Consider the following 266229-nt stretch of genomic DNA (forward strand, 5'->3'; position numbering starts at 1 on the left):
CTAGGCACTCCCCTGGAGTCAGTCTGGGCAGCCAGACCCAGCGCCTCCACTTCAAATTGGCGTGGGGAAAGGGAGGCTTGCACAGCTTTTGAAGTATTCAAGTTCAATACCCCTGTCTCCCCGTTATCTGAGCTCCCCAGTTCCGTCCCAGGCTGGCTACGGTTCTCCCTCATCCTCGTCCTTTTCAAGTAACTGCCCTTCGCATCCATATCGGGAAGGGGGGGAGTAAAACTCTCATTATCCGCAGAGGACATGATATTGTACGTGGAAAACCCTAATGACTCCACCTCAAAACTGCTAGGTTTCATCGATGAATTTGGCAACGTAGCAGGAGACAAAACACCCCAAAATTGATGGCTATTTTTACACGCCAGTAATGAGTTCTCAGAAACTAAGCAAACAATTCCATATACCGTTACAACAGAAAAATTAAGATACTTAGGAATAAACTTAACCAGAAAAAGAGGTAGAAAACTACAGGATGTTGAATAAAGAGACAGAGGAAGATATAAACAAGTGGGAGAATATACCCTGTTCGTGGATTGGTAGAATTAACATCATTAAAATGCCCACCCTACTCAAGGCAGTCTACAGATTCAAAGAAATCCCTATTAAAATACCAACAGCATATTTCACAGATCTAGAACAAATCCTCCAAATATTTACATGGAACCAAAAAAAAGACCCTGAATAGCCGCAGCCATCTTGAGAAAGAAAAAGGAAGTTGGAGGAATCACAGTACCAGATACCAAGTTATACTACAAAGCCACCATAATCAAAACAGCCTGGGACTGGCACAACAGCGGGCATATAGGTCAATGGCACACAATAGAGACCGCAGAAATCGACCCAAGCCATTACGCTCAATTCACATTTGACAAAGGAGGCAAGAGCGTACGATGGAGTCCATATTTGACAGTCTCTTCAGTAAACGGTGCTGGGAAAATTAGATACAGGCAAAAAAATGAAATAGACCACCCACTTACACCACACACAAGAATAAACTCAAAATGGATAAAAGACATAAATGTAAGAAGTGAAACCATAAAAATCCCAGCAGAAACCATAGGCAGCAAAAGCTCAGACATCTCTCGTAGCAATATGTTTACGGATACATCTCCTAGAACAGTGGTCGGCAAACTGCGGCTCGCGAGCCACATGCGGCTCTTTGGCCCCTTGAGTGTGGCTCTTCCACAAAATACCACGGCCTGGGCAAGTCTATTTTGAAGAAGTGGCGTTAGAAAAGTTTAAGTTTAAAAAATGTGGCTCTCTAAAGAAATGTCAATCGTTGTCCTGTTGATATGTGGCTCTGTTGACTAATGAGTTTGCTGACCACTATCCTAGGACAAAGGAAACTCAGAAGATAAACAAATGGGACTACATCAAAATAAAAGGCTTCTGCACAGCAAAAAAAATCATCAACAAAACAACAAGAAAGCCCACTGCATGGGAGAACATATTTGCCAATGATCCATCTGATAAAGGGTTAATACCCAAAATATACAACTTCACAAAAGGAAGAAAAATAATCTAATTAAAAATGGGCAAAGGACCTAAATAGACACTTCTCCAAAGAGGACATACAGATGGCCAAGAGACATAGGAGAAAATGCTCAAGGTCACTGGTCATCCGAGAGATGCAAATTAGAACGACAATGAGGTACCACCTCACACTTAGCAGAATGGCTATCATCATCAAATCAGCAAACGACAAGTGCTGGTGAGGATGCGGAGAAAAGGGAACCCTCGTGCACTGCTGGTGGGAACGCAGCCTGGTGCAGCCACCGTGGAGAACAGTGTGGGGTTTCCTCAAAACATTAAAAATGGAACTGCCATTGGACCCAGTGACCCCACGTCTAGGAATATATCCTAAGCAACCCGAAACACCCATCAGAAAGGATATATGCACCCCTGTGTTCACAGCAGCACAATTTACTGTAGCTAAGATCTGCAAACAGCCCGGGTGCCCATCCGGAGACGAGTGGATAGAAAAGCTGTGGGACGGTGACCCCATGGAGTACTGTGCAGCTGTGAAAAAGAAGGCTCTCTTACCCTCTGAGACAGCATGGAGGGACCTGGAGAGCATCATGCTAGTGACATGAGCCAGTCAGAGAAAGACACGTATCCCATGATCGCACTCCTATGTGGAATCTAAGGAACCAAATAAATGGATGGACGAGTGGATCCAGAGACATGGAGGCATGGGACAGAGGGCGGAATCTGGGAGGGAAGGCGGGGAGGGTGGGTGGGTGGGAATAGGTCAATCAAAGACCTCCTGTACACATGCATGGCCCACGGGCACAGACAGTGGGGTGCTGAAGGCGTGGAACGGGGCAGGAGCGGGCTAGAAGGAGTCGGGGAGAAATGAGACATATGTACCACAACAATCAAGATTTTAACAATAAAGTAAAATGTGTGCCTTTCTACAACCCCGCCTACGTGTTGAGGACACTGACCAGGTAGGTAGTTCCCTTTGGTGGTTTGGGCGGAGATGGAGGGAGGTGGGCACGGGAAGACTGCCCAGGCGAGTGTTGTCATCCAACATTCGGGGCCACATTGAGCATCGCCTTCCCCGTCAGACACCCACACAGGCCCTCCTGCCAGCCGAGAGGCAAGACCAGCCCCAGCTCCAGCTCAGCAGCGCCGTGTCCATCAGAGCCCTGGGAACCGTGTGTGTGTGTGTGTGTGTGTGTGTGTGTGTGCGCGTGTGTGTGCATGTGCGTGTGCAAACCCATGTGCATGTGTGTGCATGTATAAACCCGTGTGTGCATGTGCAAACCCGTGCATGTGTGTGTGCGTGTGTTGCTTTGGCAACAGGGAAAAGGTTATTCTTTCCACACGTATTTGCTGAGCGGCTCTGTGCTGCCCTGAGGGCCCTGAAGACCCGGAGGGAGGAGGCGTGTCGCACGCCAACAGGAGGGCCCCCTCCGAGAGAGGAGGGGACAGAGGAGCCGCAGGACAAGCACCTTGTCCGCCGAGCCTCTTCGTGATGGTTTTGGGGAAAGAGGCACTCGGGCCGCAGCTCCAGTCTCACAGGCCCGGCCTGCATCTCACTAGCCAGGCTCGCCCTCTCCCCGGCCCTGTCTCTGTCTCTGTCTCTCTCTGTCTCTGTCTCTCTGTCTCTGTCTCTGTCCATCTCTCACTCTGTCTCTATCTCTGCCTGTCTCTGTCTATCTCTATCTCTCTGCCTGTCTGTCTCTCATTCTGTCTCTGTCTCTCACTCTGTCTCTCTGTCCTTGTCTCTCTCTGTCTCTTACTCTGTCTCTGTCTCTATCTCACTCTGTCTCTGTCTGTCTGTCTCTGTCTCTGTCTCTGTCTCACTCTGTCTCTGTCTCTCTGTCTCTGTCTGTCTCTGTCTCTGTCTCTCTCTGTCTCTCTCTGTCTCTGTCTTTGTCTGTCTTTCTCTGTCTCTGTTTCACTCTGTCTCTGTCTCTCACTGTCTCTCACTCTGTCTCTCACTCTGTCTCTGTCTTTCTCTGTCTCTCTTTCTGTCTCTGTCTCTGTCTCTCTCTGTCTCTGTCTCTGTCTCTCTCTGTCTCTGTCTCTCTTTCTGTCTCTGTCTCTGTCTCTGTCTGTCTCTCTCTGTCTCTGTCTCTGTCTCTCTCTGTCTCTCTCTGTCTCTGTCTCTGTCTCTCTCTGTCTCTGTCTGTCTCTGTCTCTGTCTCTGTCTCTCTCTGTCTCTCTCTGTCTCTCTCTGTCTCTGTCTCTGTCTCTCTCTGTCTCTCTCTGTCTCTGTCTCTGTCTCTGTCTCTCTCTCTCTCTGTCTCTGTCTCTGTCTGTCTCTCTCTGTCTCTCTCTGACTCTGTCTCTGTCTCTCTCTGTCTCTCTCTGTCTCTCTCTCTCTCTGTCTCTCTCTGTCTCTGTCTGTCTCTCTCTATGAAAAAGCAGAGGTTTCCCCCCAAACGCTTTCACTGCTGCGTCCTTTCACTGGAGCGGGTTAGCCCAAGAGGCAGAAAATCCAAACCGTGCGGACGTCCCCCGTGCACAGGCGCCCAGGCAGGGAGGGTCTCTCCACGTGTCCGTGGGTCACTCTATGGGAACAAGGACCAGAGGGACACAGCCCGCCTCTCAGGGCCCAGGCCCAGACCCGGCCTTACAGACGGGCTGCCTAGGTGATGGAATCCATCAATTCCTGACCACCCCCCCCCCACCTCCCAACTAGTGCCGCCTGTCCACCCGCACCCCTGCGGCGCCGGCATGGAGAGCAGGGGCGCCAGAGGACAGACCTGTGGCCGCACAGCGCTGGGCCGTCTCGGCTGCCCCTCCCTCTGCTGGGACTGAATCGGTCAAGGGCTCCGGGACAGGCGGGCCAGCCCTGGCCTGCGCCTGGGCACTCGGAGGCCTGACCCTGCTCGAGAGGCCGCAGGTGCTGAGGGCCTGGCAGGGAGGGAAGGAGACGAGCAGCCGAGGACAGCGGCCGGGAGACCTCGGCCAGATCCAGCCCTGCCCGTCTCCGTCCTCAGCCCCCTCCCGCCAGCACCACCAGGCTGACCTACTGGCCAGAAGACACGGGGCCGGAAAGCTTAGTTCAACAAGAGCCACCTGGCCCGAGATTCAATCACTCAGATGCAATGACGCTAAAAAGGACTGAACGCACTCTTAATAAAAAACACTGCCCGGCTGGTGTGGCTCAGTGGTTGAGCATCGACCTTTGAACCAGGAGGTCAACGTTCGATTCCCGGTCAGGGCACACGCCCGGGTTGCGGGCTCGATCCCCAGTGTGGGGGGTGCAGGAGGCAGCCCATCAGTGATTCTCGTCATTGATGTCCCTCTCTCCCTCTCCCTTCCTCTGTGAAATCAATAAAAATATTTTTAAAAAAACACACTTTGATACCATAATGTCCACGGACAGAGGCACAGCCCTTGGGATAGACTCAGTAACAGCCACCAAGACCATCATAGACCTGAATCGCATGGGTCCTGACCCCTGGCACCTGCACTTGGGCCCAGGGTGGAGCCGGCCGCCCCGACCTCGAAACCCTGCATCTGCCTGCTGGGCCCCAGGTGCCTGAGGACAGCGCCCCCTTTTCTCTCCTCCTCCCCTGGGGAGTGAGAACGTCTGTAACCGCTATGCCATGCCTGCCTGCCCCGCCGTTCGTATTTTGGGAATGAAGTTCCTTCCTAGTCTCTCAGCTCCACAGACGGAGCGGACCTCCCCGGATGAGTCAGCCCGGGGCTCGCCGGTGCCCGGGTGAGATGGTGCCAGTGGGGACTCTGAGCTGACTGGCGAGCCAGAGATGAGACCTGAGGCTGTGACGGGCGGGCCGAGTCTTTCGGACATTGGGTGGAGGGGAGTGTATGCTGTCCGTGGATGGACATGCACCCTTGGGCCCAGAGGAGGGGCCGGGGGTGGTAGGCGGGACATTGGCCACTCTAAGGTCTTAGTCCTACGTCCTGAGCCTCTGAGTGTTACCTAATTAACATGGGCCTTTGCAGCTGTGGTTAACATCCAGGTCTTGATATGGAAAGATGGCCCTAGACCAGTGGTCGGCAAACTCAGTCAACAGAGCGGCAAACCGCGACTCGCGAGCCACAGGCGGCTCTTTGGCCCCTTGAGTGTGGCTCTTCCACAAAATACCACGGCCTGGGCGAGTCTATTTTGAAGAATTGGTATTAGAAGAAGTTTAAGTTTAAAAAATTTGGCTCTCCAAAGAAATGTCAATCGTTGTACTGTTGATATTTGGCTCTGTTGACGAATGAGTTTGCCAACCACTGCCCTAGACTGTCAAGGGCCCTCAATCCAACCACAAGTGTCCCGGAGAGGCACAGGGGGCTTTTAAATATATATATATTTTTTATTTCAGACAGGAAGGAAGAAAGGGGGAGAGAGAGGGAGGGAGAGAGAGAGAGAAACATCAATGATGAGAGAGAATCATTGATCGGCTGCCTCCCGCACACCCCACACTGGGAATCCAGCCCACAACCCGGGCATGTGCCCTGACCGGGACTCGAACCCTGACCTCCTGGTTCAAAGCTCGACGCTCAACCACTGAGCCACACCGGCCGGGCCAGAGGGAGCTCTGACTCACGGATGAGACCATGTAAAGACAGAGGCAGAAACTGGAGTGACATGGCCACAAGCCGTCACCAGAGGTGAGGACAGGCAAGGGGTGGACTGTCTCAGAGCCCTGGCGGGAGCATGACCCTATCAGCCCCTGGACCTCAGACTTGTGGCCCGGGGAACTGAGTCCGTCCGTTTCTGCGGCTTTGAGCCACCCACATGTGGGCAACGTGCTACAGCCGCCCTAGGAGACGACTGTAGTCCTTTGCTTAGCATCTTGGCGGACTCGACCCCACAGGATAAGGCAAGTGAGTGCTTGGCAGAGTCCGGCCCGTGGACAGCACCCAGTTGTCGGCTGTTAGGGCTACACCCTCTGAAGTCAGGTATAAGCGACGCGGTGCGATCACCGAGGGTGTGGGCCAGGGGTCCTCAAACTTTTTAAACAGGGGGCCAGTTCCCTGTCCCTCAGACCGTGGGAGGGCCGGACTATAGTTTAAAAAAAACTATGAACAAATTCCTATTCTCACTGCGGGCCCGGGACGCGTCGGCTGCTAAGCAGGACAGGCAGCGGCCCCCGGCGGGCCGGATACATGTCCTCGGCGGGCCGCATGTGGCCGGCGGGCCGAAGTTTGAGGACCCCTGGGGGCCATGGGGTCGGGCCGCCTCGATTCACACCCGGGCTTTGTCACTGCCTGGCCGTGTGATTCCGGACCCCGTTACTTAACGGCTCTGTGCTTCAGTCTCTACATCTGGAGGGAGGGATCATCATCGTCACAGGGCTGCTGTCAGGACGAAAAGGAGGGGCTGTGTGCGAGGCACTTGGGGTAGCCGTGGTAGTGAATGGGCGGCCTTAGGACAACGCCAGCTGCTGTCATCGGCATCATTAAACTTGCCGCGGCGGCGTCATCGGTAAAGGGCCTGAGAGCCACCTGTGTGGCCCCTGCACGCCTCTCCTCCTTACCTGGCTTCACTCTCATTCGGCACGTGGAGTCCAGGAGGAGTGACGAGCCTGGGGTCCTAGTGGACCCCACCCTCCATCCAGTCCACCCGCCTCATGTCCCTGGAGGGCAGGCCTGGGACACACACCGGCCACCCGCCGTTCAGCGGCTGCAGACACAGCCGGGCAGGCGGTGCAACCCACCGCGAATTGTTCGAATTATTAGGAGTAAAACCGCTCTCGCACGGAGCCCAGCCCTGCCTCCGATTCCACGAGAACGGTGCTGAACCAGACCCCGTGTGCCCTGTAACCGATAAGACTTTCAATGTCGGACACGTGGAGACTATTCCCAGGGCCCACGGGCCTCTCCGAGTTGCAAGCCCAGGAGGAGGGATTTGACTCAGTGCTGAGCGACTCCCAGAGACAGCTTCCCACCCCCGTGTGCACGCTCCCCCTCCCCACCCCCCCACCCCCCACCCCCGCATCTGGGAGTCGCCCCTCCCCGCTCTCTCCCCGCAGCTCCCTCCTGGCCCTCACCTGCCGCCTCCGGTGCTGCTCCAGGCCACCTGCTGGCCATCTCCTGCCCGAACCTCCAAGTTCGCCTCTTTGTGTCCACGCATGGGCTCCAGGGGTGTTTCAATCCTGAGAGCTGAGGAGGTGGGAGGAGGAGCTCCAGGACCTGCCGATACCCGTCCTGCCCCCCAGGCCCTCAGATCTAGAGAGAGGGGGCTCCCCAGGGGCCAGTGGCCCCTTTCTGGCCCCCCCACCCCCACCCCCGGAGCTGCAACCCCTTTGCTCTCCCTGCACCCACCCCACTCTGGCTGGACCGTCCGTCCTTGGGCTTCGTCTGGTCCTGTGCTGCTTGGGGGCGTGGGAAGGAAAGGGACCGTGGGAGAGCCCGCTGCCCTGCCCTCTCACCTTTTAGGGGTCCACCTTCTCCCACTCCACGGTCGGCCTCTTCCCACGTCATGTCCTCATTTCCTCCGGAAGGCACTCCCTCTTCCCCGGGCCCCGGGCTGATGTGCCCGGCCAGCCGGGAGGGGCACAGGGCGAGGGGGCCCGTCTCCCCCACCGACAGCTCTTCAAATGGACGTTGTTTTCGCCCTTTTCCGAAGGAGACCCGTGCGGCCTCGGGGGCCCACACTGGCCGAGTCCTCGGGGGTCAGGCACCCACGGGCGCTGTGCCTCCCCCAGCTCCGCCCGCCGGCAGCCCCGGCCCAGGACACGTGACTCGGAATAGCCCGTCACAGGGCGCCGCGTGCCGCTCCACAAGCCACACCTGGGCTGTTCTCTTCGTTAAAGAGCCATGGTGCGCGGGGCCCGGTGGTTGAGCATCAACCGATGAACCAGGAGGTCAGGGTTCGATTCCCGGTCAGGGCACACGCCCGGGTTGTGGGCTCGATCCCCAGTGGGGGGCGTGCAGGAGGCAGCCGATCCAGGATTCTCTCTCATCGTTGATGTTTCTATCTCTCTCTCCCTCTCCCTTCCTCTCTGAAATCAATAAAATATATATGTATTTTTTTAAAGAGCCCTGATTACTTTCTGGGACCCGGGGAGAGGGTGGGGAGGCTGCTGATGGAGGTGTGGCCAGGCCTCCTAGCGGCTGGGCCAGCTCAGCCCTCCCAAGGGGCACAGGGACCAGGAGCCAATGGGACTGAGACCAGGAACCAGTGAGACGGGGACTCACGCAGGCCCCTGAGGTTTCCCTGCCCAGGCGGCTCTCCCGGCGGGACCTCTGATGCTGCCCACACACGGATGCGCAGAGCTGAGGGAGAGGCCTCAGGAAGACTGAGGTCCAAACGGGGTGTCCAGGCCTCCTAGGCAAAAAGACTGACTCTCTCTCTCGCCTGTTTATTATCGGTCTGTTATCTGTCATCTGTCTCTCATCATCTCTATCCTTCACCTGCTATGCATGCAGGTACAGCAAGCTTAACGCGGGAGTTCATGCCTCATTTTCTAGCCTGTCCTGAGCTAACGAGGCCACCTGTGTCCCACCCAGGAAGCACCTGCAAACACCTTCGAGTGGACCACACCCACCTCCCGCCCCATCGAGAAGAGAGACCGTGTAAGGTGGCCTGGAGCCACGCTGACCCACGTGCACGGGGCTGTCACTCAGCGGGCTGAGCCCCCACCCCACCCCACCCCGTGCTGGGCGTCCCATCCCCGCTGTCACACTGTCATTCCTGCGACCATGACCGTGACCATGGGAAGGAGGGCAGCAGACACAGAGAGGCAAGCACCGGAGGCCAGGCCCCAGCTGGGGTCTCAGCCCATCCCCCGCGGGAGCCGCCCTCTCTCTGCAGCCAACACGCCTGCCACATGTGTGTCCTGGGGTCACTGCAGGACCCGGGAGGGGTTCACGCCTTCCCTCCCGCTACCCCCGCCCCCTCAGGCCTGCTCTGTGGTCCGGCCTCTCCGCCCTGGACGCTGAGGCCCCGCAGAGCCGGGTCTCCCCGAGCCGCTGCCATCTGCTCCCGCTCAGCCCGTCGCTGTGGTTTGAGGGTCTCCTGACTTCCTCCTGTCCCCTCTCTTCCCTCCCCGTATTTCCTGCTGCATCCACCAGGCCGGGGTGCATCTGGAGAAGGGACGCGCTGTCCGCACACCTGAGGCTCAGAAGGTGTGGTCTGCTGCCCTCTGCTGGGCAGACACGGGAGAGCACCATCTCAAAGGCGTGGACGGATTTGAGGCGGACAGACCAGACGAAGACCCCACATTTCAGTTTGAAGGTGATTTAACTGAGGCTGTTAAATATTTCTCTCCCCACCCCAACACTGTTGGAACCAGACACGGCTGTCTTGCCGTCCTCACCTCCCCCTCTTCCCAGCCCTCCCGCCGTCTATGCAACAATCCTGTTCTCCAGGCTGTGGGTCTCCCTTTGGGGGTTCAATCATTCCCTCTGACAGCTCTCTATAGACTTCTCACCGTGTTGGATGGTGAATGCGAATAAAAACCCACCAGGCTGCCCAAGCCGGCGTGGCTCAGTGGTTGAGCATCGACCTAGGAACCAGGAGGTCAGGGTTCGATTCCTGGTCAGGGCACATGCCCGGGTGCGGGCTCCATCCCCAGTGTGGGGCGTGCAGGAGGCAGCCGATCCATGATTCCCTCTCATCATGGATGTTTCTATCTCCCTCCCTCCCTCCCTGAAATCAATAAAAATATATGTATGTTTTAAAAGCCCCCAGGCTTCTGGCAGGCTGCCCTGAGGGCTGGGACGACCGGGAGAGGGGCCACTGCCACGGTCAGCGCCTGCAGAGCGCACTGGCAGGCTTGGTGCGGGAAGACCCGAAATCCCCGAAACTTTAGGAGGGCGTCCGAGGACTGCTGGGCTTCTGGCCCAAACACCTTGCAGCGCGCGCTCGAAGATATCCTCAGCCGGAAACAGGCTTCTCCGCCCTCTGTTCCCCTGCCATGACGTGTAGGAAGAACCCTGGACCGTGGCACCCGACGTCTCATCGTACGTAAGGCTTTTCCTCGTTAACGGAAACCATCCCCATCTCCCGGCCGCGTAGGTCTCAGAGCAAAGCCAGTCGCGCCTAATGACCTTTTCACAAACGCACACACGAAGACTCAACATCTAAATAGACTTTTATTTTTCCCTTTTACTTATTTGGACAGAAAAGAAAATTCAGCTCCCCAGCTTGCATTCGTGTCTCTCCACGTTGGGGGGACGCACTCAGCTCAGAAACAGTGGACCTTGTAGAAAAAGCATCACAAATTAAAAATAGATTCTCCACGTGGAAAAAGTGCTCTCGATCCCATGTGACGGGCGCGGCAAAGGCGTCTGGACTCACAATTTAGAATCCGGCCGCGATCCGTGGCCCTGAGTGGACACCAGGGGCGAGGTGGTCGTCGCGAGCCGAGGACACGGGGGCACGGAGGTGGGCATGCTGTCAGCACACGTAACTGACGGGTGAGCACGGGACACGTCCGGGCCGAGGAGGACGGACTCTGCATTTGTGAACTGAGGGGCTCGTCTGTCGGTAGGAGGGGAGCACGTGGCTCCGGAAGGACTCGTTGCTTGTCTGTGGGGACGGCAGCCTGTCGGCCGCTCTGGCTGATGTTCTGGGGACCAGTGGGCCCTGGCCGCCCGCTGCTTGTCCTGCCATCGTGTCCGGCCCGCGGTGAGCAGGCCCCGGCCCCTCGGGAGATCGCACAGCCGAGCCAGCAGCCCACCCCCCGTGGGTGTGCAATGCCAACCCCCCATCCCATGTGCGACCTGAGACAGGCACACACTGGCCCACGAGGGACCCAGACGCAGCCGTGGCCGTCCTGGCGACGGTCTGTTTTAGCCACGCTGCGTGTGTCAAGACCAGTCATCCTGCCAATGACACGCGACAGGCCCGTGGGCCCCCCTGGGTCCCTGGGGGAGGCAACCCCATCTGTTCCGGAAGCGAGCTGCCCTCTCCGGCCCGAGCACGGGCACGGGGCGCAGGACCCAGACCCGGGATCGTACCAGGAGCCGCGACTGGGTGAGGCAGGGGGGGTGGGAGAGAAGGGAGACATTTTCCTTTTACAGACGGCCTTAAGCAACGGTAAGAAAATAACCTGAAGATATATTTAAAAATAAAACATAGCGTCACACTTCACTCACGGCGCCGTGAGCGTGCCCCCTCCCTGCCCTGGGCCCGGCCACGCGGACGGCAGGAGCGGGGAGGCCTCGCTCAGTCCCAGCGCGGAACCCCCTTCACGCCCGCGCCTTAAAGACACCCCGTTCGTTTCCTCCTCCAAGAGGCCCGCTCTGAACGGCTCCCACGAGGCGAATCCGGAAAACCCGTCCTCTCCACGCACCGACCATCTCAGCCGCACAGCCCACCCGCTGGCTGAGGTCAGTCCACACGGCAGTGAGCCAGGCCACACACGTCCGTACGTCCGTACAGAGCAGGCGCCTCCTGGCCCTGGCACCTTTGGGGCACCAGCCCTCCCGGGCCGTGGTGCTGAGCTGAGGCCCCTGCCGGCTCCGCGGGCATCGGGGATGGCACGCCCGCTGAGAACTGGAGCGGCGGCGGCCTGGTGGCACGTGGCGTGTGGAGTCGGGGTGTGGTGCCCCTCCGTGCACCGCGTCCCCAGGCTCCGGGCGGGCAGGTCGACGGCAGGCTCTCCCCCCCACCTGGTCCTTCCCCGAGCCCGGCCCGGTCAGGGGGTCGGAGAGGCGTCCTCCAGGCCCAGCAGCTCCCGCACGAGTCTCTCGCCGAACTGCGCCCGGCTGTACCTCTGCGCGTGGTAGGCGTCCGAGAGCTTGTACAGGACGTAGGCGTTGTTGACGGCGATGCTGAGGGCGAACCAGAACACCTGCTGCCAGGTCTTGCTGGGTTTGTGAGAAATGAAATACCTGCGTGGACACGGGGGGTCAGGGAGCCGCCCAGCCCGGCCGGCGGGGCTCAGAGGGTGAGCGTCCACCTAGGAACCAGGCGGTCACGGTTCCATTCCCAGTCAGGGCACAGGCCCGGGTTGTGGGCTTGATCCCGTGTGGGGGGCATGCGGGAGGCAGCCGATCCACGGTTCTCTCTCATCACGGATGTTTCTCTCTCCCTCTCCCGTCCTCTCTGAGATCAGTAAAAACGTATTATAAAAAAGACCAAGATGAGAACAGCGCCCATGTCGGAGTGGGGAGAAGGTGCTGAACCCAGGGGCCGGGTGTCTGTGGCTCAGAGAACAGGGCTCAGGGTCCTCCTGGGCCAAGCCCTTCCTGCCCCGTCTACACATCGGTCTCCGCTCTGAGGGCGAAGGGTTTCAGGGTCGTATCCTCCCCATGCCCACACAGCAGGCTCCAAACAGATGACTACACTACGCGGGGCTCCCCGGGATAACTGGGTGGGCTCCCGGGATAACTAGGGTGGGTTCCCCGGGATAACTAGGGTGGGTTCCCGGGATAACTAGGGTGGGTTCCCGGGATAACTAGGGTGGGCTCCCTGGGATAACTAGGATGGGTTCCCGGGATAACTAGGGTGGGCTCCCTGGGATAACTAGGGTGGGTTCCCGGGATAACTGGGTGGGCTCCCGGGATAACTAGGGTGGGTTCCCTGGGATAACTGGGTGGGCTCCCCGGGATAACTAGGGTGGGCTCCCGGGATAACTAAGGTGGGTTCCCTGGGATAACTGGGTGGGCTCCCGGGATAACTAGGGTGGGTTCCCTGGGATAACTGGGTGGGCTCCCGGGATAACTAGGGTGGGCTCCCTGGGATAACTAGGGTGGGTTCCCTGGGATAACTGGGTGGGCTCCCGGGATAACTAGGGTGGGCTCCCGGGATAACTAGGGTGGGTTCCCTGGGATAACTGGGTGGGCTCCCGGGATAACTAGGGTGGGCTCCCGGGATAACTAAGGTGGGTTCCCTGGGATAACTGGGTGGGCTCCCGGGATAACTAGGGTGGGTTCCCTGGGATAACTGGGTGGGCTCCCGGGATAACTAGGGTGGGCTCCCCGGGATAACTAGGGTGGGTTCCCTGGGATAACTGGGTGGGCTCCCGGGATAACTAGGGTGGGCTCCCGGGATAACTAGGGTGGGTTCCCTGGGATAACTGGGTGGGTTCCCGGGATAACTAGGGTGGGCTCCCGGGATAACTAGGGTGGGCTCCCGGGATAACTAGGGTGGGTTCCCCGGGATAACTGGGTGGGTTCCCCGGGATAACTAGGATGGGTTCCCGGGATAACTAGGGTGGGCTCCCTGGGATAACTAGGGTGGGCTCCCGGGATAACTAGGGTGGGTTCCCGGGATAACTAGGATGGGCTCCCGGGATAACTAGGGTGGGTTCCCGGGATAACTGGGTGGGTTCCCGGGATAACTAGGGTGGGTTCCCTGGGATAACTGGGTGGGTTCCCGGGATAACTAGGGTGGGTTCCCGGGATAACTAGGATGGGTTCCCGGGATAACTAGGGTGGGCTCCCGGGATAACTAGGGTGGGCTCCCGGGATAACTAGGGTGGGCTCCCGGGATAACTAGGGTGGGCTCCCGGGATAACTAGGGTGGGCTCCCGGGATAACTAGGGTGGGCTCCCTGGGATAACTGGGTGGGCTCCCGGGATAACTGGGTGGGTTCCCTGGGATAACTGGGTGGGCTCCCGGGATAACTGGGTGGGTTCCCCGGGATAACTGGGTGGGTTCCCGGGATAACTAGGGTGGGCTCCCTGGGATAACTAGGGTGGGTTCCCGGGATAACTAGGGTGGGTTCCCGGGATAACTAGGGTGGGTTCCCGGGATAACTAGGGTGGGTCCCCGGGATAACTGGGTGGGGCTCCCTGGGATAACTGGGTGGGCTCCCCGGGATAACTAGGGTGGGTCCCCGGGATAACTGGGTGGGGTTCCCTGGGATAACTGGGTGGGCTCCCCGGGATAACTAGGGTGGGTCCCCGGGATAACTGGGTGGGGTTCCCTGGGATAACTGGGTGGGCTCCCCGGGATAACTAGGGTGGGTCCCCGGGATAACTGGGTGGGGCTCCCTGGGATAACCCCTGGACCTCGGCAGGTGGGGCGCGTAGAGCGGACGCAGTGAGACAGCTCGGGCTCCCTCCGGAGCGGCTCCCGGCCGCGCCCAGGCTGTTTCCAGGCCCCGGGGGCCGGCCTTGCCTCTACACCGGGACAGCCCAGATGTGGCCTCTCGGAGAGGCCAAGTCCACGGCCCAGGGCCGTCGAGGTGGGTCCGACCCTGTTTGGGTGTGAGGCCAGGACGAGTGGCCTTGGCAAACGCGGGTCCCACGGCAATCGTTTCTCAGTTCCTGCTCGGAACGTAAGGACGCTCGGCCAGCAGACCGCACTGCAGGGACACGCAGACACTGCGTCCCGTCCATCCTGTGTGGACACTTGAGATGAGCCCACGCCTGTGAGGGCATCGTGGCTGGAATCATTGGGAACCCGCTGGCAGACACACGCCACGGGCAGACACACGCCACGGGCAGACACACGCCACGGGCAGACACACGCCACGGGCAGACACATGCCACAGGCAGACACACGCCACGGGCAGACACACGGCCACGGGCAGACACACCACAGGCAGACACACGGCCACGGGCAGACACACGCCACGGGCAGACACACACCATGGGCAGACACACGCCATGGGCAGACACACGGCCACGGGCAGACACACACCATGGGCAGACACACGCCACGGGCGGACACACGCCACGGGCGGACACACGCCACGGGCAGACACACCACGGGCAGACACACGGCCACGGGCAGACACACCACAGGCAGACACACGCCACGGGCAGACACACGGCCACGGGCAGACACACCACAGGCAGACACACGGCCACGGGCAGACACACGCCACGGGCAGACACACCACGGGCAGACACACGCCATGGGCAGACACACAGCCACGGGAGGGTCAGGAGCGGGTGGGACAGAGGGTGCGGGGTCCGGGCCAGTGACGGGGAAGATGTGAGCAGGCGGAAGGAGGCCGCTCTGGGCTGGAAGGAAGGGGCCAGAGAAGGGGCAGGTCCACAGGAAGGCTGGGCTGCTGGGCCGGCCCGGGAGCCAGGGGAGGGCTCCGTCCGGGTTGTCTCAGCGGGCCTCCGTCTGTCCATCTTTCTATCTGAAATCGGGGCACCCACGGACCGCCCGTCCCTGTGTTCCGTGCCGGTGACGCTGCGGGACCCCGCCCGCCCCGGCCCGCATGGGAGCGGCGCGCACCCACCTGCTGTACTTGTCGTCGTATCTGCAGATGTAGCTGAGGTGAGCCGCAAACGCCTCCACGGCCAACGGGCAGGGCACCTCCCCGCTCCTCCGCTTGATGATCACCCCTGGGGAGAGCGCGTCAGCCAGGCCCCTCCGGAGGCTCACACCCGGCCTGTCCCACCCGCCTGGTGTCCCATGCGAACCAGAGAGCAGAGGGGGGAGGGAGGGGGGAAGGGGGGGGGGAGGGAGGGGGGAGAGAGGAGGGAGGAGGGAGAGGGAGGAGAGGGAGGTGGAGGGCAGGAAAAGAGGGAGGAGAGGAGGAGGAAGGAAGAGGAACAGGGAGGAGGAGAGGGGAGGAGGAGGGGAGGGAGGAGGAGAGGGGAGGGAGTAGGGGAGGGGGAGGGAGGAGGGAGGATGAGGGGAGAAGGGGAGGGACGAGGAGAGGGGAGGAGGAGGAGGAGAGGAGGGGAGGGAGGTGGGAGGAGGAGGAGAAGGAGGAGGAGGAGGAGGAACAGGGAGGAGCAGAGGGGAGAAGAGGAGGAGGAGGGCAGGGAGGAGAGGGGAGGAGGGAGGAGAGGAGGAGGAGGGAGGAGGGGAGTGAGGAGAGGGGAGGAGGGAGCAGGGGAGGGAGAAGGGGAGAGATGAAGGACAGGGAGGAGAAGGGAGGAGGGAAGCAGGAGGGGAAGAAGAGGGGAGGAGGGGAGGGAGGAGGAGAGGGGAGGAGGGGAGGGAGGTGGAGGAGGGACAGGGAGGTGGGGAGGGAGGTGGAGGAGAGGAGGGAAGAGAGGTGGGGAGGGGCGAGGAGAGGGGAGGAGTAGGAGAGGAGGGAGGTGGGAGGAGGAGAAGGAGGAAGAGGAGGAGGAACAGGGAGGAGCAGAGGGGAGAAGGGGAGGAGGAGGGGAGGGAGGAGAGGGGAGCAGGGAAGAGGGGAGGAGGAGGAGGAAAGAAGAGGAGGGACGAGGAGAGGGGAGGAGAAGAGGAGGGGAGGGAGGTTGGAGGAGGAGAGGGGAAGAGGGGAGAGAGGAGGGGAGGGAGGTGGGAGGAGGAGGAGGGAGGATAAGGGAGGAGGGAGGAGGGGAGTAGGTGGGAGGAGGGAAGAGAGGAGGAGGAGGGGAGGGAGGAGGAGGGGAGGAGGGGAAGGAGGAGGGGAGGGAGGAGAGGAGGAGGGGAGAAAGAGAGGGAGGAGGGGAGGGACGAGGAGAGGGGAGGAGGAGGAGAGGAGGGGAGGGAGGTGGGAGGAGGAGGAGGAACAGGGAGGAGCAGAGGGGAGAAGGGGAGGAGGAGGGGGAGGAGGAGGGGAAGAAGAGGGGTGGAGGTGAGGGGAGGAGGAAAGGGAGGAGGAGGAGGGACAGTAGGAAGAGAGGGAAGGAGGGGAGGAAGGAGGGGAGGGAGGAGGGGAGGGAATAGAGGAGGGAAGAGGAGAGGAAGGAGGAGGAGGAAGGACAGGGAGGAGGGAAGGGGAGGAGAGGAGGGAGAAGGACGAGGAGGGACAGGGAGGAGAAGGGAGGAGGAGAGGAGAAGGGGAGGGACAGGAGAGGGGAGGAGGAGGAGAGGAGGGGAGGGAGGTCGGAGGAGAAGAAGGAGGGACAGGGAGGAGGAGAGGGGAGGAGCGGAGGAGGGGAGGGAGGAGGAGACAGGAGGAAGAAGAGACAGGAGAAGGAAGAGAAGAGAAGAGGAAGGAGGAGAGGGAAGGAGGAGGGACAGGGAGGAAGAGAAGGGAGGAAGGGAGGAGGAGGGGAGAAGGGGAGGGAGGAGGAGAGGGGAGGGAGCAGTGGAGGGAGGAGGAGGGGAGAGAGGAGGGGAGAAGGGGAGGGAGTAGGGGAGGGACGAGCAGAGGTGAGGAGGAGAGGAGGGGAGGGAGGTGGGAGGAGAAGGAGGAGGAGGAGGGACTGGGAGGAGCCGAGGGGAGAAGGGGAGGAGGAGGGGAGGGAGGAGGGGAGGGGAGGAGAGGAGGGAGGAGGAGGAGGAGGAGGAGGAACAGGGAGGAGAGGGGAGGAGAGAAAGGAAGGAGGAGGGGAGGGGAGGGAAGAGGAGGGACAGGGAGGAGGACAGGAAAGGAAGAGGGTAAGAAGGGGGAGGAGGGGAGGAAGGAGGCGAGGGGAGAAGGAGGGGAGGGGAGGAGGGGAGGGAGGAGGAGGAGGAGGAGGAGGAACAGTGAGGAGAGGGGAGGAGGGGAGGGAGGAGGAGGGCGGAGGAGAGGAGGCAGCACAGGCAGATGTCTGGACGCAGGGTAAGTCGCTTCCGCCTGCTCTGCGTGCCTCTGTCTCCAAGCACAGAGGCTGCTGTCTTTCTTGCCTTCCTCCCACTGTTCTCATTCCTTTTAACTTATCACCGAGACGCCAGCCTGAAATCTCAGGGGAGTGAGTAGCTTCAAAAAACCCAGGCCTGCCTCGGTTTCCCCGAGTGTCCCCGGTGCATGAACCAGGTCGCCCTCCCTGTGGACACTGCCTGTGAGGAACTGTTCCACCTGGACAGGGCAGGCTACTGGCCGCAGTCACCCCTTCCGAGGCCCGAAGAGCTCTAGACACGGGCCATGCCCTTCCCCCCAGAGGAGGTCTGCACTGAACCCTGGACGGTGCAGGGCGCACGCGAAGGCCCTTCACACACAGCCAGCTGTCAGCTGTCAGCCCCGCGTACAATGAGGGACCCCGGAGGCGCCTCAGCCCCTCCACCCCCATCGCTGTTCCTTCGCCGCTGACGCCCTGTGGGAGCACCGCCCGCAGCCCAGCTGCTGAGCAGCACAGGGGGGCGGGACACATCAGACTCCCCCCGACGCATCTCCCCCCAGCACCCCCCATCCCCAGGCACAGCCCGCGCCCGGCGGCGCCCACCTTGCTGCACGGGCGAGTAGGCGTTGGTCAGGAAGCGGAAGTGGCCCTTGTTGTACCAGCAGATCAGCGACATGTTCCCCTTGGTCCGGATGCGGTGCTGGCCCCGGGCAGGCGGCGTGGCGGGACTGGCCAGCATGGACCGCGGCAGGCCCGTGCAGTCGCTCTTCCGGGAGCTGAGCAGCCCGCAGCAGTAGATCCCTGGGGGGGACACAGGCCACGGGCATCAGTCCCCTGGCTCCCCAGCCCCAGCGGCTCCCCAGCCCCAGCGGGCTTGGGACCGGACAGGCTGCTCATCAGACTGCCCGTCTGAGGCAGGTGCGCGGGACACGTGTGTATAGGCGGTGTGAGTGCATGTAGGTGGGGTGTGTGTATAGGCGGGTGTGAGTGCATGTAGATGGTGTGTGTGTGTACATAGGCGGGTGTGAGTGCATATAGGTGGAGTGTGTGTGTATAGGTAGTGTGAGTCCATGTAGGTGGTGCATGTGTATATAGTCGGTGTGAGTGCATGTAGATGGTGTGTGTATATAGGCGGGTGTGAGTACATGTAGGTGATGCTTGTATATAGGCAGGTGTGAGTGCATGTAGGTGGTGTGTGTGTATGTAGTCGGTGTGAGTGCATGTAGGTGGTGTGTGTATATAGTCAGGTGTGAGTGCATGTAGGTGGTGTGTGTGTATGTAGTCGGTGTGAGTGCATGTAGGTGGTGTGTGTATAGGTGGGTGTGAGTGCATGTAGGTGGGGAGTGTGTGTATAGGCGATGTGAGTGCATGTAGGTGGTGCATGTGTATGTAGTCGGTGTGAGTGCATGTAAGTGGGGGGGTGTTTGTAGGTGGGTGTGAGTACATGTAGGTGGTGTGTGTGTGTATAGGCGGGTGTGAGTGCATGTACTAGTAGGAGGTGCGTGTGTGTACAGGCAGGTGTGAGTGAACGTAGGTGGTGTGTGTGTACAGGAGCCCCTGGGAGTCCCCCTAAAGTGATGGCTGGCGTCTGGGACTTGTCTCGGGAACGTCCACAGAGTATCTCGGGTTGCACGTGAGGCCACAGCATAAGCAGGGAAGCAGTAGCACCAACAGTTCTCATTGTCAGAGCCCGAACTCAACAGGTGCCCCAGTCACCCCTGCAGCTTCTAGAACCTTCTGTGCTCCCATTATCTTTCCCGCAGGATGGAAGACGAGGCAGAGCTCCAGGAGGCCCCAGGTGCAGGGCTGGGAAGGCAGGCCGGGTTCAAACCCCGACCACGGCTGCGTCGCCCTGACACGGCCACAGGACTCGCCGGCGAGGGCCAGCCCTGTTCTGTCTGCACACACCCGAGGCGGCCGGGCACCGTCTGATGGGATCGGTGCCCGCGTACGAGACCCCGCAGCGCTCCCTGCCCTTCCCCGGGAGGACCGAGCAGGCGCCCTCCATCCCCCAGGAAGAGGCCCTCCGACCACACGGGCATCCGACGCCCGACGCCCAGACCTGGGAGCAATACACCCCTGTGGTGTGAGCCACCGCTCTGTGGCCTCCTGTTACGGCAGCGAATGGACCACACCCTCAGGCTCCTTCAGCGGCCATGGCCACACGGGCGGGGCTATGTGCTGACCTGTCCCCGACCGGAGCCGGGACCCGGGCCCTTCAGCTCCGGTGCCCAGCGGGTCCCGCCGGGGCTGCGGTGATCTGCTCCCCGGGGAAGGCCTCCTCGCACGGACTGTGCTGGACGCCGCTCCACCCCCCACTCTCCCAGCACCACCTTCCGGGCAGGGCCGGGCTCACGCCGCTCCCCACGACATACCTTGCTTTTCAAACTCTTCGAACAGCGCCAGGCTGGTGATGCTGGGTCCCGTGAAGATGATGTAGTTCTTGCCGGCTGCGTTGCGGCACAGGCTCCGGGCCACCGCGCCGTGCAGCTGCGGCTTGTTCTTCAGCGCGTCCAGCCCGTCGGGGCCTGCGCCCTCCTTCAGGTGGACGTAGATCTGCAAGGGAAACACCTGGGCCAGTGAGCCCACAGCACGGCGGCCAGGCCCACGCTGGGCGTGCGGCTTCCGTCCCTAATGACTTCATTTTAAGCTAATTAGCGCCCTTTTTCTTAAATATATTTTTACTGATTTCAGAGAGGAAGGGAGAGGGAGAGAGAGAGAGAAGCACCAATGATGAGAATCATGGATCAGCTGCCTCCTGCACGCCCCCCACTGGGGATCGAGCCCACAATCCAGGCATGTGCCCTGACCGGGAATCCAATCGTGGGAATTCTGGTTCATAGGTGGACGCTCAACCACTGAGCCACGTCGGCTGGGTGGGGCCCGAGTCTTGGTCAGTTTAACCAGAGGGGCTGAGCTGGGTGGGAAGACCATCCAGGGGACAGTGCCGGCCACCCCAGTGCTCAGCGTGGAGGCAGCACCGGGCCCCAGCCCCAGCCCCAGCCCCAGCCCCAGCGGGAACATCTGCCTGATGCTCAGTGGAAAGGCAGGGAGGGGCTCATCGGGTACCACGCCTCTCCCTCGGCCCCCGGCCCCCACGCAGGGCTCGCCTGGATGATGAAGCCGGTGGACGAACACTGCCTGACCCACAGGCTGAACTTCCGCTTTTTCCTCTTGCGCAGCTCCCGCTCCGTGCACGTGGCGATGAACACGGGGTCCTCGTCAATCAGGGGTTCGTGTAGCACCTGCCGGGAGAGGGAAAGCGGAGATGCTCACGGCGGCAGCGCGAGCTCAGGTCTGGTCAAGTCTCATCTCTGACCCTGACCAGCTGTGTGGCCTTGGCTAGGTCACTCTACCTCTCTGATCCTGTGATGTGCATCTAGGAAAGGGTCACAGCAGGATCTGCACCGGTGTTTTGGGGAGGACTAAGTAAGAAGCGGGGTGCAGAGCTCGCAGCACAGGCCCTGACAGAGCAGGAATTGAGAAAATTGGCTGCAGGTCCCCAGTCCAAACCCTTCCTCGGAAGCGGCTCTCCAGCCGGGGCCTGACCTCTCGCTGGGCGTGCTGGTGGGGGCACCCACTTCTTTTCCCGGGAGACCTGTCCACCCGCGGATGATGGCTTCAACTGCTCGGCTGTCCTTTCCCTCACTGGCTCAAAACTGACTGACAATGAACTTAAACCTTTTTTTTTTTTAATCCCCACCCGAGAATATTTTCCCATTGATTTTTAGGGAGAGTGGAAGAGAGAGGGAGAGACAGAGAGAAACATCGATGTGAGAGAAACACATCGACTGGTTGCCTCCTGCACGGGCCCTGACCAGGGCCCGGGTAAGTGGCTTTGACCAGAATCGAACTCAGGACCCTTCAGTCCGCTGGCCGACGCCCTATCCACTGAGCCACACCAGGTAGGGCTGAACTTAAACGTAGGATCTGACCTCTGCCCTGTGAGAAACGCAGAAAAACACACGACTTGTTCAGGTAGCAGGACAGGTCTCGGGCTGGCCTACGCCGCTCTTTCCCGGCTCCTGAAACGGACCCGTTCCCTTCCGACCCAGCCTCGGGCTCCGCTCTCCCTGACGGTCTGACAGGGGGTGCCAAGGCAACTTTAAATATCACGTCACCTGTTTGAGCTGCCTGATAACACGGTGGTAGGACATTCTCGGTGACAAGACAATAGAGTAAAAAGAAATGGAATTATAAAAACAGGCTCCAAGGGGTGGCCCAAGTTTTGCTTCTTTGAGTCCAAGCTTTTAAAATGGGGAGCCTTTTGGGTCAATTCTAGTACTCTGCGATCCTTCCCTCCTTAGTCCTGATTCAAGCTGAATTTTGAATTGTCTCATTGAGATGAAGCGTGTAGGAAATAACAGCGTCCCAAGAACTCCGCAAGGTGCTCTGGACCAGGGGCCAGATTGCGTCTGGCCCCCTCCCTGCCTGTTGCAAATAAAGTTTTATTGGAACCTGCCACGCTCACTGGCTCGCTCACTCACTCCCGCATTGTGGATGGCGGCCTTCGGGCTACAATGGCAGAACTGACGCCTCTGGCCACTCACAGAGAGAATGTACCGATCGACCCTGCTCTCGGTCGGTGCCTTTCAAGCTTGAATGGACAAGCTGGTCACGGGGGCTGGGGGGGGGGGGTACTTGCTAACGGGCAGGTTCTGATTCAGCAAGTAGGGGGCAGGGCCCGAGTTCTGCCCCTCCAACAGGCTCCGGGTGGAGTCAGGACGCGCTGGGCCAAGGGCAGAGCGGAGGGTAATACTCACCACACCCTCCGTTCTCTCCTTCATGCTGCCTGGATGCCATTAAAAACCACAGGGGGGTCGGGTTCCGGCCCCGCCCTCGGCTTTCCTGTGGTTAGAGGCGGGGACAAGCCCAGCGACTCCTGCTCCTGAAGGGAGGCCTGGCGAGCTGCCTGGAGGTGGTGCCTCCCACCTGCTTCCTGAACTCACCGGCTCTGTGCGGCTCATCAAATACCAAGCCCCATTTGGAACCAGGCTAGCAAAACGGCGAGTGCCTGAGTGCCTGCCTCGGGGGGAAATGGAGCAGAGGGGGGAGGGACGCCGCAGAGACGGCTTCTGCTGCCCTCTCCACACATCCCCCAGAGCCAACGCCTCCACTCCACCTGCATCAACGCCTCATCAGCGCAAACCACACCCCTCACCAGCGCAGAAGGGCCAGCGAGAATTTCTGTCCTGTTTTCGCCCTCTTTTCTGTCTGCATTAAAATGAACTCCACCCGGCCGGCGGGGCTCAGTGGTTGAGTGTCGACCTGTGAACCAGGAGGTCACGGTTGGATTCCCGGTCAGGGCACATGCCCAGGTTGTGGGCTCCATCCCCAGTGTGGGGCGTGCAGGAGGCAGCCGATCCATGATTCTCTCTCATCATCGATGTTTTGATGTTTCTCTCTCTCTCTCCCTCTCCCTCACTCTCTGAAATCAATAAAAAAAACTATTTTTTTAATATATATTTTATTGATTTCAGAGAGGAAGGGAGAGGGAGAGAGAGATAGAAACATCCATGATGAGAGAGAATCATGGATCGGCTGCCTCCTGTACGCCCCACACTGGGGATCAAGCCCACAACCCAGGCATGTGCCCTTGGCCGGAATCAAACCTGGGACCTTTCAGTCCGCAGACTGACGCTCTATCCACTGAGCCACACCGGTGAGGGCAAAAAAAACTATTTTTGAAAAATAAAATAAAGAGGAGGATAAAAGAGAAGGAAAAGTGCATCTCAGAGCAAAACCCCGAGTTCTGATCGTCTGTGGTCGGGAGCTGCTGATCTGCACGTCCCCTGGGTCTTACGTGGATGACCCTGAAGTGACCTCAGAGTCCAGGCGGGAAGGGAGGAGGCCCAAAGGTCCCCTCTGCCTCCCGCTTCCGGGGACCCCAGGGATGATCCCACAATACAGCTGCCGAGTGGTGGGGGCCCGCGTTTCCCGGCCCAGGGCCGAGGGTCCGCTGAGCCCGCCTCACCTGGGTCTGGGAGGGCCTGAAGGCCGCGTCGAAGCTGCTCTGCAGGGCGTCGAGGAAGGGCTGGACCTTGTAGAGGCCGTGGGCCGCCTGGCTGGAGCGGAAGGCCACCACGTGGAAGTACTTGAGGATCTTCTCGAAGCGGGCCTGGCTCATGACGCCCGCCAGGCCCCGGTTGCTGTAGAAGCCGCCGCTCCAGATGCTGAGGACCGACTCGCAGTGGGAGACGCTGGTGGAGATCATGTAGCCCAGGAAGGCCTTCATCTCGGCCAGCGTCACCTCCGCCCAGGCGCCGTCGCTGCCGAAGCGCTCCTGGAACTTCCTGGCGTACATGTTCGTCTGCACCACCATGTTCTTGAGCATGTTGTCGGGGACGAAGAGCTGGAAGAAGTCCATGGCGCTGGCACTGGGGGGCATCTTCCGGGTGGGACCTGAAACAGGCAGGCCGAGCACTTACTGCTGCCGCCGGCACGCCGGGGCCAGGAGGGGGGCGCACTCCCCTCGCTGCCCCTCTGCCCACGGGCCACCCTTCGTGACACCCTTCGCGGGGACCGGGGCTCACGCACCAGCCCTCCATTCCCCTCGTCCCCTGCGACTCACACACCACCAGGGGCCCCTCTTCACTCTGCACACACCCTTCTTACAAATCCAGCAAATTCAGAAACACTGATCCAAAGAGTAAGGGAGCCCGGCCGGCGTGGCTCAGAGGTTGAGCGTCGACCTATGAACCAGGAGGTTGCGGTTCGGTTCCCGGTCAGGGCATGTGCCCGGGTTGTGGGCTCACTCCCCAGTGCGGGGTGTGCAAGAAGCAGCCGATCCATGATTCTCTCTCATCATTAATGTTTCTCTCTCTCTCTCCCTCTCCCTTACTCTCTGACATCAATAAAAATATATCTTAAGAACGAAGAGTAAGGGACAGGGAGGGGTGGGGAGGAGAGGCAGGGCCTAAGCAGGGGTCCTCAAACTACGGCCCGCGGGCCACATGCGGCCCACCGAGGACTTTTATCCGGCCCGCCGGGGGCTGCTGCCTGTCCTGCTTAGCAGCTGACACGTCCCGGGCCCGCAGTGCGCATAGGAATTTGTTCATAGTTTTTTTTTTAAAGCTATAGTCCGGCCCTCCCACGGTCTGAGGGACAGTGAACTGGCCCCCTGGTTAAAAAGTTTGAGGACCCCTGGCCTAAGGAATTCTTATCACAGGAGCCCGGCTCTGGGAGGACGAGTGGAGAGGGCAGCAGAAGCCGTCTCTGGCGCTTGCTTTCCTGTAGGTCCAGGTCCGTCTGTAAACGAGAATGCTTTCACCACGGGGCCTGGGAAATTCCGTCTGGGTGAGAAAGCAACTTTCATGAAGTATTCTGTACGTGGTAACTGAATCTGTCGGTGAAGAAGGCCGAAGGGACTCGTTTAGACGATCTCATCAATGCAATAAAAGCCGCACAACAGCTCGACCAGTGCGGCTCAGCGGCTGAGCAGCGACCCAGGAACTAGGAGGGCGCCGGCTCCATTGCCATCAGGGCACGTGCCCAGGTTGCTGGTTCGATCCCCAGTGGGGGGCGTGCGGGGGGCTGTCTTGACTCCACGTGCCTCCTTTGACAAACGTTGGGTATACGGCTCGGGTCGATGTCTGGGGTCTCTGCTCTGTCCCATTGATCTATACGCCTGCCCTCGTCCCAGTACCAGGCTGACTTGATTACAGCGGCCTTGTGGCAGAACCTGAAATCTGGTCCTGTGATTCCTCCAGCTTTGTTCTTCTTTCTCAGAGGGCTGCAGCTATTCGGGGTCCTTTTTGGTTCCATATACGTTTTTGGAGGATGTGTTCTAGATCTGTGAAATATGCTGTTGGTATTTTAATAGGGATTGCATTGAACCTGTAGACTGCCTTGAGTAGTATGGACGTTTTAATGATGTTGATTCTGCCAATCCATGAACATGGTATATTTTTCCACTTGTTTACATCTTCTTCTATCTCTTTTTCCAACATCCTATAGACTCCTGAGTACAGGTCTTTTGCCTCCTTAGTTACGTTTATTCCTAAGTATCTTAATTTTTTTGTTGCAATGGTAAATGGGTTTTAGCTTCTTTTTGAGAATTCATTATTGGCGTAAAAAAAGCCATCGATTTTGAGTTTGGTTTTGTATTTTGCTACAATGCCAAATTCATTTATTAAATCTAGTAGTTTTTTAGTGGAGTCTTTAGGTTTTTTATGTACATATCATGTCATCTGCAAATAATGAGTTTTACTTCCTCCTTTCCAATATGGATACCTTTTATTTCTTCTTGTCTGACTGCTGTGGCGAGGACTTCCAGTGCTATCCTATATAATAAAAGCCTAATATGCAAATTGACCAAACGGCAAAACGACCGGTTGCTATGACGGGCACTGACCACCAGGGGCTGACGCTCAACACAGGAGCTGCCCCCCTGGTGGTCAGTGAGCTCCCTCAGAGGGTGGGTCCACAGCTGATCCGGATGAGCGGCGCTCCCACAGCAGACCGATCTCTGCAGGCCACGCCCCCCCACCAGTGCACGAACCCCGTGCACCGGGCCTCTGGTGTTGAATAAGAGTGGTGAAAGCAGACATCCCTGTCTTGTTCCTATTCTTACAGGAAATGGTTTCAGTTTTTGCCCATTGAGTATGATGTTTGCTGTAGATTTGTCATATATGGCCTTTATCATGTTGAGATATACTCCCTCTATTCCCTCTTTGCTGAGAGTTTTTATCAAAAATGGGTGTTGGATTTTGTCGAATGCTTTTTCTATTGATACGATCATGTCATGATCATGTGATTTTTGACTTTCAATTTGTTTATGTGATGCATCACGTTTACTGAGTTGCAAATATTGTACCAGCCTTGCACCCCTGGAATAAACCCCACCTGGTCATGATGTATGATTTTTTTTTTTATATATTGCTGGATCCGATTGGCTAATATTTTGTTGAGGATTTTAAGCATCTATGTTCATCAGAGATACTGGCCTGTAATTCTCTTTCTTTGTAGTGTCTTTATCTGGTTTTGGAATCAGGATAATGCTGGCCTTAAAGAAAGAGCTTGGAGGTATTCCTTCCTCTTGGATGTTCTGGAATAGTTTGAGGAGGACCGGTGTTAGCTCTTCTTTGACTGTTGGGTAAAACTCCCCGGTGAAGCCGTCCGGACCCGGGCTTTTGTGTGCTGGGAGCTTTTTTGACCTGATACTCTTCTCCCCTTCCTTTCAGGAAAAGGGCCACTTTCACGTGCCATACAGAGTGGGACTAGCGACCGGCTAGTCTAGTCAAGAGAAGAGATTGCCCAAGGCTGCAAGCCGTCCTGTCTTCTTTGGAACTCTCCCCCCCGCACCCCCCCAACCCCCCCGCCGCCTCCGCACCCAATCGTCTAAGAAGGAAGAAGAGCAACAAGCCCAGACCAGACACCCAAACTTAGGAGCCGGAGAGCAGCCCGGCCTCGGGGGATGAATTTTTCATGAGACTGGGAAAAAGAAAAGAATCCCTCAAATGCTCATGTGGGCATCAAACATTCTTTGTGCTGTCCCCGGTTAAAAATATCCCTCTGAGAAACCCGGGCTATTGTTTGTCAGGACTCGGGAAGGAACGCAGCCCTGAGCAGATGCTGCTAACGTGCAGAAAAGAGCCCAAGGGGGGGGGGGGCACTCATGGGGGGGGGGGGCTGAATGTCAAAGATGGGGGAACCTCCCCACCTCTGATTGGCTGGGTGTCAGCCCTAAACCCAGGAAGCAGGTTGGCAGCTTGAAACTGCCACACGGGACGCCTTAGACGCCCCAGGAGAGAACCCTCCAGACCCTTCCGTGTAAGAGAGGCTGCTCGGGCCACACGTGGAGTTTTCATCGGAGCTTGCCCTTCGGTCTCTTTTCTAAAAGATGGAAGCAGCTCACAATGAAACAGCAAAATAGCCAGGACGTGGGCAGACAGCTCCTCTCTTCCCTCCCCAGGCGCTGACGTGGGCACGAACGCATGAGATTTAAAAAAAACCTCCTCCGACAGCTCGTGGGTGAGCTGCTGACTCCGGCCCCACCAGCCTGGCCACTCGGCAGCTGCGAGACCTGGAGCCAGGGGTTTCCCGCGGGGCCTCGGCCACCTGCTCTCGGGGCTGCTGTGACGGTCGTGTGAGTCGGGGCGCACCAGGCTGCAACCAGGAACCGTGCGTTTCCGACTGTGGTGGCTGCTACCATCACTTTCATTCCCGTCCCGCAGCCTCTTCGTGGGACATGGAATCCACACGCAGCAGAGCGTGGGCAGGGCGCCACGGACGTCCACGCGGGGATGCACAGATTCCCTCCTTCCTACGTAGGCACAGGGCCAAGGGGGCACGTGGAGAGGCTGTGGGTTCCGTCCGCACACTCCCCGGAGGAGGGAACGGCTCCCCGCCTCCCTCCAAGCCTGGAGCTCGATGCAACCCTAGGAGCTCGGGCTGAGGCCCAGGATGAGCAGAGAAAATGCAATGACCACCCAACCCGCAGCCCCTCCCAGGCTAAACAGGCAGTTGCCTAGCGCAGTGGTCGGCAAACTCATTCGTCAGCAGAGCCAAATATCAACAGCACAACGATTGACATTTCTTTGGAGAGCCACATTTTTTAAACTTAAACTTCTTCTAACGCCACTTCTTCAAAACAGACTCGCCCAGGCCGTGGTATTTTGTGGAAGAGCCACACTCAAGGGGCCAAAGAACCGCATGTGGCTCGCGAGCCGCAGTTTGCCGACCACGGGCCTCGCATGTCCTAAGCAGTGCCAGGAGCTAAGCTCAGCTCCTCTCCATCCCACCCTGGGCGGTCTCGTTGCTGTCCCCACCGTATTGACGAAAGAAACAGAAGCCAGAGACCACGTGACCGGTCCACGGGCTGGATCTGAGCCCTAGAAGCCTGGCACCCTCACCTCAGTCCTCAGTTACCGCCCATCACACTGGGTGGGGATGACTGATTTCCGGGTCATCGGCTGCGCGGGCCGGGCCGCCCCGGGCCCTGGACGCAGGGCGGGCCACACATTATGGATGCTGCAGACCCAGGGCCCGGCAGTGCCACTCCAGGAGCGCCCGTCCCGGGGCGGACAGGCAGCCAGCACCCGCCGCCTCTGGTCAGTGAAACCACACGGCCCTGCCTTGTAACCGCGAGGGAAAACCAAGCCGAGTGGGAACGTGCGTGTGGAGGAGACACGCGGTACTGTCATGCCATCCTCCTCCACTTAATTACAGGCGGACACGAGCGCCGCTGCCAGTTCCGAATTCAGATGCCAAATCCATCCGGGGCGCTGGAGAGGCCAGGAGCTCTGCCTCCCTGTGCTGGGCCCCCTCGGCCCGAGGCGGAGCACGCCTGGGCCAGGACTGCGCCTGGCAGGAGCCCACCCTGAAGGCTGGTCATTCATGGGGGACACGCACCCGCACCCTGTTGGTGATGGACAGATTTCCACCCAGCTCCCCTCCTGTCCCCGCCCCCCAGCGGCCCACGAGGAGCCTCCTTCTCTCGCTGCCCAGAATCCGCATCAGCAAGAGGAGGAGGGAGAGGCGATGTGTTGTCCAGGCGGGAGGGGCAAGGGCTCGAGGGCCGCTAAAGGCAATCCGTGAGGATGCAGCTCAGGCCTGGCTGGCTCAGCGGGTGAGCGTCGACCTACGAACCAGGAGGTCACGGTTCCATTTCCGGTCGGAGCACAGGCCCGGGTTGCGGGCTCCATCCCCAGTGTGGGGCGTGCAGGAGGCAGCCGATCCATGATTCTCTCTCATCATTGCTGTTTCTACCTCTCTCTCCCTCTCTCTCTGAAATCAATAAAAAGATACGTTAAAAATGAAAATAAATAAAAGGGGAGGAGGCAGAAACCAGCTCTGAGGGGCACAACTGCGACCCGTGGTGCCCACCGAGGAGGCCCGGACTCCGCTCAGCGGGATCTCGGTCCAGCTTCCTCTTCCAAGTCCCTTCTGCGCAGGAAGGGAGGTGTCTGAAGGCTTCACCTCATTTCTCCTGCGTGTAAAAGCTGAAGGTCTAGCTCTTTAAAACGCTGCTTAAATGTCCCCTTAAAACACAAGGCGATTCCTGCCGGCTCCCTGCTGTGGGAGGAAGCCTGTGATTACCCGGCGTCTGTCCCTCAACTCAGTCCAGGCCACTCAGCCAGAGGCAGTGATTCCGCAAACGCGGGAGGAGAGTGAGCTCAGGGGCACCTCCATCCAGGCCCGGACACGCACGTCCAGGGACAGAGACCTCAAGCCAGGGCCGGGCGTGAATGTATCGCAGGAGGAAAAGGAAGGAAGGAAGAAATCCACTTTCATCTGGAACGCTAGGCTGACGGGCGAAACAAAAGGCAGCAATTGTACTGTCACCTTTGCCAAGGGCAGAGCGGAGTTCAGTGACTAAAAACGTATTTAGCAGGACGGTCCCTTCCCCGAGTTCTCGCTACGGCTCAGGGGAGAGTGGGTCAGCCAGGACGCCAGCAAGTCCGCAGGCGCTCCCGGGACCACCCGGGTACTTCCCTTGGGGAAGCAGCTCACAGCAGCGGAGAAGCTCTGAGGGGGAGGGGAGAGGGGGGAGGGAATGAATAATTGGCCAAGTCCCCGTGGGCACAGAGGATTGTGTTACGGACTTGAAAACACAATTCCCTGGAATCACAAATGCCCACTGTACAGATGAGGAGACTGAGGTGGCGAGGCAGCGTGGCCTAAGGCGCGAGTCCAGCAGCCCTGGGGTCCTCGCTCTGCCCTTTCCAGCCGAGCGACCTTGGACGAGCAGCTTCTAGCCTCAGTCTGCGTTTCTTCACGTGCGAAAGGAGGACAACGAACCGCCCCCACCCCACCCCCCGACTCGGGAAGCGGGGCCGAGGGCACAGATGGCAGGTTCCTGGCAGAGGGCCCAGCACACGGTGGGCGTGCGGCAGACGGAAGGCACCAGGAGGAGGGTGTGGACTTGGCCCAAGGACCCAGCCCCGCACGCCAGAGGCAGCATTTGAACCCGGGTCCGTCCCTCCCAGGGTCCCCGCACACCTTGACCAAGTTCCCCAAACATTCATCGCCCAGAAGCCCTCGCCCTCGCTACCGCCTCCCACCTGGGAAACGCGCATCCACCAAGCCACCCAAGGTCAAAGCGGCAGAGCCACCAACACCCAGTCCCTCCCGCTGTGGCTTCCTGTGGCCAGACCATGGTACTCAGTAGCACCCTCAAACTGAATCTCAATGGCTGAGACACAGGGAGGGCCCAGTACTTCTCCAGGTGTCATGGCCACTCCCCACCCTTTTTCCAAAAGGTTTACCAGCCCGGCCGGCGTGGATGGGTGGTTGAGTGTCAACCTAGGAACCAGGAGGTCACAGTTCGATTCCCGGTCAGGGCACAGGCCCGGGTTGGGGGCTCGATCCCCAGTGTGGGGTGTGCAGGAGGCAGCCGATCCATGATTCTCTCTCATCATGGATGTTTCTCTCTCTCTCTCCCTTTCCCTTCCTCTCTGAAATCAATAAAAATATATATATATCTTAAAAATGACTGAGACGCTCTAGCACCCAAACACCCCCAGGACAGAGGTGGCCTCAGCTCCCTCAACCCCACTTTAAGAGTCTACCTGCAGAGCCCCAAGCCCCACCCTGAGCCCCCCCAGCCCCTCTGACCGAGTCGTCCAGAGTCCAGCGTGTTCTCTCTCTCTCTCTCTGCAGCTAAAGGACCCACGTTCCTTTGAAAAGGTGTGTCCCTGTCTTTCTGGTGGCTTCGACGAGGCCAAGGGCAGACCAAGTCCAGGGGTGGGGGTCGGAGCGGGGAAGGGGTCTCAGAATCACCAGGGCATTGCTGAACGCCGGCCACCCCTCCCTGCCCACCCAGGGGCCCAGGGGTCCTGAGCGCAGCGTCATGGCGGGGCTGACTCCCCCGCTCAGTGCCAACCTCCCAGCTCCCCTGCACGTGGCCTGGGCTCTGCCCACCAGGGAAGCACCGGGCACATCGCCAGGGACCGCTGGCCTGCGTGTGGGCGTGGGGAGGCGCGCCAGCCTGCCTCAGTCGCTGACAGGGGATGTCTGGATGGAACAAAGCCCCCGGGGCTGTGACAGCAGCTCTGAGGGCGGGTCCCACACAGGCTCCTGGCTCTCTCTCTAATTTAGCTATCGGAACCGGGGAAGAGTTCAGACACTGCTGATGGCGCTCCAGGTTAGCAATTCTCCAACTCTGTCCCCTGGTCTCCTCCCCGAGGGAAGTGTCTGTTCTCTCCTTCCCCACCTCCGGGAGGTAACAGTGGGTGTGTGTGTGTAAATATATACACTGAGTGGCCAGATTTTTATGATCTCTGAACGCATAATAATCTGGCCATTCAGTATGTGTGTGTGTGTGTGTGTGTGTGTGTGTATATATATATATATATATTAGAGGCCCGGTGCATGAATTTGTGCATGGGTGGGGTCCGGCCAGCCTGGCCAGGGGGAGGGGACATGGGCGGTTGGCTGGCCTGCCTGCTGGTCAAACTCCTGGTCAAGGGGACAATTTGCATATTAGCCCTTTATTATATAGGATATACACTGAGTGGCCAGATGATTATGCGTTCAGAGATCATCATCATCTGGCCACTCAGTGTGTATTTACTTATTTTGTTAATCCTCACTCAAGGATATTTTTCCATCGATTTTGACAGAGAGTGGAAGGGAGAGGGAGAAAGAGAGAAACATTGATGTGAGAGAGACACATCGATTGGTTGCCTCCCCCATGCCCCTGACCAGGACCGGAAGCCTGCAACAGAGGTACATGCCCTTGACCGGAATCGAACCCTGGACCCTTCAGTCTGCAGGCCAATGCTCTATCCACTGAGCCAAACTGGCTAGGGCTAAATATATTTTTATTGATTTCAGAGAGAAAGGGAGAGGGAGAGAGAGAAAGAAACATCAATGATGAGAGAGAATCATGGATTGGCTGCCTCCTGCACGCCGCCTACTGGGGATCGAGCCCGCAACCCGGACATGTGCCCTGACCGGGAATCGAACTGTGACCTCCTGGTTCCTAGGTTGATGCTCAACCACCAAGCCATGCCGGCCGGGCATAACAGAGGTTTTACAGACAGAACCTCTCACGGAGCATCATTATAAAATGAAACATACTAAGGTGCAGCTCATGGGGACAGTGTCAGCGAAAGAGCAAAGTAACATCAGACTCCTGACCTCCGACCCGCCAGCACCCAGGGGCCACGCCAAGGACGCTTCTGCTCCCTGTCCCAGGGCCGTGTCCAGCACCAAATTGAGACGCCGTGGGGACGGAGAGCGGCGCTGGGTCATCCATAAAACCCAGCTCCTGCAGGATTTTAGTGCAATTAAGAGGACGTGCTATTTCCAAGAGAAATAAACCTCATCCTCACCATTTCTAACGGCCAATAAACAGAACGGGCTTTACAATCGTTAAATAGCCCCAAAGGCATCGTCGTCACACCATTAGACAAAGAGGAAGCCGTGAGCCGCACGCCTTTCTTCCTGCCCCGTGGAGGCCCGAGCCTGCCCCGGAGAAGGGGCCACGGGGACCGGGACACGGCGCCCTGCCAGGCACTTGCTCATTAATGACGCGACTGCAAAGGAGAAGATGAAATGAACTCTTTACGGGAAAAGGCCGGATTGATGCTTCCCGGGACTGTGAGGATTCCCCACCAAGATCGCAAACCCAATGAAAACCTTCCTTCCTTTGAACTGTTCAAAGAGCCTTGGTGAGCTTCACAGGGCTGATCCCAGGACAGCGGGCCCTGCCCAAGGCCCTGGGGAACTGGAACTGGGGGCCAGGGGGCGGGGCCAGCCTTTTTCTTCTGTTACCATGGCTGGAGGTCCCCCCAACACTCAGGACACAGGGTCTCATCATTCAGTCCATCAGGGCACATGGCTGGTTCTAGTTTCAAAACATCCGGAACCAGAACGCCTCCGGCCTCTCTCCCCCACCCCTCTTCCCCTCCCCTCTCCTCTCCCCCTCTCCTCTACCCCACCCCCTCCCCCTCTCCTCTCCCCCACCCCTCTCCCCCTCCCCTCTCCCCCACCCCTCTCCTCTTCCCCTCCCCTCTCCCCCACCCCTCTCCCCCTCCCCCGCCCCCCCGTCTCCTCTCCCCCTCCCCTCTCCCCCACCTCGTTAGATGAAGGCGGTGCCGGGTCCTCCCGTGGCCTGTGCTAGGCCCAGCGCCCAAGCATCTCTCTATAGTCACACTGGGCCAGGGTACCCTCAGCGAGAACCACTGAGCCTCCCGCTGCCCTCCAGGTGAGAGCCACATCCTTACGATGGCCCCGACGACCCTCCACGCTCCCTGCCACCTGGGAGCCCCTGCCCCTCCCCTCCGTGCCCTGCTGGCACCAGCCCCCAGCACACTCCCACCGGGCCTCCCACTGGCCGCTCCCCACCTGCTGGGAAGGGCTTCTGCTTCCCACCTGTCCACGTGGCCTTCCTCCCCCCCATCAAGGCCGGGGCCTCAGTGTTTTATCGCAGATGGGAAAGCTGAGCTCAGGTGAAGTTACTCTGCCAAGGGAGTCCTAGAGGCTGGGAAGTGTGAGAGTTTCAGGACGTGGCTGGACTCAGAGCAGACTCAGGAAGTTGACTCAGAAGCCATGTTCTCACCCAGCTGGCGCGGCTCAGGGGTTGAGTGTCGACCTATGAACCAGGAGGTCACAGTTCCATTCCCGGTCAGGGCACATGTCTGGGTTGCAGGCTCGATCCCCAGAGTGGGGCGTGCAGGAGGCGGCGATCGATGATTCTCTCATCATTGATGTTTCTATCCCTCTCTCTCTCCCCCTCTCCCTTCTTCTCTGAAGTCAATTTAAAAAGACATAGCGACATATAGACATGTAGATATCTATATGTATAAAAGCCCAGTGACCAGAATGGCGGAACCACCAGAACGACCAGTGGCTATGACGTACACTGCGGCAGCCTGATCCGGGCTCCGATTGGCCCCCCCACCCCGGCCAGCCTGGCCCCCGATCACCCCCCACACCCTGGTCAGGGGCAGGGCCAGCTGGCCAGCCAACTGCTCGTGGCCCCCCTCCTGCCGGCCCGGCCCAATGGGCCCCCATCAGGGCAGGCTGGCCAGACCCCACCTATGCACGAATTCGTGCACCGGGCCTCTACTATAGATCTATAGATATATGGATAGAGAGAGCACCCGTGTTCTTTACAATCTCACACGTAACCCAACATCACACCAGACACTGCCCAGACTCCCTTGCAACCGGTGCCTAATGCACTGACCCAGGGGCTGGGGGAGGTCACAGAACCCCGCTGAGCCACGACCCGAAAACCATGGCTCCGAGGACCTGGCCTTTCAATCTCCAGGTAGAAAGAGTGGAAAATAGGTCAAAACAATTTTAAGCTCTCCTGAAAGACCAAGGCTAAGAGCCTCTGATGACAGCGACAGCAGCGTCTGAATGCGCCCCAGTTATGGAACAGCCCAGCAGAGCGCAGGTGACTGCCGGCCACGATGGCTCCGTGCAGCTGGTCACGTGGTCCCTGACCCTGGTTCAGAAGGAGGCTCTTCATGGAGACGGCTGCCCCTCGTGGCTTCCGTCTTCCTCCAAGCAACCACCAGACCAAGCCCTCATTAGAAGGTCTGAAGGGCCGTGGCCAGGCAGCGCAGGTGTTTAGAGCGTGGTCCAGCTATGACAAGGTGGTGGGTTCAATGCCATCAGGGCACATACAAGAATCAGTGAATACATAAACAAGTGGAAAAACAAATCAAAGTGTCTCTCTCTCCCTTCCGCTCTCTCTAAAATCAAATAAAAATAAATTTTGAGCCCTAACCGGTTTGGCTTAGTGGATAGAGCATTGGCCTGCAGACTGAAGGGTCCCAGGTTCAATTCCGGTCAAGGGCATGTACCTTGGTTGCGGGCACATCCCCAGTAGGAGGTGTGCAGGAGGCAGCTTATCGGTGGTTCTCTCATCCATGTTTCTAACTCTCTATCCCTCTCCCTTCCTCTCTGTAAAAAAATCAATAAAATATATTTTAAAAATTTTTTTGAAAAAAGCAAGTTTGGCCCAGCCAGTGTGGCTCAGTAGTTGAGCGTCGACCTATGAACCAGGAGGTGACGGTTTGATTCCTGGTCGGGACACATGCCCGGGTTGCAGGCTCCATCCCTCGTGTGGGTCGTGCGGGAGGCAGCCAGTCAATGATTTTCTCTCTCTCATCATTGATGTTTTCATCTCTCTCTCTCTCTCCCCCTCCTTCCCTCTCTGAAATCAATAAAATATATATTTTTTAAAAAATAAAAAATGTTTACTAGGCAATGGGCAGTGAAAACTCTTAAAAAAAGAAGAAGAAGAATAAAGGAAGTTTGAGGAGCGCAATCTCGGACCCTCCATCCCACAGGGACAGGTTCTCCGAAGGGACAGGTTTGTGACTGAGCATGTGGCACTCCAATGCCAGCCCACACTGAAGCGCTCACTGCACGCCAGGCACGGCTCCAGGCCGCTTCTCTCAGAACAAGACACGGAACCGAGAAGACACACCGGGCAGAAAGCTGGTCCCCCCCCCCGGCCCCACCACGGCTTCTGACGGTCTAAATCCCTTCATCTCCCACAGTCTGTTTCCTCTGAAAAATGGGGATGTGCCACCCACCCACTGAGTCTTTATTTTTTTGAAATATATATCTTATTGATTTCAGAGATGAAGAGAGAGAAATAGAAACGTCCATGATGAGAGAGAATCATGGATCGGCTGCCCCCTGCACACCTCCTACTGGGGATGGAGCCCGAAACCCAGGCTTGTGCCCTGACCGGGAATCGAACCGTGACCTCCTGGTTCACAGGTCGACGCTCAACCACCAAGTCAGGATGGCTGGGCTGAGTCTTTATTCTTTTTCCTGAGATCAAGTCTTGGACGTTTTTCTTTGGAAGAAGATGGTGACCCCAACATTGCCCTTCCCTCCACTTCTGTCCCCCACTCGGCCTCTCCAGCTGGAGGGACCAGCCCAGAGCCCCAGGACCAGGAGGCCTGAGACACCTGGGGCCCCGGGGGCCCCCTCAGCACTGGCCTGTGAGCTCAGACTAGACGCCCAGGCTCCAGAGGTAGAGAAACCGCCTGGAGCCTGAGACGAGGAGTCAGCTGCGCACACAGGAGTGCTGCTTTCTCCCTCCAACCCCTCGGTGCTCCGCCAGGCCCGGCCGGCCGTGAGCCCTCGGAGAAAACGGACCCCTCCCACGGTCTCACAGCAGCGAGAACGAGATGGCTCAGAAGCAGCAGAACCCGCGTCCAGAATGACAGCGCTCCTGGGAGATGCAGACACAACTTGAATCTCAATGAAAACAATAGCTTTCCAAGAGATGCCATGGAAAACACACAGGGAGAGGGAACGATGCTCCTTTCACTAAAAAAACATGATTTCTCGATGAAATAGCTCTTCAGACAGAGAGAGGGTGAGGTGGTCACACAATGCTTTTTTTTTTTAATTGATTCTAGACAGTTATCCCAGTAACTTCAGAAAGAATATCCTTTCAGAATTGACTGTTATAAAATGTAAGTCACGATACCAAGCAGTATTAATAGAGTTTAGGCTATATCATAATTATAACCTTGGTAGAATTATTCCATGTATTAGCTTTTCATAACGTTAAACAAAATAGCCCTTAAGAATTTAATGTAATTGTGCAGTCACTTGATTTCATTCAGGCTACAAGTATTTGGAGAAAGAGTCCTATTTGGCAATTGTTCATCTGGTGAAGACGAATTAAACTCAGAAAGTCAACGCTGCCACCTTAAATGTTCAGGAACAGAAAAAAATTCCTCAATTTTTACACAGTGCAATTGCCACCCACTGAGTCTTTATTTTTTTTTTTAATATATTTTTTATTGATTTCAGAGATGAGAAAGAGAGAGAAAGAAGCATCAATAATGAGAGAGAATCACTGATCGGCTGCCCCCTGCACACCCCACACTGGGGATGGAGCACGCAACGCGGGCATGTGCCCCGACCGGGAATCGAACCGTGACTTCTAAGTTCATAGGTCGACGCTCAACCACTGAGCCACGCTGGCTGGGCAAAAATAAAGCTTTTTTACTGAAAAAAGTTCTAGGTGTTATAAAAAAGAGGGGGCGCACCACCCTTCCTGAATGAGCAAGTCTGACTAGTGATGGTGATCATTAACACGGTCTTCTCATCAGCCCCCGACTCTGCCCCAAAGACCCCCTGTGCTCTCGGTCAAGGGCTGAGAAGCAGTGCGAGCCTTGCACTGAGGTCATGGTCCTCATCATGGGCGCGGTTTCCCCTGGCCCGCGAGCGGACCCCTCCTCCAGGAAGCTCCCCGTGGTTTCTGGGGCCCGGCACATGCCTGATGATTGCATGGCACTTCGTAAGGGTTATCTTGCAGCAACCAAGATGTGGGACTCCAATTCCTGGAGCCACGGAGCTCAAGGTAGGAAGCACCTTTCCCCCCAGACAGGGGTCCAGGTAGCTTTGCTCATGAACCCTATTACACCCTGGCTGGTGTGGCTCAGTGGTTGAGCACTGACCTAGGAACCAGGAGGTCACGGTTCCATTCCTGGTCAGGGCACATGCCCGGGTTGCAGGCTCCATCCCAAGGAGGGGGCGTGCAGGAGGCAGCCGATCCAGGATTCTCCTGCATCACTGATGTTCCTCTCTCTCTCCCCCTCTCCCTTCCTCTCTGAAATCAATTAAAATATATTTTTAAATCCTATGACTGTAGAGGCTACCGGTGCACGCTGGTTTTAAGAGAAAGACTTTCCTCCTCTTACTTGTTAGTCTTTAATCCCAATGCACCAGCCAGCTCTCGTAGATAAAGCAGTGAGCAGTGTTAATTTTCAGCGCCATCTGCTCCTCTGCAGCTTCCCAAGGTCGTGCCTCCTCCCGGAACGATGACAGAGGCTGCTGCCATGGAGCACGGGGGAGGGGGGGAAACTCCCGTGAAGTCCGACCTCTGATGGAAAGAGCGAACAGCTCGGACCCCAGGCAGCGCAACCAACACAGACGACGCAGAGCAGACAGCAGCCCGGAGCATCTGCGGCTCTGTCTGCTCCTTCCCTCCTCGGAGAGAACGAATCACAAGACTGCTCAGACGGAGAAGCCACAGGGCAGAAGCCCAGAACGCAGCCAGGCCTGCATCCCAGGCCCTTCCCCAAGAGCTCGCTCGCTCACTCGCACGCTGCGGTCCTTCGCAGGGTGGGCCAGCGAGGCTGACGACTTTCAGGGTTATTTTAGGGGGTTCACTGCAAAACTGGTGGGGAGAGGGCCTGGGCCCCGAGCTCCCAGGACGCAGCAGCGGCCACTTCAGGCTGACCCTCCATCTCTACAGGGACCAAGAGCCTGCCAGGCAGCCCCACAAGCAGTGTTTGCATTCACATCCTCCTCAAGGCAGAGCCAGGACCTGGGGAGGGGGAGGGCGAAGGGTGAGAGACGGGACCCTCTCCACCCATCACTGTGGGCTGCACTTCCGGAGAGCCTGGCCCAGGGAGCTAAATCCACGAAAAACACAGAAGGCTGGGAGGACTGGGACAGTCTGGAGAGCGGTTAGGAGTCTCAACCCTGACCACGGCGATGCTCACCGCTTCCTTCCCTCCTCCTATCAGCTGGACACGGGGACTCTGCACAGGGTAGGTCATCGCAGGGTCCCAGACAGCAGTCCTCATCTCCTTCTCACAGAAGACCCCTGACTCAGCCAAAGCCAGCACAAGCAACGCAGTTACACATGAGACACAGTCACACACACACACACACACACGTGCACGTTTATGTAACAGCAAGTGGGCAGGACGCCTGTTCCTCATCTGTTTCTATCAGCAACATACATTTCTGTTACAAATTTTCTATTATGAAGATTGATTACAGATCAAAATGTCACTCTCTTCTCTTTCTATGTGTGTGTATATATATATATATATATATATATATATATATATACATATATGTATTTTTTTAATTGATCTCAGAGAGGAAGGAAGGAGAGAGAGAAACATCCACGATAAAAGAGAATCATCGATGGGCTGCCTCCTGCACGCCCCACACTGGGCATGGAGCCCGCAACCCGGGCATGTGCCCTGACTGGGAATCGAACTGGGACCTCCTGGTTCATAGGTCGACGCTCAACCACTGAGCCACGCCGGCCGGGCTGTCACCCGCTTCTCGCCTCCCCATGCCACGCTACCGGCCTAGTGAGACCTGTTACTAAACTTGGGAACAAAACACAAAGGAGAGATCGGCTGCATGCCTTGAAAGGGGCGCGCACTCTCTCGAAGGTCGCAGACACTGTACTTTGATGAACCTTCTTGCTCTCACAGCAGCTGGGGTGCAGCTCGCAGCCACTGAATAAAAATATCCCCCTCTCCCCACGCCTCTGGCCACGAGGATCTTTCTCTGAGCGGCCACGTGTATCGGCACCTATGTTCAGCCCCTCCAGTGGTCGGCAAACTGCGGCTCGCGAGCCACATGCGGCTCTTTGGCCCCTTGAGTTTTTAGCAAAGGCCAGCTTAGGAGTACCCTAACTAAGTTAATAACAATGTACCTGCCTATATAGTTTAAGTTTAAAAAATGTGGCTCTCAAAAGGAATGTCAATCGTTGTACTGTTGGTATTTGGCTCTGTGGACGAATGCGTTTGCCGACCGCTGCCCTAAACCATCTTGTATTGTTTCAGGGGGTCTGGATTCATGCTTAAGAAGCCATCGACCTCACCCCTGCACCTTCACCCGCAGTTCCCGCAGGGGGAGGGTGCTGCATGGAGGACAGGAAATCCTTCAGTAGAGCTGGATCTTAAAAGGAAGCTCCCCCACACAGCAGGAGAGCACCCCTGGGTAAAAGTGCCATCAGATAACCACTCATATCTTTGGTCCAAGTGCCTGGCTGGGATTCCCAGGCCCAAGTGAGAACTCCGTGGACACCGGAAGGAGGTAGAATTTGAACCTAACACCGAACGACACATGATGTGCTCTCTGTGACCGTGTAAGAGCTGCAGTGGCTACGTTCGATGGCTCTGCTGCAGAATTTCTCCCCTTTTTGGTTACTAAGAAATACAGGAGCGCTTACATGCATTCCAGCGCGTTCATCCTCACACCAGGGAACTCGTGAATCTTGCTTCTAACTAGGCTTCCCCTAAGCCAATTCCACTCTTTTTTTAAAAAATATTTTTATTTATTTGAGAGAGGAAGGGAGAGGGAGAGAGAGAGAAACATCACTAGAGAGAATCATTGATGGGCTGCCTCCTGCACGCCCCACACTGGGGATCGAACCCACAACCCGGGCATGTGCTCTGACTGGGAATCGAACCGTGACCTCCTGGTTCATAGGTCGACGCTCAACCACTGAGCCACACCGGCCGGGCCCCAATTCCACTCTTTCCCTGAGATGCAGGGAGAGTCGCTGTGTTCTCTCTCCCAGGTGGACATGGATTTCAAGTGTTCCAAGATCACAAGCTGGATCACAGACACTCCTCGCATAGAGCCTGCCAAACCGGGGCTGGAAGACCTAACAACATGCTAGAAAATGCAGGGGGATAAAAGAAGTAGGCAGCCCGGCCGGTGTGGCTCAGTGGTTGAGCGTCAACCTGTGAACCAGGAGGTCACGGTTGGATTCCCAGTCAGGGCACATGCCCCGGTTGCAGGCTGGATCCCCAGTGTGGGGCGTGCAGGAGGCAGCCCATCCATGCTTCTCTCTCCTCAGTGATGCTTCTCTCTCTCTCCTTCTCCCTTCTTCTCTGAAATCAATAAAAACATTTTTTAAAATAAAAATAAAAGTATACAGAGCGATGTGACTTTGAAAATTCCAAAACTCAGCTAAAGCCCGAACAAGAACACGCTTTTAAACCTCGCCACCCCAAGCACTGCCGGCTAAGGTGGAGTTTGTAAGCCAGGCTGCAGCTCAGCACATCCCCACTGCAGCCAGCCAGCCTGCCTGCCTGCCTGCCTGCGGGAGGTTTGCAGACCACTCCCTGCTGGGAGCCCCGCCAGCCCTGCCAGCCTAGCGGCAGGCTGCAGCACAGGGTGCAGATCCAAGGCCAGAGGCCCCAGCCGGGGCCCCTCGCAGCTGCCTCCCGGGTGCTGATTCCCGTCTGGGTGAACCATCGCCAGGGAGAGCCACAGGAGGAGCCGTCACCACCACCATCACCACCACTACCACCCGCTCAGTGCGGCCACTCCCTGGCCTTCACCAGCACAGGCTGCACACACTCCCACCCATGAACACCCGGTGCAGAATCCAGGGCCTGCCACAGCCGGTCACCGAGCGAGGAACCTGCCACAGCCGGTCACCGAGCGAGGAACAGAGCCTCCGAGGCCCGCGGGAAAGGGCTGGTGTCCACTCTGTCCACCCGTCAGAGAGGCAGGTTCCTGGGAGCCCCTGCTGGGCAAGTGGTGATATTTAAAAACTCACCTCCCACGAAGGCAGGCAGTAGGAAGGCCCTCAAGAAGCCACATCTGGCCGGGCCAGTGTGGCTCAGTGGTTGAGTGCTGACCTATGAACCAGGAGGCCGGGGTTGGGTTCCTGGTCAAAGCCCATGCCGGGGTTGCAGGCTCCATCCCGCGTGGGGCAGGCAGTGATTCTCTCTCATCACTGATGTTTCTCTCTCCCTCTCTGAAATAAATATATACTTTTCTTTTTTTTAAGCAGCAGCAGCAGCAGCAGCAGCCACCTCTGCCAGCACTCCAGCGAGCTTCTCCAGGGAACAGGCACCGTCTGTGGCCAGGTGCTGAGCAGAACCAGGCCGGAAAGTGCCTTCTGCTGGGAGACATACACCTTAACGCAGCGAAAACAGGTCCTTTCACTCCGGCCTGTTGTTCACAAGCGATCCTAAACAGCGTGGACGGCCCAAGTTTCTCACGCAGAACACCAAGCCCAGTGAAGAAGACACCGTGGACTGATGCCCCCTCGCCTGGCCCAGGGCCTCGCTCCAATGGCCACCTGCCCCGCCCCTGGCACCTGGGCTGAGCTGGCCCAGAGCCCACCATACACAATGAGTGCCCCCTCCCCAAGCCACGTCGGGGTTTCAGAGTCCCCTCGGCCAGGCAAGCCCACCTCTCACCCAGCCTTGAGGTGCAAGCCCGCGAATGGGACTGGCTTCCCCTGCAGGTCGCCGGGACACCCCTAGAGCAAGTGCGGGGAGGGAGCCCGACCCCCACGTCCTTGCCATTGCCAAGTGCTGGCCTCGCCTCGAGGAAATCGCACCCCCTCCCACGCAGTCCGGTGGGTTCTCGCACTTTACCGGCTCCCGCCGCCTCACGCACAGCTGCCATGGACCCGCCGCCCAAGGAACATCTGGAATTCCCGCCCCGCACTCACGCGTCCCCGGGCCGGGGTTCCCTGGCACCGCCCCCCCCCCCCCCCGGCACTCCCAATGGGCCGCGTCTTACCGCCGGTGTCCTCGAAGCGCGGGGGCGGGCGGTCCCGCAGCGCCGCGCTCCAGCCCGAGCCGGCCTCGTCCTCCTCCGGCTCCTGCGCGGCGGCGGGGACGCAGGGCGGGGGCCCGGGGCGCTCGTGCTCGTCGTCCGAGGAGGCGGCCGAGGAGGAGCGCGAGGCGGCCGAGGTGCTGTAGAAGGGGTTCCCGCCGCTGTCGGGGCCCGACTCGCCGAACACGTCGTCCGAGATGTGCAGGCTCTCATAGCGCGCGCGGGCCGCCTCGAGCAGCGCCGGCGCCCTCCGCCGCGCGCCCCCGCCGCCCTCGGCCATCGCCCCGGCCGCCGCCCGCGCGCCCGCCCCGCGCAGCGCCTCCCGGCCGCACGCGCCGGGGCCCGGGCCCGCCGCCCCCCACCAGCGCAGCCGGCAGCACAGCGCCCGCCGCTCCGCGCCCGGCCGGCCCGCCGTCTTGGCCGCCTGGGACCCCGCGCCCGGGGAAGCGCACTCGGAGCTGGGGCGCCGCCGGCTGCGGGCCGCGGCGGAAGACGAGGGTGACGGCTGCACCCGGTGCCGCCGCTCCTGCCGCCGCTGCGTCTTCCAGCACCAACCGCGTCTCCACGCCCGCTCCGCGCACCTAGCGCTCGCCGGCCGACCTTCCCGGGCGCGAGCGGCCAGCGACGGTCCCGCCCCCTCGCCATTCCAGCCCTCCGGCCAATGGGCAGCCAGGCTGGGCGCGGTGGGCGGGGCCTGCTCCGGGGACGCTCCATCCTCCTCTCCTGGGCGCGAGCTGCCAGCGGAGGCCCCGCCCTCCCGCACGCCCCGCCCCCTCGCCCTTCCAGCCCTCTGGCCAATAGGGAGCCAGGCTTGGCAGGGTGGGCGGGCCCTACGCCGGAGATACCCCACCCTCCTCTCCCGGGCGGGGCGGTGCCAGCGGGAGGGGGAGGTCCGCCGCGGCTTGGCGGGTCCGCTGCCCTGCAGGGACCTGTCCCCCGGGACCGCAACCCGCCAGCCCCGAACTGCCCGCAGGGTGGGTGTGTGGGGGACCCAGCGGACTCTTCCTGCTGCCCGAACCCGCTGGCCTTGTCCAACCCGCCGCGCTCAGGGGCCCCTCCGCAGTGCGCGCCACGCCGAGGAGCCGTCCTCCCCGGTGGTTCTCCAGCAGGCGCTGCGGGAACGCTCCTGGCGGGCGGGGGCCGGCGGCGGCGGCGGCGGCGGCTGCTGCTGCTGCTGCTGCCTCCCGGGGATCGCGGCTGACTGCGCCGCCTGCTCCTCCAAACACAGGGCTGTCTGGCTTCCTGGATTCTTGCTCTAATTAGGACCCCGCCTCGCCGGTCCATTTCTGGGGTCAGGTGTTTAACTCAGTCGCGCTTCATTACCCCTGTCGTTGGAGGGTGGCAGCATCTGGAGTTAGGTAGATGGTCATTCCTCATCGTGTTTGACATTTTGACATCTTTTAAACTCAAAATATTTATCACTTCCAAAATATAGGTTACTCTAACACCGCTGACAACATCTCCTTCACTCGTATATGTATTTGCCCAACTCCTCTGTTAAAATCACCCAGGCTCCGGTGCTCTGATAAACAATAAAACCAAGAGGTTCCCTCCCCTCCGCCCGGTCCTCGGTCGGAGTGTGTGTGTGTGGCTGTCAGTCATCCCGTTGGCGGCAATACATCTGATCGGTCTCCCTTGTCTTCTTGCTCCCCTCTCCCTCCCACAAATAATGCAATATGTCACATGGACGGAATAGGACCGTAAAGTCACTCTCACCCTGACATAAAATAAATCCACAGAGATGTGGAGGGCTTACAAATTCTGGGCATGAACTAAATAATTACACAAAAAATGCATGTTGTTATTTCTAGGCGTTCGTAAAGGATGGAGGTGTTGAGACGGTTCCGCCAGCCAGATCAATTCTCTGGTGGGCCGCTTCTGTTCTTTGCCTGTCCTCCCCAACCCCTGTGTTTGCTGCTCTCCAAACCAGGGTCACTGTATGGGCATCGCTTCCTGGCAAATCACAAAAAGACAGTCTATGAAAAAGGAAGGCTTTCACGTGCCATTGCTCACTGCACGGACTGGCTGATCAATGAGCAATGGTTTGCACACCATTTCAACTCTTGGAAGAATGATGCCACTGGAGAAGAAAAAAATAGTTTCCACCCTATCTATCTACTGTGCTAACCAGCCAAGGATTCTGAAGAGGGTCCATACAGGTCATCCGATGTACCGCAAAGCACAGATTGAAAGTGCAAGAAGCAAAACAAGACTCCATCGTTCAAGAACCAATTCTGCAATTAGGAAGTCTGCAAGACTCGGGTGAGATTTCATGCAATCGATTAAAAATAACTGAGTGCAATCCAGAACCTCAGGGAAAGGGTTTATTCTTCTCTTCTGCGGGCAGCCCATTGAAAAGTCAGCGGTTCAGGTGAAGGGGTGTTTTGAAAACAAGAAATAGCTTTGCTTTCCCGTAGGAAGCGCAAAACAGAGCAATGGCAGTTACAAGAATGGACACAATCTTCCTTTGTCCCTAATTTGCATTTGTATTGTGTTAATCCTAAGAAAATGTGGGCCTTTGTGGTTCTTGGGTTCTCAAGTGCTTGTAGCCACACGGGGCAGGCAACATTGGGAAGAGAGATTATATGGTCAGAAAAGAAACAGACTGGGACATCAAAGGGTTACCCCAAAGCTTGTCCCATATAAATGAGATGGTTAGTTCAGCTCAGAATCCAGTGTTTCGCGTGTTACTTTGTTTAAGCAAATGTTTTCAACCAAGAAGAGTAAAAATATTCCAGCCAAAAATATTCCCGGAGGCAGGTGGCGGCTTCTCGTGGTGGAGGGAGAAAGGGAAAAGGGAGAAAACAGAGCCCCAAACTTTCCATTTGCCTAGCAACCTCCCACCAGTGTGACTGCATCGTTAACTTCTAAAGTACCACTCTCTGGGCGGCCAATTATAGCACCAATATTACACTGACGTCTGTTAACTTGGAGTCATTTGAAAACATCTTCCAAGTCATATAACTTTGTGCTACAATTAAGTAATTCTAGATTAACCTTGAGATTTTTGTTTGCAGTCTGCCCAAAGAGTTCCAGGTAGAAAAGGGAATCCATTTGTATAGTAGGTGCCTTAAGTTTTGTAAAACCACGGATTTGTGCTCTTTTTTAAAAAATATTGTTTTATTGATATCACAGAGGAAAAGAGAGAAATAGAAACATCAATGATGAGCCCTAACTGGTTTGGCTCAGCGGGTAGAGCCTGTGGACTGAAGGGTCCCAGGTTCGATTCCGGTCAAGGGCATGTACCTTGGTTGCGGGCACATCCCCAGTAGGGGGTGTGCAGGAGGCGGCTGATGGATGTTTGTAACTCTCTATTCCTCTCCCTTCCTCTCTGTAAAAAATCAGTAAAATAAAATTTAAAAAAAAGAGACATCAGTGATGAGAGAGAACCCCTGATCGGCTGCCTCCTGCACCAGAATCGAACCGTGACCTCCTAGTTCATAGGTCGATAACCAGTGAGCACGTCGGCCGGTCTTATGTACTTTCTGAGAGTTTGGATGCTGTGGATTTTCCCACAGTATGTTCCTCTGAGCCACTCAGCGTCTCTGTTGGGCCACACGTCTGATAAAAGTGCTCAGAGGTCAACGAAGTTGCTGCCCCTCCATTCTGCATGGCTTGATGTCGGTGGGTTTTGTTTCTTTTTACCTTACCCAAGATTTCTTTTTAAATATAACTTGATTGATTTTAGAGAGGAAGGGAGAGGACGAGAGAGAGAGAGAGGGAAACATCCATGATGAGAGAGAATCATGGATCGGCTGCCTCCTCCAAGCTCCCCTAGTCGAGATGGAGCCCGCAACCTGGGTACGTGCCCTTGACCGGAATCAAAGCCAGGCCGACGCTCTATCCACTGAGCCACACCAGCCAGGGCTTTAAATTCTTTATTGTTGAAAGTATTATATATGTCCCCTTTTCCCCCCATTGTCCTCTCCCAGCCCGCCCCCGCCCCCCAGCTCAGGCCTTTACCCCCTTATTGTCTGTGTCCGTTGGTTATGCTTATATGCATACAAGGTCTTTGGTTGATCTCTTACCCACCCACCCCTCCGCCCCCCTCACCCCTCCTGCACTGGGGATGGAGCCTGCAACCTGGGCAGGTGCCCTTGACCCTGCCTTCCCCTGCCTTCCCTCTGAGGTTTGACGGTCTGTTCGATGCCTCTATGTCTCTGGATCTATTTTGTTCATCAGTTTATGTTGTTCATTATGTTCCACACGTGAGTGGTTTATAGCTTATGGTGCTAAAATGCTGCCCAGCCTTCACCTTTGAGAACCAAGGTGACAGTTGTGAAAGGCCCTTGTCAATGAGCAGCTCCTGTCACTCACGGCTCAAGTTCAGGGAGCAGACTTCAGGAGCGACCTTGAACCCTGCCAATCCTCTTAAATCCACTTGGTTTGACCCAGTTTTGCTTTGTGTCAAGGTCAAAAGCACTTGTGGTCTCTGGGACTGAATTTTTCCATTTCCAATGAACAGAGGCGTGCTCAGGACACTGCGGTGGTGGTGGGGGAGGAGGGCGGGTGGCATCGGGGCAGAAAAGATAGCCCAAACCTTGAATTCGTTGGAGCAAAGCCATCAAGATGGAGAATCGTCCTTTCTTTTTAATCACACGACCGAGAATGAACATTTTCAGCTCATTGGGGTTTTCAAAGGGGAGATGGGTTGGTGATTTCAACAAAAAGAGTTTCCGTGAATCATAAGACCTCGCAGTTAGCTGTGAGTCATGCTTGCCTGTGGATGCAAAAAAAAAAAAACAAAAACAAAACAAAAAAAAAAAAACGGGGCTGTAAACAATTTTGAGTGAGCTTTGGCCTCTGGAGTCGGGCAGTCTGGCCTCAGACCCTGGCTCCATCACTTACCGAGCGCCCTTGGGCAAGGATAACCTGCTCTAAGTCTCAATTTTCTTGTTTGCAAATGAAGGTAATGGTAAGAGTCCTTACCTGATAGGGTGAGAGGGTCAAAGGAGATAATGCTTGCAAATTGCTTGACATGAAGAATGAAACATTTTTAAAAATATGTTTTTATTGATTTCAGAGAGGAAGGGAGAGAGAGATAGAAACATCAATGATTGATTGGCTGCCTCCTGCACGCCCCACACTGGGGATCCAGCCCGCAACCCAGGCGTGTGCCCTGACCTGGAATGGAACCATGACCGCCTGGTTCACAGGTCAATGTGCAACCACTGAGCCACATTGGCTGGGCAGTTTCCTTGTTATTCCTTTTTAAAATATATTTTATTGGTTTTTTTACAGAGAGGAAGGGAGAGGGATAGAGAGTTAGAAACATCGATCAGCTGCCTCCTGTACACCCCCTACTGGGGATGTGCCCGCAACCAAGGTACATGCCCTTGACCGGAATCAAACCCGGGACCCTTCAGTCTGCAGGCCGACGCTCTATCCACTGAGCCACACCGGCCAGGGCTCCTTGTTTTCTTGAACTCCCTGATCTCTACCAGCCATCGGCTTCTCAGCAGAGACTCTTTCCTCTCCAGAGAAATGTGTTTGCAGTAGTACTTGACAAACAGCATCTGGCAAATGATAGCTTCTTTTTTTAAAATATATTTTTATTGATTTCAGAGAGGAAGGGAGAGGGAGAGATAGAATCATCAATGATGAGAGAGAATCATGGATCGGCTGCCTTCTGCACGCCCCCCTACTGGGGATCGAGCCTGCAACCCAGGCATGTGCCCTTGACTGGAATCGAACCCAGGACCCTTCTGTCCGCAGGCCAACGTTCTACCCACTGAGCCACACCGGCCAGGGCCGCAGATGATCTCTCTTGTCCTAGGCGGCCTCTGTGTGAGATGAGAAGTCTACGTGCAGACAGGGTTGGCATTTCCCCAGAGCCTGTGCTTTCCGGGAAGAGGTGCTGTCACAGATCCTCCACCTGCCTTTCCGATCAGAGGAAGAGAGATTGGGGTGTTCTGGGGCCCCGCTGCTGCCTTTCTCTGCTCCCCTCTTCTCCTTGCCTGGCCTGGGCATCCTTGGCTGCCTTGCAGGGATGGCGGGGGCGGAGGGGGAGGAGAAGAAGGGGGGAGGAGAAGAAGGGGGAGGCCTGCGGGCCAGGTGCACTCCGCTCTGCGGGCTCCCCCGAGCTGTGTGCTGTGCTCCCCTTGCGAATCTCAGCTGGTTTTCTCAGGTTTCCTTCGCCAGGGAAGCCGTTGGGGTTTTCTGGATGCTCCTTAGCAAAATGCATCCTGTTCTTTGGGTATTTTGCATTTGGAATTGTGCCTTGAATTGCAGCTTAATTTTCTTCTTTTACTTTACTTCTATGTAATTGCCCAGCTTTCTAATTTTATTGTCTTTGAAAAATACCTTGAAAATATCTTCTTCCCTTAGCACCAGAAAAACAAACAAACAAACAAACAAACAAACAAAAAACACCCAATAACCCTAGGCATAAATCTAACAAAATACATACATGATACATAGGAGGAAAACTACAAAGTTATTTTTATAATATATTTTATTGATTTTTTTTACAGAGAGGAAGGGAGAGGGATAGAGAGTTAGAAACATAGATGAGAGAGAAACATCGATCAGCTGCCTCCTGCACACCTCCTACTGGGATGTGCGCACAGCCAAGGTACATGCCCTTGACCAGAATCGAACCTGGGACCCTTCAGCCCACAGGCTGACGCTCTATCCACTAAGCCACACCAGTTAGGGCCAAAGTTATTTTTTTTAAATATTTTTTTATTGATTTCAGAGAGGAAGAGAGAGAGAGAGATAGAAACATCAGTGATGAGAGCGAATCATGGATCAGCTGCCTCCTGCACGGCCCCTACTGGGGATGGAGCCCACAACCCGGGCATGTGCCCTGACCGGGAATCAAACCGTGACCTCCTGGTTCATAGGCTGACGCTCCACCCCTGAGCCACGCCGGCCGGGCAAGGATATAATTTTCCAAGTGCTTTTCTGAAGGAAAGAGAGGGTTCTTGGGTGAAGGTGAAGGTCACCTGACACGGCTCCTGCAGCTCCGAGATGAACGTCTGGGGATATTTCAATGCGTTCCCAAGAGAATAACTCCAGGGTTATAATGAGTCCTTAAGGCAACACCTCGCCACCCAGAATAGCTCAGAGCCTTTGAGTCCTGCCCTAGCCCTCTCTTCCGAGACTCAGCACGACCAGCCGCCACTCACAACCTGAAGAGCCTGATTTCCCCAACACCCTCCCACCCCGCCCCCCCTCCCCCCCCCCTGCCCCATATCAGGAGCACCCCAGTGGATGGGGCTTGTTTGCAATGCAGATGAAGCTTCACTCTTTCACTCTCACTGCGATTGCCCTGCGATTTTTCTCTGCGAAGGAAGCACAAACCATGGACTGGGCATTAGGGAGACCCGTGCTACCACAACCATGAAATACGTTGGCCCGAGGTTTTCAGACGCACCCACAGAGGAGGGGTGACCACGTCCAAGGTTTCCTCCGCTTGGGTGAGTGTCTTGCTTCAGGCCCCGGGAAGCTACAGGGCATCAACCCCACAGGCAGAGAAGGGGGCATGTCCACTGTCCTGTGGACAGTCTCCTTCAGGAGCTGGAGGGGGCCCTGGCCGGTGTGGCTCAGTGGATAGAGTGTCAGCCTTCAGACTGAAGGGTCTCGGTGTTCGATTCCCGATCAGGGCACATGCCCGGGTTGCGGGCTCGATCTCCAGTAAGGGGGCGTGCAGGAGGCAGCCGATCCATGATTCTCTCTCATCATGGATGTTTCCATCTCTCTCTCCCTCTCCCTTCCTCTCTGAAATCGATATAAATAAATAAGTAGTAAAAGAGAGAGAGAGCTGGGGAGAACGTGTGAGTATTTCTGAAGGATTCTTAGAGGCACAAAACCAGCTTCCATTTTCGGAAATATCCTTTGCTTTCAAGACCAGGCCCCATCATTTTTTGGGAAACTTGATCATTTCTCTACTTCTTACATTGTATTTTTCTTTCTTTTTTTGTAGTCTATGTTTACTGATTTCAGACAGGAAGGGAGCGGGAGAGAGAGAGAGAGAAACATCAATGATGAGAGAGAACAATTGATCGGCTGCCTCCTGCACGCCCCCTACTAGGGACCAAGCCTGTAACCCAGGCATGTGTGCCCTTGACTGGAATCGAACCCTACACCCTTCCGTCCGCAGGCCAACAATCTATTCTATCCACTGAGCCAAACCGGCTAGGGCTACATTTTATTTATTTTTATTTTTATTTTTTTAAATAATTTGAAATAAGGTTTATTTTTTAACTTCACTTGTAAACTTCTACAATTAGCCTTTAAATAACTTTAACATAAACTTTATCAGGGAGGCAAGAACACAAATTATTTACTTCAGCTTATGAGGCCAAATACTTTCAATTACAATCCTTACAACATTTAAAGGAAATCTCTTTATTTCCTTCCAGAATAATTTTCAGGCTACACAGAGTTTTATTTAAAAATCTTTGTCTTTCTTTACACCAGTTACATTTTATTTTTCAATCACAGTTTACATTCAACATCGTTTTGGGTTAGTTTCGGGTGTACAGCACAGTAGCTAGACAATCCTATACCTTACAAAGAACATGATCTATTTATTTTTATTTGTTTAAACATGTTTTTATTGATTTCAGAGAGGAAAGGAGAAGGAGAGAGAGATAGAAACATCAATAATGAGAGAAAATCTTGGATTGGCTGCCTCCTGCACGTGCCCCAGTGGGGATCCAGCCCGCAACCTCGGGCATGTGCCCTGACTGGGAATCGAACCGTGACCTCCTGGTTCATAGCTTGACGCTCAACCACTGGGCCATGCAGGCCGGGAAGAACATGATCTATCTGAATGAGATACCGAAGTGGCGATTGCATCCCAGCTCATCCTCAACGCGCACACCCACACCCAGGCTGCCTCTCCTAGCGCACACTTGTCAGAGACCGTTTCCGAGCCTTGCACACTCACCAAAAAAGAGAAAAAGCCTTTAAAAGAACACAAACGGAAAACACCGACTGGTGGAAATGTCTTCAGGGGGGCCAGAGGGCACCCCTGCCTCCTGGTGCCTTGCCTGGCACGGTGGGTGGTATTTTGGTTTCCCTGAGCAGCTGTGACATGTTGGGCCGATGACTTGGAACTGCCCGCCTCGTCGGGTCACTGGCCTACGTCATGGGCCTGCGAATCCATCTACAGCGTGTGACAGCCCACGAGTGAAGCCAGGTGAACAGAAAGCCAATGCAAACGTTGACTGAAAGCATCAGTGGGCGTTTGTGGGTGGCATCTCGGCGAAGGGGATGTTTGAAGGGGCCTGCAGAACGCAGAGCAGCAGACATCCACAAATAGAAACAGGACAATCGGTACAAAAACGAAGGCGGTCTGGACCAACTGTGGACTTTAGTTAATAGTCAATATGGGTTCGCTAAGTATAACCAACTCCCACACTCATGTGAGATGTTAGTAACAGGGAGAGCGTTGACAGGGAGTGATGGGGGGCTATTTTACAACTGTAAACAATTTATTTTTTTATTTTTATTTTTTTAAATATATTTTATTGATTTTTTTACAGAGAGGAAGGGAGAGGGATAGAGAGTTAGAAACATCGATGAGAGAGAAACATCGATCAGCTGCCTCCTGCACACCTCCCACTGGGGATGTGCCCACAACCAAGGTACATGCCCTTGACCGGAATCGAACCCGGGACCCTTCAGTCCGCAGGCCGACGCTCTATCCACTGAGCCAAACCAGTTAGGGCACAACTGTAAACAATTTAGCTGATTTCTTTTTTTTTTTTTTTTTTTTTTGTAATATATTTTATTGGTTTCAGAGAGGAAGGGAGAGGGAGAGAGAGATAGAAGCATCCATGAGGAGCGAGAATCATGGATCGGCTGCCTCCTGCACGCCCCCTACTGGGAATTAAGCCTTCAACCCAGGCATGTGCCCTTGACCAGGAATCGAACCCGGGACCTTTCAGTCCACAGGCCAACGCTCTATCCACTGAGCCAAACTGGCCAGGGCAATTTGGCTGATTTCAATGCCAGTGGCTGTTGGCCGCAGGCATGAACATAAGATTTTTCCCATAGAAGCACCATTGATTTCCTTCCCACCACCAAAGACGTTCCCACCCCTGTTAGAACACCCGTATTGTGCAGGAAGGGGGTAGGAAGCTGGCTATGAATTTTCCCCCCTGCGGTCAGAGGAAGCCTGAACGAGTCTATGCAGGCAAGTCTCACGGGTGCCTTAAAGAGGTTACCTTGATCACAGGTGAGACTTAGGGAGTTAGGCATCTGCGGTAACCAAAAAGATGTTCCAGAAGGTTCTAGCTGGTTGCAGTAGTATGTGCAATGTTATTTTTAACCTCCTCCACCAGAGGGAATCGTATTGCCGTGGTTGCTAGGGAAATTATGTGGTTGCATTTTGGCTCCTAATTTAAAAAGTCCTGGGGCGGGGGGGAGTGGGGGAGAGGGGGAAATGTCTTGGGGAAAACTAGAAAACTTTGTAAGCCAGTACTGGTAGGCCAGGCTAGGACTGTACACCTGCTCAATGTGGCTATTTGTCACTTGATGTGTTCATGGGTGACTGTCGCCATAGCAACAACAATGCTGGCCAACGCTGGGTCCCTGCTGGAGGACTCGTGCCTGGTCTGTGATGGAGGCCAGCCCAGGAAGCCGTGGTCAGGACTGCAGGCAGGTGCTGGAGCGGAGGGAGGCACTGGTAGACACTGGTGGTGCCAGGGCATGGGGTGGAGAGGTGGTGGGCAGAGGGTAATCTGAAGGGAACGTCAGATTTCTGCACCCCCATCCGCATCATGTTACTACTATTTGGCAAAATCCCGGCCCCCTTGGCATTAGGCTAAGGATCAGGGTGGCTTCTTGGGCATAAAAAACCTAAACTCCTAAAGACATTTCACCCAACCGGCGTGGCTCAGTGGTTGAGCATCAACCTATGAACCAGGAGGTCGTGGTTCGATTCTCGGTCAGGGCACATGCCCAGGTTGCGGGCTCCATCCCCAGTAGGGGGTGTGCAGGAGGCAGCCGATCCAGGATTCTCTCTCATCATTGATGCTCCTATCTCTCTCTGTCCCTCTCCCTTCCTCTTGTAAATCAATAATAATAATAATAATAATAATAATAATAATAATAATAAAAGAACTGGTCTTTGACACCCTCTGTTTTGGGATGACCTACAGAACAGCAACAGCAGCTGGGCGTCAAGGCAAGCCTGCCGCTCTGTGTCGGTACAGCCTGGCTCAGGCTTTTGGGAGGTGGAGGGAGTTCTGACAGCACTTTGAGGAATCACAGGTCAATTATACAGAGAAAGATGTTAGCGGGTAAGAGACTTTCAGCCCTAAGTGCTTTCGTTGCTCTGCAAATGTTATCGCATTTGGTCATCCCATTGGCCGCATAACAGGCCATCCCATTGGCCACATAACAGGTCATCCCATTGGCCGCATAGCAGGCCATCCCATTGGCCACATAACAGGCCATCCCATTGGCCACATAACAGGTCATCCCATTGGCCGCATAGCAGGCCATCCCATTGGCCGCATAGCAGGCCATCCCATTGGCCGCATAGCAGGTCATCCCATTGGCCGCATAGCAGGTCATCCCATTGGCCGCATAACAGGCCATCCCATTGGCCCCATAACAGGCCATCCCATTGGCCCCATAACAGGCCATCCCATTGGCCGCATAACAGGCCATCCCATTGGCCGCATAACAGGCCATCCCATTGGCCCCATAGCAGGCCATCCCATTGGCCGCATAGCAGGCCATCCCATTGGCCGCATAGCAGGCCATCCCATTGGCCCCGTAGCAGGCCATCCCATTGGCCGCATAGCAGGCCATCCCATTGGCCGCATAACAGGTCATCCCATTGGCCGCATAACAGGCCATCCCATTGGCCGCATAGCAGGCCATCCCATTGGCCCCGTAGCAGGCCATCCCATTGGCCCCGTAGCAGGCCATCCCATTGGCCGCATAGCAGGCCACCCCATTGGCCGCCTGACATAGAAAGACTTTACAGAAGGGAAACTGACTCTTAGGAAGACTGAGGTGGCATGATGATCCCTGGCACCCCAAAGCCCAAGAGTGCATTATGGGCTACCACTTCTATTTTAAAAAATGCAGCTAGCCCCACTGACGTGGCTCAGTGGTTGAGTGTATTAACCTATGAACCAGGAGGGCACAGTTCGATTCCCGGTCAGGGCACATGCCTAGATTGCAGGCTTGATCCCCAGTAGGGGACATGCAGGAGGCAGCTGGTCAATGATTCTCTCTCATCATGGATGTTTCTATCTCTCTCCCTTCCTCTCTGAAATAAAATTTAAAAAATATTTTTAAAAAAGGCAGCTATGTTGTGAAAGATATATTCAAAGGCTTTGCAGTTGGGAAAAAAATACAAAAGAGCAGTGATGAAAAAATGAAACAGAGTTCTATGTTGGCCCATGTGTGTACGGTAGGTGATATGGACTGAATTGTGTTCCACCAAAAAAATATATATGTTGAAGTCCTAACCCTCAGTACCTCAGAGTGTGACTGTATCAGGAGACAAGGTCTTTAAAGAGGCGATTAAGTTAAAATGGCGTCGTTAGGGTGGGTTCTAATCCAACAGGACCGGTAGGTGTAGTTTTTTGTTCATTTGTTTTTGAATTGATTTCAGAGAGGAAGGGAGAGACAGAGAGAACATCCATGATGAGAGAGAATCCTGGATCAGCTGCCTCCTGCACGCCCCCTACTGGGGATTAAGCCCACAACTCGGGGAGGTGCCCTTGACCAGAATCGAACCCAGGACCCTTCAGTCCGCAGGCCAACGCTCTATCCACGGAGGCACACCAGCTGGTGCCTGATCAGTGTCCTTAGAAGGAGACTAGACACAGACACACACAGTGGGAGGCCATGTGGGGACACAGGGAGGATGGCCATCTGCCCCCCCAAGGACAAAGGCCTCTGAAGGGACCAACTTGGCCTTGGACGTTCAGCCTCCAGAATTGCGAGACACTGCAATTCCGTCGCTGCAGCCACCCGTCTGTGGCTGCCCTCTCTACTAACACAGCCGGCCTTGCAGAATGGCTGACATTGTCCCCATTGAAATTGCACGAGGAATTGTGAGCTGGAGGGATGTGTATTTCTGCAAAGGATGGTGCTTGGCCTCTTCGGGGCAGGAAAATAAAGGTATTGTTAACGCATTCCCTTGCTCAGCTGGAAGCCAAGGGGGTTAGATCGAGCAGGCACTGAAGAATCAGCCAAGGATTGCGACTTGTGCTCACAAGCCCTTGATTCCTGCTCCTTTTGAAAATCTGCAGAGCATACGTGTGAAATTCCATCTCTATTTAGGGCTCAGCTGCCCTCCTTCAGCTGGTGGGGAGGGTGGGGTGAGGGGGGAGCCTCACTCAGCCCTCCTGCTGTGTTCTCCCTCCTCTAACCCCCCCCCATCCCTGCTCATGTGCCTCAGGCTGTGTGTGATGGAGGGAAGGGGGGAGGAAGCAGCCCTGTCCAATAATCCCCATCACAGGCCCCCTTCCCCAGGGGAAATGTGAATTTTTACTCTCCCCTTCAGTCTTAATTTTTATTTTATTTATTTTAAAATATATATATATATTTTATTGATTTTTTACAGAGAGGAAGGGAGAGAGAGAGAGCGTTAGAAACATTGATGAGAGAGAAACATCAATCAGCTGCCTCCTGCACACCCCCCACTGGGGATGTGCCCACAACCAAGGAACATGCCCTTGACCAGAATCAAACCTGGGACCCTTCAATCCGCAGGCCGACGCTCTATCCACTGAGCCACACCGGTTAGGGCTCCCCTTCAGTCTTTTTGTTTGTTTGTTAATCCTCACCTGAGGATATTTTCCCATTGGTTTTTAGAGAGAATGGAAGGGAGAGGGAAAGACAGAGAGAAACATCGATGGGAGAGAGATACATAGAAGCCGGATGAACTTGACCAGGGCCAGGGCCGGGAGGAGCCTGCAACCAAGGTATGTGCCCTTGACCGTGATCGAACCTGGAACCCTGCAGTCCGCAGGCCAACGCTCTATCCACTGAGCCACACCTGCTAGGGCCTCCCCTTCGGTCTTAAGCCCTGGCAGCACCCAGGTTCCTGTGTGGCCACAGGTGCCGAGAGAAACAGACCTGCCCTGTGGTCGTGACAGAACGAATGTAAGTGCCCACCTGTAACCGGACGACCCAGAGGTCCGGGCTGCCTGTCACGATCGAGCCCATGAAGCAGAGACAGGGTTGAGTCCCAGACGAGCGTTTATTCCAATCCTGCCGGCAGCGTGGGAGAGCAGTGGACCCCCCCTTGCCAGCTGGCTGGTTATAGACACACGAAGGAGCAGGTAGCCACGGGCAGCCGAGAGCCACACATCTAACATGGACAGGGGAGGGGAGAGTCTGCCGTCCGGCCTTCGGAAGCTCCAAGTCTGATAACAAGGTGGTTAATCTCCTGAGGTTACGCACGGCTCAGCCGTTCCTGGGATCTCAGAGTGGTCAGCTTCCCGAGGCAAACTCCCGGAAGGGGTCAGGGTCAGGGTCAGGGTTCAGGTGCAGCAACCACATCAAAAACCTGTCACGGGTCTCTTCTCCAAATGGTTTTCTTTTCTTTGAGTCCTGGGCCCATCTGGGCTCGGAGGTGTCTGGTCTTTACAGGCTGGTTTCCAGGGTCTGTAAGAAAACTTCTCATCTGTCTCATTAGGCAAGTGACTAATCATCAGACAACGGTGGCTCTATTCTTATTACAGGCCCTCCCCCCCCAGCACACCCCACCACCGAAATGATCTCATCACGCAATGAAAGTGTCCACTAAAATAAGCCAAATCACGAAACCTTTCCAAAAACGGAAGTTGAAGCCCGGCTGGTGTGGCTCAGGGGTTGAGCGTCGACCTATGAAGCAGGAGGTCAGGGTTCGATTCCCCATCAGGGCACAGGCCCGGGTTGCTTTCGGGCTCGATCCCCAGTGTGGAGCGTGCAGGAGGCAAGCTGATCCATGATTCTCTCTCATCATGGATGTTTCTATCTCTTTCACTCTCTCCCTCTCCCTTCCTCTCTGAAATTAATAATACAGATATATATTTATAAACCACAAATATGCATGCACACATATTCATCTGCTGTATTTGGACTAAGCAGGTAGGGAGGGCACTCCTTTGAGAATCTGCCCACCCTGGAACTGAGCGCAAAGTGGAGCAGGGGGCTGCCCAGCTGACCACCTGTTCTTCCCTACAGCTCCCTGGAACTGAGGGTGCCAACGCTAAGGGCGGAGGCCCAAGTCCCACGGAGGCCTCATTGCACAGGGACCGACAGGAGGAAGGAGCCGGTGATGTGCCCAACCCTGGAAGACCAGCCTGAGAACCAAAGGGCCGGCACTAGGCCAAGGAGGAGCAATCTCCCCAGGAGATCTTGGGGTGGAAAGGTCCCCTCTAGGGCCCAGCCAAGGAGCGCGCGGGGCTGCAGTGCCACCCTCCGCGGCAAGGGGGCAGCACCGCCCGCCGGCGCGACCCCAGCGGTGCGCGCCGTCCCTCTTGGCGGCGCAGGCGGAGGCGGGCCCGCGGGGTCCTCGCTGATTGGCTGCGGCGCGGGCGCTGCCATGTTGGCGGAAGCGGTGCCTCCCGAGCCGTGGAAATTGATCGTGGCTGCGGCCGCCGTGTCCGTGGGCGCCGCCTCCTGCTCCAGGGCCTCGTTCGGATCTCGGCGCTGAGAGGCGGCGGCCGGCGGGATGGAGAGAAGCCGGATGAACCTGCCCACGGGGCCGGACACTCTCTGCTTCGACAAGGACGAGTTCATGAAGGTACCCGGGCGCTTCTCCCCGGAGCCGGGCCGCGGGGGGCCGCCCTCCTCTGCCCTCCGCCCGGGGCCTCCCCCTCGGGCTCCGGCCCGCGTCCCCTCGCCGGACAGAAGCGTGGGGACCAGTGTCCTGCCCCCGAAGCTCAGGAATTCCGTCCTGAACAAATCGCTGAGCGCACGTGCCTCCCAGGGTCGGATCAGAAATAAAAGGACCCTAATCTGAAAGCTTCTGGAATGAGACTTTTAAAAAATATATCTTGGTGGACTTCAGAGAAGAAGAGAGAGGGAGAGAGAGCTAGAAACATGAATGATGAGAGAGAATCACGGATGTGATTTATTCCTCCTGGTTCATAGGTCACGCTCAACCACCGAGCCAGGCCGGCCGGGCTGGAATGAGACATTTTAAAAAAAGAGTGGGATATTCTTTTTAAAATATATATATATATATATATTTTTAATTGATTTTTATAGAGGGTAAGGGAGAGGAATAGAGAGTTAGAAACATGGATGAGAAACATCCATCAGCTGCCTCCTGCACGCCCCCTACTGGGGATCGAGCCTGCGACGGAGGTCCATGCCCTTGACCTGAATGGAACTGGGACCCTTCAGTCCTTGGCGTGGCCGATGCTCTCTATTCACTGAGCCCAACCGGCCAGGGCAGAGTGGGATGTTCGTACTGGTGTTACTGCAGTGCAGCAACACACACCAGTCTCTCTTCCTCACCTTGCCCCGCCCTCTGGATGAGGGGAACTGGATGTGGGGGTGCAGGGTGATTGCATATGTGGCTTGATCCTATGACCTCTCCCTTTTCCTGGCCCTTCTGTTCCTTCTTGCTTCCTGATATTCCCAAAACAACTTTACATCATGGTATATGAGCACTTGAACATTCTTTAGTTCTCCAAAATGTATGGAATGTAGTTTGCTAGCGCCCCAAGTATGTGGTACTCGGTTGTATCTTTCTACCTTTTGTCTTCTAATCTCTCCCATATAATAAGAGCCTAGTCTGCAAATTGTCCCCTCCACCGGGAGTTCGGCCAGGGGGTGGGCCGGCCAGGGGAAGGGAGGGAGGCCCTGGCCTGCTGCAGCCGCCACAGCAGGTGGCCTGGGGAAGGGAGGGAGTACCGGCCGGCCACCGGCTACCGCTAGGGACCCTACCAGTGCACAGATTTCGTGCATTGGGCCTCTAGTGGGACGCGGACGTACAGAACGGAAGGGGCCACTGAGACCGTTTTGCGGGTAGTAAAGGGTCTGCAGGCACAGCCTTGGACGGGTTTGGGGTGTGACTCGGAGCTGCCCCGGTTGTGTTTTCAGGAAGACTTCGACGTCGATCACTTTGTTTCCGACTGCCGGAAGCGAGTGCAGCTGGAGGAGCTGAGGGACGACCTGGAACTCTACTACAAGCTGCTGAAGACCGCCATGGTGGAGCTCATCAACAAGGACTACGCAGACTTCGTCAACCTCTCCACCAACTTGGTAACCGAGACCCACTTCCTCCCAGCTGGCGTGCTTACACCCACACCCACACCCACACCCACACTGTCAGCTCGGGTTTCTTCTTAAAAGTGCTAAGCATTTTAGAAATCTTTCAATTGCTTTTTCCCCCCTGAGAAACTTAAAGAGATTACTAATCTCATTCATGACTAAAAAAACTAAACTTCCTTTTTCTTTTCTTTTTTTTTTTTAATATATTTTATTGATTTTTTACAGAGAGGAAGAGAGAGGGATAGAGTTAGAAACATCGATGAGAGAGAAACATCGATCAGCTGCCTCCTGCACACCTCCTACTGGGGATGTGCCCGCAACCAAGGTACGTGCCCTTGACCGGAATCGAACCTGGGACCTTTCAGTCCGCAGGCCGACGCTCCATCCACCGAGCCAAACCAGTCAGGGCTAAACTTTCTTTTTCTATACAGTTTTGTTTTCATTTTTTTCTCATTCAAGACTGTTTTAGTTTGATTATTTTTGAATTCGTTATTAAGGATAACTATGTATATAGTTATATTCTTAAGTTACATGTGTACATAACACGTATATAGCAAAAGATAAAGGATAATAATGGCAAAGTAGTTGCTTTTGTTAGTTTCCAAGTGGTTACATGAAATCTCACTGGTTGAGACTAATTTGCAAGAGTAAATATCAGCCGAAACCGGTTTGGCTCGGTGGATAGAGCGTCGGCCTGTGGACTGAGGGGTCCCGGGTTCGATTCCGGTCAAGGGCATGTACCTTGGTGGCGGGCACATCCCCAGTAGGGAGTGTGCAGGAGGCAGCTGATCGATGTTTCTCTCTCATCGATGTTTCTAACTCTCTATCCCTCTCCCTTCCTCTCTGTAAAAATCAATAAAATATATTTTTTTTAAAAAAAGAGTAAATATCAGCTCTTCTTAAGGAAATGCTTGCTTTACTTGGAGGCCCGCGCTGGCTGGAGCCAGGTGGAGCGAGCAGCCGTCAGTGTTGCTCCGTAGGAGGCTCGCTTCATACAAATGTGCGAGTGGTTTGTAAAAGTCATTGAGGAATCAATGCTTGGGTTTTAGTACTTGCAAACAAGTTGTCCATATTTTATTTTGTTTTTCAATCTATTTGTTTAAGGAAGTACAGAAAGTCATTATCTCCATGGGGGTTTCAAGACGCATTAAGGTTAATGAGCCGTATTTGCTTGTGGGAAATCTACCACTAAGATAAATGTTTCCGTAGGATTAGAAATCCAACAAACTTTATCTCCCTTCTTTTTAATCTGGATTTTTCTCCAAGGTGACAATCATGTTTAGAAGAGCTAGGCCCTCCATCAGACTTTACACCAACTACACTCACCTCCCATGAGAATGCTTTTCAGATTCATTTAAAATTTCACCCAAAGGCAAATTGTGCATAAAGAAGCGTTCATTTATTATGACTTCCCTTATTTATTGGCTCATGTATATCAACAGATTGTTTTTTAAGTCTATGAGCAATATTTATGGCAAAATAACATTGGTTATTTAGCTAGTTGCTTAGCAGTATATGGTTACACAGAGAGAGTAACTCTGTTTAGTACTGCTTTGATCATTAAACAGATACTTCATGCTTACTCCTGCCTCTGATGTGTGTGTGCCAACATGATTTTGCTTTCAGGTTGGCATGGACAAAGTCCTCAACCAGCTGTCGGTGCCTTTGGGACAATTACGAGAAGAAGTGCTGGTAAGTCCCCAATTCTATTGCACAGTCCGCCATCACGTATGTGAGGCTTGTGTCCTCCTGCAGAAATTGGTTGATCAGGGTCCCTGACTAGCAACCACTGGGCCACACCGGCCGGGCCGTCCAGTTTATTCTCATTGTTTGCCTTACCTCCGTTTTGGACCTAATTTCTAATGATTGCATATGTGGCTTGATCCTATGACCTCTCCCTTTTCCTGGCCCTTCTCTTCCTTCTTGCTTCCTGATATTCCCAAAACAACTTTACATCGTGGTATATGAGCACTTGAACATTCTTTAGTTCTCCAATACGTATAGAATGTAGTCAGCTAGTAAGACCTTATCTGAATGAAGTCCTTCAAAGTCAACCCCTTCCTTTTTATTTCTGCTTCTCTTTACAACGAAGCCTGCAGCGCCCAGCTGTCTGCCTCCCCGCCCCAAGTATGTGGTACTCGGTTGTATCTTTCTACCTTTTGTCTCCTAATCTCCCCTCCACGCAGGTCAGCCTGCACAGGTGTGGAACTCGAGTCCCATCCCCCCGCTAAACTCTCCTGTACTCGGATTCAGATTATCCTTTCTCTACCCTGACCATCTGTGACAGCCATTGTAGATTATTCTTTTGGCCATTAATCCTGTGTGACCCTAGCTTTGTATGTCATTTTGCCCCCAAATCAATAGCAGTTGTGTCTGAAACTTTGTATTTTGTCAGTATCTGTATAATACGGGCCTGTAGATACTGGAATTGAATTAATGATGTAAATTTAGTTCAGTTCTGTGTCATTGAATTAACTGTGTGAAAGTAATGTTATGAAACAATTTCAACAGTACATTTCCTTTTTGTTTTAAAGAGTCTCAGGTCATCTGTCAGTGAAGGAATTCGGGCAGTAGATGAACGAATGTCTAAACAAGAGGACATTAGGGGGAAAAAGGTACAGTAAAGTGTCATACAACACGCTGCAGCCTGGACCTGTGGCAGACAGCACCTTGAGGGAAGCACTGCCATGCGTGTGTCTGGTGTGCCCCTCGGGGCCCAGTCTCCTCGCTCCTGGTCTGATTAAAGAGGGGTGTGGTGAAGTCCTGAAATGTTTTAAAAGACAGGAAATCTGCAGTCTTCTTCTGCTTGAACTTAGTTGTGGCAGCGTTAACATTTTCAAAGAAAACTAGATTTCATGGGCTGCATGCCAGCTAAAAGCCCTCTCATCCTCTCTTCTCATGTTTCTCATTACGAGGAAATTGCTTTTCTCCCCAGAGTTTTCACATATATGTGTACGTGCACTATAATGTCATGGTGTCTATTTGAAATATGACAGAATTTTGGAAGTACCCGATTGGACATGAAATTAAAATTTTGTCCAGAATGAGAAACACTCATAAGTGACGTCAGTGAGGCACTGTACAGTTCAGTGGGCATAGGAATGCTCAGCACTCCCACACAGAAGGCACCGCTGTCTCATAGATGAGGGAGTGCGGCTTTCTAAGCACATTTCAATCTTGTACTGCAGGCTAATTGTTCTAGAAAAAGTGGTGTGTTGTGCTCTTACTCTGCTACATTTATCACTTCTGTTCCCCCCTTCCCCCCCCTGCCTTTAAATATGCCTTTACTTTTTACTGGACCTAGGTTTTAATTTTATTTTCTGATTTACTTGTAATCATAATGATACAGCAGCAGAGTTGGAATTAGGATTCAACACTTCTGACTCTAGCCTGGTGCTCCTGTATTTTCTAAATGTATTTATTAGCATTAGATTTCAGAGAGAGAGAGAGAGAGAAACATCAGTGATGAGAGAATCATGGATCGGCCGCCTCCTACATGCCCCACACTGGGGATGGAGCCCGCAATCCGGGCATGTGCCCTGACCAGGAATAAACTAAGCCACTCTGGGGGCTATTAGCATATTTTTTAAAATGTCAAGGGGAGAAGCCTATTTTGAGACCTGCTATTTAATTCTTTAGATGTCCTCTGAACTTTTGCCTAAAGATTTCCAGAATGCAGTGCATTTCTAGAAAAGATTATAAGCTTCATGAGAGCAGGGAATTTTTCTTGTTTATTCACTCCTGTCCCTACCTTCTAGAAGAACGTGTGGCTCATAATAGGTGGTCAGTAACTATTTGTTGAATGAATGATCTTGTATCTTTTTATTCTTTTAAGGATGTGAGTTTTTATAATGTTCCTCAACCTCTTTGACAATATTTGTTGTGTAATGTATTTAATGAATTGACACATTAAAGCATGAACAAAAGGGTTATCAGAAAATACAGGCAGTACCAGCAGAGAGGTTCACTTAAGATGGGACAAAGAAGGAAGGAATAAGAGTACAGAGCATGAGAAAGCAAAGAAGTCCAGTTTCTTCCTTACAATAACCTTGCAACAGAATGTTGAAATATGCTTGTAGAAAGAAAGCCAGAATTAAGATTCGCATTCTTGCAAGTTCAGTGTTATATAGACATTCAAAGGGTAGGAGGCTGAGGGTGCTCTCAAGCGTCTAAGTTGACTCTTGGCTTTGTATTTTCCTGCATTTAGCATGAGGACGTAAGATAATTAAGATTAAACATCATAACGTGTTTTTGCTTAATTTTAATAGATGTGTGTGTTGAGGCTCATACAAGTTATTCGATCGGTTGAGAAAATTGAAAAGATCTTAAATTCTCCGAGTTCTAAAGAAACCTCTGCACTGGAAGGACACAGGTAACTGTTTCCTGCTCTCACTGCCGGTGTGCCCCACCCATTGGCCGGCATCACGCGCCTCGGAAAAGCTGGCAGGTGCTTCCCTGCCATTTGCTTTTCTCCTCTTGCTGTTTAACTTCCTCCTGAGAGGGGTGGGGCTTTATAATGTGTGTCAGGAAAAAAAAGGACTTATTAGACTCCGGGGAAGATACACGATGAATGTCCTCTCGCTAGGACCAGAGCATCTAAACCAGCCCTGGGCAAACTATGGCCTGCGGGCCGGATCCGGCTGTTCTATCCGGTTCTCTTGCTCTCCCCTCCGCTCCTTTACTTTGAATTTATATTAGTTCACACAAACACGCCATCCATGCTTTTGTTCCGGCCCTCCGGTCCAATTTAAGAACCCATTGTGGCCCTCGAGTCAAAAAGTTTGCCCACCCCTGAAACCCTTGCTCTCTCAGCCATTCGGTAAATGGAAACGTAAAGGAAGCTGTTTTGAAGTATTTTATTTGTTGCTCCTAGTAGGTCAGTTTGATTTGCGGAAGGAGACAACAGTATTTGGTGTTTGAGAGGTATTAGAGGTGCTTTATTTAGAAAAGGTGTGAAGGATAGGAAAGGGCAAGAGGGGAGAAGGGAGGTGAAAGGTGAAGAAGGAGGTTAAAGGTGATGGGAGAGCCTGGTGAAGGTGGTGGGAACAGACAGGATTGCACCCCACTGATCTGCTCCGGCTCCGGCTCCGGCTCCTGTCTGGCCCTGAGGCCCGTGGCCAGGCAGCATCCGGCTCACGTAACTTCCCCACTGCACCTGCTACGTGCTGCACCTGTGGCTCGTGGTGAAAATGTGGCATAGAGGATGCGTTAGCTTCCACCCTGGACCAGGAGGGTGTGGAACACTCGGGGGAAAGCTCTAGGCCAGCGGTGCTCAGGGATCCCCACTGCTAACCGCGTGGTGTGTGCCCGGAAATGAACGAGCTTCAGCAATCACGTTTCTGTCCTTGTCTCTGCTAGCCCACTCCTGACTGGACAGATTTTGGAGAGAATCGCTACGGAATTTAACCAGTTACAGTTCCATGCTGTTCAAAGCAAAGGCATGCCTCTTTTGGACAAAGTCAGACCAGTAAGTGCTGTTCTCAGTGCTCACACGTGGTGTCTGGGACTTGGCCAAGTAATCTGGGTTTAACCTAGCAATGCCCTTGGTAGTTGTTGATCCACAGGGTTGTGAAGCTAGCTGGGAATTTTTTCTTTCATTTTTTTTTTTTTTAAATATATTTTTATTGATTTTTTACAGAGAGGAAGGAAGAGGGATAGATAGTCAGAAACATCGATGAGAGAGAAACATCGATCAGCTGCCTCTTGCACACCTCCCACTGGGGATGTGCCCGCAACCAAGGTACATGTTCTTGACCGGAATCGAACCTGGGACCTTTCAGTCCGCAGGCCGACGCTCCATCCACTGAGCCAAACCGGTTTTGGCCTTTTTTTTTGTTTTGTTTTGTTTTTTAGACCCCTGCTTCCTATGCGTCATGCATTATAGGTTTTGTGTAAAGGCACAGGCATATTCTCTGAATTGCAGGAGGGAAGTGAATTGTGAATTTCATGTAACTTGACACATTATATGATTCAGTCCGAGTTCATGTATCCAGAGCCCTTGACTAGACTTTAAATTCATGTGTTTGTCAGATTTACTCTAGCTTAAGGGGAAAATAACTTTTTTCTCGTTCTGTCATTGTCTCTAACCTCGCCTTTGGTGATGCAGAGGTTTACTGCTAACGAGATTGTGGGGAGGAGGAGAGAGTCACTGTTAATCCTCAGGAAAGGTTAACGTGTTCATCTTACATACATGACCTTCTAGTAGCATCAAGAGGCCACGTGTGTGTTTGAACTGCTAGGACTTGTTCCAGCCGGAGCTTTGCTCACTTCCCTGTCTCCTTGCAGCGGATCGCGGGCATCACGGCCATGCTGCAGCAGTCGCTGGAGGGCCTCCTGCTAGAAGGGCTTCAGACGTCCGATGTGGACATAGTCCGCCACTGCTTACGGACGTACGCCACGATCGACAAGACCCGCGACGCAGAAGCACTGGTTGGTCAAGTTCTGGTGAAGCCATACGTGGACCAGGTCTGTATTCCACCCCCATTCACAGAGCATTTACTCCGTCTCCAGTACTTCACTGGGTGCGGGGCTAGGTCACAGAGCTCTCTGTAGAGGCGCGTATCTACTGCCGTATCAGGTGTAAAGAAAGGCTGGTCCCTGTTGGTGAAATCAGCGTGCCGGGAATCGGCTTGCTCTCTTGCATTTTCTAGCGATGCCCCAGCCCAGGGGTCATCTTAATTTAGTGGGGGTGGGGGACTGGCTTAGGAAGAAAGTGTGCGTCAGCATTTTTAGGTCAATTTTGTGGTATGTAAAATAGGCGTCCTAAAGTTACTAGACAGCAGTTTTGAACTGGTCTCGGGTTGCGTAGAGCAGTCCAGCAGTGTGTGTGCCTGGAGGAGGGTGTGGGGAACTCTGAGAGTGGAAAATGAGATTTGGCTCAAAGTCTTCAAAGATACGGAGGGTTGGCCAGGCCAGAGAGGTGGAAGGGAGGGAACATTCAAAGATGGAGGACTTTTATAGGCAAATTGCCAAGGGAACTGCACACCCTCATCTCAGGGAACCCGTTTTGAGTGCGACGACCATTTACCTACCATTTAGAAAACATGTCAGTTGGGGAGGAGGGTGGGTTTTCTCAGTTCTTTTCTTTGTAGTATATAGTTCATACGTCTCTTATTTTTTTATACATTTAATTGATTTTTTACAGAGAGGAAGGGAGAGAGAGAGACAGTTGGAAACATCAGTGAGAGAGAAACATCGATCAGCTGCCTCCTGCACACCCCCTACTGGGGATGTGCCCACAACCAAGGTCCATGCCCTTGACCGGAATCGAACCTGGGACCCTTCAGTCCGCAGGCCGATGCTTTATCCACGGAGCCAAACCGGTTAGAGCCATACATCCCTTTTAGATGCTTTTTAAAAAATGCTCTTTCTTTTAATAGGTGATTATAGAGCAGGTGGTTGAGTCTCATCCCAATGGCCTTCAGATCATGTACAACAAACTGCTGGAGTTTGTCCCTCACCATTGCCGCCTTCTTCGGGAAGTCACAGGCGGAGCCATCTCCAGGTACCTGTCCGCCGTGCTAGAGCGCACCTGGGTGTGACGGCTGCGCCTGCTGCCTGGTGCACGCTGACCGGGGCTGACTCGTACCATCTGGGCCCCGGACCCCTCAGAGGTGGTGGTGGGTTCTGCCCTAGAACTCAGCAGTGAAGTGAATATCGCAACAAAGCGAGTCACCTGGATTTTTTGGTTTCGTGGTGCATCCAGAAGTTACGTTACACCATCCTGTAGTCTGTTCAGTGTGCAACAGCCTTATTTCTAAAATAAACAGTGTACCTGCCTTAACTGTAAAATACTTACTGCTGAAAAATGCTAACCACCATCTGAGCCTTCAGCGACTCTTAATCTTTTTGCTGGTGGAGGGTCTTGCCTTCAGTTTGTAAAAAACACGAAGCGCAGTAGAATGACGTACAATGAACCGAGGCTTATCTAGTCTCCATGTCACTGTCCCACAGCGTTAGCCTCGTTCTACAGGTAAGAACCTGGTAGATGGAGCTAAGGTGACGGACACCTCTCGGAATCCAAAGCCCAAACCCTTTCCTTCTCCCCCTGGCTTTTTCTTAACTTAGTTTGACAACAGTATTGGTTGCTTCTATTATTCTAATATCATAATCTATCTAGAACAGCCGTGGGCAAACTATGGCCCGCGGGCCGGATCCGGCTGTTCTATCCGGTTCTCTTGCTCTCCCCTCCGCTCCTTTACTTTGAATTTATATTAGTTCACACAAACACTCCATCCATGCTTTTGTTCCGGCCCTCCGGTCCAGTTTAAGAACCCATGGTGGCCCTCGAGTCCAAAAGTTTGCCCACCCCTGATCTAGAACCACCAACTCAGTTAAACTCAACAGGTTTTATACTGATTATGATTGAAGTCATTTTCAGTTTTCCCTCCTTTAATTCCCATGACTTTCCAGTTCCGTTTCATAAATATCCCATTACCTGTCACCACTGCCGTTGGCCCAGTCCAGGCCTCTGTCCTCTTGTCCCCAGAGCAACAGGCTCTCCCCAGTTGGTCTCGCTGCCTCCACCCTCGTCCACTCGTCCAGCCTCGTCTTTCACCTTCTCCCAGAATGCTGAGCCTCAGATCCTCGCCTTCTTCATGTCGTTAGCGGCGTCTTGTTGCTTCTAGAGCAGTGGTTCTCACCCTTCCTAATGCCGCGACCCTTTAATACAGTTCCTCATGTGGTCGTGACCCCCCAGCCATAAAATTACTTTCGTGGCTACTTCATAACTATAATTTTGCTACTGTTATGAATCGTTATGTAAATATCTGTGTTTTCCGATGGTCTTAGGCAACCCTGCTAGCGGTTCTCAACCCACAGGTCACGACCCACAGGTTGAGAACCGCCGCTGTAGAGCCTAAGACGATCGGAAAACACAGATACTTATATTACGATTCATTAACAGTAGGAACTGGATATAAAGGAACTGTATTAAAGGGTCGCGGCGTTAGAAAGGTTGAGAACCACTGTTCTAGAGCAAATCGGGGTTTCGTAATGCAGTCAGAGAATTGTAGAACTGGGGCGATCTTAGAGACAGTTCGGTAATCACAGCGCTGCCGGTAATTGGGAAATGAGCATAATCGGTGTTCAGGTTGAGTGCACAGATGGTTTTTTTGTGGTGTTAGACTGCCCCTTTCTAAGATGCAGTGTAGATGTGGGATCCTACTTTAAGGGAGGAAATTGTGCCCAGGCAACTTGGTGTGGTAGTTTTGCCTTACCCCTGACACCAGCTCCCTGTACAAGGCGTCAGGTTCAAGGTGAGTCTGAGTTTAAGGCGTGAAATAGAAATGTGGGGGGAGAAACAAACCAATGGACAGTTTTTTAAAAAGGAGTTGAAGTAAGTTTTAGGCTGAGGAACTTTTCGTAAAAGCACCACAATGGAATTTTGCTCTTTGTAAGTAGAAGATGATGGTGTATTTGACTGAAATTTTGCTCTTATTTTACAGTGAGAAGGGCAATACTGTTCCTGGATATGACTTTTTGGTGAATTCGGTCTGGCCAGAAATAGTACGAGGCTTAGAGGAGAACTTGCCCTCACTCTTTAACCCTGGGGACCCCGACGCATTTCACGAGGTACCTTCCCCTCATTCGTTCTGACTCCTGAAGACGTTTCTGAGGTTTTAGAACCATCATGTTGTCTCCTGCACAGGCGTGGCTCTGTGGTTGGGTCAAAACCACGATTTGAGCTGCTACGTGAGCACTTACCGTAAAGCATACACATGGCTTTATTCGTGTAATGGTCCCGATACTTTTGGGAGTGAGAATGTTTTAATTTTAGAACGTAAAGTAAAATTCAGTCTAGACGCAATTGTGACCTAGATATGTACATTATTTTCTAAGTAAAAAAAAAAAAGATCCTAGTACCATTAAAAGCCCTTTTCTTTGCAATTGTCCATGAAAAAATTAAGTTTTTATGCTTCTACTGTATAATTGTAAAGGAAAACAAAAACTGCTATTGATTAGACTTTAAAGTGTATATAATTGTCCTATATAGTTTAAAAGATGAGACCCTAAAATGTACTGTGTTCTTACAATCCTGTTATCATTTAAAATATTCCATGGTTTAGATTTCAAAAGTAAATTTATTTTTACTTTTGAAATTTAAAAAAAAAAGTATGTTTATTTTTTGTTGTACCGTGTTTTAAGGCACTTCTTCTGGAGAGACGATGAAAGCTGTACCGCTTAATCTGCCGTCTCGTCCAGCTCCAGAGGACGGGGCCGGGGGTGGGGGGGGGGTGCCCTAGAGTATGAGAGCTGTCATGTCAAGAACATGCCTCTACAGCGCCTGGGTGTCCAGATGGACCGGCCACGGAAGACCTTGAGCACGCCACGGGGCCACGTGGGCCTTGCCTGGCCTTTACGTGGGGACGGGAAGGGAGGTCCCTCAGGGCCCCTGTCAGCTCTGGAAGCTGTCGTTCTGTGCTGCCCTCCTTTGTCCCGGTCCCCGCTTTTAGTAGATGCCCCCAATTCCGGTTGTTTGCTGGCAGTGCAAATGCCACCTGCTCGTTCTGTTTTAGAAATACACCGTCAGCATGGGGTTTGTGAGAGCCTTTGAACGGCAGTGCGGGTCCCAGGCCAGCGTGAGGCGGCTGAGAGCGCATCCTGCCTATCACAGCTTCAACAATAAGTGGAACCTGCCTGTTTACTTCCAAATACGGTCAGTCGTTTGTTCGCCTCCCGCCGCCCCCTTTCTAAGAGAGGACCCCAGTACCAGATAAGGATGTTGTGGCCCCGTTAACAGCCCTTTCTTGGTGTTCCTCATACAATCCTTTGGGAAACAAAATTCTCTGTCTCGTCACCTGCCTCCACGAGTGGGCCTGTCCCACAGCTGTCCTTTTTGCTCAGCTGTGACATGCTCCCCTCCGAGGGCGTGGGGAGGAGCATGGTGCGAAGCGTTCTTTCCAGCGGGTTCTGTGTTCCCGGTCACGAGAGTCCTGGTGGTTATGTTGGCTCCTTTGCAAACACTCGTCTCTCCCTTCTGGAAAGCGGTGCCACCCTTCCGGACGCCATGATGCTGTCGCCTGTGTCCGTGCGCGGCTCCATCAGCTGCCCGAGGAGCTGGATGATAAGCACAGCAACATGGGTTCCACTGGGAAAGCAGATGGGAGCGGCCATCTTTTTTTTTTTATTGATTTCTTACAGAGAGGAAGGGAGAGGGAGAGAGAGTTAGAAACATCGATGAGAGAGAAACATCCATCAGCCGCCTCCTGCACGCCCCCTACTGGGGATGTGCCCGCAACCAAGTTACATGCCCTTGACCGGAATCGAACCTGGGACCCTTCAGTCTGCAGGCCGACGCTCTATCCACTGAGCCAAACCGGTTTCGGCGGGAGCGGCCATCTTTGCAGGCCCCCCGGAATGAGACCTTGGTCATGCCTCCGTGGAATGGCAGTAACTAGAGCATTTTGGTTGAAAGGCTCTTTGAAGAATCATAAGCTTTTTGTTTAGATTTTTTTATGCTTTCATTAATTGTGAGCTCTGAGGAACAGTTACAGAGAGGGGAATGGATTACGAATTAGGTACCTTGATTATAATTGCTCACCGTGGTTGGGAATGTGTGGAATCGCCTTTGATAATGAAACCACAGCTTTCAGCCCTAGCCAGTTTGGCTCAGTGGATAGAGCGCCGGCCTGCGGACTCAAGGGTCCCGGGTTCGATTCCGGTCAAGGGCATGTACCTTGGTTGCGGGCACATCCCCAGTAGGGGGTGTGCAGGAGGCAGCTGATCGATGTTCCTCTCTCATCGATGTTTCTAGCTCTCTATCCCTCTCCCTTCCTCTCTGTAAAAAACCAATAAAATATATTAAAAAAAAACAAAAAACACAGCTTTCAGAATGTGAGTCAAGTCGCTTTCACATACGTGCAGTCCTGTGTTTTATGCTTCACTTGTCTGGGATACATCATCATGCAGCTTATCTGGTGGCAGGAAAGTAAGGACTTGCCCCTCGAAGGTGGTCACGAACGGCATTGGAGAGGTTTGATGGTGGGCATCAGGCCGGGAAGGAAGCCCTATGCTTCCTGACAGAGGAAACGGTGAACATTGGACAGGCTAAGGCTGCACCGGGCAGTACTGTGACATTGGCCGCTGCTTCTGTCGTCCATGCCTGGAGCTAGATGCCGCCAGAGCACATCCTCCTCTCTGCTGCCTGCACATTCCTCTTTTCTTCTTCTTTACTTTTCTTTCTTTCTTTAAATATATATACATTTTTTATTTCAGAGAGCATGCTGTATACGGAGAATGAGAGAGAATCATTGATCGGCTGCCTCCTGCACGCCCCACCCTGGGGATGGAGCCGCAACCCGGGCATGTGCCCTGACCGGGAATCGAACCGTGACCTCCTGGTTCACAGGTCGATGCTCAACCACTGGGACACTCAGGCCAGGCAAACTCCCCTTTTCTGTCGTTCCCCCAGCCACCGCGACCCATGCTTGGGAATCTGGGACTGTCACCCGTGTCCTGGCACTGCCCTGGGCTGTTGTGTAAAAAACATTTTTCAGATATGGAACTTGTTCTCAATGCATTTGTTTTTCCGTTAAAAAGTAAACTCCAGTAATGCTTTGTAGGACTCTCCTATTGATTTTTATCAGGTGTTGGATTGTTTATCCCGAATTATGACATAGAATCCTGCAAACATGGCTGGGGTCAGAGTTGCGCTGTTATCTGGCTCACCTTGGGGTCATTTGAAGGAAGTTTCAAAACCAGTGGGATGGGACTGTTTGACATGTCGCTAAGGAGAAGTATTCCCATTGCAGTCTTAGTAACAGGTGTGTGCGCCTGCATCCGACGATGCGTATACCCCCACCGCCATTCTTGTACTTGAGCGTGTGTGTGTAAAACTTTGCGTTTGTGTCTCTATCTGCTAAGTCTTCCAGTTCTCCCCCAGCCTCCTCCTTTTAAGGAGCACGTGATTGCACCCAGATAATCCAGGATCTTGTCCTCACCTCAGGGTCTCATTAATCCCGTGCCGTATGAGGTCACAGCCACAGGCTCCAGGGATTAGGACCTGGGCATCTTCGGGCCGTTAAAGCCGCCCTCCATGGCCCCAGGTGGAGGAAGTCCCTGGTACTAGGAGGAAGGGAGAATGGACAGGGAACTGTCAGCAGCAGCAGAAACGCTAATTTGCGCTCTTGTTTTATCCCAGATTTAGAGAAATCGCGGGATCCTTAGAAGCAGCTCTGACAGATGCCCTGGAAGACGCTCCAGGTAATGCCTTAGGTGGTAGATGACAGATGTCCCTGCGGGAGCACGGAGCTCACCATCTAGACCAGCCGTGGGCAAACTACGGCCCGCGGGCCGGATCCGGCTGTTCTATCTGGTTCTCTTGCTCTCCCCTCCGCTCCTTTCCTTTGAATTTATATTAGTTCACACAAACACTCCATCCATGCTTTTGTTCTGGCCCTCCGGTCCAGTTTAAGAACCCATTGTGGCCCTCGAGTCAAAAAGTTTGCCCACCCCTGCTCTAGCCACAGAGGTCTGGCTGCTGCACTGTTTCTGCCCTGCACGCCGTGGCCTGAAAGTTAGTTCTCACTCATCTTTGCCAAAAACGTTCAAGTGCAGTGACCGTCCTACATACAAATGGTGTGTTCGGGTAGGGAAGAGAAGGTGACGAATGAAACAGGACAAATTCAAAACCAAAGCTTAAACCCTTGCAAGTGACGGCCACTTTGACTCAGGTCTGCTGACTTGGTATAAAGTACTTCTTAAAAACTTCTGATTGCTGTATACGGGCGATAGTTACCGACCACCTGGGAGGTGGAATCGTGTGAAATCAGAACGTGCATCGCTGCGCGGGGTCGCTGACCATACAGGCTTCTTCAGAATGCCACTCTGCACTCCCGGACCTCACACCGCAGATACCAGATTGCAGCCCCGATTGACGGAGGCGCCCGCCTTGGCGTGTGCTTTCTCCGCAGCCGGAAGCTCGTACTGCCTGCTGGCTTCGCACAGGACGTGGAGCTGCCTGCAGAAGTGCTGGTCGGAGCAGATGTTCCTGCCGTCGCTGGCGCATCGGCTGTGGAGACTGACGCTGCAGGTTTTGGCGCGGTACTCCGTGTTCATCAGCGAGGTGAGCCCGGCCGCGTGGCTTTAAAGACACATTGAGCTGCTAAGTGCACTCAGATTGAAAAGGCCTCGTTGCCGTGAGAGGTGACTTCGATGGTAGACGCTAGCGTTTCCCGTGACTTGATGGCCCACGTATGTAAGTCTCATGGCGCTTCCTGGTGGAGAAGCGTGTAACCACTGAAATCCTGTTTCAGCTTCTGCTCAGGCCCATCTCGAATGAGAGCGCCAGGGACATTAGGAAACCTCTGGGAACTGGTAGCAAAGACGCGCCCGCTGCCCAGGGGAACAGCGAGGACCCGGGCAGCGGTCCTTCCGAGGCGAAGCCCGCGGCTTCCGTCTCCAGCACGCAGCTCGTGCACGCGGCCGCCGACCTGGCCCGGCTCCAGGAGCAGGTAAGCCCGTGTCCCTGGGCCATGTGCTCGGTCAGCGGCTCCCCAGAGAGCATGCCGACACTGACAGCAGCCACGGGGTCGCAGACCCGCGGGCCCAGGCCCCTCAAGAGACACCGCCTGCATCTCCCCTCATCCCCTTCCCTGGCAGCCGCTCTTCCTCCTCCCTCCCGGCCTGGTCTCCCTCCGGCTTTTCCGGGGAGGGCGTCCTAGCTCAGTGCAGGTGGCTCCAGCCCTGTTCCATCCGCTCAACTTCCTGTGCGGCCGATCGGTGGTGGGCTGGATTTTAATGATCTCCACGCAAGCACCCAGATATTTCTCAGTCACATTGACTCTCCAGCTCTACTTTGGAAGTCCTGAACTGTTATTTTTTTTTCTCTGTTTCTGCATCTGCCCCGTGTTTTTGCTTTTATTAAGAGAACTTGGTGGATGAATTTGAGTTTACGTCCTCTGATACATAATTGTGCTTTCCTCCAGTTTAAATACTTGGTGGCACTCCAACAGAAATTGTATGTTTTGAGCACGAACGTGCTCTTTTTGTGAGCTTTTTTGGTGCGGGCAGCCACGGGGTAGAAAACGATGTTAGATCTCGGGGCGTGGGAACAGCCACGCCGCTGCTGCTTCCCCTGGTGGGTGCTTTTCCGGGAAGGTTTTCACGGAGGATTCCGCTTTCTTCTGATGAGAGGTGCCGAGTGTCCCGAGCTGGGTTTTATCATCCATAACAGTGTCCTAGAGAGCTCCGATGCAAAGGGAATTGCCTCTTGCCTGGACTTAAAAAGTAGCTGCATCCTAAACTGCACGTTTATTTCAGCTCCCGGAACTCTTGGAAACCGTCAGGCCCAAACTGGAGATGATTGGCTTTAAGAATTTTTCTTCCATCGCAGGTAGGAACAAACCTTCACACTTAGCAAATCTGTGAATAAGAAATAAGCTAAAATAACATCTGAGAGGCTGGGCTGCATTTCAGCTACCATTCTCTGTGGCTGTAAACCCCTAGTTGTTTCTCTGTTGTGTGATTATAACGTCCCTCAGTGGGCAATGGGGTTTCATGCTCGCCATTCGATTTGATGTGTTGTACACTCTCTAAATACCATGGCAGCATTTAAAGTAACAGTCACACCGGCCTGGGTAGGGTGACTGAGCTCAGTCTGTGTGTCACAGCCGCCCTGGAGGACTCGCGGCTGTCCCTGTCGGCCTGCGTGCCCGCCCTCAGTGCCAGGATCGTCCAGGACTTAAGTGAGTCCTGCTTCGCTTACCTGAAAAGCGCCCTGGAGGTGCCCCGGCTTTACCGAAGGACCAACAAGGTGGGCGCCATTCACTGTGGAGAGTTGTGAGGCGGGGAGGTGGCAGGAGAGCCAGGCGGGGGCACAGGGAGCAGGAGACGGAGGTTGGGTGACGCGGAGGTGCACTCCCTCTCCTCCAAGGAGCTCGGGTTTGGGGACGTGCCCTCACCAGGAAGCGTGTGGTTGTGCGTGTCTCAGAAAGGGTGCGTGACCACGATCCTTTGACCTTGAGGTTTGAACGACGTCCTCTCTCTCGTTTTCTCTGTGCATCTCTCACCCCACCGCCACCACCCCAGGAGGTGCCCACGACCGCCTCCTCCTATGTGGACAGTGCTCTGAGGCCGTGTCACCAGCTGCGCAGCGGGCACCAGGACAAGCTCCAGCCGGAGCTAATTCAGCAGTGGCTGGAGGGCGCGCTCTCGGAGAGCACGCACAGGTGAGGACCCTCGTGGAGGCTGCACTGGGCTTCCCCAGAGAGCCCGCAGCCGAGGTCGCTGAGCCGTCAGAGAGCGGCAAGGCGGGGAGACTGTCATGTGGCTGCGTTGCTGGACCAAGCAGGGAGGCCTGGTCTCTGCCCCGCTGTGTGGGCGACCGCGCTGTGCTCGCTGCACCCCCTGCCAAGGCTCTGAGTGTCCTGGCCTCTCCCAGGTCACACACCTTCAGGGCCCCTGCCCCCACCCTCCTGCTCTCTGTGGCCTAGCCTTCTTGGTTGGGTTTATTTGCATATTCGCTCCTGATTGGCTGGTGGGCGTGGCTTGTTGGTATAGCGGAGGTGTGGTCAATTTGCATATTATTCTTTTATTAGATAGGATTAGTCTATTACATTTGATGGCTAGCTTGCAAGGTCGGAGAATTAAGTTTATCATTTTCTATTATTTGAACTAAAAACAAAGTCATTTTATAGAACAAGAGACTGGGCACCATCTCCTGCAGGCGTCATTCTGTAAGTCCAGTCACATGTTTTCCTGGGAGGTCTTTTCTCTCCTCGGCTCTGTCGATCCAAAATGGCGTGAGTCATGCCACATGGTCAGAGAGCTCCAGTGGGGAGGCTGTCGGATTGAGGAGAGAAACAGTGGCAGCTGAGGAAAGGTGGTGTCCACAGCCCACAGCCCTCGGCAGTGCGAGGAGGCCTCAGCCACCGGGTGGACGGCCCATTTCTCATCCAGTCTGCTCTTCCCAGGTGCCCTCGCCGACTGCGCTAGAGCCTGTGGCTCCGTTTTGTTGTTGAGTTTTGTTCGGATATTAACTTTGCCATAGCATTATGTTTATTTCCATTACTTAGGAGTGAAGTGGATTTGTGGGTTCATTTCAAACATCACAATGGATTCTAATATGATTTCTGTGCAAATGCCAAGTAGTCAGCTTGTAAACAGAGTCTTTCAATGGAACTCGTTCATCATTTGGACGGTGCGTGGAGACTGTTTGAAGGAGGTTTATTAAAATCTTGACATGCTTTCACGCTTTAAAAGATGAACTTCCCAGAGCGGATGGTGAGTGAGCTCGCTGCTGCTTCGGGAGAAGGCGCTGCAGATGCTCACTCAGCGGAGACAGACAGCTTGGCCCATGCCTTCCTCGGGGTGGCCAGGACCGAAATTCTGAATAAAATCCACGGACATATTTCTTAAGTTCGGAGGGAGTGCAGTGCTAAGCAGGCCATTTTCTTTCAGTCTTAAAAACATTAGATATTTACCCAGGCTGACTGTTGTATTGGAAGTGAATTTTTATCTAGAAATCCTTTCTTTTCCTGTTCGGTCCACATTGCCAGAGCGTGCGTTTGTGTTCCATGCCAGCGTCTGCTACGCCCGTAACATGTCTGTGCTCCAGGTTCTATGAAACCGTGTCCGACGTCCTGCACTCCGTCAGGAAGATGGAGGAGAGCCTGAAAAGGCTCAAACAAGCCCGCAAGTCCTCCCCCGCCAACCCCGGCGGGTCCAGCGGCGGCGGCATGAGCGACGACGACAAAATCCGGCTGCAGCTGGCCTTGGACGTGGAGTACTTGGGGGACCAGGTAACGGCGAGTGCGTCAGTTCCAGGGACTCTGGAACTGAGTCCTGAGGGTCACCTGGCGGCTCACGTGAGCCCAGCGGTGCCGTCGAGGGGCCCGGGAGGCTGTTCCCTCACGCTGGGACAAGGGGTCGGGCCCCACATACGTGAAGTGGGAATATTTGCGCCTAGGAATTACGAGAGAGAAGAGAGAGAACAATGCTGAAATTGAGGCAGTGAAGTCCAGTGGGTTGATCCTTTGTGCGTTTGGCATCTGCGTGGCCAGCAGTGTTTGTGTCCGAGAAGCCCCCGGGGCGGTGCGCACGGGGCATGTCCCCCTGATCACCGCGTGGAAAGTGCCCGATGGGACGTCGGGGCCAGGCCCCGGTCTGAAATATCAGTGAGTTTGGCTCAGAGTAACCAGAGAGCACTGACCCCCGGCCCCTGCCGCGATGCTTGAGAACCCGTCTGACGCAGCTTCCCGTAGTTGGGAGCGCAGGTGTTAGAGGGCGGCGTGTGGGTGACTGACTGCACGTCTCCCTTAGGGGCAGCGGGCTCCGTGCTGGCCTTTCTTGGGAGTCAGAGGTGACCCCTCGAGGGTCATCAAACTTGGATGCTCAGAAAGGGCCCTTACCCTGCTCAGAGCATCAGAGGGTGGCGGGCGACTTTACAGAGCGAGGTCCTCGGGCCAGTCTCAGGAGCCCTCGCTGGGGAAAAAGACGCGACGCTGGCATTTCCGTCCGCAGGGCCTGGGGTCCCCGCTCACAGGGAGCCTCTCGCATCAGGGCGCCACTGGGGCTAGCGGTCTCCGCCCTGGGGCGGATGAGAGGCAGCCTGGCCCAGAGCGTGCGTGCTGCTTTATCGCCCCCAAGAAGCTTAGTCATCTACAAGCAGGGACGTGGTCCTGAAGCCATGAGGACCGACTCAGCAACAGGAAGAAAGGAGATGGGGAGCGGGAGGGGGAAGGAACAGGGATCCCCGTCCCAGTCCCAGAGCGACCTCAGCTCTAACAAGTCCTGAGTAGACGGCGCGGACCTCCCAGATCTCACCATGCGAGGGTGCGCGCGGGTCCTGTTGCTGAGCCCCATGGGAACGCGCTGTGCCTTCTCTGTTACCAAGTGATTCACAGGAGACGCTGTGCCAGAGTGTCAGTTCATCAGGTTCCGAGAAAGGGCTGAGGACAGGCTACGAAATGCAGGCCTGTCCTTTGTGGAGACTTTCCACTGGAAAAGCAGCTCTTATTCTTCCTGTCGGTGGGCTTGTCTGCCAGCCCTCCAGAGGCTGTCCTCCCGCTGGGCTCGGATGGGGTGGGTGGACGTGAACTCACATGCTGGCTCTTCGAATGCCCAGCGTCTGACCCCGAAGTGGGGTTTTGCAATAAGCGCGTCCTTGGCTCGGAAAGGAACAAGCACGCTGCCGTTCTCGGGGAGCTGCCTGTCCGCGCAGGGCGAGGGGTGCTCCATTTGCCACAGGCTCCCCACGTCCCTTACGTCGCGGTGTCTCACCCTGTTCTCGTGGCCGTTGCAGATACAAAAGCTGGGCCTGCGCACGGAGGACATCAGAAGCTTCCCGGCCCTCGCAGAGCTGGTGGCTGCCGCCAAGGACCAGGCGACCGTGGAGCAGCCCTAGGCCCCGGGGCCCCGGGAGCGGAGAGCTGGGCCTGGAGCCGAAGGAGCTGGACGCACCAGGACGGGGCTCTGCCCTCGCCTCAGCCTCAGCCCCAGCCAAGCGCTTCCCAGGCCCGGCTCCCGCCCAGCACCTCTGGGTCCTCCTTCACCCAGAAAACACTAACGCCTTTTCCGTTGTATGGAAGATCCTTTTTAAGACATTTGACACTTTCTACTCTAGTTTACAGAGCAGATGATTTTATTTTTATTGTAAATCTTGGTGAGGAAGAGCTGATTTCTAAACTACAATGGAAGTGAATGTATATGTACGACTCTAGGGGGGTGGTCAGGGCAGCCTGCTGGTAGCCTCGGAGTGAGCGCACGGCCGCGCCTGCTCCCAGCCCGCCCGGCCCGGCTCTGCAAGCGCGGAAGATGCTGGTCCTTCTCCCACCAGGTGCTGGGAACGTGCTGCTCGTCACGCTCTCCCCGACCTCTGCCAGGAGCCAGAGCCCTCGGAGGGCTTGTTTCTAAATAAAAGGTGTCTGCCAAGAACGCACGGCTCCCCTCTGTGAGTCAGCACAGGTGGCTGTCCTCATGCCCGTGGCTCCTTCCCCCGGGGCCAGGGCCTCTCGCGCCTGTGAGGAGAGTCCTGTCCATCACAGATGCGTCCTCGGACGCCTGGGAGTTGGTCCATGACGAGCTGATCCCGGTGGGGGTCAGGGTGGGGTGCTGAGGGGCAGAGAGCTGGGAATCTTGGGAAAGGACGCAGAGCGTGTGGGTGGTTTGCTAACCCGCACCCTCGCACGCACTTGCACACTTGTGCCGAGCAGTGGCATCTGTCCTTCAGCACAACAGTGACAGGAAGCAGGTGTGCGGGGTCCTCTGGCCCCGGGGGAGGAGGGGGCAGACCTCCCGCAGGAGCCACACCTGCGGGTTTTGCTGCCAAATGAGAAACAAAAATCGGTTTCCTAAACTCAGTAAAGGGTGTGGGGCCTCGTGACTTCTCGGGGCCACGGGACGCCCCGCCACCTGGGCTCCTGCCCACTAGGGTCTCCGATGAGGTGCCTAGTTGCTGAGTAAGGGCCTCGTCTTCCGGCACACACTGCAACCCAGGAGGACTTGGAATGCAATGGAGGAATGTCGTAAGAACAATAAACCCTCAGGCCCGGCCGGCGGGGCTCGGTTGCGTGTCAGCCTAGGAACCAGGAGGTCACAGTTCCATTCCCGGTCAGGGCACATGCCCGGTTGCAGGCTCCATCCCCAGTGTGGGGTGTGCAGGAGGCAGCCGATCCATGATTCTCATCATGGATGTTTCTATCTCTCTATCCCTTCTCCCTTTCTCTCTGAAATCAATTTTTGAAAAAATTAAAGAGGGAAAAAGAAAACCCTTAGAATGAAGACTTCTGTGCTAAATAATCCGCAAGATGTTGGGATTTTGTATCCTTGTAACGTCCTGACCCAAATTCCCGTTCATAGAAATTCTGGGAACAGAGACCAGCGGTCAGTTGGCAGTGTCTTCCTCCTGGCGACAGCCGGAGCGCAGCCGCCCGCTGAGCAGAGAACCATTGGTACCAGTGTCCTCTCCCGCTAGCTGCGCCGTGGCGGGGCCAGCTCACGTGCTCAGTCCCCCGGGGCGACTTCAGGACGGCATCCCAGGTGGTGACGCGGGCTTCCTGCTGCGTCCCCATGGCCAGCACAAAGCCGGTCACTCAGCGGGCACCTCCGAACGTACAGCACCAAGAGTGAACCTAATGTGCCCGGCCGGCGTTGCTCAGAGGTTGAGTGTCAGTCTATGAACCAGGAGGTCACGGTTCGATTCCCGGTCAGGGCACATGCCCGGGTTGCGGGCTCCATCCCCAGGGTGGGGCCTGCAGGAGGCAGCCGATCCATGATTCTCTCTCATCATGGATGTTTCTCTCTCTTCCTCTCTGAAATCAATAAAAGTATATATATATATTTTTTTAATATATTTTATTGATTTTTTACAGAGAGGAAGGGAGAGGGATAGAGAGTTAGAAACATCGATGAGAGAAACATCGATCAGCTGCCTCCTGCACACCCCCTACTGGGGATGTGCCCGCAACCAAGGTACATGCCCTTGACCGGAATCGAACCTGGGACCCTTGAGTCCACAGGCTGATGCTCTATCCACTGAGCCAAACCAGTTAAGGCAAAAGTATATTTTTAAAAAATACAGAAAAGCAACTTTCCCAATTTATAAGTAAGGGGGTGGGCTGAGAGGTGGGGTCACAGCTCTGGGTCACACAGCAGCAGGGGTTCGAGCGGGGCTTCCTGCCAGCCAGTCTGGCAGGGCACAGCCTGGTCAGATCGCTCACCCCACGGGCGGGCGGGATGTGCGGGGACACGCTGAGGTGGGGGATGTCGCTGCTGCTCTGTGCGGGCCTGGGCCTCCGTCAGAGGAGCAGACGGCCACCTGCCCTCGCGCGCCTCCGGGCGACTCCACCCCTTGAGTGCGGCTTCCATGGCCCAGCAGAGGCGCGGGCGAGGCCTGGGCACAGGGGGGCAGGGCAGTCACCTACAAGCAGCACTCGGACCCTTCGCCCAAGCCGATGCCAGCACATACGGGAAGGCACCTGGTCAGCTCTAAAGCCGGCCACCCAGTCCCACCCCGTACTCCCAGCCCCACCCCGTGCTCCCAGCCCCGTCCGTCCCTGTTGTCACGTCTCCTTTGCCCTCCTGGTGGCTGTGGGTCATTGCCTGTGAGCTAGTCAGTATTTTTTTTTTAATGTGTTTTTGTTGAGTTTTAGAAAGAGAGAAAGGAAGAGGGAGAAAGACACAGAAACATCAATGAGAGAGAGAATCATTGACCGGCTGCCTCCCGCACGCCCCACACTGGGGATCCAGCTTGCAACCCGGGCATGTGTCCTGACCGGGAATCAAACCGTGACCTTTTGGTTCATAGGTCGCTGCTCAACCACTGGGCCGGACGGGCCGGGCCGAGCTGGTGGGTATGGATGGAAGGAGGAAGTACTCTCTGTATCTTAGCAGCGTCCCGTTATCCGGGAGCAGGAAGGGCCTGCCCAGCGCCCACCCCCTGCTCAGGCTCTGCCCAGGATTTAGCAGGTTGGGGGGCGGGCTGACCCCCGAGGAGGGCCGGCAGGGACACTCAACAGACATAAGGAAATGGGACAGTGAGTGACAGCCTGACCTGAGTCCCGGAAGGAGGCTTCCACTGCCCTGTCCCTTCCCAGCCTCCCAGGCCGCCTGTCCAGCACTCGGACGGTCACTGCCCGTAGGAAGGAAGGTCCAGAAAACACCACCTTCAGCTTCTTCAAAGGATGGCTACGTGCAGGCCCCGCCTCCCGTGGGAATGCCGTCCAAAGTATGCTCAGAGCCCTGCTGGGTTGCTCAGTGGTTAGAGCAGCGTCCCGCTACACCAAGGTTATGGGTTCGATCCCCGGTCAGGGCACATACCAGAATCAACCAATGAATGCAGAAATAAGTAGAACAGTAAATCAGTCTCTCTCTCTCCAACCAATTTAAAACATTTAAAAAAGAGAGAGAAAAGAAAAAAACGAAAATATGACTCTGAGTCCCTGTGTGTCTGCTCAATGACATACATTTGTTCTGCGCAGTGAAAGGGAGAATCTTTCCTTCTTGCTTTTCATTGTAAGATTTATTAGTAGCAGGACGACCAGCCACGGGGTTACATTCTAGCACATCCAGGCGCTGGCGTTTTCCAAAACTCCCACGCGCCGCGGGAAAGAAGAACGGGGAAACCAAGAAGAACGTGGGCGTGTGGCGCGCGCGCAGGTCGAGGGCTCCCCTTCCACACGCTGCACACCCCCCCCCCCCCCAGGGCCGCACAGGGCGGGGTCTCACTCCTGAACCCAGTTTCCGTTCCCAATGAAAGAGGAAGCCACGATGGCTTCCACACACAGGCTGGTCTGGGCAAACTCTTTCTGGAACAGTCGCCCTGAGCTGAAGCTGGTTCTACCACCCCTGCTGCCCCCCGCCCCCCCCTAGGTCCCCCTAAACCTGAGGCCCAGACAAAGGGCTGCTCTCGGCTCCTGGCTGGCTCATGGGAAGACAAAGTGGAAGGCGGTGCTGACAAGCTCATCCGGCTGTGGCCTGTGGCGTGGCGGGCCTCACGCCGCGCTCTGCGGGTTGGCCACGCGGCCCAGGAAGTGCAGGGCGGTGGAGTCCTGATCGTAGACGGCGAACAGGAAGGGCCGGTCCAGGGTCACGTCCAGGACCTCGGCGGACTCCGTGGGAGGCTGGGCGGACTCCGTGGGAGGCTGGGCCGACTCCCCCTTGTCCGCTTTGAGTTCAAACAGAACGCTGTTCAGCACCTGCAAAGCAGCCAGCGTTGGGGTCGCTCCTGGAAGCCCCACGGGGCCCGAGGACGGGGTGCAGAGGTTTGCTCAGACCCGCCTGTCTCCACCTTCCACCTGGCTGTCCCGGCGGAACCCCCGGCCACCCGTGTGTGGGTGACCCCACTCATTCATTTTTATTTCTTTTCTTTATTTTTATTTGTTTGTTTGTTTTTTTAATCCTCACCCGAGGATATTATTCCATTGATTTTTAGGGAGAGTGGGAGAAAGAGGGAAAGATAGAGAGAGATATTGATGTGAGAAACACATGGATGGGTTGCCTCCTGCAGGCGCCCCCCACCAGGGCCCGGGCCGGGGAGGAGCCTGCAACCGAGGTACGTGCCCTTGACTAGAATCGAACCCGGGACCCTTCAGGCTGCAGGCAGACGCTCTATCCACTGGGCCAAACTGACTGGGGCTATTTTTCTTTATTTTTAAATCCTCACCCGAGGATATCTTCCCATTGATTTTTAGAGAGAGTAGAAGGGAGCGGGAGAGACAGAGAGAGAAACATCGATGTGAGAGACACACATCAATTGATTGCCTCCTGCAAGCGCCCCGACCAGGGCTGGGATCCAGCAACCAAGGTACGTGCCCTTGACTAGAATCGAACCCGGGACCCTCCAGTCCGAGGGCCGGCCCTCTATCCACTGAGCCGAACCGGCCAGGTCTGACCCAGGTCATTTAGCACAGACGGCTCCTGCCCCCAACAGTGGGCTCTGAGGCCAGGCCTGGGCGTGACCCCGTTTGTCCACAGCACCGAGCACTGAGCCTGAGAAGGCAGGCCCCTTGTCATAGCTGAGGAGCATCGTCCCCTGTGGCCTGGGACCGTCTGTCCCCTGTGGGGCGCTTCCCGGAAGCCAGGAGCTGTCCCACGGGCCGGCCCTGGGCTGGGGGGCACGTTCCTGGCCTGGACCCTGCTGTCGGGTCTGGGAGGAGCCCGGGCAGGCGGGGCAGAGCCGCCAGCACGGGGTGAGAGGGGTTGCGCTCTCCACCTGCCTCTGCACAGGCCCAGAAAGCGCTGGTCACGCCTCTCCCACCTGGGCACACCCACCTGGCCACGCCTCCTCCCCGTCCGGCCCCGCCCCACCTTCCGGAAGCTTCCTCTGTGTCACTTCCTTGGACACCCCCCACCCCGGGAGCCAACAGACCCATCGGGCAGGGCCGCCGGTACCTGCCCGACTCGGAGGTGCTCATCGCTGATTCTGCCCAGGTTCGCCTCGGCGCCCAGCAGGGTGGCCAGCTTGGCCTGGGCCAGCAGGTCCTGCAGGTCGTAGGAGCTTCGCAGCGCCAGCTGGGGCATCGTCAGGCGGATGGCCCTGCGGAGGGGACCCAGGTTAGGTGGCCCAGGGGCTCCCCCTGTGCGGCTGGGCCCCACGGAGCAGGCTGGCCCCCCCACCCTGAGCTGGTCCCCCGGGGGCCTTACCGGGGAGCCAGGTTCTTGGTCCAGGTCAGGAGGTCGTGCTGGAAGGTGAGGGCCTCCACGCCGGGCAGGGCCGCGGCGTCGTGCGGCTGGACGAGCAGCAGGCCCACGTTGGCGCTGAGCGGCACGCGGATCAGCGAGAGGTTGTTCCGGGCGTCGCTCCAGTGCTGGAAGGTGCCCGTGCCCGACAGCATGGGGACGGCCACGGAGGTGGCGTTGTCCACCCAGAACTCCCGCAGCCCCGGCAGCAGCGAGAAGCCCTTCATCTGTCCTGGAGGCGCAGGCGGAGAATGGGGGAGAGTCAGCCGGGCGGCGGGCACGGGGAGGTGGGGGGGCCACCGGGGGCCGGGCTGGGCAGGCCGAGGCGGGCAGACCCCATAGGCCTCTGCTTTCCCCCGGGGCCAGCCAAGTCCTGCTCCTGCGAAACCCAGCCCCGGGAGCCGCTCAGGGAACAGCAGCTGCCAACGTGAGGGCACACCCGAGCTTGTGCCGCTGTCCCCTTACTTGCGGCCCACAAGGGGCACCCGAGGGCTCAGGCGCCACCTCCACTAGGAACTGATGGGGCAAGCCGCCCCAGATCCAGCCGGGCCCGGAGCCTGAGGTCCCCCAGGCCTGGCTCTGTGGTTGTTTTTTCATCAAGTTACTTTTTGTTTTTAATATATTTTTATTGATGTCAGAGAGGAAGGAAGAGGGAGAGAGAGAGAGAAACATCCATGATGAGAGAGAAGCATGGATCGGCTGCCCCCCGCAAGTCCCCCACTGGGGATCAAGCCCACAACCCGGGCACGTGCCCTTGATCAGAATCGAACCTGGGACCCTTCAGTCCACAGGCTGACGCTCTATCCACTGAGCCACACCGGCTGGGGCTCAAGTTACTTTTTCAGAGCAGTTTTAGGTCCACAGGAAAATTAAGAGGTGGCGCAGAGGTTCCCGTGTGCTGTGACCCGCCCCCCCACCCCCTGCAACTCTGATGAGCCAGGCAGAGAAAGACAAGCACCCCAGGGTCTCACTCACGTGGGGGATCTAATGCGCACAATGACTAACAAACGAAACAGAGACCGAGAACAGACGGACAGCTGTCGGGCGGGAGGGGTTGGGTGAAAAGGGTGAAGAGATTAAGGAAGAAAAACACACCTTGTAGACAGACAACAGGATGGAGTGGGGGAGGTAGAGGAGGGTGAAGGATGAGGGAAGGAGACGCGACTAATGGTGATGAGCACGCATTACAACGGACGGATGCTGTGCCGTGCACCTGTACGCCTGACACCTGTCTCATGTTATTGACCAGTCACGCCGATACATCCCCCTTTCAAAAAAAGACGCTTCCGCCCAGCCAGTGTGCCTCCGTGGTTGAGCGTCGACCTCTGAACCAGGAGGTCAGGGTTTGATTCCCGGTCAGGGCACATGCCCGGGTTGCGGGCTCGATTCCCAGTGTGGGGCGTGCAGGACGCAGCCGATCCGTGATTCTCTCTCATCATGGATGTTTCTCTCTCTCTCTCCCTCTCTGAAATCAATAATTTTTTTTTTTTTTAAAGAAGCTTTGGTGACCTTCTGCACACGCTCCCTGGGGGAGCTCAGCCCTGCCCCCAGGCCCAGCAGGAGGCTTTTTAGTTTAGAGAGGGGAAAAAAGGACTTTTCCCCACCAACAAACTGAAACAAACAGACGCTGGAATCTGCATGGAGGGGCTGCCTCTCCCCACCCCCCTATCCCCCCCGCACCGACCCCCGCCTCCCGCCCCGGCTCCCCTGCAAGGTCCATCCTTGTCCGGAGGTTAAGTCAATCTCTCCAGGTTAAGTCAACGGATGTGGCGGAACCTGCCAGGGCCAGCACCAGGGCCAGGGGGGTCAGCGGTGCTGGGCAAAGGGCGGCCGGAGCCCACGGGCTCCCAAACGCTGTCCCCCTAGCTAGAGACATACCCCTGTGCCCTGAGGCCCTCGTAACGGGATGTCGCTATTAGCGTTTTTCAGACAGAGTGGAAGGGAGGAGGGGAGAGGAGAGAAACATCGATGAGAGAGACACAGCCCTGGGTTGCCTCCCACACCCGTTCCGACTCGGGGGTGGGGATCGGACCTGCAGCCCAGGTACATGCCCTTGACCAGGAATCACACCCAGGACCCTCTGGTGCACAAGCGGATGCTCTAACCACTGGGCTACGCCAGCCAGGGCGAGGTTGCTTATCCTGATGGAACCTCATCCATGTCCCTCAGAGGCAGGGCTCTCAGCCCACCCGTCAATCACAGAGCCACCACCTGAGGGCGTGTTCCCCTGGGAGTTAGCCTGGACAGGCCCTTCCCGTCCGCAGTGCACACAGCACGGCCGTCGGGACGGCCTCTGGGCAGGACGCTTGCCCACCCAGACTCCTGCCAGCAAGGGCTCCAACCCTCCCAGCAGCACATGAAGTCTCACCGTCCCGCCCCCAGCCTGGCCGGCGTGGCTCAGTGGTTGGGTGTCGACCTAGGAACCAGGAGGTCCCAGGTTCGATTCCCGGTCAGGGCACGTACCCGGGTTGCGAGCTTGATCCCCAGTGGGGGGCGTGCAGGAGGCAGCCGATAGTGATTCCCTCTCATCATGGATGTTTCTCTCTCTCTCTCTCTCCCTCTCCCTTCTCTGAAATCAATTTTAAAAAAATAAAAATGAGCCCTAACCGGTTTGGCTCAGTGGATAGAGCATCGGCCTGTGGACTCAAGGGTCCCAGGTTCGATTCCGATCAAGGGCATGTACCTTGGTTGCGGGCACATCCCCAGTAGGGAGTGTGCAAGAGGCAGCTGAATCGATGTTTCTCTTTCATCGATGTTTCTCTCTCATCGATGTTTCTAACTCTCTATCTCTCTCCTTTCCTCTCTGTAAAAAATCAATAAAATATATTAAAAAAAAAGAGAGAGACAGAAACCCAGCCCTTCTGAGCGAGAAGCTGGGCTGTGGGGGTCAGGAGGTGTGGGTTTGGACCCCAGGTCCCCGCTCGTGGCTGGGCCGTCGGGAGCAAGTCACTTTCTTTCTCTGTGTCTACGTCTTCAGCAGTGACACCTCTTCACCGCACACAGGGAATTAGAGGATGGGGGTGACAGGAGGCAGGGTAGCAGCTGCAGAGCCAGGGCTGCAGGGGGGCGGGCCTCTGCCCAACCGACCGTCATCCAAGGAGCCGGAGGGGACAGCCACTCCCGTCCTCCTGGCCGTGTCCGCCGCCTGCCCACCTCCAGGGCCGGGCAATGCTCAGCTGAAACGTGGGGCGTTAGGGCCACGGAGACAGAGCACCGCCACCCCCTGGCGCCGGCCTGGCGTGGAGCCCACGGAGGCTGGGCCTTACCTTGGAAGTGGACGTAGGCGTTGAAGAGCAGGTTGCTGTCTGGGCTGACCGCCCGCAAGGGGCTGCCCATTTTCCACCCGGTCACGGCCTGCATGAACCTGTTGATCTTCTGAGCGGCCAGCTGCGGGTCGGTGGACAGGTCGAGAGAGCGCGGGAGGGTGACGGGGGCGAAGGGAACCAGGCCCCCCACGAAAGGCTGCTTCAGGCGCAGGCCGGGGGCTGTGAACAGGCCCAGCACCGTGGACAGGAGCAGGCGGGCCTGGCCGCCGGCCCCTCCCTGCAGGACCAGGAGGCCCTGGATGGTCTGCAGGGTGGACAGGACCTTGTGGCCGTCCAGCCGGGAGGTGCAGCTCTGGTCCTCCCCGGGGACCCCCAGGAACGCCTGCAGCCGGCCGGCCGTGGGGTCCAGGGCCCCCAGGTAGAAGGAGGTCAGGGTGCCGAAGAGCGCCGTCGGGGAGAGGACGGCCCCGCCGGCCGCGGCCTGCGTCTCGGTCAGCGTCTTGTACATGCGGAAGCCCATGAAATTGAGCAGCATGCCCACGGTGGCCACCCGCATCTTGTCCTTGCCCTGGAGCTCCTGGGCGGCCAGCACCAGCTGCTCCCGCAGCGCCTCCTCGTCCACCGGGAACATCTTGGCCTGGATGGGGACGGCCGTGAAGGTGGGGTCCGGGGGCGTCTCCCCGCTGGGCTTCTCCAGCTGCTCGCAGCTGCTCTTGCTGTAGACGAGCATGTGGAAGGGGTGTATGTAGAGCCGGTCGGCGGCGGGCAGGCCAGCCAAGGTCAAGAGGCAGAGCAAGGCGGCCCTGAAGCCCACGCCTGCGGGACACATGGAGCGTTTGCGGGCCCTGAAAGGTGAAAGGTGAAAGGTGGAGGGTGAAAGGTTACTGAGTGCCCTGGAGCCCGATTGGTTCCCATGGTCCTGCAGCCATTCGCCTGGAGCAGGGGTCGGCAAACTGCGGCTCGCGAGCCACATGCAGCTCGTGAGCCGCGGTTTGCCGCTCTGTTGACTAATGAGTTTGCCGACCACTGACCTAGACTCTCGATTTCAATAATTACAGGCTTTGTTGTTGTTCCTTGTGATTAAGCCCCTATCCCAGTGGTCGGCAAACTGCGGCTCGCGAGCCGCCGTTAGCCGACCACTGGCCTAGAGAAACCCCTCATGTCTGTGAACTTCCAGGAGAAGAAATGGATTCAAGGTCCCCAGAAAACACCTATAGCCCGGCCGGCGTGGCTCAGTGGCTGAGTGTCCACCTATGAACCAGGAGGTCACAGTTCGATTCCCAGTCAGGGCACATGCCCGGGTTGTGGGCTCGATCCCCAGTGTGGGGCGTGCAGGAGGCAGCCAATCGATGCTTCTCTCTCATTGATGTTTCTCTCTCACTCTCCCTTTCCCTTATTTTTCCCCTTAAATTTATATATTTATAAATTTTTATTGATCTCAGAGAGGACGGGAGAGGGAGAGAGAGACAGAAACATCCATGATGAGAGAGAATCATGGATCGGCTGCCTCCTGCACGCCCCCTGCTGGGGATCGAGCCCACAACCCTGGCATGTGTCCCCAACCGGAATCGAACCCGGGACCCTCCAGTCTGCAGGCTGACGCTCCATCCACTGAGCCACACCAGCCAGGGCCACAAAGGTATTTTTAAAGAAGAAAACAGCTATGGGATGCTGGTGCAGCACACCCGGTCCGGAGGAGGCGTGCTTTCGTTGGTTTTGTTTCACGTGTTGGGCCTCAGCTGAAAGGTCGCGGCGTCAGGGGAAACCTATGGGTGGCGCAGGGGCACCAGCCCCCTCCCGCTCTGCACCGGTGAACAGTGAACGGCACAGGCCCCGCTCCGGTGACGCAATCTCACGGGTCATTTTCAAGGCAGAGGCTGTGATGGCTCTCCTGCCCCGAGGGCTCTGGGTCAGCAGGCAGCAGGGGGGGGTCCAGGCTCCGTGGGTGGTCCTGGCCCCGTGGTCTCTCTTCCCTCACCCCTGCCCGGTCTCCCTCGTCACCAGCCCCTCCTTCTCGGTGTCCCTACACCTGGTGGCTCCGTGCAAACGGCGAGGGTGGCAGCTGACACTAATGCCACGCTTAGCACTGCCAGGCACCACGCCAGGCTTTTCCTACCTCAGCCTCCCTCCTCTTCTCACCAAGTGCCCCACTCCTGCAGGGGTGAGGGGGAGGGTGGGCTCCCGGACGCCCTACTCCACGCTGCCACTGCGCCTGCCACTCTTGCCCCTCTGCCCTGCCTCCCGATACCCTGGCCCTGGTCACCTTGTCACACCCCGCATTGCTTATCTGCCTGTTTATTTATCACCAGTGGCCCGGTGCACAGATTCGTGCACATTGGAAGGACATCAGTTAGAAGAAAGATCCATGCGGTAATTGCGTTACTGCAGAAAACGACACGTCACAGTAGTATATAACACATAGCGTTATAAAATCAAAACACGCGTGCGATTGGTGCCATCAAGAGCTTTCTATGTATCTCGCACGCGCGAGTAGGCATTAATTTTTAAATTGCCGGTGCGCGTCCTATGTACTGGCCGGTCGGTAGGACATACATAGAGTCAGTCACGTAGCCTTTGATATAGATAGATGTTGAGTGGTTATTGCCTATCTCCTCCCAGGTGAACGCACACCCCCTCGAGGGCAGGGTTCTCCCACATTGCCCCCAAAAGTGCCTGGGCCATTGTAGTTACTTGATAAGTAGCTGTCAAATAAGGTAAAGAATGCTGTTTTGCAGAGGAACAGAGAGGTTTAGGGACTGGCTTGAGGCCACACAGCCAATAAGAGACACAGCTAGGATTCAAACCCCTTGAAGCCCCCGTCCACACACACAAGCACCGATCTAGACCGCCTCCCGAACGAACTAGTAAGAATTTGCCTTTTCAGTTTATCTGAACGTTTGGAAAGCACCCTCACCTTCTGGTGCTCTTCACTGACACCCTAATCCAGCCGTGGGCAAACTACGGCCCGCGGGCCGGATCCGGCTGTTCTATCCGGTTCTCTTGCTCTCCCCTCCGCTCCTTTACTTTGAATTTATATTAGTTCACACAAACACTCCATCCATGCTTTTGTTCTGGCCCTCCGGTCCAGTTTAAGAACCCATGGTGGCCCTCGAGTCAAAAAGTTTGCCCACCCCTGCCCTAGTCCATGAGCAAGGGAGGCCAGGAATTGCTATTGGCCCCATTTACAGAGGAGCAAACCGAGGCTCAGGGAGACGGCGATGAGCCTGACTGCGCGGACCCAGGCCGTGAGCCCAGGACCGGAGACAGGTCTGCTCCAAAGGGGTTCAAGGACACAGCCCTGGGCCCCCTGAGCCTGGCCCCTCCGCTCCCCCAGCCGCCCCCCCCCCCCCCCCCCCCCCGCCTGTACCGCAAGCTGCGCAGTCCCTCTGGCTGGAAGAGGACCCTGTGGACTCCTGGCCACTATGAACCTGGTGTGGGGCAGGGGCGGGGGCCGGCCACCGTGACGCCTGGGAGAGGGACCCAGGGTGGGGCTGAGGGAGGATAGCCCAGGTCACCCCCGGCCCCTGGCCCCCGGCCCCCGGCCCCTGGCCCCCAGCCCCCGGCCCCTGGCTGCAGTTAGCTACCACCCTCCAGCTGCTCTGCCCCCCACCCCAGCCCCTACCCCACCTTTTGGGTCCAGCAGATGACTCAGCTGTCCTGGGAGCGACTGGGGGCTGGGGCTTCGGGTGGTGTGTGGAGAGGCACTCCCGGCTTACTGTCTGCGTCAGCCCCCAACACCAAGGCCTTCTGCTTCTGTCCCCAAGACCAGGACAGCCTCTTTCCCTGGCCGGGCCACGGAGGCCCTATTTATATGTGAGGGGCGGGGATGGAGCCGCTCCCAGACTGTCCTGTGCCTGGGCTGGGGAGAGGGGTTACATCACGGTGGGGGAGGGGGCCTAGCAGCCAGGCCTGATGAGGGGGCTGGACGCCAGCGGGACTCCTGCGGGGACAGCTTCCAGGAAGTGGCTGATCGATGCGCTCCCTGCTGAACAGAATGCGCTGGGACAAGGCCCAGTTACACATTCACTGAAGTTCCCGGGAGCGGGGGCCGTGGAGCATCCTGTGTGGGTGTGTGAGGGGCCTCTGCCCCCTCAGCCCGAGAATGTGCCTCCTCAGAGGCCTGGGGTGACTCTTTCTTTCCTTTTTTAAAATGTGTTTTGTTTTTTTTTGCCCCCACCGGTTTGGCTCAGTGGATAGAGCATCGGCCTGCAGACTGAAGGGTCCCAGGTTCGATTCCAGTCAAGGGCATGTACCTTGGTTGCGGGCACATCCCCAGTAGGAGGTGTGCAGGAGGCAGCTGATCGATGTTTCTAACTCTCTATCCCTCTCCCTTCCTCTCTGTAGTAAAAAAAAAAAAAAAAAAAAATCAATAAAATATATTTTAAAAAATAAAATGTTTTTTGTGTTTGTTTTTTTTTTTTAAATTGATTTCAGAGAGGAAGGCAGAGGGGGACAGAGATAGAAACATCCACCATGAGAGAGAATCACGGATCAGCTGCCTCCTGCACGCCCCACCCTGGGGATGGAGCTCGCAACCCGGGCATGTGCCCTGACCGGGAATCGAACCCTGACCTCCTGGTTCCTAGGTGGATGCTCAGCCCCTGAGCCGCGCCAGCGGGCATGTTCTTATTGACCAGGGCAGCTGGTCCTCGGTGAGCTTTAGGGCCCTCCCTCTCCTTGTCCGGTAAATCAGACACGGGACGCACAAGGTCCAAACCCACTTCTCCGCGGGGGCATCCTTGTGTTGGCGCCCCTGCCCGCCGGCCGCTGAGCTCCGTGTTTGCTTTGGCGCTGGTCCCGGGGAAGCGTCTACGGAGGGCAGTTCCGCTCACCGGGCAGTGAGCTGAGATAAGGATCGGCGGCCCCGATGGAAACATGCGACCCGCCTTTTCCACGGAAAAGCTCTGTCGCTGGGTGACTGACGTGCTGTCCCAGTGGCCCGAGGTGCTAGCTCTTGCAAGAACCGAGCTCCGGAAAAAAAATATTTATTTAGCGATCAGCTCTTCCTCTACGGAAAACATTGCAAAGACATTTAGGGGAAGAAGGCCGGCCGGCGTGGCTCAGTGGTGGAGTGACGGCCTGTGAACCAGGAGGTCACAGTTCGATTGCCAGTCGGGGCACATGCCCATGGTTTGGGCTGGATAGACGGCCTGCAGGAGGCAGCCGATCCATGATTCTCTCTTCTCTCTCTCTCTCTCTCTCTCCCTTCCTCTCTGAAATCAACACAAATATCTGGCTCTTTACAGAAAGAGTTTGCCAGCCCCTCCTCTGAATAAAAACGAGACGGCCATGAGCGAGCTCTGTTCCTGTAATGCAGACCATCGCTATCAGTAACGGCAGTGACATATGCTATTCCTTAGTGACATGTACTATTCCTGAGCCCCCTTCCGGCGGCAACACCGCCATTCTCCACCTCAGGACCTGCCCGCGTCCTGAGCAAAACCGGTCCTGGCTGCCGCCTCCGGGCCCAGTGTGGGTTCCTGCGCTCTCCCCATAAAGCCATCTCCTCCCCCCGTCCCGCCCCCCCGCCCCCCGCCGGCCCCACTGGGTCTCCCCAGCGTGTTAGGCAGAGGGTCCTGCCCCAGCTTGGCCCTGGCCGGCCTCACCACGCCCTGTGGGTCTGTCGGAGCCCGAGAGGGCAGAGGCCTCTCCCTGGCGTTTGCCATCCGGGTGTGTCCCACCTCCGTCGGCAGGGAGGTTTCCAGGCAAAGAGGCAGAGCCCAGGGCCTGGGCTGGCAGACACTCGCGTCTCGCTCCTTCCTACCCCTCACCAGCCCGCGCCCGCTGCCCGGGGAGCAGCCATGCCTTATCTCCACCTGGCCCCGGGGCCCCAGGAGCACCCCACTCCCAGGGATGCCCGCAGCACCCACTCCTCCGGCCAGAGCTTCGAGCAGCTGCGGCGGGAGTGCCTGCAGAAGGGGGTCCTATTTGAGGACCCCGACTTCCCCGCCACCAACTCCTCTCTTTTCTACAGTGAGAGGCCCCCAATCCCCTTCGTGTGGAAGCGGCCAGGGGTGAGTGCAGCGGGGGGCGGGAGGGGGGACTCCTGGGAGGGGGCAGCAAGGAGAGGAGGGGCTGGAGGGGTGCCCACCCCTGGCTGGCTCACCTGCTGTGGCTCCTGCGCAGAGGCTGTGAGGGCAGGAGCTGTAACTGGACGACCCAGGCGTCCGGGCTGCCGGCCACGACTCGAGCCACTTCAGCAGAGACAGGGCTGAGTCCTAGATCAGCGTGTGTTCCGATCTGCCACAGCGTGGAGCGGAACAGGTCACCCACGAACATCTCGCCCCCTCCCCCGCATAAGCCAGCTGCTTATATTGGGTGGAAGGACGAGGATTACGTGGGGAAGCAGGAATGACAGGCGTGGGACAGGAGGCACGGGAGAATGGTTACAGGTTACAGGTCATGCGGGCTGCGAGGGGGGTCGCCGCCAGGCACCCTGGGACCAGGTTACAGGCCATAGGGGCTGGGGGTTGCACGTAAAGAGCGGGTGCCTCCGGGGCTCGGTCGTGTGGGCCTCGAGGCTGTCAGTCTTTCCATGAGGGCAGGCAGCTGTCAGGACAGGAGGGTGGACCGCATTCCGACGTGAGCGCCCATGTCCCGGGCGTACGGCTCCCAGCCAGGGTGCAGCGCGCTTTCCCTACAGAACAGAGCCGTCACGGCGACCGGAGCGCCATGACCTTGTCTTACCACGGCCGCCGGCCCCCACGGTTCTGTTTCTGCCCTTGACAGAGTGACGTGCGGGGACACACATCAGCAGGTGGGGACGCAGGGGGCTGGTACCCCTGCCCCTGGCTGCGCCCCACCCCCAGCTCTCTGCCTCCCACCCAAGCTCAGGAGGTGGTGAGCAAGTGGGGCCACAGCTTTCTCCAGGACAAGACTCAGGGGACGCATGGAGGGTGAATCTGAAGATGGTGGGGGGCCATTCAGACCCCCCCCCCGGGCACCAATGCGGAGTGGGCACATGTGGCGTGCCCAGTGGCTTCTGGCCACTCTTCCTGAGTGCCCAGTGGGGTGGCACACCCCGCAGGTGCCAGTACAGGTGTGATGGAGGGAGGCCATGAAGCAGGTTCTCTGCCAACCGGGAGCCTTCGTGCCCGAAGGGAGCCAGCATCCGTGCCGCCCCGCCCAGCAGCCGCGAGGTCCCGAGGGCCGCCAGCTGGTCCCCGGGAGTCAATATTTGCCAGGCTGATTAGTCAGGGCCGACCTCTGTCCGGGCAGTGCTGGCTCGTTCCCTCGGGGTGGGTACTGGCCTGGGAGCGGCTCCCGGGGGGGACAGGTCGCCGTGGGCAAGGAGGGGGGGCAAAGAGTGCTGGCCCTGAAGGTGAGACCTGGGTGCCGGCCCCACGCACCGGCCCTGTGACTGCGGTGACGGCCCTTAACCACCCGAGCCCATCTTCTCACCTGTCAGCCGGGTCGGTAAGGACCGGTGCGGACCCAAGGCCGGCACACGGCCGTTTTCGATCGGTGACGCCGTTCTCACTGTGACTCTTGCGGGCAACAGCATCTCCATCGTCGGCTGAGTCTGGTCTTACAGGGGAGCCTCCGAGCTCCCTCCGTTCAAGGGATGTCCACGTTTCACACTAAAACCTCGGGGCCCTCAGCGCTGGCCCAGCGTGAACACGCACTTGGAGGTAGTGTAAGCTCTGTATTGCCGTTTCCTGTTGGAGGCAGAGTGTGTGCGTGCATGCGTGTGTGCGCATGCGCACGCGCGTGCGCATGGGTGTAGATGCATGCGCACGCGCATGTGTGTGTGCATGGGTGTGCGTGTGTACTTTGTACTTGTATGCACGTGCATGTGTATATGTTTGCATGTGCATACGTATATGGGTGCGCATACATGCGTACTTTGTACTTGTGTGCAAGTGCACGTGTGCGTGTGCCTGTGTGTTCGTGTGTGCATGTGCTCGCCGACACGCCGTCCTGCCGGGTACCATGCAAGCTGGTTCTGGTTCACTGGCGTCTCCCTGAGCCTGGCAAGGCTGCCCCGGGACGGCTGAGCATTCCTTCTGAGGAATCCCAGTAGCGTTCTCCCGTCCTAACTGGTCTCCCTGCCTCCAGCCTGACCTACGCCCCCTACCTCCAGCCTGACCTACGCCCCCTACCTCCAGCCTGACCTACACCCCCTACCTCCAGCCTGACCTACACCCCCCTACCTCCAGCCTGACCTACACCCCCTACCTCCAGCCTGACCTACACCCCCTACCTCCAGCCTGACCTACACCCCCTACCTCCAGCCTGACCTACACCCCCTACCTCCAGCCTGACCTACACCCCCTACCTCCAGCCTGACCTACACCCCCTACCTCCAGGGCTCCTGCCACCCCTGCCCAGCGCCCTCAGGGGGCTCAGCATAGCCTGGGAATGAGGCAGGGGTCCTCCCCTCGCCCCCGCTGCCCTGGCGCCCCTGCCCCTCCTCACACAGCATCCCGTCCCGCCAGCACGCATGCTCTGGCGGCCTGGGAAGTCCTTCTCTCTGGGAAACTCCCCACGGAGCCTCTTTACCCCGGGCACCTGGCGGCTCTATTTCAGCCCCGTACGCTGCCTCAGAACGTGCCCTGTAAGCAGGAACCCCTTTGTCCCGAACCCCACTGTGCCCTCAACAGCTCACACCATCTGGCATGGTTCAAAGATGGCAACAGCCAATGGTCACCGTGGCAACAGCCAACTCTTACTATGGAAACCGCCCACAGCTACCATGGCAATAGCCAATGGTCACTATGGCAACAGCCAATGGTTAGGAACAGGGCAACATTCCCTGTAAGCCAGGATTACGACATCGCTTAATCTCAAACAGAGCCCGGAGACTGATGCCACCCACGGCGGCCAGGGCCGGGCAGTGCCAGGGCTGGTCCCAGCCGCTGCCCGGGAGCTCGGGCCGCTGTGCGCACTGCCAGGCTGCCCCCTGCTGGAGTGGGGACAGCTCACCACTGCGAGAGCACAGTGTGGCTGCGGGCAGAGCTGGCGCGGGGTGAGCCTGCCTCGGGCAGCCCTCCGCTGCCGCTGCCTCTGTCTCTGTCCTCCAGGCGGAAAATGCCCCCCCCAACTGACAGCCCTCCCTCTGACAGCCCCCCTCTGACAGCCCCCCCTGACAGCCCCCCCTCTGACAGCCCCCCCTCTGACAGCCACCCCTCTGACAGCACCCCCTCTGACAGCCCCCCCTCTGACAGCCCCCCCTCTGACAGCCGGGCCACCTTCTCTTTTTGATCTCAGAGAGGAAGGGAGAGGGAGAGAGAGAGAGAAACATCCATGATGAGAGAGAATCATGGGTCGGCTGCCTCCTGCACGCCCCACACTGGGGATGGAGCCCGCAACCCGGGCATGTGCCCTTGACCCGGAATCGAACCGTGACCCCCTGGTTCCTAGGTCGAGGCTCCACCGCTGATCCACACCAGCGGGGCCAGACCACCCTCTCTCTGATCCCCAGACAAAGTCAGCCTGTGGGGCGTTGATAATTTTCTCAGGGGTGCCCTTAGGGTCAGCACCTGCGGGAGGGAAGGGGCAGAACCTGGCAGGGGGAGCCGTGGGTTGTGGTGTGGCCCCCTGCCGGGGTCAGCCAAGTGCACGGGGTGCTCCGGAGCTGGGAGGGTCCCTGTGGTGGGGGGACAGGCCAACCTGCATCTGCAAACCAACACCTGCCTCTTCCCGCCCGGGAGGGGGAAGGGGAGGGCCCCACCTTTGTATTCCACCCCGCCAGCCCTGGAATTTCTCTGAGAGCAAAGGTCAACACACACAGCTCATTCCCAGACAGTTTCCTATTCAGGAGTGGGGCTGGGGGAGGCTGGGGCTTTGCATCGTCCCTTACAGACTGGGGAACGGGGGACAGGTGTGGGGTGGGACCCGGTTCCGCTTGCAGGACGGAGCTCAGGTCCCTGGTGTGGGGGCAGCAGGGCAGCCGGGAAATGGTCAGGTTCCAGCTCCCTCCCCGCCCTCCCCCCCCCCCCCCCGCCCGCAGGCCTCTGTGGCTCAAGTGTGTCTGCATTTCTGCTCAGCACGTCTGTGGTGCATGTCCTGCCCGGTGAGACCGTGGGGCGGGGTGTGCTCCCAGCACCACCCGCTTGTCAAACACCGCTGAGCTCGGGGGCGGGGAGTGGCAGCTGGAATCAGACAAGTCAGGGGTCATTGCAGGGTGGGGGACAGCCAGCCTGGCCCTCCAGGGAGCCCAGGGCGAGGAGTCACTGAGGCGGATGTCCCGGGGGGCCTGGCGTGGCGGGGGAGGGGGACAGGCTCTCCCAGTGGGTGTGGGCTGCACCAGGCCTCGTGGGAGGGGCTGTGGGCCTGAGTGAGTTGGAGCTGGTCTGGGATGGGATCTCCCAGCCTGAGGGGGCCCACCAGCCCGACCTCCTTGGCCGTGGCCTCGGTTTTCTCCCAGACTCCCTGTCTGGCTGAAACCATCTGCTTTCTTCCTTGCAATTCCCCCGCCCCCCTTCTCAGCCTGCTCCCCGGACAGCTGGTCCACAAAGGCTCAGCCCTCACCCTCTATCCCCCTGCTGACCCCTGGCAGCCTGCTTACACCATGCACATGGCCATGACCTCCTGGCAGCCTGCTTACACCATGCACATGGCCATGACCTCGTTGGCAGCCTGCTTACACCATGCACATGGCCATGACCTCCTGGCAGCCTGCTTACACCATGCACATGGCCATGACCTCCTGGCAGCCTGCACACACCATGCACATGGCCATGACCTCCTGGCAGCCTGCTTACACCATTGCATGTGGCCATGACCTCCTCGTGGCAGCCTGCACACACCATGCACGTGGCCATGACCTCGTGGCAGCCTGCACACACCATGCACGTGGCCATGACCTCCTGGCAGCCTGCTTACACCATGCACGTGGCCATGACCTCCTGGCAGCCTGCTTACACCATGCACGTGGCCATGACCTCCTGGCAGCCTGCACACACCATGCACGTCGCCATGACCTCCTCGTGGCAGCCTGCACACACCATGCACGTGGCCATGACCTCGTGGCAGCCTGCACACACCATGCACATGGCCATGACCTCCTGGCAGCCTGCACACACCATGCACGTGGCCATGACCTCGTGGCACCCAGCACACACCATGAATGTGGCCATGACCTCCTGGCAGTCTGAATACACCATGCACGTGGCCATGACCTCCTGGCAGCCTGCACACACCATGCATGTGGCCATGACCTCGTGGCAGTCTGAATACACCATGCACGTGGCCATGACCTCGTGGCAGCCTGCTTACACCATGCACGTGGCCATGACCTCCTGGCAGCCTGCTTACACCATGCACGTCGCCATGACCTCCTCGTGGCAGCCTGCACACACCATGCACGTCGCCATGACCTCCTCGTGGCAGCCTGCACACACCATGCACGTGGCCATGACCTCCTGGCAGTCTGAATACACCATGCATGTGGCCATGACCTCGTGGCACCCTGCATACACCATGCACGTGGCCATGACCTCCTGGCAGTGAATACACCATGCACGTGGCCATGACCTCCTGGCAGTCTGAATACACCATGCATGTGGCCATGACCTCGTGGCACCCTGCATACACCATGCACGTGGCCGTGACCTGCTGGCAGCCTGCACACACCATGCACGTGGCCATGACCTCGTGGCAGCCTGCTTACACCATGCACGTGGCCATGACCTCCTGGCAGCCTGCTTACACCATGGATGTGGCCATGACCTCCTGGCAGTCTGCATACACCATGCATGTGGCCATGACCTCCTGGCAGCCTGCACACACCATACACGTGGCCATGACCTCGTGGCAGTCTGAATACACCATGCACGTGGCCATGACCTCGTGGCACCCTGCACACACCATGCACGTGGCCATGACCTCCTGGCAGCCTGCACACACCATACACGTGGCCATGACCTCGTGGCAGTCTGAATACACCATGCACGTGGCCATGACCTCGTGGCACCCTGCACACACCATGCACGTGGCCATGACCTCCTGGCAGCCTGCACACACCATACACGTGGCCATGACCTCGTGGCAGTCTGAATACACCATACACGTGGCCATGACCTCCTGGCAGCCTGCTTACACCATGCACATGGCCATGACCTCCTGGCAGCCTGCACACACCATGCACGTGGCCATGACCTCCTGGCAGCCTGCACACACCATGCACGTGGCCATGACCTCCTGGCAGCCTGTGTGCACCATGCACAGTGGGCCCCCTGGAGGCTGGAAGCTTCACTAAGACACCCCGTGTCCCCGTGGACACCCCAGGATCAGCACCCAGCTATCAGGAGCAAGGCCCGGCCCCTGCAAACATGTTAGGAATGTGGCTTTTCCCTCTTTAAATTAGTTACTGAGAGAAAAGTCTGTGTGTTGGGCTGAGCCCTGGATGGTGTACGGCGTGAACAGAACAGGCCCTGAAAGCTAACATTTCAGGACCAGGACGCTGGGTCCTCAGTCCTCCAGGCCCCCCTGCCCCGCCCACCTCGCCCATCCCCAGACTGCAGGCTGGTGCATGGCAGGTTTGTCAAGACGCCTCTGAGCTTCCTGTCCCGGGGCTGTGACTGCAGGTAACCCTTGTCCTCAGCCCCTCCAAACAGCATTTCATACCATCAGACATTTTTCTGGGCCCCACACACGTAGGAACGTCCCCCAGGCACGAATGCAGGCGCCCTCTCGGGGTTACAGGGTCAGGGCCCCGTCGAGTAATGGAGCGGGTCTGCCGTGGGCTGGCCTGTGGTGTGTGGGTTCCTCACTTCGTGCAGGAAAGATTTCACCACACGAGTCCCGGTGATTTTGCGAGTACGTTGATGAAAGCTGGAGACAGTGAAACGAAGGGGGCGCTTAAGGCAGAAGAAGAGAGAAAGGCAATGGGAGAGTGAAAGTCGGAGAAAAGGGGGCGTTGGAGACAGATTCAGGGAGCAAGCCCCGGACGCGCTGCTGCTGCCTGCTGCTCCCTGGTTGTCAGTCTCGTGGGGTCCCGGCGAGTTTAGGAGAAAGAGAGCAGAGACACGGAGCGTGGGGCTCACTGTGGAGAGGGTACACGTGTGACCTTTATCTTGAGGCTTTTCACCTGTGTTTGATGGGAATCCGAGGAAAGGTCTCAGGGGAGGGTCTTGACAGAACATCCCTTAGCTTTCCAGCTGTGTCCTTCAAGATGCCGATTCCCTAAAATGTGGGTGGAGAGGAGTCAGGGGTTCGTTCTGTTTCCAGAGAACATCTCACTCTTCCAGGAGATAGTGGAGAACCCAGAATTCATCCTCGGAGGGGCCACCAGGACGGACATCTGCCAGGGGGAGCTCGGTGCGTGTGAGCAGAGGGAGCAGGGGTGGCAGGTCGGACAGACCGCCCGGGCGGCCAGCCAGCGGGGCGGGACCTCTGGGGTTGGGGGCCGTCCCTGCACCACCTCTTCTCCTCCGTCCCTCCTCCCCGCAGCCCACCCGGCTGCTCCGTTGGTGGGATCCCAGGGCTCTTGTTCCCTGGGTTGGAAGTGTCTGGGGTCGGGGGCCCCTGGCTGCAAAGTGGGGGTCTGGAATGACAGAAAATACTGTCTGAGATTTGACTTCGTTTTTGTTTGTTTATTTATTTTTTAATATATTTTTATTGATTTCAGAGAGGAAGGGAGAGGGAGGGAGAGAGAGAAACATCCATGATGAGAGGGAATCATGGATCGGCTGCCTCCTGCACGCTCCTTACTGGGGATCAAGCCACAACCCTGGCATGTGCCCTGACCGGGAATCGAACCGTGACCTCCTGGTTCACAGGTCGATGCTCAATCCCTGAGCCACGCCGGCCGGGCTGTCCATTCCCAACGCGGAGAGGACGTGCCCACATCTGGAACGCTCACCTCTCGCGGCCTAGCGTGTCCCCATGTGCCGTGCATGGTAACGAAAACCAGGATCTCCGGCTTCCGTTCTGCAGGCGACTGCTGGCTGCTGGCGGCCATCGCCTCCCTCACGCTCAACGAAAAAGCGCTGGCGAGGGTGGTGCCCCAGGACCAGAGCTTTGGGCCCGGGTACGCCGGGATATTCCACTTCCAGGTAAGCGGGCGGGCCTGGCCCTGACCTTGCCTCTCCTGCAGCCGGGAGAGCCACCTCCCCAACTGCGCTCTGTCACCCGTGTGACAGCCGAGTCCCAAACTGTGCCCTGGACGGGCAGCGCCGGCATGCGAGGCGAATCCCCGCAGACATAGGCAGCAGGACTTGCAGCGATGCCCAGCCCGAGTGGCTCAGGTCGTTGAGCATCGTCCTGTTCACCGAAACGTTCCCGGTTCAATTCCCAGTCAGGGCACCGGCCCAGGTTTCAGGCTCCATCCCCGGTCGGGGCACGTAAAGGCGACAGATGGATGTTTCTCTCTCACATCGACGTTTCGATCTCTGTCCCTTCCTCTCTCTAACCACGTCCTCAGGTGAGGGTTAAAAGAAAAAAAAACACGTGCAGTGATGTTTTGGCAAATCTACAGTAAAGGTCCGTGTTAAGAGCTTTGACTTTTGGAAAGTTTTTTTTATTTTTATTTTATTTATTGTTTTAAATAATATTTTATTGATTTTTTACAGAGAGGAAGGGAGAGGGATAGAGAGTTAGAAACATCGATGAGAGAGAAACATCGATCAGCTGCCTCCTGCACACTCCCTACTGGGGATGTGCCCGCAACCCAGGTACATGCCCTGGACTGGAATCGAACCTGGGACCCTTGAGTCTGCAGGCCGACGCTCCATCCACTGAGCCAAACCGGTTAGGGCTCTTGTTTTAAAAAATATATTTTTATTGATTTCAGACAGGAAGGGAGAGGGGGAGAGAGAGAGAAACATCCATGATGAGAGAGACTCATGGACCGGCTGCCTCCTGCGCACCCCACACTGGGGATCGAGCCCACCACCCGGGCATGAGCCCCGAGCAAGCAGGTGGGCCCGGGGCAGTTTGCTGGGACTGAGGAAAAGCAAAGTGATGAGCATCGGCTGTGGGCTGGACCGGCCGTGGGGCTCACCCTGACCTCCGTCGGTCCGTCCCCACCGCCCGCAGTTCTGGCAGCACAGCGAGTGGCTGGATGTGGTGGTGGATGACCGGCTGCCCACCTTCAGGGACCGGCTGATCTTCCTGCACTCGGCCGACCACAATGAGTTCTGGAGCGCCCTGCTGGAGAAGGCCTACGCCAAGTGAGTCCCTGCCGGGCCGCCCCCTCCCGGCCGCCCCCTCCCGGCCTTCCCCTGCCCTTTCTATGGAGCCGGGAGACTCAGCTCGGGTTCCAGGTGTGGGTCCCGGGCCCACCTGCTGGGGGCGCACTCAGGGCTGGAGGTGGGGACGGAGGGGCCGGAGCAGTTCTCCAGCCCCGGGCACAGTGTGGCCCCTCCCCTCGATCTCCCTGCGTCAGAAATCTGGCCTCGGGAGGGGCGGGGAGGGCGGACAGAGGGAGATGCTGATGTGCTGGGGCCGCTCACACATCTGGCTGGGAGCCACGTGGGTGTTGACATTGACGTTTCCCCCCCTTCACGACGCTCCTTTATTTCAATTTTTAAAAGTTTATTTTTTAAATATATTTTATTAATTTATTACAGAGAGGAAGGGAGAGGGATAGAGAGTTAGAAACATCGATGAGAGAGAAACATCGATCAGCTGCCTCCTGCACACACCCCATTGGGGATGTGCCCGCAACCAAGGTACATGCCCTTGACCGGAGTCGAACCTAGGACCCCTCAGTCTGCAGTCCGACGCTCTATCCACTGAGCCAAACCGGTTAGGGCTATTTCAATTTTAAAAATATATATATTTTTATTGATTTCAGAGAGGAAGGGAGAGGGAGAGAGAGAGAGACATCCATGAGGAGAGAGAATCACGGATCAGCTGTCTCCTGCACGCCCCCCACTGGGGACCGAGCCTGCAACCCGGGCACGTGCCCTGACCGGGAATCGAGCGGTGACCTCCTGGTTCCTAGGTTGACGCTCAACCACGGAGCCACACGGCCGGGCTCCACACTTTCCCTGCCCTTCCAGGCTGAACGGGAGCTACGAGGCGCTGAAGGGGGGCAGCGCCATCGAAGCCATGGAAGACTTCACGGGGGGCGTGGCTGAGACCTTTGCCACCAAGGAGGCGCCCGAGAACTTCTACGAGATCCTGGAGAAGGCGCTGCAGAGGGGCTCCCTGGTGGGCTGCTCCATCGACGTAAGTCGCTCTCGTCCCATCCCGGGTCCCGGGCACTGTGCCGGGGCCAGAGGTTGGGGCCAGGTGCCCGGGAACCTCCATGAGGAACAGGACTAGGCGGGGTAGGGGGTACTCATTCTAATTAAATGTTCATTCACTTTAATTAAAGCAAAAGCTTTCGTTGAAAGGTTTTTGAGTATTGTTTTTGTTGTTGTTCATCCTCACCCAAGGATATTTTCCCACTGATTTTTAGAGAGCGTGGAAGGGAGAGGGAGAGACAGAGAAACATCGATGTGAGACAGACACATCGATGGGTTGCCTCCTGCTCGCACCCCAACCCGGGTCGGCAAACCTGTAACCAAGGTACGTGCCCTTGATTGGAATCAAACTCGGGACCCTTCAGTCCGCGGGCCGATGCTCTATCCACGGAGCCACACCGGCCAGGGCTGTTTCATGTTCTTCATGTTACAAAGGGAAGACATCCTTGCTGTGTCTGGTAGATCGATCCTGAGATACCTGAAGGCCCATGTCTGTCTGCCTCCCTCAGGCCAGCCCCGTGCTGTGCCTTTCACAGCCCTGCCTCCCTCATACAAACGGGCACGCACATACATGCACACACAGGGTGGGCTGGCTGGATTTCCCTAAATCGCATCTTACCGTGGATACGTTCTCAAATCTTGCTGACTTTGCATCATATCAGTCGACAGAAGAAATAGAAGAGCATTTAAAATAATTTCTTTTTTAATATATTCTGATTGATTTCAGAGAGAGGAAGGAAGAGAGAGAGAGAGAGAGAGAGAGAGAGAGAGAGAGAGAGAGAGAGAGAAAGAAACATCCATGATGAGAGAGAATCCTGGATCAGCTGCCTCCTGCACGCCCCCCACTGGGGATCCAGCCCGCAACCTGGGCATGTGCCCTGACCGGGAATCGAACCTCGACCTCCTGGTTCATAGGTCGATGCTCAACCACTGAACCACGCCGGTTGGGCAAATAATTTCTTTTTTTTAAAATATATTTTATTGATTTTTTACAGAGAGGAAGGGAGAGGGAGAGAGAGTTAGAAACATCGATGAGAGAGAAACATCGATCAGCTGCCTCCTGCACACCTCCTCCTGGGGACGTGCCCGCCACCAAGGTACATGCCCTTGACCAGAATCGAACCTGGGACCCTTGAGTCCGCAGGCCGACGCTCTATCCACGGAGCCACACCGGTCAGGGCCAATCATTTCTTTATTTCGATGCAAGCGCACACCTATCGTTTCGCCCCGTGCACTTTTGAAACCTGCGCCCGTTTCCTGCCTCCTCGGGAATTTATTCTTTGCTTCCTGTTGCCTGTTTGGAGCATGCGGTTCGGTTCAAGTTTGCGCTCCTACGTGATGGAGACGGTCAAGCTGTTTCGTTTGGAGGCAAGAAAGTAAACTGACCACTGGAGTCCTAGCTGGGGGGCGGGGGGTCTCCTGACCTGGAAGAGACGGGGACTTGGTGAATGTCACTGCTCGCCACCCTCGGGTGTCCTGTGTGCCCTGGACACAGAGTCCGCACCTCCGGGACAGGAGCGGCCGGGCCGGGCACGGAGCTGGGTCTGGCCGGGTGGCCCAGGCTCCGACTTCCTCACCCCGTGGGTCCAACGCCACGGCCCTTTCGTGTTTTAGATACAAAATTCCGCGGAATCAGAAGCCCGGACGCCCTTTGGTCTTATTAAAGGTCACGCCTACACCGTGACGGGAATTGACCAGGTAGGTGACGTGAGCCCCTGCGGGCGGGCGGGCGCGTGGGGTACAGGGACAGACTCCACAATGCCGGTCCCCTGTGCTAACTTAGTGCCTTACAGCGGGGTCCTGGGTTCGATTCCGGTCCAGGGCACACGCCCGGGTTGCGGGCTCGATCGCCAGTAGGGGGCGTGCAGGAGGCAGCCCCGATCCATGATTCTCTCTCATCATGGATGTTTCTCTCTCTCCCTCTCCCTTCCTCTCTGAAATCAATAAGTATCTATTAAAAAAAAAAATAAGAGTAAAGCCATTTTCAGGCATTTCAGAGACGGTCTCATCGAAAGAGGCGGCTGGAATGCAGAGCAGGAAAGAGAGAAATAAGGGACCCCCCCCTCCCACAGCACCAGGCCCGGCCAGCAGGTGTGGGAACCACGTCTTATTTTTCCTTTCCTTCCCTCTTTCCGGTCCTGTGAGGCTTCCCCAGAGAAACAGAACCCATAGGAGGCAGAGATGGAGGGAGGGAGAGCGACGGAGAAAGGGAGGTTGAGATTGCGTCTGAGGACTTGGCTCGTGTGAGGACGGCGGCCTGCCTCCCGGAAGCTGGGTGTCCTTCAAGTTCAAGGGCGGTCCCCAGTCTGGAGAGAAACCCATTCCTTTGCAGACTCCTGTGGACTAACTGCCAGTTCATCACGATTCTACCTTATCTCCCAGACTCAGCGTCACTGCTCTGGGGGGGTCACGTGACGTCAGGGGGCACAATGGCCGCTGGGTGCAGCAGGAATCAGTTCCAAGGGCCAGCGCAGCATGGATGAGTTTTGAGTTTTTTAAAATACATTTTATTGATTTTTTACAGAGAGGAAGGGAGAGGGATGAAGAGTTAGAAGCATCGATGAGAGAGAAACATCCATCAGCTGCCTCCTGCACACCTCCCACTGGGGATGTGCCCGCAACCAAGGTCCACACCCTTGACTGGAATCGAACCCGGGACCCTTCCGTCCTCAGGCCAACGCTCCATCCACCGAGCCACACCGGTCAGGGCGCATGGATGCGTTTTGACGTGTCGTTAGTGTGTCGTAGCCCAGAGGCTTGTGGCCCGGCAGGCCGGGCGGAGCTCACGGCGAATCTGTCATTTCACCTTTCACCTTTCACCTTTCACCTCCGGGATAGGAGTGGCTGGGCCAGGCACGGAGCTGGGTCTGGCCGGGTAGCCCCGGCTCCGACTTCCTCACCCCGTGGGTCCAACGCCGCTGCCCTTTTGTGTTTTAGATAAAAAATTCTTTTACGATCTTCCAGGTCCTCTTCCGAGGCCGGAAAACGGAGCTCGTCAGGGTCCGCAACCCGTGGGGGCAGGTGGAGTGGAACGGCGCCTGGAGCGACAGGTCTGTACGCTCCGTCTCTCTGCGGTCCGCCTCCTCAGCGGTCACGGTCACGGTCACGGCACACGGGCCAGGCTGGCGGGGCAGGTGTGCGAAGGCGGGGCAGCGTGTCCGAGGTCCTGAGGGCCTTTCCCACCAGCTGCTGAAACAGGACGTGTACCTGCCCGCCGGCCCCCCGGGCCCTGGCACACGCCGCTCCCCAGGGAGGGGCCGCCCCCGACCGCAGCTGCTGCTCACGGCCCGCCGCCTAACGCACGCGTGTTTGCTCCTAGTTCCTCGGAGTGGCGTGCCGTGGGCCCCGCCGAGCAGCAGCGCCTGAGCCACGCGGCCCTGGACGACGGGGAGTTCTGGTACAGGCGGCGTCTCCTCCTCCGCATCTCTGTGCCAGCCGCGCGGCAGGCCTCGGGGGCAAGGGGCACACCTTCGCCTCCTTAGGCATCTACTTCCCCCGTCTTCGATGTATTCATTTACCCTTTTACTTACTCGTTTATTTATTTCCCCTTCTTTCATTTGCGTGTGTGTTTATTGTGGATAAATCCAGTCCCTCTGTCTCAATGCCCCCCGCGCCCGTGTGCACCCAGGTTGGCAGACGGCTCCGTCTGTTCTGTTTTGGGGGAGCTCAGCCCGTCTCCGGGAGTCACGGGGATGCCGAGAGCGTGGGGTGGAGCCTCTCTCTCCAGCATCCCTTCCTCTGAGCGCCCGCCCGGAGTTTGGGGGTGAATTTGAAGATGGGGGGCGGGGCTGGTGCTCACGGGTCCCCTCCCTCCATGCCCACCTTGAGGACAGGGACCCTGAAGGCAGTTACCCTGAGAGCATGTGAAAGCATAGTCAGAGCCAGTATCACAAGAGGGAGGCACCTTCCCGAGAGGCAGGCAGTAATGAGTGAATAAGTGAGTGAATGGATGAGTGAATGAATAAAGGAAGGAACCAGTGAATGAATATATGAGTGCATGAACGAGTGATTGAATACATGAATGAGCAAATGAATGAATGAGTGAATGAATAAAGGAAGGAACAAATGAATACATGAATGCATGAACGAGTGAATGAATGAATGGGTGAATGGATGAATGAATGGGTGAGTGAATGAATATGTGAGTGCAGTGAACGAGTAATTGAATACATGAATGCATGAACAAGCGAATGAATGAATGAGTGAATGGATGGATGAATGGGTGAGTGAATGAACGAGTGAATGAATAAAGGAAGGAACGAATGAATACATGAATACATGAACGAGTGAATGAATGAATGAGTGAATGAATATATGAGTGCAGTGAACGAGTGATTGAATACATGAATGCATGAACGAGCGAATGAATGAGTGAGTGAATGGATGGATGAATGGGTGAGCTGTGTCATCACCACCTCCGCCCACGCCCCGTGTCCCACGCTCTGTCGCAGGATGGCACTGAGCGACTTTAAGGCCCACTTCGACAAAGTGGAGATCTGCAACCTCACGCCCGACGCCCTGGAGGAGGACGCGCTCCACAAGTGGGAGGTGACGGTGCACCAGGGCAGCTGGGTGCGGGGCTCCACGGCCGGGGGCTGCCGCAACTTCCTGGGTTCGTAGTCTGCCTGCCACTCTCTCGTCATCCCCGAGTGTCCAGCCCAACCCAGGGACCGCGTGGGTCAGGGCCAGGACCCTAGTGGAAGCACGAACCGTGGGGTCAGACAGGAGGGTTTCAGGGATGGGTGGGGAAGGAGGGCGAGGGGCCACTGGCAGGAAGCTGGGCCAGAACTGCACGGGGCCCTCACCGGTTTGGCTCAGTGGACAGAGCATCGGCCTGCGAACTGAAGGGTCCCAGGTTCGATTCCAGTCTAGGGCATGTACTTTTTTTTTTTTTTAATATATTTTATTGATTTTTTTACAGAGAGGAAGGGAGAGGGAGAGAGAGTTAGAAACATCGATGGGAGAGAAACATTGATCAGCTGCCTCCTGCACACCTCCTACTGGGGATGTGCCCGCCACCAAGGTACATGTCCTTGACCGGAATCGAACCTGGGACCCTTCAGTCCGCAGGCCGACGCTCTATCCACTGAGCCAAACCGGTTAGGGCAGTGGTCGGCAAACTCATCAGTCAACAGAGCCAAATATCAACAGTACAACGATTGAAATTTCTTTTGAGAGCCACATTTTTGAAACTTAAACTTCTTCTAACGCCACTTTTTCAAAATAGACTCGCCCAGGCCGTGGTATTTTGTGGAAGAGCCACACTCAAGGGGCCAAAGAGCCGCATGTGGCTCACGAGCCGCAGTTTGCCGACCACGGGGTTAGGGCAAGGGCATGTACCTTGGTGGCGGGCACATCCCCAGTAGGAGGTGTGCAGGAGGCAGCTGATCGATGTTTCTCTCCCATCGATGTTTCTAACTCTCTCTCCCTCTCCCTTCCTCTCTGTAAAAATCAATAAAATATATTAAATAAATAAATAAATAAGTAAAATATATTAAAAAAAAAAAAAAAAAGAATTGCTCGGGGAAGCGCCCTGGTTTCACCACTGGGTTATTTTCCAATCCAAGGGACAGAAAACACAACACACACAGTCCTGCGTGTATGTGTGTGTGTGTGTGTGTCTGTGCGTGTGTGTGCGTGCATGTGCGTGTGCGTGTGCGTGCGTGTGTGTGTGTGTGTGTGTGTGTGTGTCCTTCCTGTTTTTTAAAAGGAGGAAGAACAATGTGCCTCTGTCCCACGCAGACACCTTCTGGACCAACCCGCAGTTCAGGCTGTCGCTGACCGAGGGGGACGACGGGCAGGAGGCGTGCACGCTGCTCGTGGCCCTGATGCAGAAAGATCGCAGGAAACTCAAGCGCTTTGGCGCCAACGTGCTGACCATCGGCTACGCCATTTACCAGGTGGGTGGGAGCCGCCGGGTCTGCGTTCACAGTATGACTTCTCGGTTCTCGGTTCCTCCTGGGCCTCGCACCTGAGACGCAATAGCCGGGCCCCAAACTGGGTCCAAAGAGTGAAAACCGCCCTGGCCCGTGTGGCTCCGTGGATAGAGCGTCGGCCTGCGGACCTAAGAGTCCCGGGTTCGGTTCCGGTCAAGGGCATGTACCTCGGTGGCAGTCTCCTCCCCGGCCCGGGCCCTGGTCGGGGATCGTGCAGGAGGCCACCCATCGATGTGTCTCTCTCACATCAATGTTCTCTCTCTGTGTCTTTCCCTCTGTCTTCCGCTCTCTCTAAGAAATCAGTGGGAAAATATCCCCGGGTGAGGATTAAAAAATAATAATAACACATAGTGGAAACCAACAGCCTTGCCTCTCCCACCGCAGTGCCCCGGTAAGGAGGACCACCTGGACAAGGACTTCTTCCGGTACCACGCCTCCCAGGCCAGGAGCAAGACCTTCATCAACCTGAGGGAGGTCTCCGACCGGTTCAAGCTGCCCCCCGGGGAGTACATCCTCATCCCCAGCACGTTCGAGCCGCACCAGGAGGCCGATTTCTGCTTGAGGATCTTTTCAGACAAGAAAACCATCAGCCGGTGAGTCCCAGGCTCAAGAATCCTGTTCACCCCACGGCCCGTTCCCGAGGAGTCACCGCGGGACCACACCCCCTTCTCCCCTTTCCCACGACACACCTGTGAAATGGGCAGAGGGCTCTCTCTCTCTCTCTCTCTCTCTCTCTCTCTCTGTCTCTCTCTCTTTTCAGAGAGGAAGGGAAAGGGAGACAAAGAGAGATAGAAACATCAATGATGAGAGAGAATCATGGATCCGCTGCCTCCTGTACACCCCACACTGGGCATGTGTCCTGACCGGGAATCGAGCCATGACCTCCTGGTTCCTAGGTCAATGCTCAACCCCTGAGCCCCACCAGCCAGGCCAGGGGAGTGCTTAACCCATCCGCAAAGCAGGATACAATTCCATTTGAGTTTTGCTCCTCCTCGCTTCAAACAAGCCATTAAAACGTGTTTCCTGCCTCCCCAGGGACCTGGATGGACACGTGGACATCGACCTTCCCGAGGTGAGCCTTGCCTACGTTGCCGTGGGTGCTTGTCACAAAAGCATCACATAAAACCTGTGGCTTGCCCTAACCGGTTTGGCTCAGTGGATAGAGCATCAGCCTGCGGACTCAAGGGTCCCAGGTTCAATTCTGGTCAAGCGCATGTACCTTGGTTGCAGGCACATACCCAGTGGGGAGTGTGCAGGAGGCAGCTGATCGATGTTTCTCTCTCATCGATGTTTCTGACTCTCTATCCCTCTCCCTTCCTCTCTGTAAAAAATCAATAAAATATATTTAAAACAAAACAAAACAAAACAAAACAAAAAACACCTGTGGCTCAGTGGTTGAGCGTCGACCTATGAACCAGGAGGTCACGGTTCAATTCCCGGTCAGGGCACACGCCCGGGTTGCGGGCTCCATCCCCAGTGCAGGGCGTGCAGGAGGCAGCCGATCCATGATTCTCTCTCGTCATTGATATGTCTAATCTCTCTCTCCTTCTTCCTTCCTCTCTGAAATCAATAAAAATATACATTAAAAATAAAATAAAATAGATTGTGGTGATGGTTGACCACCTCTGTGAACATATCAGAAACCACTGAATGGCATTGACTCTATTGATCCTAAGCTCCTGGAGAATAGGCCTCTGCCTTAAAAAAAAATTATTTATTGATTTCAGAGAGGAAGTGAGAGGGAGAGAGAAACATCAATGATGAGAGGGAATCACTGATCAGCTGCCTCCTGCACGCCCCACACCGGGGATCAAGCCCCAACCCGGGCACGTGCCCTGACCGGGAATCGAACCCTGACCTCCTGGTTCCTAGGTTGAGGCTCGACCACGGAGCCACGCCGGCCGGGCTCCGGCTGTTTCTAAGGGACAGCAAATGCCAAGTGTCTTTGTGTGGCCCCAACGCGGGCTCCTCGGTTCGTTCCCAGCCCCCGAAGCCGACGCCGCGGGACCAGGAGACGGAGGAGGAGCAGCAGTTCCGGGCCCTGTTTGAACGCGTTGCCGGGGAGGTGAGGTGTGGTGTGGCCGCCCAGGTGTGGTGCCCGGGGCCTCGCAGGGTTAGAGGCACCTGGTCCCTGAGAGCCTGCAGACGGCCTCCGGGAGCTCACGGAGAAGGTGCGGAGGGGGGAAAGCCACTGTCTCCGCTTTCGCAGGACATGGAGGTGACCCCAGAGGAGCTGGAGCATGTTTTAAATGCTGTGCTGAGCAAGAGTGAGTGCCCCCCCCTCCACCCCCGCATCGGGGTCCGGGCTCCCAGGAGGGGCCTGGGACGGCTCCCCGGCCCTGCTCCTCAGAGCCACAGGCCTGCTGCTCTGCAATAATCTAACACACGGCATAACTTATTGCCTTGTTTCTAAATGTTTTCCACCATAAAGAATCTGATGAGGCCAAAACCGGTGTGGCTCAGTGGATAGAGCGTCGGCCTGCAGACTGAAGGGTCCCGGGTTCGATTCCGGTCAAGGGCATGTACCTTGGTTGCGGGCACATCCCCAGTGGGAGGTGTGCAGGAGGCAGCTGATCGATGTTTCTCTCTCATGGATGTTTCTAACTCTCTATCCCTCTCCCTTCCTCTCTGTAAAATATCAATAAAATATATTTAAAAAAAAAAGCTGATGAGAAAAAAATATATATATATATATATTGATTTCAGAGAGGGAGAAGGAGCTAGAAACATCAATGATGAGGGAGAGAGAGCATCATGGATCGGCTGCCTCCTGCACACCCCACACTGGGGATCGAGCCCACAACCCGGGCCTCTGCCCTTGACCGGGAATCGAACCCGGGACCCTTCAGTCTGCAGGCCGACGCCCTATCCACTGAGCCACACCAGCTAGGGAGATGAGAAAAGTCTTACTTGGTGATACTTTCCTTGGCATTCTTAAACCTGGAATCAATGGGATGAAAGGATAGTCCCATTTTTAAGGCTTTTCCCACCTTTTGCAAATTTTCCTCCCGAAAGGCCGTGTCAGCTTCTCCCAGCAGCATCCTCGGAGGGGGAGCACGTCACCCCGTCCCGCGCCCCAGAGCTGACCCCATGGCTGGGCTCCGGGAGATGTACTGTCCGGGGTTGACCTGAAACCCGCTGTCTCTGTGATTTCAGAAAAGGGCGTCCGATTCGAGAAGCTGAGCCTGATTTCCTGTAAGAACATCGTTTCTCTGATGGATGTATCCTCCCCAGCGCTCGGGCAGAAGTAGACGCTGAGGTCTCTCTACGGGGCAGACCTTCCTAGGAGACCTGCAGGGCGGTCTTTTTTCTTTTTTTAAAAAATATTTTTTATTGATTTCAGAGAGGAAGGGAGCGGGAGAGAGAGATAGAAACCCCCTCCCTCAAAGGCGAGACTCTGAGTCCCCCAGGTCACCCACCCCAGCGCATTGGCCCTCCCCGCCGTGGCCCCAGGCGGGAGGTCCCCCGAGGAACCTCACTGGAAACACACTCGTGTTTTCCTTCACGCGCTCGGCACAGACCAGCGGCAACGGGAAGCTGGATTTCGATGAATTCAAAGTGTTCTGGGAGAAACTGAAGGCCTGGACGGTATGTACCCTGGGCACGTGTGGCCTCCAGGGGGGCTGCAAACCCAGAGTAGAGGAGGCTCTATATTTTTAAATATATTTTTATTGCTTTCAGAGAGAAAGGGAGAGGGAGAGAGACAGAAACATCCATGGTGAGAGAGAATCATGGACCGGCTGCCTCCTGCACGCCCCCCACTGGGGATCGAGCTCGCAACCCGGGCATGTGCCCTGACCGGGAATCGAACCAGGACCTACTGGTTCATAGGTCGACGCTCAATCACTGGGTTATACCGGCCGGGCCAGAGGGGTTTTAAAAGGCTGAGACACAGCCGGCCGGGGTTTGTGCTCAGAGGGCGCAGCCGGCCGGGGTTTGTGCTCAGAGGGCGCAGCCGGCCGGGGTTTGTGCTCAGAGGGCGCAGCCGGCCGGGGTTTGTGCTCAGAGGGCGCAGCCGGCCGGGGTTTGTGCTCAGAGGGCGCAGCCGGCCGGGGGTTGTGCTCAGAGGGCGCAGCCGGCCGGGGTTTGTGCTCAGAGGGCGCAGCCGGCCGGGGGTTGTGCTCAGAGGGCGCAGCCGGCCGGGGTTTGTGCTCAGAGGGCGCAGCCGGCCGGGGGTTGTGCTCAGAGGGTGCAGCCGGCCGGGGTTTGTGCTCAGAGGGTGCAGCCGTTCGGGGTTTGTGCTCAGAGGGTGCAGCCGGCCGGGGTTTGTGCTCAGAGGGTGCAGCCGGCCGGGGGTTGTGCTCAGAGGGTGCAGCCGGCCGGGGGTTGTGCTCAGAGGGCGCAGCCGGCCGGGGGTTGTGCTCAGAGGGTGCAGCCGGCCGGGGTTTGTGCTCAGAGGGTGCAGCCGGCCGGGGGTTGTGCTCAGAGGGCAAAGGCAGAACCCAGGAAGCACCCCAGCACTTGCTTCTGATGTTGAAGCAGCAGCTCAGTGCAACTGCCCAAATGACAAGGGGAAAGCAGGGACGCCTTCCTCTGGAGGCCCCCAACCGTTGCCTCCCGCTCTTGTAAGGAATCGGCCTTCCCCGCCCCCCGTTAGTGCCATCGAAGGTGCCTTCGGGGGCTCTGTGGTCCTCACAGCCTCTGTGTCCCCGCCAGAACCTTTTCCTTCGGTTCGATGCTGACAAGTCCGGCACCATGTCCTCCTACGAGCTGCGGACCGCGCTGAGAGCCACAGGTGAGGCAGAGCCTGGCGTGTGGACACGGGCCGACAGGGGCGGGGGAGGGCTCTAGGGAGGGACAGCCAGGGGCCGTCAGGGTGGCACCCGCTTCTCACGCCCTAGGAGGGGGCTGGTCTGTGACCTCCCGGTTGGTGCTTCCTCAGGTCACAGAGCCCGGCCAGCGTGGCTTGGTGGTTGAGCATCGACCTAGGAACAAGGAGGTCCCGGTTTGATTCCCGGTCAGGGCACATGCCTGGGTTGCGGGCTCGATCCCCAGTGTGGGGTGTGCAAGAGACAGCCGATTCTCATGACAGATGATTCTCTGTCATCATGGATGTTTCTCTCTCTCCCTCCCTCCCCCTTCCTTTCTCTGAAATCAGTAAAAATACATCTTAACAACAACAAAAAAACACACAACTAAGACCATGAGCTCATTGAACTCTGAAGGGACAACTGTGACTTCACCTCCCCCCCCGGTCCTGCCCCCCAACACACACAGAGTTGCCCTGACCGGGAATCGAACGGAACCGTGACCACCGAGCCATGTTGGGCAGGCAACCCTTCACACACAGACACACACACACGAACACACACACACAGACACACACACACAGAGACACACACACAGACACACACACAGACACACACACATGAACACACACACAGACACACAGACACACATACACCCAGACACACACCCAGACACACACACAGACACACAGACACACACACAGACACACACACAGACACACACACAGAGACACACAGACAGACACACACAGACACACACACACACAGACACACACACAGACACGCACAGACTCACACAGACACAGACACACAGAGACACACACACACACAGACACACACAGACTCACACACACACACCCACACACACACAGACACATACACACACAGACACACACACGCACAGACACACACACACACAGACACGCACAGACTCACACACACACACACAGACACATATACACACACACATGCAAAGACACACACGCACACACACTGCCCACTGCGTTCAGACCGGGTCTGGGAGCTCCGGTCAGCAGCCGCCCAGCTGCCAGCCCTCGGCACTCAGCCCCGTCTCCGCCCGTCCACAGGCTTCCAGCTGAGCGGCCGCCTCCTGCAGCTGGTGGTGCTCCGCTACGCGGACCAGGACCTGCAGCTGGGCTTCGACGACTTCCTCAACTGCCTGGTGCGGCTGGAGAACGCCAGCCGTGAGTGTCCCATGTCCCCGGCCCGGGAGAGGCCACGCCCCTCGGCCACCTCCCGGGACAAGGGACAGACAAACGTGCCAAAAAGTGGGGCAAAGACCGGGACCTCCTGGTTCATAGGTCGACGCTCAGCCACGGAGCCACGCCGGCCGGGCCTTCTGCTGTATTTCCCAAGGTCCCAGGTGACTGTCAGGGGCAGCCGGGGTGACTGGCTGACCACTTGGACTGAGAGGGAAACGGAGGCCGAGGGAGCACAGCCACTCTGGTTATTGGGAGACGCAGCACCCGGCTCCTCCCCCGCGTGGGAGCACCCACAGGGCTCCCCTCTCATCAGGGACTCACAGGCTTTCAAGACTCATGCAAAACTCCACCTGCAAGCGCTTTCGTCCTGTGGGGAGGGGCATGGGTTGCAAGGGGTCTTAGCCCGCAAACAGCCAGGATCGGGAGATATTTGGGACCCAGGAGCCGGCTGGAGATTGTGGATGACAACACGTGCCACCTGGGGCTAAGGCCACCTGCTCCCAGAGTCACCTGAGTCCAGGAGGCTTCCTCCAACCCAGGTGTCCTCAAACTACGGCCCGCGGGCCACATGCAGCCCGCCGAGGACATGTATCCGGCCCGGCGGGTGCCGCTGCCTGTCCTGCTTAGCAGCCGACGCGTCCCGGGCCGCAGTGCGCATAGGAATTTGTTCATAGTTTTTTTTTTTTAACTATAGTCCGGCCCTCCCACGGTCTGAGGGACAGTGAACTGGCCCCCTGTTTAAAAAGTTTGAGGACCTGCCGAAACCAGTTTGGCTCAGTGGATAGAGCGTCGGCCTGCGGACTGAACGGTCCCGGGTTCGATTCCGGTCAAGGGCATGTACCTTGGTTGCGGGCACATCCCCAGTGGGAGGTGTGCAGGAGGCAGCTGATCGATGTTTCTCTCTCATCGATGTTTCTAACTATCTGTCCTCTCCCTTTCCGCTCTGTAAGAAATCAATAAAATATATCAAATAAATAAATAAATAAATAGATAGATAGATAGATAGATAGATAAATAAATAAATAAATAAATAAAAAGTTTGAGGACCCCTGCTCCAACCCCTTGAGCGAAATCCCATCAGCGGGCCGAGTCAGGCCTGTGTAATACCCGTGCTCACCACCAGGGGGGCAGCTCCTCTGCAGGCTGCGGGGGTGGGGGCGGTGCGCTAAGCCTGTGGAAGGACCCATCCCCTCAAGGATGCCTTTCTCCGTCTCTCCCATCAGGCGTGTTCCAGGCTCTCAGCACGAAGAACAAGGAGTTCATTCATCTCAACATAAACGAGGTACGGCCGAGCCAGACCTCCCGCTCAGGGACCCAGGCAGGGCTGGGCCCGCGGTCCGCGCGCTCCATCAACGTTTGCCGAATGCATGATGGCAGGCGAGGGCTAACGTTTAGCTTTGGGGCAAAACAGCAACACGCACACGGCTGCTGTGTTTATGTCCCGTGCACTTAGCCGTCCACATGATTGCTACAATAGCCCTCCGAGCTCAGGATGGACAGTCTCCCCATTTTGCAGAAGTGGAAACTGAGGCATAGAGAGATTCGTCCCCGGGAGCAGTGAGCTAGCAAGCCCCGCCTCCTTCTCCTCCTCTTCCTTCGGCCACGAGGGCTCCTCAGCCTGCCTTCCAGGCCCCGATTCGCTCACGCCCCGCCCCCTGGCTCATGTCATCCAGGGGTCTCGTGATTCCTGGCATGTGCGTGTGTGTGTGTGTCTGTGCGCGCACACGTGTGCACGTAGGAAGGTATGCACACGTGCAAACTCCTCAAAAACCCAGTGACAGGGGCTGATCACAGCAAAAACGATGGAGGGCAGGGCCTGAAGGGGGTTCCGAGGCTGGGAAGATGCGTGGAGGTGTGGATGGTGCCCCCCCAGCTGCCCCGTGTGGTCCCAACAGCCAGCAGCATGGGCGCCACCTAGGGGAGGCGGTTAGAAATGCAGTGACTAGAGGCAGCAACAGGGTCATAGCCTTCCAAGCTGCTGAGAGTCTGGACCAGGGGTCCTCAAACTTTTTAAACAGGGGGCCAGTTCACTGTCCCTCAGACCGTGGGAGGGCCGGACTATAGTTAAAAAAAAAAACTATGAACAAATTCCTATGCGCACTGCGGGCCCGGGACGCGTCGGCTGCTAAGCAGGACAGGCAGCGGCACCCGGCGGGCCGGATAAATGTCCTCGGCGGGCCGCATGTGGCCCGCGGGCCGTAGTTTGAGGACCCCTGGCTCTGGACCTTGCATGTTGCACGTCGAGGATGATCAGAGGGCGGAGCTCCGGGGCCTGAGCCAACGGGGCCCCTCCTGAGGCGGGTGGGGAGGTGGAGGGCTCACCGGTTCATCTCTCTCTCTCTCTTTCTTTCTTCCCAGTTCATCAACCTGACAATGAACATCTGAAGCTTCCCCAGGTGACGCAGCCGGTCCATTTGGGATCAGACTCTCTCCCCACCCGCTGTCGAACCCTGTCCGCCCCCACGGCCCCCACACCACCTGATCTGGGAAGACTGAAATGGCCTCGCTGTGCCGTCCGATTTCATGCTGCTTCTCTGTGACACCACCGCCCGGGGATGGCGATGCCACCACCAGTGCCTGACGCCTGGGTCCAGGCCTCCCCACCCATTCCTTCCTCTCCTTCCCCCACCTCCCCGTGACTAATCTCTCAGCGTCCCAGTGTGCAGAAGGCTGGCGTTAATGTAGCTTCAATCACTGTAATCAAATATCCCGTAGAGCCCGGCCGGTGTGGCTCAGTGGTTGAGCATCAACCTAGGAACCAGGAGGTCACGGTGCGATTCCCGGTCAAGGGCACATGCCTGGGTTGCGGACTCGATCCCCAGTGTGGGGCGTGTGCAGGAGGCCACCGAACCATGATTCTCTCTCATCATGGATGTTTCTCTCTCTCCCTTCCTCTCTGAAATCAATCAAAATATAGAAAAGATAAATATCCTGTAGAGAACAATGGTTTGATACGTGTGGGTGTGGCCTGGGATGAGAAGGGGGAGGTGTGAGGACATAAGGAAGCGCTGTCTCCATCATCGGGGTGTTTCCTTACTGGGGCCGACAGCAGGGGGGTTCTGAGGGTTACTGGTGAGACTGGAGCGACGGGAGACGCCCGACCGCCTCCTCCAAGAGCTGGCGACTAAGATGGTCTTGTCCAGTCCGGACCGTCCTTGTGTCCAAAGCTCTTCTCCCCGGGGGGTCCAGACCCAGGTCGGACTGGATGTCCTTCCTCTGCACCTCGGTGGGGCGGGGGGGGGAGCCTGGCTCTGTCTCCCCTGACCCCGAACAGGAAATCCCACCCAACTGGGAATGAGGAGAAATCAATGGTAAGATACAGGCTCAGCAAACGCTGGGTCTCATTGTCTTATCAGCAGACTTGTGGCCGCCCTCGCCGGTGTGGCTCCGTGGACAGAGCATCGGCCGAAGGGTCCCGGGTTCGAGTCCTGTCAAGGGCACGTTCCTCCGTTGCAGGAGGAAACGGATGGCTATGTCTCTCTCACATCAATGTTTCTCTCCCCCTCCCTCCCATCCTTCTTGCCACTCTCTCTAAAAACCAATGGGAAAAAATATCCCTGGGTGAGGGTGAACTGAGAAAAAGGACATCAGCTGTGAGACGAGACACAGAGGTAGAGATAGAGAGAAAATAAGGAGGCAAATAACACGAAATTAGTCTGTGTCTACCTTGGCGACTAGTTTTTGTTCAGTTCATCAAAATGGTGATCCGTGTGTGTGTGTGTGTGTGTGTGTGTGTGTGTGTGCTCCTGGGGCTCAAGGTTAACGGCTGTCCGCACTCCTCTTTAATGGGACCAGAGCTTACGGAGGGCGCCGGCCATCCATTCAACAAAACGCAAGTTGAGCTGAGCTGCAGCTGGTCTAAGTCGGCTCGTCTGTCTATTAATGTTCCATTTTTTACTAATAGAGACATCGGCTGGGTTGGGGGGAAATATGTCTATATCGAGACAGCTTACACTCCCTCCCTGATGGCAGGGGTGATAGTCAAACATTGAATAGCCACGTGGACTTTAAAATATGTGTGTGTGTGTGTGTGTATATATATATTTTTTAATTGATTTCAGAGAGGGAGAGGGAGAGATAGAAACATCAATGATGAGAGTGAGTTATGGACCGGCTACCTCCTACACACCCCCTACTGGGGATGGAGCCCGCAACCCGGGCGTGTGCCCTGACCGGGAATCGAACCCTGACCTCCTGGTTCAAAGGTCGACACTCAACCCCTGAGCCACGCCAGCCGGGCCATGTGGACAGTCAGTGGGACCACTGCATTTGGTTGATTTACCTTCAATGCCCACCTGGACCTGGGACTGAACAGATGCCCGGGGGCCCTCCTGGGAAGGTGCCGGGGGTTTGGTCTAAGGACCTGGGTTTGGTGCCGAGCTCCAGGGCACCAGAGCACGTGGCCTGGCTGGCAGGCCTGCCGGGTCACCGGTGCCAGCTCAGTTCACACGCTGGCTCGTCGGTGGTAACAAAGCACCATTATCCCGAGAGCCAGGGCCGCCTGCCAAGTGCCAGGGTGAAGGCCTCGCGGCTCCGCAGCTGTGAATTGGCAGCAGGTGGTGCTTGCTCCCGATGCCCACCGGGGGCGCTTTCCCAGCGCCAGGGTGCCCTCCTGAAAGGGGCCGGGCCGGGGCTGGCGGAGAGAAGGGGGAGGGGGAGAGAGACTCCCCTTGGACCTGAATGGCCCCTCCCCTCCGGGTGGAAGGCGGCCTATCAGTGATGTTCTCCCATCATCATAGTTTGTCTGCCACTATCAGCAGAGCTCCGCCAGGAGGAAAAATTACTCTTCCTTTAGCCCAGTGGTCGGCAAACTCATGAGTCAGCAGAGCCAAATATCCACAGGACAACGATGGACATTGCTTTGGAGAGCCACATTTTTAAAACTTAAACTTCTTCTAACGCCACTTCTTCAACATAGACTCGCCCGGGCCGTGGTATTTTGTGGAAGAGCCACACTCCAGGGGCCAAAGAGCCGCCTGTGGCTCGCGAGCCGCGGTTTGCCGACCACTGCTTTAGGCTAACTGAACCACAAGGAGCAAGTGCGTGATCACCTGGCGGACATGGCCTTGGAGTTAGAGCCTGGAGCCCTGTGTCCCGGGCGGGATGCCCCTCCTGCCAGCTGTGGCTGCCTTGCTCTCTGCTCCAGGATTCCTGCTCTAGAAGGTGTCCAGTGTGGCTGGGTCCTGGCTGGTTGGGCGGAGGGAGAGGCTGTGGGGGGTAGCCCATCAGGCCTCCTATTCCCGGACGGCTCCAGGCTCCAGGTCCGGAGGAGAAAGGGACCATCCCCAAGGATCCCGTGTAGGTCTCGGCAGGACCTGGCCTCTCGGAAATACGCCTCCTCCTTCCTTTTGGCGTCTCAACCTGCTCGGCGCCTTTGTCGTCTAAACTCAGCAGAACTTGGCTCATGCGGTGAGGCTGGCATCGCCTCTTGTCCCTCCCAGTTGACCGTTAAGTTCTAAAAGGGATGGTCACTAGCCCGGCCGGCGTGGCTCCGCGGTTGAGCGTCGACCTAGGAACCAGGAGGTCCACGGTTCGATTCCCGGTCAGGGCACATGCCCGGGTTGTGGGCTCCATCCCCAGGGTGGGGCGTGCAGGAGGCAACCGATCGATGTGTTTCTCTCACATCGGTATTTCTTTCTGTCTTTCCCTCTCTCTCAAAATCAATGGGGAAAAATATCCTCGGGCGAGGATGAAAAATAATAAAATAAAATAAAAGCTAGAGGGACTTAGGGGGCTGGGAAATACCACAGGTGGCACCTTCTTCCTCCGAGAACAAGGGGCCCTGGGGTCCCCCCCCCAACATGGGGTGCACACACCCTCCCAGCTCAGACCCAGATCCCAGGAGGGTGGAGGTGGGGGGGGGAGGCAGCCGTCTGCCCGGGGAGGTGCCGGGAGCCTGCAGACGAGGAACATCTGTGTCCAATTATCGGGAGAACAGGGCATGTTGCAGAGTGTGCTTGCTCCCACGTGCAGGGAAGAAGTACAAGTGCGACTCAGCAGACACCCCCCCCCCCCCATAATCCCAGCTCCCTCAGAGCCACAGCCCCCCGGGGTCCACCTATCACCTGGGACCCCCCCCCCCCCACAAGGAACAACCCCCACGTACCCCCACGAGTCCCATTGCTCAGGGCTGGATTTTGACAAGCCCTCCATCCGCCTGCGAAGGCCCGGCCGGCGCGGCTCAGCGGTTTGAGCATCGTCCCATGCTTTCGTTTGGATACACAGACCCCTGGACAGGCTGGTCTTGTGCTCAGCACACTCGACCTCACAGGCCTCCTGGCCCCCCGCAGAGGCCCCAACAGACGGCTCTGGACTATCTGAAACGGCTTTATTAAAGGCTATTCATAGAAAATACAACCGGTTACAAGGAGTCAGTAAGAACGTTCATCTTGGAAAACTGTATCAAAGAAGGAGAGGCTCGAAGAAAAGGAGGCCGCCACCCCCAGAGCCCCCACGTGGGCGGCGCCGGGACGCGGAGGGCGGGGGAAAGGACTCAGGCCCGGGGCTGGCTTCTCAGGAGAGTCTGCCAGACCATCACCCAGAGCAAGACGCTGGATCCTTGAGCTGAATCCGGGGCGCGGGGGCCGTGGACCCCAACATATACAGGCTTCCGCTGAAAAGGGTGTATTTTTTTAAAAAAAAATAATAAACAGAAACTCCTGGTTTTAGAAGCTCCGTCCTGATACCCAGGGGGGGAAAAAAGGTGGCAAGCATAAGAGCTTCATTTCCCCTGATTTAGAGGCACGGGGCATGGATTCCCAGGAGGACACAGGCTGCTGCGGATCCGAGGAGGACCCCAAGATCAGGCGGGGTACAGACCTCGGGCCGGGCTGGCGTCCTCCAGGCCACTGCTTCTTCCTCTCCGGTTCCTTTCCTTCCCCAAGTGGAGCAAAGCAACAGGACTCGGGACCCCTCTGGGGTTTCCCAGGAGACCGTGAAGGGGCTCCGTGAGAAAGTAGGAGAGAGATTTGCATCGTCTCCCGGGATAGACAGACAGACATCACCTCGTGGGGATGGTCCCAGGCCACGGATCTTTCTATCCTGCTAACACGGAGGAACGCAAACTCACGCCTGCACGTCTCCGGGTTCTTAAGGGACCCCGCTTTCAGGGCTGGGGTCTGAGAGTGCTCGCTGCCCCCGTCGGGGCTGGAGGGAAGGGGGGCTCGGGACACCCCCCCACAGCTGCACTGCTCCCAGGGGGACTTCAGGCTCCGTGCCCTCATACCTTGCTGGAAACGTCTCTGCCCTTGTCTAGTTCAACTACATTTAAACGGCACAGGAAGAACCTGTATTTGCCACAATAAAGATAGTCAGCAGCCTGGCCGGCCCGTGTGGCTCAGCGGTTGAGCATCGACCTGTGAACCGGGAGGCCAGGGTCCGATTCCCGGTCAGGGCACAGGCCCGGGTTGCGGGCTCCATCCCCAGTGTGGGGCGCGCAGGAGGCAGCCGATGCGTGAGTCTCTCATCGCTGACGTTTCTATCCCTCTCTCCCTCTCCCTTCCTCTCTCTGAAATCAATACAAATATACTCTTTAGAAAAATGACACAGTCAGCAAAAGGAGGAAGGTCGAATCCAGGACCCGAGGGGCCAGATGAGGTTTAGGGACACGAAGCAGTTGGCGGGAACCAAGCCCAACGTTGGCTGAGCCGCGGCTTTGGCAGAGACTTTCCTGGAAAAAACAACAAAAAAGCGTGGCCGCGTGCCTCCCCTCGGAGCCAGAGAAAATATTCTGGAAGTCGGTTCAGATCTGTCCTGGGAGACAAAGAGGTGTGTTTTTTTAAAAAAACACACACACAAAAAAACCCAAAAACACAGGCTTGGACGCTGAGGCCAGGTGCTGGCTGGCAGGGCTGGCCGGGGTTAAGGCGTCGGTGAGCACAACACAGTGAGAGGTGCGTGTCCATCACGCTGGGGCGCGTCCCGGGGTTCAGGCAGCAAGTAGGGGGGTGGGGGGCGGGCCTGGGAGCCACACCCACTGGAGCAGCAGGGGGCAGCGAGGTCCCTCTCCCACCGGGAGACGCCGCCATTGCTATGACGACAGAGGTCTCCAGGTCCCCGCAGACACTGCGCTCTTGAGCTCCTGGGGCTCAGGAGGGTCGGTGGTGCCCCAGCGGGACCTGCCCCGGGGTGAAGGCGCCCCAGCCAGGGTAGGGCTGGAAGGTCTCACAACCAATCAGAAGAGCTGCGTCCTGGCGGGGAGGAGGGGGGTGGGGCGGGGATGGACACCCACGGGCCACAGAAGCAGCGAAGAACGTCCAGGAGGAAAACGGTGCAAACGCAAGCAGAGGGGTAGCCCTACAACCGCCAGATGTAGATAGGACATAATGAGAAGTTAATACAGAACCTTTAGCCACGCCACTCCGACCGGCGCAAGGATGCCCACGTACCAGGGGTCGCGAAGGGTGGGGTCGGCTAGGGGAGCCCTGGGCGGCTGGGAGCGGGGGTGGGGGGGCACATGGGGAACAAATCTGTCCACCATCACAGCCGGCATGCTGATGCCACCTTGCTGAGGACATCACCAATGCCCACCCATCCAAGGTCATCCAAGGTCATCCATCCAAGGAGACCCACAAGGAGGGGAAAGGCGGGGGGCGGGGGGGGATGAAGGAGAAGGAGATGGATGGAGCCTGCTTTTGTCACTTCTGTGCCTGGTGGACAGAGAGCCCTTTCTCAGAGGCCGGGAAACCCCCGCGGCTGGAACAGAAGCTGGCGTTACAAGATGCGCAACAGGAATGCCAAAGAGTCTTTAAAAATTCCAAGTGCGAAACTTCGGCTGCCAAGTCGTGGAAAACAGCAAAGACATCGGGTCTTAGCAAAAAGGGGGGAGATCTGGAAATCTGGACACGGCGATTCTTTACCAGCTTCCAAAAGATTAAAAAACAAACAAAACAAAATAAAAACTGCGTTCAGAGACTGGGAAACGCCCCAGGGAAAGGCTGCCCGTTCCACCGGCCCCGCCGGCCGCACCACGGCGGGAAACATCGGGGGTTCTTGGTGGTTTTTTTTTTTTTTGTGGGGTTTGTGTGCGTGTGTCCGACACGGTTTACCAGTTGTCCAGAAAATCGAACCCCGTCTTCAGGATGACACTGCTGGCGCTGACCTGCGGGAGACACAGAAACGCCCGCGTAAGCAGGAGGACTTTTTTTAGAGCCGCGTAACCTAAAAACAGCATCTCATTTAAAATGACCCAAATGAGAGAGCCTGCTTCCGTGGGTGCGGCTCCCTGACCCCAATTTGCCTCGGCGCTTGGAACCGGAAAGCTTTAAAATCGGATTCAATGCGACCGACACGCCTCGATGTGGGGTGTGGGGGGGGACGAGAAGAGATAAACCCAAGAACGGACATACTTACAGGCACAGCCCATGGACGTGGGCAATAGGGCAGTGAAGACCGGGGGGATGGGTAGGGGCTGGGAGAGGGGGAAATGGGGGGGGAGGGGAGATATCTGTAATACTATCAACAACAAAAATTTTTTTAAAAAAATCAAATTCAGCCAAAACCGGTTTGGCTCAGTGGATAGAGCGTCGGCCTGTGGACTGAAAGGTCCCGGGTTCGATTCCGGTCAAGGGCATGTACCTTGGTTGCGGGCACATCCCCAGTGGGAGGTGTGCAGGAGGCAGCTGATCGATGTTTCTCTCTCATCGATGTTTCTAACTCTCTATCCCTCTCCCTTCCTCTCTGTAAAAAATCAATAAAATATATTTTAAAAAAATAAAAAAAATCAAGTTCAATGCTAGCTACACTCGGCCCGGATCCACTCTCCTCTCCGTCCCCAGACATGTCTCTGAGCAGCTGCTAGAGCAAGCCGTGGGCAAACGACGGCCCGCGGGCCGGATCCGGCTGTTCTATCCGGTTCTCTTGCTCTCCCCTCCGCTCCTTGACTTTGAATTTATATGAGTTCACACAAACACTCCATCCATGCTTTGGTTCCGGCCCTCCGGTCCAGTTTAAGAACCCACTGTGGCCCTCGAGTCAAAAAGTTTGCCCACCCCTGTGACGAACCTACACAGCAAAGGAGGAAAGCAGACCTTCCTCTTTCTGAAAGACAGGCACGGGTACATGCAGTCATCACGGAATAAGAGACCACGTTACAAACAGTCTTTCTGATGTAACACACACACACACACACACACACACACACACACGCACGCACACACATACACACACACCTTGCAAAGCTGAGAGAATAAAAAGTATGGGGAGGCCGGCCGGCGTGGCTCAGTGGTTGAGCATCGACCTAGGAACCAGGAGTTCAGGGTTCGATTCCCGGTCAGGGCACGTGCACGGGTTGCGGGCTCCATCCCCAGTGTGGGGCGTGCAGGAGGCAGCCGATCCGTGATTTCCCTCTCATCATGGATGTTTCTCTCTCTCTCTCTCTCCCTCTCCCTTCGCTCTGAAATCAATAAAAAAATATATATTTTAAATAACAAGCATTGGCGAGGATGTGGGGAAACCAGACTCTTGCTCGCGGGAATGTGACGAGTGCGGCCGCTGCGGAGCGCCACCACCTACTCGGGCGATGCCTCTTCTGGGATCTACCCCGAGGAACTGGAGCCCTGGCCGGTTTGGCTCAGTGGACAGAGCGTCGGCCCTCGGACTGAAGGGTCCTGGGTTCGATTCCTGTCAAGGGCACGTGCTTGGATGGCGGCTCCATCCCCGGCCCTGGTGGTAGCTCCTGCGGGGAGGCAACCAATTGATGTGTCTCTCTCACATCGATGCCTCTCTCCCTCCACTCTCTCCGGAAAAACATCCTATCCTCGGGTGAGGATTAACAAAAGCCAAAAACACACGAAAGCAGGACCTCGAACAGGTATGTGCTCACGAGTCACAGCAGCCGGAGGGGCAACGCCCACGTCCCTCCCAGGGGAAGGACCACCCGCCCGCAGCGGGACCACCCACCTGCGCAGCGCTGGGTTCGGAGAACAGCTCATCCGCCGTCATCTCCCCATCGATCGGGCCGGCCTCGAGGGAGAGCGGCTTGCCCAGGGGCTCCGAGGGGGCGCCTTCCTCCGACACCCCGGTGCACGCCTGGACGGGCGGGGGTCCCTGGGGCTGGACGCCGGCGCCGGGAAGGGCCGGCCGCTCCGCCTTGGCCTCCCTGTCCCTCGGGGCGGGGTCCGGCCTGAGGCTGGCGGGCAGGACCTTTTCGCCCTTCTCCATGGACTTGATCTGGCTGGGGGTCAGCGAGGGGAACTCGGCCTCCGGGCCCTCCCCGCGGGACCGCTCGGCGTTGATCTTCCAGAAGGTGGCCTCCTCGTCCTTCCGGGCGGGGCCCAGGGTGTCCAGGCTGGAGGACTTGCCGCCCTGGGCCGGCCGGAGGGCCTGCGGGCGGGGCTCGCTGGCGGGGCCGCCGCCGGGCTCCTGGATGGATAAGGAGGAGACGCTGAACTCCATCTGGCTCTGCCGAGGGGCACGGCGGGGAGAGAACAGAGAGGACCCTTAGAACCCCGGGGACAGGAGCGCAGCCCACACAGCCCCCAGCCCAGCAGCGAGAACCAAGCTTTGTTGTCCGTTTTCTAGAACTTTCTCTCTCTCTATCTTTTTAAAATATATCTGTATTGATTTCAGAGAGGAAGGGAGAGGGAGAGAGAGACAGAAACATCCGTGATGAGAGAATCACGGATTGGCTGCCTCCTGCACGCCCCACACTGAGGATTGAGCCCGCCATCTGGGCATGTGCCCTGACCGCGAATTGAACCCTGACCTCCTGGTTCATAGGTCGACGCTCAACCACTGAGCCACGCCGGCCGGGCCTCAATTTCCCTTATACGGGCTCCCGATATGGGTAGCAGAGAAGCTCAAGTCCTGTGATGAGATCCAGGGTGGTGACAAGGCCACAGAGAACTCAAGTTCAAATCCCAAGCACAGAGCCCTGGCCGGTGTGGCTCAGTGGACAGAGCAGCGGCTGCCCACGGACGGACGGAAGGGTCCTGGGTTCGATTCCGGTCAAGGACACCTACTCAGTTGCAGGCTCGAACCCAGACCCCCCAGCCTGGGCCGTGGGCGGAAGGCAACCAATCCATGTGTCTCTCTCCCCTCGATGTTTCTCTCTCTTCCCCTCCCTCCCACGCTCTCTAAAAACCAATGGGAAAAAAATATATATCCTCAGGTGAGGATTAAGAACATCCACCACAAAAAGCCAGGGGCCACCAGGAGTGGCGTCCGCGTGGACAGCACACAGCCTCGTCCGCAGCCCGATTTCTATGGTCCGCAGCCCGATTTCTATGGTCCGCAGCCCGATTTCTAGATGAAGTGCGTCCGGGATCTCATTGGATTTTTAAAAGCCCGTTTCTGAGTAAACCATCTGCACCCAGCGTCTTTCCAAGTTCCACGACAGGATACAGAGATGATGGTTTCTTTAAATAAGCAAATTGCTAAAAGACAAAAAAACTACAAAAAAAAAAAATAAGACTCCGAGAACAGAGCCGACTTTGATGTGGAAATTGCAGTGTGAGGCCTTCGCCAAGCCCCCGGCTTTTTTTGTAGCAGCAATTTCTCCCGTGGGGATCCCTGCGGAGAAGCGTCTGGAAAGCCAGGCTGTTTGCCTACGTGGAGGGCAGGGGGGAGGGGAGGGGACGCTGGGCCCGCCGGAGGCTACGGGAGGGGCCCAGGCTGCTTGGGGCGAGTGGAAAGGGCATGCAGGCAGCACTAGGCTGGGTGTGACCTTCTCCAGCAGGGACGGACCTGCTCGGGGCACACGGAGACCAGTCCCCGCTCCTCCCGGGAGGGGGAGGGCGTCCCCGGGCGAGGAGCGAGGGCTGTGCGGGCTGACCAGGTTTGGGCACTCTGGGATGAAGATGGAGGAGAACAAGAGCTTACGGGAGGAAAACGTCCAGGTGTATCTGACCCGGAGCCCTCTCCCCCAGGTAGTCAAATAAGACAGGACTACGTTCTTCTTTAAAAAACAGCTCCCCCTGGCCCGGCCGGCGAGGCTCAGTGGTTGAGCGTTGACCTATGAACCAGGAGGTCACAGTTCGATTCCGGTCAGGGGCACATGCCCGGGTTGCGGGCTCGATCCGCAGTGGGGGGCGTGCAGGAGGCAGCCGGTCCATGATTCTCTCTCATCATTGATGTTTCTCTCTCTCTCTCTCTCTCTCCCTTCCTCTCTGAAATAAAAAATATATATATTTGTAAAACAGTCCTCCTTGACCAACTGTGCGGGTGCTGGCTCTCCTCCCAGAGGCCCCCCCCCCCCCCCCCCGCCCCAGATCAAGGGGTTTGTTTTTAGTGTTTAAAGCGCACCCCGCTGGGAAGGCGCAGGAGGAAGGGAGAGGAGGAGGTGGGTCTTTTCTCCTGTTAGATCTCATCTCCCTCGGTCTCAGGACTCCAGCATTCCCTGACTGAGCGGGTCTGGGCCTGCCAGGGGCTGTGACCTCCTCCCCTTCGACCTGCCTCTGAAGGTCACGCCTGCCACCCGGCAGGTTCTGACAGGCGGGGCCCATCTGACCCGGGGACAGACCAGCGAGCGGGAGAGGGGCAGCCCTGGTGGGGGACAGCCTCTGGCACCCCGTGATGAGCGGCCGGGAGACCATCAAGTTCCAGGGGCAATTTTCTTATTTCTGGAAAGAGAGCCCGTTTTCCAGGTGTGGAGGGAGCACCCTTGGGAGAGGAGGTGATGCCCGTCCGGACGCCCACCGCCCAGGAAGACTGATGGGCGGGACGCAGCGGCTGCGGACGGGCGGGCAGGTGGGTAGGAGGTCCAGGTGGCCCTCCATCTTGTTTTAATTTTTAATTCATTTCAGAGAGGAAGGGAGAGGGAGAGACACATCAACGAAGAGAGAGAATCGTGGATCGGCTGCCTCCTGCACGCCCCACACTGGGGATGGAGCCTGCAACCCGGGCACGTGCCCTGACTGGGCTTGAACCCGGGACCCTTCAGTCCGCAGGCCAGCGCTCTAACCGCTGAGCCACCCCGGCCAGGGCTGGCCTTGGGTGTTTGAGAGGAGAGATGAGGAGTGAATAGGAAACTCTCTCCCGTCCGGCGATGCGACAGCCCCACCCAAGAGCCGGCTGGGGAGGGTGTGGGGGGGTTGGGCAGGGGTGGGGGGAGTCGGTCCAGCCAGGACAGGGTGTCAGTGACCCCAGGGGGAACCGGGGCTCCGCTGGCCACGTCCGTTCTAAAAACAGAAAGACCACATCGGACCCAGTGTCTATTTTTGCGTCCCACTCACTGCAGAGGAATGTGCACAACCTCAGGGCCGGGAGCGCGGGCGGCCAAGGCCAACTGTTTGGCTTGGCGGCCTCGGCAGAGCTGGACGCCGAACAGCGGCGACGCCGCCGGCAGGGAGAGACGAGCTTTCTGGAGCAAATCCTAATAAATCCACGAACCACTGACCATCCCCGCTCTCCTCGGTCCCTCCAAAGAGGGAAGAGGACGGAGAAGAGGGGAAATAGGGCCCGGCCGGCGTGGCTCAGCGGTTGAGCATCGACCTGTGAACCAGGAGGTCAGGGTGCGATTCCCGGTCTGGGCACAGGCCCGGGTTGTGGGCTCCATCCCCAGAGGGGGGCCTGCAGGAGGCAGCCGGTCCGTGATTCTCTCTCATCATGGATGTTTCTCTCTCTCTCTCCCTCTCCCTCCCTCTCTGAAATCAATTTTAAAAATACATATTTTTTTAAATAAAGAAAAAGTCCAGGCATCGTGGGGATGGATAGTACAGAGGGGGTGGGGTGGGGTGGGGGCGGGGTCCCCAGAGCCAGCTGCAGTGCCAGGCTGGACCAGAGGGACCAGCCCAGAGCGACCAGCCCAAAGCGACCAGCCCAGAGGGACCAGCCCAGAGCGACCAGCCCAGAGGGACCGGCCCAGAGGCCGGGAATGCCAAGCATCCTCTGGGCTCCGGCCCCCTCTCGGGAGCATTCCAAGTGCTGGGTTTTTTCCTCTTGAACTATCAGGAGCCTGAAAGAGGCATCCACCGTGGGGTCCCGGGGCTCCCTCCCCACCCCCGCTCGCCTGCCAGGCCGACAGGAGGGGGAAGACGCCGGCCCGACCACCCCCCACCCCAGTTGAGCCCCCGCAGCCTCCCTCTGAGCCCCCCTCCGAGCCTCCCTCTCTGATGGAGAAGTCAGAACAACAGAGGCACCTGGGTCAGCCTGGGAGAGAGGAGGAACCATGGAGGGAGGATGGGGTCAGCTGGGAGGATGGGGGTCAGCTGGGAGAGAGGAGGGCCAGGCAGGGAGGATGGGGATCAGCTGGGAGAGAGGAGGGACCAGGCAGGGAGGATGGGGGTCAGCTGGGAGGGAGGAGGGACCAGGCAGGGAGGATGGGGATCAGCTGGGAGAGAGGAGGGACCAGGCAGGGAGGATGGGGGTCAGCTGGGAGGGAGGAGGGCCAGGCGGGGAGGATGGGGGTCAGCTGGGAGGGAGGAGGGGCCAGGCGGGGAGGATGGGGGTCAGCTGGGAGGGAGGAGGGCCAGGCGGGGAGGATGGGTGTCAGCTGGGAGGGAGGAGGGGCCAGGCGGGGAGCATGGGGTCAGCTGGGAGGGAGGAGGGGCCAGGCGGGGAGGATGGGGGTCAGCTGGGAGGGAGGAGGGGCCAGGCGGGGAGGATGGGCTGGAAGACAGAGGGGTCCCAGGAGGCTGGTGCTACACAGAGAGCAGTCAGTGCCCCCATCAAGGGCTCTCCTGCTGAGAGCTGTGCTTCCCTGGGCAGCGACCTCTGAACCCTACCCCTGGGCAGCGACCCCAGTCCCCACACAGCACCCGCTCTCACTCTGCAGGGGGACCCCGTGGCCGGCCTAAGGGAAGGAGCCCACCGAGGCACCGCTGGGCCCTCAGCTCCGCCCGCACAGCGACAGCAACAGCGACCGCGTGGCCGGGGTCAGCTCACCCGGCCTCAGGTATCCAACAATCAGCGGCCGAGCGTCAGAGCCGGGGGCCCGTGGGCAACCCGCACGCACGCACGCAGCGGCTGAGCTGAGGAGTCGGGGAGGGTGTGAGCGTGCAGGTCCCAGCAAGTCCACACGCATGTGACGGGGCGGCTGCAGGGACAGCTGTGCGGCCAGTGCTGCTCCTGGGGGTTCCGCCACCACACGCAGCTCTCCCTCACGGGGCTGTTTCTACTGTGTGTGCTTTTAACGGATTTGTGTGGATGTCAGAAAGGAAGGGCGAGGGAGAGGGAGAGAGGCAGCAGTGATGAGAGAGAATCATGGATCAGCTGCCTCCTGCACGCCCCACCCTGGGGATGGAGCCCACAACCCGGGCATGTGCCCTGACCGGGAATCGAACCCTGACCTCCTGGTTCCTAGGTCGACGCTCAACCGCTGAGCCACACGGGCCGGGCTCCAAAGGGGCTGACCAGCCTGTAAGTCCGAAGGCACAGAGTGGCCAAGTCCGGATGGCCGGGGGCAGGTGGCTCCGAGCCTAAGGCCAGGACGGGGAGTGGGGGACTTCCTGGAAGTGGACCTTGACTCATTCATCAGGACACAGGTGGGGACAAGCCTGGGAGGGAGGAGGGGCCTCCGCTCTCTGGAATGCCCTCCACAGGCTCAGCCCGAAAGCACCCACGTCCGACCCCCAGGTCAGCCCGAGGGTGAGGACGCAGCGTGAGCCCCGGGGCTGGGAAACCAGCTGCTCCGCGCCGAGAGGGGACAGGCCTGGACGCAGAACGCTGCTGACCCACAAAGACGCGCCTGGCTGCAGGGACACGGTGACAACGGGTGACATACTAACTTGATTTTATCGCGCCTTCTCAAGTCACCAGGCTCCCGAGGGACCTGCTGGCGTCTGCGGACAGTGACGGCCAGCACGAGGGGGACGCCCACGGGCCCCGCACCCGCCAACTGTTCTCAAGGCCTCTTCCGGGCACCTCGCCGAGTCCCGTGTCCACAGCTACCTGGGCACCACCCCCAATCCTTACCCAGGTTAAAAACAGACCACATGTGCCCGGCCGGCATCACTCTGGGGTTGAGGGTCGACCTATGAACCAGGAGGTCACGGTTCAATTCCCGGTCAGGGCACATGCCAGGGGTGCAGGCTCGGTCCCCGGTGTGGGGCGTGCAGGAGGCAGCCGAGGTTGGCACCAGCACGGCTCAGTGGCCGACCTAGGAACCAGGAGGTCCCGGGTTCGATTCCCGATCTGGCCACATGCCCAGGGTTGCAGGCTCGATCCCCGGTGTGGGGCGTGCAGGAGGCAGCCAATCCATGATTCTCTCTCCTCATGGATGTTTCTCTCTCTCCCTCTCCCTTCCTCTCTGAAATCCATAAACATATATTTTAAAGAATCCTATATAAGAAAAGGCTAATATGCAAATGGACCCAACAGTCGCTATGACGCGCACTGACCACCAGGGGCAGACGCTCAATGCAGGAGCTGCCCCGGGTGGTCAGTGTGCTCCCGTGGCTGGTGAGCACAGCCGCGGTGACAGCAGCCTCTCCCGCCTGCACAGCAGCGCTAAGGATGTCCGGCTGACGGCTTAGGCCTGCTCTCGGGGGGGGGGGGGGGGGGCGGGGGGGGGAGGGGGAGGCGAGCTGGCCTAAACTATCAGTCAGACATCCCCTGAGGGCTCCCGGACTGCGAGAGGGTGCGGGCCGGACTGAGGGACCCCTGAGTGCACGAATCTCGTGCGCCGGGCCTCTAGTAAAAATAAAAAATAATTAAAATGAAAAGCTCCACTCGCAGCTCTGCCCTACAGAGCACCCCCACGGAGGCCCTCAGGGCTGAGCCTGCCACACCCCAGGCAACCAGAGAGGGGTGCTAACTCCTCACCAGCCCTCCCCCTTCCTCGGCTCCCCCCCCACCCCCCACCCCCCGCCCCGCCGTGTGGGGCCGCTGCCTTCTGAGTCCGTCCGGCAAAGGCTGCACGAAAAATACGTGAGGATGCAGGTCCTTCGAGAGGCCAGGCAAATCCAGGTTTAATCCAACTCACCCTCGTCTCCCAGGAGAAAGGGGCCGAGTGCTCGTCCTGCCAAGTTATGTCCTGAAACGAGAATTCAAGAAGAAACCTGAAACTCGAACCCGAACGCCCCCGGGCCGCGGGGGGACCGACCTTCAGGAACCATCCCAGGCCCGGCGTGGGGATGCCCTGGGCAGAACGTGCTGACCGCCGTCTGGCTGTCCCCTCCCTTCCCGAGGCTGCCGGGCACGCCGCTCCCGGGCCAGGCAGACAGTGCTGACCGCCGCGGGGGGAATGGAGGGGTGCGGGCAGGGCAGACGTTGGGTAGAAAGGGAAGGGGGCATTAGGGCCCGGGGCTCAGCCCTATAACAACGAGCCAAGGGGCTGTGGGATGAGGATTAGCCTTTTGAGCCTCAGTTTCCTCATCGGCCAAACTGATGGGGCAGAAATAGACCATTGGGGTCCGGCGAGGATGGTAAGACACAGTCATCACGCTCTGTTAGCCGCGATGGTGGTGTTCCGATTGAAGGCCCGTGCTCACCTGGCTGGGAGTTGCCTGTGGGGCCTGGGAGCTCACCTGGAAATGCGGCCCCTCCTCCCCATCCGGGAGCTGCCCGTCATCATGGGAAGACTGACAACCTTGTTGCAGAGACCAGAGCCGCCGGCCCTTTGAAGACCCCCCCAGCCCTTTGCATACCCACAGGCCTTTGCAAATGCCCGGCCCCCATTACCTGTAAACTGCCCATTTGGCGTACCCTTTGGCCTACTTCCCCATGTCATCCTGTTTCTTCTACCCAATATAAGCAGATGGCTTATGGGGGGGGGGGGCAGAGCAGATGTTTGTGGGTGCCCTGCCGCTCTCCCACGCTGCCGGCAGGACTGGAATACACGCTCATCTAGGACTCAACCCTGTCTCTGCCCAAAGTTGTGACACGCACCCCGGACCCCTGGGTTGCCCGGTTACAAACGGAGACGCGTTCTCCCCTCGCAGGGCTGTGGTGAGGGTCCCGGGGGGGTAACGGCAAGAGAGGCCCAGCAGTGACCTGCCCGCCAGCCTGATGCCGCCGAGCCACCAGCCTCCCCACGCGGCCTCGCGGGGATCTGCAAGGCCCGAGCGGCACAATCCGCGAAGAAAAGGCCATTTAACGCAAGTGCCCGACTATAACGCGGACGCTGACATCACTGCCCGCCCTCCCCGCACAGAACACTCTAGAGAGAGCCCTTCAGAACAGGCGCTGGGAGCTGGGCCGCGGACCCACTGTGTATGCCCAGGGGCCCCCACACGACAGGGACGCGGCCTTCCCGCCACCCCACCAGCTGTTTCCTGGGCCGGCCAATGTCTCGTCTGTGCCCGGCTTCTCCTGGGGGTCCGATTTCTTTTTGAATGGATTCTTTACTGATGTCAGAGAGGAATGGAGAGGGAACGAGAGAGAGAAACATCGATGATGAGAGAGAATCACGGACGGATCGGCTGCCTCCTGCACGCCCCACACTGGGGATCGAGCCCGGAACCCGGGCACGTGCCCCTGACTGGGAATCGAACTGGGAATCGAATCGTGACCTCCTGGTTCACAGGTCAACGGTAGAGCCACACTGGCCGGGCTGGGGGTCCTATTTCTGAACCAAACATGGGGGCGTAGGGGGTGATGCCGGTTGAAAACAGGGTGAGATCTTGAGTTGAGCCTGTCCTCCCATAAAACGCCCCAGGAAAAGGATGTATTCTCCCCTCCCCGAGGCGCTCCCTGCCCGAGTTGGGGGGCTGGCTCGCCCCTCCTGCAAATGTGCCTGCTTCAGAGCCTCCTCGCTCCCCCCCCCGCCCCCAACCTGAGCCTCTCTCGTGGGCCTGTCTGCTATCCCTCCCCGCTGTCAGACAAAACTTTAAAAACCAGAGCAAGCACCCAGCCGGCGTGGCCCGGGGGTTGAGCGTTGACCTAGGAACCAGGAGGTCAGGGTTCGATTCCTGGTCAGAGCACACGCCCGGGTTGCAGGCTCCATCCCCAGGGCGGGGCGTGCAGGGGGCAGCCGATCCATGATTCTCTCTCATCGTGGATGTTTCTCTTTCTCTCTCCCTCCCTCTCTGACATCAATAAAGATATATTTACAAAAAAGTTTATAAAAATAATAAAAATGAGAGGGAGCGTGGGCCCCCGCCCTCCCGTGTGGAACGTCCGTTAAACCCAAGTTATTTTCATTTGCAAACTCCGTCCCTCCTGAAATGGCAACGGGGCCGCCGGGAGGAATGCGCGTCAGGCAGCCTCTATGACCAGGAGCCTGCAGCTGCGGGCTCCCGCGCTCTGTCCCTGTGCGGGTGGGTGTGGGTGGGGGTGCGGGTGGGTGTGGGTGCAGGGGGGAGGAGTGCAGTTGAGCTAAATGACCTGAAGGTCCTACAATGCTATGATCTCAGAAGTCACAGAACAAGAGGGACCTTGTTGGCAGATGGGAAAACAGAGGCGGCTGATGGACTGTAACTCTCCTTTCACCTCGATTTGGGCCGGGACCGAAAGAGAAGGGGATTCAGCGGGCGGGGTGCTCCTTCTGTCCGGAGGGGGGACAGCCCAGCGGCCACCTCGGGGGACAGGGGGAGTGTGCGCAGGGGCAGGGGAGGGCGTGGGGCCCCTGGCCAAGGGCAGGGCACCCCGGGGGCTGGACTCCCCTCCTCGTGGGATACGCTCTCCCTTCTGAACATCCATCATGCCGCTTGCGTCCCTCTGCTGAACCGGCTCACGTCAGGACAGGCAGCCCGGACCCCTTAGTTGTCCGGTTCCAGAAGGTGAATGAGTTCGGGACTCTCGGCACCGAAGACTCGGCCTGGAACTCGGAGAGGCAGCCGTCTCTCCGGTCACAGCCGGCGGGGGTCAGACGGGGAGAGCGTCTCGCTGCGATTTCTCCCCAATTTGGTGTCAAGCCGCTAGCCTGCTGTTTGCTCCCGCAAGAAACTGAGTCAAGGGGCACATTCCTGAGATTTCTGCCATTCTGAGCTCATAAAAAATAATAAAGTGCCTGACAAAAATAAACATGCCACAGAAAAATGCAGCCGAAGCTCTGATGTCAGCGCGGACCGCGCGCTCCAGCCCCAGGGAGCACGGGGCGGCCGCGGGGCGGCAGTGGGGGAAGGGGGCACGCTGCATCAGAACAGCACCCGCCACGGCCCTGATTCAGGGCGTCATCGGGGGAGGGGGAGGGCCTGGATGGAGCTACTGTTCCCACCCCCCAAACACTCCTCCCTGCAGCCAACACTCCACATCCCACATGAAATGTCATTTCTGCAATTCAATTTCTAAAGGGTTTGGGTATTTTGCTTTTGAGATTATTTGGTTACAAGCAACTCTATAATTGGATATGATTTGTTTTAAAATATGTTTTTATTGATGGCAGAGAGGAAGGGAGAGGGAAAAGAGAGATAGAAACATCCATGATGAGAATCATCGATCTGCCTCCTGCACGCCCCCCTACTGGGGATCGAGCCCGCAACCCGGGCATGTGCCCTTGATCAGAATCGAACCCGGGACCCTTCAGTATGCAGGCTGACGCTCTATCCACTGAGCCACACCAGCCAGGGCTGACTGGCTATGATTTAAAAAAAAAGTTTTTGTTGTTGTTGTTTTGTAAATCCTCACCCGAGGATAGTTTTCCATTGATTATTAGAGAGAGTGGAAGGGAGGGGGAGAGACAGAGAGAGAGAAACATCCATGTGAGAGAGACACATCGATTGGTTGCCTCCGGCACGCACCCCCGACCGGGACTGGGGATCAAACCTGCAATCCAGGTACGTACCCTTGACCGGAACCGAACCCAGGACCCTCCCGTCCAAGGGCTTTATGCTCTATCCACTGAGCCAAACCGGCCAGGGCCGACTGGCTACGGTGTATCTGTGACAGTCACGTCTATTCCAAATGTACCCGCAAGGGAGACGCTGCGGACCGGACGCTCACTGGGCACCTGGTGGAGCTGCATGAATGTTCCCGTCCCCGGGATGGCCTTGCTCAGCGACCGCTGAGCGGTCTCCTTTCAGGCCTCTGCCCAGGTTCAGGGCCCGTGGACTTGATGGCTGCCTCTCCGCGTGTGGAGCAGGGACAGCACCTGAGGTCCCCCCAGGTCGGCCTGAGGAAGGACGTGAGGAGCACAGAGCCGGGCCACGGGCAGCCCCTCTCCAGGAACATTCAAAGAATCGCCTCTGCGGCCCCTAGGAGCCCCGGGAAAGTGGTGTCTACACTCTGGGCCTCTCTGTGCCCGCCCGCTCTAGGGCGCCCCTGTCACGGGGACCCAGTGGGAGCGGCCCCCCTCCCCAGCTCCTATCTGGACTCGGGCTCACACGGGAACTATCCACAGACACCAGACTCAAGACTCTCTGAGGAGCCCTAACCGGTTTGGCTCAGTGGATAGAGCGTCGGCCTGCGGACTGAAGGGTCCCGGGTTCGATTTCGGTCAAGGGCATGTACCTTGGTTGCAGGCACGTCCCCAGTAGGAGGTGTGCAGGAGGCAGCCGATCGCTGTTTCTCTCTCATCGATGTTTCTAACTCTCTATCCCTCTCCCTTCCTCTCTGTAAAAAATCAATAAAATATATTAAAAAAACAAAAACAAAAAAAAAGACTCTGTGAGGAGGGGCGTGGCCAGCCGCTCCCAGGCCTGGCTGCCCAGCAGAATCCCGGAAGATGCTGTGTCCACAGGTGGAACCCGCGGGCCCCACCTGACTTCGGTTCACAAACCCAACCGCCTCCCCAGGTCAGGGGTGGGGGACCCTTTCCCTGCCAAGGGCCACACGAAATCATCCACTTACAGATTAGCCTGGCCCGGCCGGTGTGGCTCAGTGGTTGAGTGTCAACCCAGGAATCAAGAGGTCACCGGTTCGATTCCCGGTCAGGGCACATGCCCGGGTTGTGGGCTCCATCCCCAATGTGGGGCGTACAGGAGGCAGCCGATCCATGATTCTCTCTCATTATGGAAGTTTCTCTCTCTCTCTCTCTCTCTCTCTCTCTCTCTCTCTCTTCCTCTTCCATCCTCTCTGAAATCAATCCTATATAACAAAAGCCAAATATGCTAAGTGTCCGACCGTTCGTTCGGCCAGTCACTACAACGTGCACTGACCACCAGGGGGCAGACGCTCTGACCGGTAGGTTAGCTTGCTGCTGGGGTCCAGCCCATCAGACCGGGCGAGACGGGCCGGACACATCCTGGAGTCCTCCCGTGGCCCCTCCCCAGCCCCGATCGTGCACTGGTGGGGTCCCTCATCCTGGCCTGCGCCCCCTCGCAATCCGGGACCCCTCAGGGATGTCAGAGAGCCGGTTTCAACCTGATCCCCCCACAGGCCAGGCCGAGGGACCCCACCGGTGCACAAATCCGTGCACCAGGCCTCTAGTAAAGATATAAAATAAAGTAAACAAATAATTACGTCTATTAAAAAAAGAGGAGGGAGGAGTGAGGAAGAATCACCACAAAATGCCCTGTTTTTACCAACTGCTTATTCTTCGGGACTGAGAGCTGCCCACGTATTTACGGAATCAATGGTTTTCTCTTTGACTTGCAATGTATTTAACTCTGCTGATCGGAGCGTTTCCTCGCGTGGAGTACAGACGGCGCCTCTGACAACAGGAAGGCGGTTTGGGCTGCACTGCCGGGCAGCGTCCACCAGGAATACGAATGCCCAGCCCAGGCCTGCAGGGACCCCACAGGAACCCAGCGCGAGGCCCCGGTGGCAGCGGGAGCAGGGGCACGTGGAGGAGAGAGAGATCCAGGGGAGCGAACAGGAAGACAAGTAGGAAGTTTAAAAGGGCTGGATGTGCCCGGCCGGTGTGGCTCCGTGGTTGAGCGTCGACCTGTGAACCAGGAGGTCACGGTTTGATTCCCGGTCGGGGCACATGCCCGGGTTGTGGGCTGGATCCCCAGTGTGGGGCGTGCAGGAGGCAGCCAATCCATGATTCTCTCTCATCATGGATGTTTCTCTCTCTCTCTCTCCCTCTCTGAAATCAATAAAAACACACACACACACACACACACACACACACACACACATATATATATATATATATTTTTTTTTTTTTTTTAAAGCTGGGAGATGGGGAATCCAAACCCAGACTGACTACAAAGGCCAGGTTCTTTCTATTACAGACTTAGGGATGCCCTGGGGACCCAGCATAACGGGTCCCCTTTCATCTCCTACTAACAAGGCCCATCCCTCCTCCTGGGCGAGAGACCACCAACTCCGCCCTGGTGCTGCTAGAGCAGGAGCTGGGGTTCCCCGGAGCACACATCTGTCAGAGGTCTGTCCGTGGGTGCCAGGGCATCGAGCTGGCAAGGAACGGAGGGCCCTGGGAGCATTCTCCGAGCGGTGGTGGCTTCAGGGCCCCTGGGACCACCTCAGAAGACAGACCAAGCGGGAAGGGACCAAGTGCCCTGGTCAATCTGACTTAGGGCCCTTTTGGACAAATCTGGGGCCACCATGAGGCCTGCTCTATCCAGCAGCCTATGCAGGGGTCACCCGCCACCTTGTCCTTATCCATCACCTTTCGTGCCCGGGGACCAGTCCTCCACCATGAACGGCCCTCCTCCTGGCATGAGACCACCGTCTCCACTCTGATGCCAACCTTTCGCCAGCTCTAGGGGATGCATTTTTATTTATTTACTTATTTTTAAATATATTTTTTTATTGATTTCAGAGCAGAAGGGAGAGGGGGAGAGAGAGAGAGAGACAGAAACATCCATGATGGGAGAGAATCACGGATCGGCTGCCTCCCTCACACCCCACACTGGGGATCGAGCCCGCCACCCGGGCATGTGCCCTGACCGGGAATCGAACCGTGACCTCCTGGTTCATGGGTCACCGCTCCACCCCTGAGCCACGCCGGCCGGGCCGGGGAATGCATTTTCAATTCCATGGTGCCACAAAACCACAGCCACTGCGGGCAGAAAGACGCCCTGGACAATGTCCCGTGGACCTCTCCTCAGAGCCTGTCTGTGTCCGTGCTGAGCTGGGCAGGGCCTTGGCCGCCTGCTCTCGGCCCGTCCGGCAGAGCTCAAGGCCGACAAACAGGGCTGGTTTGCTCTGGAAGCGCCTGCAGGTACGGCCATAACAGTTCCGTTTGTTTCTAAATCACACTGATGTACAGATCCACCAAGGGCTCCGCCTGGCACCCGGTTCAGGAAGGACAGTCCTAAGTGAACTTGGCCACATCTTCCTGATCAGGGACACTGGGCCTTTGTTTGGTGAGCAGGCCCGTGGGTATTCTTAGCCAAACCCCAAACTAAGGGAAACGGACAGTCACTCTCCAACATTTGGTTTGTTTTTTTTTTTGTTTTGTTTTTTTGTTATTTTTAAATATTTTTTATTGATTTCAGAGAGGAAAGGAGAGAGAGAGAGAGAGAGAGAGAGAGAGAGAGAGAGAAACATCAATGATGAGAGAGAATCATGGATCGGCTGCCTCCTGCACGCCCCACACTGGGGATCAAGCCCACAACCTGGGTATGTGCCCTTGACCGAGAATCAAACCATGACCTCCTGGTTCATAGGTCAACGCTCAACCCCTGAGCCACGCCCGCCGGGCGCTGGCCAACATTTGTAGGTACAGTACTTACAGGCTAACTTCCTCTCGTATTTATTTCCTTATGACTTGTCCAGAGAGGAGCTGCCGGCATTTTCACCTCCCCGCTCTGAGCTCAGACCCTGCGAACATCTTGAGACAGATGCATATTTTCGCTCTCAAAAGGTCTCCGCTCTGGGAATACATTTTCGACCTACACTGTCATCCCTCCGGCCTACCCCACCCTCTTTTTCCTGGCAAAGCGTTCAGAAGTTCATGTCTAATGGAGACTCTTCTTTTTTTTTTTTTTTTTTTTATAAATATATTTGTATTGATTTCAGAGAGGAAGGGAGAGGGACAGAGAGACAGAAACATCAATGATGAGAGAGAATCATGGATCGGCTGCCTCCTCCTGCGCGTCCCCCACTGGGGATCGAGCCCGCAACCCAGGGCGGGGGGGGGGGGGGGGGGGGGGGGGCGCACCTGGCCAGATCGGGAATTGAACCCGGGACGACCTCCTGGTTCCTAGGTCGACCACTGAGCCATGCTGGTGCCAACCTTTTGCCAGCTCCAGGGAATGCACTTTTATTTATTTATTTATTTTTAAATACATTTTTGTTGATTTCAGAGAGGAAGGGAGAGGGGGAGACAGAAACATCAATGGTGAGAGAGACTCTTGGATGCTTTCAGAATGAATCCATATCCGCTGCCTATTTCGGTCCTTCCCACGTCCCTGGCATCGACGTGGGCTCAGCACCACAAACCTTTTGTGTGAACCAATGTGCCCGCAGCCCAGGCCTGGAGCTCCGATGCAAACCTCCTTCCTAGCTAGGGTCCCTCCCACCGTCCACGACTAACTTCCCTGGAAAAAATCCCCAAGCCAGGCGCCTCCTCCCCCTCCCCCTCCCCCTCCTCCTCCTCCTCCTCCTCCTCCTCCTCCTCCCTGCCACCCCCAGCCTTCGCCACCAGCCCGTGCGGATCGCATTTTTACAGCCTCTCCCGGCAAAAAGTTGAGTTTCAAAGGCCTCCCCCCCCCAAAAAAAATAAATAAATAAATCACCCTGCGACACCTAAGGGCAGCAGGCAGGCTTCAGGTCCGCAAATTTCCAAGAAGAAAAAAAAAACAACCCACGCTTCTGAGCAGCGCGGGGCGCTCGGGCCCTTGTGACCTGGTGTGGGGCGCCCCCGAGTTTCTCTCGTAGAGTCTGCGTCTCCCTCAGTTCCCAGGGGCCTCCCTGGGGCCCAGCCATCCCCTTAGATGGACCAAGTCCTGCCGGCGCTCCCCGAAACGCACCCCGTCGTGTTTCCGGTGGAAACAAGAGGCCACCAGGCTCACCCCCAAAATAAAGCTTGTTACAGACATGGGCACCCCCCCCCCGGGAAACACCCCAGGGCGGGGTCTCCCCCCTTATCTCGGAAGGCACCTCTTCCTCCCCCTGATCTTGCTCAGCAATTTCAGGGGCCCCTCGCACGTCACCAACACGACTCTGTAGCGTGCGGGGCGCCCTCCGCGGGTGGGCATCGTTCGCGAGTCTGCACCGCGGGGGGCGCGGTCCCGCCGAGGGGCCGAGTGGATCAGAACCCACTTGTCCGGCTTGAAACCCCTGCTGTGTTCACTTGGAGAAACAGCCCCGGGAGGTCCTGCATCCGGGGCGGCCCAGCGGTGGACACGGAGGGTCTTTAAAGACCTCCTCCTGCTCCCGGGGAGCCCCCCAAACTGCCGGGGAGCCCCCCGCCGGCCCTCGGCTCCCGGACCGCCGCTCGCATTCCTGCGCCCTCTCCTCTCCAGCCCCCGCTGCCACGACCCGGGGCGGCTCCGCGCGGGCAGGTGCCCCCCTGTGCCCCCCCCAACCCTGGACGGGCAGCCTCGGCGCGGGGAGGGGCAAGGGTCCCGGTCCCGGTCCCGGCCCGGCCGCGCCTACCTCGTCCCCGAAGCGCACCAGCTTCTGGCCCGTGGGTCCGCGCAGGCCGGGGAAGCGCGCCGGCTCCTCGGGGTCCCCGGGGGCGCGGGGCGCGGCGGCGCTCGGACCCACCAGGCACCGGTCGATGATCGCGTCCTGCTGCGCGGGCGGCAGCCGCGCCCACTCGGGCCCGTACTTCTCGCGGATCTTCTCCTTGTCCTGCATGATCTTCCGCGCCATGGGGCTCAGCGACGAGAAGTAGGAGAAGCGCTTCCGCTCCCGCTCGTCCAGGGGCCGGTTCCCGCTCATGACGACCGAGCGCGAGGCCGCGATCGCCGCCGCCATGGACGCCATGCCCCGCCGGCCGCCGCTCCCCGCGCCCCGCCCCGCCCCGAGCCCCCGCCCCGCGCCCCGCGCCCCGCCCCGCGCGCCCGCCCTTCCCCCCGAGATCGGCGCCCTTCCGCCCCAGGAGCCCCGCCCTCCACGTCCCCCCACCCCCGGAGTCTGTCCTCCGCGCCCCCACCCCCCTAGGATCCCACCCTCCGCGACCCCCACCCCCGGGAACCCCGCCTCCCGCTCCCGCCCGCACCCCCGGAACCCCGCCCTCCGCCTCCGTTTTTGTCCCCTGATGACACCCCACAGGTCCCCGTGTTGTCCGGGTCCGCCCTCGGGGGTTCCCGTGGTTGCACCCCCTTCTCGGGGCTCCCCCAGGCCAGCTCCGGGGGCGGTCGGCGCGTCCCCTGTTCCCGGCGGCCGGGCCCCGTGGCTGGTGGAGCCGCCATGGCGCCACGTGGCCACTGTTTGACAAAGGAAACTTTTCCGCCCTGTAATGTGCCCAGGAAGCCGGCACCCAGGGACCCGCCGCCGCCTCTTCCTCCCCGTCCCTTTCCCCGATGAGCATCTTCTGCTTTAGATTTTAAAGATGCTTTTTAAAATATATATATATTTTTAAAATTCATTTGAGAGAGGAAAGGGAGAAGGATAAAGATGGAAACATCTATGATGAGAGAGAATGATGGATGGGCTGCCTCCTGCTCGCCCCACACCGGGGACCTGAAACCCGGGCCTGTGCCCTGACCTTGGAACCGTGACCTCCTGGTTCACAGGTCCAGGCTCAACCACTGACCACACCGGCCCCGTTCTTCTGCTTTGCTTTGAGGCCAGGCCGCTGGGCCATGGTCCTGGTGAGGGCAGCTGACACAGGAGGGGGTGGGCAGTGGGCAGCCAGGAGGCCACCTGGACTAGTGTCCCGGGTGTTAAGAAGAAAATCAGTTCCCGCTGCTCCTAAAGAGAGTTCCCCCCCCCGCCCCCCCCCCCCAGGGCCCGCCACCTGCCCTGCGTTTCGCCGCTGTGGGTGGAGGAGCCCCTGAGATGCCGCCAGGCCTCTGCTTTCTCTGATGCCACAAGTGGAATGACAGATTTATTTTGGAATCTCAGAAAGCAGGAGATCTCAGCCGCCAGATGTTTGCACACAACCTGGAAGGGGGGGGGGGGGCAGTTTCCCGAGGCAAAGACATCCCAACAGTGGGGGACCAGGTTGGTCATTTGGAAGTGTGATCCAGACCACAAAAATCAAAGTTATACCGAGCCCAGCTGGCGTGGCTCAGAGGTTGAGCATTGATTGACCTGTGAACCAGGAGGTCACCGTTTGATTGCTGGTCAGGGCACATGCCCAGGTTGAGGGCTCCATCTCCAGTGTGGGGTGTGCTGGAGGCAGCCGATCCATGGTTCCCTCTCCCTTCCTCTCTGAAATCAATAAAAATATATTTTTAAAGAGTATACAGAGCTCTTATCCATTTTACCATCTGGCTGATTTGAACAAGACTGTAACCCCGTCTCAGATGAGAATTCAGTATCATCTCTTAAAACAAAAAACTGCATTTCGGCTGTTCCTTTGCTTTCAAAGTAACACTTGGGTAATTCTGAACACAATTGTACAGATAATTTACAAAGTTCTGGGGGTTTTTTTGTTTGTTTTTTAATATATTTTTATTGATTTCAGAGAGGAAGGGAGAGGAAGAGATAGAAACATCCATGATGAGAGAGAATCATTGAACCGCTGCCTCCTTCATGTCCCCTACTGGGGATCGAGCCCACAACCTGGGCACGTGCCCTTGACTGGAATCGAACCCGGGACCCTTCAGTCTGCAGGCCGACGCTCTGACGCTCTATCCACAGAGCCAAACCAGCAAAGGCCAAAGTTCCGTTTTAAATGCGAAATGGCCTTATCACCTTCTGGCCCAGAAAGTCTAGGAAAATATTTTTAGAATGTCATGAATGTGGCAAGCTCTATAATACAAGACACTGTTATCAACAATGTTATCAGCATGATATCCTGGGAACAGCCACCAGATCCCAGCCTGGATTGCACAGTATGTGAAAGACTATGTCTGAAGCCAAAAGGATGAGAAGAACTTTTGGGGATTATTCTTCTCTACTAGAGGCCTGGTGCATGGAATTCGTGAATGGGTTGGGTCCCTAGGCCCGGCCGGTGATCAGGGCCAATTTTGGGGCGAACGCCGGGGCGATCAGGGGGCCCCCCTACTGGCACCCGCCTTGGCTGGCCGTCGCCACCAATCGGAGCCTGCGGGCTGGGGGCAACTCCCGTGTTGAGCGTCTGCCCCCTGGTGGTCAGTGCGCATCATAGCGACCGGCTGTTCTGCCGTTGGGTCGATTTGCAGATTAGGCTTTTATTGTATAGGATTTAAGTTGCTACATAGGTCCAGTACACTCACCTGAGTCCCACTGATTTCTGCCAGGGATCCTTGTTTAGTAGGGAGTGGCATAGAAACGTGTTCTTGAGAGTTCACCGACATCTTGGAACTTGCTTTGAAATTCACATCGGAAACGTTCAGTGCTATCAGAAACCCGGCCCCCTGCGGTTTTTAGAGCAGCTGCGACAAACGAGTGCTGCTTTCAAAAAAGCACGACCTGATTACGTTTTTCAGACCAAATGTAATTTATTGCCTGAGAAGTTGTGATATAAAGATGGCCTGACAGACACAATTCAAGGACATCAGCCAAAAGGTATGTCAAGCCCAGGATCTGGAAGATGAGGGGCAGCTAAAGGGAAACTCCTTCCAGGTTACAAGACCCTCGGGGAGTGAAAGAACGTGGCTGAAACTGGTGGGGAATGAATATACACATTCATGCACTCCAGGGAAGAAATAAAAATAGACCAATTCCAAATATGTAATAAGGTAAAATAATGAGGTGGCTCTAGTGTAAGAATTGTAAAAATTAATATAAACAGAGCCGTTTTGTTTTTTTTTTAGAGAGAGCGAGGAAGGGAGAGAGAAACATCCATTGGCTGTCTCCTGCACACTCCCTACTGGGGATCGAACCAGCAACTCGGGCACGTGCCTTCACGGGGGAATCAAATCGGTGACCTCTTGGCGCATGGAACTATGCTCAGCCAACCGAGCCACATCGGCCGGGCCCAAAGGGTGCTACTTCCTGTGTTTGTCCCCTGGTGAGCAGTTCATCTAAATAAAGATGATAGGCCGGCTGGTGTGGGTCAGTGGATGAGTGTCGACCTAGGAACCAGGAGGTCAGGGTTTGATTCCTGGTCAGGGCACATGCCCGGGTTGCGGGCTCGACCCCCAGGATCCCCAGTAGGGGGCGTGCAGGAGGCAGCTGGACAATGATTCTCCTCATTGATGTTTCTATCCCTCTCCTTTCCTCTCTGAAATCAATAAAAATATATTAAAACACACACACAAACAGATGTCTGGAGAATGAATTTGTTTTCTCAGTTTGCAAGCCCAGTCCCCCGCAGAGAAACCCTCGAGGTCATGGAAAGCCACAGGGCCAGCATCCCGGCTTCTCCGAGCCCATGACCAGCTCTAACAGGGCCGGCCGGTTGCGGAAACCGAGGGTGAAACGCCAGGCACCGTGGCAAACAATGACAGTTTGGGGCAGGCCGCCTCTTGGGGACAGGGCAGGGCAGGGTATGTGCTGGTGGACGAAGCCACCTTCCTTATAGACGCTGTCTGCTGGGATGCGGGCAGGCCCGGAGGACGATGACTCATCCCGGCATCTGTTACTGGTTATTCCAGATGCCGCCCTGCCTGGGCTCTACGCTCCACTCCCACCCCCAGAGAGGATGGGTGGGGGGAGGCGGGGGGGGGGGTGAGGGGGCAGGAGTGAGCCTGGCTTATTTTTTTGTTGTGGTTCATCCCCTCACCTGAGGATATTTTCCCATTGATTTTTAGAGTGGAAAAAGAGGGGAAGAGACAGAAACATCAACGTGAGAGAGACACATGCACTCTGGCCAGGGCCAGGGATCAAGCCTGCACCCGAGGTACATGCCCTTGACCAGAATGGGACCCGGGACCCTTCAGTCTGCAGGCCGCCGCTCTATTCACTGAGCCACACTGGCCAGGGCGAACCCGGTTGATATAGAAGACCAGCTGGTACATGGTGTGGTTGAAGGGCTGAGTTCATGACCGAGACAAGGAGGAAGGGAGAGACAGGATGACCTGACAGATTTACTCTCGGCAGAAATGTGCATTGCATGTTTTGAGGGGTTGGGGTGTTCTTCCGATTGCAGGGAGAGAACTTTCACTGAGATAACCATGGTCCGTCACCAAGTCCGAACAGGGGCGAGGCACCCCCACGTCTAAGGAACAGAATCGCCTTCTCCCCGCAAAGCCCACAGGACCCACACGAGGCTCAAAACGGGGCCCTCCTGTCCTCTGATGTCATTCTTTTTTTTTCTTTTAATATTTGTATTGATTTCAGATTGGAAGAGGGAGAGACAGAAACATCAATGATGAGAATCACTGATCGGCTGCCTCCTGCGCGCCCCACACTGGGGATTGAGCCCGAAACCCAGGCACGTGCCCCAATTCCATGAACCAGGAGGTCACGGGAATCGAACCGTGACCTCCTGGTTCATGGGCCGAAGCTCAACCACCGAGCCACACCGATGGGCTGGAAGCTTCTTGGATCTGGGTACAGAGGCTCTTTACTGGATAGAACTCTTGCGAGGAAGCAAGTCCACGCTTCATGTTAGAGCTGCGCAGGGGCCCGAGGCAAGCAGAGCCGTTTGCAAGGTGTCAGAGGGCCCCGGCCTGCGTTTACGGGGCGCACGCCGTCGTCACAGTTGACGTGTGTAGGCCCAGGACCCGGAATACAAGTGGAATTTTCCTTGCAGCGGCCGAGGCCGGGTAAATTTCCAGACTAATTTAAACCAGAGGACGGTTCCTGTAAATTGCAGTGATTCAAGCCCATGGGCGGGGGCAGAAGCCCCAGGGCTCGGTGCTGTCACCCAACTCGGGTTAGCGCTCAATGGTAATCCGGTTTCCCGGCCCGGGGCGGCTTCCAGAGCATCCTAGCGCTGGGGGGCCAGACGGACATTGGTCCGAAGGGGGAGCTCCACCCGATGCCTCGGCCCCACCCTGCGGAGCCTGGCGGGTCACTGGCTCATGTCCAGCTATTACATCCCGGGAGCACAGGCCCGCGCGGCCCGACGTAAACACGGGTCACAGAGCGCAGGGAATAGGTTCGCTCTCTAACCAGAAGCAAAGAAGAAGGGAGACGGGTTGGAAACGGCAATCGTTTAATTAGCCCATTTCACGCACGCTCACGTACCCTGTCTGCGAAGAACGATCAGTACTTTTCCGAATGCTCTTATGCCTGAGGTGAAACTGGTTCACAAAATAAAAGCATACATGATCCAGTGTCTAAAACCAGTGATTCGGAGAAATCACCCCTGTTTATTTTCCCCAACAGAGAGGGAAAAAAAACGAAACAAAAACATGGTTCGGTCCTTCCGGGTTTGGGTCCGCACCCTTCAAAGCCGCGCTCCGGGCTGCGGGCTGCGGGCTGCGGGCTCCGCGCCGGCGCTGACGGCGGCGCCTCCGGGGCAGCCCCAGCGGAGAGCCCGCTAGTGAGGTCACGGGAGTCGGAGCCAGACGCCCGGCACCACGTGCATCAAATAAAAGCCCGGGTAAACGCAGACCTGAACAGGGATGCCGGCACGCCTGCCGTGTTGCTTCTGTTCCTTGTTGTGGGTAGTTTTTGGTTGTGAAGTAAACTTTTTGCTGTGAGCGAGGAGCTGTAGGGCGTTCAAGTGGAAGCCAGCGGGCCACCGGCGAACACACACGCCCTCCCTCCCCCCACATCCTCGCCTGATTGCTGTTGTGGGTCCGAAAGTAAAGAAAGCGATTTCAAGTATTCAATTCCTATCAAAAGTTGGTATCAAAAGTAATAAAGGACCTAATTTCTTGGTAATTCCACGTGTTAAAAAATAACTTAAGAAGCCAGAGTCCGGCCCTTTCCTGGATGAACCCCGCGGCGCGCCTAGAGCTGCTGCAGGCAGCGCGGCGAGGAGTCGGCGTTCAGCACCTCGATCATGGACCGCAGCGTGGGGAACGTCTCCGACACGGAGGGGAGGGTCTTGTAAGAAGGCGAGATGCTGAAAAGGAGAGACACAGGAGGGGTGTGAGCAGCCACGCAATTTTACAAAAACGGCGAAGCTTATGCTGCATTCCTTCCTACTGTAACCCTCTCTCTCCAACAGCCCATGGATGTGGGGACAGACGGTTATTACAAAAACACGGAGCTGGGAGCAGAACACGCCCTTCTGGGCTCAATCCGAGTCTTCGGGGGGAAAATATTAAAACTCTGATTTGCAGCCCTGGCTGGTTTGGCTCAGTGGATAGGGTGTCGGACTGTGGACTGTAGGGTCCCGGGTTCGATTCTGGTCAAAGGCACATGCCTGGGTTGCGGGCTGGTTCCCCAGCTGGGGGTGTGCTGGAGGCAGCCAATCAATGATTCTCTCGCATCATTGATGTTTCTATCTCTCTCTCTCCCTCTCCCTTCCTCCCTGAAATCAATAAAAATATATTTAAAAAACAAACAAACAAACAAAAAACTCTGGTTTGCACATGAGTGTGAGGCACCCACGTCCCACGGGCATGCACCTGCGTGAAGCAGGAAACCCGGAACAGGGCTGTCCCGGAAGAACGTGGGGCCGCTAGACACGTGTGGCAAGGCCAACGGGACGCGCCGACGGAACCATAGGGTCCCACGGACAGGGGCTCCGTCTCGGCCGGGGCCACGGCCCGCGGCTGGCAGAGTGGCCGCCGTGGCCTGCGGATAGATGTGCAAGGCACCCGGCGGAGGTCACCATGGGAAAACGCGGAGGAGGAGCGGGGGGTGGGGGAGGATGGCCGCAGAGCGAAGCCGGTTTCATCTTTGCTAACGGTTAAAGCACCTGCGAGCGGTTTCATCCCAAGCCCACACTCCTCTGCGGCTTCTGCAGACCAGAGCCAGGGGGTCGGAGGCGGCTGACGGCGGGGCGTCCGGCACAGGCGTGTCACCTCCGTGAGGACGAAGCCCACCTGCTCGGGGCCGAGAGCAGTGCCAGCACCGCTGCATGGGCCACGCTGCATGGGGACGCGGCCTGCGCAGGCTCGGATCCGAGTCCGCTCGCTCCTGGGCACGGAACCGGAGGGGCCGGGGCGAGTGGTCCATGAGCCGTGAGAGCTAGCTGACTGTCTGGTTACATAAGTAAGACATGTGCCGCTTCCTTTCACAAGTGACTTCATTCTTCGTTGTCATCCACACACTCGCCCTGGAGGGGTCTTGCCCGCCCGCAGACCGCCTGCCCTGTAAGCTCCCCGAGGGAGTAACGCGGGGGATCGGGCGAGTCCTCAGAGGCAGCGGCCCCGGGGGCGAGGGCCCCTTCTCCCCCGTCAGCTTGACACCCTCCGCGGACCCCGCGAGACTGACCTTTTCAAGTTCATCCAGCTTTTGGCTACTTTGCCGAAGGCCTCTGAACCGGCGGCTGTCATGGCTTCAAAGTCCACCAGCTGCGAGAGAAGGGGCGTCCGCGAGGGGGTTAGACACGGAGGAGCGGCTCTCCCCGGGGCATCCGGTCACTCACGGGTCTTCACGACCCGCAGCCCGGCTGGCACGGCCATCCGCCCCGGGCCCGCCGCCTACCTTGCCCTTGGGAATCTTCCCGGCGACTTCCTTGCCGCTGGCCATCAGCGCCCCCACGATCACCGAGTATGCGATCACGCTGTGAAAGGAAGCAGGGTCAGTCCCCAGCTCCCCCGGCTTCCCGTCGGGAAAGATGGCATTTCCTTTCCCTTAAGAATCCTCGGGGGGGGGGCGCAGGTAAAGGCATGTACTGGGGGGAAGGAGAGGCCGGGGGAGGTCAATGGGGAAAAAAAAAAAGGAGACATATGTACTACTATTTGTAATACTTCAAACAATTAAAAAAAAATAACTGAATGGATTAAGATGAAACCCAGTAAAAAAAAAAAAAAAGAACCCTCTGAACGTTACCCATAAGACTGCTTTCCTCCGGCTTAAAAAGCACTTACTAATTTACTACAAAAGGACCTCCGATTTAAAATGGAAGGGTCCATGTGACCAAGAACACTCTTTTTCTGGGGAATAAAAGCCTTCTTGTCATCAGGACATTTCTTCCCTTAGGTTTTCCATTCCTGGGGGCGATGAATTAGAAAACACGTCTGTTTATATCTGACAGCGTCCTGCGGCTGGGCCTTCACACGCCTATCAGCAATGTGCTTTGTGGATCCAGACGGATCCTACCGTTCAAGCATTAACAACTGGCCTTCAGAGAAGGAACACACAACACGCTCTCCTGAACGAGCTACCAGCCGTTAAAAACCGACACGCTGTGCCCGTCTCCTTCCTGGCACGGACAGACTCCCTCCTGATTCCCGTGTCTTTGTGACGCCGGAGCGTGTGCCCAGGCCAGGCGGCCCGGGACGCAGATAACTAAGCGAGGCTCTGGCCTCCTACAGGGGTGGGCGGGCCCCCTGGGACAGGAGTCGCCCGGGGCTCCCCCACCAGGGGGGACCTCACGGAGGGCACGGCAGGCGCAGGAGGCGGAGGCGATGGCAGGACCCGGGCTGGCACAGCGGGAGGGAGCGGCACGGGGGGACTTGAGGATGTGAGGAAAGGTGGGAGGTGGCGGGGCAGGACCCTCAGAGGTTCCGCCGGGCAGAGAGGTGGGGAGGGGACGAGGCCAGGTGGACCCGGCAGGATGGGGCCTGGCCCGGGCCCGATGCCACCGTGTCTGCGCCTGAGTCACAGGCACACAGGACTGGGGCACGGAGCGGGAGGAGGAAGGCCTGGAGCGGGGAGCCGGGCTAGAAAGGCCGTGCCGGGAGGGGACAAGGGTGGTGCCGCGGCGGGGACGGTGAGGACAAGGGAGAGAGAACGAGGTCAGGAGGCAGAGTCAACGGGGTTTAGGGACCGGACAGAAGTGGGGACCGAGGGAAGCGTCGAGAGTGACTGCGGCTCGACCTCCTTCACGCGTCCCATGGAGCGTGGGGCCGCTGTGGGGCCGGTGACGAACCGCCGGGTGTCCGCAGAGGGCGCGTGGAGGCGGATGAAAGGGTACGCACAGGCGGGATGCGCATTCTGTGCTCAGGGGCACGGCTGAAATAATTTGCTGATGTTACAATACTATGTTCCTATTTTGTTTCAAAGCCTCTTAATATTATAATAGGATTTACTGCCACATTTAGGAGTTTTACGTTTAGAGTATTAATAAAGACGCACAAGTATGTTACTTGAGCCAGAAACACCTTACATGCAAACAGGTGCTACGCCAGCACACGCCAGCGACATGCTTTGCTGCACGCAGCACCAGCACCCTGCAGACACCTCCCTGTTACTGACATCTAAACCCTGAAGGGGTCACGAGCCGGAATTTATTCACATGACAAAAACAGTATGGAACGGTGGGTGGCTCAAAAGTGTAAAACATTAGGGCTAAAGGTCAATCAATGGCCAAAATCTGGGGGAGAGAGGGGACGAGGGTGGGGTAACGGTCTGGGCGAATATGAAAGTTAAGGTGTGAGGAGCACGAAGCCTGCACACAGTAGGCCTCCAACACACCTTCATGGAACCGCAGCACCCAAGCACACACCATCAGAACTCTCTCCTAATGATTGGTGATGACGTGGGAGATCAAGGACATAACGTGGGGGTGGACTTTGAAAAAACCAAAAGGCCGGCTTCTGGTCTTTGATGGGGGCACTTTTGTACCCACACCCACAGAAGGAAGTGTAAGCAAAAAAAGAATGTGTTTTTCCACGTAAAACCTTTTAAGGTTTAGGCCAGCACTCACCTGGATCCTCGAGAGAGTGGCATCAGATTATAAAAGTAATAAACTAAGGATAAGATTAAGTTGCAAACAGCGTCAGCCTCCTAGGAAAAAAAGACACATGCCCGTGAGCTCACACACTCGATGACAGACTGAGTCTTTACCGGGTGACAGAACACATGGGGAGCAGGGTCATCTCCCTCCTCCCCACAGTCTGCTCCCACTCCTGACACCCGGTGCTCCGTGGGTCACTCCTCCCCACAGCCTGCTCCCACTCCTGACACCCGGTGCTCCGTGGGTCACTCCTCCCCACAGCCTGCTCCCACTCCTGACACCCGGTGCTCCGTGGGTCAGTCCTCCCCACAGCCTGCTCCCACTCCTGACACCCGGTGCTCCCATAGGTCACTCCTCCCCACAGCCTGCTCCCACTCCTGACACCCGGTGCTCCGTGGGTCACTCCTCCCCACAGCCTGCTCCCACTCCTGACACCCGGTGCTCCGTGGGTCACTCCTCCCCACAGGCTGCTCCCACTCCTGACACCCGGTGTCTCTGTGGGTCACTCCTCCCCACAGCCTGCTCCCACTCCTGACACCCGGTGCTCCCACAGGTCACTCCTCCCCACAGCCTGCTCCCACTCCTGACACCTGGCACTTTCCTGTAGCTTTGCTAAAAAGGGGTGCACAGTCCAGTTTAGAGCCTACCTTCCCAGCTGTTTTTACATCTGCAAACTTTCCTGCACACAAATCTCTATCTCCTTTAATGTTCTTTGCAAGGTCAACATATACATCGAGATGGAAATAAAGCACTTATTAGCACAGATTATGCTTTTGACAAGCCCCCCTCTGCCCAGAGATGTAGGTGGCAAATATGCTTAACTATGTATAAAACTTGATGCTTAATTATATGAAGGACTTGATTAAAACTGTGAGAGAAAGAAGGTGCCTCGGGCACCCATTCCAGGAGGTGGATGGAGCCTCAGACTCTCGGCCCAGGGGCAGCACAGGGATCCGGGGACAGGCTAGATCCCGCCTCCGGGGAGCCCCCCTGGCGTTGGGGTGGGCAATGCAGGGACAAGGTCACAGATCAGAAAAGGTCACTTTCATCAGGGACCGAATTTTTCCTTTCAATCGTGACAAAGCCCAAGTTTATGATAATACAGTAAATAATAAATTCGTCCCCCCCCCCCAATTCCTGCAGTTACTAAATATGGGGACCGTTTTGGTAAGAACACTTAAAACACGTACAGGACCACGAAAGCTGCTTTCAAGCATACACTGTACCGTCCCCAGGAGAGGGCGGAGGCTTCACGTTTACAGAGACACGCAGGCAGCGTGGACGAGAGGGACACACACACCCACCCCAAACTCCGACGAGAGAATGAGCACTTTCCCTTTCGCCGTCAGGTCTCTGTAGAGGGCGTCGATTTCCGCATGGTATAACTGTGTTCTTTCTTCCGTGGTCTGAGTTTCCACAGAAAACAGTATGTTGCCGACCCTAAAAACACAGGAACGCGTGTCAGAGGCCCGTGCTCTCCAACCCGGAGCCAAGCACAGGGGTAAAAGAGGACGCAAACGGCACGCTGCCGTGGCCCAGGCCCCGCGGAGGGCGGACCCCGCCTTTCCAACCACGCGGGTGAGGGCGAGGCCGCAGGACGCCGTTTTCTCACAATGTGGTCGTTGGCTCGGGCTAACCACACGCACTTCTTCCAGGAGCTGAAGCGAATACCGGGGGAAACAGCCTCCCGTGGCAGAGAGTGCGTTTAAACGCCCAGAAACGGCCAGGCCACCCTGGTGTGATCGGGGCTCAGGGCGTCAGAAAGCTCTGGGACACGTTTCCTCTCCTTTCTTGAAGCCTCTGCTGCAGGCGCAGCTCCAGGCCGGGTCTGGGAGGATGTCATTGGACGCCACAGGTGTTTGAGGGAGGGGGCGGAAGTGAGGCATGAACTACTAGGATCTGATACTGCTATTCCAGGGACACGGAGGCCCCGATGAAGTCTGGATTTTAGACGTCTATATATATAAAAGGCTAAGTGACCGGCAGACAGGTATGACGTGCGCTGACCACCAGGGGGCAGACGCTCAACGCAGGAGCTGCCGAGGGACAGCAACTTTGCAGAGTGCCCTCTGGCACTCCGGGACCCCATGGGGGATTGTTGGAGAGCCGGTTCTGGCCCGATCCCCGCAGGCCAGGCCAAGGGACCCCACTTGCCGGAGGGACCCCGCTCACTCGGCAGATGCCCTCTGAGCCCCAGCACGCCCCAGGTGAGGCCAGCCGGCCAGGTAGGGACCACAGGAGGTTGGCTCCAGGGCATGTCCGGCCTGTCTCGCCCAGTCCCGCCTGGCCAGCCACCTTTTAATTAATTTCCTTTCAATGTGCTCAAGTCTGTGCCCCGGCCTCTAGTAGTTAATAAAAACGTCCCCTGCGGGGCTACTGAGAGAGTGAAAAAACAGAAAGCCCCCTAAATGGTCAATAAAAAAAAAATAAACTAAAATGGAATTCTATGCCATTATTAAACATGCTGAGGAGAACAGGACATGCGAAATGCTATAAAACAATGGTCAGGACAGGAAAGCAATACGCACAATGTAATCTGTTCCTAAAGAACACAGCGCCAGGGTTTTATTTGCTAATCTGTATTCTATCTTTTTATTTTATCTGTGTACTCTAAATGTTGCACACCATGCGCTGTTCTTGTACTACATTAACTCCCGTATCAGAGGAACTTCTAACGGCTTCCACTCTGCCAATCTCTCATCTCTGTTCGTCTTATTAGGGAAAGCCTTCCCCACAACGAACTCCCAGAACCCAGAAGGGCACTGCCACCTGAGACATCGCCCTGAACCCTAGGGAGCGGCCACCCCAGCCGTCAGCAGTCACCTGCCGTGTGAACACTAGGAATGTCACGTGAAAGGGTGACTGGTTATGGCCGCCCGCGGGCCTTGCTTCGCGTCAGGCGACAGGCACAGCCCTGCCTGCGGAGTCTCCGTGGCAACAGGCACAAAGCACAGCCCCCTCCCTGCACCGGCGACCCCCTGCACGGCCGCGCACGTACTTGTCCCCTGTGATGGTGATGGTGAAGCCATCGTACTCCTTCCCTTGGTCCTTGATGCTGGGGACCTTGGTGTTCACAGTGAAGCCGTCCTTGGTTTTCGTATTGAACTGCTTTCGGGGGGGAAAGGAAGCTCACGTTACTCGTGTACACGTCGCTGTCCACCCCCACCTGCCGCTGTGCGGGGCGGACTCGACGCCGCGCTCCCAGGAGGTCACAGAGGTCCCCGAGGCACAGACCAGCCATCGGGGACAGGGCACAGGCCCCAGCACAGACTCCGGGCCCAGCGCGCAGCCCGCGGGGCCCCCAGCGAGGCCGCAGAGAACCTCAGCCCCGCAGGCCCCGGCTCCCGCACCAGCCAGGGTGCTGCTCACGCCTGGAGCGGCTCTGGGTTTGGGTGGCTTCTCCTGCTCGTCACCGGCAGTGACTGAGTCTGAGCAGAAGAGCTCAGCGGCACCCGGCACTCAGAGCAGCACCACGCCCCGATGCACTCCTGCCGAGCCAGTCTCTTCTGGAAAGTGTTCCCAGTGACACCTGCCAACTGGGAACTCGGACCCTCACCCCGACGCTGCAGGCCACGGACAGGATGTTCCAGGGATCCCACTAGGTGCTCCCTCTCGGGGCACTGAGCCACTGCGGCCCAGCACGCTTTCCCCTTTAAACCCACATACGTCTGAAGTGTTAAAACCTCCCTCAGCGGATTGAGTGTTCTCCCCGATACAGGGAATGTAAGTGCCTAACGCATCCACAGGAAACTAGAGATTACAGACAGACGCGGCCAGTGTGCTGAGGGCTGCATCCCAGCAGCCCTCGCAGAGCCGTCCCGCCCTCTGGAGGGTATTTGGGGAATTCTTGGGAGCGTTTGGTGGCTACAGAGATGAGGTGGGTGGGAGCCAAGACTACCCGATGTCCCTCTGGACTCTCCTGTAGACAAGAACCCAGTTATCTACACTAACAAAAGAGAAATATGCAAATTGACCGTACCTCCGCAACACCCACCAAGCAGGAGTATGCGAATTAACCCAACAAAGATGGCGGGTTAATTTGCATATGCAGACGCAGAGAGGCCAGGCAGGGCGGGATGCCTGCTATGAAGGGGAGGGCCGAGGGCAGGGGGAGCTACAGGAGCGGTGCTCCGGACAGAGCGGAGAAGACTGAAGGCTCCGGCCGGAGCGAAGATGGAAGGCAGCGGCCAGAGCAAAGGCCTGGGTCCTGGGTGCCGAAGGAAAACCGGTGCCAGCAGCCAGAGGAAGGAAGGCCTATTGCACGAATCTTCAGGCAACGGGCCTCTAGTAACTCAATAATGACCTAGGCCTGGGACTCCTGTTACCCTTAGGCACTGAATGTTGGTTACAGTTGTAATATACGCGGAATTTTCCAGGATGGCAAGCAGCACATAAACTGAGGACAGAGCGTACCCTGTACTATTTGGAACTTTCCCGAGCGTGGTTTACTGTTTCAGAGAACCTTGTCCCCCATGGCATCGTCACTCATGAGACCCGAGTCGCCACACAATTGAAGCAGAATTCACCTGTACGTATTTTTAAGTTTCCTTCTGTCTCCCACATCAGCGGCTTCCTCGCAGACTTGCTTTTATGCCTGAGCGCGATGCCCGTGTTTTATTTTATCTTGGTTATTACGCCGCGTGGATATGCGAGGGTTTTCGGGCAGCGCACTTTATAAACTTTACACCACGGACGGCGTAAATGTTAATGAACGTGGCATTTAGCAGCTCGAAGAAGGCTGCCGCTTTACTTTTTCCCTGAACGTGTGCTGCGCACCGGATGGTGAACTTACCTTCATGATGGGGAGGAGGTCTTCCACTTTGTGTACCTTCTCCAGGGCCTCTCTCACCTCCAACAAGCCTTTGGGGTTGTTCGCACTAAAAGAGAGAGAGAGATGGAACTACAATCAACACAGAAACCAATAATTGTGTGGCCGCCTCTTGCTGGGCCACGGCTGAAGTTTCTAAATAACGGGAAGGTTTAATCCGAGTGCGTTTGGCCCGCAGATGAGAATGAAGGAAGCAGGGAGCAGCCCATCCGGACGGGGAAACAGCGACAGCAGATTGGACGAGCACCCTGTTTGGCCATAAACTCTCATTCCCTGAGTCCAACGCTGAAATTAGAAGCAAATGCTTTTTCCTTGCTCACACAGAAGTACACTCCTAGGTTTTTTGTGTTGGTTTTTTTTTAAATTTTTTATTTCCCTGCTAGGTTTTTATATCAACTTTATATTTACTTGGTGATAATGACTCGCTCAGATTTTTTCTCTCCAGTATTCTGTTCACTGTTGTATCTATAGCTTTACATCTCCCTGCCTCTCCGGTGAGGAGGAATGGATACGAAGGCTGACGTCCCTGAGAAAGCACGCCAGAGGAGCACCCTGTCTTTCAGAAGGAAGAGACTAGAAAAGCCACAGCATCGAGGTCCACGGAGTCCGTTATGAAGAAGGCCGGTAAGTCACCGTGAAAGGCTTGAGGATTCCAAACACGACGTAAACGTTTAATACACTTCGTTTACTCCATCCACAGGCTTAGTTTACACGTTTCATAAACATTACGTGAAATCGACTCATTACTATGAAAAAGGATTTAAAGGCTTACCCGTGATAAATGAGAATTCTGTCTTTAATGAAATGAAGAATCTTCTCAAAATACTCCAGATACCGCATGTTTATCACCTGACCCCTGAAAGAAAGACAATTGGGAGTTTTTACAAAGGAGGAGATTCCAAACAACATCTAATGTCCAAGGTAAGTGCAAAGAACAGTAAGAAAGCGAATAGGCTGATGCAGCCACACCGACAGGGAAATTCACTCGTTTGCCACCAACGCACGGAGAGGCGAAGACTGCTGGTCGGCTTGTGGAGCCGGTTCTGGGGGGAAAGGTGCCGGCCCTGGAGACGCCCAAGCGGGGAGGAAGGTCCTCAAGGACTTAGCGAGGCCCCGGCGTCTGTACCACTTCCCTCCTGGGGACCTGGGCACTTACTCAGCGACATGCCTTCTCTCCCCTGGTTCTGCTGACAGCGCTGCTGCTGCTGCTGCTGCTGCCTGCTGCCCACTCGCCAGGCAGGCCACCAGCCCCACTACCCGCCCTAAAGGATTCCGCTCACATTTCTACGCCCACCCCCACCCCACCCCCAATCTTAAAACTCCCAGAACTCCATGTACAGCCACTACAGTGAGGTACACACTGCACGGACACATACATGTACCAGAAAATGTACACACCTGATTGGTGTCATGTATACATCGGATTGACGTACACATGTCCAATATGTACACATCTGACTGGCATGCACATGTACAAGAGGACACAGCCGCCCTAACCAGTTTGGCTCAGTGGATAGAGCGTCGGCCTGTGGACTCAAGGGTCCCACGTTCGATTCCGGTCAAGGGCATGTACCTTGGTTGCGGGCACATCCCCAGTGGGGGGGGGGGGGGTGCAGGAGGCAGCTGATTGATGTTTCTCTCTCATCGATGTTTCTAACTCTCTCTCCCTCTCCCTCCCTCTCTGTAACAAATCAATAAAAATATATTTAAAAAAAAATAATAATAAAAATAAAAAAAAGAGGACACAGCCTACATGTGTGCAACATGCATACACCCAGCTGCTCCCCAGACTCCCCCAAATCTCGAGTTAATAATAGTCTAACGGGAGTCCACTCATGGACACACTCTCCCAACTCTATGGGACACCCACACACCTGAGCCAGACAGGACGACCCCCTGTGGCCCCATGCTCTCCCTGTGTCCACCCCACCACCAGCGCTTCTCATCTACCTTCGAAGCATCCTCTCTTCCCTCCAAATCACTCTGCACAGCGTCCAGGCCTGGGTACCTGTCCACCTGAGCTATCGCACAGCTTCCTAACCACTCCCCTGCCTCCCGGGGCGGGACCACGCTTCCTCCTGCAGCGGGACCAGCTGAGAGGACGCAGGCAGGACTCTGCACGGCAGAGCGGGTCCGTGCGGGCCCGCCCTTGTCCAGGTCACCAGGAAAGGAGCACTGGGTCTCTCCTGGTCTCCAGGCTCACGGTTTAGGATAAACTCCGATGAAGACAGAAAAGACGCACGGGGGGGAGCGGGGGGTCCTACCTGATTAAATTGATGTGGTTGTTAAAACCTCTGCTCAGACTGCGTGCCGGCATCTGATCTAACCACAGCACCGGCTGGTCTGGGTCAGCGATCCTGTGAAACAGAGCTTGTTGAAGACGAAGGCCTTCCACAGCCAGAAAGGTTCAAACGCGTTCACAATAAGACAGCATCTCTGCACAAGTGGGGAGAAAGCTATGGCTCGGACCAAACTCCAACTAGCTGCGCCGCCTGGCCACGTAGGCAGTCAGGACAGGCTCACTCGTAGGGCGGCACTTTCTCGTGAAAGTGGGTATCACCGTGACCTACGCCGGACCTGGGCACCCAGGCACACACGGCAGCGATGGAGACACGCACCGAAGTTCACGCCAAGGCCACAGGCACATGCTCTTTCGAAACGACTGCTCTTCTGGCCGGTGCGGCTCAACGGGCTGAGCGCCGTCCCACGCACCAAAAGCGGGCCGGTTCTGTTCCCAGTCAGGGCACACGCCCAGGTTGTGGGCGCAGTCCCCTGTTGGGGGGCAAGGGAGGTAACCGATCAATGTTTCTCTCTCTCCCTCTCTCTTCCTCTCTAAATTAAATAAAAACATATTTTTTCTTTAAAAAAAAAAAGATTGCTTTTTCTAAAACACTTTTTAAAAAATGTACGTGGAAACATAACGCCTATTTTGTAAACAGTAACTGAGTGTATTTCAAAGAACAATGATGCCAGCAATGCTTGACAAATTTAGAGAGGATCCTATAACGCAGGGGTCGGCAAACTCGTGAGTCAACAGAGCCAAATATCAACAGGACAACGATTGAAATTTCTTTTGAGAGCCACATTTTTTAAACTTAAACTTCTTCTAACGCCACTTCTTCAAAATAGACTCGCTCAGGCCGTGGTATTTTGTGGAAGAGCCACACTCAAGGGGCCAAAGGGCCGCATGTGGCTCGCGAGCCGCAGTTTGCCGACCACGGATATAATGTATGAGGCTTCTTGTTAGGAAATAAAACAGAACTCGAAACCTGTTGAGGAGACTTTTTTTTTTAATCCTCACCCGAGGATATTTTTTCCATTGATTTTTAGAGAGGGTGGAAGAGAGAGGGAAAGACAGAGAGAAATATTGATGTGGGAGAGACACAGTGAGTGGTTGCCTCTTGCATGCGCCGTGACCAGGGCCCAGGCCGGGGAGGTGCCTGCCACCGAGGTTCGTGCCCTTGACTGGAATCAAACCTGGGACCCTTCGGTCTGCAGGCCGAGGCTCCATCCACTGAGCCACACCGGCCGGGGCGAGGAGACCTGTTTTACGAGGATGAGACCCCGTCTGTCATGCAAATGCTGGTTACCGTCTCCACTTGACCGCGATGTCGAACATGTCCCTCCACTGCATCAGCCGCGTCTTCCCGTTCATGCGCACCTTCGAGCTGGTCCAGGTCCGCTGCACGGCCTGCATGACCTCCAGGGCGGCCAGGCCCATGGCTGCGGAAGACACCGTGAGGGAGCAGCGGCGGGACACGCTGAGGGCCTGAGCGCGTGCCCCAGGTGTAACTCCACACAGCGGATCCTTGAACACACGGGGTTTGGGGCGCTGACCACCCGCACAGCTGGAAACCCGGGGACCACTTTGGTTCCCCCAAATTAACTGCCAATAGCCCACTGCTGACCAAAAGCCTTCCTTACTACATGAATATCGATGAACACGTATTTTATATGGCATGTGTGTTATGTACTCTAGTCTTAGGATAAAGTAAACTTGAGAAATAAAAATGTTAAGTCATAAGGAAGAGAAAATGCCTTCCGAGTTCTGTACTGTGTATGCCGTTACGTTTACATCGTCTGTTTGCAAGACCACTGTCTGCCAGCACCCACATCAGTACCGTCTTAGGCGATGCACTGTTGGGGTTACACCTGTTAATAACACCACACATGACACATGAAAAGCTCATGTGGAACGTTAAGACGTATCTGCAGGTGTCAGGGTTCACGCACTGACAGGGAAGAGCCAGCAATCGGACTATTTCACGGTAGCCTCGCGTGGTCACACGGCGGCTTCCCAGTAGAAGGAAATCTCCATGAGTTTCCACAGAATATTTGCATTTGCACGGAAAACAGCCACGCATGAGTGGGCCCCTGCAGGTCAAACCTGCGTTCTTCAAGGGTCAATGTGTAAAGAAAGAACCACGAGTGTGGAAATTGAACAAGACTGGATGCACGCTGCAATCACAATGGCCCTGCCAAAACGCAACCTTTCCGAGGGGACTAGAGACACCCCAAGGGTGTCCCCCCGTCGGCTCCCTCCCGAAGCACCGGAGGCCTCCAGGAAGGAAGCCGCTCCGGGGGACGAGGGACACGCTGCCTGCCCCGCGGGAGGCCTCCGACCGACCCCCGGTCTATGTTTACGTCCGCACCATGGCAACCGCACGGAGCCGGGGCAGGAGGCAGCACTCCTTCGGAACGCAGATGACCGAATCCACACCTTTCTGTGATGGTCACGTGGAGATGGTGAGTAAGCACAACAAATGTTTGGGTTTTTTTTTAAAAAAAGCACAGCGTGGCTTAGCAACCCTTGCTCCCCTGTCGGAAACAGCTCCATTTTCGGAGCGTGTCACGTACCTCTGTGTATCCTCTTGTTGGGCAGGAAGCCAGGCGTCTCGTACTGCATCAGCGATCCCAAGCGATCCGCGACGCAGATCAGCTCCTGCACCTCAGGCTTGTAGCTCTCGAAGTTCTGGTGCAGCACGTCTCTGGAAGAAAGCGTTCAGACGCCGTGAGGACTTTCACAGCGGGCCTCGGGTCATCGGATTTCCCCGGAAGAGCCGTCGCCGCCTCCACCGGGCTGCTGCCGATTCTACGTTCGCCATGTGGTTCTGTGGGATGCTGGGGCCCGAGTCGGCGCCGAGTTCTTCCTCGGCTGGACCTGCATCTGCTTCCAGTGAGATCCCGGGAGAGCCTCCCACGTGGGGTCCGAGCAGCCCTTTCCAAGCCAGCCAAGCCCTCCTGCCTGAGCCTCCAGCATGCTTTTTTTTTTTTTTTTTTCAAATATATTTTATTGATTTTTTTACAGAGAGGAAAGGAGAGGGACAGAGAGTCAGAAACATCGATGAGAGAGAAACATCGATCAGCTGCCTCCTGCACACCTCCCACTGGGGACGTGCCCGCAACCAAGGCACATGCCCCTGACCGGAATCGAACCTGGGACCTTTCAGTCTGCAGGCTGACGCTCGATCCACTGAGCCAAACCGGTTTCGGCAAGCATGCTTTTTTTTTTTAATTTATTTTTAAAATACATTTTTATTGATCTTAGAGAGGAAGAGGGAGAGAGAGATAGAAACATCCATGATGAGAGAGAACCATGGATCGGCTGCCTCCTGCAAGTCCCCCACTGGGGATCGAGCCCACAACCTGGGCATGTGCCCCTGACCGGGAATCGAACCTGGGACCCTTCAGTTTGCAGGCCGACGCTCTATCCACTGAGCCACACCAGACAGAGCTGTGTTTTTTTTGTGTGTTGTTTTTAAATATGTTTTTATTGATCTTTAGAGAGAGGAAGTGAGAGGGATAGAGAGATAAAAACCTCATCGATAGGCTGCCTCCTGCATGCCCCTCCTAGGGATCGAGCCCGCAATACTGGGATGTGCCGGGACCGGGAACTGAACCAGCGTCCTCTTGGTTCCTGAGCTGACGCTCAACCAGTGAACCACAGCGGCTGGGCCGCCTCCAGCATTCCACCACCGGAGCTGTTGGATGCACTTACCGCTGGGAACCTGCCTTGTGAAGGTGCTGACCATTCGCCATTCCAGTTTGGACCCCCCCCCTTCTTTCTTTTTAGAGAGTGAGGGTTGATCTTTACGGAATTTTCTTAATTTATCAGACTACTGTGGCCTCCCAGGAATCAGAATCTATTCTAGATCTAACGGTGTTGTGATGGGAGAGCCCTGGGCATCTCCGCTTTGCCCTACGGCAGCGGTCGTTGGCCAGCAGTGTGATTTCAGACCGTCAGTATGTTAAGCAATTTGTTTTAAAAGTAACGTAGCAGAAGAATAATGTGTATCAAAGGCTGCCAGTCGGTCCAAGCACATCTGGAGGTTGACGGCTGCCCACGATTAGCAGGGAAGATCCGACTAGAACAGCCGTGGGCAAACTACGGCCCGCGGGCCGGATCCGGCTGTTCTATCCGGTTCTCTTGCTCTCCCCTCTGCTCCTTTACTTTGAATTTATATTAGTTCACACAAACACTTCATCCATGCTTTTGTTCCGGCCCTCCGGTCCAGTTTAAGAACCCATTGTGGCCCTCGAGTCAAAAAGTTTGCCCACCCCTGGACTAGAAGAAATGACGATATCCAGAGGTAAGTTTCATGGTTCTTTAGAACCTCAAGAAGCCCGGCCGGTGCAGCCGAGAGGCTGAGCGTCGACCCACGAACCAGGAGGTCACGGTTCGATTCCCGGTCAAGGGCACATGCCCAGGGTGCAGGCTCCATCCCCACGGTGGGCCATGCAGGAGGCAGCCGATCCATGATTCCCTCTCATCCTTGATGTTTCTCTCTCTCTCTCCTTCTCTTTTCCTCTCTCTGAAGTCAATAAAAAAAAAAAAAAATACTTTTTTATAAAAAGAAATATCTGCAGACGAAACGTGAACAGAAAGCCATTCACCGGTGAAGAGATAACCTGGTGGACTTATCCTTCGGCCTGAGCAAGGGGACACTCACTTGATGTGCGGCTGCAAGCCCGGCTGCTCCTCGTAGTCTTCTATGAGGAAGGGCAGGTTCTTGGCCCAGTGGTCCTTGAAGCTCCCGGGCAGGTCGGCGTCGACGTTGTACTCCGTGAGGGGCGTGTCCAGGTGCGCGTGGAGGTACCGAGAGTACTCTGCGGGCGGGAAGCGAGAGCTCACCCACCGCACGCCGCGAAGGGAGCGTCTTCTAAGGTGGCTGCCACACAGATGTTTTGTGACAACTTGGCTTAATCCCAGTGACTCTGAGCGGGGAGCATCGTGCTAAACGGAAGAAGCCAGCCGGAGGAAGACAAGCTTCACCCGATCTCACTCATTCGTGGGGTCTGATGAACCAAACACACGGAGGAACAAAACAGATCCAGCGGGAAGGCGGGGGTGGGCGGGTGAGAAGAGATTAACGGGGGATTTATATGCTTATATGCATAACAAGCATGCAGTGCCTGCCTCCTGAGGGGGTGGGAGCGAGGTGGGGGGGGGGGTCAATGGGGAAAAAAAAGGGACATCTGTAATACTTTCAACAATAAAGATAAATTTAGCCCTAGCCAGTTTGGCTCAGTGGATAGAGCGTCGGCCTGCGGACTCAAGGGTCCCGGGTACGATTCCGGTCAAGGGCATGTACCTTGGTGGCGGCCACATCCCCAGTGGGAGGTGTGCAGGAGGCAGCTGATCGATGTTCCTCTCTCATCGATGTTTCTAACTCTCTATCCCTCTCCCTTCCTCCCTGTAAAAAAAATCTATAAAATATATTTAAAAAAAAAAACCAATAAAGATAAATTTTTAAAAAAATCCTAAGTGGAGACTCCAAATTTAATTAAGTCACTATTCTATATGCTGATCGCAGTGACCTGCCACTGACTGGCGTCTCCAGGTGGAATAAGAGCCGTCAGCCGGGGCCCACTGTGGCTGAATTTTAACCACCTCTCCATGAACTACACCACAGATCTCACGTTTCCATTCCAGATGCTGAGAATCCAAGTGTCAGACTGAGCCTGGTTCTCTGTCACCTGCTAGATGAGTAACCGCCTGTCTGGTTTCACCAACGGACCGACCGCTGCTTATGTCTACGAAGCGGCGCGGAAAAAACCCGGGACCCGGCGCCCCATCCCGCGGCCTAGAGCTCACAAGTCCACGTTCTCCGAACCAGGAAAAAGAGGGACTTTAGAGGACAGGGCTGTGCCACCCAATAGGCAGCCCGTAGCAACCCAGCCACGGAGCACTTAGACGCGGGTGGGTGACTGAGAAACTAAATTTAAACTCTTATTTAATGTGAGTGAATTTAAACTTAAAAGCATTTGATACAGTTATTAGAAAACCTCAGTATGTTTGAAAGAACTTGCATATGTGAATCTACCTTTTCAACTTTAAATTTTATGAAATTTCAATTTAGATCAAATGTTCCCCATGAGCATTTATATTTAAATTGAGATGTACTGTAAGGGCAAACTTGGAAGACTTAGTACAAAAACAGTAAAATGTCGAATGAATAGTGCTTTCCTATTAGCTACATGCTGAACTGATATTGTGGATGTACGGGATGAAATAAAATGTTCGGTTAAAATTCACCCCACCTGTTTGTTTTGACCTTTTTAATGAAGCTACGAGGAAATTTAAATTACGTACATGGTTTGCAATTATTTTCCGTGGACAGCGGTATTGCAGAGGGCTCATGGCAACAAAGGACAGAGAAGGAGCGGGAGGAAAGGGAAGGAGTGGGAGGACAGGGAAGGAACGGGAGGACAGGGAAGGAGTGGGAGGACAGGGAAGGAACGGGAGGACAGGGAAGGAACGGGAGGACAGAGAAGGAACGGGAGGACAGGGAAGGAGTGGGAGGACAGGGAAGAAACGGGAGGACAGGGAAGGAGTGGGAGGACAGGGAAGGAACGGGAGGAAAGGGAAGGGACGGGAGGACAGGGAAGGAGTGGGAGGACAGGGAAGGAACGGGAGGACAGGGAAGGAACGGGAGGACAGGGAAGGGACGGGAGGACAGGGAAGGGACGGGAGGACAGGGAAGGAACGGGAGGACAGGGAAGGAACGGGAGGAAAGGGAAGGGACGGGAGGACAGGGAAGGGACGGGAGGACAGAGAAGGGACGGGAGGACAGAGGAGTGGGAGGACAGAGAAGGAGTGGGAGGACAGGGAAGGAGTGGGAGGACAGGGAAGGGACGGGAGGACAGGGAAGGAGTGGGAGGACAGAGAAGGAACGGGAGGACAGGGAAGGAGTGGGAGGACAGGGAAGGAGTGGGAGGACAGGGAAGGAGTGGGAGGACAGGGAAGGAGTGGGAGGACAGGGAAGGAACGGGAAGACAGGGAAGGAGCGGGAGGACAGGGAAGGAGCGGGAGGACAGGGAAGGAGCGGGAGGACAGGGAAGGAACGGGAGGACAGGGAAGGAGTGGGAGGACAGGGAAGGAACGGGAGGACAGGGAAGGAGTGGGAGGACAGGGAGGACAGGGAAGGAGTGGGAGGACAGGGAAGACAGGGAAGGAGTGGGAGGACAGGGAAGGAACGGGAGGACAGGGAAGGAGTGGGAGGACAGGGAAGGAACGGGAGGACAGGGAAGGAGTGGGAGGACAGGGAAGGAGTGGGAGGACAGGGAAGGGACGGGAGGACAGGGAAGGAACGGGAGGACAGGGAAGGAGTGGGAGGACAGGGAAGGAATGGGAGGACAGGGAAGGAACGGGAGGAAAGGGAAGGGACGGGAGGACAGGGAAGGGACGGGAGGACAGGGAAGGAACGGGAGGACAGGGAAGGGACGGGAGGACAGGGAAGGAGTGGGAGGACAGAGAAGGAACGGGAGGACAGGGAAGGGACGGGAGGACAGGGAAGGAATGGGAGGACAGAGAAGGAACGGGAGGACAGAGGAGTGGGAGGACAGAGAAGGAGTGGGAGGACAGGGAAGGAGTGGGAGGACAGGGAAGGGACGGGAGGACAGGGAAGGAGTGGGAGGACAGAGAAGGAACGGGAGGACAGGGAAGGAGTGGGAGGACAGGGAAGGAGTGGGAGGACAGGGAAGGAGTGGGAGGACAGGGAAGGAGTGGGAGGACAGGGAAGGAACGGGAAGACAGGGAAGGAGCGGGAGGACAGGGAAGGAGCGGGAGGACAGGGAAGGAGCGGGAGGACAGGGAAGGAACGGGAGGACAGGGAAGGAGTGGGAGGACAGGGAAGGAACGGGAGGACAGGGAAGGAGTGGGAGGACAGGGAGGACAGGGAAGGAGTGGGAGGACAGGGAAGACAGGGAAGGAGTGGGAGGACAGGGAAGGAACGGGAGGACAGGGAAGGAGTGGGAGGACAGGGAAGGAACGGGAGGACAGGGAAGGAGTGGGAGGACAGGGAAGGAGTGGGAGGACAGGGAAGGAACGGGAGGACAGGGAAGGAACGGGAGGACAGGGAAGGAGTGGGAGGACAGGGAAGGAATTGGAGGACAGGGAAGGAACGGGAGGACAGGGAAGGAACGGGAGGACAGAGAAGGAACGGGAGGACAGGGAAGGAACGGGAGGACAGGGAAGGAACGGGAGGACAGGGAAGGAACGGGAGGACAGGGAAGGAACGGGAGGACAGAGAAGGAGCGGGAGGACAGGGAAGGAACGGGAGGACAGGGAAGGAGTGGGAGGACAGGGAAGGAACGGGAGGACAGAGAAGGAGCGGGAGGACAGGGAAGGAGCGGGAGGACAGGGAAGGAATGGGAGGACAGGGAAGGAATTGGAGGACAGGGAAGGAGCGGGAGGAAAGGGAAGGAGCGGGAGGACAGGGAAGGAACGGGAGGACAGGGAAGGAACGGGAGGACAGAGAAGGAGCGGGAGGACAGGGAAGGAGCGGGAGGACAGGGAAGGAGTGGGAGGACAGGGAAGGAACGGGAGGACAGGGAAGGAACGGGAGGACAGGGAAGGAATGGGAGGACAGGGAAGGAACGGGAGGAAAGAGAAGGAGTGGGAGGAAAGATCTGGCTTTACATGAAAAACAGAAACATCTAGTCCGCATCCCACCCCTCACCACGGGGTGGCTGGACAGGCTCCCTGGGTCCTCTGACACTCAGCGGTCACACGAACGTAGGACACCGAGGAGCTACACCTTCTAGCTCTCCGCGTTAGAACGCAGTGACAGCCGCTCTGACTCACCGCGCAGGTACTTCACTTTCAGGTACTCCGGGCTGGCCTTCTGGCCGGGGAGCGGGTCGTTGAGCATGACTTTAGTCTGTGCCTTGATCCCCTCGTAGAACTGCCCCATGGCCACGTGGCTGAGGCCTTTCATGTACTGGCACACCTCGTTGTACGGCTCCAGCTGCAGACACCGCTGAGGCGGCGAGGGAGAAAATGCCGTGTCGGCGTCAATCCCGTTTAAGGAAACGCTCCAGTGCGTCATCCTTTCGTCTGGAACGAGGTGAGCTCTCCCTCCAGGTGAAATCGGACCCACTCGGACCCTGTGAATTAGCCCACAGGACAGGGCTCCCCACCAGCCCATTCATCCCACGACTTCGCCGGGGAGCCGTCCACACCCGCAGGCCGGCGCGCTCGCCTCACCTTGAAGTTCTTCAGGGCCTCCCGCAGGCTGCCGTGGTGGTAGAGCATCAGGCCCCGGAGCTGCAGGGTCTGCACGTGGTTCTGGTTGAGCAGCAGGGCCTTCTGGAAGCTCTCGGTGGCTGCTTCGAAATTGCCCAGTTCTCTAGGGGTTTCACAAGAGTCACGCACACGGTTCAGACACGTTAGTTCACATACTCAGTAAGTCAGTCATCTTCAGAGTTAAGGTCTAATCTGGGAATCAGAGAGGTTGGCACGGATGTTCCCTTTTTATTTTTATTGATGTCAGAGAGGAAGGGAGAGGGAGAGAGGGAGAGAAACATCCATGATGAGAGAGACTCATGGATCGGCTGCCTCCTCCTGCACGCCCCCCACTGGGGATCGAGCCCACAGGTGCCCTGACCAGGAATCAAACCATGACCTCTGGGTTCATAGGTTGATGCTCAACCACTGAGCCATGCCAGCCGGGCCCTCAGAGTTTTGAAGAGGGTCTCTGTTGCTGTCTTCCTTTTCTAACTTTTATAGAACCTTTGAATAAGTCAGAGTGTAATTTTTTTCCCCAAAGCCGAAGTCAGAATGGCTCTGTTTCTGAGGGCCAGGCATGGAGCCAGGGAGCCAGGCAGCCAGGGTCACAGCACAATTTCTCACTCCCGACAGAGATGCGTCGGAACGGTAACACTTCATCCCTCTACTCCAGCCCTCACACAGATCATAGCCATGTGGGTATTAGCCTTAGTGATGGCTTAAAAAATAGCGGCATCTATAATGCAACAGCTTGTAAGGCCACTGTTCAAAACCATCACCCTCGCTCTCACTTTCCAGACTGACATACATACACACGGAAGTTAAGAGCTTGCCCTGACCGGTTTGGCTCAGTGGATAGAGCGTCGGCCTGCGGACTGAAGGGTCCCAGGTTCGATTCCGGTCAAGGGCATGTACCTTGGTTGCGGGCACATCCCCAGTGGGAGGTGTGCAGGAGGCAGCTCATCGATGTTTCTCTCCCATCGATGTTTCTGACTCTCTCTCCCTCTCCCTTCCCCTCTGTAAAAAAAAAAAAAAAAGAGCTTAAGCGTAGGCATCATGACATCCTCTGACACGTGGTTCCGTCTGTATCCAGAGCTCTCAACAAGTGCGTAAGTGCCTTTGCGACTTAGAATGACCATTTCTTTTGGTTAAGAAGCGCAGTTTCGGCCCAGTCAGTGTGGCTCAGCGGTTGAGTGTCGACCTAGGAACCGAGAGGTCGCCGGTTCGATTCCCGGTCAGGGCACATGCCTGGGCTGGGGGCTCCATCCCCAGTGGGGGCCGTGCAGGAGGCAGCCGATCGATGATGTTCCTCTCTCATCGATGTTTCTATCTCTCTATCCCTCTCCCTTCCTCTCTTTTAAAAAAAAACACAAAAAAAACCAATCAAAAATAAAATAACATATTAAAAAATAAAAGCTGATTTATAAAACAGAGGAAAGAAACACAGCTTCGCTTAGAGATCACTCCCATCCGAGGCTCTAGCTTCCCGACTCGCCACCCGCCTGCTGCCCAAGCGGCGCTCCTCCCCTCACCTGTAGGCCTGCCCCAGGCTTTTATACGCATCGATGAAATCAACCTTCTGCTTCAGAGCTTCTTTGAAGGATTCAATCGCTTCCTGAAAAAAGCATATACAACATTGTTTCACTGGCCTAACAGCTGAAACTGAGTTTTGCTTCAATCGCTAAAGCACCTGAATGAACATTACACATGGTCTCTTAGCGACTTTGTAAAATAAGAGGACTTTAAAGAGAGAGAGAGGTAGGAAGTGCAATCAGCTGAACCTGGAGGGTTTACAACAGCTGCATCCGCAGGAACCACGGCTTCTCCCCGCCTCTCCTCCGGACGCTCAGCCTAAAGCTACCACCTTCCGATGAGTTAATACCACTTCCTTCATGAATGGAAGCCCCGTGGAACCAAAAAGCAACTCCGACAATCACGACTAGCAGCAATAAAAGAGAACCAGCCAAAAGCGGGGACAGCGAGCCCCAGGGGAAATGGTTCACAAAACCAGTAAAAAGGCTCCCTGATTGGCTGTCTGAAGGATTCTCACGATCTACAAGGAAAAAGAAACAGGGACACAAAATAAAGCAGAAACCTCAAAGGGGGGGCGTGTGGGGCCTGGCTCCTGGCAGCACCGTGGCGGGTCTGCGGCTGAGGGAGGGGGAGCCGCAGGGCACCCCGCCGCCAGGAGGAGCAGCAGCAGACACAGCGCTGGCTGCCATGGGACCCTCCCTGTGAAAACCGCTACAGAATGGGCCCTTCTGTTTCAGAACCGACATCCAGGCCTAAGCCGGCACCCGATGTCTTTTTCATTCTGGTGGGACCGTGGGCTGTAGTGAAAGATTACGAAGACATTTCACACCCTTCCCCAGGGGAAGAAGTGTCTTCCTTAAGTGAATGGCTACAGGGTCTCACGCTTCACTGAGAAAGATTTTACAGCTTCTGGGATAATCATTCATCCTCGGTGAGATCGCTCACAGCAGCAAACGACTACAGATGTCGCATGCCCTGCACATGGGAGGCACTCAATAAATATTTCATGGTTTGGTAAGCACACAAGGTAATTTTGCAAAAGCAGTACAATCCTCATTCTTTAAAAACAAGTTTCGCATTCCCTGCTTCTGGATTTTTCTTCGGGGCGAGGACGGGGCAGCGGGGCAAGAGAGGCTTTTAAAAATTCTTCAAAGGCAACAATGGGACAACCTGCACGTGAAGGAACACCACCGAATACTCTTCGGTAGAAAGAGGAGGACAGGTAAACTCGATATTTAAGAAACGTTACAGGCCACTGTAAACCAAGCTTCCTGCACAAGTGAGCAGGTCACGACCTCTGTCCTCTAAGCACTCAGTCGAGTTAGAAGCTAGGATCTACCCAGGTTATTAGAATTCGCACTAAGAGCTACAACAGAGGCCCGAGTCCACGCCCTGGGAAGGGAGGAGACACAGCTACCTGACCCGGTACAGCACAGACTCCCAGGGGAAGTGGTGGTGAGCTGGGCCTCAGAGAACGTGGAGGAGAGGAACTTGGGTAGGACAGAGGCCTGGTGGACGGGAAGGGGCTGTGCAGGGCACAGGGTGCTCAGAATTGGGGGGGGGGGTGGCGGGGGGGGGGGGGAAAGGGGCCAGCAGGAGTGCAGGCAGCTCGGGTGGGAGTGGTGGAGACGGAAGAGTCGGGGACCAGGCCGGCATGGTCACCTGGGCCAGGCTCACAGTGAGGGCTGGGGGGCTGCAGGCAGGGGTGCGACCTACGAATGGGCTCTAGACAGGATCACGGCTGAGCAACAGCAGAGCAGACAGACTGCAGAGGGGAGAGAATGGGGGCCGAGGAGGAGGTGGCTCGAACGGAGACAGTGTCTCAGGAAAGAAGAGAAGGGTCCGGTTCGGGAGACACACCTGTTAAGACCAAACTAAGACGGCGCCGGGCGGCTGTGTGGGTGCGGGGACGAGGAAAAAGGGGAGTTCGGGAGCTTCTCAGCTGAAGAGCCTGGGTGGGGGGCGAGGGCTACCCATCGGGAGGAGGGCCGGAGGAAGGACAGAGGCGGGAGGGGGAGGGGGCCGGAGCCCGGGGGGCGGGTTCCGTCTGGGTGACTGTGGGCGTCTGGGAGGTGCCCAGGGCCGTCGGCTGCCCACTGCACTTACGGCATGCTCGGAGGCCACAGATCTTCAATGTCTGATTTCTCTTCAGCTTTTAACAGGCTTTGGTTTTCGGGGTTCCTGTCTAATGACTGCACAGCTCTCTACCTCATTCTGCCAAAGAGGGGACATAGCAGAATCAAGATTTGAAGCCATTGGGAACAAAGAAACTACGTTCGAATGCATCAGCCTCGACGGGTGTGCGCGCTGGCTCGGGGCTGGCTGGGGGAGGGAGTGCCGCTCACACCTCCGGCTGGGCCTCCTCCCGCTGGAGGGCGGCCAGCTCTCCCTCTGGCCGACAGCACCACCTCAGGGAACTCTCAGAGTCAAGGCTGATCGAAATACGTGCTCAGAGCGTACAATTTCTTAAGTATCCTTGAAACACAGATACAACCGAGAGAATCCGATAGGAAAACGTTGGCCGTTTTTCCCCCTAGGAAAATCCAGACGTCTGGTTCAGCTTCGAACTGGACGGCTGTGCCGTCTGCCATGCAATATCGCCTGGTAGACTTCTAATGGGTCCGATCATGACGTAAATAAGGGATCACCCATCACCCACTTCCTGGATTTCTGAACCGCTGCTGGCCTGGAGCGACCCCTTCACCAGGGACACAGAGATCATCTAAACTAAGTTCGTTCATTTAATGAAGGCGTTTCACCACTGACTCAGTTTCCAGTCTGTGCCAAACTCAATTCCACGGCATTCTCCCCACCGCACAGCGAAAGCAGAGTCCGCAGACTGCGCACACGACGACGCACACCACGTTCACCTTCAGAAGTCCTCTGTGAAAGAAAGTTAACCCTTTGTACAGCATGGCTATGGGCTGGTTTTTGTTCAGCTCTAAGGACTGCTGAAAGTCTTCGTGGGCTGTGGCGTAGTCCTGTGAAAGGGAGAGCGCAAAGAATGAGGTGGCATTCGCTAGACATCTGGACATTTCCCACATCTGACCGGGAGAGAGAAAGACCCCCATTTATTCTGTGTCCTTTTCAGCCTTAGAGGAAACATTTCAGGACCATAAGTAACGGGAGTTCCTATACTGTTAACATAGTTGATTTTCTTAGGGAATTGGTGGGAACACCGACCAAGGTTTAATATAAGTATACTGTTTCAACTATTAAAAGAATATTACTTTATTTATTTTTTAAAATATATTTTATTGATTTTTTACAGAGAGGAAGGGAGAGGGAGAGAGAGTTAGAAACATCGATGAGAGAGAAACATCCGTCAGCTGCCTCCTGCACACCTCCTACTGGGGATGTGCCTGCAACCAAGGTACATGCCCTTGACCGCAATCGAACCTGGGACCTCTCAGTCTGCAGGCCGACGCTCCATCCACTGAGCCAAACCAGTCAGGGCAAAAGAATATTACTTTAAGTAATATTCAAGTCATAACCTGTTAGAGGAACTTTAAAAATTATTTTCTGATACTGAATATATAACCTGAATATATAACAGGTTATTATATTAAATACGTCTAAAACAATTATGCTATAAATCAACCTTCAAATGTATTATGCCGAGATTTAAAAATATATATATTTTTTTGCATTAAAAATTATACAAACCCAAAAAAAAGGTAACTGGGCCAATCATAAATGCCACTGTGATGATAAAAGACCAGCCTGGCCCTAACTGGTTTGGCTCAGTGGATAGATCGTCGGCCTGCGGACTGAAAGGTCTCAGGTTCGATTCCGGTCAAGGGCATGTACCTTGGTTGCGGGCACATCCCCAGTAGGAGGTGTGCAGGAGGCGGCTGATCGATGTTTCTCTCTCATCGATGTTTCTAACTCTCTATCCCTCTCCCTTCCTCTCTGTAAAAAAAATCAATAAAATATATTTTTTTAAAAAAAGACCAGCCTGCTAGACCTGGGTCACCCACAGAAGGAACCTGCGGCCTGGGGAGCCACATCAGCTCACGTCATGGTTCTTGGGGTGATACCCAGAGGAATTCAAATTGCACCTCTGAGTGTAATAATCACACTGACAGCAGGCCCACCTGCTTCCCTACGCTGACCTCTGCAAGAAAGGCTGAAGTGTAATCCAGGATCCAAATTTCTCTTCTGCTTCCCCCTCGTTCTCCCCCCTCTCCGCCCCGGCCAGAATGAGTTCCTACTGACAGTTCAAGCAAGAAAATGTGTTCTTGGTACTTGATATTTCTCTACGGGTTCTATTTCAGCTAAAAAAAAAATAAAGTAAAAATGCTCTTATAACTAACGGTCTTGTATCACCAACATATTACCATACAGCCCTGAACCCCAATCTTCCCGAAGCAGAAGGGAAAGTGGACTCGACGTTTATCGTCGCGAAAGGAAGTGTTTCTGGGCAGAAACCACTCACCTCTGATATGAAGTGCAGGGTCCCCCGGTGTCTGTACAGGCGCGCGGAGGGCTGCAGCTGGATGGCCTTCGTCAGATCGTTCACCGCTTCGTTAATTCGTCCCAGAGGGGACAGAATCTACAAACCCGAAAAGGCGATCAGGGAAGAAAACTCCCAATGATCAACCCCAAAACTGCCAATGCGTTCCGTTACACGTCAGCACACTCCACTCTCAGCATTCCTCTCTCCGCAGACTAGAGTCCTTGACCCCCGGCCCTGGGCAGGGAGGTTCAAGGTCAACTGGGACTGCAGCCCCGGCCTTGTGCTTGTTCCACACTCTGGGTTAGCACGAATGTTGCTTTTCTAGAAATGTGAACATCTCCCCCTCAACCTGCAATGACTCTTTCAGACCCAAACGTGGCGTGCCAGCATCCATCTGGAAGAAGACGGGGACCCATCAAGACGGAGAAATGGCTGGGCACCGAGAGAGCCTCCCGTGACCTTGGGCTACGTCCTAGGAAATGCTGAGTGGCTATTTCTAAGGTTTCAGGCGTTTTTGGTAAGCCCTGGTGTGTTCAATCTTAACTCGACGGTCACAAGCCGCCACGGAGGGAGAGCCACGTCGGCAGGCCCGTTCTGGAGAGCTCTTCTGACTCGGCGACCAGTGTGTCCAGGCAATGGGACGACACAGGAGGCCCAAGTGCACCGAGAAGACGTGCGAACGCCCAGGCGGGCGTCAGGATGCACGCATCAAGCTCACGCACGTGCTCCTCAGCACACGTTCTGGGGTCAGGGGGGGTTTTCTCCTCATAACGTAGGCCGTCGTTTCGATCAGGGCTCGCTAACTAGCTGCCTGTTCTGCACAAGCTGCCAACCAGCGAAACAGAGAGGATTCAGGCGGGCGCCTGGCCGGGGGCAGGAATGCTGGCTCAGCAAGGGGAAGGAACACGGCGTAGGCCTGAGAATCCCAAAGGCAGGGTGGGCGGGGCTTCTACTTGGAAGAAAAAACATCCCTACTCGTTTACTGACCCCTCGGTCCAGAACCATAATCAACAGGCAGAATAATGACCCGAGTAACTGAAAATGCTGAATTATGTTCATTGAATAAATACAGACTATTTCAGAAAGTAAAACATTTTTCCTAAGATATATATATATATATATATATATATATATATATATATGGTATGCTATAATTTAGCTGGAAAAAATCGCCATGTAGTGACATCACTGCCCAATGACACTGAAAAAGGGGGATAGTACTATGTATTTTTAAGATAATTGAAAATTTCTTTTCTAATTACCAATGTCTTTTTGGGATACATAATTAGCTTTTCATTAGATATACAAAATTTTTAAACCTCCCAAATAACTCTTTTTTTCTAAGTAAACTTAGAAATTAAATGCATGCTTTATCCATAAGGTTTTAACCACCACGCCGTCACCAAAGTGGAGGAAGAAAGGACCTCAGGATCACATTCCAACATGGACCAGAGATAGTGAATCATATCATCCTTGTTTGAGAAAATTTCCTTCTGAAAGCCAAATCCCCAATGAAACACAAAATTCCCTTTAAGAAACTGAACTCTAATTTAAGAGACTATAATTTAGAGAACAAAAACATCACAAATAGTTTTAAATTACTAAAATGTGGCCGGTGTGGGTCAGTGGTTGAGCGTCAACCTATGAACCAGTCAGGGCACATGCCCGGGTTGTGGGCTCCATCCCCAGTCGGGGGCGTGCAGGAGGCAGCCCATCCGTGATTCTCTCTCATCGTTGATGTTTCTCTCTCTTCCTCTCCCAATAAAAACATATTAAAAATAAAATAAAATGCTTAGTGCTTCCTTGCTAAGTTTTCTCTCCCCAAAGAGGAAAAAGAAGTAATTTTTTCCTTCAGTTCAACTATGACATCCCACCTGATCAGATGACTAAAGTTAAGTTTTATTCCGGTTAAATACGTTAACATAAACTCTGAGCATTCCACATGGCTATGTGTGCAGTAACATTAACACAACAGGAAACGTGGACATTCGCTATTACCTTCTGAAAACAGTAAAATGAATACATTTCATTAAAAAACATTAAAAGCGAGTGCCTTCGCACACATCCTTCCTCTGATCTGCACCCCCTCCTCCGCCTTGTTCCCCAGGACGTGGGGTCTGATCCGTCTCAAATCTCCTCCCCGTGAGGGGGAGGCCTGTGCCTGGCGAAGCTGGCACCAGCCCACCCCTTGCCAACCTCGCACAGAACTCTGGGGGCCGAGGCCACACCTTCCGGCTCCTGGAGAAGCACCCTCGGGTCTGCTCTCGCGATTACCTGGAATTTCCACCTCATGTGACCTCCTGCTCCACTAGCGTTCCTTCAGGGTCTGGTGACAGGCACCCTTCCCTGAGCTGTGTCTCCATGTGGGCAGGCGTGTCTCATAGGAATTACAGATAAACACGTGCATACACGCGCACACGCACACGCTTCTAAAGGCGACACGTTTCACTTTGACCACACTGTCATATTACGTTTTGCTAAGATATGTCACATATACAATAATATACTTTTCCATGAACACTGACAGTAGTACTTGTCGTAAATATAAATATTACTATTATGTGTTTAACCAGGAGTATCCTGTTTTAATACTAAATATTACTATTATGTGTTTAATCAGGAGTATCCTGTTTTAATACTAAATATTACTATTATATGCTAAGTCAGGAGTATCCTGTTTTAATACTAAATATTACTATTATATGCTAAGTCAGGAGTATCCTGTTTTAATACTAAATATTACTATTATATGCTAAATCAGGAGTATCCTGTTTTAATACTAAATATTACTATTATATGCTAAATCAGGAGTATCCTGTTTGAATACTAAATATTACTATTACATGCTAAGTCAGGAGTATCCTGTTTTAATACTAAATATTACTATTATATGCTAAATCAGGAGTATCATCGGCCCACAGTTGTCTGAAAGCCTTAAGTACCGAGGAGGAAAACATAGCAGGCATAAGGGAGCTTTAAAATTGACAAGTGATGAAATAGTAGAAAAAAAAACTTGAGATTGAACTACTCCAGGAAGGGCAGAGGGAAAAGAAAACACTCACTTCTGCTCGCTGCTCAAATACCTCTGGGCGGTCTGGTTCCAGGGAAATTACTCGGCTCAGTTCGAACAGAGCAAGTTCGGCATTCTTAATGTCCTTGAAAAGGCATCAGCTCAGTATGAGATGTACTGTTCCTCAAGACCGGGCGGAACAGATTTCTGCAATAATAACTCAGTAATGACAGAACTACCGATTTAGAAATAAATGCGAACTTAGCGTCTGTAAGTCAAATGAGTTCAAGTTCCAGGATTCGACTCACTCAAGTCTACCCACTCATCAACAGCACGCCGGACCCGACTCCTAGCCCAGTTCCACAGATGGTAGAACCCTTTCTGAACTTAACCCAGTTAAACCCCGAATCAGTGCGTCTCAAGGGACGAGCATGTGGACACCAGCAGGCAGAGGATACTGCTGACCAGCGGCATCGCGGGAACAGAAGGGGCCAAGTCAGTGTCAGTCAAACCCCTGAGCGTCCTACACAACAGCAAGTCCAGGGAAGTTTCTCTCTAAAATCGGCACAGCGGTTGTGCGTCGACCTCTGAACCAGGAGGTCATGGCTCAATTCCCGGTCAGGGCACGTGCCCAGGTTGTAAGGCTCGGTCCCCAGCAGGGGGGGGTCAGGTTGAGGGGGTGGGGCGAATGCAGGAGGCAGCCGATCAATGCTTCTCTCTCATCATGGATGTTTCTCTCTCTCCCTTCCTCTCTGAAATCGATAATATATATATATATACACACACGTCAAAAAAAAAAACAAAAAAAAAACACCTGCGCCCTGACCGGTTTGGCTCAGTGGATGGAGCGTCGGCCTGCGGACCGAAGGGTCCCAGGTTCGATTCCGGTCAAGGGCATGTACCTTGGTTGCGGGGCACATCCCCAGTAGGAGGTGTGCAGGAGGCGGCTGATCGGTGTAACTCTATTCCTCTCCCTTCCTCTCTGTAAAAAATCAATAAAATATTTAAAGAAAAAAAAACACACACAAAAAAAAACCCGCAACTACGAAAGGAACTCCAATTCCGAGCCCTGCTGCACTGCCGATGCACGGCCTGCCTGCACCCCGAACGTGTCTGAGGAATCAGTTGCGGTCCCCTGCTCTCCTTGGTCTATGCCCGGTTCCCTACAGAATAAAAGTGTCGGCTGGCAAAGACTGTCCTTTCAGAGGAGACAATTATGGCAAAAATTGACCTCCGAAGGCCTGGGCAGACACTCCCAGTTCACCACCTCCCGGCCACGTGATCTCCAGTCAGTCCTCGCCTGCCACTTGCTCCCTGTGACCTGGGCAGCCCCTTGCACGTCCCACCGGAGCTCAAGCAACAGAGAGCGTTCCGTCCACCCTGGTCCAAGGCTGGCCGTGCAGGCACCACGCAAGCGCGACTAGTCCATACTCACATGTAGGCCCTTCTTTCCATAGGCTATCCCTCGGCCATAAATGGCACTAACCAGATCAGGCTCCTCCTAGTCAGACCAAAACAGAAACACGTCAAAAACTAGAAACAAAACAAAACAAAACAGAAGTCAGTTTCTGCTTAACGCACGCTAACGCCCCACGTGACAGCTCTGTGCTGCCACACCTAAGTCCACACGCGGCCCCCAGCCAGGGGAACCTGTGTGCGTAAGCCCGTGGAAATGAGACGCACAGTAGGAGTTTTGCATTAAAAAAACAAAAAAACAGCCCTGACCGGTGTGGCTCCGTGGATAGAGCGTCGGTCTGCGGACTCAAGGGTCCCAGGTTCGATTCCGGTCAAGGGCATGTACCTGGGTTGCGGGCACATCCCCAGTAGGAGGTGTGCAGGAGGCAGCTGATCGATGTTTCTCTCTCATCGATGTTTCTAGCTCTCTATCCCTCTCCCTTCCTCTCTGTAAAAAAATCAATAAAATATATTTTTTTAAAAAAACAAAAACCTAAAATAATGAGAACCAACAATACTGAGCCCTGTGCTGGCGTCTTTCACAGGAATCTTTAGAATGTAGGTCACCCTCCCGACCACTCCATGGCTGGCAGCATCTGCAACCAAGTCTCACAGAAAACGGAGGCTCGGGAGTCGACAGTTGGGTGAGGCCCCGTCGCGGTGTGCCTCCTGTCCTATACTCATGAAGCCATGTGGAAAGGGCCGGCCCTCGGAGCCAGCACGGTGAGGAGCAGACACCCGTCGGCTCCACGGGCGGGTGGGGGGACACGTGGTCCTTGGCACTTAACGGTCGGACCGTCCTGCAACCTGCTCTCAGGCGGGCTGAATGAAGAAGCACCACTCAGGCCCAGAGGCAGAGCGACCGCCCGGCCATCGGGCCCCCACACAGGCAGGGCTGGGAGCTGCCCCGCATGCTGAGGGAGATGCCTCCCGAGTCCATGCGGCCTCTGCCATTTTGACCTCGGCTCTGAATCAGCCCCTGGCTCTAAACCTCGTCTTTGAGTCCGCCCCAGCCTTTAAGAAGGAAGAGGGGCAGCCTGGGTGGACCTCTCGACCCTGCTGAAGAATTTAATAGAATCGAACCAGACGGGTCACTTGCAGGCGTCCTCAAACTACGGCCCGCGGGCCACATGCGGCCCGCCGAGGACATGGATCCGGCCCGCCGGGGCCGCTGCCTGTCCTGCTTAGCAGCCGACGCGTCCCGGGCCCGCAGTGCGCATAGGAATTTGTTCATAGTTTTTTTTTTTTAAACTATAGTCCGGCCCTCCCACGGTCTGAGGGACAGTGAACGGGCCCCCTGTTTAAAAAGTTTGAGGACCCCTGCTTTAGAGGCTAATCTACGGCTCAGTTCAGATCTGAGAGGGTGTCGGCCAGCCCTGGAGAAAAGACACCTCGCCTCGCGGGGAGCAAAGAGAAAGAATTAAGGAGACGAGGCCATGCGCTGGAAAACGAAAAGGCTATTTCAAACAAGATGGGGTCCATCTACAGCCAGCGGCTAACGGGTGGGTTGCTGGCTCCACCCGACCAGCCGACAGGCCTCACGCCGTATGGGAAATTGGAAAGGTGCAGGGAAACCATGACAGATTTCTCGCTTCTCTTGGAGAATTAAAAGACTCAACCAAGATAGCCCACGTGACAAAAAAAAAAAAAAAAAAATGACTAGAGCTAAGGACTGGCTGCCTCTTTAGATGAAGGCTGGATGCGTCTGTCTCCCCAAGTCCACCCACGGCTCCGTCTGCCATCAAGACCCTGCGCCCACGTCAGGCGCGCCCCTGCGCCCCATGGGGTGCTGGGTTTGTGATGTGTAACTCGTGGGCAGCTGGCATGGAAGGCTGGCCACGCTGTTGGCGAAAAGGGAAAAGAGAAGCCGTCACAGAGAGCTGGAGGGGCGGCAGCTGCTTCCTGTGGTGGAGCGGACGTGTGACTGTGCGGGGGACCGGCTCCCGCCGGGGGTGGGATTGATTGCTGGAGATGTTCTCCTGCTACGTAACACCCTGCCGCCTTCCCTTCAATTGTTTAAAACAGGGGCCGGCAAACGCATTCGTCCGCAGAGCCAAATATCAGCAGTACAGCGATGGACATTTCTTTGGAGAGCCACATTTTTTTTTAATTATTATTTTATTATTTATTTATTTTTTTAATATATTTTATTGATTTTTTTACAGAGAGGAAGGGAGAGGGATAGAGAGTTAGAAACATCGATGAGAGAGAAACACCGATCAGCCACCTCCTGCACACCCCCTACTGGGGATGTGCCCGCAACCAAGGTACATGCCCTTGACCGGAATCGAACCTGGGACCCCTCAGTCCACAGGCTGACGCTCTATCCACTGAGCCAAACCGGTTAGGGCATTATTATTTTATTGATGTCAGAGAGGAAGACAGAGGGAGAGAGAGATAGAAACATCCATGATGACAGAGAATCATGGATCAGCTGCCTCCTGCACGCCCCCCACTGGAGACCGAGCCCACAACCCAGGCATGTGCCCTTGACTGGAATCGAACCCGGGACCCTTCAGTCCGCAGGCTGATGCTCTATCCACTGAGCCAAACCTGCTAGGGCGAGAGCCAAATTTTTTAAACTTTAACTTCTTCTAACGCCACTTCTTCAAAATAGACTCGCCCAGGCCGTGGTATTTTGTGGAAGAGCCACACTCAAGGGGCCAAAGAGCCGCATGTGGCTCGCGAGCCGCAGTTTGCCAACCACTGGTTTAAAAGAAACACGTGTGCATCCATAGGCAGAAAAAACGTTACGTACTATGTGTTGTAGGAAATAACAAAAAATTATATGACGAATAAACATCTTATTTAAATAGTAAATAAAACATTGAGTATCAGCGACAGAAAATGTAGAAAATAAAGAAAAGCACACAGAAAAAGAAAGGGCCCCTATCACCTGCCACCCAGAGGCGACACCTGAAGCACTCGGCCCCCTGCTGGCGGACAGGCCGAGCGAGCAGGAGGGGGGCAGCGGGGAAAGGGACCCCGGGGGCACGGAGGTCAGACAGCCTTTGGGGTTCCCTGGGCAGGAACCCCTGCCGGCAGGCACCGGAGGGCACCGTCAGAGGGCCTCGCCTGCCGGAGGGGCGGGCAGGGAGCCCACAGAGCTGGTTCCCTGGGCCCACATTCTCCAGGGAGAGGAATACCCACTCAGATCTGTAACGTCTCAAAACGACCCCGTCCAAGTCTTTCTCCTGAAACTGAGAAAGCTTTTATACCAGACGATCATTAGGGGAAGCAGAAAGAAGTGAATTTAAAAAGATACTTCTCCCGGCAGGACGGTCACCCCCGTACACCCTGTGGCCAAGGCCAGCCACTCTGGGGGTCCCCCACCTCCCCGCCCAACACGGTGACGCATGCAATCCTAGAGGTTTCACTGCCGGACTATCTCCCGTGTCTCCTTCCCGACCCATCGGCCCCCGATTGGCCACGGAAGCCTTCCTCCTCACCCAGGCTGCTGCAACGGCCTCACCATCTTCCTACCTCCACCCCCTGCAGACCTGGTCTAAGAACCGCCTACCAAGCACTACAGGCTGAGAGTATCCACTGGCTCCCAGCACCTACAACAGCGACACTCCTATCTCTACTCTAATCCATAGTTAAGAAATATTTTACATTGCAACCCAGTACACACATGTACGTGCACATAACATATATACACACATGTATGCTGCGTATACCCCACAGGCAGTATGATCTGATATCTTCCAGTCTGATAGAAAAAGTGCTTTTTCTAAAAAGTGCTGTCTTGGCGTGACAATTTCAGGCCCTAAAAAGGGTGGCAACTGGTAACTTGAAAAAGAAAGAAATCACATCTAAATGCCTTTGCAGAAAACACCAATCACTCGCCTGCCTTCTGTTCAGCCCGCTCACACGTGCGTGCGCCCGCCCCCCTCTGCAAGTCAGCACTACGGACAGCTCCCGGACACCAAGGCTCCCCCAGCTCCCTGCATCTGCAAGCACTGCCCCACCCACCCACCCACCCACCCACCCACCCGGGTTTCCAGAGAACGAATATTCCCGCCTTTTAATATTATTCACTTCATGCAAATGAAAAACCCTGGCATAATAAGGTGGTTCCTTTGTCGGGATGATGCCCACTTAGATGTCTCAAATAAATGAAGGTCTAGTTCACTACCCTCATCACATTATTTACACAGTGACTTTGAATTTTAAAAAAGATTTGGTCTTCCACCACAAGGCTGGCTTTTTCAATGAAAACTCAAAAGTCACTGGATCGAAGACAGACAGACAAATCCAAAAAGCCATCACACAGCAGTGTAAGGAGGACTACGTTTGGGCTAAGTTGTAGACACCCAGACGTATTTACATAAAGGATGCTTATGAAGATCACACCAGAGTCACTTCCACCAGAATCGGAACATAAGCGGGTGAGCTCTAGGTCACACGATCAATCGCAAAACCCAACTAACTGCCTCATTAAAAAATGGTCCTGCCGAAACCGGTGTGGCTCAGTGGATAGAGCGTCGGCCTGCGGACTGAAGGGTCCCGGGTTCGATTCCGGTCAAGGGCATGTACCTTGGTGGCGGGCACATCCCCAGTAGGGGGTGTGCAGGAGGCAGCTGATCGATGTTTCTCTCTCATCGATGTTTCTAGCTCTCTATCCCTCTCCCTTCCTCTCCGTAAAAAATCAATAAAATATATTTTTTTTAAAAAATGGTCCTAACATGGCAAGTGGAAGGCACCGGTGCACACTGTGAGAGGCGCATCACCCCTGTTCTGAGGATGAATGCGGAGAGGTGTTGTTGGGATAAAAGTCAGCTTCACTGCCCCAAGACACGGTCCCACTGCATTTGCCAAGGATTGAAAAAGAAGAGCAGTTAGGTTTCAAGAGTGACCAGACTTCTAAAATATTATTTAAAGAGACTGACTTATAGAACTGAGTCACGGTGAGAAACGAAGCCGTAACTGTTCTTTGCACACCTGCTACCGCCGACGTGTACAGTTTCTCGATGAGACCGGCTATCAAGAATGTCGAGAACTCAACAAAAATTTCTCACTTTCAAACATAAAGCCTAATATGGAAAAGTTTTGACCAGAAAAGCAGGAATGAGTTTCTTATTAAAGTAGTAAAAAGAACCTTAGCAGGTGGTATCTAGTCCTTGAATTTTTGTGTTTGTTATAGTCACAGAATCTAAAGACCTGGGACAAATGTCACCACGCCCCATCTGAAATTTAAATTGGCCTCAGGGTACCCCAGTGTGCCGTCCAAGTATGATTTTCCACACACGTCATGATGTGGAAAACCGAAGAGGCACCAAAATGAGGGATGAGAAGAGAGAAATCACCCGGCCGGTGTGGCTCAGTGGTTGAGCATCCACCTATGAACCAGGAGGCCACGGTTCAATTCCCGGTCAGGGCACATGCCCGGGTCGCGGCTTAGTCCCCGGTGCGGGGTGTATGTGCAGGAGGCAGCCGACCCCGGATTCTCTCTCATCGTGGATGTTTCTATCTTTCTCCCTCCCTCTCTCTGCCTCTCTGAAATCAATAAAATACATTCTTTAAAAAAAGAAGAAGAAGAGATAAATCACCAAGAAAACACCAGCCGGAGTGCCCACGTCACCCTCCCTCCATATAAAGATGTTACCAGTGACCACCCAACTCTTCCTTCTGTTTGGACAGTGTCTGAACTTAGTGCTGGCCCCTAATCCCACTCCTGCCCCATCAGTTGCCTGAATCACCAGAAAACCAGTCCAACCTTATCACCCACACATTCACAGCAAAAATCTTCCCAGACTGCCCAGCCGGCATGGCTCAGAGGCTGAGTTTCGACCTATGAACCAGGAGGTCAAGGTTCGATTCCCGGTCAGGGCACATGCCCAGGTTTCGGGCCCAGTGTGGGGCGTGCAGGAGGCAGCCGATCAATAATTCTCTCTCATCATTGATGTTTCTAAAATCCCTCTATCCCTCTCTCTCTCCCTTCCTCTCTGAAATCAATAAAAATGTAAAAAAAAAAAAATAATACTTCCCAGACAAAAGCAACCCATTATCTAGAGATCGATGAAAATGTGCTATTATATTTCAATATATTAATATCTTTTCTCAGCACAAAGAGAGATTTACTTTCTGAATACAATTAAAAGAGAAACGGTTTGCAGCAATAAACGGACAATACAAAGACATGTTATAGGGCCATTAAAATCAGATTGTAGAGAAATACTGAAAAACATTTACTTATAAAACTAAATGAAAACATAATACAAAATAGCACATATAATCAGGTTATAAAACACGGATGCGTATTTTGAAAAGATCATCAATAAAATAATGGTAGAGTGGCAAAACTGGAATTTTTTTTCTTTAAAAGTTTTTTCTTTAACATTGCTATATTTGCTTCAACTACAATGGCAATAATATTTTCAAAGGTTTGAATGAATTGGTAATATATCTGCGAGCTCATACTGTTTTCTGCTATTGATCACCATAGGTTAATTGACATTTGCGCCTATAAATGTATCAAAACCTCCCTTTCAATCCAGGCCCGAGTGTTCACTGTGTACAGGTGCCAGCTAACCTTTTTAAATATTGCAATGTTAAACAGAAAGGTGATTTTAAAACTATTTACACTCTATCCTTTGTACTTGACACTCTACTGAGTGTCCACCCATTCCATATGTCCACCCAAACGCACAGCTCCTTGGGGACTTTTAAGTAATAACTAAAAAATAGACCATCAATTTTTTTGAGAGCAAAGATAGGATTAGCAACACAACCAAAACCCATGTTTAAAAAAAGGGAAAACAGAAGCACAGCAAAAAAATGTCAAAATTATTTTCTTAAAATTAAGTCTACGTGCTATTAGCCCATACTGAATCAGCACAGATCAATAGGTCGGAATGGTGCTGCGAGCAGTTAAGATTTACTGAGCGTTTACTGTGTGCCAAGTACTTTATAGGACATTCCATTTAGGACTAACAGGAATATTTCTGGAGGTAGTTATTATCCCCATAATCTAGGAGGTTAAGTAACTTGCTGGTGAGCAGCTAAGTGGATTGGAACCTGAGTATCGCTAACTCTAAAGTCCACGTGTTCCTCACTGTTCTCTACGTCAGCCGTCGGTAATGGTGAAGTAGCTACGGAAATAAGGTTAGGGCATATAAGGCCAACAACGTTAGGTCCCATGAAGGGTCCCTTTGCAACTGTGTATTTAAGCATTTTACCTTCACCAGATTTTAGCGCAGTTACCCATCATCAAAGGCCCAATACGCCCCAAGAGGAGACTCATAATTATACTTAAAGGTGAGAAACAAATCCGTGAGTGGAACTTAAGTTAACCACGGAGAACAATTCCTGCATAGAAAGCAAACATCTGGATTCCAAGAAGCACCCGTGTCCACACGCGTGGGAGAGGCCACGGCAGAGAGGAAAGTGAACTGAGCTAACGACTGTCTTTTTAAACTTGCATTTGAATCCCACCTGCCACCCGGTGGCGGAGACTCGCTTTCCTCATTGACAGTAACACTGCGGATGGAACGAGACCCCGGGACGAGGCCTGCACCACGGAAGTGCTCCCAGTCAGGGCGGATTTCCTGGGCTTTCGTACATGTCCTTAAGTGGATGGTTTATTGCAACACTTCAACCATGCGTACGTCCGTACTTCTGTCGTGACTATGAACTTGAAATTACATAATTAAGAAGAAGCATTACCTGAAGCATTGTTGAGAAATGTCTTATTGCTTCATCATAGAGACCACTGCCAATCAACACATAGGCAATAGCTGTGAAAAAAATACAGAAAGATTAAAGGACAGAAGAAAGGATCTCAGACTAGAATCGGTAACGAAAATGCGTTACTGAATCTTAAAAGGCAGCCGCAAGGACTAGAAGCAGTTCAAGAAACCCTAGAAGCTAATAAGACGTAATCGAATTCCTCTACCACTCAGCACTTGCTAATCAGACTCCTAGTTTTATCTAGATGTAAATTATTAAAGCCAGCTATAAAACATCTGCCTACAAGAAGTAATTATCTTTTTCCAAGTCCATCACTCACTTTCAAATACCAAATAACCTTTATGAGCCTTTCTATCTATATCTCAAAAGAACTAGGCAGGGGCCTGGATAATATCCACATAACATGTGATTTTACTGTGAAAGTCATGGGAAATACCCAAAGAGCATCACACATTTCGATTCCTGGGGGTGCTAAATTTACTACCAATTACCTAATGAGAACAGAAACAGGGGCTCAAATTAATATATGTCAGCGTCATACTTAACTGTAAATGATTCACATGACTGCAGTCTACCTCTCCTATTCAAAATATAGTTAAAACACTACTCAAAATGAACACCAGTGCAGAATGAGTAGTTTTGATCAAATTGTTTAGGTAAATTTTAATATTATACATTATATTTCCATGTGTAATACTTGCCCAAACTCTGTACATCCCCAAATACACCTGAAAAAAATATTCTTCATTCAATATACCACTGGATGATTATATTTCTTTGCAAAAGAAAAAAAAAAAAGCTGGCCCTGACCGGTTTGGCTCAGTGCATAGAGCGTCGGCCTGTGGACTGAGGGGTCCCGGGTTCGATTCCGGTCAAGGGCATGTACCTGGGTTGTGAGCACATCCCCGGTGGGGGGCGTGCAGGAGGCAGCTGATCGATGTCTCTCTCTCATCGATGTTTCTAGCTCTCTGTCCCTCTCTCTTCCTCTCTGTAAAAAATCAATAAAATATATATATATTTTTTTTTAAAAAAAAGCTATATTGCAACTCTAATTCTAAGATGTCATAGATGTTCCAGAAGATGGGCAACTAAAACTTTTACTGCCATCAGAGCTTAAATTTCCTGACAGTTAAAAAGTAGCAAAACACTTAAATGCAGTAAGACATTAAATGCAGAAAGAGATTTAAATCATCTTTATAACTAACTTGAGAAAAGCCAAGTTCCAAAACATTGAGCATCATAATAATACAAGAGCTTTTGAGGGCATTCTTCAAAATAAAATGAAAAAGGGCTGTTTTTAAACTGACATCTTTGGAAAGACACATTAAGGTCAAACTTGTATTCAGCATAACAGTGGATGCTATTCAGACGGTCCTATCGGATAACAAGATAACCAGGGACTTCTTTGGTGGGGCCCAGTCATATCAGGGGTAAAAGTGATAACAGTGACGTGGACTGCACTCCTAACGCGTTCAGGGCCTTACACCTTCACTGCAAGGAGGCGGGTCCGATGATCACGCCATTTGCAGACGAGCGTAAAGTCGTTAAACAAACTGTCCAAAGACAACGTGCAGTGAATGAGACACGGGGACCAGGCCGCCCGGCTCGGCTCCGGGACCCCCTCCAAACCAACACCTTCCTGGGAAATACCCCAGGCTGTAGCGGGGCTGCTGGGCACTGGCCGGGAATACAAGGATGGTTTGAATTCCTCGCTGAGGACTTCAGAAAAGAACAAATCTGGGCCTTCGAGGGTAATTCCTTGTCAAAGGCTGCTCCAAAAATATCACCAAAACGTGATGAATACTTTCAGAGTCGGCAACTCTCAATCATCTGCACCCCCGGGGGAAAGGAGGTAAGACAAGAATGCTCGTTCCTCATGTACAATGCACATGGCTGCAGAGAGCATGCAACGGTCATGGGTAAACTAGAGGCCCGATGCACGAAATTGGTGCAAGTGGCTCGGCCCTCGCAGCCCCAGCTGCCTCGCGGCCCCGCCCACTGGTCATTCCAGAAGGTCATCCCGCCGTCCGGTCTAATTAGCATATTAGCTCTTTATTATATAGGATTAGGTAGGAAATGGTTGTACAGGTGCCCAGAGCAGGCACGTGCCCCTGTGAGGTCTGCCCCGCTGCCCGCTTCAGTCCTGTATCTCTCGAACTCTTTCTACTCCTTCAAGGGTGAGCTGACCAGGCAATGAGAAGACGCACCCACAAGCGTTACCAGACACGGGCCAGCCCGCCTGTTTCAAAACATGCCCTGGACAAGCCAACTGCACGACCCGCTTGCCCATCTGAATAAACTCAACTTCCTCCACCCACGTTCTCAGACCCAGTGGTGCTGACTGTCCCCATGAGTGACTAACCCTACACCTACCCGTTTTATCACACAGAAGGTGGGAGTGGGCGTGATTCCCTTCTGCTTTCACTCCCACATTGTTCATACTTGATGACTGCACACAACCTTTTAATGAATAACAGCTCCTAGGAACTCATTCCCATAATTATTAGCTCCCATAGAAGCACGGGCTGGAACAGTCCTTCCCATTCATCCCGTCCGAGCCTTTTCTTTCATGCCACGAGGCACGGACTCGCACAAGATCAGACCACTCGCACCACCAGCAGAGCCCGTCTCGGTCGGTCTCCGTGCTCTCTCTACCGCTCCATCCTGCCTACCGGCTCTGCACGTAACCACAGGTTTGAGGGGGAAGCCGCGGGAGCACCCCCCCACGGGAGTCTCACCCAACTCCTCGTTGGTGCTGTCGTTGTCAGTAGCAAACGGAAATCTCTTCTGTTCTGCGATAGACTTGGCCTGGCTCTGAAATTAAAAAAAAAAAAAGACACACACACGCGTTAGCTTGTCAGAGATGAAGAGAAAACATGATAAAAACCTATCTTTGGAAAAGTAAAGCTACATTGAATTTACAGGAGAAGCAATCAATCGTCACTGACACATCAACGGCGTACGTCGAGGGTACTGCCTGCATGTAACCCATGTGCTTCCTCCCCCGATCGCTGGTGCTTCCGTGTCCAAGAGCCAGAGCTTTCCCCGCCGTAGGGATTCATCTCGCTGGCGGCCTCAAGGCTCCCTCGGCATCCCCAGTGGCCGTTGAATGACCTCAACTGTGTTGCAAACGTCACATTCTAGTGGCCAGTTCTTCAGTGGGTCTTTTTTTTTTTTTAATATATTTTATTGATTTTTTACAGAGAGGAAGAGAGAGGGATAGAGAGTTAGAAACATCGATAAGAGAGAGACATCGATCAGCTGCCTCCTGCACACCCCATCCTGGGGATGTGCCTGCAACCAAGGTACATGCCCTTGACCGGAATCGAACCTGGGACCCTTGAGTCCGCAGGCCGACGCTCTATCCACCGAGCCAAACCGGTTTCGGCTCTTCAGTGGGTCTTGATAACAGGACATTACTTTTAAACCCTGACGCAGTTTAGAATCAAGAGCTACACGCTGTACAGAGATGACACCGTAGAACAGGGGTCCTCAAACTTTTTAAACAGGGGGCCAGCTCACTGTCCCTCAGACCGTGGGAGGGCCGGACTATAGTTAAAAAAAAAAAACGATGGCCGAAACCGGTTTGGCTCAGTGGATAGAGCGTCGGCCTGCAGACTGAAGGGTCCCGGGTTCGATTCCGATCAAGGGCATGTACCTTGGCTGCGGGCACATCCCCAGTGGGAGGTGTGCAGGAGGCAGCTGATCGATGTTTCTCTCTCATCGATGTTTCTAACTCTCTATCCCTCTCTCTTCCTCTCTGTAAAAAAATCAATAAAATATATTTAAAAACAAAACAAAAAAACGATGAACAAATTCCTATGCGCACTGCGGGCCCGGGACGCGTCGGCTGCTAAGCAGGACAGGCAGCGGCACCCGGCGGGCCGGATAAGTGTCCTCGGCGGGCCGCATGTGGCCCGCGGGCCGTAGTTTGAGGACGCCTGCCATAGAAGGACCAACAAAATCGGACCAAGAAACAAGACAACCCGTTGAATAAAGCACAGCCCGGTGATGAACGTGACCCTCCCCGTGAGGCAGGAGAACGGACCATGCAGAATCCATGAGGAATCCATGCGGAATCCATGAAGAATCCATGCGGAATCCATGCAGACACTCGCACATTTGGCAGGACTCAAAACAAAAGTGGGGGCAGGGGGCCGAAACAGGTCTGGCTCAGTGGATAGAGCGTCGGCCTGCGGACTGAACGGTTCCGGGTTCGATTCCGGTCAAGGGCATGTACCTTGATTGCGGGCACATCCCCAGTGGGAGGTGTGCAGGAGGCAGCTGATCAATGTTTCTCTCTCATCGATGTTTCTAGCTCTCTATCCCTCTCCCTTCCTCTCTGTAAAATATCAATAAAATATATTTAAAAAAAAAAAAAAGGGGGGGCAGGGGGAAACAGATTACATAAGTTAGCTTCTAAGTGGGGTGACTTCATCAGCAGCATGGTTCCGGCGCACAAAATGAGGACACTCTACCGAGGTTTGGAGACAAATCGTTGTCTGATAAAGAGTTGCTCCTTCCCCAGGTATGGCTGTCGATGCTACTGGTTAAGACTATACTTTCAAATACACAAGAAATAAGGTTCCTGATGCCCTTTCCTTCCTTAGGACCTCACAGTGACATGTCCTAGGTCCCAAGTGACCGGCCATCTGATTCCTACGTCATAGGAACTCAATGTGACCCAATACAGGTGCACTATCTTTGTCTCATGCACACAGACCCACTGGGCTCAACTCCTGGTTGGTAAGCGGGGGACCTGCACCTTTTGGGATCGGCATCACACACACAGAAGGCGTGGGTGGAAGACGCGTACCAGGATCTTCTCCGTGTTGAGGGAGAGCAGAGAGTCGCAGGGCAGCGATCCCCGGGGCTCGCAGTCCGAGTCATGGAAGTTCAGGAAGGAGGGCTCTGAAAAGCAAGCATTCCTTGTCATTCTCCGCACCTTCGATGTAGGTAAGGCTCTCAGCTGCTCAACGGGGAACGGGAATGTGAAGGACCCTCAAAACCAAAGCAAGGACAGGTGGACAGTCCACCCTGACAACTGTGTGCCTGTTTTAGAGCAGGCGTCCTCAAACTACGGCCCGCGGGCCACAGGCGGCCCGCCGAGGACACTTATCCGGCCCGCCGGGTGCCGTGCCTGTCCTGCTTAGCAGCTGACTCGTCCCGGGCCCGCAGTGCGCATAGGAATTTGTTCATAGTTTTTTTTAAAACTATGGTCCGGCCCTCTAACGGTCTGAGGGACAGTGAACTGGCCCCCTGTTTAAAAAGTTTGAGGACCGCCCTGACCGGTTTGGCTCAGTGGATAGAGCGTCGGCCTGCGGACTGAAGGGTCCTGGGTTCGATTCCGGTCAAGGGCATGTACCTTGGTTGCGGGCACATCCCCAGTAGGGGGTGTGCAGGAGGCAGCTGATTGATGTTTCTCTCTCATCGATGTTTCTGACTCTCTATCCCTCTCCCTTCCTCTCTGTAAAATATCAATAAAATATATTTAATAAAAAAAAAAGTTAAACATGGGCTGTGTATATGATCCCATCGTTCCACTCCTCGGGATGCCCCCCAAAGAACTGAAAACAGGAACTCGGACAAAGAAGGTGGGCCTGCATGCTCAGAGCCACACTATTCATAACAGCCCAAAGGAACAGCCCACATGCCCATCAGCACATGGAACACAGACAAACTGCAGTCTACACACACACGCTGAAATAGTATTCCGCCTTAAAAAGGAATGAATACGTATTACAACATGGGAGAACCTCCATGGCCCCGTCCAGGCGAAGCAGTGGAGGCGGGACTTCCTGGAGCCTGTGCCACCAACCAAGGAAGGGAGAAGGAAGTTAAGAATTTCACAGGTGCCCGGCCGGCGTGGCTCAGCGGTTGAGCGTGGACCTAGGAACCAGGAGGTCACGCGTTCGATTCCAGGTCAAGGGCACATGCCCGGGTTGCGGGCTCGATCCCCAGTGTGGGGCGTGCAAGGAGGCAGCCGGTCCAGGATGCTCTCTCCTCATGGATGTTTCTCTCTCTCCCTCCCTTCCTCTCTGAAATCAATAAAAAAAAAAAAAGAATTTCACAGGTGAAGGTGGGGGGAGAGTGGTCCAGGCAGAGATCCGCACCCTGTACGTGCCAGCACACTTCTTCACTGGCTCGAGCTGGGTATTGTATGTGCCCACATTCCTCAACGCTTAACAGCTCTAGTAACATCTCCATTCGCTCCGTGAATAACTGTATCGTCTACATGTAGTGACGTCAAGGTCTTCTTAATATTTATGCTCACTCAGCATCTTATGGCACTAATGAAACCTCACAAAAGTGCTCAATGACACGAGTGACCACAGGCACTCCTGCTCATCCCGGACATCAATATTTCACTCAGACGCGAAGCAAAAACGACAGGTTCCGGCTTCAGGACCGGTGCCACGGACTGAAACGGGAAGTTTAAGAGGAAGGAGAGTCCTTGAGGGAAGAACGACCTTGGTTTAAGTCCCAGAGCTTGTGCGATGCGGCCTGGGAGCCGTCTTGCAGGCAGGTAGGAAGTTAATTCCAGACAGAGGTGATAAGAACCTGATAATCGTCACCTTGGGCTCCTTGACCACGTGGGGAAATGAGCTCAGCGTGAATGAATGGACACGTTCAAGGTCACAATCTACAGTGCCTTGGAGGTGATAAACGAAGGAAGAGCACAGCCCAGCCTTGCCACATCGGCACTCGATGGGCGCCACATCAATCAAGGTCCAGGGTCCAGCTGCCACCACTCCCTCCCCGGCGCTGGGTGCTGGCAGTAAACGGGGCCGGCACAGCAATGCCACCCGCTTCCTTCCTCCACGCCTCACCCACGGCCGCCGGAGAGGAGCGGTTTGGGTGCGGAGACAAGAGACAGAAGGTGGTCTTCGCCTCTCCCTTAACGGCCTCAAAGAGTTTAGACCAGGGGTGGGCAAACTTTTTGACTCGAGGGCCACCATGGGTTCTTAAACTGGACCGGAGGGCCGGAACAAAAGCATGGATGGAGTGTTTGTGTGAACTAATATAAATTCAAAGTAAAGGAGCGGAGGGGAGAGCAAGAGAACTGGATAGAACAGCCGGATCTGGCCCGTGGGCCGTAGTTTGCCCAAGGCTGGTTTAGACAGAGGGCCTGTAGCCGCCGAGAGAGAGCCATTACTAGAAAGAGCGACAGAATGGGAGCCGAGTGTCCCGACCTGGGAGAGAAACTGACAAGACCTGCTGGTTCAAAGTCCCCTCTGTGTCCCTGGCTCTCTGCACAGAATGGCGAACGTTTACCACACATTTTTTCTTCCTGTCTCCCTGTGACCAGCCCTCTTTACCTCTGAGGTCCCGGCCCCCCGGCCCCTTTATTCTCAGCTCAGGATGGCATATAAGCCTCCATGGCCTGACTGCCTACCTTACGGAGGCCCCGTACAGACAAAATTACGTTTTGTTTTTCTCCTGATGATCTGTTTCATGTTGATTTCTTACACCAGCCGGAAGAACCTAGAAGGGTAGAGGAGAAATGTTTCCTCCCCAACAGAGCTGACTGGGGTAGGTTCAAGAGAGCCCTGGACAGGTGGAGGCAGAGCACGTGACATCTCCTTTGAGGAATTCTGCAGAGAGATGAGGTCATGGCGGGAAAGACCCTGGTCCTGTCGCTGCTGCTTGTTTTTTTTTCAAGATGGGGGGCTGCTACAGCCAGGTGATGCTGACGGAAGACAAGAGGGCGTGACATCCGGGCATAAGGAGAGAGCACTGAAGGCAGAAGCTGCAGGCAGGCCCGGCCAGTGCGGCTCAGTGGTTGGGCGCTGACCTATGAACCAGGAGGTCACGGTTCGATTCCTCCTCAGGGCACACGCCCAGGTTACAGGCAGGATCCCCAGAAGGAGGCGTGCAGAAGGCAACTGATCAAAGAGTCTCTCTCATCACGGATGTTTCTCTCTCTCCCTTTTCCTTCTTCTCTGAGATCAATAAAAATATATTTTAAAAAATCAGAAGAGACTTGTCACAAAATTATATGTCAACAAACACACAAAATCAGGATCAAGGAAAAAAAATTAAGGATTGAGCAAATATGCTAATAGTAAGGGTTACTGCAGCTGCCAAAATTTGCTAACTTTCTCGTAACCAGAACAAGAAAGGAAACAGCTCTCTTTATAAAAGCTCCCGTCTGCTGAGTCCTTATCACCTCCAAGGCAGTGTAGATTGAAGTGCTGTGGGCAATCAGACCGATTTCATTGCTTTAAACGACTGGGCTCTCAGTTAAGGAAGATACCATCTGTACTGGCCACCTTTATATATATATATATATTATTGATTTCAGAGCGGAATAGAGAGGGAGAGAGAGAGAGAGAAACATCAATGATGAGAGCGAATCATTGATCAACTGCTTCCTACACACCCACCCCTGGGGATCGAGCCCACAACCCAGGCACCTGAATTGAACCTGGGACCCTTCAGTCCGCAGGCCCACGCTCTATCCACCGAGCCACACCAGCTAGGGCTGCACTGGCCATCTTTAAGTCTTATGGACTTGGTCAGAACCAGAGCTGAATGCTAGTTGGGGAGGGCAGGTCTGTCTGATCCTGACGACCTGAGTAGTTCTGGAGCCTGGCGCGAATCTAGACCCTGATGCGGATCATATGGGGGTTCTGGATACAGAACATGAGCCCCTCGGGCTGTGGCCGAGTTCACTGTAAATCCTGAATTGGTTCCTACAACCTTTTCTTCTTCGGACAGAGAGGGGCTAGCGATGGTTTCAAAGGGTCCAGCGTCCACCTGCTTGTCCAGGATAAGGAGGGAGAAATGAGACACCCCAGCGTCTCCACCACATGGTCACAGACTGCAGCCAGGGAAGCCACAGAGCCAGCTGCAGCCCCAGGCAGCCCCAACAGTGGACTCTGGGAACTGTTCGACGTCAACAGTGGCAAAGGCCCTTCAGCACCTGTCAGCAGCTGCTGGGACAGGCATGTCAGCCAGCGAGGCTGGCTGAGGGGCTCGCGCTGCTCATCGGCAACGGCATGTTTAAAATTCCAAGCTACGAAAAGAAGTGCTGCGTGGGGGAGAGACAAAGCGAAGTGAAACATTGAAATAAGTTTCGCTCCAAGCCTCACCGGGCACTGTGCCTCCTCCCAAGCAGAGAACATTAGACAATGGTGTCTACGGGGGAGGGAGTGGAGGATGGAGAGGATGATTCCTCTACGTGCCCAGTTTAGGAAAACTCACATCTGCCCGGCCCGCGGGACTCAGGGGTTGAGCGTTGACCTATGAACCAGGAGGTCACGGTTCAACTCCCAGTCAGGGCACATGCCCGGGGGGTGGGCTCGATCCTCAGTGTGGGGCGTGCAGGAGGCAGCCGATCCATGATTCTCTCTCATCATTGATATTTCTCTCTCTCTCTCCCTCTCTTTTCCTCTCTGAAATCAATAAAAAAATTTTTTTTTTAAAAAAGTAAACCCACATCTATCTTTACTGGGGGTTGGGGCGCGGTGCACATCGGCATAAGCCTGATGCTACAGGAGAAAACGCGCTACCTGGATCAATAACATCAATTGATTTCATAATATAAATCCATTTGTTTCTTCCACTGCCTAGAATCTGGGTCTCCTCTAGCCAGTGAGCCTCACACAGCTATACTATAGGCGGGAAGGGGAATGAAGATTTACACAATATACACTGAGTGGCCAGATGATGATGATCTCTAAATGCATAATAATCTGGCCACTCAGTGTATATCCTATATACTAAAAGGCTAATATGCAAATTGTCCCCTCGACCAGGAGTTCGACCAGCAGGCAGGCCTGGCCAACCGCCCATGTCCCCTCCCCCTGGCCAGGCTGGCCGGAACCCACCCATGCACGAATTCATGCACCGGGCCTCTAATGTGTACATATATATATATATCTATATATATCTATATATATATAGATATATATACACATACACACACACACACACACACACACACACACACACACTGAGTGGCCAGATTATTATGCGTTCAGAGATCATAACAATCTGGCCACTCAGTGTATACTATTTGCTAGTAAATAACTACAGATGTGTGTTCCCACCCACAACACTCAGTGTTAAGACAGGGTTTTATCCGGGGCCTAACCATCCGGGCTCCTCTATTCGCACCTGTGGGGCAGCAGGCAAGGGGTGATTTCACTGTGCCTGCGTTTCCTCTGAAACAGGAACTACCGTTCTGTGCTGCGGTGAGGGGCGTTCTGAGCCACTAAGGGAACAGGCTGACCACCCTCAAGCTCCGACAACACAGCAAGCGCGCAGATAGGTTAGCGATGTCTCCTTTTCCTCGCCCGCACGCTTGCGGAAGAAGAAAGGAACACCCTGTAATTGGGTAACAGTGTCTTTCCCTAAGAGGGAAGACCATTTTGCAAAGACAGGCCATTCGCTTGTTCAGATTCACAGAGAGCGACCAAGTATAAAACCATTCCTTCTTCCCACTAGGCAAGGCTGGCCGAGCGATGCAGGCTGTTCCGGGCCAAGGTCTGGAGGCTACGCTACACAATAAAGCCAGTGGCGTACCCCTCGGGGACGGGGACTTCCTCCAGGAAGTCAGGCTGTGCTAAAAGGAAATCAGTGTGTGCTAATCTTGACATCTCATCTCAACCAAAAAAAAAAAAAGGAAGAAGAAAGAAAAATACTATTGTCTTCCAGGTACAGAATGCCCAAGAACACTGCTCTCAGGCCGTAAAAGCCACTTCTTACAAGGGAGGGAGGTGGACCCAGGCCTTAGAAAAGTGAGCCTTAAGGCAACTCACTCCAGGGAAGGGGGGATGGAAGTGGAGAAGGAATGGGGAGGGAAGGGGGGAGGGAAGGGGGAAGGGAAGGGGGAAGGGAGGGGGGAGGGAAAGGGGGAGGGAAGGGAGGGAGGCGGCTGAAGGGTGAAAGCATCCGCTACAGAACCTCAAAACAGAACCTGCACTCTACTGTATTTTGCCCCTGCGGCATCCCTCATGGCCTAGTCCACGGAGGCCAGGAGCCCCCCAGCGCAATGAATGAGCTGGCCCGGTTCCACGGCGCGCGCGCGCGCAGCTCTGACTCTCACGCAGGCTCGAGGCCCGCGGGGCCCTTTTCACCTTCGGGGAGACACCTGACAGATCACAGGTCAATCCGCAACAAGGAAGCGAGATGCCGACAAGCAGATAAGACGGGCTCGCAGTTCGGTTCCCCTCTTTCTTCCAGGGATCGAATTGCAGAGGCTGTTTAATACAAGCATCAGCCCGGGGAGTCGGGACACCTGATTTCCAGGCCTAACATGGGCCAGGCATCCCTGTTCCCGGCGCGGGCCCCGCGGTTGGGGCCGCGTCCCCCTCCGTCCGTCAGTCCCTCCCTGGTTCCCACGGCACCCGAGGGGGCCGGGGCGGGAACGGGGGCTTCCCCGGCCGCCTGCCATCTCCTCCACCACCCTTTCCGCAGCTGCTGGGACTCGGGAGAGGCCGCCCTGGCCCGGGAGCCTGTGGTCAACTCTTTGCTCCATTCACCGCCCTCCCAGGCCGGCTACGGGAGGAGGGCGCGCGGCGGCGAGGGTGCGATCGGCTGGAAGCGGCCCCGGCGTGACACCGCGTGGAGCCGGCTCGCTCAGGAGCACACGTCGCGGCCGGCGGCCGAGAGGCCGGGGCGGCCCGGCCCGCAGCCCCCACGGCTCCGCCAGCCCCGCGGCGACCCGGACGCCCGCGCGCCGCCGCCGCCCACTCACCGCCGCACTCGGCCGAGAACTGGTCCCCCCAGTCCCCGGACTGCGGGCTGCAGCCGCCGCCCGCCGGGGCCTCCTGCTGCCGGTGCTGCAGCTCCTGTTTGAGCAGGGACAGCGGCGTGTAGTGCTCGGTGGCCAGCGCGCCCGGCCCGGAGGGCAGGACCGCGAGCAGCAGCAGCACTAGCACGCGCCGAGCGGCGGCCGCAGCGTCTCCCCAGCAGCAGCAACAGCAGCATCGGCAGCCGGCAGGTGCCATCTTCCCTCACGGCGCATGTGCGGCGGCCCTCGCCGGGCGCTGCGGCCTCCCAGACTTACCCCGCGGCCGGCAGGTGGGCGGCGGGAAGGGGCGGAGAGGCGAGTGGCATTGCCTGCTGGGCGTTGTAGTCCCGCTGGACCAGCTTCGGGGGGCCCCTTTCAGATCAAGGGACTACGAATCCCAGCAAGCACCGCGCGGCGCTGACCTTCCGTTCTGGCTTCTGACGTCTTCCCGCGGCGCTGAATCGGAAGTTCTGGGCTACAGTGGCAAAGAAATGGGTACCGGTGGGCGGGGTGGGCTGCGGCCCGGCAAGGGGAGCCCGGAGGGGGTGACAGCGGGCAAGGGGAACCCCCAAGAGGTGTCAGCCACTCCTACTGCCGCCGCCGCTTTGGCCTCCTGCCAGTACAGGTGCATCGAGTGCAACCAGGAGGCCAAGGAGTTGTACCGAGACTATAACCACGGGGTGCTGAAGATAACCATCTGCGTGAGTAGTCCCGTTGGGGTGGGGGGGCCTTGGGGAGAAAACGGGGTGGCGAGATTTGGGGACCAATCTGTACCAGCTTTCTAGGGTGTTAAGAGTCGAGTGTCAGGATCTCCTAGTAACAGTCTTCAGTTGGATGCTCAGCAGACGCGTCCGAGGTCGGTCACGCCTTTACATGAATTCCTGGAGTGATGGGGAACTCACTACCGCACACTGCTCTTCTCTTGGGGGTCATGTTTGCCGGTGAGACCTAACCCGGCGAACGGACCTCGGGTGGACATGGATGTAGGTGCTGTGCAGAGAAATTAAAAAAGATCGGATTAGGTTGACATTTGGGTTCACACTAAAGCTGTTTTATTTCTAGATATTATTCTCCCTTTGCTAGACCAGTGCTAGCATCCGTACACTCCATAACCCATGTTTAGGTTCTCTTCGTATGAATGAGACTGGAAGACCAGAGATGTTACTTATTTCATTTTTTTAAAATACGTGTTTATTGCTTTCAGTGAGGGGGAGAGAGAGAGAGAAAGAGAGAAACATCAATGATAAGAGAGAATCATGGATCGGCTGCCTCCTGCACGCCCCACACTGGGAATCGAGCCGGCAACCCCAGGCATGTGTCCTGACCTGGAATCGAACCGTGACCTCCTGGTTCACAGGTTGAGGCTCAACCACGGAGCCACGTCTTGTACCACATCCTTTACCCATCTGTAGCTCTCAGAAGCTCTGGGTGCAGGTTTCCCTTCTGAACCCTTTTCTCCAAATCATGTTTCAAGAACCACAAAGTTGGGGGCCAACAGGCAACCGTTTATTAGTGGAAGTACATGATAAAGGTATAACGATTCCTTACAAACAGAATTTTCTGGGATACTTTCCTGCTAAAATCAGTCTTTAAATCAAATACCCTTTTAGCTTCTTAAATGAGAGATTAAAAGGTTAATGTTTCCAGCCTGGATGATTATAGTTAGTCACTTCTGAAACTGTGTCTTGAACAGATGAGCAGTTTGTGTTTGGAGGGAAGTGTATTTACATAAAGGCTGGTGTGGCCTTCGTGCTGTGCAAGTCCGGAATAGGCCCTGCTATTTTGAAACCCTTTAAGATCTCAGAATGTTTGAATTTCCTTGTTCTCATATTGTTTTGCGTTATTTCAGAAATCCTGCCAGAAACCTGTGGACAAATATGTCGAGTACGATCCTGTTATAATTTTGATTAATGCTATTTTGTGCAAAGCTCAGGCCTACCGGCATATTCTTTTCAATACTAAAATAAACGTAAGTTGTGACCATTTTTTTTTTAATTTTCTAATTTTACTTGATGATGCTTTTGCATTTTAAAAGAATCATTGTGAATAGAATTAAACAACATTTTCTTTAAAAAAACATCTTGATGAGGGTGGGTTTTTTTACTTGACAATATGTGGAAGTTTCTAGAAATAATCGTTGATTAAGTGCACCATGTTCAGTGAATATTTAAGAATGTGGTCACTGGTAGGAAACTGAGAAACCATTATCTGGGTTGCCTTTCAATAGGTTATCTTTTGTAACAGATATCAGTTATTTTTACAGAATAAAATTAAATATATCCAGACAGGGAGAGAATTACACCTGTAAGAAATAAGCAAACATTAAAGAAAAATACTTTAAAATGTCGTTTATGCCATTTTATACTCTGCTCTTGAGGGAATGCATGGGGTAAGTAACAATGTTGAATTTCATCAGCCCTCATTTATAAAGTTGGATTTTTCAAATATACATTTAGTGTATTGAGTTGAGAACTCTTTAAAAGATTAGTTTGAGAGAGAAATACCAATTTGTTATTCCACTCATTTATGCATTCATTGGTTGACCTTGTATGTGTCTGACAGGGGATCAAACCCCCAACCCCTGACAGATAAAATACAGGACACCCAATTAAATTTGAAAACCAGATCCACAAATAATTTTTAGTATATGTCCCAAATATTGCATGGAACACATGTATATGAAAAAAACTATTTGTTTATCTGGAACTCACAGTGAACTGGGTGGCCTGTATTTTTACTTGCTAAATCTGGCAACCCTGCCCTAACCGTTTGGCTCAGTGGATAGAGCATCAGCCTGCGGACTGAAGGGTCCCAGGTTCGATTCCGGTCAAGGGCATGCACCTTGGTTGCGGGCACGTCCCCAGTGGGGGGTGTGCAGGAGGCAGGTGATCGATGTTTCTCTCTCATCGATGTTTCTAACTCTCTATCCCTCTCCCTTCCTCTCTGTAAAAAATCAATAAAATATATTTTAAGAAAAATCTGGCAACCCTGAGACTGGGCCAACATGGACCGTAACAGTGAAATCTATTTATTCCGGTGCCCCCTCCCCCAAGTCAAATAACCAGGAAAGTTTTTAAATGACTAGAGCCTTGATTCTCAAACTTTGCAACACGACAGGATCACCCGGAAGGGAGGGCGGGGACTGTGGTTAATCCTTCGGAGTCAGAGCCTCACACAATTAAATCAGAATCTTTGGGGATGGGGTCCAGGGGTCAGGATTTCTCAAAGCGCCCAGGCCGCTCATTCCACAGGGCAGCCAGGGGGACCAGCGTGCCCACCGGAGCTCACACTGACACCTGTCCCGGGACTACGTTCAACCCACAGGAGAGATCGATAGGAAAAAACCAGTTTCCACTGCCTCGTATTTTCTGGTTTTGCTAAAATTCCACACCCTTGAGAATTTCCAGCTGATTTTCACCTTTTTACTTGCTGTCTTTTTAATATATTTTATTGATCTTTTACAGAGAGGAAGGGAGAGGGATAGAGAGTCAGAAACATCGATGAGAGAGAGAAACATTGATCAGCTGCCTCCTGCACACCTCCCACTGGGGATGTGCCCGCAACCAAGGTACATGCCCTTGACTGGAATCGATCCTGGGACCCTTGAGTCCGCAGCCGATGCTCTATCCACTGAGCCAAACCGGTTAAGGCTAAAGCTGTGATTCTTAACTAGGGGTGCACATTCCGATCCCTCCTCCCTCCCTCCAGAGCTGTCGCAAAGTCTGCAGTACATTCCGCGGGCCCACTGGTGGTCCTCCGTGAGGTCCGAAAGGTTGGCGTCCGCTGTTCTTCCCAAGCCCGAATCAGGACGGGCGGAGACATGGGCATTTATTTGAAAAGTCTCCCCATGGGATTCTGATGAAGACATTGCTCATTAAAAACCACCACTTTGCCAAGACCGGTTTGGCTCAGTGGATAGAGCGTCGGCCTGCGGACTGAAGGGTCCTGGGTTCGATTCCGGTCAAGGGTATGTACCTTGGTTGCGGGCACATCCCCAGTAGGGGGCGTGCAGGAGGCAGCTGATCGATGTTTCTCTCTCATTGAGGTTTCTAACTCTCTATCCCTCTCCCTTCCTCTCTGTAAAAAAATCAATAAAATATATTTAAAAAAAACAAAAAAAAACAACCACCACTTTATAGACTGAATGCAGCTGTGCGCTTCTACGGGCAGTTGGGAGTGGGGATGTTTTTCAAAACCACAGGTACATACAGTGTCTCTACCCATTGGAAGTACGTGCTGCTTGCCCTGATTGGCTGGCGCTGTGTCTTTGACCACCAGATGCATGGAAAACTCTGCATATTTTGCTTGCTTTGTGAAGCGTACCTGAGGTGGTGGCAGCTCCAGGACTCCAGCCAGAACACGGACCCCGACGACTTTATCAGATATGCCAAGGAGTGGGATTTCTACAGGATGTTCGCCATTGCTTCTCTAGGTGGGAACAGGCCATGCTTGCTTTCTGTTTTTAAACTGATGTCAGAGAGGAAGGGCGAGGGAGAGAGAGAGAAACATCCATGATGAGAGAGAGTCATGGATCGGCTGCCCCCTGCACGCCCCACACTGGGGATGGAGCCCGCAACCCAGGCATGTGCCCTGACCGGGAATCGAACCGTGACCTCCTGGTTCCTAGGTCGACGCTCAACCACTGAGCCACGGCTGGGTGGGCGTCATGCTTTCTGTCCTTAGTTAACTAGCACTTGCTCTTGTGATTGGAAATAAGGCGCATGGTAAGAGGTGCTAGGTAATATAGGACTTGAGGCTTAATTTTCAGTTCTGCCCCTAACCTGCTAAATGAGTTTATCTAAATTATCTGATTTTTTTTACTTTTTTATTTGTTACCACACTCACGGTATGGAAATACCATCAGTTAAATGGTCTTTATCCATCTGATGGATATTATCAGAATAAAGAGTTACATAAAATATTTTGAGACATAATATTGTTGATAAAAATCCTTAAATTTAAGTTATCATTTTCCATTTTGAAAATAACCTGGGCCCCATCTTTATTAAAAGAGATTGAGCCCTGGTTGGTTCTGCTCAGTGGTTAGAGCTGCAACCTGTGGTCCGAAGGGTCTCGAGTTCAATTTCAGGTTAAGGGCACATACCTCGGTTGCAGGTTTGATCCCCAGCCCTGGTTGGAGGCAACCAGTCAATGTCTGGCTGTCTAGCTGCCTCTCTGTCTCTCTCTCTCTCTCTCTTCTCCCTTCCTTTCTAAAAATCAATGGAGCCCTAACCGGTTTGGCTCAGTGGATAGAGCGTCAGCCTGCAGACTGAAGGGTCCCAGGTTCGATTCCGGTCAAGGGCATGTACCTGGGTTGCAAGCACATCCCCAGTAGGGGGCGTGCAGGAGGCAGCTGATCGATGTTTCTCTCTCGTCGATGTTTCTAACTCTCTATCCCTCTCCCTTCCTCTCTGTGGAATATCAATAAAATATATTTTTTTTAAAAAATAAAAATCAATGGAAAAAATATCCTCAGGGGAGGATTTTAAAAAAAAGAATTGTTGAGGTATATTTCCAAAATTATACCAGCAGGATTGGACACAAAAGGCAAAAAAAAAAAGAAAGGAGAGAAAGGGGCAAACAGTTGTTCCTGATAACACGTTGTCTTTCGGGGTTGTGGTTGGTTTGCTTTCATGGGGATATGGGTTTTATTGGATTGGGACATTCGTAAGATTTTTATTTCCCATCTCCCTCTTTAGAACAAGCTGCCTTTTTTATTGGCATTTTTACCTTCCTGTGGGTAGAGCGATCCATCACCACGAAGAAGAACCCCAACTTCGTCCTGCTGCTGAAGGCATTGCTGTTGTCCAGCTACGGGAAGCTCTTGCTGATCCCGGCTGTCATCTGGGAACATGAGTACACACCGCTGTGCCTGAGGCTCATCAAACTCTTTGTCCTCACGTCACATCTCCAGGCCATTAGAGGTCTGTCCGTTCCACGGGCACAAAAGCTTCTAGGCTTTGCCCGGCCCGTGTGGCTCCGTGGTTGAGCTTTGACCTATGACCCAGGAGGTCACGGTTCGAGTCCCGGTCAGGGCACATGCCGGGGTTGCAGGCCCCATCCCCAGTAGGGGTTGTGCAGGAGGCAGCCGATCCATGATTCTCTCTCATCATGGATGTTTCTGTCTCCCTCTCCCTCTCCCTTCCTCTCGGAGATCAGTGAAAAGATATGTATGTTTTTAAAAAGCTATAGCCTTTTATTTCTAGATGGCAGTTTTTATAGGACCTGCTAAACGCTGGAAATCTTTATAGAATAGTGACAATGCCTACCATTTGTATAGTGCGTTCTACATAGCACGTATTCAGTGTCTGTTCAGTCTCACCACAGGGTGCGTGCCGTTTTCATGAGCATTGCCTCTGTCCTGTGGGGTCAGCAGGGCAGCATTGTTATCTCCACTTTATGAATGACTTGTCCGGATTTGCACGGTCAGGCAGCTGTCAAGCAAGGACAAAGGGAGACATGGGCGCCTCTGTGTGTCTTCCTGTTCGCACACACTGAGAAGCGCTCTTTGAAACGAGCCATTACCCGGTACTTTTTGTCGTAATGCTTATCGTCCTGTCTCCTGTAAAACCAAACGTGCCCGTTTTTTCTGCCATTTTCTCTATGACCTTGGAATCTGTATTTTATTTTCCCTTTTAATATTAACGGGAACCTGTGTCTTGAGTTCAGGAGAATTTCTGTTATACCCCGCTGCTTTGGTTCTCTCAACAGGTTTGCAGCTGGGAAAGGGGGAGTAGGTAGCAGCATAAGTTAATAAGAACCAATAAGAGTTTTTCTAAAAACGATTCCCTCCATACCCCGTAATCTACATGTCACGTCATCTACATGTCACGTCATAATGACAACGTCCCGTCGTCCCCCTCTGAGGAACTTACCCGTTTGCCTTTGCTTCCGCAGTGACGCTCAACACGCGCCGCAAGCTGTCCTTCGTGGCCATCGTGTGCGGCCTGCTGATGGAGAGCGCCGTGGTCCACTTCTTCAGGAGGATGGAGTGGGACCTCGGAAGCGACTGCACCATCTACAAGTCCCAGGACTTCTGAGGAGGTACAGCGGCTGCCTGCACTCACACCGGCGTCCCTCCCCGGCAGAGAGATGTCACCGTGACTACGGAGGCCTTACGCACCCCCCCACACACACACACACCGGATTGCCTCCGGACGTTAGGGCGTGCCTCACAGGGCCCTTCACTGCTGTCACCTTCGTGACATCCGCACCTGGAGCCCTGTCCTCACCCTTTCCCTGACTCCGCGCTCCCACTCACTCCTGCAAGGACCTCAGACTCAGAAGTCGGTCCCAGCGACACCTTCCCCCACCCTTTCCAATCATCTGCTCCCTCCCTCCCTCCCACCCCCAGGGCCCAGGACCCAGTGCCCAGGGTCCGCCCCGGATCCTCTGAGGCTGCCCCCGTGGCGGACACGATGCCCCACTATGGCTTCTGGTTAGGAAAATAAGGTCACCTGTCTTTGACAGCCCTTTGAAGACCTTTATCCGCCATTATATTAGCTCGTGGCTTACACCTGTTCATGCCTGAAATTACAGCCCCCCGTGTTTGTGCCTGACTCCCGCAAACTGGGTCAAGTTCGGTGCCCGGAGTCCAGGCCCGGGTTCCTCTGCCTCCCATAGAACAGGGCCTGCCCTAACCAGTGTTTGTTGGTATGATTTTAGCAGAACGTGCTGTTCCAAATACTTCTTCTATTACCCACAGTTTTATTCTTTACTCTTTGTGGCATGACCAGCTCCATCTGAGAAAGAGAAGACATAAATACAACCAAACTCCTCATTCCTGTGGAGTGAAATGAAGCCAAGACTTAGATAGACTGCCTGGAAGGAACGCGATGGTCATGGCATTCGAAACCCTAACCCTACCACCCTCAGCCCTCACCCCACCTACAGGAGACAGCACAACCACAGGCACGCACAGGAACCACACACACACACACGGCATTGCTGCAGGACTGGGCACCAGCTAATGACACGTTGTAGACGCTGCAGGTAAGCATTTAAATGAAGAGAGGAACATGCATTCACATTCATCCAAATCTGCCTCATTCCTGTCGCACGCTTGTATCTTCTCATTTAGATGTATGCTACTGACTTTAAATAACACATTTAAAATAATACGTTGTATTCTTATGACTTTTCTCTTAATAAAGTCAGAAAAAACTAAGCTTTTGTCAATCCTCAATTCAGTATCTTCCCCTGTAAGTTACGTTGCAAATTAACTGATCCAGAAATAAATAACCAAAAACAGCTGAATTGTACACTTCACAGGAGTGGATTATACCTCAATGAAGCTGTTATTAAATCAATGTTACCTCTCCCCTTTTCTCTCATTTGTTCTCTCACTCACTGGGATGTGGCCTACTAACAACAAACAAGGCATTTACACAGAAATCCACTTGAAGGTATGAAAATTAAATTCCTTTTATTTACTTTTTTAAAGTAGGTTTTTATTGATTTCAGAGACAGGAAGGGAGAGTGGGAGAAACATCAATGATGAGAATCACTGATCAGCTGCCTCCTGCACGCCCCACACTGGGGATCAAGCCCACAACCCGTGTGCCCTGACGGGGAATCGAACCACGACCTCCTGGTTCATGGGTAGGCACTGAGCCACACCAGCGAAGCTAACTCCCTTTTGGATATCCCATGTGCCGAAAGCACGGCATTCAGCCTTCAGTCACGGGTCAGATGGTGGCTGCACTGTCAGCGCCCCCTGGTGGCTGCTGAGTTTCCAACATAGCCGAGAGCGGGAAGCCTCAGTGTGAGAGCACTATGGAGCCTGAATGAGGCACAGGAGACATGGACAAGGGGTCTTTTGTTCAGAGGTTTTCTGTCCCCGTGTGAATCCCTTGGAGCTAAATTTGGAGGAACACATCGTGCTGTATATAGGAGCCACAGAAAGAATATTTTTAGATATTTACAAGACAAAAAAAGACGAAAGCACTTAAAAAGTATTTTTTACTTATTTTACTTTTAAAATATATTCTTATTGATTTCAGAGAGGAAGGGAAAGGGAGAGATAGAAGCATCAGTGATGAGAGAGAATCATGGATCGGCTGCCTCCTGCATGCCCCCTTACTGGGGATCGAGCCTGCAACCCGGGCATGTGCCCCAACCGGGAATCAAACCGTGACCTTCTGGTTCAGAGGTTGGCTGACATTCAACCACTGAGCTAAAAAGTCGTTTTTAAATCATAGTCTTATATGAAGAAACTAAAGCTTAGGATGGTTAAGGGATTTTCTCAAGGTCACGCAAGTATATAGTGGCAACATTGGGACTAAAACGTTGGCCTCTACGCCTGGTCTAACGGGGAACTAACCCCTGGAACTACGTTGGTCTGCGCACCTAGTTTAGTGGGGGATTCCTGGGTCTATCTCCCCTTGTTAAGGAAGGGGATAATTTACTGTTCGTAAAACAGGGAAGAAGAATAAAGAAAAAGAGGAATTAAATAGGGGCCCGGCCGGCGTGGCTCAGTGGTTGAGCTTCGACCTATGAACCAGGAGGTCACAGTTCGATTCCCAGTCAGGGCATATGCCTGGGTTGTGGGCTCGATCCCCAGTGCGGGACATGCAGGAGGCAGCCCATCTTTTCTCATCATTGATGTTTCCCTCTCTCCCTCTCCCTTCCTCTCTGAAATCAATAAAAATATATTTTAAAAAGACGGGCCCAATTCAGTAGGTCCAGGCAGGCCGGAGATGGCGTGGCCTTCTCACTTCCTTTTTTCTTTTTTATTAACCCTCACCCAAAGACATTTTCCCACTGATTTTTAGAGAGAGGAGAAGGGAGGGGGAGAAAACATCGATGGGAGAGAAACGCATCAATGGATTGCCTCCTGCACGTGCCCCGACCAGGGCCAGGGATCGAACCTGCAACCGAGGTACATGCTCTCGACCGGAATCAAACCCGTGACCCATCGGTCTGCAGGCCGATGCTCTATCCACTGAGCCAAACTGACTAGGGCTGGTCTTATCACTTTCGATTTCTTGTCCCCACTGGACAATATGTCACATGCTGAAAGCCACCCTCTCCCTCCCCCCCCCCCCCATGTAGCTGCTCCTTTCAACGCAGGAAATGAGCTGGAACGCGCTTCCTCCCAGCGCCTTGCCCAGTTCCCGACGCAGGGCCCTGCACGTACAGGCCGCCAGCACGCGTTCCCGAGGAGTCTCACGTCCCCTCTCTGCCACGAAAGAGGTGCCAATAGCAATCTGCACCCCAAAAAAGGAGAGGAGCAGGGGGTTAGAGTATTAAAGGCCCAATAGGCCATAGCCGGTTTGGCTCAATGGACAGAGCGTCAGCCTGCGGACTGAAAGGTCCTGGGTTCGATTCCAGTCAGGGGCACGTTCCTCGGCCCGGGCCTTGGTCAGGGCATGTGCAGGAGGCCACCAATCCATGTGTTTCTGTCTTGCCCTCTCTCTTCCACTCTCTCAAAATCAATGGAAAAATATCCTCAGGTGAGGATTTAACAAAAAAGAAAATAATAAAAAATGCTGAGCAGCCCTGAGACCTCCCTATCAACGACCCACTGTGGACACACGTTTCCAAGAAGCAGCCGGCAGGGGAGCAGAGCTGCTTCCCACTCTTGGTGGCAAGAAAACAGACGGTCATTTCCTCCCCGTTTGTGATTAGATTCAGTGCATTCCAGCTACGAAAGTGGATTCTGATTTCAGGCCAAAAGAAGACACCACCACAGGCAGAGTTCAACATCTTTTATCCTCACTTTAACCTACAAAGTGTAACGTGTTCATAAAGGCTTTGAATAAATAGATTAAGGCTCGAGGTGATCTCTGAGTGAAGAGGGGGGGTGCTTTCTCACATCCCAGTTAACATCCAGAATCTTTCCAAACAGAAACTTCTGTGCGCCCCACGCCCCCCGACAGCACATGACCCGATACAGGAGGAGCCCAGTCCCCCGCCCCCAGCAGACCCTCCCGTTCTCCTCCTCCCTCCTCTAGCTGACAGGCAAAGAGCGAGACGAATGTCCACAGGAGAATGCAGCGGCCGGTGTGACCTGCAATGCTTGCTTTGTCAGTAAGGAGCTGTCACCGAGTCACCCGGACGGTCGGTAACGCAGCCGACAGAGAAATAAAGCTCCGGAAACAAGCAGAAGAGGCTGCCAAAGAGGCCGGGAAGGAAGGGCGCCGGGAAGTGTCAGTCCCGATACATCGCTCGCCGGTGAACCCCCACGACGGAGGGTGCGGACCACCTGCCAGCTGTCAGGGCCTCCCCAGCCCGGAGGCCTCCCGCAGGAAACACCGTGAGCATCTGTGAGCATCTTCGCTGGGGCCCTCCGTCACATTCTCACTCCGAGTCCTGGCGGGAGTGGCACCTCCTCATCACCTAAGCAGGAACTCCGCCATCAACACAGACGGCCACCAGGTGTCCCTGCCGACGGAACTGGCCGCTGGTCCCAGGTGCCTGGGGACCGCCCAACGCAGACTCAGAGATGCCTCCTTGCTGGCCCTGGGCCCGGGAGTGGGCGGGACCCTCCGGAGACCCCCTAGATGGACTCCAGAATCCAGTCGCCGCCGGAGAGGGGGCCTGCGGGCAGGGCCGGGTCCCTCGGGTCCCTGGGCGGGCCCCGCTGCCTCCCGTCAAGGAGCAAGCTGGGCTCCTGGAAAAACTCCTCCTCCTCCTCGAAGAAGCCGTTCTCCAGGGCGTAGGCGCCGTCGGGGCTGGAGGCCGCCTGGCACGCTCCCTTGTATTCCTGAATGGACTCGTAGAGGCTGTACAGCTGGCAGAGCAACGACATGTCCAGCTGCCGGAGGCCGACCTTGGGAGACGGGGCGGGCGGGGAGGGGTGGGGGAGAAAGGAGACGTCAGTTCTGGAGGCTCAGGTCCGGGGAGCCTCAGCGCCCGTCTGGGCCTGCTCAGCCAGCACACGCCTCCCGCACCGACGGCCCAGAGCAGCGCCGGCATTGCCGGGGTTGAGACACCGGAACTGCGTGATGCCCGCACCTCAGACGTGACTCGGTGTGGCAGGGAAGGGGCACGCCTGCGGAATTTACCCGGCACGCCCTGCATTGCACATGCCGGTGGCCCCGCTGGTTTCACCCTGGATGCGGAGACAGATCCAGGTGTGTCCTGACCTCTCGCTATGATCAGAGCCAGAGAAGCCCCTGTGACAGGCACTGTCAGGCCCTGGGGCAGCACAGAGAGGAAGGGGCAGGGGAGAGAGGGCGGGGGACGATCCATGATGAGAGAGAATCCTGGATCGGCTGCCTCCTGCACGCCCCCCACTGGGAATCAAGCCCGCAACCCTGGCATGTGCCCCTGACCGGGAATCGAACTGTGACCTCCTGGTTCCTAGGTCGACGCTCAACGCCTGAGCCACGCCAGTGTAACCATTGCACATACAAACCGACTTCCTCTTTCTTAAACACCTTTGAAATATTTGAAGGTGATGTTCACTCTACCCCACTCCCCCCCCTGAGAAAAAGCGTCTGTCCTCCCCAGTGAATACCCTCAGGCCCCCGGGCTGTTCGCGAGAGCGTTGGGTCCGTTACCCATCCACCCTTCCCTCTGGACTCAGTGTCCTGGAGTCCTCCCTCTCCCGTGTCCAGGTATGAACACGACAACCCAACCACCCGTGAGATCCTGACTCGGCCCGTCTTTCCTAGGGTTTATGACAAGGAACATAAACTTGGATAACGTAAGTCACAGCCTCCCAGAGTCACACCAATATTTGCTCAAAAAGTCACAGGAAAGCCCTGGCGGGTGTGGCGCAGTTGGTCGGAGCATCGTCACGTATACAACCAAAAGGTCGCTGGTTCGATTCCCAGTCGGGGCACATACCCAGGTTTTGGGTTTGATGTTTGATCCATGGCTGGGATGCATTCGGGAAGCAACTGATGTCTCTCTCTCTCACCCCCTCCCTCCCTCTAAAAAAAAAATCAATAAAAAAATATAGCCGAAACCAGTTTGGCTCAGTGGATAGAGCGTCGGCCTGTGGACTGAAGGGTCCCGGGTTCGATTCCGGTCAAGGGCATGTACCTTGGTTGAGGGCACATCCCCGGTGGGAGGTGTGCAGGAGGCAGCTGATCGATGTTTCTCTCTCATCGATGTTTCTAACGCTCTCTCTCTCTCCCTTCTTCTCTGTAAAAAATCAATAAAATATATTTAAAAAATACATATATATGTATTTGAAAAGTCAGAAAATATTCATCTGGAAGATCACTCTCCTATGCCACTCGGTTGCCAATAGGTCGGCTGGGGGATCCCAAGACAGTTCCCGGCTGGGAATGAACGGTGGACAAGACAGAGGGGGGGGAAGGGGACGGAGCTCATGCCATCAGACCCGCGCTGACCGGTACCCTCCCAGGCCTGGGATCACACTCTGCAGCCCTCACCGGGTTTCAGAGGCTCTGACGCCCCAGGCTCTTCCCTTGAGGTGCCATCGCCAAGGTGTCCTGGGAGGAGACCGACCGGGCCGGACTGGGAACCTGCCCTGGCCCCGCTGCCTGCAGCCGCCGCTGACTCACAGGGCTGCCCGCCACGGGGCGGAGCGCTGGCCTAGAAACGGAGGGCTGACCCGCCTAGGAGTGCGGCTGGCCGGCTCACACCTGCCACCCAACCCGGCAGATGCCAAGCATTCAGACGGACTGAGCAGGGCCTCACACACACACACGTGCACTCCACGCCCACACACAGCCCCGCGTCCCTGGTTCTCCAGGCACTAAACTGCCTTCCGTTTCCCAGAAACCCTCCCAGAGGGCTAGGGCACGAGGTGAGTAGCGGCAGGAACACACCTGGCCTCCCAGCCAGGACTCGCCTGACACTCGCCCGTGAATTTCCCAGAGGGAAGTTGGGCATCCCTAGGTGGCATTCTGTGGCCTGTTGTCCCATCTCTGCACCTCGTGCAATGGGCCAGGCTGAGCCCCCACCCCCGGGCTGTCCCCTTAAAGCCTCCTTCCTGCCCGGCCGGCGTGCCTCTGGGGTTGAGTGTCGACCTCTGAACCAGGAGGTCACAGTTCGATTCCTGGTCAGGGCATATGCCCGGGTTGCGGGCTCGATCCCCAGGGTGGGGCGTGCAGGAGGCAGCCGGTCCATGATGTTTCTCTCTCATCGTGGATGTTTCTCTCTCTCTCCCTCTCCCTTCCTCTCTGACATCAATAGAAATAGATTGAAAAGAAAAAAACACCTTTTGTCAAATGGGAGCAGAAGACACAAAAGCAGGTCCCCTCCCGAGAGCAGGTGGGAGCGAGGCGTGTGCGCTGGGAAAGCCTCCAGCGGGCGGGCCCAGGATCAGCCTCTATGCTGAAGGGCGAAGGCGCGGGGCCCGGGCGAGGGTGAGGGCACGGGGCCAGGGCGAGGGGCCAGGGCGAGGGTGCGGGTTCTGCTTCAGGACCGGCTAACATCCTGCAGAGAGAAAGAATCCCTCGTCCTTTCAGGAAAAAGTGGGGGTGGGGGGCGCCCACTAACTCCCACACTGTCCCCAATCTACCAGCACAGGAAGCCTGTTGTCCCACGTGTCCCTGGAGGACGGCTGATCTAATTCACAGCTGGATTCAGAAAATAACTCTTTTTTTTCTTGTGTGTTTGTTTGTTTGGTTAATCCTCACCCGAGGATATTCTCCCGCCCCCTCCCTCCCCCCCCCCCCCGATTTTTAGAGAGCGGAAGGGAGGGGAAGAGACAGAGAGACACATCCACGTGAGAGACACATCCATTGGTTGCCTCCCCCACGCGCCCGGACCAAGGCCGGGGAGGAGCCTGCAACAGAGAGTCTTGCCCTAGATCAGAATCGAACCCGGGACCCTTCCGTCCATGGACCAACGCTCTATCCACTGAGCCAACCCAGCTAGGGCAGAAAAGTACTTTTTTTTTTTTTTTTTTTTTTGAAAGCACACCTTGAAAAATTTCAGACGGGCTCGTGGGAGAAAAACCCAGAATTCTCAGACCCTGTGATTTGCTCCTCGTTCTCGACCTTCGAGACAAGAGCAGTCTGCGCATTCCCAGTGCGGGAAGGGCCGACAGGATTCCTTCCTTCCTTCCTTCCCCCTCCATCCAGGCCGCCTGCTTCCCTCCTGAACGTTCCGTCTTTTCCCACAGAGTGCCCGCACCCGCCCGCACACACAGTTGTTTGCCAAGCCCCGACATCCACATGGGGCCGAGCCCGAACCCTCCAAATGGCTTCAGCTATTCCCAACAGGCTGGCCGCACAGACTCGCCTCAGCCAGGGCGGGGGCTCCCAGGGGCGCTGCGGGTCACCCGGCTTCTGAGTGACTTTGGAGGGTGTCACCGGGGAGGGAGTTTTTCCTAGCGTTCATAAAGTGACAAGAGAAACATTTACCACGAAGAAACAGGCTCAGAAGATGGAGGGAACCTTCCAAAGTTCAAGTTCTGTTTACTCACAACCAAGTGTCACGGAAAACGTCTGGGTAATTTTTAGCAATAAAAATCGTATTAAAAGAAAACGTCTGTTTTGCTGAAGAAACGAAACGTAAAAGTTGGGGCCGGCCAGTGTGGCTCAGTGGTTGAGCATCAACCTCAGAACCAGGAGGTTGGTTCGATTCCCGGTCAGGGCACATGCCCGGGTTTCGGGCTCCATCCCCAGTAGGGGTGGTGCAGGAGGCAGCTGATCCATGATTCTCTCTCATCACTGATGTTTCTCTCTCTCTCTCTCTCTCTCTCTCTCTCTCTCTCTCTCTCTCTCTCTCTCTCCATCTCTGCAATCCATAACAATATATTTTAAAAAATACTCCCCAGCTTTTTTAAAAAAAATATACTTTATTGATTTTTATAGAGAGGGAGAGAGAGGGATAGAGTTAGAAACATCGATGAGAGAGAAACATCCATCAGCTGCCTCCTGCACACTCCCTACTGGGGATGTGCCCGCAACCAAGGTACATGCCCTTGACTGGAATCGAACCTGGGACCCTGCAGTCCACAGGCCGACGCTCTATCCACTGAGCCAAACCAGCTAGGCCAGTGGTCGGCAAACTCATGCGTCAACAGAGCCAAATATCAACAGTACAACAATTGACATTCCTTTGGAGAGCCGAAAACTGACTTCTGCGCATGGGCCACGAAGTTTCAACCGCACTGTACGTGCGCGCCCGCACGTGGTTATTTTGTGGAAGAGCCACACTCAAGGGGCCAAAGAGCCGCATGTGGCTCGCGAGCCGCGGTTTGCCGACCACTGAGCTAGGGCACTGCCCGGCTTTTAACCAGCTAACGAGCTCCCCTCGAGGGACTGGTTGTAGAGAGGACAATCTGGGTTGTACACCAATTTGGGATCGATGCCCTCGTTTCTGGGAGGCAGGTGTGGACTGTTGAGGTGAGGGACTGAAGCACTGAGGGGCTGCGGCCAGGGCAGAGCGGGCGCTGGGCCAGGCCTGCAGAACTCCCTCCACCCAGTGCCCTCCCGCCAGCCTGTGCTGCCCGCACATCACACTGCCAGCTGTGGTAGGGCAAGCAGCTGAGGTCACAGGTGGCTTTTATTGGGGGCTTTCCTGAGATTTCCAGATGTTCCGCTATGAATGTGTATTCACTGACGACGGGAGCACGTGTGACGTTACCCGTGTGCCATGCAACGCGTGAGTAAGCATTTACGGACGCCTGCGAATGCGGCTTAGACATGACGTGGTGAATGCCCCAAATCTAATCGAGGTGTCTCGCGAGTATCCGCAGGGCCGGAATGGAAGAAAGCAAGCGGTGACCTAACGGATCGTAACCTGATTTCCGAATAAAAGACGTGTTGACAGAAGGACTCTGACCTGCATACTATTTAGAAAAAGGGAGGAGCCGGCCTCCAAGCTCCCGTGGGCTGCGGTTCTGTCTTCCCCTCCCCTGGGCCCAAATGTGCTTGCGCTACGTGACCAGCTTCACCTCCTGCAAATGCTTCAGTGTCGCCAAGCTGAGGACGAGACTGTGAAGAGCGATGTTCATCCACAGGCAGGAAATAGACCGGGATGCACGCCTGCACCCCCAGATTAAGCCAGACCCGAAGCTCACCCCACCTCTGCACCTCCCAGAAATGCCTCTGGCGAGGGAAGGCGGTCTGAGTTGGGTTTGTGTTTTTTTTTAAATATTTTTATTGATTTCAGAGAGGAAGGGAGAGGGAGAGATAGAAACATCCATGATGAGAGACAATCATGGATGGGCTGCCTCCTGCACGCCCCACACTGGGGATCGTGCCCGCAACCCAGGCATGTGCCCTGACCGGGAATTGAACCAACCGTGACCTCCTGGTTCATCGGTCGATGCTCAACCCCTGAGCCACACCGGCCGGGCATGATCATTCTTTTAAATCTTTCCTGGTCCGTTACATGACACCTCATTGTTTTAATTTGCAAGCCTGCGGTTTTGTTTTTTTTTTTTTTATAAGGGATGTTAAATAGCTTGTCATTTCTCTTTAACATTGCGGAACGTGGCTGTTTGACCTCCGATTCTGAGTGCAGTCAACAACCTAATAAAACACCCTCTCTTCACGGTCTCTAGCTTCCACACGCATTTCTGTAACCTTCTGGAGCCGGGTCCTCCGGGCGGGGCCCTGGTGTCTGCAGGGGTCACCCCTCCTCTGGAGTCACCCTGGTCAGAGGACAAAACAGAGGCCCTCCCTTCTCCACCCTGACCCCCGTCAGAAACAGCCCTCCCTCCCTGTTCCTTGAAGACAGGATGCTCATGCCTGCAAAACTAGGTCAGCGCCCAGCTCTTAGGGCCAGTCCAGGAGTGAACAGAAAGTACACTCATAAAAACCTTAAAGACGCCCTCACCGGTTTGGCTCAGTGGACAGAACGTCGGCCTACGGACTGAAGGGTCCCGGGTTCAATTCCGGTCAAGGGCATGTACCTAGGTCGCGGGCACATACCCAGTAAGGAGTGTGCAGGAGGCAGCTGAATCGATGTTTCTCTCTATCCCTCTTCCTTCCTCTCTGTAAAAAACCAATAAAATATATTTTAAAAAAAAGAAAAAAGAAAGAAAGTACACTCATAAAAGCCTTAAAGACGCCCTCACCGGTTTGGCTCTGTGGCAGTGGATAGAACGTCGGCCTACGGACTGAAGGGTCCCGGGTTCGATTCCCGGTCAGGGCACATGCCCAGGTTGCAGGCTCAATCTCCAGCGGGGGGGGGGGGGGGGGGGGGGGGAGTGTGCAGGAGGCAGCCAATCACTGATGTCTCTGTCTCTCTCTCCCTCTCCCTTCCTCTCTGAAATCAATAAAAATATATCTTAAACAAAACAAAACAAAAAAACAGAAAAGGCCGCCCATCTTAAAAATGTCTGTGGAACCCCAAGGAAGACCACGGGTTTTCTGTCTCCAAGGTTCTTGGGGGGGGGAGAACCAACATCTGTGTTCATTGTCCGTGAAGGAACAAGCCGCAGGAGAGAAGACGCAACCGGACAAGCCCTGGCTACTTATCACCTGGAAACATCTGGAACATGTGGGCAAGGAATGGGGTGACTAGGAGGCCGGGGCTCCGGAGGAGGAAGGTGGGCGAGAGGGGCGAGTATCTGACGCAGCCAGGCTCGGGGCTGGTTTCCTGTGCATGGAGCCTGTGGTCTGTCGGCAGGCTTTCCTGCCCGGGCCCCTGAGCAATTTCACTTTCAAACCGGGGTCTGAGGTCTCCGTGGAGTTAGGAGGGCCTCCCAGGCGCAAAAGGACCAAGCTTCCGGTGGGAGTGAGGTGCACCAGGGCTGCGGCCTTCTTCCCAAACCCGCCCAGGGCATCCTTGCCCACCTGGCCTCTAAAATCTGCCGTCGAGCCCTAGCCGGTGTGGCTCACTGGATAGAGCGTCGGCCTGGGGACTGGGGGGTCCCAGGTTCGATTCCGGTCAAGGGCATGGACCTTGGTTGTGGGCACATCCCCAGTAGGGATTGTGCAGGAGGCAGCTGATCGATGCTTCTCTCTCATCGATGTTTCTAACTCTCTGTCCCTCTCCCTTCCTCTCTGTAAAAAAATCAATAAAATATATATTTAAAAATAAATAAATAAATAAAATCTACCTTCGAGCCCGGCCTGCGTGGCTCAGTGGTTGAGCATCAACCTATGAACCAGGAGGTCCATGCACATGCCCGGGTTGCGGGCTTGATCCCCCGTGCGGGGCGTGCAGGAGGCAGCCGATCGATGCTTCTCTCGGCACTGATGTTTCTCTCTCTCTCTCCTTCCCTCTCCCTTCCTCTCTGAAATCCATGCAAATACAGCAAGAAAGGAAAAGAAACCGGGACTCTCAGGGCAGGGCAGGGCATCACCCATCATGGGACAGGACCCCTCTGCCCACACGGGCTCCCCCTGCCCTCACTCGCCCTGGACACCAGCTCCCCTGGGGTTCCACGCTCACCGTCCTTCCACGCATTCTCTCCAGCCCAAACTATCTCCTCCAGCCTCCAGCTCCATGTTCTCAGACGTTTACCATACTCTCCCACGGATGTAAGAGCACACCACCTTCCCTTGAACACAGCCCCTCCTCCTGACTGCCCTCCTGCTGTAACAGACCCCGCCTTCCCACTGAGAGATCAAGGTCATCACTGCCACAGAACAGAACATTACGCGACCTTATAGCATACCTATACCTTGACCTGGAAACTGTTTGCAACATGTGCCCGCCAAAAGCAAACCAGAATGCTTAATGTGTTCCGTGTGTGTGTGTGTGTGTGTGTGTGTGTGTGTGTGTATGTGTGTGTGTGTATGAAGCCAGGCAGGCAGTATAACGCACGCATTAAACAGGCCTTGGGAACTGGAGAAGCCGGTTGAATTTATGACCGCAGGGGAGGTATTTACGTATTGAGTGACTTTTTAAAAACTATAAAATAGCCCAACCGGCGTGGCTCAGTGGTTGAGCATCGACCTAGGAACCAGGAGGTCAGGGTTCAATTCCCAGACAGGGCACATGCCCGGGTTGCAGGCTCGATCCCTGTAGGGGGCGTGCAGGAGGCAGCCGACCCATGATTCTCTCTCATCACTGATGTTTCTATCTCTCTCTCTCCCTCTCCCTTCCTCTCTGAAATCAATAAAAACATGTATTAAAAAAAAACAACTATAGCCGAAACCGGTTTGGCTCAGTGGATAGAGCGTCGGCCTGCGGACTGAAGGGTCCCGGGTTTGATTCCGGTCAAGGGCATGTACCTTGGTTGCAGGCACATCCCCAGTAGGAGGTGTGCAGGAGGCAGCTCATCGATGTTTCTCTCTCATCGATGTTTCTAGCTCTCTCTCCCTCTCCCTTCCTCTCTGTAAAAAATCAATAAAATATATTTAAAACAAACAAACAAAACACTATAAAATAGAGAAGTTACCAGATGAGGCAGAGACAGCACTGACATTGTGCTTTCCCAGGAGGCACCCCAAAATACAGACAGGATTCTCTCCAGGTGCTAGGACTGCGGGCAATTCTGAATTGTTGTGCTTCAGGGCACTTTCCATAAAAAGCCGATGTCACCTCTGATTCCTTTTCATCCCCTCCCCCGACTCTGAAGATTCTGCATCAGAAAAGTGTCTCCCATCAGGTTCCTGCCCCACGTTCACGGGTCCCCACCCGGCTGGAGGCTCTCACCTCCTCCGTGCACACCTGTGGCATCTCGCGCTCCCTCCTACACCTGCCCTCAAACCCCAACCCCGTGCCATCTCCTGCTTCAACACCTCCCTGGCTACCTGCGGCTGCGCCAACCCTGGCCCGCGTCCCAGCGCCTCTGGAGCTCACGCGCCTCCCCATGCTGTTCTCCGGGGCGGGGGGGGGGGGGGGACACTCTGTTCCTGCCTGCTGCCATGGCCTCTCCCCTGTGAAGATCCTGTCGCCTCCTGAGGCCCAGCCCTCTTTCTGTATGGCACAGGACTTGGCTGCTGCTGTCATCAATCCTCACCAGAGGGCATTTTTCCATGGATTTTTAGAGAGCGTGGAAGGGAGGGGGAGAGACAGAGAGAGAAACGTCGATGTGAGAGAGAAACATCCACTGGTTGCTTCCCGCCTGCCATCGAAGTAGGTGCCCTTGACCAGAATCGAATCTGGGACCCTTCACTCTGAGGGCCAGCGCGCTACCCACTGAGCCAAACAGGCCAGGGCTAAAAAAAAAAAAAAAAAAAGGGGGGGGTGGTGGTGGGATTCATCACATTCTGCCATGAATTCTAGCTGCATCCCTTGACACAGATGTGACCTCAGGCCTTCAGATGGAATAGATCAACACACTACGTTGTATTCTGCAAATAATTCAGTTCTTATCTCGCAAGGCCCCCCCTCCCGCAAAGGGAGCCCCGGCCTGTGCTGACTGCTCAGCCCCCCTCAGCCCCAAGTTAGCACATCTCTTAAAAAGCCAAACATCACAGGACTTTCAAAGACCTGGTGGCGTGTCTCTAAAGGGACTCGTCCAGGCCTGTAGCCCCCCCCTTCTCTTTATCTCAGCCAAATATCAGACAGACAGACAGACAGACCATTCAGCCACATATCAGAGAGACAGACAGACAGACCTACAGTGCTGTTTATTTTCCTTGTGCTTCAAAGAGACAGACAGATCCCTGGCCCGCCCGAGGCACCATGACAAGGTTGGGCTGTACTTGACCCCCCCTCCCCTTCCCCCCTCCTGTCCCCCCCCTCCCCCGCCTAAGAACCTGGAAAATGATTTCCCAGCAGCGTTCTCTGACTCCCAAGCCGCCACAATAAGATTTCAGAGCATGTTTACAAAGCAGGGAGCAGCCCAACAGGAGTGGCCCCCAGGGCTTCCTGTCTGTGATCCGGGAGGGAGTGGGGGAGGGGGGGGGGGAGGCCGTCCTATTTCACCCCCACATGTACCCTCCCTCTGAGTTCAGACTCTGCACACAGCAGGCAGAGGTTTATTATCTAATTCAAACCCAGCACTGGTTTCTAGGAACGTGGATCCATCCACAGAAACTGCTGGGAAATTAAGAGTCATTCGTAAGCAGCTTTGAAAACCTCAGAGAGGCTTGGAAATCCCGCCCAGGCGCAGGGGGAGAAGACAGAATCTAATGGATGAAAAAGTGTGGAGGCTGCTTGCTCGTCTACGTTTAATGAAGTCTCTCCGTTCTCAGGACAGATGGGCGCCTTTAAGAAAAAGGGTGCATCCACTGGATTTCGGTCAACAATCTCTAGAGGAATAAAGGATTCCTGTGATAAATGTTTTGGAAAATGTATTCTTGGGAGAGAGAGAAACAGTCTTCGTATATACACTGAGTGGCCAGATGATGATGATCTCTGAATGCATAATAATCTGGCCACTCAGAGTGAGTGTGTGTGTGTGTGTGTGTGTGTGTGTGTGTGTATTAGAGGCCCGTGTGTGTGTGTGTGTGTGTGTGTGTGTGTGTGTGTGTGTATTAGAGGCCCGTGTGTGTGTGTGTGTGTGTGTGTGTGTGTGTGTGTGTATTAGAGGCCCGTGTGTGTGTGTGTGTGTGTGTGTGTGTGTGTATTAGAGGCCCGGTGCATGAATTCATGCATGGGTGGGGTCCCCAGGGGCAGGGGACATGGGCGGTTGGCCGGCCTGCCTGCTGGTCGAACTCCTGGTCGAGGGGACAATTTGCATTTTAGCCTTTTATTCTATAGGACATACACTGAGTGGCCACATTATCCTGCGTTCAGAGATCATCATCATCTGGCCACTCCGTGTGTATTTGATTTCCTACATGAAGTACCTACCTGGGCCTGCAGATTCTAAAAACAGGGCCGGAGGGGAAGGTGATCGTGGGCTGGAAAGGAGGCAGGTTTCCGTCCTCGCCTGGCCTGGCCTGGCCGAGGCTGGAGAAAGGCTCGTGGACACCTAAATCCCTGCCCTTGCCCTGCTTTCGGCGTCACCTAAATCGCGTGTCCTGCTGCACAGACACCTCATGCGTTTCCCCAGGGCTGAGCAAAACTAAGCCCCATTGTCTGGAGCCCAGACACAACCGGCAGGCCCGCGCGCTTCCCCCAGACCCGAGGGCGCAGCTGGCGGGCCGGGCGCGGAGACGGGTTGGGGGCGCCTCGCCTCCACCACCATCTGCGGCCGCCCCCCTCCCCTTCGCGGTAATCGGACCCTGCACGCGCCGCCTGGGGAGCGGGGGAGGGGGCCAGGGCTGCTCCAATCCGCTGTCTACACTCGCTCGGACAAAGCTGCCCTCCTCGGGGCAGGAAAACGCCATCGCACACAGCTCTGCACCTCCCCCCTCCCCCGCACCCGGGCGCGCAGGGAGCGGATCCCGACCCGGGAAGTCGCCGCAGTTTCCGAACCGGCGGGACTGGGGCAGGTGGCGGGTCTCTGAAAGCGGCCCCCGGAGAGTGGGGACCCCCTACCCCCGGCCGGTGTGCTCAGGGGCGGAGCGTCGACCCAGGAACCAAGAGGCCGTCGGTTCGATTCCCGGTCGGGGCACATGCCCGGGGGTCGGGGGCTTGCAGGAGGCAGCTCTCTCGTCGATGTTTCGGCCTCTCTCCCAACCTCTCTAAAATGTCAATAAAAACATATTCAAACAAGAAACAGGAAAAAAGGGGTAGTGGAGAGGGCAGTGCCCGTCTTCCCGGGCCGGCTCCTGGGGCCACCAATCCAAAGGGGCGGGTGGGCGCGGGGACTTCCGGAGCGGAGCGCGGGTCCCGGGATCTCGCCTCCCGCCGCCCGCGGGGCCCCCCTGACTTACCATCTCCTTGCGCAGCAGGGCGAGCGCGGCGTCCAGGTTGGGCGGCTTGGGGGGCAGCGCCGCGCTCCGGGCCCCGCCGCCGCCCGCGCCGCCGCGGCTCAGCTCGTCCTGGATGCGCGACTTCTGCGCGTACAGCCGCTCCAGGTGCCGCCAGCCGCCCGCCGCGCCGCCCGCCGCCGAGTGCAGCAGCCCGCTCAGGCTCTTGGGCAGCGGGGGCAGCCCGTCCACGCGCAGCCCCCGCGCCGCGCCCGCCGCCTCCCGCGCCCCGCCGGCCCCGCTCATCGCGCGCCAGGCCACGCGCCCGCCAGCGCGCCGCTGCCCGAGTCCAGGATCCCCGCCCGCCCCCTTCCCGGCGGCGCCCCACCCACTTCCCGCCGCGCCCCGCCCCGTCCCGAGCCCCTGGAGCCGCACCCGCCCCGCGGACTTCCAGCCCCGCCCACTTTGCCCCCGATCCGCCCACCCCGGTGTTCCTCCCGGTGCCCGGCTCACTTCGGACCCCACCCCTTACCCTGGCCCCACCCCCGTCCCGTGCCCGCCTTCGCCCCGGTGCGCCCCTGTTCAGAGTCTGCCCTCGCTCACCTCTAGCCTCTCGGGGGACACCCCCTCACCTGCCCACGACCTCGCGGGACCGAGCCCTGCCCCGCTGCCCCACTCCCGGCCAGGTGGGCTCCCCGACCAGCCCCCGAAGCTGCTCGTAGTGATCGAGGGGGCCCCCACTTCAAATGCGCCGGAGGAGGCCGACTGGTGCAGCGGGCGGTGTACAGAGGCGCCCGCTCGGGGCGGCAGGAGGTCGGAGAGAAAGCGGGGCAGGGCTGGTGCTCCCGCCGGTGGTCGCCGTCCCTGAGACCAGGACCCGCCCGGCCCGTCCAGGCTGACCCAGGTCCCGCCGCGGGACCCGCACCTCCCCGCGAGGGCGGAATCCAGACTCGCCGCCGCCGCCGGGAGGACTGGGACAGCCAGACCCCGGCCCGGCCCTCGTCCGCTTAGGCGCTGGGTCCTTCGGAGTAAGAGGCACGTCTGGTAAGAGGCGGTGTGGCTCAGTGGTTGAGCGTCGACCTATGAACCAAGAGGTCATGGTTTGATTCCTGGTGTGACTATCAACAATAAAAAGTATATTTTTTAAAAAGAAAACCAAAATCAAGTTACTTAGCTCTCCTTTTTGAATCATGACATGATTCCTACCATTTCTTCCATCAATGCATGCACCTGAGACTAGATTCCGAAAATAATGTCATCAATAAAAGTGAAAATAAGCCCTAGCCCGTGTGGCTCAGTGGATAGAGCATCAGCCTGCGGACTGAAAAGTCCCAGGTTCGATTCCATTCAAGGGCACATGCCCAGGGTTGTGAGCTTGGTCCCCAGTTGGGGGGCGAGCGGGAGGCAGCCAATCAATGATTCTCTCTCATCATGGATGTTTCTATCTCTTTATCCCTCTCCCTTCCTCTCTGAAATCAATAAAAACATTTTTTTAAAAGTGAAAATAATATGAAAACGACAACATCCAAGCGTGTCTTTCAGCCTGGCCCTGAATGCGCGAGTCAATCCGCAGAGAAATGTTAGGGAAGTAGAGGGAAAGGATTAACTCTCCCAAAATATCCATCATCTCTGAAGCAAAAATAACCCTCATAACTCACACCTCAGAGGGAGAGGATAGAGAGAGAAACGGGCTCCCCCCTTATAGGAAGGAAGAATAAAAATGACAGTTACGCCCCTTGGCTCAGTGAATAGAGCGTCGGCCTGCAGACCGACGGGTCACGGGTTCGATTCCGATCAAAGGCACGTACCTCGGTTGCAGGCTCCTCCCCAGCCCGGGCCCTTATCCAGGCTCATGCAGGAGGCAACCGATGGATGTGTTTCTCTCACATGGATCTATCTCTTTCTCTTCCCCTCTCTTTTCCACTCTCTAAAAAATCAAGGGAAAAATATCCTCAGGTGAGGATTAAATAATAAAAATGAATAAACAATAAATAAATTATTAAACCAAAAATGACAGTTATGCCCTAGCTCTATGGTCGGCAAACTGCGGCTCGCGAGCCACATGCGGCTCTTTGGCCCCTTGAGTGCGGCTCTTCCACAAAATACCACGGCCTGGGCGAGTCTATGTTGAAGAAGTGGCGTTAGAAGAAGTTTAAGTTTAAAAAATGTGGCTCTCCAAAGAAATGTCAATGGTCGTACTGTTGATATTGGGCTCTGTGGACGAATGAGTGTGCCGACCACTGCCCTAGCTGGTTTGGCTCAGTGGATGGAAGAACAGCCTGCAGCCTGAAGGGTCTCGGTCTCAGGTTCAAGTAGCGTCAAGGGCATGTAACTCGCTTGCCGTCTCCATCTACAGGCCCGGTTGGGGTGTGTGCGGGAGGCAGCCAATCAATGTGCCTCTCTGACATCGATGTTTCTCTGTCTGTGTGTGTCTCTCCCCTTCTCTCCCACTCTCTCTAAAAATCCATGGGAAAATATCCTCGGGGGAGGATCAACAAAACAAAACTAAGTAACAGTTACAGCCAGAGAGAGACAGAAGAGGTGAGGAAAGAAGGACCGATTTGGGCACACAGCCCCCCCCGCAGATTGGGTACCCATGCCATACACAGAGCGGATAGCTGTGACGCCCACTGATTATTGGTTTTCATTATTAAACAATTCCGTTGTTCCAAATACCCTCAGCGGGCTCATAAATGGCAAAGTGTTCTGAGCACTTCAGACAGCCCATGTAAAAAGCCCTGCATTTGGGGGCTTTCCCCTTTTAACCTAGACCCCCCCACACACAGAGAGCCCACCCCCAGAACCCTTATTGTTGTTGTTTTTTTAAAAATATATTTTATTGATTTTTTTTTTTTTTTTTTTTTTTTTTTTTTTTTTTTTACAGAGAGGAAGGGAAAGAGAAAGTGAGCTAGAAACATCGATGAGAGAGAAACATCCATCAGCTGCCTCCTGCACACTCCCCACTGGGGATGTGCCCACAACCAAGGTACATGCCCGTGACCGGAATCGAACCTGGGACCCTTGAGTCCACAGGCAGACGCTCTATCCACTGAGCCAAACCAGTTAGGGCCCCTTGTTGTTGTTTGTTTGTTTTTTTTTAATATATTTTATTGATTTTTTACAGAGAGGAAGGGAGAGGGATAGATAGTCAGAAACATCGATGAGAGAGAAACATCGATCAGCTGCCTCCTGCACACCTCCTACTGGGGATGTGCCCACAACCAAGGTACGTGCCCTTGACCGGAATCGAACCTGGGACCCTTCAGTCCGCAGGCCGATGCTCTATCCACTGAGCCAAACCGGTTTCGGCTGGCCTTGTTGTTTTTTAAAAAATATTTTTATTGATTTCAGAGAGGAAGGAAGAGGGAGAGAGAGAGAGAAACATCAGTGATGCGAGAGAATCACCGATCGGCTGCCTCCTGCACGCCCCACACTGCGGATCGAGCATGCACCCGGGCACATGCCCTGACCGGGAATCGAACCGTGACCTCCTGGTTCATAGGTCAACACTCAACCACTGAGCCACACTGGTGGGGCAGAACCCTTGTTTTTTAGGTTGGCAGATGTCTCCGCTGGCCCCTTGCCCCTGAGTGAGATGAGCCATGAGAAGCCCCAGCTCAGGCAGTGTGAGTTGAGGTCACCTGGGAGGTTTCCCGCCCCACCTACCGCCCAGAATCCTCCACCTCGCACCTCGCCTCGCCTTCCACTAATCACCTAGTCACATCTCCGGATTTCAGGCATTTATTTATCCTCCTACTTAAACGGCGGGTGTCTTCGGGAGAGTGACACATTTGCTTGTGTGGGAGTAAGGAAGCATCTGATCTTTGGTTCACACCCTGGCATGCATTCCTTTCATCCCCTGAGTCACATTGCTGTGGGTCCTGAAGATCACCAGAAGCTAGGTGACACAAGGCGTGGTTACCCATGGTGCCAGGAGAAAAGACGTCCTTTCAAAGTCTCCGGGCAGTGATATCATTTTAAAACACATACTTGTGCCCGGCCGGCGAGGCTCAGTGGTTGAGCATCCACCTAGGAACCAGGAGGTCACGGTTCGATTCCCGGTCAGGGCATGTGCCCCGGGTTGTAGGCTCGATCCCCAGTGTGGGGTGTGCAGGAGGCTGCCGATCAACGATTCTCTCTCATCGTGGATGTTTCTCTCTCTTCCTCACCCTTCCTCTCTGAAATCAATATAAAAAAATATATTTAAAAAAATACATAAAGCATATACTTGTGAGGATTATGGATGACATAAAGGAAAGAGTTAGGGCCAGCTAGATAGCAACATGAGGTCCCTGATACCAGGACACGAGGAACAGTTTAAAGGATGTCAACCACAACATTTTATTTTATTTTATTTTTTTAAATATATTTTTATTGATTTCAGAGAGGAAGGGAGAGGGAGAGAGAGATAGAAACACCAATGATGAGAGAGAGTCATTGATCAGCTGCCTCCTGCAAGTCCCCCACCAGGGATCAAGCCCACAACCCAGGGCATGTGCCCTTGACTGGAATCGAACCTGGGACCCTTCAGTCCGCAGGCTGGCGCTCTATCCACTGAGCCAAACTGGCTAGAGCACCCACAACATTTCAAAGGCAGGCTCTGCCGTATCGCTCAGTGTTTGACCTATGAACCAGAAGGTCACGGTTCCATTCACGTCTGATTCACGGTCAGGGCACATGCTTGGGTTGCGGGCTCAATCCCTACTAGGGGGGCATGCAGGAGGCAGCCGATAGATGTTGCTCTCTCATCATTGATGTTTCTAACTCTCTCTCCCTCTCCCTTCCTCTCAGAAATTAAAAAGAAAAAATAGCTTATCTTAAAGAAAAAGAGAGAGAGAGCAAGAGGAAGCACCTCCTGAGGAGGCTGGGCCACACCCAACAACGCCTGCAAGGGTCTCAGCTGCAACGCACCTGGCCCTGGCGGGAGAGGCGGTGGGACGGGGGGAGAGACGTGGAGAAGTGTTTGTGGCAACAAGGCAAGGGGAGACTGACCTGGAGGGGCAAGCTGGTGGGAGGGGAAAAAGCATGAAGAGGAGGGGAGAAATGCTTGGATGGTTATCACTAATTCATATCTCCCTCCTCCCCACCCTCCTTTTTTTCCTTCCCCTTTAATCTGTTTCATGCCAGGCAATGAGCCAGGCTCAAAGATCTACATAAGTGACTCTGAGGTAATGAATGAATTCCTTTGAAGAACATGGTAATTATTTTTTGTTAATGAGGTCCCAGCCCCTCCTTGAACATCTTGAATGATGGGGGTCACATCATTGAGATGTCAAACCTTTCTGAATTTTAGAAATAATTCTCCTCCATGGTGGGGTGGCCTTCTAATTGAAAAAGCTCTCACACAGCCCTCGCCGGTTTGGCTCAGTGGATGGAGGGGTCCTGCAGACTGAGGGGTCATGGGTTTGATTCAGGTCAAGGGCACATGCCCAGGTTGTGGGCTTGATCCCCAGGAGGGGGCGTGCAGGAGGCAGCCAATCCATGATTCTCTCATATGTTTGATGTTTCCTCTCTCTCTCCTTTCCTCTCTGAAATCAATAAAAATATATCCTACATAATAAAAGGCTAATATGCAAATGACCGAATGGTGGAATGACCAGTCGCTATGATGCGCGCTGACCACCAGGGGGCAGACACTCAATGCAGGAGCTGCCCCTGGTGGTCAGTGCGCTCCCACAGGGGGAGCGCTGTTCAGCCAGAAGCCGGCTCATGGATGGCGAGCACAGCGGCAGTAGCAGGAGCCTCTCCCGCCTCCGTGGCAATGCTAAGGATGTCCGACTGATGACTTAGGCCAGTGGTCGGCACACTGCGGCTCGCGAGCCACATGCAGCTCTTTGGCCCCTTGAGTGTGGCTCTTCCACAAAATACCACGTGTGGGCACGCACGTACAGTGCGATTGAAACTTCGTGGCCCATGCGCAGAAGTCGGTTTTCGGCTCTCAAAAGAAATTTCAATCGTTGTGCTGTTGATATTTGGCTCTGTTGACTAATGAGTTTGCAGACCACTGGCTTAGGCCCACTAAGCCGTCAATCGGACATCCCCCCAGGCTCCTGGACTGCAAGAGGGCACAGGCCAGGCTGAGGGACACCCCCCCCCCCAAGTGCATGAATTTTGTGCACTGGGCCTCTAGTTTTAATAATAATAATAATAATAATAATAAAAATCCCTCCCACAAGCGTTATCTCATGTGTCTCCACAAAGTCCTTATGTAGTCAAAAAAGATCTCTCTCTTAGGAAGCGTTTTTAACTGTGAGAACCCGGGTTACACACTCTTCCCCGAAGTCAGCCGAATGGCTGTTTTTCCTCCCAGCTATCGCGTGCCTCTGAGCTGCCGCTCCTTCACTTAAACACCCACAGGCCCTACAGCCGTTCTTCCCTGAAGATGTGCTTTGGAATTACTTTGCCCCCTGCTCCCTCTCCTCCACACACATCCTGCTTGTCAGTATTTCTCTTTATGGGGGATGTCCATCTGTCAGTGACAGAGTCCAGATGTGTTTGGCAAGCTCTCGACAGCTAGGCCTGGTTCCCCCCCGCTCACTGTTCTGCCTGTTGCTCTTCAAGCTTAAACGCCAGTGAAAGTGGGGGGTTTGACACGTCACACTTCGGAAGGACACCGAATGTCCATCCAACTGTAGTTTCAGCCCTCTCTCAAGTAAGTTGCACAAGAGAACAACAGGCCATCCCCACAAGGGTTAGGTTCCACAAATATATGTTGACTTAGGCCTCGGACGCTTCTGGAAAGCCATGTAAGAAAGTGGATTTTTTTACTTCTAGGGCGTGGGAAAGAGAGGTTCCCCCTGGGAGAGTTTTTCTTTCTTTTTTTTTTTTTTAATATATATATATATTTTTTAAATATATTTTATTGATTTTTTACAGAGAGGAAGGGAGAGGGATAGAGAGTTAGAAACATTGATGAGAAAGAAACATCAACCAGCTGCCTCCTGCACACCCCCTACTGGGGATGTGCCTGCAACCAAGGTACATGCCCTGGACTGGAATTGAACCCGGGACCCTTCAGTCCGCAGGCCGACGCTCTAGCCACTGAGCCAAACCGTGTAGGGCTGGGAGAGTTTTTCTTTTGTAAATATATTTTTATTGATTTCAGAGAGGAAGCGAAAGGTAGAGAGAGAAACATCAACGATGAGAGAGAATCATGGATCGGTTGCCTCCTGGACGCCCCCCAACTGGGGATCAAGCCTGCAACCTGGGCCTGTGCCCTGACTGGGAATAGAACCGTTCATAGATTGAACACTCAAACGCTGAGCCACCCCGGCTGGGCCAGCGTGGCGTCCTTAACCACCAGAGTATCCCAGCCACCCATTTCATTGATAAACAGAACAGGGTCAAGGACAGAATCTTGTGCCAGAGACCCTCCTCGTGTGGCAACAATTTGTTGACTCCCATTCCTTGTGTACACTGGACTGCTGTTCCGCTGTGTGGGGTTTGAGGGGCTCAGAGTCCAATGTGACAGCCACGAGCTCCAACCAGGTGACAGGTGACCAGCCCAAACTGAGAGGCACCGTAGGTATAAAATACACAACTGGGCCCTGGCCGGCTTGGCTCAGGGATGCAGTGTCGGCCTGCGGACTGAAGGGTCCCGGGTTTGATTCTGGCCAGCGGCGCATGCCCGGGTTGCGGGCTCGATCCCCAGTGGGGGGGTGTACAGGAGGCAGCCGATCAGTGATTCTCTTTCATCATGGATGTTTCTCTCTCTCTCTCCTTCTCCCTTCCTTTCTGAAATCAATAAAGAAATATATTAAAAATAAATAAATAAAATGCCGAAACCGGTTTGCCTCAGTGGATAGAGCGTCGGCCTGCGGACTGAAGGGTCCCGGGTTCGATTCCGGTCAAGGGCATGTACCTTGGTTGCGGGCAAATCCCCAGTGGGAGGTGTGCAGGAGGCAGCTGATCGATGTCTCTCTCTCATCGATGTTTCTAGCTCTCTATCCCTCTCCCTTCCTCTCTGTAAAAAATCAATAAAATATATATATTAAAATAAATAAATAAATAAATAAATAATAAATAAATAAATAAAATAAAATACACATCTGGGTCCCAAACACTTAGGATGAAATGAACACTTGAGATATCTCATGAGCCATTGTTTATGTTGATTGCATGTTAAAATAATAATATTTTGAGATGCATTTTGGCGAAATAAAATATATTATTCAAGTCAACGTGACCTCTTTATTTTTTAGAAGACTACGAGAAGATTTATAATTACGTGTGAGGTTTGCACTTGTGTGGACCGCGCTGATATAAAATAAGTCCAGGCCCTCGCCGGCTTGGCTCAGTGACTAGAGCAGTGGTCGGCAAACCGCGGCTCGCGAGCCACATGCGGCTCTTTGGCCCCTGGAGTGTGGCTCTTCCACAAAATACCACGGCCTGGGCGAGTCTATTTTGAAGAAGTGGGGTTAGAAGAAGTTTCAGTTTAAAAAATGTGGCTCTCCAAAGAAATTTCAATCATTGTACTACTGATATTTGGCTCTGTTGACTAATGAGTTTGCCAACCACTGGGCTAGACCATCAGCCCGTGAACTGAAAGGTCCCGGGTTCGATTCCAGTCAAGGGCACGTACCTCGGTTGCAGTCTCTTTCCCAACCAATCATGCAGGAAGCAACCAAACGATGTGTCTCTCACACATCAATGTTTCTCTCTCTCCCTTTCTCCCTGCCTCTCCCTGCCTTTCTAAAATCCATTTAAAATTAAAAAACATTAGCCACCCGCCACTGCACCTGACCACTTCCCTGTTGGCTGGTGCATTCCAGTGGTGAGCTAAAACTAAACCCCAGCTTAGGAAACAGGGTTATTCTTCATGTGGATGACTCTGTGCCGAAAGCATGGGAACAACGAGGAAAAATAAAATAAAATAAAAAATTTTAAAACAAAAACAAAAAAAAACAAACAAAAAAACAAACAAACAAACAAACAAACAAACAAAACCAACACACACAAGAAACTAAACTTTTATCTCCACGCAGGAGATAAAGCCGGCCCTCGACCAAGGGCCTGGCTGTGAGGATGGAGAGGAGGTGTAAGACAGATTAAAAAAACACACAGCACCTGATGACTGGTTGGGAAGAGAGATTTGAGAGTTATCCTCAGAGTCCGTCTCTGTATGCTTTCTTTTTTTATCCCGAATACATGAGAGCCAAGAGCGCGGCGATCCGGGTCCCTGGGACCGTCCGACACAATCAAAGCCATTCAGTGGAGACGATTCAAGTGGCAGCCAGCCATTCAAAAGCCCCACAATAATGGCTGGCATTTCTAAGAATCCTGGGAAGGCACAGCAAGTCCCGGGGTTCAGCTTCACCGGGAGGAAGTGGAGGACTGGACGCTCAGCGCTGTGGGGACCGGGACGTGAACGGAACCCAGAGCAGCAGACAGAATTAACTCAGACAAGGTCCCCCCGTGTTCCCGGCCTCGGAGTGGACGTGACCGGCGCTCTGTTCAGCTCTACACGCTCACACACGGAAGGGCTACGCGTGGTGCGGGCCTGCAAAGCGGTTGCTACCTTTGTGGTCCTTCTGGTGGGAAGTTTGAAAACCAAGGTGAATGAGTCATTTAAATAGATTTATGTACTCCCTCCAGGCAAATTTCTTAACGCTAAAATTGAAAATAACTTTTTATTTTTTTAAGTATATATATATATTTTTTTTAAATATATTTTATTGATATTTCACAGAGAGGAAGGAAGAGGGATAGAGAGCTAGAAACATCGATCAGCTGCCTCCTGCACACCTCCCACTGAGGATGTGCCCGCAACCAAGGTACATGCCCTTGACCGGAATCGAACCCGGGACCTTTCAGTCCACAGGCCGACGCTCTATCCACTGAGCCAAACCGGTTTCGGCTTTTTAAGTATATTTTTATTGATTTCTGAGAGGAAGGGAGAGAGAGAGAGAGACATCCGTGATGAGAGAGAATCATGGATCGGCTGCCTCCTGCACGCCCCACACTGGGGATCCAGCCTGCAACCTGGGCACGTGCCCTTGACCTGGAAGCGAACTGGTTAATAGGTCGCCGCTCAACCACGGAGCCAAGCCAGCTGAGCTGAAAATAACTTGAAAGGAATGGCTTCACCGTCATCTTTCCTATGTCCTCTGACACCGATCATACTCATTGATCGCTTTCTCTTTATTGGCTTATTCACTTGTTTTTTTTTTTAAATGTGCTGTTTATTCAACATCGACTACGGGCCGGCCGCTGTGTTATGGGATAGAAATAGAGACAAGCCACGTCTGCCCCAGAGAGCACAGGAGGCCGGCAGGTAAGGTCAGAGGGCAAGTCATTGGTCACCTGCCTGATGTGCAGGATGGACAAGCCCAGGTCCCTGGGGGCCATGGCAGGACCCCGAAGGCTCAGACAGGAGAGGGACATGACCGCCTTTCACAATCCGTCTCTCATCGCTCACGGGTTCTGTATTCGCAGGTTCTGGGTCGGTGCATTTGCCCCCTGGCTAAAATGTATTTGTAATCTCACAGTCAATACGGCAGCACACCTGTGGTGCTTTGTGGACGTGTATAGAGAAGCGGGGGATCTCCTCGCTCAGGGTCAAAAGCTCCCTGTCTGGTCCGGCCGGCGTGGCTCAGTGGTTGAGCGTTGACCTAGGAACCAGGAGGTCACAGTTCGATTCCCGGTCAGGGCACATGCCCGGGTTGTGGGCTCCATCCCCAGTAGGGGGCGTGCAGGAGGCAGCCGATCCAGGATTCTTTCTCATCATGGATGTTTCTCTCTCTCCCTCTCCCTTCCTCTCTGAAATCAATAAAAACATTTAGAAGAAGAAGAGGAAAGCGGGCACAGATATGGACACACATAGACAAGAGCTGGGGGACCTCAGGGAGAAGACAGCTGTCCACCCAAAGAAAGGCCCTTGGAGAAACCAAACCTACCCACACCGTGACCTTGACCTTCTGGCCTCTGGAACGGTGAGGAAATATATTTCTGTTGCGTCATACTTGGCGTTGGCAACCAATATTTTCTCTCTCTACGTGACTATAAGCCAACAAGCGGCTGGGTTCAAGGTGGGGGGTGGCTGGGACAAGGCCGGCCTACAGTTTTCGCCGTGTGGGCCATCCAGTGGTGCCACCTTAGGAGTCGCTGCCCTCGTCCGTGTGTGCTCAGGACAAACGCGATGCTTTGGTCCAGGAGAAAGACAAAAGCTGCTTTCAGAGGAAGGCAGGAAGCGAAACCTGAACTCCGTCTGTTCGGGGCCTTGGATAAAGCAGACGTGTCTGCCTGCGCCTCACCTTCTGCCCGCGTTTCCTTTGGTCAAAACTCAGTACCTTGGCACCATCTCCGAGTGCCATTTATACGCATGTTGCTGGCAACAGGGAAGGCAGACGTCCCAGGCAGGTGGGGGCAAGGGGGGCGGGGGGGCGGGAGGGGGGTGGGTAAGGGCCCAGGATGCTCACTGCCGGCTGTGTCCACAGGCCTTTGTTGGAAAAGAGGCAATTGCTCTAATCAGAGTTTGCTGAGAGGGATCTCTGTGTATCGTCTCGCCCTGGTACGATGAACACCGGCTCAGGAGTAAGCAGGAAGCTATTTTATTTTATTTATTTATTTATTTATTTATTTTAATATATTTTATTGATTTTTTACAGAGAGGAAGGGAGAGGGATAGAGAGTCAGAAACATCGATGAGAGGGAAACATCGATCAGCTGCCTCCTGCACATCCCCCACTGGGGATGTGCCCGCAACCAAGGTACATGCCCTTGACTGGAATCGAACCTGGGACCCTTCAGTCTGCAGGCCGACGCTCTGTTCACTGAGCCAAACCGGTCAGGGCTATTTATTTATTTTTTAAAAATATTTTTATTGATGTCAGAGAGGAAAGGAGAGGGAGAGAGAGAGAGAAACATCCATGAGGAGAGGGAATCATCGATCGGCTGCCACCTGCACACCCTACCCTGGGATGGAGTCCGCAACCCGCTTTTCACTGTGTATGCCACCGTCCACGCACGGGAACCTAAGGGTGCCTTGGGTGCTGGACCTCGGGGAGCTGGGTCAAGTGGGACCTGGCCTCGCCTAGGGACACAGCGCCCCCTGTGGGTCATTGTAGGGAAGTCCTCCTCCCACATGCACACCTGCGTTACACCCAACACCACACGCCCAGTGTAGAGCACTGTGGCTCCAGTGCTGGCCAGGGAAAACACCAGAACAACAGGTAGGTGAGTCAGCAAGAGGCCCCACCTGGCCCAGGAGCAGGAGCTGGTGGCAGCATTCTTTTTAAAAATATATATATTTGGCCCTGGCCGGTTTGGCCCAGTGGATAGAGCGTCGGCCTGCAGACTGAAGGGTCGCATGTTCGATTCCGGTCAAGGGCACGTGCCCAGGTTTCGGGCTTGATCCCCAGTGTGGGGCGTGCAGGAGGCAGCTAATCCATGATTCTCTCTCATCATGGATGTTTCTATCTCTCTCCCTCTTCCTTCCTCTCTGAAATTAATTAAAACAAATATTAAAAATAATAAAAATAGCCCTAGCTGGTTTGGCTCAGTGGATAGAGCATTGGCCTGTGGACAGAAGAGTCCCGGGTTTGATTCCAGCCAAGGGCACATGCCTCGATCCCCAGTAGGGGGTGTGCAGGAGGCAGCCAATCAATGATTCTTTCTCATCATTGATATTTCTATCTCTCCCTCTCCTTTCCTCTCTGAAATCAATAAAAATATATATTTAAAAAATAAAAAAATAAATATACATTGAAAAAAGCTAGAAAAACTAATATTTAAAAAAATAAAATAAAAAAAATATATATATATATATGTATTGATTTCAGAGAGGAAGGGAGAGGGAGAGAGAGATATAGAAGCATCCATGATGAGAGAATCATGGATCGGCTGCCTCCTGCGTGCTCCCTACTGAGGATTGAGCCCGCAACCTGGGCACGTGCCCTTGACCAGAATCGAACCCTCGACCCTTCAGTCCACAGGCCGACGCTCTATCCACGGAGCCACACCAGCGAGGGCAGCTGCTTGATATTTTTACAAAGGCACATACCTGGGTTGCAGACTCAATCCCCAGACCCCACTCCCGCCCCCACATCAGGGTGCGTGTAGGATGCAACCAATCTCTGTGTTCTCTCTCACTGTCTCTCCCCCTCCTAAAAAAATACCAATGGCAAAATATCCTCAGGTGGTATTTAACAACAACAACCAAAAAAAGCTCAAGTACCCCATAGACCAGCCTTGGGCAAACTACGGCCCGCGGGCCAGATCCGGCTGTTCTATCCGGTTCTCTTGCTCTCCCCTCCGCTCCTTTACTTTGAATTTATATTAGTTCACACAAACACTCCATCCATGCTTTTGTTCCGGCCCTCCGGTCCAGTTTAAGAACCCATTGTGGCCCTCGAGTCAAAAAGTTTGCCCACCCCTGCCATAGACAGACACACAGGTAAGCTGCCCTCGTCTGTGGAGGATCGGACTCCTGGGAAGGCCCAGACGTGAGTGAAAGGAGGCTCACGTGGACAAATGAAGTGGACACAGAAGGCGCGGGGCTGTATCCCATCCCCAATAACAAAACACCTCATTCCCACCAGACGTATCGACACACCCTCCTCTTGGGGTGACGCAACCAGAGAGCATATCTGTGATCCATTCTGTCCCAAGAAGCCTCCTGCAAAACAGCCGCTCCTTTTAAGAGACGATTTTATGCAAATCACTGTTGATAAATACGCCGTCTAAAACCCAGAGGCCCGCCCTAACCAGTTTGGCTCAGTGGATGGAGCGTCGGCCTGCGGACTGAAGGGTCCCGGGTTCGATTCCGGTCAAGGGCATGTACCTTGGTTGCGGGCACATCCCCAGTGGGAGGTGTGCAGGAGGCAGCTGATCGATGTTTCTCTCTCGTCGATGTTTCTGGCTCTCTATCCCTCTCCCTTCCTCTCTGTAAAAAATCAATAAAATATATTAAAAAAAAAAGAAGAAGAAGCCTCCTGGAAAACAGCCGCTCCTTTTAAGAGATGATTTTATGCAAATCACTGTTGATAAATACACCCTCTAAAACCCAGAGGCCCTCCGAGTGCTTGTGACTGCGTGCAGAGAACGCGGCATGAAGGAAGTGATCAAGCTAAAACGCGGTGTCCTTAAAAGAAGAAAGTGGGGCACAGACACACACAGAGGAAAGGCCCCAGGAGGACACGACCGACCGTCGGCCAGCCGAGGACAGAGGCCTCAGGGGGAACCAACCTCGAGCTGGAACGTCCAGCCTCTAGCACCGTGAGAGATACACTCCGGCGGGTTGAGCCACCCAGTTACGGCTCAACCACTGTAAGGCTATAGAGGATTTTTAAAAATATATTTTTATTGATTTCAGAGAGGATGGGAGAAGGAGAGAGAGAGAGAAACATCGATGATGACAGAGAATCATGGATCGGCTGCTAGGCTGCGGGGGCTGCTGGGAGCTGGGCCTGCAGTTCACACTCTTCTCCAATCTTTATTGGGGATCACGCAGGGATGTTATTTGAGACGGAATGGAGTGTCGGTGTGCGTGAAGGCACAGAGACCAAGGGACCGTGTCGATTTTGTGGACATGGCAGGCCCCAGAGTTCAAACTCTGACTTCCTGCGTTCCTAGCTCTATAAATTGGTAAGTCGGGCCATTGCCCCTTGCTTTTTCCCATTCCTTCGCTGCCTTGCTTTTCCCATCTGTAAAATGGGACTAGCACAGGCATTCCTACTTTGCAGTTGTGGAAATAACCTGAGACGATGCAGCCAAAATCGTTCCATCGGTGCTCGACGTGTGACCGTTACCACTCTTAGAGCGTCTGGAACAGAGGTGGGCAAACTTTTTGACTCGAGGGCCACAATGGGTTCTTAAACTGGACCGGAGGGCCGGAACCAAAGCATGGATGGAGTGTTTGTGTGAACTAATATAAATTCAAAGTAAAGGAGCGGAGGGGAGAGCAAGAGAACCGGATAGAACAGCCGGATCCGGCCCGAGGGACGTAGTTTGCCCACGGCTGGTCTGGAAGGTCGACGTGTGCATTAGACAGGAACACGGGTCCCTGTCGTCTGATGATTCCAAGTGTCGCTGCTGGGATGAAGGAGAGGAAGTACCTGATTGAAACCATTTCATTTCTTGACCATGTTTCTTTTTTTAAAAAAATATATATTTTATTGATTTTTACAGAGAGGAAGGGAGAGAGATAGAGAGTTAGAAACATCAATGAGAGAGGAACATCGATCAGCTGCCTCCTGCACACCTCCTACTGGGGATGTGCCCACAACCAAGGTACATGTCCTTGACCGGAATCAAACCTGGGACCCTTCAGTCCGCAGGCCGACGCTCTATCCACTGAGCTACACCAGTCAGGGCTTGACCATGTTTCTTTAAAACAAAAAAAGAACAGATAAAAGTCTATTTAGGTCACAATGTGTGGATGAACCGCTCAGGGGTTGCTCAAGGGCAGGAAATTGAAGTGTCCTGGCATCTGGTCACCTTCTAACAAAGGCAGTTAAACACTGCCTCACGGGAGAGTTGCTGGACACCGTCTAATTCAGGATGGCGCCGGGCCCCGGAGAACCCCGTGGGCCAATTTCTCACTCGGCTGATCCCTGGTCCTGGTAGGAAAGAACTGCAGAAATCAAATCACTAAAGCATCACACGATTTTCTTTACCTCTCTCCCCTTAAAACGTCCTGACTGCGCCCGGCTGGTGTGGCTCAGTGGTTGAGCGTTGACCTATGAGCCAGGAGGTCAGGGTTTGAGTCCCGGTCAGGGCACATGCCCAGGTTGCAGGCTCCATCCCCAGGGTAGGGCGTGCAGGAGGCAGGCGATGGATGATTCTCTCTCATCGTTGATGTTTCTCTCTCTCCCTCTCCCATCCTCTCTGGACTCAATACAAATATATACATTTAAAAAAAAACAAAAACAAACTTCCCCACTGAGTGATTTGACCCCAGTCTTAGGAAACCGGCACCCCAGACAGACTGGGACCCCAGACAGCTGTTGGGTGCCCCAGGAGCAGGCATCATCAGCAGCCTTCAAGGACATCATGAAGGTGAACACAGGGAAATCCCTTCATTGTTTGGGGAAGAAAACCATCTAAGCCACTCACGGTCCTGGTGGCTTTACAAACCCTCACTCTTCTCTCCTACCTCCCCTTCCCCCAGGCTCCTGGGTCCCTGAGCTGGAGCCTGACCCTGTTCCTGGGCTGCTCCGGGCTGGCGTCTGGCTGCATCACATTGGCCTCTCTCCTGGGCTCCCGTTCAGGCTGAAATTCCACTGGACTCCCCCGGGACTCGGGGCCTCGCAGGCAGGGATTGTGTGGGGCTGAGAGGGCCCAGCTGCTCTGTGGCATTTGATTGATGGGGGTTTGGTGGAGACCTTTTAAAACCCAATTTCCTTTGGAAAGGCATCTTGGAAAATCACTCCGGCTCTGCGTGAGTGTGTGTGTGTGTGTGTTTCGAGCATGTTTGTTTGCATGTATGTTTTTATGTGTGTACCTCCCACACACACCAATGGACTCTTCAGATACAGTATCTATTGAATTGAATTGAACTGAGTTTAACTGATTTGAATTTAACGTGGGGATCTCCAGAGGGAAGGAACAGAACAAGTTCCACATCCCCGGACTTGGAACGGAAGAGTGTTCCAGACTTTTTCATGTCTGAAATATGCTAAAAGTACTCCTAGTTTTCCCTGGGATCCAATACTCTGCAACATCAGCAGGCTTAGCAAATTTCCACGAAGCCCGTTTCCAACTCCGGAACCTCGCTGCTATGCCCACTCCTCCAGGCAAGTTCAAGAAACGGCAGCTTCCAGAGGTTGAGCCTTGACCTATGAACCAGGAGGTCACGGTTAGATTCCGGTCAAGGGCACATGCCCGGGTTGCGAGCTCGATCCCCAGTGTGGGGCGTGCAGGAGGCAGCTGATCCATGATTCTCTCTCATCATGGATGTTTCTCTCTCTCTCTCCCTCTCCCTTCCTCTCTGAAATCAATAAAAAAATATTTTTTAAAAAATTTAACTACACCCTAACCGGTTTGGCTCAGTGGATAGAGCGTCGGCCTGCGGACTCAAGGGTCCCAGGTTCGATTCCAGTCAAGGACATGTACCTTGGTCGCGGGCACATCCCCAGGGGGGGGTGTGCAGGAGGCAGCTGATGGATGTTTCTCTCTCATTGATGTTTCTAACTCTCTCTCCCTCTCCCTTCCTCTCTGTAAAAAATCAATATAATACGTTTTTTAAAAATTTTAAATAAATTAACCATTTCTGCACCACAGTGTGCTCATCTGTAGAATAGGAATGATACTGCCTACTTTCCAGAGCTGTTTGTAGTATTTACAGAAGGCATGTAGTGTGTCTGGAGCATCCTGAGCCTTTACTGAATGGTAGCAATGAATTAAAACTAATTAATTTTAGAGAGAGGAAGGGAGAGGGACAGATAGAAACATCCGATAGAGTAGTATGGAGGGGGCTCTCTCAGCCCTCATGCTGGGACTCCCATCTCAAATGCAGCTTGCTCCCAATCTTAGAGGCGTGTGGGCAGCCTTCAGTATTTTTTTAAATTTTTAAATTTTTTATTTAAATCGCTTTAAATTGTCTATTGTCGTTGGCATACGATAGCATACAGTATTACTTTCAGGGGTACACCCCAGTGATTAGACATTCCATAACTTACTAAGTGATCATCCGGATAAACCTCGTACCCATCTGACACCATACATAGTTATTACAATATTACTGACTAGGCCCTGGCTGGTGTGGCTCAGTGGACAGAGCGTCGGCCTGTGGTTCTAAGGGTCCCAGGTGTGATTCCGGTCAAGGGCACATACCTCGGTGGCAGGCTCCTCCCCGGCCTGGGCCCTGGTCAGGGCTCGTGCAGGAGGCAACCCATCCATGTGTTTCTCTCACATGAATACTTCTCTCTGTCTTTCCCTCTCTCTTCCACTCTCTCTAGAAATCAATGGAAAAATATCCTCGGGTGAGGATTTAAAGAAAACCCACAATATTATTGACCATGTCCCCATGCTCTACTTTACACCCCGGTGACTATTCCGGAACAACCAATTTGACCAAATTACTGATTTCTGTTCTTTGCTATACATATTCCAGAAGGATTCAAACCTTCAACCGATTGTCCTGTGGCTTTATGCTCCGACCAACAAGGAGGTTTTCACTTCCCCTCTGACGCAGCTGTTCCTTTCTGCAGCTCCCTCCTAAATGCCTCCAGCCACTGACATTTCAAATACCCTTGCCTTTGGTTCCCCTTCGGCGGCTGCAACACATGTCTTGAATTCATTCTCAGCCTTTTTTTTCTTTCGTTTTTGCAAGCTCAGGACCCGAGCATCGCTGGTGGAGATGCCTGGCATTGTAGGAGTGTTTCCGCCCATTTACCGCACAGCTTCATGTAGATCTGTTCTGGACCAGCTCACAGACCGGGTGACTGGGATTCACGCCGGTGGTGACGAGATTTTCCCAAAACACACTAACGGAAAAGGAAGAGATGGATGGGTCAACCCACAGATGTTGCTGCTGGCTTTGTGGGATACCCTCTTCCACTGAACAAGAGTTTGGCCCTTACCTTGGACGTGAGAAGCACAAAGCATGGGTCCTGAGAATGTCCTCACAGTGTGGCCTCGGGAGGGATCTGTGTGCTGACCACAGGGGACACAGGGGATGGGGCTGTGGGCTGACCAAGGAACAGGTTATAACTCCCTATAAGGGCTGCAGTCGGAACGACTATTTTTTAAAAATAATCTTTTAAAAAATATGTTTTTATTGATCTTTAGAGAGAGAGGAAGTGAGAGAGAGAGAGAGAAACATCATCGATCGGCTGCCCCCTGCATGCCCCCTACTGGGGATGGAGCCTGCAACCCGGGCATGTGCCCTGACTGGGAATCGAACTGGTAACCTCTTGGTTCATGGGTTGATGCTCAACCACGGAGCCACAAGGGCTGGGCCAGAACAGGTATTAAACTGCACTTTCAATGCAGGAAGATCACAGAGACCTGAGCTCCAAGAGCTGAAGCTTATGGGGTGTTTCCCACCCCAAAGGCCCGAAGCCCTCACTCAGTAGAGCTGTAAATACCAGAACCCCTTCGTCTCTGACACTCAGCCAATTCCGGGTCCTGTTTAAACAGCGGGAAGCCGGAACGTAGTTCATGTGTTTGGTGAAAGAGGCCTTTATGAGTTTGCCGCCGCTGGAGCCCCGAGGGGAGGGTGAGTGGAATGTACTGGAATGTCTGACAAAAGGCAGATTCTTGGGCTAAGCTGCTCAGTGCGCCCAATGTGTGAGGCTCCAGGCTGCTTGGCTAGCCCCGCCTCTGGGCCTGAGGAGCATGGAGGGGCCTCTCTCTGCCCAGCTCCCACCCCAGAGAGAATCGGGGTGGGGGGCAGGGGGAGGCAGGCCTGTCCTCTTGAAGGCTGGGCATTCACAGCCCTGGTGCTTCTTGGCAACGTCCCACGCCTGCGAGGCCTCCCTCCCTTCTAGACCTGGAGACTTCTATCCAGGTGTTGTAGGCAGGTTCCAGCTTATGGTGGCTCTATCTATAGATGGCAAATTAGGCCCTAACCAATTGGGGTTAGTGGATAGAGCGTTGGCCTGAGAGCTGAAGGGTCCTGGGTTGGATTCCGGTCAAGGGCATGTCTCTTAGTTGCAGGCTCGCTCCCCAGTGGGGGGCGTGCAGGAGGCAGCTGATCGATGTTTCTATCTATCCCTCTCCCTTCCTCTCTCTAAAATCAATACAAATATTACAAAAAAAAAAAAAAAAGAAGAAGGCAAATGAGGACAGGGTTGTCACCATCTCCACCTGGTGTTCTGCTGCCTGGTGAAATCATTGCTCTGAGCTTTCTAGAGCCGAGGGCAAGGAGAGGCAGGTGTCTTCACTCTTGGAGCTCTACCCTGGCCCTAGTGGGTCTGCTCTTCAACCTTAAGACAAACTGCTCACCCGTGGACAAAGCTGAACTGAAGAGTCATGGGATTTTATATATTTTTTTAATTTATTTATTTTTAATTGTTTGAAGTATTACAAATAGTAGTACATATGTCTCTTTTTTTTCCCCATTGACCTCCCCCCAGCCTCCCCTTCCCCATTGGTTATGCTTATATGCATGAGTACAAGTCCTTCAGTTGATCTCTTACAGCCCCCCGATTTTATATTTTTTTAAAATACATTTTTATTGATTTCAGGGAGGAAGGGAGAGGGAGGGGGAGGGGGAGAGGGAGAGGGAGAGGAAGAGGGGGAGAGAGAGAGAGAGAGAGAGAGAGAGAGAGAGAGAGAGAGAGAGAGAAAGAGAGAAACATCAATGATGTGCATAAGCTTGCCCCACCCACCTGTGCCCTGGGCACCGGCCTCACCCAGGGCTCGGCTTCCTCCCCTCGGTGACCCGCCAGCCGGCGCTGCGCCCTCCCCGGTGCCTGCAGATGCTGAGCTCGCAGGCCCTGCCCCACGGAGCCAGTCCTGTCTTTGTTTGGAGCCATGGAGACCTGCGGGAGAGGGGGAGGCGAGACTTCAACATTCACATCGTTTTTCAACAAATGGCTCCTAATGTGTGTCTGTTTCACGCCAGCCTGGAACTCCGTGGGCTGAGCCGGCTGCGCTGCCAGCCCTTCCTTCTGCCTGGTCCCCACCCACTGTGCCCGCGCCTCGCCCACCGCCCTTCCCGCGGCCGCGGCGGAGAGAAAACAGCGGCGCAGACCGATGGGGGCTGGAGGGAGGCTGTGCCCGCCGCTCCGGGCTGGCGCCGCGACGTGCAGATGTTCCCATTCATAAAACCAACCTCCCTGCTCGGGGGCCTGCCGCCCGCCGCGCCCCGCGGGGCCGCAGCCGGGTAGGGCCGGCCGGGGGCGCGCGGTTCCCAGGGCCCGGGTCTTACGTGGCGCGCGCGCGCGCGCGGTCACGCTTCGCAGGGAAGTCGAATTTTATGAATCCCACCCGGTGTCCTCACTCAGGCCGCAGAGAAGGCTGACATCGGCGGATGGATGGACGCGGCTTGGGGTTCGATTCATCACACAACCTCGCCCTTTGACTTCGTGTCCGACATTTTGGGACTCGCATCTTCCTGCTCCATCCCAGATTTAGGAAGCGACATTCAAACCCCGATCCCTCCCCATTGGTAAACAACTGGCCTTTCAGGTGCCCGCGATTCCCCTTTTTATGGGGGCGGGGCGGGGAGCGGGAGTGGGCAGGGCGGACGGTGGCAGGGGCGAGGCGGGGCGGGGCGTTGTACGCTCCAAGATGCGCTCTCCATCCCAGTCCTAGATTCTTATTGACAATGATCCTCTCCGCGAAACCCTTAAAATTGCCCCTTCACTTCCGTGGCTGCAAGAGGCGCTGAGTCCTTATTCGCCGAGCTGACGCCTCCCCCCGCCCCAACACCCCACCCCCGCCACCCCTCTCTTGCCCTGGAAATTACAACTCCTCGGCGCGCCGCTCGGGGAGGAGGCTGCGGCGGCGGAGGGAGGCGGGGAGGGGATCCCCGAGCCAGCCCCGCGCTCGCCCTCCGCCCGCCGGCTGCGCATCGCGCGGCCAAGGACAGAGGCGCCGCAGGAGCAGCAGCGGAGAACCGGAGAAGCGGGTCCATCCCGGCCACAGGAAGAACGCCCAGGGCGCATCTGGCCGCACCGGCGGCCGCCAAGAAGGGAGGCGCACGGGGGTCTCCGGGCCGGCGAGGCCCCGCTGGGATAGTCACGGGCGTAGCGACCTGGCAGGTGGCGGCCCCTCTTCGGTCCTTGCGCCTTGAACTCGGGCTCCACTAGAGGCTCCCGGGCGCTGTCCGCCGACTCCTGGTGCTGAACCCAGCCCCGCTGTCAAGCGGCCTGCTCGCCCGCCTTCTCCCCTACAGATCGCCCCTTTTGGGGGCGGGGCAGCGGCTAAAGAGGGGCGGGGGGGGGGGGCCTGGGCAGCTGCCCACTGGAGCTGAGGGCTTGGAGCAGGTGAGGCAGCGAGCGGCAGCCGGGCGCTGGCCCTGATGTGGAGAGGACGCGCGCGCTGAGGCCACTGGCGGCGCCGGTGCTGATTCATCACCTCGAGCCTCGCAGGCCCCCCGGACTCGGGCCGCAGGTGGAGGCCGCTGGGGCAGGAGCCTCGCGGGCTGGAGGTGAGGACCCTTCCCTTCTCCTGCTCCCCGTCGTCTTAGGGCGGCGGCCCCGGGACAGAGAGGGGCGTGCCCCGAGCTGCGCGGCAGACATGCCGGTGTGATGCCCCCGCCTCCAGTCTTCCCGGTGCTGACCGCGTTTGCCCCCCTGCGCCCGGCTCTGGAGCTGGGGCCATCCACCCGGGACCCGAGCCGCGCGTGCCGCCCGAGCCGCGATGGAGGAGGAGCTGAAGTGCCCCGTGTGCGGCTCCCTGTTCCGGGAGCCCATCATCTTGCCCTGTTCCCACAACGTCTGCCTGCCCTGCGCTCGCACCATCGCGGTGCAGACCCCGGACGGAGAGCAGCACCTGCCGCAGCCGCTCCTGCACTCGCGGGGCTCTGGGCTGCCCGCGGGCGCCGCCGCCTCGCCTTCCCCGGACCCTGAGGCCGCGCCCGGCCCGGCCTGCGGTGGCGGCAGCGGAGGCGCAGCCAGCGGCCCGGGCGGCGGCGCGGGCGGTGGCGGCGGGGACCACGCGGACAAGCTGAGCTTGTACAGCGAGACGGACAGCGGGTACGGCTCGTACACCCCGAGCCTCAAGTCGCCCAACGGGGTGCGGGTGCTGCCCATGGTGCCCGCGCCGCCCGGCTCCTCGGCCGCCGCCGCCCGGGGCGCCGCCTGCTCCTCGCTGGCCTCGTCCTCCAGCGCCATCACCTGCCCGCAGTGCCACCGCAGCGCCTCCCTGGACCACCGCGGCCTGCGCGGCTTCCGGCGCAACCGGCTGCTGGAGGCCATCGTGCAGCGGCACCAGCAGGCCCGCGGGGCGCAGGCGGCGGCGGCCCCGGCCCTGGCCACCTGCCAGCTGTGCGACCGCACCCCGCCCGCGCCGGCCGCCGCGCTCTGCGAGCAGTGCGACGTGCTCTACTGCGCCGCCTGCCAGCTCAAGTGCCACCCGTCCCGGGGGCCCTTCGCCAAGCACCGCCTGGTGCAGCCGCCGCCGCCGCCGCCGCCCGCCGAGGCTGCCTCGGCGTCCCCGTCCCCGTCCCCGTCCCCGGGCGCGGCCCAGGGCGCCCCCAGCGCGGGAGGCGGCTGCAGGAGTCCCGGAGGCACCTCGTCCGGAGCGACCGGGGGCGGCGCGGCCCGCAAGTTCCCCACGTGCCCGGAGCACGAGCTGGAGAACTACAGCATGTACTGCGTGGGCTGCCGCACCCCCGTGTGCTACCTGTGCCTGGAGGAGGGCCGGCACGCCCAGCACGAGGTGAAGCCGCTGGGCGCCATGTGGAAGCAGCACAAGGTGGGTGAGCGCCCGCGGGGCGGGGGGGGGGGGGGCGCCGGGAAGGGGGCGTGGCCTCTTTCCTGGCGAACTGGCAGAGGGCCGGCCAGAGGGTCAAGCGGACTGACCTCATTCATTCATTCATTCATTCACGCGGGACTGACCTCATTATTCATGTATGCATGCATGCATTCATTCATTCATGCAGGGATGATCTCATTCATTCATCCATTCACGCTGGACTGACCTCATTTATTCATTCGTTCATTCATTCATTCATTCATTCACTCGTTCCCTCATCTGTCATTGGATAAACATTTCAACGAACTCCAGGTGCTCTGGGTGTTGGAGATGGGAAGCGCATGGAAAGATGACGTAGTAGGAAAGAGGATTCTACAGAAAGGACACCCAGAATGCAGAAGCGTGCTTTTTTTCACGCCTTAAGTTGACCAATGAGTTACCTTTTTAAAAACATATATTTTTATTGACTTCAGAGAGGAAGGGACAGGGAAAGAGAGGTACAAACATCAATGATGACAGAGAATCATGGATCGGCTGCCTCCTGCACACCCCTCACTGGGGATCCAGCCCGCAACCCCAGGCACGTGCCCTTGACCGGGAATCGAACCCGGGACCCTTCAGTCCGCAGGCCCACACTCTATCCATGGACCCCCACTGGCGAGGGCTAATGAGTTACTTGGAAGGCCCTAGCGTCCAGAGCCCCTTCCTCCCTCTATAACGTTTGTTTTTAAGTTCAAGTGTTACCGCCTGTGCGTGCGGGAAAATGTCCCAAGTCTTGCACTTGGTTAACCGTCTCTGAAGGCGGGAAGGATTCGATCCCAGCCCTCAGGGAAGGGCCACACGATTCCCTCCGGAGCAGAACTCCCACCGGCTTCCAGAGCAGAAATGTCCCTACACTGTCAGCTAGTCTCCAGCACTTTCCACCCCAGGCACCGTGTTTGAACAAGGCAGTGCCTTTTTCCCCAGAGACCGTGCCTTCAGGGTCACGTGGTGCCGTCACAGAGCAGGCCCTTCGTAAGACAGCGAGGCCCACCTGCATCAGCAGGCTGCCCAGCCTCCCTCCCCAGGACTGGCCTGGGATGCCACCTCCCAGTGGGAATGGAACAGCCTGTGAGGCTATTGGCTGGAGCTCCCTGGTGGCTGCCAATCAGGTCAGGCGCTTGATTATGGCCCCAAGGCAAGAGCAGGGTCCGGTCTTAGAAGGAACTTGCATCTTCATTGTTCATCTGAAGGCTAAGCTGAGTAAGGACTCACAGGCCTGTGAGGTCAGCGAGGCAGGCCTGGCAGAGTTAGAGTCCCTCCTTCAAGGTCCCCAACGGGAGCTGCCAATGTGGACACTTATTATTCAGCATCCTCTTTCCAGAAAATTTTTCACACCTTAAAAAGGCAGGAGCCCTGCCCTAACCGGTTTGGCTCAGTGGATAGAGTGTCGGCCTGCGGACTGAAAGGTCCGGGTTCGATTCCGGTCAAGGGCATGTACCTTGGTTGCGGGCACATCCCCAGTGGGGGGTGTGCAGGAGGCAGCTGATCCATGTTTCTCTCTCATGGATGTTTCTAACTCTCTATCCCTCTCCCTTCCTCTCTGTAAAAAAAAAAAAAAAGGCAGGAGGCAGCCAATCCATGATTCTCTCTCATCCTTGATGTTTCTCTCTCTCTAGTCCTCTCCCATCCTCTCTGAAATCAATTAAAAAATATTTTAAAAAAAAGATTAGCCACCTCCCTGGTCTCTATCCACTAGATTCCTGGGGATGGATCGAGCCCACAACCCAGGCTTGTGCCCTGACCGGGAATTGAACCGCGACCTCCCGGTTCACAGGTGAACACTCAACCACTGAGCCACGTCAGCCAGGCTAATCTTATAGTACTCAGGACACCTCCCCAAAACAATGATGCAGCCCCAAATGTCGACAGTGTTTCTGCTGAGACACCCTGCTGCATAGTTACACAGACCTACATCCAGGTCTCAGCGCCTGTAATTCTGTAAGCTTTAGGCACAGCTTAAAGCCCATTGGATAATAACACCTAATTCCCATCATTGTTGTAAGGAGTCAGTGTAATTCTGTGTGTTTAGCCTCTAGCGCAGTACCTGCCCCTCAGTAACCAATGTGCGTTATTATTTTTCAAGTTCTTACACTTAAAACCACTAGACCCGAGGGAAAGCACAAGGGTACACAGAATGCTTATTTAACCTCAGTGACCAGGCTTCCTGCAGAAAAACATGTGCGGATAACTTCTTTATTTTAAATATATATTTTTACTGATTTCAGAGAGGAAGGGAGAGGGAGAGATAGAAACCTCAGGGATGAGAGAGAATCATGGATCGGCTGCCTCCTGCACACCTCCTCCTGGGGATGGAGCCCGCAACCCCGGGCATGTGCCCTGACCGGGAACCGAACCGTGACCTCCTGGTTCCTAGGTGGACGCTCAACCCCTGAGCCACGCCGGCCGGGCTGAAACACAAGTCTTCACAATGAAGTGCAAACTGTGTGCCTCTAAGCCCTCCTTCTCCTCTTCAACCTGTGACTCCTGTGTAGGCCCAGCTGTCCCAGGCCTTGAATGGCGTTTCCGACAAGGCCAAGGAGGCGAAGGAGTTCCTGGTGCAGCTGAAGAACATTCTGCAGCAGATCCAGGTGAGCCGGCCGCAGCGCCAGGAGGGCGGTGGGTGCAGCAAGCTCAGGAGAGGCACCTGGAGGAAAGGACTGCGTGTGGCGAGCACGTGCTCGGGAATGCGCGCGAGGAGGCTGGCTTGTCCTGCAGCCCCAGACACTGCAGACACCACGCTCGGTCCACCCACCCTCACGCAGCACTTGATAGGGGCAGGAGAGAGGGGATCATAGAAGGAGCTGGAGAGAAGTCGTGCACCCCCTGCATGGCCATGTCATCCTACGCAGTGCCAGCCTGTACAGGGTGTTTGGTACCCATGCCATCAATGCATCCAAACGTAAATGCATTACTTACTAAACAAGTGTATTTTCTAAAAAATATTTTTATTGATTTTAGAGAGGAAGGGAGGGGGGAGAGAGAGAGAGAAACATCAGTGATGAGAGAAAATCATGGATCGGCTGCCTCCTGCACGCCCCCTGCTGGGGATCGAGCCCACAACCTGGGCATGTGCCCTGACCTGGAATCGAACCGTGACCTCCTGGTTCATAGGTCGACGCTCAACCACTGAGCCACACTGGCCGGGCCTAAACAAGTGTATTTGTAGCCCTCATGCGATGTCACATCCTGAGCCAGATGCAGATCCCTAAGGCACCGTGTCTGGCCTCAGGAGCTCGGGGTGTGAGGGAGAGTGCACACGCGTGTGCTCCATGTGAATGTGCACGTGGAGGAACATACACACGGTGACCCTGGAAAGCACCAGTGTCAGGATGGAGGAAAGGGACTGAGGGACTAAGTCGAAGATGGCTGTTTGGAACACATGTGCATACGCAGTATGACGGGATTACGCAGTACGCAACTTGTAGCCTGTTCCCCTCCTCCCCCCTCCCCCACTGAGGATTTCCTGTGACAATAAAAACTCTCAGAACAAGCCCTGACCGGTGTGGCTCAGTGGATAGAGCGTCGGCCTGCGGACTGAAGGGTCCCAGGTTCGATTCCGGTCAAGGGCATGTACCTTGGTTGCGGGCACATCCCCAGTGGGAGGTGTGCAGGAGGCAGCTGATTGATGTTTCTCTCTCATCGATGTTTCTAACTCTCTATCCTTCTCCCTTCCTCTCTGTTAAAAATCAATAAAATATATTTTTTTAAAAAATCAATAAAATATATATATATAAAAAAAACCTCTCGGAACAAGGTTTGAATGCCTAAGGACTATCCCTCCAGAGAGATGTGCCACGATGCACGGTCCCTCTTCCCCAGTTTATATGTGCACGGTGTCCAGTTTCATCCCGTCTCTGACCTGCGTCCAGGACGTGCGTCTCTGACCTGCGTCCGTGCATCTAGCCCCTGCCAGACCTCAGCACGCCTTCCCCTGAACATCTCTGCTCCCCCAGGAGAACGGACTGGACTATGAAGCCTGCCTGGTCGCTCAGTGTGACGCGCTGGTCGACGCTCTGACTCGGCAGAAGGCCAAGCTGCTCACCAAGGTCACGAAAGAGAGGGAGCACAAGCTGAAGGTAGGTGCCCGGGAGACCAGGGCGCCCACGCCCCTCCCTCCCCGTCCCCGTCACAGCCTCTGCACCCAGCACGGGTGGAGCATGTGGGAAGCACTGAGTCCATGTTAGTGAGTGAGGGAACGGATGAATGAATGAATGAATGAGTGAGTGAGTGAATGAATGAATGAATGAGTGAGTGAATGAAGGAATGAGTGAGTGAGTGAATGAATGAATGAGTGAGTGAATGAATGAATGAGTGAGTGAGTGAATGAAGGAATGAGTGAGTGAATGAATGAATGAGTGAATGAATGAAGGAATGAGTGAGTGAATGAAGGAATGGGTGAGTGAATGAATGAATGGGTGAGTGAGTGAATGAAGGAATGAGTGAGTGAATGAATGAATGAGTGAGTGAGTGAATGAAGGAATGAGTGAGTGAATGAAGGAATGAGTGAGTGAGTGAGTGAATGAATGAAGGAATGAGTGAGTGAATGAATGAATGAGTGAGTGAGTGAATGAAGGAATGAGTGAGTGAATGAATGAATGAATGAGTGAATGAAGGAATGAGTGAGTGAGTGAGTGAATGAAGGAATGAGTGAGTGAATGAATGAATGAATGAGTGAATGAAGGAATGAGTGAGTGAGTGAGTGAATGAAGGAATGAGTGAGTGAATGAATGAATGAGTGAGTGAATGAATGAATGAGTGAGTAAATGAAGGAATGAGTGAGTGAATGAATGAATAACTGAATGAATGGGTGAGTGAGTGAATGAGTGAATGGACGAATAAGTGAGTGAATGAAACAAGGAAGGGATGAGCAAGCTGCCCCTGGACCCACGTACTCACGTGACTGTCCCTGCAGCCAGTCAACACACACGGTGTCCCTCCAAAGCCAGTGCCGGACGCCCCGAGTCCTGGTCGCAAGTCCACTCTCTCCGGCCCCCTCTGAGCCCCGAGTGCTGCCTCCGGGACTCCTGCTCTCGCCTCGCAGAGCAGAAGGGACCACTGACGGTGACGAGGCCGAGCTCGCTCAGGTCCCCAGCTCTGCCCCTCCTCCAGGCCGCGTCTGCTGTGTCCTGCCCTCAGTAATCAGTGGCAATAATAGGACCCCATTCACCAAGGCGGGTGGGGGGGTGTTCCCCTCACACCGTGCTGGGCTCCTGGGCTGGGCAGGCACCTGTGAGCACGCGGCATTGACCAAGGTCGGCTTCCTTGTCCCAAGGTTCGATCTGTTTTATAGACATTTGCCAACCGAATAGGAAAATGCTACTTCCTTTTGCTTTTGCTTTTTCCTTTTCTTTTCTTTTTTTTGGTTAATCCTCACCTGAGGATATTTTCCCATTGATTTTCCGAGAGAGTGGAAGGGAGAGGGAGAGACAGAGAGAAACATCGATGTGAGAGAGACTCACGGGTTGGCTGCCTCATGCCCCCAACCGGGATCTGGGATGGAGCCTGCCACCGAGGTGCATGCCCTTCACCGGGATCAAGCCCCGGACCCTTCAGGCCGCGGGCTGATGCTCCAACCGCTGAGCCACACCGGCCAGGGCAGAAAATACTACTTTCCAGGGGAGAAGGAGTGAGCTTTGGGGATGGTCCGTGGTTCACCAGCAAAGCAGCTGAGCCCATCCAGGCCCCCGAGACCAGTGAGATGGGGGACCAGCCGTGGGAGAGTTTCAGACTCTGCGCTGTCTCCCCAGAGTTCAGGACGTCTGCTCTGTTGGGGGTTGTGGCCCCACGTGTTGGGAAGCGGATCCATTTATCCCTCCCGTAACGAGGGCACGTGGAGCTCCGGAGCAGGACGGCGAGAAGAGAGGGTTCACGGCGGGCCGGGCCAGTGCCACCTCTTCCAGAACCTTCTCTGTGACTCGCGCCGCAGCCCGGCTGCTCTTCCCCTGATGAGAGGGTGACTAGGGACTCTTTCCCCCGCAGATGGTCTGGGACCAGATCAACCACTGCACGCTGAAGCTGCGCCAGTCCACGGGGCTGATGGAGTACTGCCTGGAGGTGATCAAGGAGAACGACCCCGCAGGGTTCCTCCAGGTGAGCCCGCTCCCAGGGCCCAGGTGGGCTGGCTCCCTTCCCCCGCCCCACCCCCACTCCCCAAACACCGCTAGGAAGGCCCCTTCCCGCGGCCTGGAGTTGAGCAGTCCTTTGCTCAAGGGTTCCAGAAGACCCAAGTCCTCATCTTTTTTTAAATTTTTTATTATTTATTTGTATTGACTTTAAAGAGGAAGGGAGAGCCCTAACCGGTTTGGCTCAGTGGATAGAGCATCGGCCTGCGGACTAAAGGGTCCCAGGTTCGATTCCGGTCAAGGGCATGTACCTTGGTTGCGGGCACATCCCCAGTAGGAGGTGTGCAGGAGGCAGCTGATCGATGTTTCTCTCTCATCAATGTTTCTAACTCTCTATCCCTCTCCCTTCCTCTCTGTAAAAAATCAATAAAATATATTTAAAAAAAAAATAAAGAGGAAGGGAGAGGGAGAGAGAGAGAGAAAAACATCAATGATGAGAGGGAATCACTGATCGGCTGCCTCCTGCATGCCCCCACAGGGGATGGAGCCCACAACCTGGGCATGTGCCCTGACCGGGAATCAAACCTTGACCTCTTGGTTCAGAGGCCTCACTCAGCCACTGAGCCACACCAGCTGAGCTTAAGATATGATTTAAACCACACAGTGCGTTTGCATGTTCCGCCTGTCACACTGGTAGGGTTCATTTCCTCTCGTCCACGCTTCCCACTAGCCGTGGGCAGCCCCTTCCTGCCCCTGAGCACGGGGACAAGGCCCCAGTGCCTCCCTCATCACTCGTTGCCTGATTTTTCCTCTGCGAATCCAAACCCTGACCTCCGTGCTCCCTTTGAAGATCTCGGACGCCCTGATCAAGCGAGTGCAGGTGTCTCAGGAGCAGTGGGTCAAAGGCGCCCTAGAGCCCAAGGTGTCCGCGGAGTTCGACCTGACCTTGGACAGTGAGCCGCTGCTGCAGGCCATCCACCAGCTGGACTTCATCCAGATGAAATGTAGGGGTGAGCCGGGACTGGCCAGTGCAGTCAGGGCTGCTTTCAGAACAGGTGGTCCCTCTGAGGGGCAGCTTACAGGGGTGGGGAACGTCAGGCCCGTGGGCCATATAAGGCCCGAGAAATCCTTTGGTCTGGCCCTGCCAAGGCATTAGGGGTGAGTTCATTAAATGCTTGACCAAATATAGCAGGCTAATTTATTTTTTATTTTTTTTAAAATATATTTTATTGATTTTTTACAGAGAGGAAGGGAGAGGGATAGATAGTCAGAAACATCGATGAGAGAGAAACATCGATCAGTTGCCTCTTGCACACCTCCTACTGGGGATGTGCCCGCAACCAAGTTACATGCCCTTGACCGGAATCGAACCTGGGACCTTTCAGTCCGCAGGCGGACGCTCTATCCACTGAGCCAAACCGGTTTTGGCAGCAGGCTAATTTTCTTTAACATTTTTTAAAATTTATTTCAGAGAAGGAAGGGAGTGGGAGAGGGATATAGAAACATCAATGATGAAAGAGAATCATTGATCAGCTGCCTCTTGCACACCCCACACTGGGGATGGAGCCTGCAACCCTGGACATAGCCTTGATCGGGGAACCAAACTGTGACCTCCTGGTTCAATGGTCAACGCTCAACCACTGAGCCATGCTGGGCGGGCGTAGCAGGCTAATTCTTAAATGGATAATTTTGTATGGCCTGCGAATGGTGTTATCAATATCTAAGTGGCCCTTGGCAGAAAAACGGTTCCCCACCCCTGCACTACAAGATCATGATCCTGAGAGGGAGATGGAGTGGGAGGGGAGGGATGCCTGAGTCACAGAGGAAGCTCAAGTCCCAGCTCAGCCACCTGCTGGCTGGGTGACCCAGGGCAGGTGGCCCCCTGGTCTGAACCCGAGTTTTCTCACTAGTAAAAGAGCATCATTGTTCACTCGGAGACCGTTTCCCGTCCTCCTGTCCTTCCCCAGACCCTGACCTTTTCCTTCCTCCCTCCTAAGCTCCAGAGGCCCTTCTTCTGCCTCTGTGACTTGTTTCCTGAGCCCACGCAGCCCAGCTGGCTCACTTCTTCTACCTCTGTGACTCTCTAAATAAATAAACTTTCTCTTAGAAAATAAAATAAATTATGTCCCCAGCACAAGGCTTAAATGTCTGCATTTTACAGCCCCCATCCCCACCCCACCCCCAGCACCATCCCAGCCCCAGGTGTAAGCTGTGCGCTGGCCCCAGAGCGTCCCTGTGGGCCCCAGAGGCACGTGGACAGAGGCTCTGCTGGAATTCCCACAGATCCTCGAGTCCAACAGTTGAAACCAGTGGTTGTCAGTGGGTGGGGGGGAGGGGAGGCAACTGCTGGGGCCCCAGAGGTTCCTGGACACCCTGTGCCTGCTCTCACCTGCCCACCCGAGCCTAGACCCCGGGGGCGAGGTGTGTACAGGACAGGCTGGGAGTGGCTGCAGGGAGGCAGGAGAGGAGTTCAGCCAGGTTTCCTCCTGGGGGCCAGGGCCGGGATCGGGAGGGGGAGGCGGCCGGGCCCTGGGAGGGGGAGGGGGCCGCAGGGGCCCGGTGCCCTGAGGAGGGGTCGTGCCCTGACCCTGGCGTCCCTGTCCCTGTCGCAGTGCCGCCGGGCCCCCTGCTGCAGTTGGAAAAGTGCTGCACCCGCAACAACAGCGTCACGCTGGCCTGGAGGCTGCCGCCCTTCACCCACAGCCCCGTGGACGGCTACATCCTGGAGCTGGACGACGGGGATGGGGGGCAGTTCCGGGTGAGCCCCGTGAGGGTCTGGGGGGCCCTGAGGTCCAGGCTGGGGGTGGCTCTCACTGCCCCAACTGCTCTGGACCAGCCTGAGAGGCCGCCCGTCGCTCTGATGCCACCGGAGAGAGTATTGGCTCCAAGGACAGAGGGATGAGGTCCCAAGGCCCGGAGGCAGGAATAATACACTGAGTGGCCAGATGATGATGATCTCTGAATGCATAGTAATCTGGCCACTCAGTGTGTGTGTGTGTGTGCGTGTGTGTGTGTGTGTGTGTGTGTGTGTGTATGTTAGAGGCCTGGTGCATGAATTCGTGCATGGGTGGGGTCCAGCCAGTCTGGCCAGGGGGAGGGGACATGGGCAGTTGGCCGGCCTGCCTGCTGGTGGAACTCCTGGTGGAGGGGACAATTTGCATATTAGCCTTTTATTATATAGGATCTACACTGAGTGGCCAGATTATTATGCGTTCAGAGATCACAATAATCTGGCCACTCAGTGTATTTTATTGATTTCAGAGAGGAAGGGAGAGGGAGAGAGAGATACAAACATCAGTGATGAGAATCATGGATCGGCTGCCTCCTGCACGCCGCACACTGGGGATCAAGCCCACCACTCGGGCATGTGCCCTGACTGGGAATCGAACCCTGACCTCCTGGTTCATAGGTTGACGCTCAACTCCTGAGCCACGCCGGCCGGGCATCCCTCTAACACTTTTCATGTCAACATGCCGCTGAGAGAAACCCTCCAGCTAACAGGTGCCGGCCGTGCGGCCCTGGCTCTCTTTCAGGAGGTGTACGTGGGCAAGGAGACCCTGTGCACGATCGACGGCCTCCATTTCAACAGCACCTACAACGCCAGGGTCAAGGCCTTCAACTCGTCCGGCGTCGGGCCTTACAGCAAGACCGTGGTCCTGCAGACGTCGGACGGTGAGCACCGGGGTCTCCGGGGGAGAGACAGATGGGGGCTCTATCTCTGAGCCCGGGTGAGAGCCTGCTGGCAACGTCCACCCCTGACCGGCTCCCCGTGCCCCGCCCCCCCCGCCTGCCTCCTTCCTTTCCAGTGGCCTGGTTCACCTTTGACCCCAACTCTGGGCACCGGGACATCATTTTGTCCAATGACAACCAGACGGCCACGTGCAGCAGCTACGACGACCGGGTGGTGCTGGGCACGGCGGCCTTCTCCAAGGGCGTGCACTACTGGGAGCTGCACGTGGATCGCTATGACAACCACCCTGACCCCGCCTTCGGGGTGGCCCGGGCCAGCGTGGTCAAGGACATGATGCTGGGCAAGGATGACAAGGCCTGGGCCATGTACGTGGACAACAACCGCAGCTGGTTCATGCACTGCAACTCCCACACCAACAGGTGCGCCGGCCTTGGCCCTTTGCCCTTTGCCCTTTGCCCTTTGCCCTTTGCCTTTTGCCCCGCCCTCCTCACATTCCCGAGTTCCGGTCTCAGGAAACTATTTTTTTAAAAAATATATTTTATTGATCTTTTACAGAGAGGAAGGGAGAGGGATAGAGTTAGAAACATCAATGAGAGAGAAACATCGATCAGCTGCCTCCTGCACACCCCCTACTGGGGATGTGCCCGCAAACAAGGTATGTGCCCTTGACCGGAATCGAACCCGGGACCCTTCCGTCCGCAGGCCGACGCTCTATCCACTGAGCCAAACCGGTTTTGGCATTGAGGACATTTTTAAAAAATATATATATATTTTATTGATTTTTCACAGAGAGGAAGGGAGAGAGATAGAGAGCTAGAAACATCGATGAGAGAGAGACATCAATCAGCTGCCTCCTGCACACCCCCGACTGGGGATGTGCCTGTAACCAAGGTACATGCCCTTGACCGGAATCGAACCTGGGACCCTTGAGTCCACAGGCTGACGCTCTATCCACTGAGCCAAACCGGTTAGGGCTTGAGGACATTTTTGACATCTCCCTAGGCCACTGTAGGAAGATGGAGCGTTTTTCCCTGGATGGTGAGCTCAGTGGTTAGAGCATCGGCCCACAGACTGAAGGGTCACAGGTTCGATTCCCGGTCAAGGGCATGTACCTTGGTTGCAGGTCTCCCACATGTGGGAGGCAACCAATCGAGGTATTTATCTCACATCGATGTTTCTCTCTCTCTTCCTCTCTCTCTCTCTTTCCTCCTCCCTTCCTTCCACTCTCTCTAGAATTCAGTGGGGAAAAAAAATATCCTCAGGTGAGGATTGAAAAAAAAAAAGAAAGAAAGATTGAGCGTTTGGGTCACCGCATTCTGGCCACAAAATTAGCCCAGAATTCAAAGTGGCGGAGGCATTTTGGGGGAGGGGGTGCTGCTCCTCGTTGGCCAGATTTAGCCTAAACAGACCCAGGCACCACGGAAACCTGGGCGACTAAAACTGCCCTGAGAGCAGAACCGACCCGTGTGCAGTGACGTCCTTACTTCCAACCCGTGTGAGCATGAGGGTTTCAGCTCCTCTTCTGCAGCCAGTTCTACTAAGTCCACAGTGAGCCAGTTTACCACCTCAGTGCCGCTCGAACAGAGACCTGTGAATCGGCATTTAAAACAAAGCCTAAGCCCTGGCTGGGTTAGCTCAGTGGTTAGAGCGTCCGCCTGCAGACCGAAGGGTTCCAGGTTCGATTCCCGGTCAGGGCACATGCCTAGGTTTCAGGCTCCATCCCCAGTGCTGGGCGTGCAGGAGGCAGCCGATCCATGATTCTCTCTCATCACTGATGTTTCTCTCTCTCCCTCTCCTTTCCTCTCTTCTCTGAAATCAATAAAAACATGTTTTTTTTTTAATTTTTATTTATTTATTTTTTTTAAAATATATTTTATTGATTTTTTACAGAGAGGAAAGGAGAAGTATAGAGAGTTAGAAACATTGATGAGAGAGAAACATCGATTCAGCTGCCTCTTGCACACTCCCTACTGGGGATGTGCCCGCAACCAAGGTACATGCCCTTGACTGGAATCGAACCTGGGACCCTTCAGTCCGCAGGCCGACGCTCTATCCACTGAGCCAAACCAGTTAGGGCAACATGTTTTTTTTTTTTTTTTTTAAAAAAGATATCCACTCTTTAACCTGCCATCAGAGTGAGTTTCCTTGGCCAAGAGGACACAGGGGAAAAATAATTAAAAAAATAATCTACACTAATAAAAGAGAAAGATGCAAATTGACCGTACCTTCGCGACGCCCACCAGCCAATCAGGACTGAGTATGCAAATTAACCCAACAAAGATGGAGGTTAATTTGCATACGCAGGTGTTACGCACCGCCCCTGCCGCTCTGGGCCTCTGGGCAGCGTGGGAAGTCGGAAAGGCGGCTCTGGGCCAGAGCAAAGGCAGAAAGGTGGCTCCCGGCCTGAGCGAAGGCGGTGCCGGCAGCCAGGGGAAGGAAGTCCCATTCTTGCACGAATCTTCGTGCATCGGGCCTCTGGTAAAATAATAAAATAAAGCCTAAATATATATATACATATGCCGGCCGGGCATCTGAGCACCCTTTAGGCGATTGTCCTGAGCCATCCTGACGTCCCGGGCTGGGTGTGTGAAGGGCCCACGGGGGCTTCTCTCCGCAGGACGGAAGGCGGCGTGTGCAAGGGGGCCACCGTGGGCGTGCTGCTGGACCTGACCCAGCACACCTTGACCTTCTTCATCAACGGGCAGCAGCAGGGCCCCACGGCCTTCAGCCACGTGGACGGGGTCTTCATGCCGGCCCTCAGCCTCAACCGCAACGTGCAGGTACCTCGCCCCGCCCCCCGGGGCCCGTGGCTGCTGCCCCTGCGGCTCGGGGGACGTCCACAGGGCACCTGGGCAGCTGGGTGGTTCCCATTCCGAGGAGAGAGGCGCAGACCCGCTCCTGGGGGCACACGCGTGGGCCTCGCCTGAGTGACCTGAGCCCACAGCCCCACGATGCAGAGATGCGGCTGCCTGTGGGTGCCGGCAGCACAGGTTAGCACCTGGCCGTGTTCTCTGGGTGCTCAGGGCTCACGGGGCAGCCTCGCCCCCCTCACCCGTCCCGTGTTCATTTCCAGGTCACCCTGCACACTGGACTGGATGTGCCCACCAACCTGGGGCGGCCCAAGCTGGCAGGCAACTAGCCCCCGCTCCAGCCCCACAAGGGCGTCTGGGAGGAGCCCGCCACCCCTCGCTGAGGTCAACAACCACGCGGGCCGATGACCACGTCGCGGTGCCCCGGAAGCCCCTGAGTATCTTAGAGAAGCGTTTTCTGTGGGGGGCGGAGGATGGGTCGCAGGCTGGGCCTGCCCAGGCCGCTGTCGGTGGGGAACGCGGGGGTGTGCTCCCCTCGGTCCCCCCTGGACGGTTCAGTGCTCACAGAGGACCTTGCTCCAGGGAGTGAGAAGGGATGGGGTCTATGGCTGTTTCCTGCTGTCTGTTCCCAAAGCTTGTCTTTTGGGGAGGAGGGCGGAGGTTGAGGGAAGGGCAAACGTGTGACTATTGTCCTGCGAGCAGGAGGCAGGAGACCCTTGGGGCCCTGTGTCCTCAGAGTCCGCCCTGTGCCAGGATCCCGTCTTTGCCAGGAGAAGTTCCTGAGCTTTTGGGTCCTGGAGCTTCAGTGAGCTCTGCCACTTGCAGACGAACCCGGGATCCATTGGAAAGGGTGCTACGCATTCACATGATCCTCAGCCTCTCACTGAACTGTTAAAAGTCTTCTAAATGGTTACCTTAGGTCCTCCATCAACCAACCTCTCCCTCCCTCTCTTTCTCTCTCTCTCTCTCTCTCTCTCTCTCTCTCTCTCTCTCTCTCTCTCTCTCTCACACACACACACACACACACACACACACGTACACGCACACACATGCACACACACGCAATCGTCTGCTGAAGTTAACCCCCTCAGTCCTTAGTTCTCAAACACAGAAGGAAACCCTGGAACCGGAATTGGAATGACCAGGGGGTGCGTCTCCACCTGGTGGTGGCCGCTCTGGAACGGGCTCCCCAGTGACCTGCGAGCTGTCGCAGCTGCTGTCCCCAGCTGTGCCCCGCTCAGACTCACCCACGGGAGACGAAGGCCCGGGAGCCCCTGAGAGCCAGCCCGCTGCTGCTTGGAGACCCAGCTGTCTGCCATCAGTAAAGCATCAGGAGCAAGCAGTGGCCGCCAGGGCAACGGGCAGGCGGGACCCTGAAGAGGCAGGAAGTAGACAGCAATGCTGGTCCTTGTCCCCAGCTTCCCAGACAGCCTGGGTGTGCTGAGGCCACAGGGCCGGGTGGGGCTCTGGGTGAGCCCTCCCCTCCCCGCTGGGAGCACCCACCCCCTCCCTCCCCTCCCTGCTGGGAGCACCCACCCCCTCCCTCCCCTCCCTGCTGGGAGCACCCACCCCCTCCCTCCCCTCCCTGCTGGAAGCACCCACCCCTCCCTCCCCTCCCTGCTGGGAGCACCCACCCCCTCCCTCCCCTCCCTCCCCTCCCTGCTGGGAGCACCCACCCCCTCCCTCCCCTCCCTGCTGGGAGCACCCACCTCCTCCCTCACCTCCCTCTCCTCCCTCCCCTCCCTCCCCTCCCTGCTGGGAGCACCCACCCCTCCCTCCCCTCCCTCTCCTCCCTGGTGGGAGCACCCACCCCCTCCCTCCCTTCCCTCCCCTCCCTGCTGGAAGCACCCACCCCATCCCTCCCCTCCCTGCTGAGAGCACCCACCCCCTCTCCCCCCCGCCTGTTGGGAGCACTGACCTGCCTGGAGACCCATTTGAGTCAGGTCCATCTCTCAGAAAAAGCGCTCACTCCTCCCTCACCCCCTTCCTGTCCCCTGCACCGCCCTCTGCAGCTGGACGCACACCCCTCTCCTTTTTACAAGAATCCATTTTACAAGCATTTTCTTTCTGAGGTCGGGGAGTGACTCTTTGCTGGATTGGATTTTTCTAAAACGCATCCCGGACACAGGCACCAACGGTGTCCCCTCGGCTCCGGCCGCTTGTCAGACACGGCCCTTGCTTCCCGAGGGACCTAACGCCCTGCAGACCCTGCCCTCTGTTCAGCAGATCCGACGACGACGACGATCCTACCTCGAGCCCCCGCTCCTGCGGCGGCCACAGGGTGGCCAGCTGGGCCAGCTGCCCGGTGGCCTCAGGAGCTGTCTGGTGCTGTGTCCAAGCCTCGCTCACCAAGGTCCTGGCCACCAGGGCACCCTGGGCGGCCACAGGTCCTCATCTGCGCAGCCGCCTCTCTGCTCTGCATCCACGGCCCTCAGTTTCTCTCCTTCGCCACTTCTCTGGGTGGACTCGGCTTGGGGGCGGGGTTGGGGGGGAGGTTCCTGAAGACGGGGGACACAGAGGCCCCACGGCTTCCTGGGCCCGCAGAGCCATGGCCGGCAGGGCCGGCTGCACCGGCTTTGGGAAACGTCTTCTGGAAACGACGAAGCCAGTGCCCCGGGAATAGGCGTGCAGCTGGGAAATCAGGCGGGCTGCCTGGTGGAGGGGGCTTTTTACACTGGAACCCAGACGCGAGGCGGGGAGCTCCCAGCACCATGGAAGCTCAGCGTCTTTGGAGAGAAGATGCTCAGACTCAGCCCGGACTCGGTGTCGCCTCGGAGAGCCAGCTCCGAGGTCCCGGGGAGAAGGGACATTCCCACGATTTCAGGTGCCACTTTGGGAAGAAAATTTCCTGAAATTCAGGGAGAAGCCACCAAAACACCCTGCCCCCTTCCCCCGTGGCCAGCAGTCCGGGAGGTCCCGTGGGCGCCCACACGGGATGGTCCTCCCTTCCCCGACTCTGCCAGGAGCACAGAGCCATACGGCTGACACCAGGGACCGTGCCCGGCCGCCCCACGGCCACCTCTCCTGTCTCAACACAGGACACCTTTCAGGGACAAGGATGGACCTGGGAGGGAAGCCGGGTTCGTGCCACACACAGTGTGTTTGGGGGTCGGCAGCTCAGAGCAGGGGGTCGGCTGCTCGTGGCCTTACGTCACCCTCCCAGGAGGCCCTGGCCATCGGAGAAGCCACGGGCCGGGGGCATCGCATCGGCCATCCGATCCCCTGACCTTCACACCGCGGTGGCATTCTTGTACAGAAAATTGTATCAAGATGATGCTTTGTTGGGCTGGCAGAGGAGTCACCCGGTCCATCTGCCCAGCAGCTGCTGTGAGAAGGGAATTCAGAGTCACGTCCAAGGTCAGGCTCCCCGCCTTGCTGATAACGCCTCTGTTCACCTGCAGTTTGGCCTTGGCTGGAGAGCAAGCTCGGCCTTTGCTTTTAGAGTGAGTCTCTTCGAAACGTTTCCAGTCGCATCTCACGCCTAGCCTCCTAGCCCCTGACTCGAAGCGAGCTAAGACCTCACACAGCCCTGCCTGTGCCCTTGCTAACCAGGTTAACGCCCCCAACGAAAGCGATCTGACCCGCGAGGGAATGACCTGTACCTGGGAGACGGTTCCGGGCGGCCTCTCCAGCCCCGTGTGCAGCCTGTGGCCCTCACCGCGGGCAGCGGGCGCAGCGGGCACAGGCCTGTCCATCCGGGCTCCTGGTGCCCTGCCCCCCCACCGCCCAGGGCTCTCTCAGGAAGGCAGCGGAGTGCAGGACCCGTGTGCACTTTTCCCGGGCGTATATTTTTTTTATTATTTTTTAACCCTCACCCGAGGATATTTTTCCATTGATTTTTTTAGACAGAGTGGGAGAGAGAGGGAAAGACAGAGAGAAACATCGATGGGAGAGAAACACATCGGAATGGTTGCCTCTTGCACGCACCCGACCAGGGCCCAGGCTGGGGAGGAGCCTGCAACCGAGGTGCATGCCCTTGACCGTGCCCTTGACCGTAATTGAACCCAGGACCCTTCGTTCTGCAGGCTGATGCGATACCCACTGAGCCCAAGGGGCTAGGAGGCTAGGAGTGAGATGCGATAGGGCTTCCAGGCATATTTGCATTTCTTTTTTAAAAAAATATATTTTATTGATTTTTTTACAGAGAGGAAGGGAGAAGGATAGAGAGTGAGAAACATTGATGAGAGAGAAACACCAATCAGCTGCCTCCTGCACACCTCCCACTGGGGATGTGCCCGCAACCAAGGTACATGCCCTTGACCGGAATCGAACCTGGGACCCTTCAGTCCGCAGGCCGACGCTCTATCCACTGAGCCAAACCGGTCAGGGCCATATTTGCATTTCTACCTTCATCCTGATCGCCAGCCTAGGGCGTGGTCCCCTGTGGAGGCCTGTTTGGGCCCAGGTGAGCCCGTGGCTTGTGGATGAAGCCGCTCTGGCCCACGGCCACCTGAGAGGCTGGAGGGGGCCACGTCCCAGGAGAACTCACCTCGTGATGCTGAAAGGCGCTCTTACAAGGCCCGGGAGGGTGCTGGGTTTCTCAGCCTCAGCACTGCTGACATTGGGGGGAGGGGGTGTTAGTGCCCGGGTGTGGGGTGTCCTGTGCACGGGAGATGTTTACAGCAGCCCTGGCCTCCACCGTCTAAATGCCAGGAGCAACCCCCGAAGTGAGCTGTGACAACTGGACGTGTCTACAGACCTTCCCAGACGCCCCTGGCTGGGAACCCCGGGGCTGTGCTAGTGGTTTGTCGGGATGGGGGGCGCCCCCTCCAGTGTTACCCGGGAAACTTGCATCACAGACCGCGGGCCTGGGTCTTTATACCTGAGACCGGGCTCTCCGCTGGCAGCTGGACCGGACGGAAGCCAACCCGTCGGGCCTCAGTTTGGATTCCCCGAAGAGGCCCCCCCGCCCCCCATTCCTGGAAACAAACCTCTTTAGTTGTCCTGGCAGCTTCCGAGGGAAAGAAGCTTCGTCACGGGCTGTGGCCTTTCGCCGTGGAAGACCTAATCAGATTCCATTGGCCGATATTTAAGTCCTCGCTGATCCTGGGACTCCTCGGGGGACTCGGGGCGCCTGGGCGCGGAAATCCTGCCCGTGGCTGTCTCCATTCATCCCTGCAGGTGCTCCTCGGAGAGAAGGGACCCTGGCAGCTTGACGTCCGTGGACTGGCAACTACACGGGAGCCGGCGGGGGCAGGATGTGTGGGCCAGACGCCACGTTCAGGCCTCAGGGGCCCACGGGAACCTGGCTTTGACCTGGCTCAGGTCCGGTGGGGCCCATCTCTCCAATCCTCCGGTGCCTCGGTATCCCCACCTGAAGAAGGGACCGTCCTACTCACCTACCTCCCCTGCTCTCCCTGGAGGCCTAGACAAGAAGGCTTTTTCCATCCAAACAGGATGGTCTGGCATCTGTTGACTCTAGACCAGACGTGGGCAAACTACGGCCCGCGGGCCGGATCCGGCTGTTCTATCCAGTTCTCTTGCTCTCCCCTCCGCTCCTTTACTTTGAATTTATATTTGTTCACACAAACACTCCATCCATGCTTTTGTTCCGGCCCTCCGGTCCAGTTTAAGAACCCATGGTGGCCCTCGAGTCAAAAAGTTTGCCCACCCCTGCTCTAGGCTAACGGTCGCCTTCCATGAATGGAGCCCAGGTGGTGACTCTCTGGAATGTTCTTCGACCACCGCGTCTTTCATCCCAGCCTCTGAGGACAGTATTTTTTTTGTTTTGTTTTGTTAACCCTCATTCGAGGATACTTTTCCATTGATTTTTAGGGAGAGTGGAACCGAGAGGGAAAGACAGAGAGAAACACAGGGATTGGGTGTCTCCTCCACTCGCCCCGACCAGGGCCCGGGCCAGGAGGAGCCTGCGATTTGCAGGTTGACGCTCCTTGACCGGAATCGAACCCAGGACGCTTCAATCTGCAGGCCGACGCTCTGTCCACTGAGCCACACCGGCTAGGGTCTGAGGACCGTATATATTGCACAGCTGCCTGGCCTCTCGGGGCAATGCTGACATTTACAGTAGCCTTCCTCTGAGGACAGGAGGCAGCCCCCCCCCCCCCCCGCTTTCTGACTCCTTGGTAGCCTTAAGTTCTGGTATCTGAGGGGTCCCCCACCCATAGTCTGGCTCCTTTGTCTCCAAAGATCTCGGCGGGGGTGGGGGGGCATTTGACACCGAGGTCTCAGAGCGAGGGGTACATCGCTGGGACTTCTGTCACCAAGTGGGTCCCCGGCTTTTCCCTTTTTCTTTTCTTTTTTTCTGTGAAGCCTGAGTTTATTTCTATATAAAAATGCTCGAGAGACTTTACGAAGGCCCAACGGCGTCCAGGTTTACGTTAAGATCGTCCCGAGGTGGCGCCCGTGGGTCTGTTTTGGAGAGGCATCCATTTGATCCTCGTTCGTGAAACACCTCGGTAACTCTAGCTGGAGCGTGGCCATTTCCTGTGACCCTGTCTCTGTCATCAATGGCCGTCAGTTCTGAACGGGGAGACACGTTAACACCG

General features: G+C 55.3%; 9 protein-coding genes across 22 annotated transcripts; 4 read left to right on the plus strand and 5 right to left on the minus strand.

Moving 5' to 3' along the window:
• Positions 1-10505: 10505 nt before the first annotated feature.
• PGBD5 (piggyBac transposable element derived 5) lies at positions 10506-43623 on the minus strand. Its single transcript, XM_080651321.1, has 7 exons — positions 43020-43623; positions 23761-24188; positions 20897-21031; positions 20162-20342; positions 18390-18587; positions 15578-15683; positions 10506-12267 (listed from the first exon to the last, which is right to left on the minus strand). The coding sequence occupies exons 1-7, from the start codon at positions 43333-43335 to the stop codon at positions 12072-12074; spliced, it is 1560 nt and encodes a 519-aa protein (XP_080507447.1). The 5' UTR covers positions 43336-43623; the 3' UTR covers positions 10506-12071.
• A 14918-nt stretch (positions 43624-58541) lies between these two features.
• On the plus strand, positions 58542-80134 carry COG2 (component of oligomeric golgi complex 2). Its single transcript, XM_080651322.1, has 18 exons — positions 58542-58767; positions 60075-60236; positions 61872-61937; positions 62780-62860; positions 64514-64617; positions 65604-65712; positions 66531-66710; positions 67625-67749; positions 69692-69818; positions 70763-70902; positions 73387-73448; positions 74159-74310; positions 74501-74698; positions 75507-75579; positions 75857-75999; positions 76275-76414; positions 77803-77986; positions 79489-80134. The coding sequence occupies exons 1-18, from the start codon at positions 58696-58698 to the stop codon at positions 79588-79590; spliced, it is 2220 nt and encodes a 739-aa protein (XP_080507448.1). The 5' UTR covers positions 58542-58695; the 3' UTR covers positions 79591-80134.
• A 1418-nt stretch (positions 80135-81552) lies between these two features.
• AGT (angiotensinogen) lies at positions 81553-92623 on the minus strand. Its single transcript, XM_080651336.1, has 5 exons — positions 92258-92623; positions 88631-89475; positions 85329-85596; positions 85077-85221; positions 81553-83881 (listed from the first exon to the last, which is right to left on the minus strand). The coding sequence occupies exons 2-5, from the start codon at positions 89457-89459 to the stop codon at positions 83678-83680; spliced, it is 1446 nt and encodes a 481-aa protein (XP_080507462.1). The 5' UTR covers positions 89460-89475; positions 92258-92623; the 3' UTR covers positions 81553-83677.
• A 1808-nt stretch (positions 92624-94431) lies between these two features.
• Positions 94432-119146, plus strand: CAPN9 (calpain 9; the record flags this gene model as incomplete). Of its 3 annotated transcripts, XM_080651222.1 has the most annotated exons (20): positions 94432-94644; positions 101824-101893; positions 102512-102630; positions 103613-103746; positions 104581-104749; positions 106381-106464; positions 107731-107816; positions 108086-108163; positions 109218-109378; positions 110509-110666; positions 111087-111295; positions 111738-111774; positions 112687-112767; positions 112912-112969; positions 113859-113923; positions 114222-114290; positions 115359-115437; positions 116539-116655; positions 117897-117955; positions 119032-119146. In XM_080651222.1, 20 exons carry the CDS (start codon positions 94432-94434, stop codon positions 119056-119058), a joined length of 2073 nt encoding a protein of 690 aa, XP_080507348.1. In that variant the 3' UTR covers positions 119059-119146. The 3 variants fall into 3 exon arrangements, with proteins under 3 accessions (XP_080507348.1, XP_080507349.1, XP_080507350.1); XM_080651223.1 differs by lacking the exon at positions 108086-108163; XM_080651224.1 differs by lacking the exons at positions 101824-101893; positions 102512-102630.
• A 3838-nt stretch (positions 119147-122984) lies between these two features.
• On the minus strand, positions 122985-144283 carry LOC308238899 (uncharacterized protein C1orf198). 2 transcript variants are annotated; one of them, XM_080651337.1, is made up of 4 exons: positions 143938-144283; positions 134534-134584; positions 127573-128073; positions 122985-125773 (listed from the first exon to the last, which is right to left on the minus strand). In XM_080651337.1, the coding sequence occupies exons 1-4, from the start codon at positions 144268-144270 to the stop codon at positions 125717-125719; spliced, it is 942 nt and encodes a 313-aa protein (XP_080507463.1). In that variant the 5' UTR covers positions 144271-144283; the 3' UTR covers positions 122985-125716. The 2 variants fall into 2 exon arrangements, with proteins under 2 accessions (XP_080507463.1, XP_080507464.1); XM_080651338.1 differs by having other exon boundaries at positions 125422-125773; positions 127573-128034; positions 143938-144279.
• Positions 144284-149462: 5179 nt separating this feature from the next.
• TTC13 (tetratricopeptide repeat domain 13) lies at positions 149463-200575 on the minus strand. Of its 9 annotated transcripts, none has more exons than XM_080651324.1 (23): positions 200257-200575; positions 193369-193463; positions 191291-191366; positions 188529-188599; positions 180841-180906; positions 179458-179550; positions 176375-176491; positions 174807-174917; positions 171936-172018; positions 170383-170524; positions 169981-170155; positions 165845-166001; positions 163752-163882; positions 162485-162617; positions 161159-161251; positions 159667-159750; positions 158859-158943; positions 157065-157171; positions 155371-155506; positions 154037-154116; positions 151870-151948; positions 151657-151736; positions 149463-150337 (listed from the first exon to the last, which is right to left on the minus strand). In XM_080651324.1, exons 1-23 carry the CDS (start codon positions 200507-200509, stop codon positions 150223-150225), a joined length of 2562 nt encoding a protein of 853 aa, XP_080507450.1. In that variant the 5' UTR covers positions 200510-200575; the 3' UTR covers positions 149463-150222. The 9 variants fall into 9 exon arrangements, with proteins under 9 accessions (XP_080507450.1, XP_080507449.1, XP_080507452.1 ...); XM_080651323.1 differs by having other exon boundaries at positions 157065-157174; XM_080651326.1 differs by lacking the exon at positions 179458-179550.
• A 154-nt stretch (positions 200576-200729) lies between these two features.
• On the plus strand, positions 200730-208612 carry ARV1 (ARV1 homolog, fatty acid homeostasis modulator). Of its 2 annotated transcripts, none has more exons than XM_080651340.1 (6): positions 200730-200993; positions 202142-202261; positions 204571-204724; positions 205992-206216; positions 207190-207336; positions 207998-208449. In XM_080651340.1, the coding sequence occupies exons 1-5, from the start codon at positions 200784-200786 to the stop codon at positions 207330-207332; spliced, it is 852 nt and encodes a 283-aa protein (XP_080507466.1). In that variant the 5' UTR covers positions 200730-200783; the 3' UTR covers positions 207333-207336; positions 207998-208449. The 2 variants fall into 2 exon arrangements, with proteins under 2 accessions (XP_080507466.1, XP_080507465.1); XM_080651339.1 differs by having other exon boundaries at positions 200731-200993; positions 208029-208612.
• Positions 208613-210985: 2373 nt separating this feature from the next.
• FAM89A (family with sequence similarity 89 member A) lies at positions 210986-224150 on the minus strand. Its single transcript, XM_080651095.1, has 2 exons — positions 223836-224150; positions 210986-212065 (listed from the first exon to the last, which is right to left on the minus strand). The coding sequence occupies exons 1-2, from the start codon at positions 224115-224117 to the stop codon at positions 211793-211795; spliced, it is 555 nt and encodes a 184-aa protein (XP_080507221.1). The 5' UTR covers positions 224118-224150; the 3' UTR covers positions 210986-211792.
• Positions 224151-245661: 21511 nt separating this feature from the next.
• Positions 245662-261289, plus strand: TRIM67 (tripartite motif containing 67). Of its 2 annotated transcripts, none has more exons than XM_080651212.1 (10): positions 245662-247118; positions 249653-249748; positions 251114-251236; positions 253140-253250; positions 254073-254232; positions 255835-255980; positions 256756-256894; positions 257029-257332; positions 259531-259693; positions 259987-261289. In XM_080651212.1, exons 1-10 carry the CDS (start codon positions 246063-246065, stop codon positions 260050-260052), a joined length of 2364 nt encoding a protein of 787 aa, XP_080507338.1. In that variant the 5' UTR covers positions 245662-246062; the 3' UTR covers positions 260053-261289. The 2 variants fall into 2 exon arrangements, with proteins under 2 accessions (XP_080507338.1, XP_080507339.1); XM_080651213.1 differs by having other exon boundaries at positions 254073-254226.
• The last annotated feature ends 4940 nt before the right edge of the window (positions 261290-266229 follow it).

This window comes from Plecotus auritus (genome assembly GCF_963455305.1).
Source record: "Plecotus auritus genome assembly, chromosome: 14".
In the NCBI taxonomy this organism is placed as follows: Eukaryota; Metazoa; Chordata; class Mammalia; order Chiroptera; family Vespertilionidae; genus Plecotus; species Plecotus auritus.

Excerpts from the sequence above, each read along its gene's own strand:
- PGBD5 (XM_080651321.1), bottom strand. The coding sequence starts at position 43,335 with ATGGCCGAGGGCGGCGGGGGCGCGCGGCGGAGGGCGCCGGCGCTGCTC. Across the intron at positions 21,032-23,760 it reads TCAGGCCCTCCCAGACCCAG|GTGCTACACGAACCCCTGAT; the intron begins GTGAGGCGGGCT and ends CTCTCCCGGCAG. Across the intron at positions 18,588-20,161 it reads CGAAGAGTTTGAAAAGCAAG|GGATCTACTGCTGCGGGCTG; the intron begins GTATGTCGTGGG and ends TGTCCCCCCCAG.
- COG2 (XM_080651322.1), top strand. The coding sequence starts at position 58,696 with ATGGAGAGAAGCCGGATGAACCTGCCCACGGGGCCGGACACTCTCTGC. Across the intron at positions 65,713-66,530 it reads TTTTGGACAAAGTCAGACCA|CGGATCGCGGGCATCACGGC; the intron begins GTAAGTGCTGTT and ends GTCTCCTTGCAG. Across the intron at positions 76,000-76,274 it reads TTTACCGAAGGACCAACAAG|GAGGTGCCCACGACCGCCTC; the intron begins GTGGGCGCCATT and ends CCACCACCCCAG.
- AGT (XM_080651336.1), bottom strand. The coding sequence starts at position 89,459 with ATGTGTCCCGCAGGCGTGGGCTTCAGGGCCGCCTTGCTCTGCCTCTTG. Across the intron at positions 85,222-85,328 it reads ACCAAGAACCTGGCTCCCCG|GGCCATCCGCCTGACGATGC; the intron begins GTAAGGCCCCCG and ends TCCCCTCCGCAG. Across the intron at positions 83,882-85,076 it reads AGCACCTCCGAGTCGGGCAG|GTGCTGAACAGCGTTCTGTT; the intron begins GTACCGGCGGCC and ends GCTGCTTTGCAG.
- LOC308238899 (XM_080651337.1), bottom strand. The coding sequence starts at position 144,270 with ATGGCGTCCATGGCGGCGGCGATCGCGGCCTCGCGCTCGGTCGTCATG. Across the intron at positions 134,585-143,937 it reads TGGTGCGCTTCGGGGACGAG|GACATAACTTGGCAGGACGA; the intron begins GTAGGCGCGGCC and ends TTCTCGTTTCAG. Across the intron at positions 125,774-127,572 it reads CCGAACCCAGCGCTGCGCAG|GTCAGCGCCAGCAGTGTCAT; the intron begins GTGGGTGGTCCC and ends TGTCTCCCGCAG.
- TTC13 (XM_080651323.1), bottom strand. The coding sequence starts at position 200,509 with ATGGCACCTGCCGGCTGCCGATGCTGCTGTTGCTGCTGCTGGGGAGAC. Across the intron at positions 170,525-171,935 it reads AGCCTGGGGCAGGCCTACAG|AGAACTGGGCAATTTCGAAG; the intron begins GTGAGGGGAGGA and ends TGAAACCCCTAG. Across the intron at positions 154,117-155,370 it reads TTCTCTCGTCGGAGTTTGGG|GAGGCTGACGCTGTTTGCAA; the intron begins GTGGGTGTGTGT and ends TTTTTTTCCTAG.
- ARV1 (XM_080651340.1), top strand. The coding sequence starts at position 200,784 with ATGGGTACCGGTGGGCGGGGTGGGCTGCGGCCCGGCAAGGGGAGCCCG. Across the intron at positions 202,262-204,570 it reads TTTTCAATACTAAAATAAAC|ATGCATGGAAAACTCTGCAT; the intron begins GTAAGTTGTGAC and ends TTTGACCACCAG. Across the intron at positions 204,725-205,991 it reads GTTCGCCATTGCTTCTCTAG|AACAAGCTGCCTTTTTTATT; the intron begins GTGGGAACAGGC and ends CTCCCTCTTTAG.
- FAM89A (XM_080651095.1), bottom strand. The coding sequence starts at position 224,117 with ATGAGCGGGGCCGGCGGGGCGCGGGAGGCGGCGGGCGCGGCGCGGGGG. Across the intron at positions 212,066-223,835 it reads CCCTGCTGCGCAAGGAGATG|GTCGGCCTCCGGCAGCTGGA; the intron begins GTAAGTCAGGGG and ends CCGTCTCCCAAG.
- TRIM67 (XM_080651212.1), top strand. The coding sequence starts at position 246,063 with ATGGAGGAGGAGCTGAAGTGCCCCGTGTGCGGCTCCCTGTTCCGGGAG. Across the intron at positions 254,233-255,834 it reads CATCCAGATGAAATGTAGGG|TGCCGCCGGGCCCCCTGCTG; the intron begins GTGAGCCGGGAC and ends TCCCTGTCGCAG. Across the intron at positions 255,981-256,755 it reads GGGATGGGGGGCAGTTCCGG|GAGGTGTACGTGGGCAAGGA; the intron begins GTGAGCCCCGTG and ends GCTCTCTTTCAG.